Below are 202,018 nucleotides of genomic sequence, written 5' to 3'. Positions count from 1 at the left end.
ATTCTTTATAAAACAATAAGAACCAATTTGTACACAATGGATCCAGCAAACACAAATTTAAGGCAGTATCATATAACTTCAGAACCATTTAGAGTTTTACCTTGAAAAGTCTACATGTTGAGTTCCATTAGATAACATCACATCCTGATAACTGACTCAGTATTTAACATACGATTAGTGCAAAATTGCAAGTTTTTATGCATTTCAAGTTCTTTCGAAAAAAATGCTCCACAATTGCAAAGCATAAAGGGCTGTTCCAGGCAACATACAAAAGCTTTTATTAGAAATTACGCTGTGTAACAGTCCCAAAACTTCACAGATTATTCCCAAAAGAGATTAGTCCTTTTTCAGGCGGTAGTGTTTTTTCTCAGTTAACCAAGAAACCATTATCGTCATACCCACTATACAACACCCATTCCCTTTGTCGGTAAACTGGACCCTCCTAGTGGCCTCTTAATGGAACACAAAATTATGATGTAACTATATAACGATATAAAGTATATATATATATATATATATATATATATATATATATAGAGAGAGAGAGAGAGAGAGAGAGAGAGAGAGAGAGAGAGAGAGAGAGAATTAATAAAACAGTCATGAACTCAAACTGTAGATTAATTTATATGAAACAATACAATATTAGGCCATTGTAGAATAAATAATAATTATTAGAGATGGGGGAGAGTTTATAATTCAGAGAATTTCTCTGATTAATATATTTAAAGGTCAGAAAACTCAGTTTAAATTCTAAGCAAAGTCTTGGAAGTGGAAAAATCAGGAAATCATAGGGCCTCACCAGAGACACATGTTGTTGGTAGTGAATAAAAGGTGAAAAGAAGGCAAAATATGTATGCATGCTGCTTCTGTTTTCCGCTTCTTCCCGCTTTAATGTCATTTTCATAACAATACTTTACAATAGACTTTTAATACAAAAGACAATATACATTGTAGTGAATGTAAAGGCTTTCAAGGAAACACAGGTTTTACAACATGATACTGTTCTACTTTAAATGGGCCCTATGTGGAAGGGGTGTTTTGGTAAAATAAAACCTATTTTAAATTGTGGTACACAGTGTAATCTTAATCTCACTTTGAAATTAGGATGGAGAAGGGATATTTATGTAAATGAGTTGGTGAAGGGGGAAGTGGACATTTAAATGAAGCCAGTGCAAAATGAACATCTATTCTTTTTGTGTTTATAGCCTGAAGGCAGATAATTCGGCGAGATAAAAGCGAGTGTCTACTCCTATTTAAACTCTGCCAGTCATCTCTGCAACACAGCATTTAACAAAGCAGCAGTTTATGGATATTCAGGAGCCACCTGCATACAGATTCCATTACAGTAGTACAAAGTACATCCAATATTCAAAACACTAATAATATTACAGTAACCAATGCAATTATATCTGGTAAAAGAATACTCTTTTTTCAAAAGTGCTTTTATTATTGTTATTAAGTATATCGTTTATTGATTGTTCTATCTGTTACTATCTGTCCTTTGTCTATTTACTTGCCCGATGCACAGATGTACTTCAAGGCGCCTAGTCCACCGTGCAGCTTTCATCGCCGGTCTCTCCTGCTCTCTCCTGATTGGCTGCTGTCCTCAGCTCCTGATTGGCTGGTGGCCTCTGCTCCTGATTGGCTGCTGGCCTCTGCTCCTGATTGTTCTCGACTGTTCCACGGAACTCTTCTGGAAACTGCGTGGCGTTGTCGGCGTCTTCTAGCCGCGTTTCGCTCGGAACTTGACCGCGGGAAGAGAGTTGCGATTCCTTCCGGACTGCGAACGCTAACCGTGAGTAATAACTGGCGGGGACCACGACATTCCAGGCGCGTATAGGTAAATTAGTCCAGGGCTACCCGCCGCTGGACGCGACTCCGTTTTCTCCTCAGAACGTCGAATAATTTTCTTCGTGTGAAAGTGGACCGTGCAGCACCAGGACAGGCTCATAATCCGCCCGTCGCGCTCAGAGACTGCGAGGAAAATGGCAACAGGAGCGTGTCACACCCAGCGGCCCTTTCCTTTCAACCTTCACACCCTGAAATTATGGAAATGGAGTATTAATTAATGCTCACAAACTTATAGTGAATAGTAGTGAAAAATTAAACTATCTTATTACAATCTTATTTTTGAAAATGCTTAAGGCAATTAATCGAATGTATGTGTGTGTGTATGTATGTATATATATATATATATATATAGAGAGAGAGAGAGAGAGAGTGTGTTCGTATGTGCGTGTATATACACACGCATACAAATTAACATTTGAATCGAATAAAAACATGGCCTTCCTTCCTGAGTAAATGTCAAGTAAAGTATAACATTCACTGTGGTGCAACAGTATTCTCATTGTGAGTGGTTTTCATATGAAGGTGTATCAGTGTTGTATCTGCCATGTCGAGGAAGAGTTATTATGCAATAATTACTGGCGACATTTCATCACCCAGCCTAGACGAACATTGCCATGTCAAAGGGACCAGCAGTTGGAATTGATCTGGGGACCACCTACTCCTGTGTAGGGGTTTTCCAGCATGGCAAGGTGGAGATCATTGCTAACGACCAGGGTAACAGGACCACACCCAGTTACGTCGCCTTCACCGACACAGAACGACTGATTGGAGATGCTGCCAAGAATCAGGTTGCCATGAACCCAACTAACACAGTTTTTGGTAAGTAATAACAGGATTATGTCATTAGAGTGCTTTTATCTATACTATATTGACTTATTAAATTGTAATAAGGTATGTTCTCGATTGAGAAGACTTCTCAGTGGAGAGCATACTGTCATACTCCATATACATTTTATACATTTACAGCATTTATCAGACGCCCTTATCCAGAGCAACTTACAATCAGTAGTTACAGGGACAGTCCCCCATGGAGCAATTTATGGTTAAGTGTCTTGCTCAGGAACACAATGGTAGTAATTGGGATTTGAACCTGGGTCTTCTGGTTCATAGGCGAGTGTGTTACCCACTAGGCTACTACCAGTTTCCATACCATTCTGGCATGGTATGGAAACTGTAGAGTTAGGACAGCCCAGCCAATTATCGGATTCCTACTCCTTCCCCTGGAAAACATCTACAGGTCGCGCTGTCACAGCAAGGCCTGTAAAATCATGAATGGCAACACTCAACCATCCCATAATATTGTCACACTACTGCCCTCTGGAAGGTGCTACAGAGCTTTAAAGTGCTGTACCACAAGGTTGAGGAAACGCTTTTACCCATCAACGCAGTTCCCTTAAATTCCCTTACTCTCATCTCACTGCCCCTTTCACCATTACATTTTTTTCCCAGTATTTTTTCTGACTGAATTAAAAAAAAAATTCAAGTTGATACATGTCGGCCAGCATACGTTTTTATCCCAAGACCATAATTAATATTTATGAAAATCATTTTGCAACATACAACTTTTTCCCCTCATAACTGCATTACATTTAAAACAAGGAACCATTTTAAACATTGATTTGACTTTCATTTCTTTAATTCTCATTAAATTTTGTCTGCATTTGTAAGAGCAGGGACCATTAGCCATGTAGTCCATTAAACAGGCCACCGTCACTTGTTTTGAGCATAATGCCAAGCATCATTAGAATGATGCTAGGTTGATGTTTTTAAATTCATACATGAAAATCAAAGTGACTTCACATTTCAGCACAGCTTTCTTTAAATACCATGGATACATTGAAATAGGATTTACTTTGGTTTTAAATCCTAGATGCAAAGAGACTGATTGGGCGTAGATTTGATGATCCAGTGGTTCACGCAGACATGAAGCACTGGCCTTTCACTGTCATCAATGACTCGTCACGTCCCAAGGTGCAAGTGGAGTACAAAGGGGAGACAAAAGCCTTTTATCCCGAGGAGATCTCTTCTATGGTGCTCACAAAGATGAAGGAAATTGCTGAGGCTTATCTTGGAAAAGTATGTTTGTACGGCAGTTTCCAGATATTTCTCGTTTGTTCTCCAGGCAGGGCTCTGCTGTTCTTTATGCTGATTGATTTGTTACTTTGCAGAGCATCACAAATGCAGTCGTCACAGTACCAGCGTATTTCAACGATTCTCAGCGCCAAGCTACTAAAGATGCTGGAACCATTTCTGGCCTCAATGTTCTGAGAATCATCAATGAGCCAACGGCAGCTGCTATAGCCTATGGCCTGGACAAGAAGGTACGTAAATTTGCTGCCTGATGGTGTACATTTGCTGCATTTTTAATATCTTAGTATTGTCTCCGAGTCAGACTCTTGGCAGCCTTTTCCATTTAATTCACACCTTCACGTCCATTCCTTGCCACACGCTCATCCAGATCATTTAAAGGCCAATCCTAAGCAATCTAACTGCATTATGTGAAGAAGTGTTTCTTTCCTTTTATACAAAGAAAATTGTCATTAAGCACCACTTTGAAAGCAAATCACATGATATGTCCAGTTAACTCGTACTCAATAATATAAAATGACATGGTGAGAGAGTAAAAATTGTCTCAGCTCTATCGATTTTGCCATCTTGTTTTCAAGCATGAGCCGTGTTCAGACCTTTCTGTATTTGTGTTGTAGGTTGGAAGTGAGCGGAATGTTCTAATTTTTGACCTTGGTGGTGGTACTTTTGATGTCTCCATTTTGACCATTGAAGATGGCATCTTTGAAGTGAAGTCCACAGCTGGAGACACCCATCTAGGTGGCGAAGACTTTGACAATCGCATGGTCAACCACTTCATATCAGAGTTTAAGCGCAAGTACAAAAAGGACATCAGCGACAACAAGAGGGCTGTCCGCCGTCTTCGTACCGCCTGTGAACGAGCGAAACGCACTCTGTCCTCCAGTACCCAGGCCAGCATTGAGATTGACTCGCTGTATGAAGGCATCGACTTCTACACTTCCATCACCAGAGCTCGCTTTGAAGAACTGAACGCAGACCTGTTCCGTGGAACCCTGGACCCAGTGGAGAAGTCCCTCCGTGATGCCAAGATGGATAAATCTCAGATCCATGATATTGTCCTTGTTGGAGGCTCCACCCGTATCCCCAAAATCCAGAAGCTTTTGCAGGACTTTTTTAATGGGAAGGAGCTAAACAAGAGCATTAATCCAGATGAGGCTGTGGCCTATGGTGCAGGTAATGCCAAGTAAAGTTCTCTCTTGAGTTTGAGTAGGTGTATAGAGGAGCGCCAACCTTTTTGTCACTGTGTGCCGCTTTGCAGCTGTTCAAGCTGCCATCTTGTCTGGTGACAAGTCTGAGAACGTGCAGGACCTGCTGCTCCTGGACGTCACTCCTCTGTCTCTGGGTATTGAGACCGCTGGAGGGGTTATGACCACCCTTATCAAGCGCAACACTACAATCCCAACCAAACAAACGCAGACCTTCACTACATACTCCGACAACCAGCCCGGAGTGCTCATTCAGGTAGGCTCTGAGGCTTTGGATGTTGGGTTTATTTTAATGTCTGGCAGATTTTCTCCAATCCAAGTATCGTCCCTGCAGGTTTACGAGGGAGAAAGGGCCATGACAAAGGACAACAACCTGCTCGGCAAATTTGAGCTGACTGGCATTCCTCCAGCTCCTCGCGGAGTGCCACAGATTGAGGTCACTTTTGACATTGATGCCAATGGCATCATGAATGTGTCTGCTGTTGACAAGAGCACTGGCAAGGAGAACAAGATAACCATCACAAATGACAAAGGTGTTTCTTGTCTTTCACTTTGCTTGTTTCATCATTCCTGATTGCATTGACAGATAGCTGACTTGTCTTTTGTGTCTACCAGGTCGCCTCACCAAGGAGGACATTGAGCGTATGGTCCAGGAAGCTGAGCAGTACAAGGCTGAGGATGATGTTCAGCGTGATAAGGTATCAGCCAAGAACAGCCTGGAGTCCTACGCCTTCAACATGAAGTCCACTGTTGAAGATGAGAAGCTCAAAGGGAAGATCTCTGATGAGGACAAGCAGAAGATTCTGGAGAAATGTAACAGTGTCATCAGCTGGCTGGATAAGAACCAGGTATGATTGTCTGTAAAAGCACCTCCACGCTGTGTGACAATTACATATTCAGGGTTATTGTAGATTCTTACAGTCTTACAAGGTCTTGCCGTAAGGTTCTGTTGAATGTGTAGCTATGCACCACCTTTTTGTGGTCTTCAGTCATGTGTTGAGAAGTGAACCTAGAGAGGGAGATGTTTAATGATAAATGGTCAGAGGAAGAAATCAGAAAATCACAGGTTCAGACCCTACTTGTGTCCCTGAGCAAGATACTTAACCCTGAGTGTCTCCAGGGGGACTGTCCTTGAATCTACTGACTTTAAGTCACTCTGCATAAGGGCATCTGCTGAAAGTTTTGACCATGTAAGAAATATTTTGAGGATAATTGAGACTGGCAGGGTGGTCCGGAAAATGGTCAATCTTGATAGAAGGTACAAGGCACATGAACTGAACATGTGGATCAGAACCCTAGATGACCCACAGAGGTTTGAGACAATAGGTGGATTCTTATACATACTGGTGATTGGGATCAGAAAGGAAGTAGAAAATATGGTGCCATCTGGTGGCCCAGAGGTGCCAGGATGTGACTTATTGCTCCTGGTAGGAGAGTTATCTTACCAAGTCCTGTAATAAATATAATTTAATACATTAATTTTACTACGTAGATTTGATGTTTCCTTTGTGTATTTACTGATTCCTTCTCTTCACATTGTGATAACAGATTATATATTTTGTTGAATGTTAATGAGGGAACAACAGAAGATATGAGTGCGCAGATATTTTTTTCTGCATTTTTTAAAATAGTGTCTGATCTCCTGCAAAATTTTCTCTGGACAGAGATAGACTGAAACAATCGCTAGCTGATGGCACCCAGTGCATGTAAAGATTAAATAAATGGAAGCCTAAATGTCCCCCTCTGCTCCACTGTTTATAAGCCCCTGTGCAACTTACCTAAAATGTTTGGATATTTATCATTATTTTGTCAAGCACCTTCCCGATTTGGAAATTTGTACTAACTGAATAAAAGTGGAAAGCGACCTATTTTTCAACAAACTACACAGGAAGCTTTTTGTAACCTTCAGCTTTGAAATGAAATATATTTTGCCTAATGAGCAGTGGCTAAAATCAGAGAAAAATTCAAACGACACGTCAGTACAGCCACCGATTAATCACGATTGCATTAACTTTCTTTTATTTTGTAGAGTGCTGAAAAGGACGAGTTTGAGCACCAACAGAAGGAGCTGGAGAAGGTGTGTAACCCCATAATTACCAAGCTGTACCAGAGTGCTGGGGGCATGCCAGGCGGGATGCCAGAAGGGATGGCAGGTGGGTTCCCTGGGGCTGGCGGTGCCCCTGGAGGAGCTGCTTCTGGTCCAACCATTGAGGAAGTTGATTAAAATGTTGCCTTTACACTGTTACTCTGCTATAGTTTAAGAGTTGTATGTATGAGACCACTTTAACATGATCGCTCTGACCACAGTTGAGCAGTTGTTTTATGAAAATGTCTGGGAATACAGGGCATTTCTTCTTGTTAAATGCTTTTTCAGCACCATGGTTTTGTGTGCTCTTGTGTTTTGCACTGTCACAAAATAAAGAATGGCACTTAAAGTCCTTGTGTGTAATGTCCTTCAGTTGCCTGCACTACAGCTTCCTATTTCGGACATTCCTAATAATATTATAGTATGAAGTGGAAAACAATCCACATTCTTCTGGCTTCATGACATGGGGGATGTTTATCACCGGGCTTCTGCAGCTCTTAATTTACCCTTGAACATGTAGTCGCTAATGTTGAAAAAAAAAACAAGTCTTGTGTGTCTGTACTTTTTATTAGATTAAAGCGTTGAAATGATGAATCCAGGGAATGAGATTGTGACGTACTGAGGATGCTGAAGGTGGGTCGTCGGGAAGCGTCAGCGGCTGTTGGAACTCCTCGGGCCCTCATGCATCCGATAGGCACACATGAAAAATATGCCTGGCAGACAAAGCGAAGAAGAAGATTTTGAACGTGTGTCTGAAATGATGAGTCCTAAAAGCATCCTGCCATTTTTGCGAGTTTTACGTTCCCCACCTGAAAAGAACGTGAGCACCAGTGCCACCCATCCCATGATATAGGACCAGGAGAACCTCCAGCTCCCGTAGCGCTTGCCGTAGTAGTTGACCGTAACAGCGGTGTAGACGGCCATGGCCAGCAGCACAAAGAAGCCTGGGCAGAGAAGTCACTTCATATGAAACTTCACATCTCAATGTGGTCATGTTTTTTTTTTTTTTTGTGTTTTGACGAATGGAGAAATAAACAGGCAGAATTTTGCTCACAGGAGATGAAGAACATGATGCCCGATGCAAAGGTCTTGTCAAAGCTGTAGAAGGAGGAGTAGTGGATGAATGCCATGACGCCCATGATGAGACCGAAGAAGCAAGCCAGGGTGGAGAGAATCATGAAGGCTCTGGTGGCATCCCAGTACGCTGCGGAGGGAGAGACGAGTTGTCCCACATTCTGACATAGTCCCCGCTCCCCACAGCCGTCACCTCATCTCACCTATGCTGTCGGTGTGGGTCATGCATTTTCCGGGCACGCAGTAGCGCCACAGACCCTGGTGCATGTAGTTACTGGAGTGACGATACTGCATCCAGTAATCTGTTGCCGTGGAAACCACCAGGAGTATATTTGACACCCCAGCACAGAACAAGCCTCCACCCATGAAACTGTACATCCTGTAACTACACACACAAGGTTTATTTTAATCCATGAAAAAATATGTTTGTACAGGATAATGGCAGACAGCGTGGCACACGTTGAATAGAATAACACCAAAAAAGAGAGAACCAACAGAGACGTACCTCTACCTCCTAGTTGTCCGATTAGATCAATTTAAAGTCTGTTCTGCGCTCTTCTCTGCAGGGAGCACACAGAACCCGGGGGGCAGCCAGGGAAACAAAGGGCAGCCAATCAGAAGGTCGGAGGGCAGCAGTTGTAGGGAATCTGCTGAAAATACAAAACTATTTAGCACTTGGATCTTCTCTAATACTGATGACAAAGTCATTTTGATTGACACTTTTGGAACAGAAGCCCCCACTCACTCGTTAATTTTGTAAAACAGTATACGAACGACTGCAGTGGTGAAGTTTATAATAAAGGAAAAATGTCTACAAAAGTACATTCACATACAGATTTACATCAAAATTTGAGTTAAGTGGCTCAGTACATTCAAACACGGGAACTATCTTCAATATTCTCCAGAATCATGGGTAACAAAAAATAACAATTCATACATCTCACAGTAAAAATAGGAATTATTAACTGAAGTGTGGATGTTGCACACAGGAAAGGGTCTTACTTGTAACTGAAATTAATTTAACGATATACCAATTACATACCAAATATACCAAACCATCCACTGAACCAGTGACAGTGGGTGTCACTGGTGGTAGTTGGTGTCCAAAAAATGAAACACCTTCATCCTCAGCTGATGTCCTTCTCGTGGCAGTGATGATCATACTACCAGCTGTGAAATGACCATGGTCCTGTCTGGGCTTTTTTATTATCATCATCATAATGTTTGCGGCACTCCTTGCATTACTTTCCTGTCCTTAGACCAGAGGGCGGTGGGTTTAGTGGGTGTGTGGAAGGTATGTGGTAGGCCAGAGATGAGTGTGACCCTGTTAACCCCTGTTAACAATCTCACACACCCAGAAGAGTGAGATGGGCTTGTACGAGCGTGTGGGATGTGTGCTTGTGGGAGGAAGGGACATGCACGGACCAACCAACCAGAATCACTAATCAAATGACACCAGGAACGAGCAGTCTTCAGAGGGGTAGACGGTGGACTGGTCCGCCTGGAGTCTGAACTGGGGCAGGCCCTCAGAGCAGAGGAAGGATTCCAGGTCGGTCCCCAGCCAATGGAGGAGGGTCTTCAGGTGCACTATGCCCTGGTTAGGTCTTCTGTGGCTTCTCACAGACTCTCAACTTGCAATGGAGGGATTTGGGGCACCCTTACTCAGAGAGACTTACAATCAACAGTCCCCCGGCAAGACACTCAGGGTTAAGTGTCTTGCTCAGGGACACAATGGCAGTAAGTGGGGTTTGAACCTGTTATATGTGCATATGAGCAAAGTTTTACATTGACGAATACTTTGGGCCAGACAGGAAATACCCTGCTGTTTTACCCTAAAGTTTCCATGTAGCATTTAGATCCTTGTTTTGTCTGCCACCAAATAGCCATATTTGTCATAAACCAAGTTTATATGGGTTGAACAACTGTTCGTTGCGTGGATACGGAGATAATCACTGTATACAGATTTAAAACGTTTTTTTATTTCATATAAATTCCTGAATGTAAGCTTCGCTAAACTGCCCCCTCTACAGGCGTAATGACGACATGGCAGCCTGCTGATCAGCATTTAAGGTGGAACAGACAGTTGAGGTGAAATCGAAAAAGGACTTCAGCTAACTTCAGCGTCGTGGGTTGCGAACTGTTTGTGCTCTCCAAAATTTTTATTTGGTCTGTGCATTTAGGAACTTCAACTATGAGCAGTTTTTGAATGCTTTCACACAGCACGCCATCACTTTGAGTCTGGAGAGAATTAAACTCCCAGAAGCACTTGCGCCTGCTTACGTAGAGACGTGTTTGCGGAAGTTTTCGGGTAGATCATGTTGATCTCGTCCGATTTCTGTCTGTTCGTGGCATTTGATTATCTGATGGGAGAATTAGCCGCTGATGACTATTATTAGGGGCGATTACACGCGTTCATCAATGCGTGGTCACGTTCCATTGTGTATTAAAGTACATTTTGGCCCTGTTATAGCTACTAGGTGACGTGAACCACTGCGCTGACAGAAGACATGGCTGCTTTGCCACAAATTTCCATGAAGCCCGAGGTCCATGAGTATCTCCGAAATGTTTTTATGAACAAGGAGGTGGGTGCTGTGCATTTCTGAATGAACCGTTTCATACTAGAACCACCCATGTTAGAAGTGATGTCTTTGTCTCTGTCTGTCTCTATCTCTATCTGTGCTGTCTCTTTTGTCAGTCAGATGAAACATTTCCTCTTTTGTTTGTTTCGTGTCCCTGGCTGGGGGATCTTTTCTTATTCTTGCCCCAGTGGTTTGAGGGACTGGCTCAGCGGTTTTCTTTTCTATTTATTTTTGGACCAAAATACTCTGTGACGTCAAAGGAAAAGACAGTGGTATTGAATTTTCTCTCTGGTGTGGCAGAGTTATCAATTTGGAAGACACGTAAAAGTAAAAGTATCGGCCAGATCTCACTGCTGTGTTTAAGGTGTTCGTTGCGGCACATCTGTGTGAGTACACCCACTACAAATTGGTGGGGAAACTGACTGTTCGTGTTAATGGATGCTTGGGGGGTGCGAGGCGCTTCGTGAATGCTTAACGAGAATGATGCTTTTGAAACTGGCTGCTTTCCTGGATTGTGATTGTTGTATTGCCAGCTTTCCCTTTTATGGTTTTGTTTGATTGATGTTAAGTTTATTTTGTCTTTTGTAGCATGACTGGTTTGTAATAAAGTGAGTTTTTCTTTCTCTCTCTCTCTCACCGTGTCTCTCCAGCTGCTGATGGAAGTGGAGGAGTGTGAAGCTGAGAGGAGATTTCTGGCGCTGCTCTCCTGTCTGTCTCGCCCCCCTTCTTTTACCTGTGTTCGGGTTAGCACACACCTGGCCCCCCGCCACGAAGTCCAGCAACGTCTGCAGCAGTATCTCCTGCAGGTGAGATGTCGTAGAGAAGGAGACGGAAAAGGGACTTCAGTCCATTTCGTTGGATTTGCATGTTTCTTTATGTCCTCCAGCAGCAGAGCGAGTGTTCATATCCAGGTGGCGTTTCTGCTTTTCCTCTTGCCCACCCCCTACTTGCAGATGTTTTGCTGCTCCCTGTCGTTGGCCCCAGGTACATGTGGAGCGTCAGTCTTGCTCTCTGCTATGGAAGACCAGTGAATGCTGCATGCATGAGACTGAACGGTTTTCTTTTTTGCCTGTTCTGCAGGCCTGTGTGTGTTCTAGATTCCGAGGTGATTGTAGGAGCTCAGTGTGGGAACGCTGTTCTCCGGGGTGCCCATGTTTTTAGTCCAGGGATCCTGAGCACACCAAAATGTAAGTCCGTTTTATTCCACACGGCAGAATTTGTGTCTTTTGGGAGGACACATGACTTATCTCCATGGTAATAGCAAAAGAATTTTTGCAGATGTACTTTATTATAGATTATAATCCTTTTATGGCAGATATTCACTTCTTTGCACAAAGTCTCTTGTGTACTGGTTGGCATCTTATATATTAAGCATTTTGTTGTTATTGAAATATCTTTAAAAAATAAGCCTATTTCACGACCATATTGAATGAATGTTAAGGTTTGAAACTGTCTGATGTAATCATATGAAAATACTAGCTGAACAAAACCATCAAAACATTTTTTTTTTTAATAAATGATCACGTCTCTGCAATTTATGTTGCCAGTTCTGAAGACTGGAGATGCAGTGTCGGTATTTTCAGACGTGGAGGGGAAGTGCACCAAGGGAGCTAAAGAATTTAAGGGGAAGAAAGTGTTTCTGGGAAATGGAGTTTCTCGGGTAGACCGTGCACAAATCTTCTGCACTGACGGGCCAGTGAGGTAAGTCTTCATAACTCTGAAAACAGAGTGATTCACTCCAATCACTCCAAAGCTACTGCTATAGGCAGAGTCCTTTTCTAGGACTATTTATTTGTATACTGAGCTTTTATATTATACAGTCAGCATATTGTCTATGCTACTGCTGTTTTTTTGTTTTTTTTTTGCTTTTGCTGCTCTTATCTTGTACTGTCCTCTTTCTGCTGTGACAGTGTAAATTAATAATAAAGGATCATCTTATCTGAAAATGTTTTTTTACTCTAAAACTATGTAGAAAAAGTTTAGTAGGTCCTTCTAAGTTTCTAAATTTTCCAAAAGCAGGGAGAGTCACAGGTATGTTATGGCAAATGGAGATGCTATTTACAGTGACAGCGATTGTAACAAAGTGTTCAGTGAAATGCTTGGATCTGTGTTCCTCGTCTCATCGTTACAGGGCACATTATTTGTATAATGACTATGTTGCAGTATTTCCTTGTAGAATCAGTTTAACATGTTTGAGCTGATTTATTAAGCGCTCTTCTTTCTCTGTTTACGGTGTCACACGATAGCTGAAATATTGTGTCACTAGAACTTCCATTAAAATAAAATCACCTGCGGGCAAAATGTCTAAAGCTCTTTACTCTTTGTTAGAGGTCTGGGTATCCAGATGACTGAGCCTGTGTACTCCAGTCCATCCTTCGATGGAATCCTGCCAGAGTTTGTGTTCTTACAGGTACCCAACTAGGCCACCGAGTAGCAGGACCAGTTTCTGCCGTCATTACTAGTTATCATCTCGTCTTCCCAGAATCTGCCATCAGTTCTTGTGAGTCATGTTCTGGGGCCAAAACCAGGAGAGCGGATCCTGGACATGTGTGCTGCCCCAGGGGGCAAGACCACTCATATTGCAGCACTGATTGGGAACAAGGTAGAGTATTCCATCTAAACAGGCTGAAAAGTGGATTGCTGTTAGATCACAGTTTTCCTGGTAATACTTCATTATGGAACAGTGTTTTTACTTCTGCCTCTGCTTGTCTGTGGTAGGGTGAGGTGGTGGCCTTGGATAAAATCAGCTGGAAGGTGGATAAGATTCGGGCACTTGCACAGACCCTGAAGCTGGACTGCATTCGGCCATTCTGCTTCAACAGCATCCGGGCAGTCAGCAGCCAGGCTGACAACACCGCAGGCATGAAACCACTTTACCACAGTCACCGGGGAATATGGTGATTTGCTATGTGATCAGATGAGACTTGTCATTGCTGTGGTTAAATGTCCGTGACTAGGAGGTCCATGAATACCATGGACCAACCATCTAGCTCAGTCAGACACTGGTCTCATAGTTATGCCTAGTTATCCCTCCCTGCATTCACAATGAAATATGGGTAATATTCAGTGTTTATGCTCTCCACCTTTCAAGTGTGGAGATATGCAGGTATCAAAAAAAATTAATGGATATAAATTTATGGATATAAACCTTTCATTGCTATCTGCCTGAGAGGTGCTATATATGCCAAAACGTGGTTGAGTCCATTCAAAACTGCTTTTAGCCTGGGGCTCAATCCATGAGTGGGAAACTGAGCACATGTTATCGTGTGTACTGTATAGGTATTGCGATAATTAATACTCTGTTTATTGCTTGCAGATGGTCCTCCATTTCTGCAGGAGAGTTTTGACCGAGTGTTGTTAGACGCTCCCTGCAGCGGTTTGGGTCAGAGGCCCAACATGGCTGTCACATGGAGTCTGAAGGAGATCTGTTCCTACCAACCTCTGCAGAGAAAACTCCTGCACACGGTGAGGCCCCCTGTGGTTTTTCGGAGTGGGTAGATCAGTCTGGATCTATATACAGTACTGTGCACCAAGTCACCAATACCATGCAGTGAAAACGAAACCACTCTTTGTTTAAGCTACAAGCTGTTTTGTGTATGTAATAATAAAAATTGTACGTAAAAAATCGATTTACCTAAAGTTGAATGTCCTTCGTTTCATGAAACGATAACATGATGCATGTAAAAATAGAGACTCCGTTTTCCAGTTGTCACAGGGCTGATTGCAGCACCACGGCAGGGACATGCTGTTTTCTTTACTAGCATGCATATAGAAGCTGATTGCTAGACATGTTTGGGGAAAATAGGAGATGTGGTCACCGTAACTATGTGGTGCTATGCTAACTCTACACAACTTACTTATTAACTTAGTCAGCATATGCAAATCATTAATCACTAAATATTACAACCGTTACAATCACTAATATAAACAACCGTTTACTTACCCCAAGAAGGTTAGCTGTTGGATTAATATTTCAGCATTTGCACAAAAAATACTAACCATTTACTAACCCTTTTAGTAAATAACCAAGGCCAGATTGGATAGAAATTTTCCTGTTTTAGAGGAAAAAGTTCTCATGTAGATGGGTCCTAAGATAGTATGAAGGGGCTGTTACAGCTGGGAAGATGTTCAGATGTATACCATGAAATCTGTCTGTATGACCAGATTAATTTCGTATTGGATCTCCTATTGATTAGTTCTACATTTGTGAAGTGTTTGCTTGGATCACGTTGATACATGGAGTTCCAGGTGAAGATGCACATGGAGCTGACTGTGTCCTTTTTTTGGTTTTGAACTGGATGTGTGTGCAGGCTGTTCAGCTGTTAAAGAGGGGCGGTGTTCTGGTCTATAGTACCTGTACTGTAACACTCGCTGAGAATGAGGAACAGGTGGCCTGGGCTCTCAGGACCTTCCCATGCCTCTCACTACAAGCTCAGGTAAGATAAAACCAGGGTCAGGGAAGCACCCTGGGAAATGGGAACGTCAGCGGAAAATAAGTGAAAACATTTCTCTGACTAAGGAGCCTCATCTTGGAGCAGAGGGCATGCTGGGAGCTGGACTAGCATATGACCAAAGACTGCTCCTGCAGAGGTTCCATCCCGAGCCGGCGTTGTCTGGGGTGGCAGACAGAGACACCATTGGGTTCTTCATTGCCAAGTTCACAAAGACCTGATTGGACCCTGGGACACAGCAAGTAGATACATATTGGTCAACAGTGAAGACAGCTACCATGTAAACAGTGAACTGAAAATAGTGCTGGATATTCTCTCTCTCTCTCTCTTTTTTTTTTTTATTAAAGATGCGTGTGCAGAATGCAGCCTTTCTTGTTTACTTTTTTATTTTGAAGATTTTTGCCAGCAGCTAGATCACTACTACAGAGTCCTTTGAGTACCATGAAATGGAAACATGGGACATAACAAAATGTGTCCTCTGCATTTAACCAGTCACCTTGGAGAGCAGTGGGCAGCCATGACTGGTGCTCGGTGTGCATTGTTTGGTGATATGGATTTTAGAGTATGATTCTAATGTCTTTTTTTTTTTTTTTTTTTTTCCCATTTTCTCTGCACTTTGTGAACATGCATCTATAACTATGCATTTTCCTGGACCTTGTAATTGTTCCTGGATGAAGTCAATAACATGACCGAAGTCTGTGTAGTCTGTCTGTAGTCTGAATGACACAAATACTGGTTTTCACAAAATTTGCTGCTTCAGTTTTATTATGGCAATTTGCATATACTCCAGATTGTTAATAATAGTGTTCAGGTGAACTGAAAAGGTTCCTGCAGTGATCCTCGCATTATCACAAGTGAGAACAGTTTGATGAAGAACAATGCCTTTTCCAGCATGATGGAGCACCATAAGGCCAAAGTTTGTGATTGCTGTCACAGTGACATTTTACATTTACAGCAGTTATCAGACGCCCTTATTCAGAGCGACTTACAATCAGTAGTTACAGGGGACAGTCCCCCTGGAGCAACTTAGGGTTAAGTGTCTTGCTCATGGAAGCAATGGTAGTAAGAGGGATTTGAACATGGGTCTTCTGGTTCATAGGCAAGTGTGTTACCCAATAGGCTACTACCACCCCTGATAACGAAGTGGTTCAGGGAACAAAAAAAAATGATTTAAAAACTTTCAAGCAGATCAAAATAGATCCAAATCTGTTACCATTGGGGGGCATCTCTTCAACTGAAAAGCACTCATGACCTACAAAGACAGTTTGTAAGAAATCATATTTCTGCTTTCTTTTAATGTCTTCCTGATTCAAAATTATACATTATCCATTACATTGTGCTTGTTGTAGTCTTCTTTTGTGTCTTTTTTTGTGTATCTTTTTATATAATAATTGTTTTAGATTTCTTATAAAAGTAATGCTAATGCAGAAATATAATTTCAGGGGAACACACTGGTTCTCAGAGGTGGGGTGGACCTTCATGATTGAGCAAATAGGAAAAACTGGCTTCCAGTTCATGTGATTTGCATACACACAGACTAATTTCATATGGTTTGCTGTGTTTTCAGCTGTTCATAGTATCATTTAATTGTGGTGTTCTAAATAGATGTTAAAATAAGCATTTTAGCACAACACACACATTAAATTCACAAAACCAAAGGCAATATTTTGTGTGTGGAAGTTCTCTACTGAGAGAAAAACTTTGTGCCCCTTTGTGTTTCTCAGCTCAGTACCAGTACATATAGCGCTCTGGATGAAAATAAGAGACCACTGCAGTTTTTGTAGAGATCAGCATCTCTGAGTATGACCACCATCCCGTGCCTGTGTCTGTTACACTCCTCATTAAACTTTGAGGAATTGATTTGGTGATCACCTGAATCAAACCTTAAAAGCCACCACTTTCCTCCAATGTGACCAACTGGATTGTTAAAGAGTGATCAATATATTTGTTTTCTTAGAATTTACATCACATTTTTATGTATTTTAAAATTAAGCTTTAAAGAATAATTACTGAAAATTTAGCAGTGATCTCTCCTGTTTTAATGAGATTTGTTTTTTAGAAATAGATTCAACTGTTCAAAGATGGCTTTGGATAGGGGTGGCCAAAAAGAGAGGATGAGGAAAGAGTATAGGGACTTCAAAAAATGTAATGGACTGAAACTAGCAACATGTGCTGGATTTAATTCTTGGAATTTGCATGTATGAATTTTAGGTTCTTTTTCAAGGAATGTATAATGTGTTTTTGTTAATACATTTTGCAAATCTGTACTTTACATATGCAATTTAGGTATTAAAATACATTTTGTGATTCTGTTTTTAATCCAAGTTCAAATTCAAGTTGAGCTTTAAAGTCATTTCAGCTACATACATGTTAGACAGTGAATTTCATTTCACTATGTACTAACACTAACTAGACGGCATTGGCAGGTTCCCTTAACTCCATGCGCATCAGTAATCTCTGCATGCTCCTGCAACATCTCAAAGATTTGTCAACCTAGTTTTAGCTGAAATTCCTAATGGTTCCTCATATTTCAATGACATTTATTGTGTACTCTGCTATTTGGGGTTTAATTCTAGCTACTTAAGAACTGATTTAAAGAGGGGAAATTTGAGTTTACTAAAGCTACCATCACAGACTTTACACTAAAGTTGAGCTAAAACCATGGCCATCACAAACTACCCCATAACACGCTGTGAATTGTAGAACCTTTTGCCTGTGGTGGCACCATCAGCCTCTTTACTTAGTCCTAATGTGAAGTATGAATGCTCCGAGGACAGTATGAAAGCCTTTCTCAGTTCCTTTTTCTGGTCCTTTAGGGAGCTGGAGTGGTATTGTAGTCTGTTCATTCTGGAAGATTAATTGACCCCGCTGAAATTATTTGTTGGAAATGTGTGCACTGCAACATAATTTTTTTTTCTCTCTCAAATGTACAAACAGAACCAGTGAGATGGTCATTGCTCAAAATGTTTCAACATAAAATGGGTTCTGATAACATTCCAGACATGCTCCTGGGAGTAGATGTCTAGCGGAACACAACCAAGGGCCATGTTCTTTTTTTTATGTGAAGGAATGTTATGTCAGCTAATGAGATTTGTTTCAGGTTGACTCATAGGGAAGCCGACCAACTTGTATTGGGTGGAAACCCTGTCATGCGTGATGTGAATGCACGATTGACTGGAGGGGAACTAAGATGATAGCCCTCTCTCTCCCCATGTTTCAGGTCTTCGGTTTGCTAAGTGGTAATTATGCTAAGTCGGTGTTAGCGTATTTAGCTTTGCTTCTTTTTTTTTTTTTAAATCACACTTTCAGTTGTCTGAAGAGCCAAGTTTGGAACCCTCTATCTTGACACCCCAGATTAAAGGGCGAACACAACCCACTTGAGAGGGACAGCCCGTGCAGGGTTAACACCTTTAATCTGGTGGAGCTCAAAGATCCAGTCTTTGTTGAACTTTATGACAGCATCCATGTTATCTCCTCGTCTCCTCTCCCGTTTTTTCCTGACAAGGTGATGTAACACAGACTGTGCAGCAATAAAAATGAACCAGTGAGGGTCTGCAAGATGTGATGAGCACACAGCTCATCTCAGTCATTCAGCGACATCTGGAATGCAGCAAGTAAAATTCACTTGAAGATCAATCTAATGGTGTACTCTTACCGCCATTTACCAAGATGTCTTACAGATCCCTCAGAGTTGCTTAGCTTATTTTGTTTTGAATAAAACAATGTACATAATGTACGTTAATTGCATTTTATTATCAATTTCTACAATTATTCAGAATTTCAATTTCCACAGAATTCCAATTTCCACAGATGAACTGAAGAATAGCGCTACCTGCTGTCCCAATGCAACACAACCCATATTCCACATCAGATCGGAGTGAAAGGTCAGATGGAAGCTGCTTTTCCTTTTTTAGTCTTTAGATGTAAGGCAGGAACCAACTTCTGAGAGGCCACAGAAGATGATTATTTTCAGGCTGGTAAGAACAGCAGATAAAGATGCAAATGTCAAATTTATCAAATGAAGAGCATAAAGGAAGGGGCTGGCCCAGTCTGGGTGGCGATGGTTGTGAGGTCCTGAAGTTGTGACACTCATAAAAACGGAAACTTTGAGAACCTGCACTGAACTGTGTGGAGACTGAAATGTGAGACTGGGTGTTGCTGGGACTACGGGTATATGTAGGGGTCTTCTGTCCAGTCTCGTGTGTCCACATCTCCATCCCAAACATGTTGGTGCTCTAGCTGCTGGCAAGGTGGGGGTTGTGGTTTGTTGCGTTCATTGTGGTTGCTCTCTCTCTCTTTGGTGCGCTGCTGGCTGCCCTCGTGTCCGAGGTGACGGTGGTGACGGTGGTGGTGGTGGTGATGATGGTGATTGATATCAGGGTGACGACTTGGGGGTAGTATCTGTGCTGGCTTCTCATAATCAGGCTGCTGAGAGAGTGTGTATGTGTGTTTGCATGCAGGGCGGGGCTCTGTGTATGAATCCTGCATCTCCATCGCCTCCCGGCACGTGTGTGTGTGGCTATGGTGCTGGTGGCCATGAGGCTCTGTCCGGATGGAGGAGGTGTGGTGGTGTGTGTGCTGACTGGTCCTTAAGGAGCACTCTTCCTCCCTGTCTCCCTCCTCCTCATACTCCTGCTCTTCGTCATCAGGATACTGTGGTGCTTGGTGGTGCCGGTGGTGGTGGTGATGGTGGTGATGGTGATGGCCCATCCTCTCTCTGTTTATTCTATCTGCTTGCTGCTCGGCCCCCAATCCCTAAAATAACACACACACACACACACACACACACACACACACACACACACTAGTGTTATTGAAGTTTCCACACACACATTCAAATCACAAAGCAAACCTCACACTGAGGGAGATCAGACACTGCACACACACAACCACAGCAAGCAGAATAGCTCACCAGTGTAGCGGAGCACCTGATGAAATCCATGTCATGCATAAAAACTCATGTATCGCATATATTTCATGCATTTTTCTTTGGATTTGTAAGAATATCTCTTCTTACCGAAATGTTACTGACTGTACTGCAACCTGTTAGGTGGCACATCGGTTTGATATTTAAATAAATTTATCTTGTGGCAGTGGTGGCCTAGCGTATAAGGAAGCAAACAGTCTGACTCCAAAGTTCCTCACAATCATTGCCATACAATGGATCTAATCATTACATGATGACTTTGCATTTTAGACCACTACTATATTTTGATAATATTTTTACAGAGCAGGTTGTTAATAGATGGTATCTTGATTCTGAAGTTGATGAAACATTCATAAATAACTTTAATAACACATACTCACGAGACTGTAGCACCAGTTAAAGCTTAAATAAATCGTTAAAATAAATAAAATATTATTGATTAACTAAACAAACCTGATTTAAAAAATTTGTAATCACCCCCAAATGGATCAATCATTAGCAAATCATTTCATTACATTTCTTGAGAAGCAACTACATGAATGATTGACTTTCACTTGCAACATATAATTGCTTAAAGTTATGACATGAGGATGAACATGGATGAAAATAAACTTCAATATTAACAGACTATTAACCTAAGTTTAGGTGCTATTCTTCTAATTTTAGTTTGTTTGACCACTCCTCAGCTAACATTAATATGTTTGGTACCATTCTGTGACCCATGTTGTTCAATCTGTATATGCTGCCTCTAGGACAACAGATTTTATCTGATTATTCAAATAAAGGTCCAGAAAGACACTACAAATCAAAAGGCCTTACTTATAGTTAGATCAGCCCGAGATTTCAGGTTATTACTTCTGTATGTTTGGTTTCCATTGACTGTTCTTAATGAATGAAAATGAGGTAGGATTTTCAACTTGATCATTTTGATCATCAACATCCAGTGTCTGATTAAAAATTTTGAGGACTGTGTAAATGAAAATGCAAAAACATTATGTATGTTTTGATCACCATTGTTGTACTGATACCAGAGAAACAATATAATGTCACATTATATTTTGATCAAATTCCTCTGAACTGAACTTGGATCATGCAAGAATCCAGAGGTACGAATTTATAATAGCTGCCACCTTGTTCAAAGTTTATACTTACTCAGCAAAATGTTTTGACATAAAACTGTCTACTGTCTACTGTCTCAGCCTGAACTATACACCTACGAGAAAGGCCACATCATAACATGGCTAAGACCAGCGCAAAGAGGAGACAGCAAGAGAGAGCCATTCATTGTCACAAGACAAAAGAAAGTAACTAGCTGTATATAAGAGATCACCCCATGCTCAAAGTCTGATTTGTGCTGGTAGTAGCTCACACACTCCAGAACCAGAAGAATGAAGTAAACCAGAAGGAAGCTCTGTCTGTCTTTTCCTGAAGATGGTTTTCCGGTTTGAAAGCCGACAGAAGGCCTCCTCCCCAGCTATCCTCTGGTTCTTACTCACTCACCACAGCTAAGATGACTCTTCCGCAGGGTTATCCTGAAAGTGGTCCAGGGAAAGCGGCAGGGGGGGTGATAATATGACATCAGTACTCTAACCAGTGGAAAGCAACAGAGCTGCTGATCACATGCTGCCATTGTATGTGTCCTCATGGTAATCCATATGGACATTGGACAGAGATCAGAAGGATGAGGGGACACATCTGACCAACCCAAGGGTTTACTAAATCATTCTTGGAGACCCCATTCCTCCTAACAAACTGATTAAATAGAATGAGATGATTATGAATGTGGCAGGTTGAAAGCACAAACGGTTGTACTGAAAACATTCTGCTCAGATATTCCAGAATAGATTTGCAATTAATATAGATTTAACCTGTGTTAGGACTTTCGCTACCAGCACTAATGTCAGCCTGTCTCCCTCTCTCTCCATTCCCTGGCAGCTTGGTTGGCACCTGTACCTGCAGGTTAGAGTCAGGGTTGGGCGCCGCAGGGTCGTCGAGCAGGGGACTGTCCAGGTCACCACTGGCCGGGTGACTCGACTTCCAGTAGGCCTCCAGGTAATCAGCCATGTGCTCGCAGGCATCTTCCAACTGATTTTCATCCAGGATTATATCAAACATGTCCTGAAGGGGGGAGACATTGATCATTGATCCAGGACACGGAGTGTTAACGTTATCCATCCAAATATTTAGATTGATGAGAAAATTATGAAATGAAAATGATTAAAATATTTATAAAATATAGAGATTTATAAAATTGAATAAAATTGTTTTAGTTAACACCCCATACGCTTATACATAGGGATTCAACTATATATAGGGGCAGTGGTGGCTCCTGTAATCAGAAGGTTGCAGGTTCGAATCCCAATTCCGCCAAGGTGCCACTGAGCAAAGCACCGTCCCCACACACTGCTCCCCGGGCACCTGTCATGGCTGCCCACTGCTCACTCAGGGTGATGGGTTAAATGCAGAGGACAAATTTCACTGTGTTCACCGTGTGCTGTGGTGCTGTGTATCACAAGTGACAATCATTTCTCTTTATCACTTTATCATTATATAACACACACATATATATATATATAACCCACCTGTGGACACTGTGCCAGTTTGTCAGCTGCCACCATCTGTACATTTAGGTGTTTGGCCTGAGACTTCCCCCTTGACTTGATCAACCTTTGCAGAACCTGAAAACATTCAAAACAGCTTTGGTCTCACTGTAACCAGGGGCATTCGGGAGTGCAGCGGAGTCATTATGTATATGCTGTATTTATGTTACTATGGCAGATTTCCACATAAATACTTTTCTAAAGCTAATCATGATTTTAGCATAATAAACTACAGATTAAATGCAAAAACATTCAAATGAGCCTCTTGTTCAAGCAACTGCACTTAATACATTTCCATGCCTATAGCTTGGCTTGGCCATTTAATCACACTACTGTCCTTGATTTAGTATATATGCATGGTACAGAAACGGTTTTATATTTAAATTTATTATCCACTTTTACTTACAATCAGTAATTAAAGGCACAGTCACCTTAAGACACTCAGGGTTAAGTGACACAATGATAATAAGTGTGATTTGAACATGCAACTTTGTGTGTTGCCCACTAGGCTACAACCACTGCATTTATTGACTGATGTAACCCTGACTGTGATATGCTTGTTAATATTGCTTGTTTTTTGTGTCTAGTCCAATTCTGATTCAGTTGAATGTTTACATGCAGGAGTAGCTTGAATCTCATATCAGCTGTGTGTTAGTCCACAGATTTAGAATTATGATTGAAATCAGACAAAACTGACCAAAAAATATCTCTGTGCATGTGTGTATATGTACCTTTGGTGAGGATATCTTGACATAGACAATAATGGGTGCTAGAGAGGTCTTGCCCAGCTGGCTTGGGTGGTTTATGGTGTCCGTATCCAGAACCACTAGCTGCAGTGTTCGAGCCAACTCAAAGATCCGCTCAACCTCACTCTGCACCTCAGCTGAAACACACATATGCAAGCATACATGGAATCAGATTAGGCCAAATAAATAGATTTCGCTGTACATTAACACTTCTGTATGAGATCCAGACCATAAGTATCTTAATAATATCTTAATTATCACACCCATTTGTATCTAGTTAGTGGGATTTAATATATATTCCTGCCTTCTGTCTCTAGTCCCTGTTGGTTGTTTATGTTCGCATATTTTTAAGACATGAATGTGAAAGCAGGAACGGAAGATGCATGAAGGGGCCACTGCCCAGACGGCCCTATTTTGTATGTGCAGGTTACAGGGACAAACTAATCGGACAATTGATATTGCTGAAGTTTAACTTGGTATAGGACTATAATTATATAAATGTTTGAACTGTGTATAATACCCGAGTAGTATAAATGGCACATTCAAACTTCCTCATTTCCTGTGAACACACAGTCCTGTTCAGAAGCAGAACACTGTCAACCCTGTATTTCGACACAAACATCACATTACTTATGGAATGTTCAATGTTTGCCAACAGTCTCACACACACACACACACACACACACACACACACACACACACACACACACACACACACACACACACACACACACACACATCTTACCCAGGTTTGAGCGGGTGTTGGAACGCTCAATGATGGCCTGTTTACTGGGGTTGTTCAAAACAGAGCGCTTAGCCAAGGAAATATCAGCAGTCACTCGTGTGATGGAGATCCTGAGAAGAGTAAACACAGGAGAAAAAGTGTGTGTGATTAGATTTGATTTAACTTCATCATCACTGCACAAAATGCTGATCTGTGTGTGAATAAATTGCAGAGTAGGATAAGGTTAATGCAAAATATCTAAAAAAATGGTCATTAGATTTACACAAAATATAAATATATATGGGAAGGCACATATATTTGGCTGGGATGGTTGCTATAGGGTGTGAGCCCCTCCCCCGTTGACCATTCTGACATTATTTGTGAAGTTATTAAAGTTAATAAAAAAAATATCATATCTAAATTAAAATGCATCGCTAATGAGTGACGTCAGCTATGGGCATGAACTTTCACTTGCATGCAGGAGGTGCACTGGTGACAAAGGATGAGCGGGTAAAGACTATGGTAAAGTCATTTTACTGGGAACCATGCTGCTGAGGTTGGAAAATAAAGCATTAAGATTCATCTTGTTTCGTAGGGCTATTTCTTTGAAGTATATATATCTGCGGTGGCTTGAAATTATACTTCTAATCAAGTTGATTTAATTCCCATAACTTTGATCTGAAAATGTGTTTAAAATTGCTTAGGGAAAGATCCACTTGTACATTCTGTTATTTAGACCAATCCTAAATGAGCTTTATTGGGCGAATGTGTTTCTTGTACACTCCTCGCTGTCAGTAGACCAGTTTGTTCAACATATCCCCTTTTTGACATGTTAACAGAGGAAGGTGCTATATTTAAAGAAACATTCTTCCAGCATGATATATTAATCTATAGATTAATTTATAGATAATCTATAGATTTGTATCCATACATCATATTCAAAGGAAGACTAAAACAAAACAAAACTGGTATCTGGTTTGTGGTCTCTGCACAGCCCTGTAAGTGGCTATAAGGTAGAATAAAGCATGAATTTTGTACAGTGGCTCATGTGGTTTTGACAACAGTAAGAACTACTGGGGCAAGACCTGAGCCTTTTGTTCTGTCTCCCTGCTGGGGAGGGTGGTTGGGGAGTTTGAGATTTCTTAATATGTCCAACAGGTGAAGATCAGGGCTACAACATTCAGTTTTCTGTTTCTCCTCCTCTCCTATTAGGCAATATTTGTTTTTCACTCTGTCACAAGAATCATTATCCAAGTGGGAGTCCAAAGTGGTCTTTGTGGCAAACATTCTGTGTGCCCAGAAACTTCTAATTAGAGGTGTGAATTAAGATATGTGATGACTTTAAGTTGCCATGTTTTTGGACTCAGGTATTAATATCAAGTCAGTTCTCTGTCTTAATGTATAAATTATGGAATACTGACTGATTTCTCTTCAGACTGAGAGATCCAGCACAGCCATGGTGTCCTGCCTGGAGCCAGGACTCCAACATAGCCAATTAAGGCAAAGAAACCAGACTATTTCAAGCGCACACTCTCACACTCACGCTCACACACACACACACACACACACACACACATAACAGAGCAAAGTGTTTCTTACCTTCCCTCAAATCTATGCTTCAGAAAGTCAAACAGAGCTTTCTGCATCATGTCAGTGACCTGGAGTAAGACACAGTAACTCCAGAGTCAGCATGGCATTCTTTACACACGATTACGGTACATGTGTGTAAAAATGTCCTTTATAAACACCATATGAAGTATGAACCCAGCCAGCTACACAGGAAACAGGAATCATCAGGAATCTAATTCAACATGTTTTTTTTGTATTTATTGTAGGTCATTCACCTCATAGCCCTTGAGGGATGGGCCCACCAGCACCACTGGTCTCATGGAAGGCACAACGTCATATGGGGGAATGTGCTCTGTCTGCCAACAAGGAGAAATAAATCACATTCACACACTCCCTCTGACAAACAAGCAAATAAAAACACAAAACAGTGTAAAAACGTAAAACGGAGCAGAGTGACTGAAAAGCCAGCAGTGAAACTGTAAAGATCTGCAGCCAAAATGAAAATGAGCATGTTGTCAAAATTCCAGCCACTTATTTTACTTTTCAAACTTTTTGGTTCATATTAGGAAAGTTTTGTTTAAAAAAATTGGCACAAATCTGATTCAATAGGGAAACTCGACACAAAAAGTCCCTCAGTTACAAAACATCACAGTACAAATCATGTTGAGCACACAGAAAGCCAAATCATTTCATACATGCATACATGCCTGCACCCACACAGATAAATGGTTGGCTGAATGGATTTTACTGCCAGGCCACTGACCCTGATATACATGCACAGCAATAAACTACCAACAGGCCACAACGGACTGTATTAAAAGCAATATTAAAGATGTTGCGTGTGGGTCTTGTTCTCTAGTGTAAGGTGAAAGACAAAAAACAAGAACCACCCACTTGCTAGTTATGCTAGTTATACTGAAGAACAAAAAAGAAAAAGGATGCGTTTTATAAACTAAAGTCTGAAATAGTAGGACCCTATGGCAATGAGTCAAAGGTCTCGCGCACCCTACCTCTTTATTCAGGATTATTTAGATGCCCTCATTTCAATACATCACATACACAAAGCAGTGAAAGCAAAAATTTTCAAAAACGGACTGCTACCAACATGCAGGTTATTTTAATAAGTTATTCTAATTGATAAACTGGTTAATCCCACATTCCTGGAACCAAAAATGTTTGCCTAAGACTTACCGACTTCTGCTTCTGTTTGGCTGCAAGAGGAGTGCAGATAGACAGAGCAGAGCAGAGCATGGAGACAGGGGTGAGGGAGATAGAGACAGAGAGAGAGAGACATGAGCAGGTAGGCATGCTAACGACTGTACGACTGAACGAAGGGTAGAGACGACAGACAGGCTCAGCAGCAGGTGAGACAGCCATGCGGACGGAGAGGCAGACAGTCGAGCCTTCACCACAGTTACCTTCTTAAAGAAAGGCATTCGTTTCTCTTTGGCTAAGGGGGATATGATTGTGTTGGCATTGGCCTTAAGTGAGCGCAGATTGGCTGGCAACTCGCTCTCCTCCAGCTCTAAACCTGTTACATCTAGGTCAAGGGCTAAGCTCACACACAAAAGACAAAAACACACAGACATGCAGACACAGGAACTCTGTTACATGGCACAGAACGTTCTTCCACATAGGCCCATCGGCAGATCTGTACCATACACAGCACTGTACAGTCAATATGGTTCATTAAAAAAATATTCATTAAAAAAGCACAAAAGTCAAGCATATAAAACTCTATTTTACCTTCATTAGGCACAGGAACACCACACACTGACTTACCAGATGACGGTGGGGTAGACTTGCGGGAATTTGGAATAATGTCACCTAAACTTGAAGAAGAGTTTGCCCCGGATTTACTGCACACAGTCAGACAAACAGCAGGAGACAGCATATCAACAGCGTGTGTCTGAATATGTGTTTGTGACGTGTGTGTGTGTGTGTGTGTGTGTGTGGGGGGGGGGGGGGTGTGTGGCATACCTGGAGTGGAACCTGCCCTGCTTGACCCTCTGGTCATGATGAAGGCGAGTGTTCTCTAACTTCACTGGACTTGGGATGAAGCCGATCTCACAGCCATCCTTTACTAATCGGCCAATCCACCAATCATTATTAAACTTCTGTGGACACACACGCGCACACACACAGCCATGTTTATACTCCTGCACTGCCCATGCCATTAGATTGTATTTAATACATTTGCACCGGTGCCTCAACAACCTCTTTAATGTGGAGAAAGTCTTTAGCCTCAAAGGAGACGGCCATTCCCGGCACAGGGATGCCATCATCAAGACAGGAGCTGTAACTGACGTTCGTACGCACAGCAAATGCAACTGGTTTAGTCTGGATAAGAACATGAAGGCAATGAGTTAAGAGGGATTCTCATCAGAGGGAGGATACGTGGATGGCAGGTCACAAGAGTCATAAAACGCAGAGACAACGTCAAACAATGCAGTTCAAAGAGCTACAAGGCATCTAAAGAAAGACAGCAATACTGACTGGTATTTTATTGTTATCAATGCAGCAAAAATCATAATTCTTGGTCAGCATGTGAAAAAGAAGGATCAACAGTAAATATACACAGGAATTCAATTACAGTATTGTGAAAAAATTAGGACACCCCATCTATACCCCATCTAAATATGTAGTTCTTCATTTCAATGTCATTTCAAATTATATCTGCAGTTTCAAGTGATGTGAAAAAGTCATAGACATAAATGAACATGGCAATTCAGGAAAATGAGATTGATTTCGACACATGGCCACACCATTCCAACATGGCCAGGTTAGGCTGTCCCCAATGTCTTCATGGGAACATACAGGAAGCTCTTGCCACAATGCAAGTACCATGAGAAAGATATGGCACAAGTTTAGGTGACATCAGGGTAAGAGTGAATTTTGCCAGAGACCACCTATATAAAGATCAGCGGTCTCATTTATAAAACCTTTCACAGGATTAATTCTAAAAGAAGATCACAAAGTCACAGGTTCAAACCCAACTGACCACCATTGTGTCCCTGAACAAGATACTCAACCCTGAGTGTCTCCAGGGGGACTGTCCTTGTAACTACTGCTTCTAAGGTGCTCTGGATACAGGTGTCTGATGAAACAAATCTGCTAAAGAATTGTAACATGCATGTTTAATCCGTGGATATAAACCTGACACACCTTTACTCATCATGGCAGAGAGGCTTCAGTGTCAGTGGTGACACAGTACTGTACACGCAGAGTGAAATGCTGTAAATGTAAATGCTGTAAATGCTGTAAATGAGTGAAGGCAAAGTGCTAAACACTTCTGGGAACTCCTTCAAGACTGTTGGAAATTAATTTCAGGTGACGACCTCTTGAGTGTGCAAAGCAGTAATCAGAGAAAAGGGCGGCTATTTTGAAGAAACTAGAATATAAAAGAGGTTTTCAGTTATTTCACCTTTTTTGTTACGTACAGAACTCCACATGTGTTCATTCATAGTTTTGATGCCTTCAGTGAGAATCTATCAATGTAAATGGTCATGAAAATAAAGAAAACACATTGAATGAGAAGATGTGTCCGAACTTTTGGCCTGTACTGTATATGTGTCCTTTTGTCACCTATACTGGCTTATCAAGAAAGTACAAGGACATCAAGCTGCAGAATCCCAGTCCTGAAGAATGGTGGGTTTTACATTACTGCTATGACAGTAGTGTCCTTGTTCCTCGTACATTACTGCTCAGTTTAGCTTTGCCCATACTTCATGTTTTCCTTTGCTTTCTCTCTGCATGCATTATTGTCTAAAGAGCAAGAATAAAGGAGGGGAGGAGCGAGGAAGCAGAAATAGACAAGTATCTGTGGCGCCTGGAAATTCCTCCGTAGTAACAGGGTGGGGGATAATCTGGGGAATCTACAGAGCAGATGAAGGACACTATGTTTGGAGCAGCTATGGTAGGTCTGTTTATGTCTGGATACATTTAGTTCTGTGTTTGATGTGAGTGTGTGTGTGTGTGTGTGTGTGGGCATGTGTTTTTTCTCTTAGTTGCTTTGACTAATTAATGGAGCAGTTTCAGCCGCATTTTTTGTGTGGATGAGGAGAGAAAACCCTCTATAATGCTACTCATATAGCAGAACTATGATTTGATTCACGGGGAAGGTCTGGAGTACAGACCCGTCCTCCCGGACCAGCCTGCCACGCCCTTCTGCTCTGTCATCGTGTAAAGGGCGTTCCAGTGCTGAGCGCTACCTCATTATTCTGTGTATTCACACATATGGCACATCGCGTAAAAATGCGGGGCTGAGCACAAAAGTAAGACTGACTGATGCTTTCCCTAACAGGATGATGAATGCAACAAAATTCATAGTCTGTCACCAAGATGTGAAAATGGTGGATTATCAGTAAATAGAAAAAGGAAAAAAAAATAGCATAAAATCAAAGGTAAATAATCATGAATTAAAAATAAACATTAGTATAACCATAAATTGAAGATCTGTGAATGTAAGCAATGATAAGTGCAGTTCATTTTCCTGGAGTATTTTCTCACTGTCAGATGTTCACTGCTGTGAAGAACAACAATGTTCTTTACATCTTTACTGAGTAAACACAGTATTCCTCTCTCCTCATCTTCTATCATTTTTCAGTTCATACAGGTCTGATTGTCTGCATGTGCCGTGCACCAAGGTGACCTACCATTTCTGCATTACAGTAGTATTATCGCTGTTTATCACATTACTGTAGGATTATTGCTCTAAACAGTGATAAAAAGTGTGATTGCGGTACTGTAGTATCAACGCTGTTTATCATGTTACAGACATTGCATTTATTCCATTACAGTAGTATTATCAAAGTTGATCACGTTAACACGTTACTGATTATTTATTTTACTCTAGTATTATTGTGGTTTACTGCATTACTGTAATGAGGTTGCTATTGTCAATGATTATTGCGTTACTGTATTATTATCATCATCGTTTACTGCATTACTGTTCTATTATTGTTATTTATTTAATGTGTTACTGTAGTATTAGTACTATTTACAGTGTTACTATAGTATAATCCCTCTTTATTGTGTTATGGTAGTATTATAATTGTTTACCCTGTTAGTGTAATTTTGTCACTGTTTCACAATGTTACTGTAAGATTATTGATATTTACTGCTGTTGTATCATCAATATTTGCTGCAATATTTACAGTAGTATTTTACCCCGAGAGTACTCTCTAGAAAAAAAGTGAATGTCTGCAGTCTGGACAGGGTGTGTTTATGGAATGTTCTTGTTCATCTAACTAGCATCAAGCAGCACTGGCTTGCCCCTTTGACTGGTTAGGCCTTGAGGAGGCCTGACTGAAGTGTTTGGGTGCAAACTCATGGTTTGGAGGTGAATGCGGTTCCTTTGTAATCTTATGAATATTCCCTGGGGGATGTTTCTGCATATCCTTTCCTTCTCCCTGGGGTTTGTTTTTTGTGGAACTTGACCAATGTTTTTTAAAAGAAACCCTTGAACTCTGCAGCCGGTTGCTCGGGGTGGAGGTCAAAGCTGGCCATCAAAGGGGTATTGACATAGACACAACAGGTACATGCCTATTTCCACATACTGTGCACACATCTTATGGTTAAGGACTCAGCTTCTGGACCCTTAGAGATCAGTCTTAGTCATACACATTTGTATTTTTACATTTAAAAGGTGCATTACATACGGTAAGATGTGTGTATTGTGTATGCATGTATGTGTGCATGTTACCTTGGCCTTGTCAAGTTGTGCCTGTGCCTGTCTTTCAGCTTCTCTCCGCAATGCTTCCTTGTCCTCCTCCAAAGAAACATCAGAGTCAGATGGGCGGCTGGTGTAGGAGTCTGCTGAGCCCTGAGGAGTACAGTCACACCATTTGCATTGTTCACACTCTTTAATTACAAATTTTTACATATTGTTACAAATGTGTTTACATTCCACTGGATATTTAAGCAGATGATTGAACATCTCACATTTATCAACCCAAATGATGGATAAGTTGCCTTTTGATGAAATCAGACATGCTACAACAATAACCATAAAAGCCCATAAAATCCTGTCCCCCACATCATTTTCATAATCATCATGCTTGAAGTATTTGAATATCAATTTATTCAATTGAATCTTGTTTTTGTACGATTGATTCACAATACCAGCACCACAAACAAACATACTGGATGAATTTTGAATCAATATAATGATGGTTTGATGGTTTACAGTGGGACATGTATTATATTGAAATAAAAGTGGTGCGATAGCGCATGGTAGTGCCTTTAATGTAACCTCTGAGACCATCCCTGTGTGGCATTACAGTAGTTAATATTCACATGACCTACAGATCAAACAGAAACAACACAATCAATAATGATTAAGCACACACACACACACACACACACACACAATGAATTTCAATAATGAATAGTTCAGCCAGATTCTTTAATATGCAGTCCCCAGTATAAATCAGCTGTGCTACACCAGTAAACGGGTTCATTTTGTGAGTCCAGGATCTCACAGACACATTACATGTGAAGTAAAATCTCACACTTTCTTTTACAGTTTATCTATAGATCAGAACTGCTTTGTGACATGCTACATGTACCAATTACATGTGTACTTTCAGTTAAGATACATGGTATATGGGTCAATGATGTGATGCTACCTTTTGTGTCAATATGGTTTAAATATTTCAGAAAAATGTGTGTCGGAGACAATCGGTGAGGAGAAAATATTTGGTTACACTTTTTGAAATTTCAAATCTTGTATCATTATGGAGAATGTGTAAAGACTGGTGTCATCATTTTAAACATACTTTGAATACCATTCACCTTTTAAATCATCTTCAGATGTTTTAATAAATGCTTGACTAATTTGAGTAAACTAAATTTGATAAAAACATTATTCAACATTAACATATTGAAAGGCACTGTTATTAAATATCATAAAATTCTAAAAAAGAAATACTAAATAAAAAATTCTGCAATATTCATTCCCAAGATCTATTAAATCCAAGATAGAATTACTTAACTGAATTTTGCAAAGTGCTTTTCCTGTCATGGGGACTGATTAGATTTATGGACAGAGGTGCTTACACAGATTTCTGAGCTCTTGACCCGACTCCCCTTTGCTCTTTTCAGCAGTCTGATCCAGGAGGCCTTCATCAGCCTAAGTGTTCACGCTTGACCAAGACAGCATCAGCAATGCTAAGCAGGGAAGGCCACTGCAAGTAACACTAACACTACCACCAGCAGAAGACCACCAGTAAGCCTCAGATGACCACAAGCTGTAGGAATACACTGCGGTCAGCAAAGATGCACTAGTTTCAATTCCAGTTCTTCCATTCTCAGAAAGTCCATTTACTCAAGAAAGAATTTGCAACAAGGACCAACCTGCTGTCCAACTTATAAGTAAAAGGCACACATTAATCTCATGAGCCGCTGCTGAGGCTGTGCTAGACTCATACAGCTGCTTAGAACAGACTGTTCTCTCCTGCCTGCTGGTGACGGAGCAGCTACCTAATGTCTCTGCTACTGGAGCGCTGACGCAGGCAGCTGCTGCCAAGGCTACCACTGCGAAAGACACCACCGGGGTTGTGGCTGTAGCTGAGCTGTAGATGCGCTCGTCCTTGTGAGTCGTCCGTCTCTGCTTGCGTGTCCGTGCGTCTTCCCCGTTGCATAATGAGCTCTGCAGGCTGAAGCCGTGGATGGAGAAGGCTGTGGTTGGTGTGCCCACTCTGATTCTTGTCTCCCGCTGTCATGCCTGACTTGCACACCTTCCAGTGTTCCAGTGTTCAACCGGCTGGGCTGCCATGCCTTCCCTGCGTTCAGCTGGTGATGCAACACCCTGGCTGCGATCCGTCTCCGTGCTGCTGCTGCTCCTCTTGTGTCTGTCCCTTCGCTTCTGCACCTTCACACTCTCTCTGAGACCCCCTCCCCTCTCTTCCTCAGACCCCTCCCCTCTCTTACGCATGTTTGCTCACCAGCTCTTCTCTAACCTACTACCACTGTCTTTTAATTCCTGTCCTCTGTTCTCTTCTGTCTATCACTCCCACATAAACACACACACACACACACACACACAAATCACAATATACACTACCATTCAAAAGTTAGGATGCACCTATTTATTCAAGGGTCTTGCATTTATTACATTACTGAACCAAACTGAGACTCAGAGCAGATGAAATAACACACATAGGGTTATATATTAAACAAGAAGTTGAACATGTGAGTCTCTCCAATGCAAGGATCTTTGGAAATGCATTTGGAAATGCAGCATTGCACACCCTTGGCTTCTCTCCACCACCTTAAGTTAGACAACAGGGATGGTTTCCAACAGTCCTGAAGGTTTCTGCTGAACACTTTCACTTTCACACAACAATGCATATCATGTGTACTGATGAAGCCCCGGAAGAAAGCAGGGGCATTAGCTAGACGCCCTTTATAATGAACAAATAAAAATTCAAACAGCGGTAGAAACCCATCCACAGAGCAGTTTTACACAAAATTAACACAAGCTGGTTGTATGTGTGTATTATTAATCTGCCCTGCGCATCCATTAGAGCCTTGCAGCACCGAAGCTAATTAGTACTATTGAGCTGGAGCTGGTTGGATGGGGGCTGGTGCTTCTGTGATCCTATGAAGGTCACAGTAATGTTCCCTAAGGACACACACAATCTCTCTCTCTCTCTCTCTCTCTCTCTCTCTCTCTCTCTCTCTCTCACACACGCACACACACACACACACACACACACAGACAAACACACACACAAACGCACTCATTATACTGCAGCGCACCTTTTCAGTCACTCATGAAAACACAGAGACACGTCCCCTCATCTTGCCACTTCTGTTGCATCCTACACTCCTAGTCCTAGTCAAAGGCTATGAAATCATCGCATCCTTTCCACCTCATTCTATTACAGTAGATGGGGTATTGACAACCGCAGACTGAATGAGATCACAATGAAATACAGACATCCACTCCCCTGGTCTTATTCTCCATCAAGCTGCTGCAAAAGCATGAACAAGGGCAGCCTCAGAAGCTTGAAGAACCTGGTGTTTATTCGGGAGGGGTATGAGTGGAAGGCCATAGGCCTTTACTGTTCATGCCCTACGGTCTAACTAATGCCTCTTCTTTCTCCCAGGGTTCATCAGAGATGTCCTCCAGGACATCCGTGTTTGGTTAATGTGTCATTGCCGGTATTGACGATATATTGGTGTATCTGTATCTGGGGCAGTGGTGGCCTAGCGGGTAAGGAAGCAGCTGCAACCAGAAGGTTGCCGGTTCAAATACTGGGCCACCAAGATGCCACTGAGTTGCCACTGAGCAAAGCACCATCCCCACACACTGCTCCCATGGGCGCCTGTCATGGCTGCCTACCTAAATAAGCTAAAATGTAATCAGTTCTTGTCATCTAAATAAAGACTAATATGTCACTAATATGTCACTAGAATCAGTTAAAACTAGAATGAACTATTCATGAATAATTCTAAATAATATATAACTTTAAATGCTCAGACTTTTAAATGACGGAAACCTGAGTAGACTAAAATGAATAAGGGTGGGACTAAGACTAATAAAGACTAAAATGACAGCTTCACGCAAAGACTAAACTAAAACTAAAATTAACTATACAACTATAGATGCACCTACTCATTTATGGCTCTTGCATTTTTTAGATTATAGAACACTTTTATAGAGCACAGTTGAGACTCTACATGACTCTACAGTGTGAGGGGACAGTGCTTTGCTCATTACGTTTTTTTTTCCCTGTGTATCTGAGCTTCACTGAAGTATTTACATGTGTGGAAACTTTTTACTTTTACTTTCTGTTACTGTACATTTCAATGTAAAAAATGTTTTGACGGTAGATCAAAGACCTGTTAGATCAAAACTAAGATGTGCACAGCATTGGCCAAAAAATGGAAAAAACCTTCTGAGGAAACAACGGATATGTGCACCAATTGAATTACAGCGCATGGCTGTTGACCTGCAATAATCCAGTTTGCCAGAACATCCATGGCCTTATTTGAGAGACTTTTCAAATGCCTTTAGTGCCTGCCTCAGACCCATACAACAAGAATTCACCAGCTAATCTTCGGAAACAGGTAGAGGTACAATTAAATTCTGATGGAAATTTCTGATGGCTCATTTCTCAACAAAGTTAACTAGACAGGTTGGGAAAACACTGCTACCCATAATGACAGTAGCAGGCTAAAGCTATTTTATCCATTTTAACTCAATGGCTGTGTTAGTTGTATGATACCAGCAGCTTAGTAGTATGATACCAGCAGCTTAAAATGATAATATTAAAATATGAAAAAGATTAATATTCACATGCAATTTCCATTATGTTTCACTGATATGCATATTTTATGTGTGCTGCATTAACAGGTCAAAATTTATCTAGGTGATCATAGTTACAGTCTTTTCAAATGTGTAGATCACATATGTCATCTAATAATTTTAGTTTATATTATACAATTAAAGTCATTCTAGAATATGATGATCACCCAAATCAATTATATTTTGAATACAGCAGTAGATGAAAAACAAAATGCCAATTAGTCCATTAAAACTCTGCATCAGTTCTCAATATCGGCAAGCATTCAGTAACTCATGCTCAGTACTAGCATTCAGTCCTACAATTTTTACAGATTCAGTTTCCAAAGACTTAAAATCTGGTCTGAAGCCACAGACCCCTCGCAAGATATTTAATCCTGAGTGTCTCTAGGATGATTGTGGAGTCCCAATCCATTGCACCTGGATCGAGACTCCATAAAACCGGAATGCAGCCGGCAGTCCAATGCTGCGACATTCAAGTGGACTCTGTTACTTACCTCCTCTATGTTTTCAGTTCCTGGCAACCACCACATGCCTGCAGGTTTGTTTGTGTTTGTTCCTTTGTTGTTTCCCCGGTTTTGGCCCTCATGCCACTTTTCCTTTGTTGTTATTAATAAATCCCTTTGCCCAGCTGTCCCGCCTTCCCCCGTCAGTCCGTGGACGTGATTGAATGTTGCAGCCTTAACCAGAAGAGCAGAACTAAAAGGCAGAGAAGAGTGGAGAAGAGCTCCTCCAGTTGCGGTGAGTGCGGGCGCCAGCGAAGAGCACTGTGTACACAGCCCTGTGGGGTCGGGGTCAGTCTGACCCCGTGGTGATCCTAGACATCCAGAAGTGGGGTTCGTGTGGGCGAGTGGTTGGAGGATGTGGTCAGCAGCAAGGGATACGCGTGGGACGCCACCGCAAGCATACACCACTGCGTATGCTGACCAGCGTGGACCTCTGCAGGATCCTCGCCAACACCGAAGTGGACTGGGAGAACACAGAACCTGAAGATTTCAGTGAAAAAGAGGCTGATTGGTGGGCGAATGGCACGTTTTGTGCACCACCCACCTGATTGGGTGGGAGTTCTTCGTCATTCCCCACCACTTCCGGGTCTGTGAAGAGGTGAGCAATTATCACCCCTTTGCCCAGCCAGGGTGGGTGCTCTCCCGAAGTTTTTTGGGGTACGGGTTGGGGGCTCATCCTGAGGAAAGGGAGGGCGGGGAAGCTAAAGGGTGGGGCGGGTTCAGCCGGACCTGCTCATCCCAACGGATGCAGAAGGGGCAGAGCTGTGAGGGGCCTGGCGAAGCCCCTACACTGACAGAAGGGGCGTGCAGTGGCAGGGGCTGCACGTTGCCTGATTACACAGCCACCAGCAGGGTCATGCAGTGGCGGGAGCACACATCGCCAGAAGGCACCACCATGGGATACGGTAAGCAGTCGCAGGAGGGTCCGGGGGCCGCCCGCAGGGAGGTGGAGACATGTGGAGACAGGGCCTGTACGTACCTGGAAGGTTCGGCCCTGATTATTGTGTGCAGGTTGAAGGGAACGAAGCACCCATGCAGGATTACATCTGGGGGCCAGCCAGAGGGTCATGGTGCTCCGGTGGGAGGGAGGACCACTAGCAGCAGCAGTGCCGGGATCCTGTGGTCTCTTCTGTATGTTTTCAGTTCCTGGCAATCGGCACACGCCTGTGGGCTTGTTTGTCTTTGATTCCCCAGTTTTGGCCCTCATGCCGTTCTTCCTTTGTTATTAATAAATTCTTTTGCCCAGATGTCTTGTCTCTTTGCTTCCTTCCCCCGTCAGCCCTGTACTTTGTACTTTTACTTAAGTCAATAGTTTGTGAACTTTGTCCACCACTGATAAACACAAGTTTTTGCCTACTTTGCTTCAGCTTCTTCTGTTTGATTTCTGCTGGTATCCACAATACCTCTGAAATTGGCTTTGGTGATGTACATGCTGTCACTTTGGAACATCATCAGGAAACATGCCATTAGTTATGCTGATGAAAGCTAACTTTATATTGCTTTGTCCCCTGATTTACATTTACATTCCTGAGGACAAAAAGGGTGAAGTGTCTTGCTCAGGGACGCAATGGTAGTAAGTGGGGTTTGAATCTGTGACTCCTGTTTCATAGGTGAGTGTGTTACACACCAGGCTACTGCCACCCAAAAGTGCAATGCGCCACTCCTGGTTGGCACTTCAGGTCTTGGTTGATGCACGGAGCAGCCCATCATTCAAGGGCAAGATATTTTTTTTTACCTCAGAGTATGTTTATTATTAAACAAAAAAGTATAAGGAACCGGTTTTAGGAAGCTGACTTTCAACCGATTGGTTACAGGAACGAATCCTGAACCGCCAAGGTGCCATTGAGGTCCACTTGAGCAAGGTACTATCCCCACACTGTGCTCCCCGTGCACCTTTCATGCCTGCCCAATACTCTAAAAATAACAATGTCCACTAAATTTAACTTAATATCAAATATTTATAAAGTTTATTATATATATAATCATATTACATATAATTTCTTAAAACAAGAAAACGCAAAAAAATGGATCTAATATTAATAAGGCCATTAATACTCAAAATTGTACCGTTCCTCAGCCACAACTGACATCAATCTCTTAAAGTAGTTCCCACTTTTTCTTCCATTCCAAAATGTTCTAGCTGGTCCAAATTGCATGGTTTCTGAACATGGACATTCAATTTAAGCACCAGCTACAGATTGTCAATAGGATTGAGGTCTGGGCTGTGTTGAACTAACTTCAATGTATGCTTTTGTCTTGTTGGAAGACCCAGCAACGACCTAAGTCTAGACCTTTGGCAGATTTTTCCATATTCTCCCTCAAAATGTCAACATAATGATGCCAAGCCAAGCATCCGAAAAGGCTCCCTGTGCCCAAGGCTGCAAAATGTTTAGTTGTGGGAACTGTGTTCCTAGGGTTGAAGGCCTCTACCTTTTTTTGCCAAACATAAGCAACATCCATGTGCCCAAACAGATCCAGTTTAGTCTCATGAAACCAAAGGCCAGAATTCCAAAACTCATCTTAACCTTTCAAATCTTCACAAATTAACCTCAGTCATGCTCTGGTGGCCACCATGCTGAAGAGCCCTCATAATTGTCTCCTAGAAGAGGTCAGGTCAGTAACAATCATCTTGGCAAACGTCCAGGTCTCCTTGCTGACATCTCTGACTATTTTCCTGTTTCCTCTCCAAAGTTTTTTAAATCTTGCACTTATGGCTATGGCTCGGTTTGTTTGTTACAGAATTTGTCTCCTTTTGCTTGGCAATTATGCAACATATAGCAACTCTACACACTGTGAATCACCGTCCCCACACACTGCTACCCGGGTGCCTGTCATGGCTGCCCACTGCTCACGAAGGTGATGGGTTAAATGCAGAGAACACATGTTTTGAATGCTGTGCTGTGTTTCACATTCACGTGAGGCTAATATTTTGACCACCCCATTTTTTTTAACTAAATTTGATATAAAGTGTTAAAACCTTGGAAGAGGGAGAGCTCCAACTTGGTGGATGAAGAAGGGGTAGACATCTGAGAATTGTGTTGACCTTCTTAATCTGACAAAAAGAGAGAATGCCAGGATCCAGGGTTCAGAGAGGGAGCCTGGTCCTGGAGGGGGGATGAGTCCCCGATGGAGGTGGAAGAGAATAGACTGCAGAAGTTGAGACCCCCATATCTCATGACACCAGTGGGGAAGCAGTCAAAAGGCAAACAGGACTCCGGTGTGTGCAGTTTAAATGTTTATAATGCTAAGATTACATAATTCACTTGTAAGATTTTTTCCAGGCTTGGTCAGCAAACCATGTGGAATTCATGATAACTTACGTGCAATCAGATTCCAGACATAATTCAGGTATACACAAAGGACCTTTAGTTCGGATGTTTCCACAGTGTGGAAACATCCGAGCTATTCAAGATGTCTACAATAATTTTTTCATCTACTTAGTAAGCTTGATGGCCTTTTTACTTTCATTGAGGGTATGGACATTGAGGCTGAGGAGAGCTTCATGTACCTTAATGTTTATCTGAACGATAAACTGGACTGGACCTACAACTCAAATGCTCTCTACAGGAAAGGGCAGAGCAGGCTGTACCTGCTGCAGAGGCTCAGGTCTTTTGGAGTGAAGGGTCCACTGTTTCTTTTACGGTGTGGTCTGCTGGGGCAGCAGCATTTCTGCTGGGGATAGAAAGAGACAACAGGCTGCTCTGTTCTAGGATGCCCTCTGGACCCAGTGGAGATGGTGAGTGACAGGAGAATGGAATTTCATCCCTGCTGGACAACATCTCCCACCCCATGTAGGAGAACCTGACAGCACTGTGGGATGGAGATGGAGAGATTCAGAAGTTCTGAATCTACAACAGTTCTCTCCAACTCTCTCTCTCTGATTCTCTCTCTGTCCACACATACATAGACTAACAAAAACACACACATCACACATCCACACATATATGGGTTATATACTGTCAGCATAGTCTTTATGCTATTTATTTTATGCTACTCTCACTGTCCACTTTCTGCCGTAACAATATAAATTTCTCACTTGTGGGATTCATCTTATCTGATAAGTTCAGACAGTACTTCTGGATGAGTGATGAACATATTTCAATTTTAAAGAATAGTATTTTATTTTACTATTGTTTTTGTTGTTATTACTTTACAACATTGGGCATTTGTGATAATTATTCACTGTTTAGTCTTGTTGATACATATACATTTGTTTCATTTCATTACGTCAATAGTGTGATTACCAAGCCCCACCTAGTTGGCCTTTGTATGACTTTAGCTAATGAGACACTGATAGCATCAGCCAGACTGCTAAAGGAAGCATTCACAAACCAAACAGAAACACAGCCACTTGAGGAAAATCAGGCGATTCCAGACTTCCTGAAAACAAAGTATCCCATCCAGCCTATGCATGAACCTAACACACGCATCAGGGATTCAGCTTTAACAACTGCCACCAATTTAGGAAACAAATGAACACCCTGGTCACATGGTCACGTGGCAAAAACACACTCTTACTGATTTTCCACCGAAAACCAGGAAGTGTGTGAGACATCCATCGGATCAAGGCCTATAGAGTGTTTCTCTATTGTTTAAAGCAAGAGTCTAATAACAGACTAATAAAAAGTCCAGAGTGAAATGACTTACCACATCTGAGTCCTCACTGGTAGAGAGGTGCATGTCTGAATGCTGAGCAGAGGCTCACTCCCGCTCTCCCGCACTGACTTTGTTCCCAACTCTTCCAAACAGTGTCTGGTGTTTTCTTTCTGCTGCTTCTTGCTTCTTGCAGTCTTTAACTTTTTAAGACTATATGGACATGATGGGTGTGCCTCTTTTTTGCCTTCCTTGCCTGGTTCACAGTTGTTCCCACGCTGAGAAAACTCCCTAAGTGCAGAGCACATAGCAGTCCCCCGAAACCAGCCCCTTCCCCCTCTTTCTCTCTCTCTCTCTCTCTCACACACACACACACACACACGCACTGGAGCAGCCAGCGGCTCTTCTCAGTACTTTCTAGAATGAACCGCCCACTACATACAGGAAATCAGTTTTTAGGAGCGGTTCTTTAGGAGAGGGTCTGTCACACTGCCTACCCCCTCAACAAGAGTGACGATAATGATATGCGTGACCTTAGTTATTTCATGTGATATTAATTTAAGCACACACAACATTACTCTTAACCAGACAAATCCGATTTAAATACTTTTGTGATATTTACCATTCATTTCATTGATTAAAAAAGACACTTTTAAATATACAGTGTGGAATTGTATGTATCCTGCTCAATGCCTTAATATTGGACTTTTATAACATAGTACTCATATATTCCAGGCTCAACATTTGGCCACTCATCTTCTATTTAGTCCATAAATAGGGTTGCGCCATAGCCATTCCAAAAGCTCAATGTTATCCTGTAAGTCTTGAGGACACAGTCCTCCTTCATTGTTAAAAATGCGTTTTGAGCACTTTATCAGTACCACTATCCATAAACACTTTTCCCCTGATATAGGACATTTGATGACCATTAGAATAGGGTCTATTCATCACTTATATTTAGATTTACTTAACAGCAGTATTAACGCTTTTCCATTAAGTAATAAGATTCATAATGTAAAAAAACATCAAACAAGCAAAGTGGGTGTGTTTTTAGGCACAAGTTACATCTGCATCAGATCCAGCTCAGCAGTTAAACTCCACAAAGACTGTGACAAGCACAGAACCTTACCCTGGTCACCCTCGTCACCAATACTTTAGTCCTTGGAGACATGAGTGGCTTATTCAGCATGCTGAAGAAAAAAATGACCCAAGACCTCTTTCTCTGAACTTCTGAACTTCAGTCCCGCTGAAACAAGGCGAGCGCTGCTTCACTCTTCGAGCAGCAATGTGGTGTGAGGCACTTTTCTCTGAGCGATAGACTGACACAGATCATCTGACAAACTGGAACAGTACAGCCTTGCACACACAATCAAGCAGTCAATCTCACACCCATTACCACATATTCCAGACACTATTCCACGATCCTTAACACAACCGCAGTACAGTCTGTTATGGTTGCACACATTCACACAAACTCACACACTCTCTAGTAGTGGTTTAAGGGCAGGGAGCCACAGTACTGTCATCATTAATTAGCTCACTGGGCGTGAGGACGGTCTTCTTTCCAGTCATACAGATGCACACACAGACTGACACGTGACAATGCGAACAGGCACCATGTTCACAGTGCAAATTTGTGCCACAACACACTTCTGTACTGTTTCCACAGACATTCACCAGAGCCAGGATCGAAGTGGAATTTGGATCTGTCCAACTAAAAGCAATCACTGGTAAACAGAAGGCCCAATAGAGTGATGTGTTTGCCCCCTTCTCATATTTCTTTTTTTCCATGTTAGTCACATTTAATATTAAATATTAGTTAAATACAACACAAGGAAACACCAAATGTGTTTTTATTATTAAGGGAGAAAAAAATCCTAACCTTCATTGCCCAAAGTGATTGCCCCACTGTTAAAATATAACTTGTGGTTATATGTGATGAACAGTGGTTCATCACATTTAAGTTCAAATACCCCAAGAGCGCAGCAACGTTCATGACTCCACCATTAGAAAAAGACTGGGCAAAACTGGCCTGTGAAGTGCCAAGACTAAAACCACTGCTGAGTGGGGCAATATGGGGTGTGGCTACTGTCTGGTGTTGACTCCTTGATTAAATGTGGTTAGGGCACTGCATAACACCACCTCCTGATAACACCTCCTCCCCTCTGGTGTGACATAGTATGATGGTCTGGGGCTGTTTTGTTGCTTGAGGACCTGGAAGACTTGCTGTGAAAAATGGAACCATGAATTCTGCTGTGTACCCAAAATAATGAAGGAGGATATCCGACCATCTGTTTGTGACCTCAAACTTAAACGAACATAGGTTCTCCAGCACCACAATAATCCAAAACACACCAGCAAGTCCACCTCTGATTGGATGAAGAAAAAAAAAAGAATGAAGAGTGGCCTGGTCAAAGCCCTGACCTGAACATACTACTAACATACTATTTACAAGTTATCACAAACAAATCATTGCAGTTGTGCTGCTGTGGCACTGAACATAAATGTTGAGAACATAAATCTAAGAAGGTAGGATGAAAATTATTAATGGGGATGGATCAGAAATAAGTATCTGGTAACAGTGGTTGGCCTAGCTGGTAAGGAAAAAGACCTGTAATCGGAAGGTTGCAGGTTCGAATCCTGAACCGTGCTTTTTATGGCTGCCCACTGCTCACCAAGGGTGATGGTTAAAAGCAGAGGACACATTTCGTTGTGTCACCATGTGCTGAAGTGTTTCACATTGACAATCACTTCACTTTCACAATAATACAAACATACGAGTCATTTTGTTCTGTATTCAAATAGTGGCCAGCATTGGCAATTGTCAATATTACCCTACTTTTATCATTTGGTTACTACTTTGACAACTTCCTGCGTTCTATCATGCCAACCACAGCACAAAATCTTATTAAAGCTCTAAATCAGGCATGTCAAACTCATGGTACATGGGCCACATCCCGTGAGATCACCGCATACAGATCCCTGAATATGGCCTGGCGTCATGAAGCGTTGACAACACACAAACTATATATCCCATAATGCAGCGCTTCAGTTGTCTTGCCAAACACAATCTTTAACCCACAGCTGGATTTATACAAAGTGATCTCATGAGTTTGACACATGTGCTCTAAATGATGTTCAAACAATTGAGTTACTAAGAATTTTCAAATGAAAGCTGAAAACCTTCATTTTTAGCATATACTTAGATTAAATAATGCTCATATGGTTATGTATGTCCAACACGCACTCTGTCTAGACAGTACAGTGGCCACAATCTCCTCTTGGACAATCTGACCACAACGCTGTTTTCTACACTACTTTACTACACCACTAATGTTTTCAAGCATTGTCCTCAAAATTTCAATATGGTTGATGTTGGACATTTCAGACCTCAAATTTGCTTGTGTGTTTCTGTTTTTCCTCTTAGTATATCCAGCTTTCAACTGTTCAACAGCTTTAATGTTTTTGGGGCAGAGAACTCTTTCTTGGAAGGCACCATCTCAGTTCATGACCATGTAAAATGTTTCCTTCAGTTTCTTCCATTAGTTTTTAGTGCATGGCAGGCTTGCACCTTGGTGGTTCCTTGATTCTTACTGAATATCATAACCAATTTTGTCGGTGAAATTATGAGAAGCTACCAGTTGTAGTCAGTCAAGACAAAGAATTCAGTTTTTGCAATGGTGAGAGAGGGCACTGTCATTCTGGTTTCCTGAAGGTGTGTACTTGGTCAGCACCAACATTTAGTGCAGGGTAAGGAGCGTCTTCCCCAGCATCATGATTACCCGGGGCACTGAGTGCTGGCCATGCCTTTTTCTGATTCCCTACACCAGTTCCCTACACCCTCCTTTAAAAGGAATGCCTGCACCAGTGTTCCAAGGCAGCCTGTTGCTTGTCCTATGTTAGCACATCTGCTTGACTTGCCTGTTGTGTCATTATCCGGACCGGCAGGGGTTTACTCCGGATCCGGAGTCTGGACCGGAGTTTCATGTTTGTCTCGTGTAATGTTCCCTGATCATGTTCACCTGTTGTCTATTTCTATAATTGTATAAAACTATCCTGTTCGTGTCTGTTCGCTGTCGGGTCATTGTGCGTGTTTATGTTCCCTTGTCTCGTGTAGTTCGTATTAAACCCCTGTTGCGTGAAGTCGTGCGAATGCGTCCTCCTTTATCGCCATGTCCAGCCCACCCGTGACATGTTGTCATGTCTAGTCTTCTGTGTTGGTCAGGTCCTGTCTGCTTAGTCAGTGCATAACCCTGTGTGGTTGTGCACCATCTAGTGTGTCTTGCTGGAGGGATTGCGGTGTGGATGCAGAGCAGATCCGGTGTAGTCCAAGTTGTATGTTCTGTTGTCAGTCCGTGTTCCCTTGACTTTGCTCTGCTGTGCGTTATTCCTGCCATGCGGCCACACAGTGGAGCGGATATACGTGTCTATGTGTAACCGTCAGCGTTTCCCACGCTCATTGTGTCCCAGTGTCTGTTAAACATTGTCTGTGTCCCCCTACCAGGTTAGTCAGGGTTAGGGTTAATTCCGCTGTCTGAGTGTGCCTCCTGTATTGCAGCCTGATCTCTGTCTCTTTACCAGTTTCCATGTCTTCCTTTCCCACTTCTCATAGCCAAACTCCCCATTCTCAAAGTATTAACACTGAGTTGTTGTACGTTTGATCATGTCCCTGTTTATATTGTCATGTCTGCAATAAACCAACCTGTAATCACACTGATGCCAGGATCCTAACCCGTCTTGTATTGTGTCTGCCCCGTGTCCACCCTTGTGTCGAGACAGGTAAAATCTACATGTCATTTGTTTCTACATGCCAATGTTTCCCAGTGGAACTTTGCTTTATGCATCGGTAAAATGTGTGTAAAATAAGAATTTAGTGTAAAACCAAGTGATGATGCGGTTATACTATATACTACGCTGAATAACTCTGAAAACTGTGTATAAAGTGCATGTAACAGTTACCTGAATTAACTTGTATTTCACTTATAAGTGTCCAGTGAATCTCTGCATCTAAAGATTAGGAAATAGTAATCTACAATAAAGATTCTACATTTACAGTGTACGTGTGTGTGTGTATAGGGGTAGTAGTAGCCTAGACACACTTGCCTATGAAGACCACAAAGTCACAGGTTTATACCCCACTTACTACCATTGTGTCCCTGAGCAAGACACTTAACCCTGAGTATCTCCAGGGGGACTGTCCCTGTAACAACTGGTTGTAAGTCGCTCTGGATAAGGGTGTCTGATAAATGTTGTGTGTTTGTGTCTTTCTGATCTCTGGTTTTGCCTAACAATATTTACAGTTGCCAGGATTTACACAGACAGATCTAAATACACACATAATATATAAGAACAAAACTTCCCTGTTCTGACAGAGAGTTAAACCAGATACCGTCTGGAGACAGGACAGAGACATTCTGTATCATCTTTCATCTGCCTTGTGCGCACAAATGCCTGCACAAACACAGTTTACACAAGCAAACAACCCTGCTGTGCGCATTTCTTTACGTCAGTACTCACACACTCTTAAACATGTACCCAATAAAAAGGCTGAAAACAGCAGTTCTGTTACCTTTCCTTTCTTTGACATACTCAGGAGGATATGTGCTCCCACAGCGAGGGTGTTTAATTATGGAGATGCTGGGATAGTGTTTACACCCCCGAACCAATCAAAAACCTTGAGGCATTGCCATGGTGACTAAAACAAAGCTTCAGGCAGCAGCAGAAACTCATTGGACCGCTCATGTGAACAGCATGATCAGTGTTCAACTGCTGTGTGTGTGTCACTGGGATAGGCCAACACATATCACACTATTAAATCCACACAGAAGACGTGAACATGCGTCGTGTTACTTCACAGACTGAAATTAAAAGCAGTGAAGCGGCTGCAGAACACACATTTTACTGGTTTTACTTGTGCCATATGGGACATATGATTCTCAAAATAAAAATAGATCTGACAAATAGGTAGTGCCAAGACCATTAGGAGCTTTGCATGCCAATAAAAGTCTTAAAATAAATTCTGATAATTCTTGTAAAATATAAATAAATAGTTTTTTGAAACAAAAAACACGAAGGCCAATAGAGCAAACAGACGTGTACCCCTCCACAAATTACACCTACGAAAGCATTTAAGCCAATATTTATCACCTCTAGTGGGTGACCCAGCCTTTCATATATATTTTTGTACATGTAGCTCTCATTGAAAAAAAAGTGGACACACCTGTGCTAGATGGAATTATTTACAGAAGAGAGGAGATCATTCAGCCCATCAAGCTAAATGTAAATAATTTAAAATTGACAAGATCTTGCCTAGGTCATATTTTGTATTGTACTACAGTCCTGTCAAAAGTCTTGTCGCTTGTGTACAAATTGACCTCAAGTGCCTCTGAAATACATTTTTTTTTTTACAAAAAATGGCTGAGTTTTATTCCCAACAACTTTTGTAATAATGTTTCAGTGCAAAACAAAACTGTGCAAAACAAAAGTATTCTAATAGTCAAAGCTTGGTAAAGCCCATTGAGTCCATTTTTGCAAAGACATAAGTGTTGTCACCTTGTCATATGAGCTTCACCTGTGACTAATACTGGTGTGTATAAAAAGAAAAGTGTTAGAGGCTGAAGACCAATGTGTCTCAGCGTCAAGTACAGAGGATAAAAATGATTTGAAGAGACTTTTTTGACAAGCCAAGGTCAACTGCTCGAAAGGACCGTTTGTTGGCTCGAAAATCCAAGGCCAGCCCTTTTTCCACTGCAGCAGAGCTCCACGAGACCTGGTCACATGAAGAACAGTTTGTCGGATTCTGTCTCGAAAAAGCCTCCATGGTCGAATCAGTGCCCAGAAGCCCGCACTAAACAAAAGGCAATTGAAAAAACGTGTTGCATTTGCCAAGGTCCACAGCCTGCTAAAAGGATGGACGCTTGAAAAGAGGCCAAGCTCTGCAGCAGGATGGTGCGCCATCACATTCTTCCATCTCCACATCAAAGTTCCTCAAAGCAAAGAAGATCAAGATGCTCCATGATTGGCCAGCCCAGTAACCGGACATGAACATCATTGAGCATGTGTGGGGTAAGATGGAAGAGGAAGCATGGAAGATGAAACCAAAGAATATTGATGATCTCCTGGAGGCATGCAAGACTGCTTTCTTTGCTATTCCTGATTTTCTTTGCTATTCCTTCATTACAATAAATTGTATGAATCCTTGCCAAACCACATGGATGCAGTCCTTCAAGCTCATGGAAGTCATACAAGATATTCAATTTGGATCTCACAGCATCACTACTTACTTTGCTGACTTATTTTTGTATTTGCAGTAAACGTTTTGCCCAAATTTTACCTTTCTGTCTTGATTAAATGATAAATCTCCTTTTCAATTAAACAAATTAATATCAATGCATTAAACATCATTTGTTAGGGTTTTAGCTTTTCAAATGAGCTATTTCATGTTAATAGCAGGTGTTTCTACAAAATAGATAAGAGACAAGACTTTTGTCAGGGACTATATATCCTCAGGCCAACTCAGTCTTTGAATTAAACTCACTATGTTTCACTTAACTATTGTGGGCTGGCACCCCACCCTGGGTTTCCAGGTGGGCTCTGGCAGATGCAACCCTGATTAGGATAAGTGGTTATGGTTAGTGGGAGATCGAGGGAGTGAGTGTTTACCATTGGGGTGATCTTAAAGGAAGTAAATAGACCTTACTGAATTGTAATGTATTGACCTGTAACAATGTGTGACCTGTAACAGAGGTCAAAACGGATATTTTCACTGATTTTAACTGAACAAAATGTGAAATAAACACCAATATATGTAAAGCACACTTTTGTGAATGTGCTTTACATTTAAGTAACAAGAAAACCAGTTTAAAAGTCCCTGAGGTTTTGTGGTTTAGACACAAAATATATCATTATGTATTAAAAAAATAAAATAAGATTATCAAGAATACTGGTTATGGATTCTGTCATACTTCTGGTCTTCTGGTGCATTTTCCTAAAATATTCCACAAATTAAAATTTCAGAGAGTGAAAATCAGAGGCAGAATTCAACATTATCCATCTAATCTTTAGGCTCAACAGTAATGTGTGCAGACGTTTCAATCCTTTATTATGTTCTTAATAACACATCTGCAATAGATGAAATATTTTTACATTATTAGACTAAAACATCTCAATAAAACATGCTAAACTTGAAGGTTTTGACAGTCATGAAGGCATACTTTTTGGTTTTCAATCATCACTGGGCTTTTCTGAAATATAACAAAAAAATTAATGTTGGAGATTTTTTTGTTTGGTTAATTCTTCCTGTTATACGAAAATCTTACCTGCACATGGGCAGAAGTACTCAGTCTCAGACTTGTCACCTAAGGGAAAATGGTATAGAATGAATGCACCAGAGTTTGTTAAAATCTTTCAAGGTTAATTTCTCTTGTATTATAGAGCAAGATGACTGGGTAGACTGCAGCTTCCCCTGTCATCTCCACAGTGTCAAGGATTGGATTTCATTTACTATAAAATTCAAAGGTTAGTACGATCCATGTTCAGTCCATTCATGGTTATTTATATTTTCAGGACTGATTATGAATCAGGAGACAGGTAGCTTGACATGAAGCAGTGTTGGTTCTTTAACACTGTGTTTGTAATTGCATTAAAATGAATAAAAGTCTTACTGGTATGGTAATAGTCATATACTTTGACCACTGCTGGTTTCAGGTTTCGTACTGGAATATCCTCTCTTATCATCAGGTTGTAAAAAAGAGGAATACCCTTGGAAAGCTGTGAATGTTGCATATAGTCAATATATAGTAACACAGTCAACATAACAGTACTTCTGTTAATGGAATTTTACTTATTATGATATATGTGTTCTACACTGTTTGCCTGCTGTCCATCTCATAATTGGGCTAGACGTTAGATACTAGGACTAGATTTACACTGGCCATGTTTTATAGGTCTATGTACTGGTAACATTTCAGTTTTTAAAAATGTCCATTATATATAAATATTCTACAAGATTGCTAAATATATTTCATGAGTGCTGAAAAAACCTGCCAAAGTCCAGTGAGGCATATTTTGGGGGGGCTAAGCAAGAAATAACTGTTGAGTCAATTTAGGATCATGGCTGGATCAATACCTCCTACTTGAACTGTAAGAATTTATTGTTGAACCCCAACATACTTAGTTGGTCTCTGGCATGTGTTGTGACACTGGTGTCAACCTGACACTCAGCTCTTTCTTACCTCTCTGACATATATTATGATGTGATCATCTTTCTGGTCAACACGATCGACAAGAACTGAACTTTCAAGCTGTGAAGAAAAAGAAAGCTCTGTTCAGAACAGAATTTAATATGAAATTGATTAAACAGGAAATAGTCTTGTTTGTACCTTTTTAACAGAGTCAGGATCAGCTGTGAATCCAGACAACATTTTCACATCAACTATGATCATATTGGTTAACTCCTGTGGTCCATCATACCTAAAATATAAATTGTATCAGGTTTATGATAGAAAATTATTTTGACACACTGTAAAGTACAAATATGTTAAAATGTCAATCTGTTTAGATTATGAAACCCAGGTTTGCATTATGTGCAACACAGACCAAAAAACTAAAACTGAATGTTAAAAAACATTCTAATTTAGCTACCTGCCATTCTCTTCAATGCACATAATTTGATGTACCTCATTTAAACTACTATGACATTAAGATTGTCCTAATTGTGTAAATGTGCACTAAAACTCTTATTAACATATTAAACTTAATTATTATATTAATTAAAAATTATATTATGAAATTATCTTAAAAAAAATCATACTTCACTGAAATCTTTAAATCAAAAGTCTTCCCATTCAGCTTTTGGCATTCCCAATCAGTCAGACCCTTCGCTTCAACTTGGATGGATAAAGTTGCATTCTCAGTGGGTGTGGGTATATTGTAGAAGAGAGCCATCTATAAACCAAAAAGGACAATTTAGAGACAGAACCACTATTGCACAATGTAGTAACTGGAGAAACAGTGAGAGTGTGCATACATTTAAGCCAAATACATTTAGAATCACAAATTGTCTGATGTTTGATTCTAGGAAACATTTTATTGTTGGTTAGGACCACAATTTTTTAAAGAATATGAAATGTGAAATCACAAATTAATAAAAGAGACAATGATTTATTTAATCACATTCCCAGTTGGCCAGTGACACTCCTTGCTTTAAAATGGGTCAAACATTTTGGAATAATTAGGTTGAAACTGTACCCCTTTCTTGAACTGGTGTAGCTGAATCAGGTATGTAGGCCTTCTTGCCAAAACATGCATTTTTCAGCCTATCTTCCTTATTCTTATTTAGCCAGCTATGTGTTGGACAGTTTTTAAGACAGATATAGTAATTTCAGTCCACTTAATCATTCTATTTTGTTTCATGAAATCTAATAATTTGACACTTTGTTTTCAAAAAAAAAGTTATTGACCCTTTAATTACCATTTCATTCCAAATGCTTTCTAGTCTTTCATATTTTTGTAGATATGCTTGGTGGCTTTATGTGCCCTTGTTATTTTCTGAATTCTATTCCACCTGCAGAAATCACCATCATATCATGGCAAACATTTGTGAATGTTGAGGCCTTAATTAAGGCCAAAGAGGGGAATACTTTACATTTCCTTTTCAGATGCTCTTCTGCACTAGGACAAGTGGACCCTGGCTATTGTTTTTCATTTTTGATTTTCTCCACATTTTAAAGGTAGAGAACATTAGCCAACTCAAATTCATTTGGTACAATCAGTGAAGTGGCCCAACAGAGAGACAGATTGCGATGTATTGTAATGTTTCAGTAACAGAGATCATGTTTATGTTTTTAATATTATTTCATTCATGCAATAGTCCACACTTACCTGAACAGAGGCACAAGAAGAGCCCTTAACTTCAATGGAATACTTCCCAGTAACATCCTGCAAAGCTGCTTCCTGGTACAGTAGTTTATTGTGCTGGGTCACTTCAAATTGGTACTTTTTCCCTGCAGCTGATTGCACAGTAACTGTGCTGGGGTCATCTGATCCAAACACCTTAGTGGAGTAGAGGGCCAAAGCTTGCAGGGCCACAACGGTGTCCTAAAAAGGTACCACAGACATGCAATGAAGAATTTTCACTACCTATGGTAGCCAAATAAATATTTGTGGAAATAAGCAGCAAAGCATTCTGAAGACAATGTATTTTAAAGGATTTGACAAATACCTGCGTAGAAGAGAAGCCTCCATAAGGGTTCTGCTGCTTCACTAGCCAAGTGACTATCCTGGAGGCATAGCCAAGGTCTGCAGTAGTCAGCTGTGGTTTAGTGAGAACAGCTAAAAGCACATAGGAGCTGATCTCCACTGCCAGGGAGTCAGCATGCTCTGACGGAGAGGTAGGCCAGTACAACAGATTTCCTGAGACAGGTGCAAACCAGAAAGAGTTCTTACCTTCACTTATGGTGAATAGAAATCAGTGAATTATTGGCATGCAGGAGGTAAAGCCATAGTGAATAAAATAGATGGTCTACCCTCAGAGAGTGCCTTGCTGTCTAAGTTCCTCAGAAGCTCATCACGTATGTCCTCCTGGCCAGCAAGACTGAAGGTATAAGCTAGAAGAGCCGCAGTGTAGGTGTTTGAGATGTTGCCGACATAAGACCTCAGACAGGACAAGGGGAAGTCCTAGAATCAAAGTTAGGATAGGATTAGTTATATAAACAATTTTTCCAATCTATGAAATAAAATTGATTTTTTGAAGCCAAAGCAAACGTGATGAACACAGACTGATGTCAGTAGACTAATAGTAGAAGAAGAACTGAGTTTGATTGTGGTGGTACTATGTTGGCCCATTTTATGTTTTAAGACACTTTTTTTATAGTGAAAGATATAAATATGATATAAAAACCCCAATTCCAATGATGTTCACTACAAAGACAAGATATCTAATATTCAAACTGATAAAACTATTGTTTTTTGCAAATTTTCACTCATTTTGAAGTAGATGTCTACAACACCAAAACTCCAAACACTTTGCTGACCAGATTTGATCAGATTAAACTTTAGTGCAAGCTAATGGGGATGTATGATGCCTAATTGTAGAAAATGTGAATGCACTCTTTGCATCAGCAATGGGAAACCAATCCATTAGCGTGAGCAGAAGTGAATAGGTGTGTAGGATGCCCATGACAAGACTAAAATCTGGACAATTATAAAAACCGGGCCGAATCAGGCAAACACAAAGGTCCTCTTTTTGTCTCGCTCCTTCATTCTCCTTTGTTTCCTTTACTTGTAATAACCCTTCTTCATATTGTAGTCAGTGGATGTCTCAAACAAGTTCACTACTTTAGATATTTTGACATGTCTGACTGACATATTAATCTTACATCCATGCTACTTTGTATATTGTACAAAACAAATTCCAGTTACCTCTCACCAACACTGACTGCTTTGCTATTCTGTTGTGTTGTTAGAGTCACAGATTACTTACCGTATTGGACACTTTCAGTTCCAACATTGCTGCAGTGATATAAGCTGTCAGTGTGATGTCATCATTTACACCACCCTATAAAACATATTTTACATATGATATTTAAATAAAGAAAAAAAACTGACAAAGTATAAACGTTCAAGATATTTTGTGACAAACCTTCATTCTGTTATTAAAGAGACGCCCCATCTTTTGGAAACACCCATTTGGTTTTTGTTGATCTAGAAGCCAGCTCTTAGTCTTTTCCATAGCAACTGAATCAATGAATATGTAAGACTTTGCTCTACCGAAGGATCTGAATACAAAAGCAGTCAACCTGGTAGAGAGGATGTGATTATTTGTATGAATTCATTTCAAATTATTATTGGAAAATTAACAGATAACAGAACATAATTTTAATATTTTACATTCTTACAGGACTTGCAATAAATTAATTACTGAATCTTAACAGAATCAAGGTGTATAGAATAAAAAATAATTAATGCAAAAATCTTTGTTAGATTCTGTAGTTCTTTAGTCCATCTGTAGGAATATTATTGATTATAATTGAAGTTTTAGGATTAATGCAGGACTAATTCTGTTTACATACCACGTATTACCGTTGCCAGTCCCAAATGTACTGTAGGCCCCATTATGATGTCTGTAGTTTAACTGTCTCTGGTATCCTGAAAACAATATGTAAAAATGAACAGAAAGAACACATTTAATGTGACCTTGTTCTTACACACTGCATGATTATTATTTCTATTATATCTATTTCATTTCAAATTTGTCATGTGTTATTGATGAATCTTTGAGTCAGTATTAACATTTGACCAAAAAGTGTGTGAAGGGGCCTATTGTATCATATGAAGGCCCAAGCATGAAGTCTGTACAACTTTTGAAGACCTTAATGTGCATGAAAACATCACATACAGTTCAGTCCAGTTTGGACACACCTTCTCATTCTATGTGTTTTCTTTATTTTCATGGCCATTTACATGAACACATGTGGAGTTATGTGCTTAACAAAAAGTGGAAACCTGGCCTCCACAGTCACTGGCCCTGAACCCAATCAAGATGGGGTGAGCTGGACCGCAGAGTGAAGGCAAAGGGGCCAACAAGTGCTAAACACCTCTGGGAACTCCTTCAAGACTGTTGGAAAACCATTTCAGCTGACTACATCTTGAAGCTCATCGAGAGAATGGCAAGAGTGTGAAAAGAAGTAATCAGAGCAAAGGGTGGCTATTTTGAAGAAACTAGAATATAAAACATGTTTTCAGTTATTTCACCAAACTCCACGTGTTAGTGGTTGTGATGCCTTCAGTGAGAATCTACCAATGTAAATGGCCATGAAAATAAAGAAAACACATTGAATGAGAAGGTGTGTACAAACTTTTGGCCTGTACTGTATGTGTCAGGCCCTGTAAACATATGGGGGTGCTGAAGCTTGGACCTAAGGCTCAACAGCGGCCCCTTCATGCATCACCCTTTGTGGGACACACATAGCTTTGTGGAACACATCTATTGGCACCAAATGTAATAAGCATGTAAATCTCCACAAATATCCTATGTGTGATTTTATGTGAGTGAGAAAAAGTCAGTTGGGTTCCATGTCACCTCATTGAGGCCATTGACCACTCCAAGACCACTCTCATAATCACCACCACTATCCGTCAGCTACAACAGTTTCTGGGGTTCACCAATTTCTACTGTCAGTTCATACATAATTACAGTCACGTTACCCCTCACCTCACCTCTCAAAGGTAAGCCCATCTGTCTTGTATTGACCCCCTCATGCCCAACATGCCTTTGTTAATCTCAAGCTGTTCACCCTCACTCTCACTCTGTTGAACCCAGAACCTGGGTGTTGGAGACGTCCTGTCTCAGTGACACCCAGTGGACTGTAAATTATACCACTGCACCTTCTTCTCACGCTACTTGAGTTCCGGCAAACAAAACTAGGACATGGTTGTCCTCAAGACAACTTCCTTTGTCTAGACCTCCTCTTTTGGAATTCCCTTTTTTCCTGTTTGACCTTGATTGCCAACTGCCTTTTCCATCCCTGACCAAGATCTCTAATGAGAAAGATGGTGCCAACCTCCCTTGAATGTTCATGATCCCCTCATCAGCCTGGTTTGTCAGCGGGCACAAGTGGGAAGACCCATGGGGTGATCGCAAGGAGTCAGAGGAGGATGACAATAAGAGATGGAACCAGGAAAGGAGCAAGGTGCTTGAAGAAGACAAGCAGGGGCTTGGCTGCCTCCTGACAGCCCTGACAACATTATGGATAAGGGGAAACACCAGACGGCCCATTACTGGCACCCACGCTGTCCCCTGATCCTCTGCAGCACACTCCTTTTCTCTCTTCTCAGCCTTCTTGATGCAGACCAGTGGGAACGCCCCCTGCAAATCTCCTGCCTCCTCTGACACAGTGTCTGGTGTCCAGCACCCTCAGAAGCTCTCCAGCCTTGGACTGCAGCGTGTCGTGCCACCTGGCAGTGTATTGCAGAATTTGCATTGGCCAAGATCAAGAGCAAGGAAGATCAAGAGCAAGAGCAAGACTCTGTGAGGTAGCCAAGGTCCTGGATGCAAACGGGAGAGGGCATCTGCCTATTTTGGGTGCCTTGGTGGTACAACAGAGTATAATTTTGGGTAAAAAAAACAGGGCCCATCTGGCTTGTCTGGCAGTTAGGCAATGGGCTTCCCGGATATACAAGGGTTTTATGGTCGGTCAGTATCAGGAATGGATGGGCAGCCCACAACAACCAGTTCCGCCACTCCTCCAAAGCCAGTTGGACCACCAGCAGGTCACGACTACCTATGTCATAATTGCGCTCAGCCAGTCCAGCCGAACAGGGGTTCTCTTTGTCATTGGCTGGATTCCTTTGTGAGAGGACTACCTCCACCCCTTGTGTCTGAGGCATCAACCTCCATGATGAACCTCCAGTGGAGGGTTCGGGTGGATGAGGATGGGTGCAGTGGTGAACCAGTTCTTGAGGTCGTCGGAGGCCTGTTTGGCCAAGGGCATCCACAGCAAGTGGGTAGGTTTGCCCTGGAGCAAAGAGGTGAGAAGCTGTGTTTGTAAACTTTTACCATTGGCCTGTGGCTACAATCAGGTCGATTGTAGCCACGGGCCAATGGTAAAAGTTTACAGACCCCAGGTACTTTTGCAGTTGGCGGATGTTGGATGGAGTTAGCCAGGTTGAGATTGTGGTGTGGTCCATGGCTATACACTGAGGGCTGATGTTGAAGCCAAGGAATGTGGTTTGTGTCACATGGAATGAACTCTTCTCCAGTTTCGCAGTTCTCCAGAAAATGTTGCAAAATGGTTTGGACATGGTTAATGTTGGTCAGGAGATCAGGAGAGAAGATCAGGACTTCATTGAGTTAAACGAAGACAAACAGGTTGAGAAGATCACAGAGAACATTGTTTATGAACACCTGGAATGCCACCAGGCTGTTGGAAAGGCCAAAGGGCCTTTCATTCCATTCGGTCCATTTGGTTTCAAACTAGTCTTACATTCATCCCATTCCCTACCATTTGGCGAGCATTGCGGGGATCCAACTTAAGTGTAGATGTTTGCACTGGCCAGGAAGTTGAAGGCAGTGTTGAGGAGCGTGTACCGTTTTTTTTGTGATGGCTTTCTGTTATCAGTGAAGGGCTGTAAACCCCCGTCTTTCTATCCCACATGGCTTGCTGTGGCATGTAGCGGGGCATGGGTAGAGGGATGTGGCCTAATCTTACCAAGGCGATCTCATGTTGGGTTTGGTGTCTTTGGTGGGTTTGGCAGCCGGAGTCCCACCCTGTATGGGTATTGCAGTCGGCATTGCATCAGGAAACCTCTACAACCCATCATACAAAGGTATGGTCATCATACAAAGGTAAAGGAGTCAGTGCCGACGCTCTGCTTCAATGTGTTGATGGTGGAGGTGATCGTGCTCTAGCAGGTGTGTGGTGACTCGCTCGCTCATGGGGAATGAGAAGCGGGTGGTTTCTGCAGGGCTTGTACCTGGTGGTGAGACTGGAGAAGGCAGCAGCACTTGGTTCTGTTGTTGTTGTAGTTCAAGCTTCGGTTGAAGCCACACCAAGTTTCTTGCTGCTGTAAGTCCTGCTGCTGCTAGAGAGCTTGTTGATGTAACATGGACCCCAGCAACTGGCTGAGCACGTCTGGCCCAGCCAGTCGGTTTGTGGTAAACTTATCCTATCATGGGGCCCACTAGCGACTGGCAAGGTGAATTCAGAATGCTGGTGTTTGAGCTGGGGTTGTGCAGTAGTGGAGTGAGCACCAACTTCAGAGTAGTTGTACTAGAAGGATGCTGGCTGTAATCTGGGTCGATGAATTAGGGTGATTTCGGGGGCGGATGAAGTAGCCCTCTCAGAGGTGAGACAGGAAGAGTGGTCTTAGACGGAAAAGGCAGTTGGTAACATCAAAAGCAAACAGTCAGAAGGGGAATTCCAAACGGGTGGTCAGGTCAAAGACAGATGGCTTGAGGCATTGTCTGTCCTGAAGATGGCTTACAACAAACGTGATGGATAGAGTTTGGAGTTGATCTACCTCTTCACCTCCCTCTCGGGGCCCAGCAGGCGAGTGGCAGCCATGACAAGTACATATATCTCTAAGTGATGTCTGTTTATCAACACCCTTATGCATGCTTATGTAACATTATAAGAGATATGGACTTGGAAAAATTTTGTGTTTTTTCTGTAAGAGTTATTAGACGTTTTTTTACTTAAATTCCGCTTATGCACTAATGAGATGTATAATGAGATATAAGACATCTATGTGGAGTCATAATGAAGTGGACTGATCATGCCATTCGTTATCTGCCTATGCATTGTGAAAACACATTGTTAGTGCAGAATATTAGTAGTTCTATCAGTGCATGAGAACCATAGCTAAAAAAACAAAAGCTACAGAGCATTATGAACTCACCACTCTGGAGAAAATTTGTGGCCTTTTCTTTGATTGCTGCAGTGAGCTGCCCTGTGTTGTTCAGGTATTCCATGATGTAGATATTGGGGGAGAGGATTGCCATGTTCTGCTCGCCACAACCATATGGCATTCGCAGGAGCCCGTCAAGATTCTGAAGAGCCCGACCCAATATGTCACCTACAAGAATACATGATGTGGCCTATTCTTAAGATATTAAGAGTTATGACCAGAGGTAGACTGTAACAAAGTAAACTAAGTTTTTTCATATATCTGTACTATAGTATTTCCCTTTGGAGAGACATTTTATTTAACTCTAATCAAATCTCTTACTTTTACTCCAACACTGAATGCAAAATCTGTTGTTCCTTTTTACTCATGAGTTAAAAAATTGGTAGCGAAACAAAAAAAAAATGTTAGCAAGTAAACATGACACCTACAAACACTGCAACCCCACCACTGACATCACTTATGCATCTTTCTTCTGATTTTAAGCCTTTAATTCAACAGTCACTGTGACTGTTGAATAGAAATTGTTCATCTAACAGAAATTGTTTGCGTTTAATGTTTTGTGCTTGTGATCACTTTAAAGAATAACAGACAAATATTCTGTTAAATGATTGTTGTTCATAAAGTGACAGAGTCTTTTTCTCACCAAGGACAGAAAGCGAGCCTCTGGCAGATCCTTTGACTATGACTTCTGGAAGTTGCAGGTCCACTTCTTCAGTAAGACCTCCCCCTTAGTAGAAAACAGGGACATTGTAAGCAATGTAAACGGGATAGCCTGTTGATATCTCGTTGATAAAGTTACAGATGTCTTCCTGCTTTGGCAAGCATTTATGAGTCTCAGTAAAAGGAAAAATGTGTGCTTTTTCAGAAAATATACAACACTTACCCCTGGGACAAAAAAACCAGCTATAACTGTCCTCCTTTTCCATACCTTCAGCCTGAAGACAAAATGAAAAAATAACTCTACCATATTTATAAAATAAATTAGCAATTGAACGGAAGATTGGAAAAAAAGTGCTACCTTCACCAGCAGAGGGCGTGTGACTGTGTCTATATGACCTCTCTCCGGAACGCTCACAATCTTATTGTCACAAATGGTTTGTGAAGTCAGTGCTTCTGCACTCACGGTCACATTCATGAATCCTGACACCAAAAAATATATAAATTTGTGGTTTAATGTGATGCCAGTGGCAGCTAAGATCAGCCACAATTAAATTGTGAATTTTAAAGGTGAAATTTAAAGGTGAATTATTTTTTTCAGTCCATCTTTGCAATGATGACATTTGAAAACCATGTCTATTCTCTTTGGTGAACATGCAAAGTCCATCTGCAAACCAGTTGTTAAAAAAGGTAATTATCAAGGTGTTCCTATTTACACTCCGTGGAAGAGTGTAAAATAAGTTACACCTTTCTCAGCAGGTCGTGGACCATCTCTGCCACCTTCTGTCTCCAGACCTCAGTTAAATAAATCCCAGTGAATTGTCTCTTCCCTGTCACATTAAATGAACAGCTGTATTGGTCTTCACTGCAGGGACATTCCAACATCCAGAGCTTCTCTTGGAAGGTAAGTTCATGAATAAATATGGCAACATCCAATCTTGCACAAAAACCTGCAGGATGTTTTTTTTTCTTCACCTGCGATGTGAAACAAAGTGGATTCCCTTGATGCCACAGACAGCTGGATTCTGTTTCAATGACGGAATTGGGGAATTGCGTAAAATATCCTACACTGTGATAATATTACAGAGACTTGCACAATCATGCAATGTTTTAGAGTAGCCAGTTATGGTTGTTGTCTCCTTCTGTGCATTATGTTTTGGGGTGCATTGTCTGAATTAGCCACAGCTGGAAATGCCCCTTATAAACTATTGAAAAACACCTTTATACCAAAGTTTGCTATGATGCATAAAGAAAAAAAAAACTATGGCAGAGATAAGTGTGAGAAAGAGGCACAGGTCATGTGAACAGGAACAAAAATTAATGCAAAAGAAGCATCATCATCTCAGTCTTCATAGCTTAGTGTCCACACAGGAAGTTAATATTTTGAATGTTGTGTTGTAAATAATCACAAAATTTAGCACAATGCATTTCTTAGTTTCACTCCTATATGACAAATTTGCCTTAAACTCACCAAGAACAGAGGGGATCAGAGTCCATCTGAATGTCTTCCTGCCATTTGCACATAGACAAGAAGGTGTCACATCATTAGAGGTGGACTTCAGGGTGTAGTCTGGGGAAGGGGCTGGAGTCACAGATATCTAGAAAATAGGATGTCAAGCAAAGCAGTCCACCTTCTTTTATTTATATGGAAAAACAGCAACATTTCAGCACCTTATTGCCTTCCAGATTGATTTTCTATTTGCGATCGAGGTACAGTCTGAGGTTATATACATAGAGTTGAGAGTTTTGCGACACACTCCTGGAAACATACTTCTGTATTATTTTAAAAAATGTTTAAATGTACTTCTTAAATTTATCTTAAAGTAAACACTACTACAATTACTAACAAAAGACCTAGAACGATGCCTTAGTAGGAAACATAATTTGTGTTCACACCTGAAAGTGAAGAGTTTTCTGTTTCCAATTCATGTATGTGTGATATACAGTATGTGCCCATGTTATTAAATGTTCAGCTGAAGAATATTTATTATTTATGAAAAAATTGTATTGGATGCAGTGGATGTGAGGTTTTACCATGATGCACTCTGACTGGTAGTTGAAAACTGTTGCTTTAAGCTCAAAATCCTCCCCACGGACTATGGAATATGGCAGGGTGAGCTCCAGGAAGAAGGGCTGGAAAACTTGAAGCTCAACCGGTTTAGCCAATCCAAATCCCAGAGAGGACACACAGAACATCTCAGTCTCCCAAGTGGTGATGGTGTCTGGGACTGTCAGAGAGACTTCGGCTTTTCCACTTTCTCTGTAAAGGGAAAATGCCTTGAGAGAGCATTCCAATCCAGCTTTAAACTGTAAGCAACCATTCAACATATATGAACATAGATATATTTTTTCTTATAAGCTAATAAGAAAAAAGATCAAGGGTTAACAGGGATGACACCAAAGCAAGAGACACAGGAGTATTTTGTTTGCCTCTGCCAATACAGGGGGCTCTGTGAGGCCAAGGTGTACCTGGCCCAACAGATGTAGGCAGCCAGGTCCTGATCAGTCCCAGCTGCTTCAATTTTGGCTTGGCCATTAAGCAGTGTTAATTTGTCATCTTACATGCGCCTTATGCAAAAGATGCCTGATGCATAAAACTGGTACATGCATTTGTAACTGCCTGCTGTAACACGCTATTTGTTGGATCACTTGCAGCATCTCTCAACAAAGTTAAAAATGGCACTGCTAGAATCCCAACAGGAACAGGAACATTTGACCACATTACTCCTACTCCTGCACTTCACTGTTTACTTGCTGACTTCAAAATGTATTGGTCCCTGACCACTTGTGGGACCTACTATCAGACTACTGCCCTGTGTAAGAATTTCACTCAGAAGGCTCTGGAATGTGTTTGGTTCTTTCTGCTACAGAGCTGTACTGCATTGGAAAATCTTTCCTGCTAATAATGGGAACCCAGGCACAGTGCTAATATTTAAATTCAGGCTAAAGGCACATCTATTTAACCAATCATTCTTCAGACAGACCCATGTGAGACCCTGACTCCATGGAAGGTTTTTATTGTGTTCAGGAAGGGTCTAAAGTTTGGGGGTAACAACAGGGTAGCAACAGGGGGTCCCCACCACAGGAACACTAGGTGAATCCCCTGACATAAAATGGACAAGCAACCCAGCAGCAGCAGTCAGTCATTGAGTCCTCTCAGAGCTACAGTTTCTACTTGACCCGACTTGCCTGCCATACACACTGTATGCTGCTTTGAACGTGAACACCAGTGGGGGTTCCACTTGTTTGTGTTACACTTTGGGAGATCAAATGGCAAAGCTTCCCCACTCAATTGCACAACTTCTTGATAGATACACCCACGGTGTATCTATGGTCACTGTTACTCACCCTATCTCCACAAGATCCCAGATCCAGGTCTCTGGGAAAAAAGTACGAATGGTCTGTACAACAGCAGTTTCCAGTGGTTGAGCTTGTGGTGCTGCTAGACTGTATGCTATTCCAGGCTGCCCCATAGGACCAGCCATACCAGCATAAGTTCTGTGTACTTTGAAGGTAAAATAAAATATCATTTGGGGTACGCATTAGAATATGGCAATACGTAAAAGGTTAATTTGAAATTACAGAAAATTCTCTCTCACCATTAAAGGGCACATAGGACAGGTGATATGTTTTCCCTTTATACATTAAGCAGGAGGGTGTTTTCACTTCAATATTTGTTGCAATTTTCAGTCCCAGATTCTGCAAAATTGGTGATTAATAATGTAAAGAACATTTCAAATATACAGAACAATCAAATATATTGACTAATACTGCTGTAACATGACTATTTAGAAATATCACCAAAGATTTTGTGTTAAATGTTAAATGCATTCTTAAATACAGCACATGAGGCTAATATACGTTTAGTGAGTGATCAACTATTGTGAATGCTAAATATTCACATTTCATTGATTATATTGGATGGAATGCAGCCTGACCAGAGGAACCAATAACACCAGATCTGTCACTGCTAGATAATTTACTATAAATCCAGATGGGGCTGTGAAAAAAATGAAAAAGTTCAATTGGGATAGGATCTGGTGATTGACATGACCACTCCAAAACCTTTTTTTTTCTTCCAGATGAAGTGCTTTGTTGAGGTGACAGTCTGTTTATAAGCTCCTAAAAAATAATTTGCAAGTATTTCTCTATAAATGTATTGAAATACATTTGGAGGGGGCTGTATTATAGAGAGAAATCAGCAAACCAAGCAACCTGTTGTGTATCAGAATGTGTGGGTTAAAAGTTCTGCTGATTGTATTCCCAGTGTCTATGAACAAAAACAACAAGAATTCCATTTTATGCTATTCCAAGGTAAAAAAAAAAAAAAAGTAATTCTCTCAATTGCATGGTGTCCAGGTGTATCTGAAGGTCTTACCGATACATATTGTAATGGACTGCACTGTTTACTTTGTGGAAGAATAGAAAAATTGAGAAGGCAAGAAGAGAAAATGGTCAGCGTAATGATGGGATTGCAGGGGCAAAGGAGCAGATAAAATGTTGGAAGCTAAAATTTATATTGAAATATTTGTTCTATACAGATGTTAACCTGAGCTGTCAAAATAAGTTCTTCCATGGGGTCTATATTGTCTCATTAACAGCACTCAACAGCACTGTCAAGCAAGCCTGTTTGCATGCCCTCCTCCCAAAATTGTATATTAAGACAAACATAGTAAATACATAATACAATGGACAATGGACAAAACACAATACCAAGTGCCCACTTTTAGTAGATCATCTTGGACATTTGTTTATGAGTGTTTGCACATTTTAACATGCTAACCTTGACTATGTTGTGTATTTACCTTAAATGTCTCATACACGTCATTTTCTGGTGGAGGAGGTGGTAATATGTAGCGCCTTGATCGTACACGTAGACACTCTGTCGTATCCTCAACATTATGTGGAAAGTAGGTTTGCCTCTGCGGTAGCATACTGAAAATCTGTATAAAAAATTAACTGGGTGAGAATAACACAAAATGAATGCAAGTTCAAATTGAAAATGCTTGGATGAAAAAAACAGGGTGACCATGTCTGCACTGAGGCGTTTCCCAGGTTCAATAAGGAGAACACTCTGGTCCACAGCACTGAGGCCACACAGTGAGCCTGGCTGTGCAGAGAGCTGCAGGGTGTTCCTCTCTCCAGGCACAGCTCTAGATGGGGAAAACAGCAGGGACACCTAGAACACAAAGCAGGGCCTGAGCTTCTCTTTTCGACACCATCTTACGTCATGGTTCTTCTTGTTGCCTTCCTTTTATAATCCACTCTCTTTGTCAGAACTTTTTAACTCGACCATGGCTTTTTAAAGTGAAAAATGAAACTGTGATCACACATGCACTTTAAACCACCATGACACTGACAATAAGTACCAGAAGGGATACAGTAGAGGATACAGAGAATAGGCAATTATACCTGATTTCTGAAGCATTTTTCTGTAGGCAAGTGTTTGCTTTGAGCCAAAACTCTCTGGCTTGGTAACACACTGTATGCTAGAATCTGTACTGAAGGGGCCATCTCAGGAGTAATGGTCAAACTGAAGGACACCTCTCCTTTAACAATACTCAGGGAACCATCCACTGGACCTTTTCTGTGTCCGTGCAGAACAATTTCTCCCTTGGATAAAACCTGTGTGAAAAAGGTTAACATCATTACACCATCACTGTTTGTAAATTATGTAATGATGATAATGTTAATCTTTAATGTGCTTACCAAATAGATTATATCCACAGACTCTGTGTCCATGGTCTCACCAACAATTACATACTGGATAGTTACAGGAACATCAATACCACACTGGACTTCTGTGCTTATGCTTTTTATGCTGAGAGAACTAGCTGTGGCTTTATCAGGGGTGGCAACTCCATACATTGTAATGATGTGTTCTCCATTTTCAATATAGGGGGTTTTATATGTATAATACTGGAGCTCAGAGGTGCTTGCCTGGAAAACAAAATGGTTCATGAATAAAGAGATCTATTTGTGTATTACAAAAAGGATTAACAGACAAAATATCAGATATCCTTACAAATGTTTAATGTTGGAATCAGGAACTGAACAGTTCTGAACAGACTGTTATCAATTCCAGATCCAAACTAAACTTGTCATGTTGGTAGGATACAGAAAACAACTTACAGACAGCTCTATATTTTCTTCAGGCAAATTAGAAGTGCTCAGTGAGAAACGGGCTATACCATCAGAATCAGTGGTCAGATTTAATAAAAGGTTTCTTGACCATCTTTTTCCAATGAACAGATGGATTGTTTGATGGGCAAGCGGTTTGCCTCTGTAATGAGTGGCATTGATCTAAGGAAAGAAAAAACAGTTTTATGGTAAGAGTAATATATATATATATACACACAAAAGTTTTCAGTGCTACAGCTAAAAAAGCTACTAACTGAATATATTACCAAGGTGTAGTGTAATTCAGTATTACAGTGCCCTCCACCTCTTCAGATCCATTTATCTTTAAATAATTTCCATTTTACAACTTCACCACAATTTTTGAACAGTAAAATTATTTGTATGACTTACCTTCCCTTCTACAATGGTTCCATGATGATATATTGCAGGTGTTTCAACAAACTGCACCTTTCCAATACAGTAGGTTATCTGAATATGTTCCTCTTTTGACCTAGTGATTCCTACATGAATACAATACAATTCAAATACTTTAATCTGACATAAAATATTGTATTTATCTTATCTGATTACTTTAACTATGTTAAACTTCATTTATTCATATAAGTTCCATACAGATAACTAGCAAAAAAATCTTTCTTCTCCCTGCAAATATAGAAGATATATTTGATATTATCACTCATACTAGGAAAATACAGCTAGGTCCATAAAGATATGGAGTTTTTGTCACCTCAGTGGATTTTTCATCATTGTTGGAGACCTCAACCTGAATAATGTTAACTTTGCTACAAGAGGTGGAAACTGTCGGGATAAGGTTTACATTAACATTCGTGAAGCCTGCAATGCTCTATTCTGTCCCCACCTTGGCTACTCGAACCACATCATGGTCCCTGTACACAAGTCCCTGTTCAATTGCACTAGACCAGTCCACAAGAACATCAGAGTATGGCCGACTGCTGCGGTCTCAGCTCTCCAAGACTAGAACATCTTTTGGGAGGCTGTTACTTATGGTTACACCATCAGTCTGGAAGAATGCACAGACTGGTTACAGCTTTCTCCAATAAAATCACCACAAGAGCCAATCCATACTCCTGGCTGACGAGAGAAGTGCACATGCTGCTCAAGATCAGAAATGCAGCTCAAACTAACTGATTACAACTGATTCGATTAAAACTGATTTATTATGATACTCTGATCCATAAACCATGATGAAGAAAGTATAAAAAAAAAATGACTCCCACTGGTCCACCACGCCAACAGGTGGCATGCAGGACCCCACAGACTAGCATTTCTTGGACTGCTATCCTGGTTTTGACCCTGTTTGCCCCCAGACCTTGCTCTCACCCCTGTATCTGCTTTTCATTTATGGCTCCTGACTGGATACTCCTCAACCTCAACCTGCCCATGGACTCCAAAACAAACCTCTTCTCTGCACGAGACTGCACCTGAACTGATTACCCTGGTACGAACTCTGCTTGTCCGCTCAGTGTTTAATTTATTTAATTTAATTAATTACGCTTTGTAGCTAAAGGAGCCTCTGTCCCAGATACTGTCAGTTTAAGGCACTTACCAGTTCCCTCTTCAGTTACTTCAGCAGAAAACTGAAGTTGGTCACCCAGTTTCGCCGCAAGGTCGGTGTGCAGAAGTGCAGTTATGTTAAAGACATGCAAAGCACAGCCAGACTCTTTGATCTGTGGGAAAAGGAATATTGTTGGCTTCTAAGCAGCAACACAGCCACTGGGGACACACATGGAAATTGGGCTACTGTTGACCAAAGAAGAGCTGGAAGGCATGTCCAGAGGTAGGAAGAGAGGAAGGGTAGGAGAGTTTGAGTGTTGGCAGCATGACAGGTAAAGGGGAGACCTGCTGATATGAAACCAAATAGAAGGGACTATGTACTGGATGAGGTTTCAAATTGTTCTACCATGGCCGACTCTGTACCGGGAGCAGCCAGAAGTAGAAGATGAAGTAGTTTATTTCTAAGCAGCACATTCATATCGCCTATTCATGATTAAACAACAAATAAGTTTGCACCAGCACAAATGGAAAAATGTGTGTCTTACCTCTACTGACTTATTGATGCAAGGTGCCTGAGGGGAATCTGGTGTAGTCCTATATGGAAGCACACTTCGACATATTGACATTGAAGCGCTACCTGGTACAGGCTGCCCATAAGTGTATCTGCCAGAAAAAGGAAGACATGTGGTATATTGTGCTGCATGTGTGTGTGTGAGTGTGTGTGTTTGTATATATATATATATAAGTACTCACTTCCCACACACTTCTACTTCAAGCTCATCTTCAGCAACACTGACTTCATTGTTTTTTTTTAAAGTAATTTCAAACTTGGGTAAAACTGAAAAGAGAATGTACTTTAGTGCTTTACAAACAAACAGTGATTTGTAAATCATCTGGCAGATTGCAGGAAAAAACACGCAAATGCATCATCATCATCATCATCATCATCATCATATGGGTTGATGAACAAGCAATGAATAATAAATTGTCTTGTATTTATTATGAGTGAATACATTACGTGGTTGTCTATGCAAGGGGCCGTCGGGGGATTTAGTAATCAGTCATTTATTTTAATATTTATTTAAATAGATGTAAATGCTGTGATGTAAAAATGGAATCAAATGTGAATGTGGATCAATGTCAACCAAAATAATATTCAATATTATTATTCAAAATAATAATATTGATATTTTATTCATATTGATGTTAATATATCAGTTGACATTTGTAGCATATTAGTAAAGGCATGCTATATTTTAGGCTAAATCAGAACAGGACCCTAGAACATTTGGTACCAGACCACACAGAAAAAAATTTATAGAATAAAAAACCTATTAGAGCCTGCATGGGATTTTACTAAGAAAAGAGTCCACTTGATCTTCCCTGTGTGTGCCTTTTCCCTAAACTTGTCTTTCTCATAGCTTTGATGCCATAAATTAAACCCAAATCTGTGGAGCTCTGGGGTCCCACTGTTTCACAAGGCGTGGCGTCATCTAAGTTGGGAACATATAAATGACATAGCACCATACAGTAGATGTTAATTGAATAGAATTGTTTTGGATATTGTATGCAGTACAACGCCTTAAACTGCTCAGTACTGCAACAGAATCAGAGTGCAGTCTGTGGCACACAGAACCCCAGGGAATCTGTGAAAGCATTCTATTTCAGATGAAGGAAGAAAAAAAAATTACAATTTCACTATTTACTGATGAACTATAGATATTGATAAATGTCTCTGCAGTGAAGGAGATGTTGTACTTTGTGTTTCAATATAAGTTTGTGCTTAATGAACGTACCTGTCACAGTTCCTAACACATCACCCTGACCGGAGTTTCCTGTTTTGTCTGATTACCTTGAGTGCTTTCATCTGTGATTATTAGTATAAATGTATCCTTTTACCTTTGCTATGTGTGTAAATGTCTAGTGTTTGTGTGTGTGCCACTCTGCCTGACAAAAATGTCTGTCCATATGAGTCTGGTCACACTGGAGAGGAATAACTTGGCACTTACCATACTGCTTCACTTCAAACATGTAACTCTGTTCACGCATATCTGAGGAAACCCTCAGTCTATAGTGTCCTTGAGGAGCCTCTGGGTTCAGGTTGTGGGACAACTGCAGAATCCTGCTTTTTGATGTGGGTTTAGTCCACTGTCCGATCCTGTTCCCACGGTTATCCTGTTGAATAGAGTTCAACATCCATCATTCTAGTACAAATCCGAATCTTGGCCCCTCCATAAAGAATGCAGCCATCCTGTTGTTGTTTTACCTCCACTGTACTATTAGTGCTCAGAGCTCAGAGTTATATTCACAAAATTTCACAAATTTCATTAACCATCTTAAATTCAGCCAATTATGCTTAGGTTCTCTGACATGAAAATAGACTAGAAGACTATCTCTAATATTACTGTCAGGATTGGCGTCCGCTGGAATCTCTGCTTGGTGCACTACAGTCATAGGCAGGTATCTCAGGTAGCTCAGGGGCTAAGGTAGTGCCGCTCATCCGGGATGGCACATCAATGCGAGCTGTGGCAAAAACGTTTGCTGTGTCTGTCAGTGTATTGTCCAGAGCCTGGAGAAGTCAAGGTGTGGGAGGAGATCCCTCAGGAGACCATTCGCCTCCTCATCAGGAGCATGCCCAGGCATTGTAGGGAGGTCATACAGGAACATGGATGCCACACACACAACTGAGCCTCATTTTGTCAAGTTTTGAGGACATTACCTCTAGGTTGTATCAGCCTGTAGTGTGTTTATCCACTTTAATTTTGAGTATGACTCCAAATCCAGACCACCATTGGTTGATAAATTAGATTTCCATTGAAAATGTTTGTGTGATTTTTTTTGTCTGCACATTTAACTATGTAAAGAACAAAGTATTTAATTCAAATATTTAATTCATTCACATTTAGGACATATATATATACACAGTGTTTATAACCCATAAAAATACCATGTTCATATCATTGCTGTTTAGCATAATTTAAAACTACCTATGATGTTATTTATTCTATGTCTATTCCATATTCTATGTCTTAAACCAGTTGAAATGTAAGAATCTAACTAAAAAACGTCAGCTTAATTCAGCAACCACTACCTTTAAAACTGATGGTGATGTAGTGGTGTAAATTGTGCTCATATTTTCAAGGTAATCGGTCCACAGGTTCTAATCCCATGAGTGCTTTGTAATTTAATATTTATTATGTTCTCTTATGAAAAACATGTCATGTAATCATTCCCCTGTGTAGCAAATGGGTATTATAATCAGTATATCTGCAAATGAAAATGTTAAACTGAGAAAAAACATTTACAGTATTGCCAGGTGAACTTTTTTTGCATTCGGTAAGAACTATGTTACAAATTAACTATTTATTCCATGGATTAATTTCCCCCAACCCCTAAACCTAGTGTACATAAAAACAACAAAAGCAATATTTATTTTTAGTCTTACCTCAACTACAATCAGGTTGTACTGTCAAGAAATCAGAAAAATATTTTGAATTATAGCTTTTTCAACCAGACAACTACACACGGACATTTATACATGAATAAAAAATGTATAAACAGAATTACATATTACAGGAATGCAATAGTTTTCTTAGGAAATCTTGTTCTTAATCAGCATCATAACATATTATAACAATGTTAAATCAATTACAGATATGCCCAGACTTTAAAATATGATTTACTGCAAGTATACACTACACTTTTTACTGTAAGTAAACCACATACCGTTTGATTAACTGGGATTAAATTTGAATCCAGTGTAACAACTCTGAAATGCACTGTGAAGCATAGCAGGAAAATTATGCTGAAATGTAATGCTACATATAAATGCAGGGAACATTGGTTAAAACATGGTTATACAGTGTGCTGTTGTACCTGTTTGTCCTGGAATGTAAATAGGCTTATCTGTCTGGATGATTGTTACTGTCTGAGGGGACTGTTTTCTGAACATTACTTTTCTTTCCTCTGTCAGTTGAAATGTGGCTCCTTTAACCTCCACTCTGATCAGCTGCACCATCAGGTCTTCTACTACAGGAGCCTGTTCACAAAAGCACCCTTCTTACAATGAAATAAATAAACAGACCTTCAGATAGACGAGGGACAACAACTGATCAATGTGATTGATTATTGACAATAGTCTAAAATATGGCAGAGGCCCAACCTGAAAGTCAAAACAATGGTGGAACACGTTGTCTGAGGTCTCCCGGTGTAATAGGATGCTCTGACCAAGGTGGACCAGGGAGATGGACATGGTCAGGGTCTCATTTGGTTGCAGAAGACTGGCACAGATTTTGGTCTGAGAGCCAGAGTCAATCACAGCAGGAAACGTTACTATGAAGGATCTGCAGACAGAACAATTTTTTTCTGTTACAGCACAAATGTAACTTAGCAGGAATGAAAAGTACTCTGCATTCCAACTACTCTCAAAAGTATACTTAAAGAAAAACATGCAATGGATTAAACATAATTAGTTACTACCACTTCACTTTTCCTGGATTGTGTTGGAGTCTAAAGTTGTTCCTAAAAACATGAGTTCGAAAAATTGAGTGTCATTTTTGATGCCAATTTGTTATTTGACTGTAACATTTAGAGCATTTCCAGGACAGTTTACTTCTGCCTGAGAAATGTTACTAGTGTTAGGAAATTCCTCTCCATTTCTATAACATCTAGACTGGTTTATTGTAACTCTCTGCTTTCTGGCTATTTGTCTGTTTCACTGAATTGGCTCAAACTAGCTAAGAAATATGAAATATAAATCCTTTATTGTATTCACTGCACTAGCTTCCAGTTACTTTGCATTTAGGCTTTTTAACTATCACCAACTGTCTTTCAAGTTACTTTTCATTTTGTTATTTCACACCATCCACTCCCATGCATATAGTAAATCTCATCTGGAGAGTATTTGGGCACGGAATGAACTGCTTTACATTTACATTTACGGCATTTATCAGACGAACTTATCCAGGGTGACTATTAATCCAGTAGTTACAGGGACAGTCCCGCTGGAGACACTCAGGGTTAAATGTCTTGCTCAGGGCCACAATAGTGGTAAGTGGGGTTTGAACCTGGGTCTTCTGGTTCAAAGGTGAGTTTGTCACCTACCCACATTAGGCTACTGCAACTCCTAATTTACTTTCTTATATTGGCTTGATCATCTGCTGACACCTGCCCCAACTCCAGTCTCTCCAATGTACCTCAATAGACTTCCTCAATGGACTTCCACAATGAACTAGAAAACCTACTCCCAGAACAGATCACGAGCCACATTATGCATGTGAGGCACTTTCTACATGTAAAGATTGAATGATTGATTGATTGACTAATAGGCTGCTCTACAGCTGAGACCTGTATCGACATTGAGTCCTGTATATATATCTGCTGGCACTAGTGGGCCCCCATGCCATCTGGGATGCAGGCTTTTGAATTGAGTGCTGATGGTTGCCCTCCTCTTCAGGGCAGAAAACAAAGCATCCATCCACTTTTCAATTTTGTCTGACTGCAGAACAGTTTTCCACTTTGCCTCTATACATTTTAAGACAATACAATGATCATGTTCATATATTGCTGCTTCTTTGCCTGATAGTGCATTAACCTGCATTTACTGACAGTCCAAAGATCACATCCAATATTGATCTTTGCCCTTGTCTTTCGCATACAGAGATTTCACCAGATTCCCTGAATCTCCTGACGATATTATGTACCACAAAAAAGTGTTAAGTAACATTATTCTCGAATTGTTCCACAATTTGGAAGTGCATTTATGGTAAAGCCAGCATGGCATTAAAGAAATTGCCATTTTAAATGGTAGTTCTGATCAGTATGGTAGAGTAGCAAGAAAAGTGCCTTTGTAAGGCATCTGTGAGACTTGCTTCCATCCACATGTACCCTTATCAAGCCACTCAGTCTGCTATGTTTGTTGCCATGTTTGTCCAGATTACAGTTGCCACTGTCCACACCTGGGTTCATGTTTACACATTTACTATCTGTGTTCTTGCACACAGTGGTATGTGTGCAAATGCTCACAAAGTGTACAACCACCTCCTCTCAAGTTACAGTCATGCACATATTAATATACAGTAAAGATCTGCAGTCTATCACTGGGTTTCTGGGGAAAACATTTCACTGTAACTTTTGCAGACAGTTAGCACCATTAATAATGAGCTCATTGAATGAGAAAGTGGTTAGTGGCTAAATCTGAGTGCAGATGTATTTGTTTAAAGGTAGAGGTATTTGGATTTAATAATTTAATAAAAAATTTGAAAGTTGCACCCCCACACATGGGTGACCACACCAGGAATAGACAAAGAACTGTGTTAATTGTGGAGATAGATGTTCTGATAACCATACTCACTTTTAGGAACCTTAAAATAAAATACATGATTTTATGAAAAAGGGTTTTTTTAAGAATTGACTCATTCACAGCATTGCTTCTTATTAGCATACAGTCAAGTTTTCCCTACAGTGTAGGTCAATGTGAAAAAAAAAAAAATCACAGCACAGGATTTTCAATTCAGGGTTGTACTTACGTTTTCAGTGTCTCTTTACAGGAGCCAAACATCAACAGGCAACCTAATAAAAAGCCTCCAAAAACCAAAATTCTATGTGAGGCCATATTAACAAAAGACCATTGCAAACTCTGTAACGCAAATGTCCCTAACAACAAATGAGCAGCATATGTATGCATATGGGATGGTGAAATGTAAATAATTAACTTTGTGACAATATTGGTATTTGGCATCTGTCAAGTCACCAGTCAAATATGCTCTATGACCTTTCCTACCAGTGGGACAACCAGTGGGCCAACTTGTGCAGAAATTAAGAATTGATACCGTATTCAAAGTTTTCTGAACTGTTTAAACTGTTAAGTCTCAGGTTTAAGCTTGCACTACCCCCTTGGACAAAAATGATCTATACTCTAACTAAAGTGTGAAAAGGGTTGAAATAAGAATTTGGATGTTGGAATCTTATATACCTGGATCATGTCACCCCTCAGCTTCCATGGTTTGAAACAAAATCAGCGTAGCAGATTATGCTGTTATAATTGAGCAGCAACATCCATTTTTGAATAGTTTGGTAGCTCCATGCCCCACTGATAGCTTGCATTACATACTATTTATGCGGCGGTCATTGAGGATTGGGGGTACACATCGACACTAAACTGCACTCATCCAAGAATACCAACACTGTCTCCAAGAAAAGGCATAGCTATCTTTTCCTGCTGAGGCGACTTAGGTCTTTCAATGTAATGCTTACCCTTTTCTATCACTGTGTAGTGTAGAGTGTTTTGTTCTTTGTAGCTCTGTGCTGGTGCAGTTGATGCCGACAGGCTGAAAAAACTGATTAAAAAAGCTGGTTCTGTCCTGACAGAGCCTGGTGGAGGCATCTGAGAGGAGAATGCTAAAAAGCTTCTCAGTATCAAAGATTCATCGCCCCTAAATGTAGAACTGAACGCCACAGGAAGTCTTTTATAACTCCTCCTCATTCTGTAGGTGATCTTTCAGGATCAGTATTAATGTCACTTGGTTAATGGGACTGTGCAATTACACTCGTCTGTATAGTGTTGAACGTTGGTGCATGTTATCCCTCATAACATGCTTCTACCTCTCTCTATTTATGGCACAACAGTATTCATGTTTTTAGGGCAAAATCATTTTCGGGGTAAATCATTTTCTTATCTTAAATTACACACTATAATATTTCATGGGACCTTTAGCCTTGATTATGGCAAACAGTCCCAGTGTCATTTTTTCAATGAGCATTTATGGAAGCGCTGCACAAATTCTTCTCCAGCGCTTCCCATGATCTTTCAATGGAGTTAAGGTATAAAGTCTGGTGGCCAATACATGTCTGGAAATTATGTCTCATGTACCATGAACCACTCACAATTTGAGGGATGAAGGAATTCACTGATGGAATAACCCGCTCATTCAGTAGATTTAGGTAGTCAGCTGACATCATTCCTTGCAGACATAACATTACTAACCCTTGACCTGACCCACTGCAGCAACCCTAGATAAAAGCACTAACCCTACAGGTTTGTACTGCAGGAACTAGACAGGATGGCTGTATCACAACAACAAGATTAATTTTTTTTAGCCCAAAATCACAAGCAGTATGTCTTGATGGACCCTTTCTGCAAACTGAAAGGAACTCACTTCCAAGGTAGAGTGAGTGTGCAATAGGTATCAGCAGCATTGGTGTTGATTTATCTTGAAAAACAGTCCAGTAGGTGTAAGAGTTAGTCTGGAATTAAATAGTCCAACACGGTGAATTGAAGAAAGGATCTGTCCATGTTTGAAAGTACTGGACAGTGCAGAGTAGATTTCAGCCAGACCAGTGTCATGATCCACACTGCATGTCCAACATAATGCCACTGGTCCATTTGAATATCCTTCTAGCAGTCACAGTGTTGGTGGCCCTCTGGTACATTTCATTTTATAATGTCTCATCAGCAGCTCAATGCCAGGAATCAGAATCTAAGTAACTAGAGAGAGAGAGAGATCAAGAGAGGGTGGTTAAGGTAGAATGTGTCACGCTTGGACATTAGTGTGGAGGTATAATTCAATAGTGGGACAGCACAAAGGGGCAGGTGAGCCTCCATCATTTGACCCACTGCAATACCCATGGATGTTGGTGCTCACACAATAAACACAACAGATGGGGTAACAGGCAGTGGCACATCCTCCACGAGGTGGTCTGAGGTACGGACATCGGGCAGTCCTTGGCAGGCATGTGGTGCCCACACGGATCCAGGTTGTGTTTCCTGGCTGACGTAGTCATCTTGTTTTTAATTCCCTGTGTGTGTATGAATCCTCCCTGCACCGTGCCACCATGACAGGATTGATTCAGGTGCCTCTGGAATTGCTTTCATGGAAGACAGTGCCTTTGCCGGCCTTGGCTTCTGCAAAGTGAGTGGGTGACCTATGAGCCCTCTCTATCCACCATCTTGTCTCCCCATCCTTGGGGATCCTATTTTGGATCCCAGTAGGTGCTGTTGTCTGGTAGGTTGACATGTAATTTAATCATCAGGAAGGTTAATCAGTTCTACATATTTTTAACTCAAGAGCATGTAGTATCTAAAAAATACCACAAGGTGGTGTTCTTTTTGCACAGTTTATTTTGCTAATTCATTGACTCTTCCCTAGTACATGTTCTGGAGTAATTTTGAACAAAGAATTCCCATTAAACTCAAAGTTCCTATTCAAATTGATTTCTAATAGTTGAATGAATTCTTTATCTGGCCAGGATCTGTCTGGATTTTGAAAAATTCTATTCTACATTTTAATGGCTTGAATGCCGTTAAAATGTCACTATTTATAGAATTTCACTATCAATTTTGTCAGAGTGAGATGTAATGTCAGGATCAGTAGGTGACAACATAGATATATACACACAATATATATACAGTACAGGCCAAAAGTTTGGACACACCTTCTCATTCAATGTGTTTTCTCATGGCCATTTACATTGGTAGATTCTCACTGAAGATATCAAAACTATGAATGAACACATGTAGAGTTATGTTCTTAACAAAAAGTAGAGACCTGGCCTCCACAGACACCAGACCTGAGCCCAATTGAGATGGTTTGGGGTGAACTGGACCTCAGAGTGAATGCAAAGGGACCAACAAGTGCTGAACTAAGTAGGTTTGGCTGTAATAACGAGCAAGCAAAGAATCAATGCATAACATTTTATAAGTAAGATTTAATTTTTTCATCTTGTATGTTAGAAAATTTTGTGCTAGACAAATAACATTTTTCATGTTACAGACCAGAACATCTTTTTTCTAGGAAAAGCACAGCTTCCTTACTGACGCCTGTATATATCACAGTTCATTGTCTACAGTTCTCGACAGTTCTATACAAAATGCCTCTTTGTATGGATGTGCCCTGTCTATACTTTTTTTTTTTTTTTTTTAAATAAGCAGGTAAATGGATGTTCCCCTGGAGATGATCACGGTTAAGTATCTTGCTCAGGAACACAATCAATTTAACCTGTGACTTTGTGGTTTTCCTTTTCTAGTTCAGAGGGAAGTGTCTTACCCACTAGGGTACTACCAGCCTGGTAGTAGCTTACCACTCCCTTAATGAACTAAGTTTACTTCAAAATGCAGTGGCTAGAGCTGTGACTGAATACCTCCAAAGTTGGGAATAACAAAAACAAAAAATGCAGCCTTTCCCCATGTTGCCTGTGGCTTCCGCCATGCTCTTTGTGACTGTTAATTGGCTGTAGGTTTAAGTATATGTGCCTCACCCTGCCATAGCTTACTGCGGCTATTATAAACCTGAGTGCGGCTATTATAAACCTAACCGGAACAAAAAATAAGTACATTATGTCGCTTCTGTTTTCCCAGCACTGATAAACTGTACAATTCTGTACTTTGATGGACCATGGAGATGGACTTCATATTAACCATGCAGTGACACCAGGAGATGGTCCCTCACTGGATTTATGTATATATGAATTTGTTTTTGTTCTTGGCTAAGATGACGAAATAGCTCAAAATAATGAAGTTAAATCCAGTCCAGAACTGCAATAACACTAATAATGGAAAACTGACTACAGACTATCACATACCATACACAAGTAAGGAATTATGTCTTACATTTTTTTGCAGAAATCAAATGCTTCTGAGAATGTTTAGAATTTATGTACAACAACATGAACTATCCTGAAGAAAAAAAATACAGTACAGAAATTAAGAGATGGTTTAAGATAACTCATGTCATGACTTTTTTTCAGCAGTAATGCAGACATTTTTATCATTTACAACAGAGACATTTACTTGCAGAGATACAAAAAAAGACAAAAAGCAGGAAAGCATACTTGCACAATGAGGATGTGAAAAGCAGGTCTGTAATACACCTTCCCAAAGGTATTTAACAAAAAATGTGAATGCAGGGAAACAGGATGAAATTGAAAGAATCAGGAAAACATCTGTGGTTTTACAGCCTGTTTTTAAAACAGGACAGAGAAATAAGTTTCCATGAGACAATGAGAGAGAGAGAGAGACCATCCGTCCATGAGAGATTAGAAGAGTTGTTCATATTTATCAGGCCTGCTTCAGGCTTTTGTCTTTATATCTAATTTCTGAAACAACCTCTATATATATATATATATGTTTGTCTATGAATGAAGGAATTTGGATATTGCCATTGTCATACTTCAGCTTTTTTGTCTTATGCACATTCATTTTGCTCTATGTGGGCCACAAGTCCCTTGGTGTCAATGGTTGTGGTGGCTCGCGAGGGGTCAGAGTTGAAGTAGAGAGTATTGTCGAAGGTGCATTCCCCAACCACTGGCTTGGGTGTTCGTTTGTAGAAGAGAAATGCTACCAGGCCCGCCATACCAATCACTACCATCACAACTGCCACAGCAATGCCAGCATAACCATGGGGAGCCTCCTTTACCTGTGGAACTATAATAAAGTAATCAGCAACACCAATAGTAGTCCTCTGTTCATAGAAAACACATGGATGAAAATCATTCAAATAACTTACCAACAACTGGTGCCTTCTCTGTTGGTATTACAGCTAGAAAAAACATACAAATATATAAACAGATGTAAGTACTTTCAAATATACGTGAAGTCAAGCATTCATTGAATATTCACCAAAAAAAAAAAAGTCAGGAGGAGGCAAGGAATATGTGCTATTCTGAAGTCCTGAGGTACGTCACCCTCTCATTTTACTTTCCAGGAATATTTCAAGAGCTGTGACAGGTTTCAGGTTCCTACAGTTATATGTTTAGTATGATTGGCCTTCAGTACTTTCTTTTTTACTTTCCATGCACTTTTTTTCTGGATACTTCTGAGAAAACATTTGAATTAATTCATCAGGAGAAAACTTCAGAGCTTCTTGTTATGCAAATATGATATTAGTTCAGGTGTATGGCTCACCTTTAGCAACTTTGCAGATGTAAGCTTTGTATCTGGAACAGCTGGATGTTCCCCACTCGCCTGTGTCTGAGGCAATTTCAACACATTCCCCATAGCTGTGTGCCCTCCTGGACCCCCAGTTGGTATAGTCCACCACAGTGTTATCAACCCACATCCATTCACCTATGACCGACAGTATATTTATCACAGTCTATTTATTTGTATCTTATGTACAGAGTTTGCATCAAGATGTCCCTGACCATAGCACTGACCATCATAACTGCGGTGCATGCCAATCCAGAAGGATTTTGTTCCATCCTGTAGAATCTCTAGGTTCTGGTGGATGAACTGGCTTTCAAGGGGGTCCTCAATGGTAACTAAGGAAGCACCTGTCAGTAAGAACAATTTGTTCTTACATTGGGTAACTTGGTTTAAACAGGATATTTTCTATTCATAAATTCATTATGATAGGCAGGTTGTACTTAGTTAACATACCGATACGCATGCATTCAACACTAGCATGGGCCCAGTTCTCCATGGAGGATGTCATGAAGGCGTAACAGTGGCCTCTGTAGGGTATCCAGGTCTTGCGTCTCTTGGGTTCAGGGCAATTTCCAGGAAGCTGTGGACTCTCAGTGGGAGGAACAACTATGAGAGAGGTTATGGGGAATTTATGGTAAGGCAATATGCAGGATTATTTTTTAAAGGGCTGCTCTTCATGTCCCTGTGGATAAATTGAGATGAATTGCATTTGTACCTGGGGAACGTTTGCAGAGGGAATAATAAGTACTGTTGCATGCAGCTGTCTTCCAGGTGCCATCAGTGTCAATGTAAACACAAGCCAAGTTTGCTCTAGGCTCCCCTTGGGCCCACTGAGAGTACTTCAGTAACCAGTTGTCCACCCAGCGGTAGTGGCCATGTGTCTTTAAAGGCAGAATATAAAAAAAGAATTACAACTCTATTTGACCAACACAAAGAGAAAATGACTGAAATACCTAAAAATCTATGTTGCTATAGCATTCTGTCACTATTCTATTATTCACTTCACTTTCGCTGTCAAGTTAAACAAAGTTAAACAGACACTGCGGCACAGCTTTTATCTGGATGCTGTAATATAAAAATTCTGTGTGATTATCATTCCGACACTGCGGCACAGCTTTTCACATATGGTATGGCGGGCGTGTGTCCTCTGCATTTAACCAATCACCCTAACTGAGCAGTGGGCAGCCAGGGGAGCAGTGTGTGGGGACAGTACCTTGCTCAAGGGAACCTCAGTGACATTTTGGTGGTTTGGGATTTGAGTCCACTTCCTTACCTGCTAGGCCATCTCTTCCCCCAGTAGGGGGAGAGGCTCTGGATGCTGTACAGTCCCCATAGTATGTGATCAGGAACAAAAAAAATCACCTGGATTACTTTACTGAGGTCCAGATTTAGAAGCAGGCAGTAGTTTAAACAACTGAGTTGTTTAAAAATGACTGATATGATTATGACTGTAAAGAATAATTCTCTTTATTTGTGACATTGTGAATCACGGGTTGTAGCAGCATCTCATTTTCTTAAGACATTTTAAATGTCATAACCATTATGGGACTGAAAAACACTGATTTGTGCACAATGCAACTTCAACTTCCTTCCTTCTTCCTTAACATGTCCCACCATTTAGCATGTTGCAAACTAACACACCTAGCACCTGGGCAAAAATAGAACCCACAGTTACCTAATTTTACAAGGTCTGACACTCAGCTTCAGTTGATCCTTGTATTAGGTTAATTAAAGTAAACAACACTAGCTTTAATAATATTAAAATATTATTCTTTGTTATAATTTGATTAATGAGGAAATTATACAGCATTGGATATATGTGTGTTTCCCCCCCCTGCTGCAAATCCTGTAACTAAAGATTTCAAGAAACAGTCCTGCAAATCAGCATGCACATTTTAGCTCCTTCCTGTGCACAGAATAGCTTAATCTCTGGGACACTGGTGGATTTCCTCCAATGAACTGCTTATTTCACTTCTTTCCAAAACATTTTAATTGGATTCAGATCATGACTTTGCATTTAGACTTGTGGTAGAATGACTTTGGATTGACTTTGAATTTCTCTTCCTTTTTTTTTTTTTTTTTGGACTTTTTTGGTGTATTCCATACTGTTATATGTGTGTATTCGTGAAGTATGTGTGTGATAGCCCACCAGATTGCTGTTGAGGCCAACCCATACTGGCTCATTGTATTGGTGCATTCTCAGTAGGGAGAGAGCCTGGCTGGCTGCATCCAGGATGCTGGCCAAATCTGCATCATCTGCTTTGCACTGCTTCCGAGCCTCATCCCAACTCATCTTCTCTGTCTGCAGCTTGTACGAGTCATTTCCCATCTTAAAGAAAGCCTTTGGGGATGCAGTGGTCACTGGAGGAACAATCTGAGAATCTGCCTCACAGAGGTCAGTAAGAGGTCAGCTTTTGCCAGGTATTTCTGCATTGATAACTGTGTATTGCTTTGTCCCCTCACCAAGGCTTCTTTTGCATATGAACCCATGTGGTGAGTGGCAGTTGTCCACTTTCCATGTGCCGGTCATTCTGGATGGACCTGACAGCATGACAGCACAGTCATACTCCTGTGTGTGAGAAAAGACTCGTTCATGACAGATTAATATGCAATTTGATCAATACGAAAAACCCTTTAGACAATAAGAACCTCTTCTCCGAATATGTGGACTCCACCCGGTATGGACACGGGCTGGCCTTTGGCCCAGTTGGCATAATAAAATCCTTTTCCATCTGTCCAGAGAAACCTCATCTCCCAGTTGACATCATTTAGTCCAATCCACATGTTACCAGCTGCATTTAACATCTGAGTGGTCAAAAATGCTGAAAAGCATAAAGAGAAAATGTCACAGCCCCCAATGTCCTGCATTCCCATGGTTTTGTGATGATCACAGCCTTACCTTGTTCACGTGGGTTGAGTACAGAAACAAGGTTTCCACCCTGGTTGATGCAGTATTCTCGAGCATCGTGCCACTTTTTTTCTAAGCTCTTACCAGCAAATTTATAGCACTGAATAGAAAACATGGAACAACATTCCCATGTTTGCAATATATTTGTGATATGTAAATTCATAATTACACTGTTTACAATTTTTAAAGATGGGGACACTGGATCAGGCTTTTGCCTTTATTGTGTGCTAGCCCTTAATCTAGTTACAGCATCTTTAGTATGTTGCTCTGGTCATTTCTATGGTATTGTTGATGAAATGTTCCACTTCTCAATCCATTTTATATAGTGTTGAATAAAAACATGTACAAAACATAAAAAGGTTAACCGTTAAAGCCTTCAAAAAGTACAGTTTGTGTTTTGTTGTTGTAATAAATACACAGAATCACCTTGCCCTGAAATGGAATCCATTCTGGAGCACAGCCTCCCTTTGGTGGGCTGGTAGGGGCAACAGTGCTGTTCACAAAATCCGAACTTCTTTTGCATATAAAGGGCAAGGGAACGCCACAGTTGATGTCATTCCAGAATCCTGTAACAAACAAGATTAATTTCTCTCATCATTCAGATGAAAAAAAATGGAATCTACTGATTTGCTCTAGGATTATTGAGATCAACTGTTTATGATAGTATGTAGTAAATAGTCAGATGATCTGTTTGTCACAGTCCCTGCTTCCTCTGAGCAGGGCGGTTATTGGCTGGGCTATCTAGCTGTAGTTCCTGACGAATATTTTGTAAAGTTAGGGAAGCCCAGGAACCTTTGCTGTTGCTTGACAGACATGGGGCTGGGCCATTCTGTGACTGCTGTGATCTTGGCGGGATCCATGGCACCCCCTCTGGACTCCGGTCAAACATGCACTTCTCCCTCAGAAACAAATGATACTCCAGTAGTCTCTTGAGCGCCTGGTGAACTTGAGAGGTGTAGAGGCGGTCCACCCTGCTGAGGAGGAGACTTTGTGGTCTTTGCTAGCTGCTATTCTGCCTGCACTCCTCTGGATGTGAGAATATTGTGAGTCAGGACGATGGGATCATAAGGTGTGAAAGTGAGGGAGAAGGAATTCCTTTCTTTGTGGAATGACCATGTTCTGAGATGAAGGGGTGCATGCAGAATTGCACCTGTCCAGACCCCAAGGGAGTGACCATCATGCCCCAGGGTTGGCTCTTGTGGGTTCACAGCAATTCACTGGTATATTAAGGTGAACCAGCACATCACCTCAGCCATGGAACTCTCCCGTTTCAAGGTCAACGACCAATCATGTTTCTGGTGGATGTCGCTAAGGGATCAGTGCCTGCAGTCAACCTTCAACACTGACAGCTTCGCCAGACATGGGCTGGTCTATAGGGCACTGCACAATGCATCACCATGCAGACTGACATCAAATACCAGCACTGTTTTTTTTACCCAGGGGACCTGGTCTGAGTTTGCCAATGCCCTCAAACACCAAGAAGCTGTGTTCACATTACATGGCTCCATTCAACATGGTCTGGTAGGTCAATCTGGTGACGTACTAGCTCTCACTTTCCTAGTCCATGAGACTTTTCCTCAGAAAAGCACGGTCTTCTCCTTCAGCCCTGGCCCCTTAGCCTCCCCCTTGCCTGGTGGATGGTTCACACCTGAACACCATTTGACCCTCATCCAGTCTGGACTGTTGTGTGCACACCCTGTCTTCTTCACACCCCATTACATTTGACATTTTCTTTCATTTACATGTTTTTATCATTTAATTATTAACACTGTATGATGGCTACACTTAACATCTTTGCAGAGATCATGGGGCAGTGGTGGCCTAGCAGGTTAGGAAGTGGACTCAAAGTGCATGGGTTCAAATCCCAAACTGCTCCCTGGGTTCCTTTCATGGCTGTCCACTACTCACCAAGGGTGAAATGCAGAGGACACATTTAATTGTGTGCACCATGTGCTTTGCTTGTTGTGCATCACAATAACAATCACTCACTTTCAATATCAATGGCCTTATTATCATATTAAGTTTACTACTTTGAGACTAACATTGCTCATTTACGTCTTTACTCACCCATTGATTTGTAAATGGAGACACAGTTCTCATCATTGTTGGCAAAATTTGGCTCATTGTGATCCCATGCTGTGTATCCCACTGGGGACCCATCCACCCAACTGCAACATGTCCCACATACAGAATCAGCTTTCAGTATGTTGATCTCTGTCCAGCATTCTGTGATTCTTTGTTTCTTACCTGAAGGACTTGTCCAGCCCTACAGTCATGCCAATGTAGTACTGATTCTCTTGCCCTCTGGAGATCTAGTTGGTACAGATGCAAGTCATTACATAACATAAAAGCTGTGAGTTTAGGATAATACTAAAAAGATTATGTCTCTTCGGATTCTTTGGGTAACAGAACATAAGTGGCTTGAGACGCAGGGTCAGTCAGTGTCATTAGGCAGCATAGGCAAATGGGTACCATCAATCCATTCCTGTGAGGCCACAGCACAGCCCCCTTCCTGTCTCCAGGGCTCTCAAGTGTCACACTCCTGCCACACATTGTATATCTCACACAGAAAAATAATTTGTAGGCTAATATACCGCAGTGCCCAATATTCCCCAGACCGCGGCACGGTAGCACCTCGCTATGAAACAAGCGCATCTCCTCTGGGTCATAGAGCCTGTTACTAAACAGGCCAATCATAGAAAAAAGAAAAAAAAAGAAAGGGCCTGGACAATAGCCAATAAAAAACTATTTCTAGATAAAATGCAGCACAATCATCAATGAAAAGGCACCCTGGAATTTCTCTCCTTATTCTTCAAAATGTAATGAAATCTTCCATAACTTCAAACACAGATTAAGTCATCTTCTGTTTTAATGTTACAAAAATTCACAACATGTTTGAGACAAACATTGACATCTTGCTTGCTGTTAAAAAATGTTGCCCAGATAATTAGAAACAGTTTTTCAAAGCTTAAACTTTTACTGCCAATTCCTGACAACACCTGTTCGGAACAAGTAGTCTCAGTCATATTTCGTTATCACAGAATAACTGGCATATTCTCACATTATAATCATCTCTCTCTCCAAATTGGCAGTTCATATTTAATTTAAGTTAAACATTTTAAGTAAAACATTTTAACATTTTAAATTCGCAATTGGTTCATTTAAATAAAAGAATATCTAAGACAAATAGATGTTAGTGTAATATATCTACACTAACAGTGGAATTTATTGTGGAGGGGGCACCACCTAAAATCTTGCTTAGGGCTCCAAATTTGTTAGGTTCAGCCCTGTTGAGACGTACCTGCCTCCAGAGAAACTTCCTTTCGGTCTGCCCTGTGATGACCACAAGATCTCCAAAGTTATTCTTGCAGTACGCTCTTGCATCAGCCATGGCCAGCTTGTCACTACTGATGTAGTACTGACTGTTGTTCCACTCCAGCCAACCATCCTTAGTCAAATTGAAATCTACTGTAATGGAGGTCGGACAATAATCATATTTGATTTCAACATAAATGATATACAAGAAGATGCAGAAACAGACAATAAATACACATGGAATTGACATAACACATGCACAGTGGGGCTGAGCAATACCTGCAGAGAGGGCAGTGGGTGCTGGTTTTGGAGTTTGTCCTGCAAATGTAAGTTCAACACATACAGTTTTAGAGGGGTTTACAAGGATGACAGATGCACTGCACAAACAAAACAGCAGGGTTTCACAACTGTACTTCAGTATCTAGCAGACCTTTGCGTATTTGGCAGATCCAGTCGTTGTATGCCTCACAGTCACGGTCATTCCACATGTGGCCGTAGTAAAAGCCTGTCTCTGCGCAGTGCTCATTGTCATTATAGTTGTTTGGCTCACCATAACTCCAGTTCTCAAAGTCAGACTATTGCAAAGAGAACAAATTCTCATCAGACATGGCACTAGTCCAAAACATGAAACTGAGGAATAGGCATCTCCTCTGCCTTCTATTGCACGATAGCTGAATCAAAACCCTTTAGGTCAACAACCAAACACACAAGGAGGAGTCATAATAACATTTAAACTGTCAAAAGCACCCCCATTTTAATATTTAATTGCAATTAATGATTTTGCGCTCATGTGTTTTGGGCAAGAGGGATATTTCCAGGCACAACACGATAATGTGACTTTATGTAATGGCATGTGTTGCTTTTCTCCTGTCCAGAATGTATCTTATCTGTACTTTAAGAAGATGAAAAGGACTAGTGTGTTTTCACTGGCTGAGAGAAAAAACTCAATTGTTATGTTGCTTTCCCTTGTCATTCACAGTTACATTTGAGAGGCCTTTGGTCCATTTGCACATAAAATAAACCCAGGTTTAACCCTGGTTAGACTTCTGGTGTAAAAGTGGTGAGAACCTGATACATAATCGTAAGTATTTCTGGTTTGATAATATTGTTTTGGCCAGAATATGACAAGCATTTTTTAATCTTGCTCATAAAATCTGGAAGCATGGTTTAGCCCAAATAATTAGTATTTTAATGAGTCTTGGAAAATACTTTGTTATTCAAGCTCAAATAATTTACATATAGAGAGAATAAAACCATGCAATACAGAAGAGACATGTCAGGATATCAGACAGGACAAACTCACAGGAGATTCATCACTCCACACAAAACCAGAATTAGAGTCCAACATGCTGAACCCAATCCAGGCAGGGTCATTACCACCAAACCTAACAGACACAACAGAGAGAATAAGACAGAGAGGGAGAATTTAAAATGAGTGAAGATGTATCTGCTGAAATCTGCAAAACAATCACTAACCCAATCAGGTTGAGATCATTGTCCGAGTGGAAACTCATCAGGTCACCTCCAATGGCCTTGCAGAAGTCCCGAGCCTCAAACCATGTCTTCTTATTTTCTGTAGCCTTCTTAAAAACCTGCAGGGCACCACAAACACACATGGGTAGTTTACAGGGAATATTGGCAATACAGGTGAAACATTTCCTGCTTGTGGGACTAATAAAGGATAATCTTTTTTTAACAAGACTCTTTGTCTTGTAAACTATGCTCTTTGATGGTGTGGTGTGAGCATGTTTTTGACAGGTTTTGCTTTAAATAAAATACATTCTGCTCCATGAATGCTAATTATGGTTTAAAACAGCATCACACAGCTCATTTACATTCTTCAGCAACTGCATGGAACTTTAGGTTTTGAGTGGTTAATCTGGGCCCAGTCACCACCATTATAGCTGAGTAAGCTTGAGAGTCTGATGTCCTGAGAAAATACCAGAATAGCCAGGCCAGGATTTATTTGGGAAGTGTACCTTAAAGCAGAAATGGGATTTGTCCTTGGCTGTCCAGCCTGTGTGGCAGGTCAGGGGTTGCGTGGTGGGGGGCTCTGCAGTAGTGCTGACCCCCTCTGCCAATTTTTTACAGATGTACTTCTGTTTATTGTTGCAATCCACAATATCCCATAATCCTGCTGATGTACCAGTTAGCATGGCAACGCAACCTTGGTGTCTGTCTGTAACACATTAACAGAACAACAAAGGAAATGAAAGCCACATTCACAGTCATTCAATCTGAAATTGCTTATGAACACGAACGATTGTTTGAATGATGAAGTATGGCTTAACTCTGCCTCATTAACACATATACCTGGCATCCCAACATTGAAGTGTGTGAATGTGACTTTGTTGCCGCTGCTCCATTTGAAGTGATCAGGGTTGTGCATGTTGGACATGGCCAACCAGAAATATTTCTCTGGCCTCAGGCCCACCAGGCTGATGAGAAAGGCGTTCTCGTAGCTACCAACAGAACCACAAAATCACCCTCACAGTTAAAATATATTTACATTTAGACACATTTGCATACATTTGTGGCATTTGCCAGATGCCCTTATGCAGAGCGACTTTCAACTTGCATAAACGTCACCGTCGTAGAATGTTGTTAAAAACTTAAATTGTTTCTGTATTGTATTCTGTAATAGTAAGTTACAACAAAAGCAGAATCATTATTAGGTGTTACTACCCATTGTATCAAACCAGTATCGTTTCTTATAGGTACACTTGTACAAAGGAATTGATTTTGTATGATTATATTTAGGTATATGATATACCAAAAAGGTGCTAATTATCATTAAATTCCAGTTGAAACACAATAATTTTCTAAGGCAGAATCAGCTGTGTAGGAGTCTTAGAACTTGGAGAGGAACACCCAAACTGCTGTCAGGTTGTGGAAGAACATTTCATGAGATGAAAAAACACATCACTGGAAGATGTCCGGCACTGATTTTTGAGAGAAAATGGATTTAACCATTTTTGAACAACGCTGTAATATAACAATATGCGCCGTGAATACTGTCCAGATGCATCTTATGTGGTCAGTTCTCCAAGTTTTTTGGAACAACCTACCAGCAGAGATCCTTAAAAATGTTTGCAGGTGTACCTAGAATAATTTATGCTATTGTCACACAAAAAATATGTACATGCAGCTCTTTTATGGTACTTATTGTTCAATAAAAAATTATTAATGAATAAAGGGGTGGGACAATAGGGACAAATTAGTACCGGTTTGCAACCTCCACCATTCTGGACGAGCTCTCTGTACATGCCACCTTTGCTTCATCAAACTTTTTTGCTTCTGACCCAATGAGGTAGCAGTGAGAGGAATACCTCAGCCAGCCCTGAGAACAGAGAGGGTAAGAGTGAACATGAATGCTTACAGGGGTGAAGCACAAAACTCTGAACCTTATACAGAGCAGGCATCATTAGCCTTTCCTGCTCATTATGACACCCTGGAGGCAGCTTCTGGCTGCCCTGTACAAAAATTCAAATACAGTTCAAAGTATGTGAACCCTTTTGAATTTCAGTGGTTTTGTGCATTAATTTGTCATAAACTGTGATCTAATCCTCACTGTCTCACGGTTCCACTAACAATGTGTGTTGTTTATGGTTTTTGGTTTTTGATTATTATTTTATGCACATTATATTTCCCTTGACTTAGGTTAAGATCTAATCACATTTTGCCAAATTAATGCATAAAACCATGAAATTCCAAAAAGGATTCACATACATTTTATGCTGATATGCTGTTCGGTCAAAATCATGGACCAACATACTCTGTGTGTGTGTGTTTTCCTACTCGCTTCTCCAGGAAGTGAACTTCAGCATTGTCAGAGCTCTGGCAACGTGTGATATACCAATAATAAAAGCTGAGTAGTCAGAACTGTTTTGATGACTCCTTGTTTTTAAGTTAGTTTGTATAAATGTCCTGAAAGTGGTAAAACAGTAACAGGAAATGCTTTGTCAGCTAACCTACAGGCCCAACAAAAAGATCTCGAGAAAAAAGATTGAACTGGGAACCTTCTATAACTCCTCTAATCTCTGTTACTGCACTGACATCTGTATTCTTGCTTAAAGAAAGTGAAGTTATTGTCATTGTGATACACTGCAGCACAGCACACGGTGACACAATGAAATGTGTCCTCTGCTTTTAACCATCACCCTTAGTGAGCAGTGGGCAGCCATGACAGGCGCCCGGGGAGCAGTGTGTAGGGATGGTTCTTTGCTCAGTGGCACCTCAGTGGCACCTTGCCGAATCGGGATTCAAACCTTCTGATTACGGGTCAGCTTCCTTAACAGCACTCTCTCATTGCACTCTTATGCACTCTTACTCTCATTGCACTCTGCACAGTCTTGTCCCACTCTTCCATCTCTGCAGGACACTGGGGCAGTGGTGGCCAGGCGGTTAAAGAAGCAGCCCCCAAATAACCACCTGTTTAAATTCGCAAAATCAGGCAAAAGATTCCAAAGTATCATGGCCAGGACTGAGAGACTTAGGAGGAGTTTTATCTTCAGGCCATAAGGATGCTAAACATGGACATGCCACCACACCTCACACCCTGACGATCTGAATGTTCACTGTTGTCTTCTGCAATCTGGTACTGTTACATTGGTTATTGTACAATTTATGCACTTTAATAGAATGCATTGCCACTACCCAATGATGTCTGGGTCTTATGATCTCATTGAACATGAATATCTTTGCTTGCATTATAGCTTGCTTACCTTTTTACTACTATTTTACTAGCCTTTGTGCCACAGGGTGCAAGTAGGCTAAAATGCTCAAACTGAAAATGCACAGTTTAATAAATGAAAAGAACAAAATGCAATGGTTGATACATACAGACATCAAGAAACAGCATAATAACACCAACTTATGAAGGGTTCTAATCAACCATGCAAAATGAGCAACAGCTGGGGAGGGGAATCGGACCCTTATGGCTAGTCCAAAAGCTGCCTTGGCATCACAGTCTTATTTCTTTTTTTTTTTTAACATTACAAATGTAATGTTAAACCAGAGGATCTTTTACAAAAAAATAAATAAATCTGACTAAGAAAATATACGTGTGTAACACTGGTATGTTTAGTGGTTCACTTGCTGACTGAGGAGTCATATATGTATGAATATGCTAGTGCACTCAGAAAACTCTCACCATCTGACATCCTGTACTCTGAACCGACTGTCCATCTGTAGCTTTAGTGGATGCTTTCTTCTTACAGATGTATCCAAACTGGCTCTCACACATGTAATCCATCCACTTTCCACCCTGTTGGGTAAGACAGGGACAGACACAAAGACAGTAACTCAGTGCTTTCAGTTACATTTTATGGTTAGAGTATGTTTAATGTTATTGCATGTAATCAATTTCTTTGCACAAACCAGAATGTTTTTCCCATATAACATCTGAAGTTTTGAACTAAGGTATGTAGGTTCCAGGTTTCCAAAAACACTGTAAAAAGTCGGTGTGATTCTGGGTGCCTGGTCAGTGGGCTGGCACGGCTCTCAGACCGACCCTGAGAGGCCCTCGCCCATGGGGCTTGTATGGAGCTGTTGTGACTCCTGTGCCAGGTATGGTGGAGTGTGTGTGGAGTGTGTGTGAAGTGTGTGCGCTGTCTGAGTGTGTGTTCCGCGGTATGAGTGTAACATTTCCTTTCCCGTTTCCACTTTGCCCCAAGTAGAGCCCTATGTGTCTGTCCAGGTTAAATAAAATGGTTTTAGGTTTAAGCACTGCGCCTGGTGTTGTGACACAATACTGGACCATTCCATTGGACCCAGCAGGAGCTCCCCTGCAGGTAAGACTGGACGCTAGGGTCATGCGCATATGCCTACTGTGCAGATTGTCTGCAATGCAGGCACGTAGCGGCAGAGGGGTGCAGCTTACATAGGCCCACCGAGAGGTTGCTAAAGGGTGACTACTAATCCCTCCCTGCCTCCTTGAGGGTATGTCGCGTGCAGGGGAATCCCAGGCCCGGCACCCATGTTCCTGGGCGGGGCCCACTCGGGAGATGTGCCTTGGGGGAAAGTACTCCCCAGCAGGGAGAACCTGCACCAGTGGTCCAGGTCTGCTATTGTTGCAATCTGATTGCTAGGATGAAGTGTAAGTTATTTAAAGTTGCTTAATCTGCACAATGGCACAGTTACAATGGTCTTGGTGAGGGATTACCAATGACAGTGTCCAATGAGACAAGGTTAATATGACTAGTTTAAAAGACAAATGCTGCACCTTTCCCTCCATCAGTACACAGTCCTCTTGCAGGTTGGTGGCATGGGAGGGCTCTCCTGGTTGCCATTTGGTAAATGTGACATATGACCGATCCGACCATTCAAACAAGTTCTGAGTGTTTTGATCATTCAGTCCAATCCAGAGTTTATCAGATTCCACTGAAGGCGTAAGAGGGACACACACATTTAATAACACACCACAACATGTAGGGTTGACTAAATTGTACAGGAATTAAGGATAATCCAAAACTCACAGTATCCAGTTTGGGATATCAGGAAACTGTGCTCCTCGATGTTGCTGATGCTGACCAGGTCAGCCCCGTCCTTGCGGCATGTAGTGAGGGCATGCTGCCACATCTTCCTGTTCCGCTGAAGGGAATAGCAGTGCCCGTTATAAGGCACCCAGCCGGCTGGGCAAAAACTTGGCTCATTCTTAGCTGCCCGGAGAGGAGGGTATTTAATGAGGACTTTCATCTTGGATGTTTGTATGATGTATGTGTCTTTTATATGGGTCCTTACGTTGTATTACAGGTGTATGACTGGTAGAGTTGCCCCTGCGGCATATGTACCCCATTTTCTTACTGCAGTTGATGCTTTCCCATTTAGAGGCCTTCCCGGGATTCAGCACAGCACAGTTCAGGCCAGGCTCTGAAGAGGGGTGACCTGAACAAGAGCAATAAGATGAAAACTTGCATGCATATGCTAAGTCACACAGAATTTGATGGTAGGTGTTACCAGGGAGCTGAAAGAATCTGGCTTTGCTGATCTTTTGCTTCAGATGGACCAATGACATACAATATTGCGTATGCATGCGCTATCCTGGAAGTGGGTTTCTCCCATTTTCCTCCATGAGTTTATAGTACAGATTTTTTTTTATAGATTTTTCTTCTGTGCAAAAAGGGTAAAAGTGTGGGAAGTGTCAACAGTAAGGCCTGAAAAAGCCCAGCAATTTGTGGCTTCAATTTAATAATTTCTTTATACTGTACAATGATACTTCTTTACAGATGTATCGTTGACTACAGATGGTGCCAAGAAAAAAGTCCAAGGAGCTCAGTGAAACTCTAGTCAGGAAGGTAGCCATTTCTAAACAACTACTGATTCCTAGTCATCTGTTCAAACAATTGTACTTAAGTAAAGGCTATTGGGAGGTGTTACCACAAACAATAACTGTCAGACAATAACCGTCAGACAATACCTGTCATCCACAACTGCGTGAAAATGATTAAGTTGCTCAGGAACTTCCAAAACACTGGGGTTACTATACAGCCAAAGCGAGTTTTACATGACAATGGACTGAGAGCATGCCATTTGGAAGAGTGAACTTTCAAATTCATGAACACTCTACTATTAAACGTGGTGTTACCTTCATGATTGGGGGGCTGTTTTTCTTCCAGTGGTACTGATACATTGCTGATACTGGATTGAAAAATGGTATGGAGAAAGAGGACTGTTGGGGAAGGACAGGCAGGAGGAATAGAGGAAGACCTAGTAGGAGGTTTATGAGAAAGGACATCCAAGAGGTCCCAACACATACCAAATAACATACCAAATCAAAGTCAAGGGTTATTCTGTAAAGCTCTTATTAGCAGATGTCTCAGGGAGCCTTGAGGACAGCAGTAGGATGGTCAAACACCAATTGAATATTTTAATATAATATAATAAAGCACTCTATCTCATACCTAATGTAAACAAGATCACAGGCATCTTGAAGGTACCGCAGCTTGAGTTTTGTTTTGGTGAAAGGCCAATAAAAGATCTGTTATTGACCACCTCAAGTTTGCAGCAGCATGTCAGTCAGTGTCTGCACTCACCTGGTGCCCAGTTTAAATATCTGAACGGGCTTCCATTGCTCCACTGCCAGCCACTCTCAAAGTCCAGGCTGTTGAGACCAATCCAGAGTGTCGTTCCAATGAGGTTAGTTAGCCCTTCAGACAAGAACAAAAATCCTGATGCATCCACACACCCTACCACCACTGATTAAAACCCATAATACCAAGCTGCTCCAGGAGGAATGTACCTGTAACTACTGAGTGTAATAACCCTGAACTCAACAAAAAGAGCAAACAATAATTATTTCATAAATATATGTATGTTTTGCATAAATATTTATCACCATGGAAATATCATTGGAGAAAAAAATCATGTAATTTATTACCTGTGTAAATGTCAAAGCTATTCACTCTTCTAGAAAGCTTTTTTGTGGCATTCAAATAAATGACAAAATGCATAGTGTACTACTGCTTAGTTTGAACTATACATCTCTCAAATATACATTTTATATTATTATAAATTTGTACCTGAGAGGTATGACTGTTCATGGAGCTCCACAATGCTGAGCAGGTCCCCTCCCTGTTGCTGGCAGCTCTTGCGGGCCTGGTGCCAGGTGAGGATGGCCTGAGTGTTCCTCTGGTACAGAACACCCGTCACTGGATCGCTGTCCCAGCCTGTTGTGGCTGAAGAGAAAGAAAAGCAGAATGAGCTGTAGCTGCGTGATGGAGGAATGTGGTGTTTGGCAGTGAACTACTAACCTCGATTGCATACTCTGGTGTTGTCATTTCATGGAATGTATTAGTGTTGTAATTTAACGGTATTTGTGTGGGGTGTTGCTCTTTTTTTATTATTGATCACATACATCTTATGCGGCTGTGCTTGCTTATGAGGAGATGAAGCAATTAAAGGGACTATAGATAGAACATAGAAAAAAATGTCAGCTATAGTACATCTTAGACTCACTGGTAGTAAATTGGGGAAACTATAATAAAGAGAAGGCAGGGGGAAGTGTGATTCCCTGTCTCTTCCTGTGACAGTTTTTCTGCTGTTTTAACTCAGTCCTTGGTGTGGGGGACAGGAAGTTGTGCTGGCATTTGTGTGTCAGCAGGTCAAAGTCCAGGCTTAGTTAAAACTGTCCACAGCTCCACACAGAACACAGGAAAATACTCCATAAATTCCAATGGGCGCTGCGTCTTTGTTTTACTGTTGACATGTCAGTTTTGTTCCTTCGCTGAGGAAGTCACTGCAAATCTCTACTGTGACCTGAACTACTTATTTAAGGCCTTTTTACTGGCCTTACATTACTGTGACAATATAAACAAATAACAATAATTGTAAAGTGAAAGTGGTAATATGTTTAGGTGGATATATGGAGATGTGCTAAAAGGTCTCGGAGTTGGTTTCTGTCAACTCTGCAAACCAATGAATGATCTCTTACAAGCAAAAGTCTACAGATGGAGAATAATATTGCATTGCTGTTCAAAGACCAATAGGAGAATATATACTATATACACCATGTCATTGTTTCTGCTATAAATCTTTAGGAAAATCCATTTTTGATTGACATTTGTGACAGGTTTTTTGTTACATTAACAAAATTGCTTGCAGCATAAATGGTTTGTATTTGCACAGCACTGTACACGAGTGAATATGAAGACAATGTGTGAATGGAGAGATGACTTACATTTAGATGGGCAGAAGCCCCACTTCTTGTCCTTTTGATAGTCTGTCTCTGTGGCGCACCAGAGCTGACCATCTGAACGGCCATCAATTGTGCACTCAGCATACCATTTTTCATTAAATTTAAATGGAAACTGGCATGGAGCCCCATAGGCATTTCCCATAAGGCTGACAATCTCTATTAGAGAAAAGAAAAGTGATCTTGTGTCCAAAAAAACAGGAACTTTAAAAAATAAAGTGTACAATTGTGCAACTTCTTCCTACCCTCATAACCATGGGAACACAAGTTATTCTTGGTGCCAAAGATCTGCCAGCGACTCCAGGAACCAGAACCAGAGTACACCATGATATTTTTCTCATTGCGGTTGCCATAATTGAAGTGAAGCATTTTGCCCTTGAGTCCAAACAGCGTCTGGTTCTTGCACTCCCAGTGCTGCAAGGGACTCTCTTCATTGCAAGGGAACAGCAGAACCTTCATCCAGTCCTTCAGATCCTGCGCTCCCAGACAGAGTTTGAGTGACAGGCTGAGCAGCCGTGAGCCAGAGGTCCAGCGAAAGCGTTGTGCCTCTGACTGAGGATCACATTCAGCAACCAGGACTGAGGTGGCACTCACTGCCTTCACACACCTATTATGGTCCTCGTTGTAGATCATAAATGAGCTGCTGTCTACAGAATCATTCAAGAAATGTCCTCATTTAGATAAGTGGAATATGACTGTTACAACATCTGTTACAACATCCAGCATTGAAATAAACAACATTTTGTCAGAATAATTCAGCAAATATTTCTGTAAGTAAAGTTGTAATGGTTTTAACAAGATTTCACACACAAAGAAAGCAGTTTCTTCATATTCTAAGGGTTAAGGAGTTGAGTGGCATGAAGTAAATAAAGTTGATCTCACATTTATACCCTCATTCACACAAACCCACCTATCTGACAGGTGTGCCTGAAGTAGAGACAGCAGAGCAGCAGACATCGAGCTGTGGAGATCCTCATCCTCTCAGTGTGTCTCCAGAGATGAACGAAAACTGCTGGAGATGCCAGTAGATGCCCAGTTGCTGTTCTTGTATGAGTAACACACCCCCAGACACACCTCAGTTAGACACAGAAAGTGTATCCTGTCACATGGTAGCACTGTGCTTTTGAAGAAGCTGACCACACAGCAACATACTGTATGGCAATTCATACACATAACCTGTCAAAAGACTTTGTATTGTTGAACTGGTAAAAATAATCTAAATGATACAAGAATTCCAGTATGTCCTACAAAACAATGTTATTAATGATCTTTCTCATAATACTAGTTTAAAATTAAAAAAGGTATGAGTTATGTGTTTTTATACATTTCTATTCCCAAATAATCCAATATCACTTCCAGGACAGAAAACTAGGACACGTGGCAAAGATGACGTTTTTACAGATCATGAATAAATGGCACAAACAGATAATATGGGACTAGAGTGAACAATGAATAGAGGAGAGAAAGGGGTAAGGAATAAAATGCTGAAGTAAGGAGGTCGCTGGAGGAATGTGTGAAGAACACAATGGCAGAGCACAAGAGTGAAGGAAATCCTGTTTCCTGCTCAGGAAAGAGACAGAAGGCCAGGGCATGTGAGAGTGATGTGGACGTCCCTCTCTTGCCATGGACCTGACAAACCAGACAAACCAAAAAAATATGGAAACATAGATGGTATTCTATTTGAACCAGATAAGTTCCATAAGTGGAATAAGTTCAAAAACACCAGGACTCTTCCTAGAGCTGGCCGGCCACCTAAACTGAGCAATCTGGGAAAATAGGTCTTAGTCAGGGAGGTCTCTTACTCTGTCAGAACTCCAGAGGTCCTTGTGTAAACAGAGGAGAACATTCTAGAAGGATGAGCATCTCTGCAGCAATCCACCAATCAGGCCTGTATAATAGAGTGCCACTCCTTAGTAAAAGACACATAGCATGAATGCCAGGCGTAACGTTTGGAGGAAACCAGGCACAGCTCATCACCAGGCCAATACATGTTTTTCAGCTGCAGGAACTGGTCTAGTCAGACTAGTCAGAATAGAGGGAAAGATGACTGCAGGAATGTACAGAGGATGCTGCCCGCTCATATTCTCAGAGACGCTAGACTTCTTTGTAGGACTTATTGATCCTGCCTTTTAAACACAACCTTTGCCTGCCCTCGACTTTGAGTTTGCCTGTCCCCTTTTGCCTGTATGCTGCCCCACCTTACTGCTGCCATAGCCAAATATTAGATTTCGCCTGTGCCACCCAAGATGCCCCCCCATCCGACACACGCTCCCGGACCATCCTCAAGCCAGCCGTCTTGCTGTTCTCCTCCACCCCGGTCCATCCCAGCCTCATCCCTTCGCCTCTTTCCCGGTGCTCCACACTGAGTTCCCCTCCCGCCGTGCTGTGGCGCGTCCTCTGCCCCACTCCCGTTCTCACTCACCTTCTGCCTCCCTCCCACAGGCCAAGCGCCTCCGGTCATCCTCCCCAGCTCTTCCAGTGTCCACTGCCTGTGTGACGACTTGTCCCCCCGCTCCAAGCATGTCTGCATGTCTGCATCCCCGAACTTGCGCAATGACAGCTTCCCATCCAAAATGATGGAGATTGAGAAGAGGAATGAGCGAAACTGGGATTTGAACCTGGGACTTCTGGTTCACAGGCGAGTGTGTTAACCTCTAGGCTACTACCACCCAGATCACATTGTCATTATGGGGTATTGTGTGTAGAATGTGCTTCATATCGTCTATGACCACTGACAGTGAAAGGATGGTAAAAAGGCAGAAAGAAATAATAAAGAAAAAATCAGAGACACACATACACACACCTCAAGGGAGCCAGAGTGGGGGAGGATGAACACTGATCAAAGTATCCTGTTTTGCATCATATTATTATGCATATCACTTAAGATCAGGATCCTCCTCACTGATACATGAAAATTTTGGAAAACAATTATTTGGGCAATGGGATGTGTACATTTTAGCATTGTAGGCAATAATGTTATATTTTGAACATGGGTCATAAATAAATGCATCAAAATAAAATATTTAACAGCAAATATAATGAAAAAAGACAACTGACAATTCACACTAAGTAAAAATTTGTGTCTATGTGCATCCAAAAAAACCCAAAAGGATAACATCATAAAATGTACAGAGGAAAAAGCACGATTAGTACCTGGGAAGCTGTAATTGCCCACAAACTGACTTTCTACCATGACTTTCAACTGATAACAAAGTGTGTCTATATACAAAATGCAGTTTGTTGAGAAAGAAATATCTGTGGACATTTTGTAAATGAAATGTTTTGGCAGCTCTTTAGAGTGGATCAGTGAGTAAGTTTTGTTTAGCCAGTCTATGAAATTGAAGGTGATTTTCAAGCGGACAGCAAAGTCTGAAGAGGGCCCCTCGTTTTTTTAGCTGCTAAGGCACAGGGCTTGCATGACAAAGGTAACAGAGGCTCGAAATGTGTTCCCTCAGAACAGGAACATAAACAGAAAATGATGTATTTTCATCTGTTGCTTCTGTTTTAAAACCAAAACCAATATGTTGTTTGTTAAACACTTAATCAGACTTTTACCTATATGCCATCTCAGTGTTTTACAGTCTGTGGTCCTGCACACGTGCATGCATCCCCAACTGATTACTACAGAACTGAGTTCTTGGGTTCTTGAACAGAGTAATGGAAAAACAGTAGAAGTACTATTACTTCAACGAAATGTAACTGAAGTGAACAGAAGAAAAGTTAAAAATGTACCCAAGCAAAGTAAAAGAAATGTTTCTCAATTTTAATGTTACTTAGGGTAACAGTTGCTTATTTTAACAGCAGGGGTGAGGATACTCCTGTATACTGCAAAGATTTTGAACTGTATTTTGAGAAGAATTAATATAACTCCTTTATAAAATAAAATGTACTAACAAAATTAATTACACATGCTTCAGCACACAAGATATTTGAGTGCATCATATTTGCTTTCTTTGAAACAATTGAAACCCTTATAATACCTGCTAATTCCAGGTCTTTCTGAAGCTCACCACAAGTGGTCCTTGGCTCTTGGGGAACCCTTCTGATAGTTTTTTAAGTCTTAAAGCTTGTGGGGAGCACCTGGCCGTGGTTGGTAAAATTATGCCACCAGTGCTGGTCCGATTTCCTGTTGCCTGGGGTGCAAGACCACAGCCCGTAACCATGGGAGAGAGTCAAAGAAGCTGGGGGTAGGCAAGAAAACTGCCAACCAATCCCATGGTTGGGCAGTGAGATGTATATCCTTTCCTTTTTGCTCCTCTGCCATGCATTGGTTTATGAACACTCCTTACCATTTTAGTTCAGACTCTCCTGAAACTCACATTTGTTATGTTTTTTGCCTCTGTGTTCTGTTCTTGTTTGTATTTAATACAATTTAATGCATTTGTGCCTCTTGCCCTATCTAAAGGATAACAATCAGTAGGTAAGTGATATTTTTATTAATTTCTTTATTTCTTGTTACATCCCCAATAATGAGGACCGCAAACATTCTCTCCTGCAGATTATTGTATTAAAACAGCATAAATCGTATAAAGGGTGGATAATCTAGTACATTTCCTTCAGAGGCAAGATGTGTACAGTACAGATTAAAGCAATTCTCTGACACAAACATTCACATTTGATTGTGTTGTAGTTCACATTATCTGCATCCTACTGTTACATCACAATCTTTTTCAACTGTCTTAACAGTTTTCAAATCTAAATGTTTGAATGTTTTCCAACCCCTGGCCTAAATATACAGTGTATCCAGAAAGTATTCACAGCACATCACTTTTTCCACATTTTGTTATGTTACAGCCTTATTCCAAAATGGATGACATGCATTTTTTCCCTCATAATTCTACACACAACACCCCATAATGGCAATGGGGAGAAGTTTACTTGAGGTTTTTGCAAAATGTTTTTAAAAATAAAAATAATAATCTCATGTACATAAGTATTCACTGCCTTTGCTCAATACATTGTCAGTGCATTTTTGCCCATTCCCCTTTCTCAGGTTGGATGGGAAGTGTCGGTGCACAGCCATTTTAAGATCTCTCCAGAGATGTTTAATTGGATTCAAGTCTGGGCTCTGGCCACTCAAGGACATTCACTGAAATGTCCTGAAGCCACTCTTTGATATCTGGGCTGTGTGCTTGGGTTCGTTGTCCTGCTGAAAGGTGAACTGTTACCCCGATCTGAGTTCAGGAGTGCTCTGAACATTGCTGCAGTCATCTTTCACTCTATCCTGACTAGTCTCCCAGTTCCTGCAGCTGAAAAATATCTCCACAGCATGATGCTGCTACCACCATGCTGTGGTGTCTCGGAGGTCTACAGACAATTCCTTTGACTTCATGCTTGGTTTGAGCTCTGACATGTACTGTCAACTGTGAAAACTTATATAGACTGTGTGTGTCTTTCCAAATCATGTCCAATCAACTGTTTTTTCCAGAAATGGAAAAAGCAATTAAGCTGCGGAAACATCTCAAGGATGATCAGGGGAAACAGGAGGCACCTGAGCTCAATTTTGAGCTTCATGTTAAAGGCTGTGCATAATTTTATACATGTGCTTTCTCTTTATTTTTATTTGTAATAAATTTGACAAAACCTCAAGTAAAGTTTTTCACGTTGACATTATGGGGTATTGTCTTTAGAATTCTGAGGGGAAAATGTTATTTTAATCCATTTTGGAATAAGGTATAATAAAAAGTGATGCACCTGAATACTTTCAGGATGCACTGTATATGAAAAAGATTTTAGAACATTAGACCTTTACATTACAGTAGAGCACCCAATTCTTTATAATCTTTTTAATCACAATGGAAACCAGCCATTTATTTAAGCGTCAGTTTTTATGTTCATCACTTCTCTAGAGAAACTACATAAAAGCTGCAAGCAAACGGACACAGAATCCTGGAACTTTTGTCAGGGGGTTAAAATTCACACCAGAGATTCAATGAGTGAATAAAAATGTTCTACTCTGAGCTGCCAAAAGTAGTTGATGAATTGCACAGTATTTGTAAACATACAGCAATTAAAAATGAACAAAAATAAACATTATTACAAATATTCATTCTTCCACATCCCATTCACTGCTGTAAGAAGGCATTTCAGCGGCAGTGAGAACCATGACGATATGTGTTTAAGTCATTCTAGTAATGCCAGGTGTTGAATTTTACATGATATATTTTCCTTGTCCAATGCAACATAAATGTTCTTTTTTCACAAGCTTTTCAGCAGAGTGAACACCATTGATCAGTCCCCTCTCTCTTGAATGGCAATGCTTTGTAAGGTTTATAAAATTGCAATAGCAGTTAGTTTCTTCATTTTGCATTTTACTCTCCTTCTCATCAGAACAGTCGCTCTGTGTTGAAGATGCGGAGCTTGGTCATGAAGTTGAAGTAAATGTAAGCCAGGCACACCAGCAAGTTTTTCATCACATAAAGCAATGGTGTGACAAATCCAAAGATGGCAATGAGTGATACCCTGACCAACAAAAAGGGTAGGTCCTGTAGTGCAACGCCCAAGGGTGAAAGAAGTGAACTGTGGGGTGCTACGACCAGCCGCAATGCTGATAGAAAGCTAAAGATATAAATGGGGAAGACCCAGCCTGAGTAGTAGACAGAGGTGTGGCCAGCAGAACGAACCATCTCAACTGTGTCCATCCAAAAAAGGAAACTGTCCACAAATACCTCTGCCCTGGCATCACTTGCCAATAGGAAGCGGAGAGGGCCAGAATAGGGAGGTGTGGCAATGTAGGTCGGTAAGTGAAATGTTGCTGTGGCTGCAGGTGAAGTGCTGGAGCGCGGGTTAATTCCTGTGACAGTAAATGGCCCTTGTCTTTGTTCCTGGTTTCCTGATAACCCTGGGACAACACCATTCGATTCAGTCACTTGGCGAGGTCCCCTTGCCCCATTCTGCTCTCTTTCTTGTCCCCCTGCTGGGGCGGGTGTAGTGGAAGTTGGGCTTGTTGCTGCAGTGTGGACAGGTGTCACTGGTTCCACATGTGTGAGGACCGTAGTGGGGATGTCTGAGTCATGGTCAAGCCCATTGGCTAAGCAAACAAACACAAACATTCTTAATTAATACACCAAATATTGATGTCATACAGCATTATACTACTAGTGAGCTTCATTTACCAGCTAGATTAGTTTTCATATCAGTATTGCTCTACCCACCAAACTGTCTCACTTGTCGTGCCCTGGCAGTATATTTGAAACACGTGGTGCAGCTGAACTCTCTCAGCAGGCACCCATCTCAGTGTGGGTCCTGATCACTCCCAGGTTCTGGTCATTAGGCGTGAGTGATCAGGTCCTGTTAGATCATCCTTCCTAATTCTGACCCTTTCTGTACGTTTGCTACGTGCATGTCTTCGGTTGTCGTGTGTTTGTTTTGGCCATTTCGCTGTTTTGATTTTGTTTATTAAAATCACTATTATCTGCAACAATGTTGAGCAAGTGTGTCTCTCCCTTCTTCCTATAACTGTGGCATTACAAACTCAAAAAAAAAAAAAATCACTAAACATCACAGGCTTTTCAGGAATAACAAAAACATAGGGCTCTATTTTGGTCTATTTTTTTCACAGGCACCAACATGTTTCACTATGTTTCACTATTTTGAGTCACAGAATGCACCACATGATCAACAAGTTCCTAATGTCATTTTGTGCAAAATGCTAAAAGCCGAGACATGGGGAAAGATTGAGATTCATATAAATGAGCTTGCCATGGGGGAATGGATATTTAAATGAAGTTGGCGCAAGGCACTAATAGGTAAATTTGGTCCCGCTTAAACCTTTTCAAAACAACTTCTACTCTCCAGATCCTGTGTTTTGCACCTCAGTGGCACCTTGGCAGATCGGGGTTTGAACCAGCAACCTTCTGATTACGTGGCCGCTTCCTTAACCGCTAGGCCACCACTGCCCCATCTGTAACCACCTTTAGTTGGCCATTATCAGGGTGGTGGTATCCTAGTGGGTACCACACTCACCTACAAAACAGGAAGAACTATTTTCGTGTCTCTGAGCAAGACACTTAACCATGAGTGTCTCCAGGGGGACTGTCCCAGTAACTACTGATTGTAAGTCGCTCTGGATAAGAGCATCTGATAAATGCCGTAAAATGTAAACGACCATCTCTGCCTGCTTCTGGGTCTGGACCTCACTAAAATAAATCCCTTCCTGATCACATTAAATGAACAGCTACACTGGTGTTAATTGATTACAGAGGATGAGGAGAAAGGAATAAAGGTATTGTCTCAGGTCAAAGAACATTGTTGTTCTTCCCAGCAATAAAAAAAGACTTTAAAAAAGACTTTTAACTATTTCCTGATGTTTGTGCAACCCTTTATGTTATTATTTAAATGTTTAAATATTAATTTTATAATTATTTATATGATTGCTTATTGTGTATTTATTATTTTAACTTTCCTTTGTCTATATTTTTACTGGTGTGAATTATGTTGCCTTCATCATCCTGTTAGGTACATGCATGGTGCCTTTTTGTGTAATGCACCATGTGCTGGTAGGTCCTTTACATGTTCCCACCTTAGATGATGTGCTTGATGCTTGATGAATACTTTTTTTTATAAATAATACATGTGGTGGAGTTCCGGAGTAACAGGAAATGTGCAATAAAAGGATTTTTCTAACGGAAATAAGGTTAATGAAACTATGAATAAAACTAAAATCCCAACAGTTCCACTGTACATGTCTGATATTTAGCACATAATGTAGAACAAGACAGGAGTAGCACATATCAAAAGTCTGAGTAGTAAAAAAATAGGTGACTAATTTGCAATGGTATGCAGCGGAATGAATTTTATAGGTTTAGGTTTTACGCTCAGTTTACACTCTGGTGTTCATCCATGAAGACTGCATTATTCTTAAGGGTAGACAAAAACAAAGACTAGACAGCTGTCTTCACCATTGTGAAACTGAGAAAATGGTCACAACCTATCAAGTGTATTATAGCATAGATAGTACCACATTTTGGAATGTCCTTGGAAAGTGTGCAAGTGCAGCTGATGACAGATGAATGATGAAAGCAGTAAAGAAAAAAACCTAAATCAAGTTCATAACAATATGAACAAACTCCAAAAAAATATTACTATTGTTCAGATAAGTCTTGGATAACAACAAAAAAAGAGGCCATATTGAAAGATGCAAACCATTAATTTGCAATAAAAATGAAAAAACCAGATTAGGATTTTGCAAAAAAAAATACAAAAGTTCAAACAAATTTTTATAAGAGAAGGATTAACCTGTACCAAAGTGTCACGGCCAACGTACCACCTCCAGCCCACCTGAGGGAGCAAGATCAGCACGGGAGACAGCGACCCGGAAGCGGAAGTGAGACCGGGCAGCGCCCAGTATACAAGTCAGGTGGCCAGGGAGGGACACTGCCCGCTCTTTGTTGAATTCAATTCCCAGAGACGCTAGCCTTCTTTATAAACGCCTGATTGATTCTGCCTTTTGACTACGACTTTGCCTGTCCTCAACCTTGAGTTTGCCTGCACCTTTTGCTATGACGATCTGTATACCCCCTGTGTTACCCCACCTTACTGCCACCCATAGCCAAGCAAAAGTGTCCACCTGTGCCACCCACGGTGCCCTCCTGTCCAACCCATGCTCTCGGACAGTCCACAAGCCAGCCGTCTTCCTGTTCTCCTCCGCCCCCGGTCCACCCCAGCCTCATCTCCTCGCCTCCTTCCCCGCTGCTCCACATGGAGCCAGAGCTCCCATCCCCCGCCACACTGTGCCGCGTCCACTGTTCCACTCCCGTTCCAACTCACCTTCTGCCTCCCTCCCACAGGCCAAGCGCCTCCGGTCATCCTCCCCAGTTCTTCCAGTGTCCACTCCCCGTATGATGACTTGTCCCCCTGCTTGAAGGATGTCTGCAAGTGCGCCCCTGAACTCACACATTGACACAAAGCTATGGAAAGGCCAATGTGTGGAGAAAGAAGAGATCTGCTCCTAAACAAACCAGCTCCAAGAAGCAAGGTCAGATGAGCTCCAAGAAGCAAGGTCAAACTAGGACTTGATATTGTTGTTCTATTACTGAAATATTTCCACCCATGCCTTCTGGAGGGTGTACATGATGTTATGAACTGTTGACCAAGGACATTCCAAATTGTGGTACAAGCTTGTCTTAATGTTGGGCTTGCATGGCTGTTTCTGTAACTTGTGATGGTGGAAGCAGAATAAACTCTACAGGAACAATTTATTGACAAATCCACCCAAACTAATCATGGCAAGAAAATCCAATTGAACTTCACCTCCTGAAGAGAAAACTGATAAAGCCTGGAAAAAAATAACTGAAGGATGATGGAGAAAAGGCCTGGAAAAGCATTACCAATGAAAAAAAGGAATCTGGTGGAGTCTATAAGAGGTCGGCTTGATGTAGTTATTGTGAGCAAGGGCTATGTAAAAAATACCTAGCTTTTTTTTTTTATTTCAATTTAGTTCTGTTTGAATACCTGTTACTCTGTTGAAAATGCAAAATATGTGAAAAAGTATTAAATACATCTGAAGGGGCCTTCTACTGTATGTCTTTACTTGTATGACTGTGTAGTTCTGTGAAAACTGTGTGGAAGACCGGAAATGAAATTATGAACAGGGATGTGTGTCCTGGTGACTTGTCAACATATTTCCTGTGTGTGACAGCTTCTAGGTAAGAAGCAAATTTTAAGGAAGAGTCATAACTCACTGTGACACCTGGGGTCTGCTGAATCAGCACCCCATTACCAGAATCCCTCAAAAGGAATTTCTGTCCACTTCCTCCCCTTCCTCAAAAAACGTTCATAATAATCATGTATTGTTAGTTCTGTTGGTGTATATATCCCTACCTTGCCCTGTGAGTCTGCAGTGACGAATTCTCTCCACAATGTCAATGCAGATGAGAGAGAAGAGAACTAGAGAAACCGGCAATTCAGTGAATGTATCATACCTCATGCTGTTATTGATCTGAACCTGAAACAGAAACACAATAATGAAATTTAAGGACATTCTTTATAGACATTCAGTCACTGGAGCTTAGGGCTGAGTGTTCTCTAGAAAAAAAGCTACAAAAACAATAATATTGATTAGTATTCCAATATTAATATTTAATATTGTTTTGAAATATCAATAAACGTTAATACAATTTGTGTAAAATATAATATTACACATAATATATCATAGCTGCCTAAAAATGAATTCCATTAACTGGGGAAAAAAAATCCAAAATATGTCTGAAAAATCAGTGCATGTACATGTTTGTGTTTTACCTTCACACAATGCAACGGCGGCTGATTTCAGAAATTAGAAGTGGTGTTTAACTGTTTAAAAAACTTTATAAAACAATGCTGCACGGTGTCGTGTAACTCAATCATGAGCCAACATGTACAACATGTGCTACAATATATGCACACTACTCACTACAGGCTCAGCACTTTAAGAGACTACAACTTTGGTTAAACATATACATCATTCCCACTAGTTTTATTTTAAAATGTATTTCATGCCCAGGAATCTATCCCAGCATCTTCTACCTCCGTGGCTCTCCACAGTGGTCCATGGCTCTTTATGGAGCTGGCAGTGTTCAGTCCAGAAGGCCAACTTCATCTTTTGACTGGCAATGCTTCACTCTTTTGACTTTTTTCAGGACACACTATTTTCTTGACTCCTCCACATCATTGTTCTCTACCGCACCCCAATCAAAGAGTTATATGTCCTCCTGGGCTTCTTTCCCTATGATGTGTCTCCACTTGTTCTCCTCTATGGCTTCAAGTTTCCTAAAGACAAGATTCATACCAGTGGTCTCAGAAGGGTTCACCAGATCATGCTCCTTGTCATCTTCTCCTCTACATCTCTCTGACCACCAATCTAAGCTCTGTTTCTGTATCTTCACTCTCCTCCACTCTCCTTGCTTCCTTAACCCCCCTACCAACTCCACGCCCTGTGCATCAACAGTGGATTTATCTATTAAAGACCTACCAGATGTCCTGTAAAGAGATTGGAGAAAACTGGTGTGGAGGCTGCTCCACACCAGACCATCCACATTACCAGCAGCGGCTGGGTTTTTCTTTGTCCCAAAAAACGATGGAGTGTTCAGGCCATGTATAGGCCATGGTGGGGCTCAACAAAATAACTGTAAAAAAAACAACACCATTACCACGCACAAACACCATCCTTGATGCCATCTACGGGTGATTCAACAAGATACATGAAGTTGAATCTCCAGTCTGCATACAATTTGATTCGCATCAGGGAGAGTTATCAGTGCAAAACCTGCCTTCATCACCCCAAGTTCGTCATCCCATTTGGTCTCAGTAACACAGCCGCTGATGGGGTGGATAGATCTGGATGATGTCCTCATCTACTCCTCTCTCAAAACTCATGTGCAGCATGTGAGAGCAGTTCTTAAGAAATTTCTTGCCCACCGGCTATACTGTAAGTTGGAAAAATATGCCTTCCACCAACATTGCACCACATTCCTGGGCAATGGGCCTTTTTTGAACAATTTCACTTTCCCTACGGCCCAGCAGTCATAAAACCCAGGCCAATGCCATCTGACACCAACACAACCCTGATGTCCATCATTCCTTCATGCCGCATCATGGGACCTAAAGTGAAGTGATTGTCACTTGTGATACACAGCAGCACAGCACACAGGGCACACAGTGAAATCTGAATTTAACCCATTACCCTGTGTAAGCAGTGGGCAGCCATGACAGGCGACCGGGGAGCAGTAGGTGGGGACGGTGCTTTGCTCAGTGGCACCTTGGCAGATCGGGATTCAAACCGGCAACCTTCTGATTACGGGGCCGCTTCTTTAACCACTGCGCCACCGCTGTCTCTAAAGGCAGGGACCTTTCCAATGGTCCCTGGAGTCACAGATTTGGGGGGGTACAAGCGGCATACCCCAGCCCATCCAACATTACCCTAGGGTGCCTGTATGTTCCCAGGCTCTGTCGACTGGCAGTCATACAATGGAAAGTGAAAGTGAAGTGATTGTCATTGTGATACACTGCAACACAGCACACAGTGCACACAACCAATCACCCTTGATGAGCAGTGGGGAGCCATGACAGGTGCCCGGAGTAATCCATTGATTACTCAGATGCCAACAACTACAGAACGCTGTCTCTTCTACAATTCTTTCTTATAACCAGCTCAGTTCATTTTTGTCAAAAAAATCACAAAACACTGAGAGCAAATTTCCATTAGGTGAAACAAGGTGACTATTATATAAAGAGTGTGAGAACAGAAGTTTAGTTACAAACCTGGTCAAGCCAGAATTACCACAATAGTAACTGGTGATTGTATAAAATCAGAAGAAAGATGCATAGGTGACACCAGGGGTGGGGGGTGCAGGGGTTGCAGTGTTTGTAGGTGTGGAGTGATTCTACACTGTTCTAAGAAAACAGCAAAACTGTTGTGTGTGCTGTATGTGCATGTACAGAACAGGCTAAAAGTTTGGACACACCTTCTCGCCTGCCTCTGCTTCTGATTGGCTCAGATCCCACATGTCTTACTCAATATTCAATGCACACACACTGGTTGTAGGTTGACTTTGTGTCAGTTTTATTAATGAGTTCATATACTTTGAGAGAAATTAAACCTCAGAACTGGGAAAAACAGGGATAACTGCCCAGGGATAACCGGTTCACCCCCTTCCCCATAGGAGACCAACTCCCAAGACACAGTCGTGCTTCCTGAAGAACGTTAGATTACTGGCTGTCATTTCCTTTTATTTGGTGTGGTGGACCAACACAATACACTGACCAGGTCCCTCTGGCAAATGGAGGAAACAGTTGAAGTGTTTACGCCACCTTACTGCAGCAGTTTACCCTCTGTGCTCCCCCTGCACAGTACCACGATGAATAGTAATCCTCCTGCTGACTCGGATTAATGGAGGGGTTTCTCCATCAGTAAGAGGTCTGTGGAAGTTGGTCATACAGAGAGAGAAAAAACACGACTTGAGGTTAGCGAGGGCAAACCTCTCTCGCTCTATACGTCAAGCAAAGCGAGTGCACGCAAAAAAGATTCAGAATCACTTCAACGACACAAAAGACACTCACAGTTTGTGGCAGGGCATCCAGGCTGTCACTCAGTACAAGCCAGCACCAAGCAGCTGTACGGGGGATGCCACACTCCCCGAGGAGCTGAACAAGTTCTACGCACGGTTCGAGACACTGAACAACACGCACACGACGAAAGCCATGCCTCCCATCACCGACCAGACCATCACTCTGCCTGCAGCCGATGTGAGGAGAACCCTCGCCAAGGTTGACCCACGAAAAGCTGCAGGTCCAGACAACATTCCTGGTCGTGTGCTGAGAGACTGCGCTGATCAGCTAGCTGAGGTGTTCACAGACATCTTCAACACTTGATCGTCCCAGCGTGCTTCAAGTCCACCACCATCATCCCAGTGCCGAAGAAATCTTCATTTTCCTGCCTGAATGACTACCGGCCCATCGCTCTGACCCCCATCACCATGAAGTGCTTTGAGAGACTTGTCATGGCACAGGTAAAAAGCAACCTCCCTCACTCACTGGACCCCCTGCAGTTTGCTTATCGCACAAACAGGTCAACTGAGGACCCGAATCGGCGAGAACGTTTCCAGCACCATCAAGCTGAGTACCGGAGCCCCTCAGGGCTGCGTTCTCAGTCCACTTCTGTTCACACTCCTGACTCACGACTGCACCGCCCTGCACAGCTCGAACCACATCATCAAATTCGCCGACGACACGACCGTGGTGGGGCTCATCAGTAACAACGATGAGTCGGCTTACAGAGATGAGGTACAGCAGCTGGCTGCCTGGTGCAGTGAGAACAACCTGTCACTGAATGTGGACAAAACAAAGGAAATGATCGTCGACTTCAGGAGAACTCGCCCCACACACACCCCACCCAGCATCCACGGCTCCACGGTTGAGACTGTAAAAGACACCAAGTTCCTGGGAGTCCACATCTCAGACAATCTCACTTGGACCACCAACATCACCTCCATTACCAAAAAGGCCCAGCAGCATCTCCACTTTCTGAGACGGCTGAAGCGAGCCAACCTGCCCCCTCCCACCCTCACCGCGTTTTACAGGGGCACCATAGAGAGTGTCCTGACCAGCTGCATCTCCACCTGGTTCGATAACAGCACTGTTGCCGATATCAGGCAGCTTCAAAGGATCATCAAAGCAGCTGGTAACATCATCGGCCGCCGCTGCAGGACATCTTCTATAAGCGCTGCATCAGAAGAACCTCCTGCATCGTGCTTGACCCCTCACATCCATCACATGAACTTTTTACACTCCTCCCATCCGGCAGACGCTACCGCAGCATCAGGTCTCGATCCTCCAGGATGCGTGATAGCTTCTTCCCACAAGCCATCAGGCTCCTGAACACACTACCTGCACTCATACTTCCCCCCACACACACTCGCACTGTGGACTAACTCTGTTGCACCTCTGCACTTTATACCTCATTGCTGCAATTAAGCACACGCTGCTATACGGACTACCTCTTCTTGTTGCACTGAAACCAATAACTGTACTATCACTACTGTTGTTTATTTGCACAGTCTAAACATGTAAATATCACTGGACACTTTTTAACACTTCATTTTTAGCTAAAATGTATATTCTGTATCTTATTTATTTATATATTGTATTTCATGTGACGCATCTGTTTTCTGTTTTTTGTTGTCTATTTTTATGTTGCACGATGTAAACTGGAGCCACGTCTTCTCGTCTCTCTGTATATCTGCACAATATATAGAAGAGATGACAATAAAGTTTACTTGAACTTGAACTTTCTCTCAGGGGGCATTGACTTTTTCATCTGACACGCGTCGACAAACTAGCTATTCTGTTAATGTGAAAATAATTTCTCAGAAAATACAAATACATGAAATATATATTCAAAATTGAATCAGGTGCTAACCACATTTTGAGTGTTTCTAATGTAATGCTATTTTTAGACAAGATCTAGCATGATTTAGCTGCTAAGAACATAAACTTCATATTACATTCAGAGCAAGAAAGCTGCAGAATTGAGTTTAGTTCTACAAAAAATCAAATTAACATGTGTTCAAATGAGAGAGTCTGCAACATGGCTAAAAATTAAACCAAAATCATGCGTTCTTGATTGAAAGCAGAATGCTTACTCCGACATTATGAAATGAATTCACACCCCTTAATACTTTTTTTTATTAAAACGGTTTTACCCTGCTCCCCAGTTGGTGTTGTAGCTCAGGGTCAGCAGATTGGGGGAGACCACATACACAGATTTGCGGAGATAACAGGTAAGGAAGGCATGGAATTCTGTTACTACTACTACAAATTACAATAATAACAATAACACACTTAACTAATAATATGTTCTTCATAACAATGTGATCAGTTTAATGATAATAGTGATCAAATGAATGATTTAAAAGCCCAGGAAGCTGTTGTAGGAGGGAATAGATTGGTGAGCTGCAGTCTGTCTGCTCTGTCTGTCTGGATTATTGTAACATTTTTAGTCAAGCTTTCTGTTAAGAATTCGAATGGTTTGAAGCTTTATTGAGGTCAGAAAATCCATGTTTAGATGTAGATTAAATTCAGATGTAAAGGCTCAGGATGCACTAAATGCTCATTCTTTAACAAAAAATATACCAGATACACAGAGTTGAATACAGCCAGAACTGTTTGATAGATCACGCCTTACAAAATAGAACAAAGTAGAAATTAATGTCAATTTACCTCTGAGCTGGCAATGAGGAATCCAAAACAGGGCAATGTAGACAGAATCACATAGGCCAGTGCTATGGGCCTCCTACATGAAAAGAAAGAAAGAAGCTATTTTAAAAGAATTGTGCCTTAACCTCCCTTAACCAGAGTTGTGCCAGCTCATTTCCTTACTGTGATTTAATAGAGCTGATGAAACACAATCTGCATGGGCCTGGCGCACAAAACATTACTCATGAACTAACATTGACCCAGGATACAGCTTTGATGGAAAAGTATGATTAGGTCTAAGGTGACACAGAGATGGTAACCCTGGGTCAGACCTGGTAATGTCTCCAATCTCTGATTAATTCTAACATGCAACATGAGATCTCAGAACTCAGTATCAAGTAAATGCACACAAATGATCATTGTGCTCTGACCAAAAACACATTTACAAGTGTCCATTATTTCAGTTTTTACAGTTTTAATATGAATGAATGACTACAGTCTCATCAAATAGTATTGGAAAAACAAGACCAATTAATATTTGCTGTGTATTAAAGACTTTTGTTGTAAGAATATAAAGTCTGCTTTTCTATCCCATCCCTTACAAAACAAACGTATAGTGCTATATACTAGAATTTATATTGCAATACATTGGTAAATATATTTCAATATATGAAAAACTTCTGCATATATTTGCAATGCCCTTTTCAATATATAATCTCATTTAATGTAGGACATTTTTCAGTATATATAATAATATATTAAATAGTATAACAATGTATTTATTAATGGCAATAATTGCAATATTTTCATATATTGTCATATGTCCTATTTCATATATTGCTTACATTATATTGCAAAATTATATATCAATGTTAAAAAATTATATATCAAAATTAATATATCGACATATATTACTATGTACAATTCGCAATATATGAATACACATTAAATATAATGTCACATAATATATTAAGAAATATAGTTTTGCTGCATATGGGACGATAAACAACATAGAACATAAAAACTAATTCAGAATTTATGGAGGGGGCTGCATGGATGCTTTCATTCAAAATGCTGGCAGACATTTGCATGAAATAAGATGACTTATTGTCATGACTACGGACTTACGGGGGAAGGAAGCGCAGAGGTCTGACATGCTGGGAATGGGTTTTATTATTAAACAAACAATAAACACAAATAAAGAATGGCGCGGTGGCCGAAAACTATTTAACTACAATAAAGAACGTAAACTTGCCCGCAGGCGTGTGGCAATTGCCAGAACTCAAAACAAATACATTCACCCACTGAAGTCAAGTTCATGCCTGAGTTCACAAAAATGTCGTCCCTTCCGAAGGGGCGGAAATGTCTGGCTTTTAAGTGCTGTCAGGATTGGCCACCGGTGATGAGCCCAGCTGCAGTCAATCCTGACACTTATGTCCATTTTAAGTGAAAGTAATTGCTTTTGTCATTGTGAAACACTGCAGCACAGCACATGGTGCATGAAATGTGTCCTCTGCATTTAACCCATCAACCTTAGTGAGCACTGGGCAGCCATGACAGGTGCCCTGTGAGCAGTGTGTAAAGATGGTACCTTGCTCAGCGGCACCTTGGCAGTTCAGGATTTGAACCACCAACCCTTCGATTTCACAACCTTAACAACCAGGCTACCACTGCCCCTAGAATGGGCTGTTTTCAAGTATACACTGTATGTACACAGCATCTCTAAAATGTGCTGCAGTTGTCAGTATCACACATGGTCTAGTAAACTAGTAACACTGTGCTACGGTAACTAGAATTACACCATAAATCAATCTTTTTCACATTTTCACCCTCTGCTCTCCCTCAGAGGGCCCGGATGTTTTTCTCCTGTATAGATATTGGCATTGAGATATTGGCTAATAATGTCCATCATGTCTAGTGCATCTGGAAAGTATTGAGAGCGCATCACTTTTTACACATTTTGTTATAATACAGCATTATTCCATTAAATACATTTTTGCTTCAGATATATCACACAAAAAAACATACCCCACTTACTACCATTGTGTCCCTTAAGACACTTAACCCTGAGTGTTCTTTGCAGAACCTCTAAAACTCCATCAGATTGGATGGGGAACATCCACTGCATTGCTTAGGGTCGTTGTTCTACTGGAGGATGAAGCTTCACCCAATCTGAGGTCCAGAACACTGTCTCTGGACATTGCTGCATTATATTTTCCTCAACCCTGACCCTCAAAACTTCCTCACAGAATGATGCTACTACCAGACATGATGCTTGGCATTCAGGTGAAAGAGTTACACAGAGTTCATCTGACAAAATAATTTGGAAGGTTCTCCTCTTTCCACAGAGCATTGCTGGAACTCTGTTGGGGTGACTATGGAATCCTTGGTCACCGCCCCAATTGTTCATATTGGCTGGGCAGCCTCTAGGTTCCAAACATCTTCTTTACCCTTTTTAAAAGTCTATAGACAAATCCTTAGACTTCATGATTTTGTTTGTGCTCTGACATGCACTGTCAACTATGGGACCATATATAGAAAGGAGTTTCCCTTTCAAAATCATGTTAAAATTAGCACATAAATTTAGCAGGTCAACTCCAGTCAAGGTTGATCAGGAAGCACCTGAACTCACTTTTGAGTTTCATTTACTATTGCTTTATATTTTATATTTCATATATTTTATATTTATATATTTTATAAGTTAAAAGTAAATAGTAGAATACAGCTGTAACATCACAAAATGTGATCATAAAGCACTCTATAACATATCACAAGATATGTGTTTCTGCATACTATCGAGTTTCTGCATACTACTGTGAGAGAGGGGACCTGGTTATTTGGATTTGTAGTTATGTTGTTGTGTTGTTCATATATCATTTTGAAATCTTTGTTTTAAAATACTATGTGTAAAGAAAATTGTTAAAAATATCCCATCATTTCAAGTGGATGGATGGCAGCCCCTTGGCTATACCTTTACTAGTAAATACCCTCTTACTCAGCATCTGCATGCAGTGTCTTGCATGAAAATGCAATAACACATGTACACATGTACAGCTAATGCAGATATTTAATATTAATATATTTTGATATTAGTATTAGTTAGTTGCATACACACACACGCACTTAAAACCCATTTTCAGTCTTGCTTAATTGCCTTCGTTAAGATTAGCAGCACTCAGCTTCACTTACCACTTCTTTCGTCCCACGAGGGCCTTCTTCTTCATGAACACCATGTATTTGAGGGGCAACCAAACAAGCAGGGCGACTGAAGTTAAGTAGGCAATGGATGACGCCACAATCAGCCAGTAGGCTGTGAGGGCATCGCCTGGTGGCCTCGCCGCACTCTTCACCTGTGCCACGATGGCGGCGAAGCGTTGCATTACCACAAAGAGAGGTGCTGATAGAGCTGCAAACTGCAGAACCTCACACAGGGCAAACTTCACCTTCCTCCCAGAAACCATACTGCGGATGGGAAAAAAGGACAGAAAAGAAAAAAAAAGAAAAGAAATTAAAGAGAGAGAGGCGCTGTGGATGTGTGGCGTGTGGGCTCATTGTTCTCTGGCTGCGCTAGCATGTTCCACGGGCCGCAGAGGGCCTGCTGCTCGCCGCGAGGTGAATGCTTACACTGCACTCAGCATTGTGTAAACACATTACCAGGCCAAGCACCCACAAACGGTCAAACTCACACACATACATCATTCCCTCAGACTTTGATGAGACCAAAAATGTGAGACCACAAAAAAAAATAAAAAATAAAAAAACACACTTATTCTCTCTTGGCACAGTTTCTGCATGTGACTAATTTTGTGTAATATAATGTAAGATAAAGATAAAGTAGAATTTGTGCATCAGGACTATTGTTATCAATGTATACATGTCATGTACACTCTCCGTGATGCCAATATTCATTATAAAGCCATCACCTTTTTATTGTAAACACTACATATATACCTGGCAGACATTGGCTCAGACTGCCACCTAGTGTACAGTACATGAGAAGTTGCCGCAGCATTTCAACTCTTAGCATCCAGTTGAAATCCAACAAATTGAAAGTATAAATAGGTAAATAGGATTTAAACCAAGTCGGGTGCACTAAGCTGCACTAAAGGTGTAAAAAAAAGGTCTAAACGAAGTAAAACAGAAATGCAGTACTGGTCTGATGATATTTCGTTACTATGGTTTTGTCAATGGCCAGACTGAAATATGTCATTTGCATGGAGAAATGTACACTGGACCCAAGGATTCAAGTCTGGTTTCTTTAGACGTTGTTTTCAAACAAGATAACAAGGGCAGACATTTGCAGAAATGTTTTTTGCAGTGGGAGCGTTATTGACCAAGTTAACACTTTTTTTAAATCAAGACACACGTAAATCCCTATTTGCTCACCTCAAACAGGTAACAGCTCCTTAATCACCATAGCGGGTAGCAGCCTAGTGGGTAACCAGAAGTGTCCCAAGTTCAAACCCCACTTACTAACATTGTGTCCCTGAGCAAAACACTTAACCCTGAGTGTCTCCAGTCCCTGTAATTACTGATTGTAAGTTGCTCTGGATACTGGTTAAATGGCATAAAATGTCAATGTAAAATAAATAAATGGCTAAATAAATAATAAAATAATCAGATAATGTCTAACGTAATGGCTCACGAAATTCAGTAAACAGAGAAATTTGTCAGTTTTAATTCATTTATTTGTTTTACAAATAAATTATACGTTTTGTATAAAAATCTTATCTTATTGTCAAAAATAATCCCTAAATGTTCTACTTCCGAGTGCTTCTAATACTTCTAATACTGACTGGGCGGAGTTGTCTGACTGTACTATTTACTTCAGTTTTATTTAAATCACTTCCACTTTTCCACAATGGTTTCAGTTCTGCGTTATAGCAACCTGAGTGGCAGGTGGGTCCCGATCAGGTGACAGGTGTGCAGAATGTGCAGCTCAGCGCCAGTAAAGGCTGCTCGGTGACGTGGCCCGGGGTGGAGAGGGGGCCCGTGACCCCGCTGACCTCTGCCCCAGCTGTCAGCTGCGCTCGCTCGCGCGCACGCCACTCCGCCCCCGTACCATGGCGTCTGGCGAGGAGGACGGCTCTTTGGAGGAGAAGGAGAACAACAACAAGAAGCGAGCGAAGAGCGCCATCGCCACAGCATGGCTCACGTTCTACAACATCGCCATGACAGCCGGGTACGTGTCGCCGCCGGCGCCTTGCGAACTTCCGCGCGCGCCCGTCGCCGCGTACAGTGGCCCGCCTTTCGGCCCTCTCGGCCCCGCGCCTTTCGTCGTGCCCGCTGCGCGTAGAGAGCGGCCCGTCGGCCCGGGAGGCGAACTAAAGCGGGGTTCGGCGCGAATAGCGGAGCGGGTTCAGCCTGGCCAAATACGGTCACGAGCCGAGTATAGCCGCGCGCGCACACGCGGGCGGCCGCGCGCTGCGACGCGCGTTATCATCGCGCCGCTCATATCGCGCCGATATATGCATTTTGTGTCAGGCACGGCACGCCCGAAACCTTCAACCTGTCATTTTGCACACTGGATGAAAACGTGGCCGTGGATTTCCGGCCAGTGTCGGAGGTTGGAGCGCCAACTGCGTCCAAGAGATGAGATGCGACCCTGTAAATCTACTCATCGTTTATAATGACTTTATCACTGCATCAGGGTGACACAGATAATATCATGGTCCATGACAGACTGTTGACTTCTGATCCTCACATGCTAATTGTGATCCAACGAAAAAAAAAATTAAAGTATTTAAAAGTAAGTACTCGTAATATGATATTGATTCATATATCTTTTTTATGTGAACTGTGCTGTGAAATACAGGCTAAATCACAGAAATGTCAAATTTATTGGTGGTACCTCCGTTTTAGACTGAAGCAATAGTACAATATGATACAGTCTGTAGTTTGTTCATAAAGTCAAATAACTTGATTTACTGAAAGATTAAGTGGCTGAAAGGATTATAACTCTTCACCTCTCACTTGATACCAAAAGTTACTTTATCCCCATAACTAGTGGTCATAAAGTTATGGCAAAGCCATATATGCACTTTGAAAACTTTCAGTGTGATGCATGTGACACAGACAACTAGTCTCACTTGTTTAAACCAACTTCCATAATAAAATTCTGTGAACCATTCAGACAAAACTATTGCACCAAAAATTGAAAATGTTTAACAGGTGTCAAAATTGTGCAACACTTCAATAAAATAATGTTTATACAATACCAATATATGCAACTAAAATGTCCAAGATGGTGTGATGCACAGGACAACACTGGTCACTGGTCTAAAAGCTATATGAGTGCTCTTAAGTTTAACACGATAGACTGGCCTAAGAGTTAAAATGTGGTGCATTGTATGAAAATTTTGCCTGATGCACTATTCAATATATCATACATAAACTGAACTTTGAATGTCTGGGTTATGATAATTTGCTTTGAATTTCATTCAAATTAGTACAAATTTTACATTGCGAGAGGTAACCATGTTTCAAATGTCTACAAAACATTCATTTCTTAAAATACCTTGAAATTAAATGCTGTTCGCCATTATTCCCCACAGATATATTTTGCCTTGTATTTTTTTAGTTTTTTTAAGTTCTCTTAATTTAGATGTAATTCCAGGGCATTAAATGCAATAAACCAATGAAAAACTGAAATGAAAAATCTGCTATAAGCTATCTGTATTTCTTGGTTCAATAAAATGAGATTTGAAGCATGACTTCAGTATTCTGGTCAATACTTGTAGTTGTCAGGTGTGATCTGACAATGATTTTAGTGATCTCCTAATACATGGATATGAGGTAAACAATACCTTATTTTACTACATAGACTTCATCAGCATAAAAAGCAGAGGTGTAAATAGTAAAATAATTTTTAAAAATAACTTGCTCCTGGTTTGGTAGAGGCTAAAAGTGTCTTCATGCACAGCAGCTCATGAGAGAGCCATCAAACATAATTTTTTTAGACATCAGGCCAGTACAGGGAGATGCACAGTTTTATTTTATTCATTGACAGCAGTATTTACTTACATATTGTGGGTAGTGCAGCCTTGTCCTACTCGCCGGTCGTGATTTGTCACTTACATTATCCAGCTACCCTGATAATTGTGTTTGCTGGTTCGCACTAGTCAGCAATTTGATTCTGCTTATTATTTCGGGGGGAAATCCCCATTGATCTGATATAGTGGTGATGGATATAAATGAATTTGATTTCCTCTGTTCCAGGTGGCTGGTACTAGCAGTGGCAATGATCAGGTTCTACTTGCAGAAAGGTACACATAAGGGTCTATATAAGAGCATATCACGGACACTCAAGTTTTTTCAGACATTTGCTTTACTTGAGGTAAGTTCTCCATGTGTATGGCAGTGCTAACCTAATGTGTGTTTCTGTACTGGAGTTGATTTTACTTTTGTCTTGGTTGTGTTGTAGGTCGGGCACTGTGCAATTGGTAAGTTTATACAAATAAAATATGCACCGTATCCATTGGAAAAAAAAAAAAAAACTTACATGCCCTTGTCTGTTGGTTAAAGGAATTGTTCGGACCTCAGTGATAGTGACCGGGGTCCAGGTTTGCTCCAGGATATTCATGGTCTGGTTTGTCACCAACAGCATCAAGCAGGTAGGCATTATACATTATAGTATATATATATAACAGAACTGTGTGAAGAGTCGTGAAGTCAGTCAGGCTGCATGAAGTCTTATAACTGGTCCATAGGCCACACTGTGGTCCATACTGTCCACGATAATGCAGGCAACATGCAAAACTGGCCACATGTACACATGGTCCATTGATTTATTGTGAAGAGAAACACTTTAAACAGCACAGAAGCACGTAGAAGGATGAGCATATGAAGTTTAGAAGGTTCCATCTCCAGCCGTATGTGCAGGTTTCTATGCTGATTTGTCTGTTGCTCTACCCTCTGCTGCTCTACTGAAAGGTTCAGAATGAAGAGAGCGTGATTCTGTTCCTGGTCGTGTGGACACTGACAGAGATTACTCGATACTCCTTCTACACCTTCAACCTCTTAAATCATCTCCCTTACTTCATCAAGTGGGCCAGGTACCTATTGAGACAGCATGTTGTTGTTTTTTCTTGTTCTTTCTAGTGGACTGAATGTGTGTGTGAATTAGTCTGCTGCCTGTATCTGCATGGTGTCCTTCCTGTGGTCTTATATATTGATGAGCTCTGCTCTGATGAAGACTGATTATTGTAGTATTCTTATTGTTACGCTGTACCTTGCATCAATAAGGGGATTTTCTTCTTTAATTTATATACCATGATTGTATCATACTCTTGTGATACACTGTCGCACAAGTGTATCAAGTTTCACAGAATCAACAATATATATATTTAAATATAAATATTTTCACAGAATCAACTATTTCTCTCATTGTTGCCATGGACATTATATTTGATTGTATTGTGAGATTCTCTGCAGGTTCTCAGAAACGCGCTTATTCAGTTAGACTGTCCACACCACCAACACCACCAACACCCCCAGTATCTGTTTCAGTTTCCGTCAGTTCTACACAGAATATCCACCCAACAGTCACTGTTAAGTTTCATTGAGCCATGTAAATTGTGAAGAGCATGTTGTTCAGTGGTGTAGAAGCAACCATCTCTAATATCCATAATGAGCAACCTGGCCAGTAGGGGTGATCTTGAGCAATTGTGTCAAAGCAGTATTACTGCTGCATGGAATGATTAAGATGAAGGTGTGAAGGAGCTCCTCCTGGTCTGTTCCTGGCCATGTTGCAATGGAGCAGTAATTCTCCACCTCTGCATGAAATTAATGTGTTTTTTCCAAGGTCTGTCATTAAATAGATTTTTGAAATTGAGGCTTTCAACGTCAACAATACTTATTTTCTTTCTCTGTCTCTGCTTTGCACCCTGCAGGTATAACATGTTTATAGTCATGTATCCTCTTGGGGTGATTGGTGAACTTATGACCATTTATGCTGCTCTTCCTCACGTTCGGAAATCTGAAATGTACTCCATGAGACTTCCCAACAAATACAATGTCTCGTTTGACTACTACATCTTCCTCATCATCATCATGCTCTCCTACATCCCATGTAAGTGCTGTTTGAATGTAGCGTAACACACTCGCCTATGAACCAGAAGAACCGGGTTCGAATCCCACTTACTACCATTGTGTTCCTGAGCAAGACACTTAACCCTAAATTGCTCCAGGGAGACTGTCCCTGTAACTACTGATTGTAAGTCGCTCTGGATAAGGGCGTCTGATAAATGCTGTAAATGTAAATGTAAATGCATAACTAAATTGAGTAGGGCTGAATGATACATCAAAATCAAACCCAAACCATGATTTGAACAAATGCAGTTTTGCAACCCCATACTCTGCACCATCGGTTAATGTCAGGGTTGCTGCGGGAAGAAGCATGCGCAGACATGCTGGCTTGGCTGGAGACAGTCAGTGAACGAGAGACTGGAGCACTGGTGACCCCCTGGGACGTTGGGGAGGCAGGCAGAAGAGAGGCAGCTGCAGCAGCGGCACGGTGGGAGAACGGGACTGGGTGAATCCAGCTGAATGGGCAGAGCATTGGCAGGTGACACTCTGTCCGTCCAAGGGGGCGTGCAGCAGAGCAAAGTTCAGTCAGTGAAAACAGTCTGCTGCGCCTGCCACGCGGTTTAAGATCAGCTTTTCTACCATTCCCGTTTTGTGTGTGTTTTGAAGGGGAAGCCTGCTTTAATGATATAATTCTATTGACGCAAAAATGCATCGTGCCACTCAGTTGAAAAGTTCAGCAAATTTCAACTTTGACCGAGTGCCGCGCTGCGGCGCACTTACGCAGTGGTCGGTGCTGTGCTCGGCCCTGCACATGCATGTGCAGAACTGTGCGCGGAACATGCCCACTTCAACGCAAGGGTTGATGTTTGCTCTCAACGCGTGGTATGCTAGTTACAGTGCAGTTCATATTTCAGTGTACGGTTTAAAACCTGTATGCTAAAGGTTTTAATATACATAATATAGTGAATAATCGCAAATTAAATCACAATCGATATTTGTCAAATACATCACAATTTTTTTTTTTTCTTTAAATTGTTCACCCCCCTAGAATTGAGTGTTGAATTGAGGATGTGCTCTTTTTTTTAAATTTCACAGGTAAATTAATCAAAGGCTCATTTCTAAGAGAACATGCCCCTATTTAATCAATCATTGTACAGCTCCAAATTCTGTCAGAAGTCAAAATCTTTATTTGATTGGAATGAATGGGTTTGTATTTATGTTGCTACTCATGACTATTTAAAGTTGGGCCACATTTTAACCACTATATGGCAGTGTTGGGCTTGGATCCAGCATCCACTCCATACATAAAAAAAAAACAGTTCTTGTCTGACTTATTTAGCTTGTCTGCCATAGCCATGTGTCTACTTCTATTTGATTATCTGCTGAAACCCCTGGTCATTACTTCTGATATCAACATCGAAAGAGACAGTTTTAGTAACCGCTGAAAGCATACATGGTAGAAGTCATCTGTGAGGGAACAGGAACATAGAAAGGTGTTTTGTCCTCTGAATCTGAATCTCAACTCAGGCGTGGAAACCAACAAGCAGCAGAAGGCAGTGAAGCATTTTTTATTTCACCATTGCTGTTGTTAATCTGTTGTTAAAATGGGTTGTATGGTGTAATGGTCAGATGAAGTCACCTTAATCTGGCTTTTTGGCTGAGTGCATGCATTGGCACCAATTCATAAATTAATGTCTTAAACTTTGATTCTTCTCCTCCCCCCTCCCCAGTATTTCCTCAGCTCTTCCTTCACATGTTGCGTCAGAGGAGAAGGGTCCTCCATGGGGAGGTCATTGTTGAGAAGGATGAATAAAAACACCAGCTAGCCTTCTATCGGGACCTCAGAGAAGAAGCCACACACCGATCAACTCATGTGACTCATGTCACCTCCACAGCAGGGACTGCTGGTGAAATACCAAGCTCAGGACCTCAAACGAAAGAGTGAAGAGTGTCCCTAGAGGCAGTGCTGTTTGTTACTGGATTTCACTTTATAAAGCACAGTAAGAGTAAAAAGAGAAAATTAAAGGGTGAACTTTAATCTGGACTAGTGTGCTCTAACATGTTCATTAAGGGACTTTTGATGGTTTTATTGCTGCCAGTATGAACTCTGCTCTGTTCAATGGAGTCTGGCCTTCACTTGAATTCAGAAAAACAAAATGGCACTAAATATCACAAGATGGTGCCAAGTTCGATGCTCCATGGTTGAGCATATGAAAGCAACATGGAAACATGCGTTAGGAATGTTTGTCCAGCAGTGAGACATGTCTCATATGTAAATACAGGGCTGGGCTTTTAGAGCAGACAGATACTGGCTTCATGTTTACATCCCAAACTCAATTGTCATGTCTTTTTTTTTTTTCCCTTTTCCCCTGGCTGATCCTCTGGTATTGCTTGTGTCAGTGGAATGTCAAGGCAGGGTCTGAATTCTAACTGCTGGCATCAAGCACAGGAGTCTTCAGCACCTCTCTGTGTGTATTTATTGAACTGTCTTCATAGCTTTGTATGTGTGTTACGTGTTCCTTCTTTAAGGTGCTATTGTGAGATCATTTCAATCTTCTGTGCAGCTGAGGAATAATACCTGATCAGTATACGGTCATTGGAGTGGGTCTGGGAAGCCTTAACACCATGATCTGAATCAAGGGTTAAAAAGTAACAATAAAAATAATTGATGATACGAATAAATGCTAGTGTTTTTCTTTTTATGACATCACTTTATATGTTGTCTGGTGGATTCTGAAGCTCTGTTGAAGGATCATATACTGGAGTTTAGTGTATGAAACTACCATTAAAGTAAATTTATGTGCTTTTTATTTATAGCAGTATGAACATAAAGAATCATATGGCAAGCAGTCATAAAAATAGATTCCTAGAGCAGGACACTTTTTTTGGTGAGGAATTACTGGAACTGAATTCTTCTCCTAATTGACATGGATTGGCATCTCATTCACCCATGGGTGAATGGCCATGGCCTCCCAGTAGTCTTCTCTGAGGAACACACATCGTTGTGAGCATCATTGCAATAGTTAGTAAGGTAATTGTTGGTTGAAATAAGGAGGGTTTGAACTCACAGCAGCAGATGGGTTTTTCACAGATGGAACTCATAGGAAGGTCACAGTGGAAATCATTCCACAGGCCCTGGTGGACAAGTCCTGCACAGTCTTCTCCTTCACCATGTCTCGGTCTCCAGTTATCAGGCTGTCCTTGCTTCCAGTTACTATACACAGAATTAATATTTTGTCATGTTTCTGAAATTTGAGCACACCATGTCGATGGGCAGAGGGTTGAATGAGTTTGTGTGTGGGAGTGTGTGTGTGGGAGTTAACTCACGTTATAACAGGGAATGACCCATCTACCCATTGCCAAACTTCTTCCTGGTTTCGGTCTGTGAGGCCCAACCAGAAGTATCCTTTCCCAAGGGTCTGCATGTGCAGCCACCGCTGAGGGAATAAGACAGATAGAGACATTACTAAGGTCCTGTCCACACAAGAATGCTTTCTCTAAAATGGATTTTCGGTTTCTAAAACCTGCGTACACACAGGAGCATTATCTGAAATGTTGTCATCCATATGGAGATGCAGAGAATGGCCCATATATAATAGCCAAGAACCTGGAAAAAGCAGGACCGTTGGTTTATGAGCTGGAAAACTGAACGGTCAGAGATGGGCCCTGGGCCCACCTTTTCACTCCCAGCCAGTGGAGGAAAACCCAGGCAATACTACAGCTGTCCACGGGGTCCTGTGTTTGTCTCCAATGCCTGGTGTGGTTTTTCAATTGCCGTTCCTCCTCCTGGACTTTTGCCTGGTGGTCCAGGTTTTAACCCCTCCACACCCGTAAGTCGCGCTGTAAATCCCTGTTCTCACCCAAAGTGCTCAAGTGTTTCGTGTCTATAGATAGGTTATAGATAAGTCAGCGTTTTCACAAAAGAAGCCACTTTGCCCTTGACATGGAGACGTGGAAAAGAGAAATTCACTCTGGAACCCGTTTTAGAAAAGAACCATTCTGGGTCCCCTGAAACGGCTTCTCTGTGTGGACGCAAGGCCAGATCGGATAGAAATTTTCCCATTTTAGAGAAATATGTTCTCATGTGGACAGGGCCTAAGTTTTACTCTTGACTGTTTATCATGCATACAAACTTTCTTCTCCTCCCACCTGCTCCTCCACATCATTGATCATCACCATGGAGGCAGAATTCGAGTCACAGTTTTTCTTTGCTTCATCGAAGCTGAGCTGCACCACAGAAAACAGGTAGCAACTATCTTTGAACTGCAGCCAGTCAACTGGACAACCTGGTAACAAGATGAACTGTTCTTACAGTCACACACAGAAATCAATGCAAATCACGGTTGAAAACAGCAGTAACATGAACCTACAGGATATAAGCATGTCAGTGAATGTATGAAAGTAATAAGCAGAAAAACATGGAAATAATTTCATAGTGGATTGAAAAGTGATGAATTTATATTTAGATTTTAACTTTACCTGTTTCCTGTGAGCTGTAAGAGGGCAGTGGGTCTCCATGCAATGCTTCAGATAAAGGAGGTAAAATTAAATGTCTACCAGGGATTCCAGGCAACCCATGGGGACCAGCTGAACCTGGTGGTCCTGACAGACCCCTGGGACCCTCATCGCCTGAAGGCCCAATTTGCCCTTGGATGCCTGCTGGTCCTGGGGGACCTGGGTGTCCAAGCTGCCCATTGCTCCCTGGCTGACCAGGTGATCCAGGCTCTCCCTTAGTTCCTGGGACTCCTACCCGGCCCCCTGAGCCCCGTGGACCCTTAGAACCTGAACTTCCGAGAAACCCTTGAGCTCCTTGGAGCCCATGGAAGCCAGGAAGTCCAGGTTCACCAGTTTCTCCTCTGAACCCAGATTGACCTGGTTCTCCATCATTTCCACGCTGGCCCTTCTGGCCAGGAGGTCCAACAACACCCTGAGGACCTTGATCACCATGAGAACCTCTGCAACCAGGAGGGCCTGCAACACAGATTAGAGGGAGAGAGTACAAATTTCAGTCATTGTGTTTTTTAAAAATAATAATTAATAATAAATAATAATGTTTAGTTCTGCCTATGATGATGTGCTGATGAGTCATGGACAAGATTACTTATCTTTGTCCTAATAATAATAATAATAATAATATATGATCAAAGTAACAGAACAATGCAGATTGAATTAAATATTATAAATATATAAATAAAGGTAGCAGTCTTTTGGTTGAAAGCATTTTATTACTGGGTAAATAAACTCAGTAGTCCCCACACACTGCTCCCTGGGTGCCTGTCATAGCTGCCCACTGCTCTCTGCCCACTCACATAGTGGCTGCTCACTCACTGCCACTGATGGTTAAAAGCAGAGTACACATTTCATAGTATACAGCATTTGCAGTGCTGTAGTGTATCACAATGACAATCACTTCACTTTCACTTTTCTTTCATGTTGGAATTATGTTTAATCATATTCAAATATCTTTGATGTTTGTTGAAATGGTCACTTAACCTTAAACCTTATTAAAAGCACAGGGGTCTGAATGAATAGTTCTTCAGCTACTAGATGGCTTATTTTGAATTTGTAAATGTATTGTAACAGCTTTGTAAATGTACTGAAAGGAAAAGTGTGCACAAATCATTCTAAATGATGATGACTTGATGACTTAAAGTTGAATACTTTTGCAAGTGCGTGACTGTGCAGGTAGCCACAAAATTGGCGAGAGTGTGTGTTTACCCATCAGTGTGCTAAAGTTGCTGATGAACTGTGTGTGGTGGTGGTCCACAAGCTTCATCTCCTCAATGAGCATCGACAGATTGGACACCTCCTGGTCCAGCCTCCCTGAAAGGTCATCCTGCGCTGACCTCAGGCCAGTGCTGTCAGACTTCATGCTGGCCAGTGTGATGTTGAGGCCAAGCAGCACATCAGAGTGCCGACTTATCGTGTCGCTGCAGTCGCGTAGCGTTTTCAGCTCTGTGTTGACGTCTCCCAGCAGGTGGGTGGCAGAACTGATGTTGCCCGTCACGTGGTCTAAGTTGTCCACTGTCTGATCAGAACGTGTCTCTAAGGTCTCAAACTGCAGGCCAGTGTGGTTGTCATAGTCCAGCTGTTGCTTTCCAAACTGTCGCAGACTCAATTCCTGGACACTTGCTATCATGCTAATGTTTTGCACAGTCTCCATCAGTGAGTTCAGTTCGCTGCTGAGCTCCTCCAGCCTGTCTCTGTTGGAAACAGTGTGATCTGAGGCATTGGTACACAGCCCCTGCAGGTTTTGCATCTTTCCCTGCAGCCATTCAGTGTCCGTCTGAGCGTGCCTTGTGGACTGCATCAGGGTCTTGACATCAGTGTGCAGATGCTGCATGGCCTGTGATGCAACCTCCAAAGACTGTTGGAGCATCATCACCGTGACCACCTGCTGTTCCTGCGTATGGTTCAGGTCATACATGGTCACCTGCCATGACCTCTCAACCTTCACCTGCTTCTGAAGTTCTTGCTGCAATCTGGCATTTAATTCCTGAAGGCTGTGTATGTTGATGCTTTGGAAGGTGAGGGCAGTGTTTACCCTTCGTAGCATCTCTGTATCCAGCTCCAGCTGTGACCTCAGTGACCTCTGCGCTGTTCTAACAGTCTGGCCAGAGTCTTGCAATTTGTGCAGTGTTGCTTGGTTGCCGTTGACCCTGTCTGTGATCTCAGAGAGGCGCTGGTGAAGAGTTGACATGCCAGCCCGGAAAACCTGCAGGCTAGAGGTGGCATTTTCTGACTTCTCACCTGATGCACCATCTGGAAAGCAGAAAATGAAGCAGGACAGAGGAGTTTGTCTTTGTCACACTGTTAACAGAACTCAGTTGTGCCTGTGTCACTAAACACTCACCAAGATATTTTAAACTGGTCTCCATCGCGACAATCTTTCCTTGAAAATGTTCTATATTTTCACTGACATGGTCCACCCTTTGAACCACTGTTCAAAAACATGAATAAATAAAAAAATAACTCAGTACATTCATCCAGTTTCTACGTATAATGGAACTGCATTCTAAAACAGATAAGAGTAACAGTATAAAACAAATTATTAAAGAAAATTTTGGAAGCCACCTTAATTTGAATGATGTCACAATTGCTCGTTCACCAATTAAAATGCTTAATTTAAAACATTGTGTATATTTCGGTGGTGGCCATGGTCCAGTAATGTCTAGCAGTAAAATCACAGGAATAAAAACAGTGTTTTGTTTTATTTTCATTTTCCTTAAGGCTACCCATCTGAATATAAGCTTTTGCTGGAAAGTACCTTTATATCCCAGTATAGCAACTGCTATAGCCAGCAGAGTGCAGAGAACATACAGCAGAAATATGGCAGCTTTCAGACTCAACTGTGTCTTATACTTAGTGCACCTGTCACCTTCCCGTACACCTGTAACACAAAAAGGTATGCCAGAAGGAATGCAAATATTCATGGATTGGATATACACAATACGTTAAGCTGCAAGAAGAAATAATTTATACAAGCAGCCCTGATATCATAAGGATAGTAACTTTTACCATGTGGTTTTAGAAAATCACCTTATTTTCTATTTAGCAACAGACAAATGTAGAAGAGGGAAAGGCATGACTTTATAGACATGAACAGTAATGGACTGTAATAAGTTTAGCTTTTAGTCGAGATGCTGCACATTGTGACAATATGCAATATTTTTTAATTAGTACATGTTTAATGGGTGTTTAAATCATTTTTAAGTGACTGTGCTTTGTAATGCCCCCGATTGGGTAAGAAAGGCAAGGATTTGCAATAATGAACTGTATTTTACTTACACAAAAACAAAAATATACTTAAATTACTTGTTGTGTAAGTAATGTTACTCCTTAAGACCAACTATCAGTGAATACAACACCAGAAAGTTATTTATTTATGACGTGTAATACTCAAGTTCCCCTGGCCCCCAAGGTGGCACTGTCTCATTGTCTAGTTTACCCTGTTTACCCACATGTGAGGTGTGCTTAGCCCAAGCAATTTTTGGAGGGGTGCTAAAATGGCTATGCATCCCAGTCAGAAGGTCTGAAGGAACCACAGACGACAGCAGAGTAGGCCCAATAGCCAAGAGCCTGGAAAATGTAGGATCATTGGTTTATGAGCTGGAAAACTGGACTGTCAGAGATGCTTCAGCTGTCCACGGGGTCCAGTGTTTGTCTCCGCCTGCCCCACCAATGCCTGGTGTGGTTTTTCAAATGCCGTTCCTCCTCCTGGACTTTTTCCTGGTGGTCCAGGTGTTGCACCTTTAAGGAGGGGGTGGGGGGTGTCTGAAATGTTGTTTATGTTTCGGTCCCTGTGCCATTTACTCATTAAAAAGTAACTATGTCCTGCACTTCTGCCTCATGCTTGTACTCCAGTGTAATATAAGGGGACAATATAATGTGAGGGGAAATGGCCACATACTGCAGCAGGTAATACTGTACAACTGTACTACGGTCACATGGCCAGTATGAAAACAAGTAGGATGTTGTCGTACTGTTCTTTAATGTACCAATTCGGCCAAGGACTTTTGTCAAATCTACAGACAGAATGATGCTGTTGGTGTCACAGGATTGAGATGGGACAGGGGAAAGAGCAGGTGTAGGAGGAGACAGATAACCCAATTGCATATTCAGTGCAAAGGAAAGGCTGAATAACCTCTGTTAATCTAGTGTGAACCAGCTACACTGTAACAGACACGGTTGTAAAACAGTACACGCTCGTAAAACTGTAAAAAAATTCGACAACACAGTTCAGGATGAAGGAAAGCTGGAGAATAACGATGCTGAAGCCCCAAAACAACTGAGCAACTTTGCAACATTGCAAAACAGCTTCAATACAAAAGACAATTTATATATAATTGAGCTTTTTGGTATGTCCTGTTATGCAATGTGTCTTAAATGTGTATCATGTTTGCTAATTGTGTTATCACTTAATCTGACACTCTGAACTTTGATTCTCTATATTTTAATTATGATACTATTAACAAAGTTACACCCTAAAGGGATTAGCCTACATTTGGTCATTCCTTGCAATCCGCTTGATATGTTGTGACATCATGGGTTCTGAAAATACTGTTTCCATGACAAGCTCTCTCCTTTTCAATGTGGTACTTTCCGTATTGTTTGAATAATAACGTTGTGTTAAAAACATCCATTTATCCATTTTAATACCTATTCCCGGGATCTGGTGTCACCATCAACATACAATGACTTTCACTTCACTGCATTTGAAAGACAAACATTGTACTTTTTACTTCACTACATTTCAATCAAGGGCATCACACTTTTAATTCTGAAAATCAGTAATAAGTAAGGTCACATCATGTCTGACGTAATCTGCAACTGTAAAATTAAGTTCTGCAATGCGAGACGATGAGTTTTCTGTGTTATTTTCACACCCTTGGCAATAACTTGGTCTTGATCTTTAAAAGGGTTTAAAGATTTAGTTTGTTTTAAGTGTGCTGTGTTTGCCTAAAACCAACCATATACATGGCTGCTCACTGCTCACTAAGGGTGACTGCAAGCAAAGGAAACATTTTGTTTTGTGGACCGTGTGCTGTGCTGCAGTGTCTTACAATGACAATTACTTCACTTAAAACACCTCAGGATACATGTTAGAGAACAGTTCTGTAGACTCAAGACCAAATGGGGCTTTTGTAGGGGTGTGGATTGAACAGAACAAGACACACCTAACACTCATTACAACTGTGGACATCCCTGTTCGTGCCAAAGGGACCTAGTAAGGGAACCTGAGAAGGAACCCACCAAGCGGTAAAGCAAGAGAGGTAACGTCAAGTGCACACTATGGGATTGGGACTTCACCTGCAGCTACAAACGACACCACACACAGATACAGACCCTAATAATCAGGTTAGGTTGTTCTGGGGGTTTCTTTTACAAACTGTACACTAAATGATATTGATTAGGTACTGAATTTATAAAAAAATATATATTTAAACATAATACATACATAAGTATTCACATCCTTTTGACACTCAAACCTCATTCCACCTGTGGTAAAATTCTGGAGAAAAGATTAAAACAAGCACAAAAAGCACTGTGGTCTCCATTTTTTGGAAATGTTTGATCTGGCTGCACAACCAAACTGAGTAGTTAAGAAAAAAAGGACCTTGGCCAGAAAGGTGACCAAAATTGCTGTGGTCACTAAGGGGAAGATCCAGTGTTCCCTTGTGGAAATGGGATAACCACCCAGATGGTCAATAATAAAGAACCCAGATGGAAGCCAGTCCTCCCTAAAAGGCATATGGCAGTCAACTTGGCAGATTATATGAACAACAATCCTGTGATCTTATGAAAACAAAATAGAACATTTCCTTTTTTTAATATATTTTTGTTGCCATCAAGAGCCCAGAATTGAATCCAACTGAACATATCTAGACAGATTTAAAAATGGTAAGGGGCTGCAGGAAAGAATCAGGGAAAATCTCAAATAACAGGTGTGCTAAACAAAGAATTGTAACCAAGAATATTTCAAGCTGTGATTGCAGCCAAAAGTGCTAAAAAATATTAAGCCATCGGTGTGAATGTGTAAATACTTTCTGATGGCACTGTATTCGGGTGCAAGAAACGTTTGTTCACCTGTCAGTCTGGAGTAAATATACAGTACAGGCCAAATGTTTAGACACACCTTCTCATTCAATGTGTTTTTTTTTCAAGACTGTTGGAAAACCATTTCAGGTGACTAGGTGTGCAAAGCAGTAATCAGAGCAAATGGTGGCTATTTTGAAGAAAATAGAATATAAAACATGTTTTCAGTTATTTCACCCTTTTTTGTTAAGTACACATGTTCATTCATATTTTTCATACTTTTTTTGAATGAACACTCCACGTGTTCATTCATAGTTTTGATGCCTTCAGTGAGAATCTACCAAAAAGCATTATGCTGCCACCACCATGCTTCACTTTAGGGATGGTATTGGTCAGCTGTGCCTGGATTCCCCCAAACATGATGCCTGGCATTCATGCTATGTGCCTTTTACAAAGGAGTGGCTTTCATCTGGCTACTCTACTATACAGACCTGATTGGTGGATTGCTGCATAGACGGTTGTCCTTCTAGAATGTTCTCCTCTGTCCACAGAGGACCTCTGGAGTTCTGACAGAGTTACCATCTGGTTCTTGGTCACCTCCCTGACTAAGACCTGTCTTCCCTGATTGCTCAGTTTAGACAGCCGGACAGCTCTAGTAAGAGTCCTGGTGATTTCTTCCACTTACAGATGATGGAGGCCACTGATCTCATTGGAATCTCATTTTTTCTGTAACCTTCACCAGATTTGTGCCTTGATAGAATCCTGTCTCGGCGGTCTACAGACTATTCCTTTGACTTCATGCTTGGTTTGGGCACTGACATGAATGGTCAACTGTGGAACCTTATATAGACAGGTGTGTGCCTTTCCAAATCATGTTTAATCATTCCACAGGTAGACTACAATTAAGCTGCAGAAACATCTCAGGAGAAAACAGAATGCACCTGAGCTCAATTTTGAGCTTCATGGCAAAGGCTGTGACTACTTACGTACATATACTTGATAAGAGACAGGACCACTCTAAATGAGATTATAATCTGAAATTTCACTTTACAGTTTTGACCTGCTAAACAGATGCCTCGTTAAAAGGGTTTATATATCACACTCACCAAAGTGTTTGTACCCAAAGGACTGAAGCTCCTCCTCTTCTGTGAAACTATCTATGAAAAAACAAGAGAGAGAACTAAAGAAAAGGGCATCAGCACAGGATCGGGGGTTTTCATTCCATGTGCTGTAACTTTGAGATCTTATCTTGAAACACACTGCATTGCTTTATTACATGCAAAACATTCAGACCCCTGATGTAAAATGTAAATGTAAAATGTAAATGCAATGTAAAAAAACATGCACACGTAAAGAGAGAGATGGTAAGAGAGTAAAAATACTGGAACCGGCATTGGAACAGGAGAAATAGGAGGAGGAGCCTCCCCGGATAGTGCCTCCCTGCAAGGTGCAAAAGAGGCAGGCGCAGAAAGTGTTTTGTGATTTGTATTATATTTGGGGCATGGTCAGTAAGCAATAAATGTACATGACCTTAAACAGCAACATTGCTATTTTTGGATAAGTACACATTATTCATGTTTAAATTAATGTTTAAGCAAATATATATTTGAATATAAGCTTTTGTTTACAGCATAGTTTACACTGTGTAACTAATTTTATATGCTAATATGCTAAAATACAGTTTCTGTACACTACTTTTCCCTGTGCATTGCAACCATTAATTAGTGCACTATACGGTGATTGAAAATTGTAGTGGAGACTTTGGACAGCATCACAAAATGACCGATGGACATTTTGGACAGGGTGAGGCTCTAATTCAGTTTGTGCTGATATTCACTTTAGTTTAGTGTGCACTATAAAGTGCACTTAAAAAGTGTATTTGAATACTTATTCAGTCTTACTCCGAATTTTAATTATTTAATATGTTCTGATAATATATATAACACTGAAAGATGAACCTTTACCTTTCATTGTGTCATGCAGCAGTAGTGCAGGTCTTCCTGCACATTCCAGATTCCCAGACTTCTTTTTACCAAGTTTCCACAGCAGTTCACTTCATTCAGCATTAAAACTGGAGGAGCTGAGCGCAGATGAAAAAACCTCTGAAGACTTTCAAAGTTAATGTAAGGGTCTGCAGTTCTGCCTGTTGTAGAGATTCGACGTTTCTGTATCCCGTTATAAAAGCCTCAGCTTTCAGTCCCCAATACCACAAAAATGTCAAACTAGAGAACAAGTGAGAAAGGGAGGAGGATAGGGGTGGGCTCTGATAGTCACATGTTCAGCATCTGTAAATCTCATCGCATCGACCTGGAGAAGAGGAAAAAGTAGCTCCAGTAGCAAAACATCTGGAAGTTATTACAAGGTTTCCGGGGCATTACTTTTACATTTATGGCATTTGGCGGCCGCTCCTGTCCAGAGTTACGTACATCAGTGCTTTCTATTCCATATCTGATCTTAATACCTGTGCAGTGAGACTTAAATCAACAACTGCTGTTTAACAGAAATTAACAGCTAATCAGTTACATACCATCAGAAACCCTATTAAAGTGCAAGGTAGTGCATTTAAAACCAAAGTACAGGGAGAAGTAATTCTTAGGTAATGGAGAAGTTAGACCAGTAGCTACTCCTTAAAATTGTTTGTCCCTAATTGTTGTTCGACCATCCTGGCCTCTTTCTTTGACTGACAGGGAGAGTGGTGCTTCTGAACCACAACCCTTAGGCTGTGCTGTAATCTTCATGGCCTAAGCTGCTGGCATTATTTCATTGATTGAATGCTACTGATTCGTGTGGAGTGTCACATAAGCAGAAACATAAAACATAATGCAACAACCAGAACAAAACAATGCAATGTAGAGAACATTTAACATTTAAGTGTAATTGAGAATTTGATGACAAAATTCATGATATTGTCAATATTTGTGTACAGTTATGATATTGAAAAGCATTACAAAAGCAAGAGAAATCTGCTGTGAATGTGGTACACAGTCAGTACATTTTCATGACATTAGAGAAAATCATATTCATCTTATTGAAACCTGACTTTTAAAACACACCCGCAAAAATTTATATTGTGGTCTAGAAAGGTCTGCTGCAAAACAGGCCAATACTAACAAACATGCATGTATACTGGAAAAAGAACAGTTGTCATATCTAAACGACCTGGTCAGTCACACGGGCCATGGACCAGTCTATGGGCACCGTTAACTTGACAGTGGCACTAATCAGATCACTCTCTGGAAGTGTTTCAGACTGAACTGGTAGAAGTTGATACCTGAGTACGAACTCAGACATGATTGAGTTAGACACACCAGTGCAGTAATACTCTAATAGGATGCCCACTGATCTGCTCAGTAAAAATAGAACCGCCTCTGCTGAGGACAACGAGCAGAACCTTCCAGCCTTCAGCATGCACTCCCTCAAAAACACGCCAAGAGCTGTCTGTTCCTGTACTCTGGTAAGATGCATGTGGATAGCTGTAGCGAGATGTGATTTTGTTGTAGACCAGTATGTACGTATTGTTGTACACCATTATGACCATACCTGTGGCTCTAACAACATGAATTTAATTTAAAAAAACAATAAAAAAAAAAATATTTGTATGTTGTAACTGACAGCTACAGAAGTGGACTGATTAGCTCAGACTTTGCTACAGAAAAAGGACTCTGCAGGTACCTCGATTATTTAAAAAATAATAATGTTTAACCTTAAAAAAGGTGGATGTCTAATTATCAGACATTCAGCCTATTGAACATGAACTACATCAATCAAAAGAAAGTGGTTTTTGAGTAGCTTAGAAAGAAAACCATGTTAAAATCTTCAAGCAGCTTCATGTTCTGCAATGACGCAGTGAGGTCAAAGGTCATGGGTCTTTCAAAAGGGTAATGGCTCAAAACACACAAAATGGCTGATTAAAAACAGAAAGGCTTGAAAATGTGTGGAAAAAGCTCCCTTCAGACCTGAGACAACTAGAATAGTTTTCTACCTGTTGGCCCACAGATGAAAAAGACATAAGGAGTAAATCCAGACCAAACCTCATAAGTAGTCCGCATAGTCCTTGTCCAAATGGTGGCCCGTTATGGCTGCAGGACCCCAAAGACAACAGATTCATCAAACCAACATTATTGGTTTAAACATTTTGAACACATTTGTGACTGGATTCAGTGACAGGGCTTTTGACTGACATGGTCAGTCACATATATTTTATACTGTTTAAAGGACAATGTAAATCTGTCTTCTTATAACTCAAAAGGTTAAAACATTATAAACTATTGATTTTTCCCCCTTATTTCTGATTCTCCGGTTGCTGATGGTCAGACTTGGATGACAAGCGTGTCTAAGGATGAAGAATCTACTGCTTCTTCTTGTCATTCTTTATTCTATTACTCCATCCCTTTGTGCACCACAGTCATTTAGTGATGTCCAGCTGAACCGTGAGTAAATTCTCAGTGTTACGATTTCACAAATGGATGGGCAATATTGGAAAAATCAGACAATATAACTTTTTCGGTCATGTGAGATGTGTTAATCTGTGTTATGCACATAATATGCATGACAAAAACATAACTTTATTGTTAGTGAATATGGCCAAACAGGACAAAGGTTGCTCTCTACCAGTGTCTCACAACATAAAACCAACCCAGATCACCAACAGAGATCAAAGACAACAGTTGACATCTTATACATGAAGGTGACTGGGAGCAGGTGATGGCCATAATTACTCAGGCAAGCTGTAGCGGCCCAGTGTACTTACAGGTAGGGCTGCACAATTATGGCCAAATGATAATAAACATCATTTTTTATAAATATAAACAATTTGTTGATTTAGGCAAAACACATTTTTATTTCACTTCTATTTTAAACCAACAGTAAGTGAACAAGGCTGTCCATTCAAAATGAAACCTCATATAAAAAAAAACTCAAGACAAAGGGCTCCGGACAAAGGGCTTACAAAAAATAAATAGCAATTGAAGAATGCCTGTCAGCATTTTCTGTCTTAAAAGATGACCATTATGAAAAGATTAAATTGGAACCACATCCAAATAAAATGGCTGTTATGGTTGGTAGTGGCTGAATGCGATGTTCTATTTTTGTTGTCACCTAATGATCCTGAAATTACATCTCACTCTGTCCCAATTTGAGGTGCCGCTCAATGCTTTTGTTTGCCTGACTTGGCTGACTTTTGATTGAGAAAGTGCTCTATTTGAAATGCAGCAGAGGCCGCTTTTCAAATTTAAATATCGCAGAGGATCATCTTTATTTCAGCAGGTACCAAACCAAACCACTCTGACACAAGACACCCCATATGAGAGGACAAGCAATTGATGGAAATAAATAGTTACATTTTACCTTGGAAAAGATATGGTTCCTATCAAAACTGTTAAATAATTCAGTAAGAGTTTGTGCTGATTTTGTCATTTACCATTTTTAAGACTTAAGTATTGCTTGAAACTGGCTTGCTCATGGTGGTATTTTGTCCTGGAGTAACATTCTTAGCCTTAAATAAATATGTGGGCAAAATTGCACAAATGTGTTCAGAAATGTTCTTTGACCTAAATACAATTTTGTTATTTAGGACTATTTTTACAAAGGAAAATAGATTGATTGTACTGTTCAGTAAACTGAAAAGTATCTAAAAAAAACAGTTACAAATCAATGTAAAAATTGTGATAAAATTGTAATTTAAATAAAAAAAAAAAAAGTGATATCATATTTTTCCATATTGCCTACCCCTACTTCAAATGGAATAAGTTCAAGTATGTTGGGACTTTGTTCACAATCAAAGAGATTGTGAGAAGCAGGAAGACCAAATCAGATCAGTGAAGCAGGCAGTGGTTGGCCTAGCAGGTAAGAAAACCCTGGTTGCTGATTCAAATACCAAACTGCCACGGTGCCACTGAGCAAAGTAGCTTCCTTTTTGACATGATGAAGATGTAACATGATGTAAATGCCGGTCATGTGACAAACATTTTTTTGACCAAGAATAACAAGACTAAATATGGTGTCCAAAATAAAAGCTAGATTAAATGTATTTTCTTTTTCGTTTGTGAGACTAGACCAGATGTTATTTCCTCTCATTTAATCATGTTATTATAAGCGCTGCTCCGTTGGGTCCCAAAAGCAGTCATTTACCAGCCAGTCAAAAAAGTATGGCAATCCGAAAATTGGCAGCATTGAATTTGGGCTAAATGCAACACAATCATCAATGAAAAGGCATTCTAAAATTCTTCACGTTTTTCTACTGATCCCATCCATGGGCACTCCAAGCATCACTTCACACACAGTCATCTTCTGTTTTATGTTACAACAAATTCACAACTTGTTAGAGAATGTTGCCCAGTTAATTAACTGATTATATAGCCTAAACATTTTTGTTCACTGACAACACATGTTCAGAACAAGTTGTCTGTCATATTTCATTATTACGGGATGACTGACATATTCTCACATCATTTCTCTCTCCAAATAGGCTAAACTATTTTTTAATGATGTATGTATCAACTCAAGTCTTCACATTTAATAACAAAACAATATTCAAGGGGATGGTCATTTTTTTATGTTCAAGTTAATACATTTACATTTAAGGCATTTGCCAGACGCCATTATCCAGAGCGACTTACAACGTGCTTTCAAGTTACCATCAATGAAGTGATCAGTTCCGGTTCATTAAGACCCCAACCATGAATACAACCATTTTATTCACTCTGTTGAAGATTCTGTTCGCAAGTTCAACTAAGAAAGTTACAAGTTAATCTAAATATTCTTTAAAGAGGAAGGTCTCTTGAGCTGTCGTTTAAGCTGTTCTGACCTCAAGGGGAAGTTCATTCCACCACCGAGGGGACAAGACTGAGAAGATTCTAGATGAGTGTTTTCCTTTTACCTTTAGCGATGGGGGGACCAGACGAGCAGTTCTGGAGGCTCGGAGTATACGAGGTGCAGTGCGAGGGAACGTAGCAGAGGGGTGGTGTGGGAGAATTTGGGAAGGTTGAAGATCAGTCGTGCTGCTGCATTTTGTATGAGTTGTAGAGGTTGGATGGTACATAGTGGTAGAGCAGCTGGTAAAACAACTAAACTCATAAGTCGTAAGGTCCACATAAAATGCCACAGCCCCAATCGGCTGCTCAGAAGGTCCAAATAACAAGGCTCCAGCCATGTACCCCTAATTACTCACACTTGTCCATGGCTGGAGCCTTGCTGTCAAGCAGATTGGTGCCAGGTGCTTCTCCAGCTGCACCCAATTTTGACAACGACTACTATATTGAGTGGGTTAAATAGAGAAAAACGACATTAAAATACAATTTTAATTTCACTGACTAAAACTAGACTAGAATTGTCATGGATAATTCTGCCTAACATTAATTCTCCCAGTTTAGTCAACTGAACCTTGACTAAAATGAGTCTGGACTCATTGACTAAAACTAATAATAACTAAAATGACAGCTTGAGGCAATGACTAGACTTAAATTAAAACAGGTTAAATTTTACTCCAGTAAAAGAAAAAGTCCTCCATTTAAATTTTTAAATGAGTAAACATACAAAAGTTATTGCCTTCTGTCACGACTATGAACTTACGGGGGAAGGAAGTGCAGAGGTGTGACATGCTGGGAAGGGGGTTTTATTATAAATAAACAATAAATACAAATAAACGCGGCTCGGTGGCCGAAAACATTTTAAACAAAGGAGAGAACATAAACCTGCCCGCAGGCGTGTGGCGGTTGCCAGAGTCCACGAAAATGCTGTCCCTGCCGAAGGGTCGGAAACCTCCGGCTTTTATTTGCTGTCCGGATTGAGCTCAGGTGATGTCCAAAACAACCATATTCAGCAGTCATCATAACAAAAACTGAAATCACAGCATCAACAAATAGATTGTTAGTTAGTTAACTGTATTTTACTTATACTACGGCTGGCAAAATACATAACTATCTTTGGAATCACCAAATGTTTCTTGTAATATTGCATTTTACAACTGAAAATTATTTGAATGAGTAATGATGAATACATTTTGTTGGTGCTTATGTGTGTGTGATACAGGGCTGTCTGCAGCAGGTGAGCTGTATGTTAATGAAGAGATGAAGAGAGCTCTGTTAGGAGTGAAGCAGATGAAGGAACTGGTCGAGAGAAATAAGGACAAACACCAACAGCTCATGACATCTCTCCAGGAGAGTTATGAGAAGAAGAAAGTGAGTCGCACACAGGAAAAATGAAGATATTCTCACACATACTCCTTAAACTAAACATTGTATGTTGTTTGCTAGAAAGTGTCAGCAATGCTCTGCAAACTTTTATGTGGGCGTGTACACCCTGCCTGGGAGGAATATGTCCACAGCATAACACTAAATAGTATTGGTGAATATTAACACATTACAAATACTTACAAAAAGCAAATACGGTTTGATAACATTGTTAAGTCTTTCCGTCCTGCTGGTGAGAACTATGTTGTGTAAAACCAGCCATTGTATGAACTGTGGAAACAGCACCAAAACTACCACCAGTGGCCAAAAACATGTGGAATGTTACTGTTAAGAATTGCCATAGAGAAAAAATGTGGAGATGGGTGATCAGCTGCCATACATGCAAGAGGCAAGATGCAGTAGATGCCAGATGCAGTAAATGGTGTACATAGTCTGACTCCCTTTAGGGAGCGGAACAACTGGCCAGGGAGGCGGAGCAAAAGCTACAGAAAGCAGAGCAAGACTGCAAAGATTTGCTAAAACCAATGTGGATGGAATGCCAGCCATGTCTGGAGGAAACCTGCAAGTCCTTCTACAGCTCTCCCTGTCACAGAGGCTTCTTCTCCCTCACCCTACAGGTACAGTGCATCTGCTTTGTGATTAACTTTATGGAGTATGAATCAATAGCACTTTCTGGATTTAGGTGGAGGAGTTCTTCCGGAGAATGTCCACCCAAATGGGCATCACTGAACAGCTCTTCAACCAGGGACAACAATCATTTGAAAACATCAGTCAAAACCAAACACATAACCAAAAACATCTGGAAGAGCAGCAGATCACCAACCAGCATCCAGATGGAACCGAAGTAGACCTTGTTTTACTGGAATCCTCATATCACCATGTTCAAGAGGAAGTGAACTCACTGTACAGCCACTGCGTTCAGCTTGCGGCTGGAATGCATCGTTTGTTTGGCCCCAGCTTTCAGGTGGCTTTTAGCAGAGACGTTCAACCAAGGGCAAAGTCTCCTGGTCAGGAGGACCAAGAAAGAGGCTACCTCTCATCTTTTGGGGTGACCCATGCCCTGGACTCCTTCTTGGAACTTAGTAGAGCAATGCTACATGAGGCCGGCTCAGCCATCACAGATGTGTTTGAGGCGTTGAAGGGACATGAGGAGGAGATAAATGAAAAGCAGCGACAGACAGGTATCTTAGTAATGTCATGGTCCTGTCCCCTCATATCTAATTATTGGTTTCATAATTAAAACGTCTTCTTTCTGCAGGGATGGAGTGGCTGCCTATGTGGCCCCCGCCTCAGAGCAAGTCTCCATGCCGGCACTTACGGAAGCGTGCATCTGTTTGCTGGCAGCAGCAAAGAAAATGTGAAAGTTGTCAGGAGGTCCTGATAAAAGGTCAGTCTTAAAAACGTTTGTGTTAATACACATCAGCCATTTGCCAAACCATAACTTCTGCTTTCTGAAACTAACATCAGTAAAAACTTTACTCTTAAAGGCACTACACAGATGTTGTCTTTTTGTACTACTTTATAAGGTGAAATTGTACTTACTCATTACTACTTTTCATCATTTGTGAATAAGACTTGGGTTTATCCAATAAAGGGTGACTAAATAGTTATTTAATCTCATATTATATTATAGGGCAGTTCAATGTTGCATTTTCACTTTTAAATTTTATAAATAAAATGGCTGTGTATGTGCATATATATACACACACTGCTAAAAATAGGAAACACAAAAATAAGAAATCCTGGATCTGTATAAATTTAGTATCCTTATTAAATACTTTGTTCTTTACATAGTTGAATGTGCTGACAACAAAATCACACAAAATTATCAATGGAAATCAAATTTATCATTCTATGAGGTCTGGGCCACTAGCATCAATGCCTTTGTCTTTAAATAACTGCTGAGGTCTAGCATTGTCTTGCATTAGGAGGAACCCAACCGCACCAGCATATGGTCTCACAAGGGGTCTGAGAATCTCATCTCGGTATCTAATGGCTGTCAGGCTACCTCTGGTGAGCACATGGAGGGTGGTGCGGCTCCGCAAAGAAATGGGCCCACTGCCAGACTGGTCAAACTCCAGACTATATGAAGATACCAGTGGAGAATTTGCCAATCTTGGTTTTATATGACAAATGCCAAACATTTCGGCTGAAAAGCACAACCTGTGGACGTCGGGTCCTCATACCCTCCTCATGGACTCTTTGAGCAGACACATGCACATTTGTGGCCTGCTGGACATAATATTACAGGGCTCTGGCAGTACTCACCCTGTTACACAAAGGCAGAGGTAGTGGTCCTGCTGCTGAGTTGTTGCCCTCCTACGACCTCCTCCACATCTCCTGATGTACTGGCCTGTCTCCTGACAGCACCCCATATTCTTGACACTATGCTGAAAGACACTTTTTTGCAACAGTTCACATTCATGTGCCATCCTGGATGAGCTGCACTACCTGAGCCACTTGTGTAGGTTGTAGACTCCCATGCTACCACTAGAGTAAAAGTACTGCCAGCATTCCAACGTGACCAAAGGTGAGGTGTGCGCAGAGGTGTGACATGCTGGGAAGGGGGTTTTATTATAAATAAACAATAAATACAAATAAACGCGGCTCGGTGGCCGAAAACAGTTTAAACAAATGAGAGAACATAAACCTGCTCGCAGGCGTGTGGCGGTTGCCAGAACTTAAAACAGAAAACTGAAGTTCGTGCTCTGAGTCCACAAAAATGCTGTCCCTGCCGAAGGGTCGGAAACCTCCGGCTTTTATTTGCTGTCCGGATTGAACTCAGGTGATGAGCCCAGCTGCAGTCAATCCTGACACCTTCAAATGTATCAAAAGTATAAGTACAGTGATTTATTGGGGCTCTAATGTCTCTTGTTACAGAATTTTTAGTGGAAAGCCATTCATTATTCTGCAATTGATAACTATTAAAATTATCATATATTTACATTTACGACATTTATCAGATGCCCATATCCAGAACAAAGTAGTAGTGACAGGGACAGTCATCCTTGAGACACTCAGGGTTAAGTGTCTTGCTCAGTGTCTGTGAAGTCTATTGAAGCTGAATCTGTGAAAATTGTAGGACTGAATTCTAGTATCGAGTGTGAGTTACTGAGCACTTGCCGATATTGAGAACTGATGCAAAGTTTTTAATGGACCAGTGAACTTTTTTCTTATTTACTACTTTATTCACAATATAATTGTTTTGGGTCATCATTATATCATAGAACGGCTTGAATAAGCAATTTTTTTCACTGAAACTCCAGAATCTGTGCCTTTTCGCATTTCAGCGGGATGAAAAAAAGATGCCATGATACGGACAGATTTTTTAAAACTAACCGATAATCTCTCTGCATGTTTGGTTTGGTGTAGCTGGGTACAAGCACAACCCCACTCTAATTGCATCATACTGTGCATGATAATAGATTTGATTTTCCAGCATGAAAAGTTAATCACTGTCAGGATTGGCTTCAGCTGGAGACATCACCTGTGGCCAATATGGACGCCATTTTAAAAGGCGCTGTTGTTCCACCCTTCGGCGGCTCTGACATTTTAGTGAACTTGACCTTTGTTTGTGGACCCTGCAAGTGTTTGTGTTTTGAGTTCTGGCACACCACACGCCTGCAAGTTTCTCACCTTTTTCCTCTGTTTTCGGTCAGTATGTCCCGTCTCTCGTCTCTCGTCAGTATGTCCCGTCTCTCCGCTTCCTTCCCCCATCATTTCGCTGACGTGACAGGATGTTGGAGCCCAAACCAAAAGAGACAAAAGGCAGAGGAGCAGAACCACACAGAAGAAAGCAGCCAGTTGTGGTGATTGCACACGGGCACCAGCGGGGAGCACTGGATGGTCGCCCTCTGGGGTCGGGGAGCTCTGCGGCGAGACGTGCCAGGATCGGGATATGACCCCCGCGTACTGTCTGAGTGGTTTCTTACCGGTGATCGAGTCGTGGCAAGGAGCACCGCGGTGTTACGTCGACCCCTGGAATGTCAGCAAGATCCGGAAGTGGCAACATTGGACGATGGCGTCAGTGGCAGCGAAGAAAGTGACGTGGGCAGCGAGTGCAGAGGATATGACCCCCACAATCTTCGCCATGTCTGGTCAAGAACTCTGGAGGCAAGGCTTCAAATGGACAGGGAAGACGATGATGAGAGCGACGAAGATGCGAGGTGGGTGGTCTTAATGGACCCATGTGACTTCCGGGGTGCAATGAGGACCGCAAGAGAGAGCCAGGCTGGTTCCCCAGCTGAATGGCAATGCAGCACCAGTGCCCCTGCCTGCTGTAGAGGACGTCCACCACCCTCCACGCCACACGCCCAGCACCATCTCCAAAAATTCTCCCAGACCCATGGGGTACATACCAATGGTTCCAGGACCCTTCAGCGGAGCAGCAGGTACATGCCAGTCCTTTATAACATCCTGTGGTGTGTACTTCCCTCCCTTTCAGACACGGAGAAGATCATCACCATTCTCACACGTCTGACTGGGTCAGCATGGAGCTGGACCACCGCCCTTTGGCAGTGGGGAGAGACGGAATGGGTATTCGGGACTTCCTGAATAGACTGATAGATTTTGATTGGCCAGAGCCTGAGCCAGGGATTGAACCCTGCCCCACCACCACATCCAGTACCAGTCAGGATCCAGTGCAAGAAGACCCAGCACTGGTGGGCAGCAAGAGGGTCACTCCTCCTGTGATCCTAGCTGTGCCCCCTGAGGAAAGTCCCGGAGGGTGGGTGGGTAAGCAACGGAGCTGGGTCCTCTGGTTGCCAGAGGGGCGGTGCACCCCAGAGCCCCCTGAAAGGCAAGAGGACCTAGCTGGGACAGGCAGGAAGAGGGCCTGCTTGTCCCAACGGATGCAGAAGGGGCTAGCCAGATTGTCTGGTGAAGCCTCCACACTGGCACCAGGGACGTGCAGCGGGAGGGGCTGCACGTGCCCAGAAGGCATTAGCCTGGGTGCATTGAACGGGTGCCGGAAGTTCCGGGACCGCCTCCCTGCGCGGTGCAGGGAGAGAAGTTGGTTGCTCTGCCAGCAGGGACGTGCAGCAAGAGGGGCTGCATGTAACCCGAATGCACCAGCCTGAGATACATTGAACGGGTCTGCCAGTGGGAGGACACAGCAGGGCAGGAGCCCTGTGGTTCCCGCCATCTGCCCCGCCGCCTGCACTGATGGTAGTGCAGGGCTCCGACGACGTAGCCCTTGGAGGGGGGGCTCGATCAGGATTGGCTTCAGCTAGAGAGAGCACCTGTGGCCAATCCAGATGCCATTTTAAAAGGCGCTGAGGTTTTGCCCTTTGGCGGCTCTGACATTTTCGTGAACTTGACCTTTGTTAGTGGACCCTGCAACTATTTTTTCAAATTTGCATTTTCATGAATGAAACAAGATTTGAAAGAATATCTGATCCCCTATCAATCAGCCAGATTTCTGGCTCCCAGTTGTGTTTCATACAGGTAACGAGCTGACATTGGTAGCTTCTCAACTTGTTTCCTGTATAAAAGATACCTGTCCATAGAAGCAATCATTCTATTCAGATTCCAAAAAGCTTTCCAAGGATGTCAGAGACAAGATTGTGGAGCTATACAATTCTGGAATGGGCTACAAGACCATTGCCAAGCAGCTGGTTGATATTGTATTCTTCTGTACATAAGATATTTGACTATATTGCATATTGTTTTCATAATGTTGTCCTTGAGAGACATCATTGACCGGAATGTTTTTGCTGACATACGTGACTAATAAACACAATTCTGATTCTAGTTATTCGCAAATAGAAAAACTATAAAATAACTGCCAATTCTTTCGGTCTGGAGCTCCATGCAATATCTCATCTTGTGGAGTTTCAGTGACAAAGAGATCGGTGTTGGACCACCCACAAACTACTCTGGAAGAACTTGCTAATGATTTCAAGGCAGCTGGGACCATAGTCACCAAGAAAACAGTTGGTAACGCACCATGACGTGAAGGACAGAAAGCCTGCAGTGTCTGCCAGGTCTCCCTGCTCAAGAAAGCACTTGTACACAGGGCTCTGAGCGTGAGACATGCATTTCAACACATTCACATGCCACACATAGCATTTCTCACGTTTAGAAATTATAAACATTTACCAGCCAAAAATTCCTTCATCACGTTTCACAAACGAATCAAAGGGAATGGCCTTGCATGCTGCCGCACATGCGCACTCCCCCACTCTACAGTCTGGCTGCAGCCGCTCTGAGATGTGGAGCTCGAGAGTAGGCAGAAATGCGCAACCTCCAACATAAGCTAAATTCATCCATGGTTAGGATTAGATTAGGGTTATGGTCTCACAGTGGCTGCAGCCAGACACTCTTGACAGCCGCGCATGCGCACTCTGCGCCGCCACCACCGCGCATGACCAGGGTGGGTGACTCCAGATCTAAATGATTCAGAGCTGGAGTGAAACGGTTGGGGTCAGATGAGACGAAAAACAAGCTCTTTGACATCAGCTCAAATCGCTGTGTTTGGAGGAGGAATGCTGCCGATGATCCCAAAAACACCATCCCCACCTTCAAATTATGCTGCAGCTGGATGAGTGAGGTTGCTTCCCTCGGCGTGGGCAGAGGGGAGAGATGCTGGGGCTCGTGGTCGCCAAGAGACACGTTGTGATGGCAATAGTAGTGCACCACAAAGAGTCAGACAAAAACTGTACTGTGAGCGTGGACCAGTGTGTGGGGACGTACGGGTTCAGATCACTACCAGAGAGATCCAGAGGAGCAGGCAGTACAGTCATGGCCAAAACATTTGAGAATGACACACTGTTTTGCACAACATAAATTAACAGTGGTTCATCACACCCAGAGTTCAATCTCTTGCCACACCCAGGTCTGAATACTGCTACACATGTTCTCAATCACATGTTCAGAAATCACTTAAACAAGACCTGCTTGACAGAGTGATGTTGACCAAGAGATCATCAAAAGAGAGACATCATGTCGAGATCCAAAAAGAATTAAGACCTAGAAGTCTTGAAAGGTTATGAAGCCATTTCTAAAGCTTTGGGACTCCAGTGAAGCACAGTAAGAGCCATTATCCACAAAGCTTTGGCGAAAACATGAAACAGCGCTGAACCTTTCTCAGGACTGGCCAGTATGATATGAGACGTAAATGCTGGTCATGTGGCGAAAATTACAGCTTGACGCAAAGAATAGACTCAAAATAAAATTAAGACAGACCACAAAAAAAGACTGTAAAAGACTTGTTGTAAGTTATCGCATATACTTGATTGCAATTGTTCCTAACAAGTGTGGCCCAAAAGGGTGCAACTACCTTTTCAGACATCTAAAAAATTTTCATGTTAAAGTAAGTAAAGTATTATTTTCACTTCTTTTCTAGGTTGGGCTGTGTTGAAAATGTACAAGATGATTGTTGTATAGGACGGTTCAGAATTTCACATGTGTATGTATTTGTTCGTATGTGCTGCAGAGTGCCCTGCAGTGCCTGAGCAGTACTCTGCACTCGGGGAGATTTCCCTCCTCCTCAACGCATCTAGGCAGCAGTACACAGAGAAACTGCAGGTTGTGCAGAGGAGCATAAAGCATGCTCTCCAATGGGCTAACAACATAATTGTTAAATACTCCTGGGTTACACACATCACCAATGGCACAGGGGCTGTGCCACATATCTTCAGACTTGCTAAGGTAGAGTGGCCTTCATTTAAATCATCATAAACTGCATTAAGATGTTTAAGAGAATTAGATCATGAGCTCTCTGAACACATCCAGCAAAGCATCTGAAATATGTAAAAAAAAAAAAAAAACGGTCAAGAGCATTTAGTATTCTAATAGAATTGTTGTTTGATGTGTGGTGGTAATACCATGCTTAAAACTGCGTAACTAAAATAGATTACCTGTATAAAATATGTCAATAATGACAAATATTGTCCTGCTGTTAAGGTCTCTCAGGGTGGCTCTTCAGTTGAGTCTGGCTCCAGGAAAGAAACAGCAGTGGAGGTGTTTGTTCTGGACTCTCCTCAGATCTCTCTTCTCATCCCCGCTGACCTGGAGTTGTCTGATCCTGCATTCATGAGCTATGTTGCCCAGGAGGCCCTGGAGGCCTACAAACACACACTGCCAGAGGCCTCCACACTAAGGTACAGGCAATAAATCTAAAGATACACACACAACATATATGTGCATCAAAACAAAAGCTAATGGGACTAACATGGGTCTCCTGTTTACTCAGTACCGACTTGTTCTGAGGAAATGTGAAGACCTGCTTAGAAGATCACATTAAGCCATTCTGGTTTCTACTGGCTACTGGACATTCCACTAATGGCTCATAGGATATAAACTATCTCATGTTTCTTTCTGTGAAACTGTTTTATCTCTGCAAAAATATTCATGCACATGTACCTATAAAATAAAATGTTTCGTAGTTTTAACTCAATGTTCTGTTTTGATTTTCTGATTGGATGTCCACAGCACTCTCATGTAAGTGGCACATCATATGTGCCCACCCACACCAGCGCACTTCACACTCTGCATATGACACTAACTTTTCCAAGAAACTCGTTGTTGCATTTGATTTACACATAACTCATGTACAGGGAGTGCAGAATTATTAGGCAAATGAGTATTTTGTCCACATCATCCTCTTCATGCATGTTGTCTTACTCCAAGCTGTATAGGTTCGAAAGCCTACTACCAATTAAGCATATTAGGTGATGTGCATCTCTGTAATGAGAAGGGGTGTGGTCTAATGACATCAACACCCTATATCAGGTGTGCATAATCAGGTGTGCACAATCCTTTCCTTTGGCAAAATGGGTCAAAATAAGGACTTGACAGGCTCAGAAAAGTCAAAAATAGTGAGATATCTTGCAGAGGGATGCAGCACTCTTAAAATTGCAAAGCTTCTGAAGCGTGATCATCAAACAATCAAGCGTTTCATTCAAAATAGTCAACAGGGTCGCAAGAAGCGTGTGGAAAAACCAAGGCGCAAAATAACTGCCCATGAACTGAGAAAAGTCAAGCGTGCAGCTGCCAAGATGCCACTTGCCACCAGTTTGGCCATATTTCAAAGCTGCAACATCACTGGAGTGCCCAAAAGCACAAGGTGTGCAATACTCAGAGACATGGCCAAGGTAAGAAAGGCTGAAAGACGACCACCACTGAACAAGACACACAAGCTGAAACGTCAAGACTGGGCCAAGAAATATCTCAAGACTGATTTTTCTAAGGTTTTATGGACTGATGAAAGGAGAGTGAGTCTTGATGGGCCAGATGGATGGGCCCGTGGCTGGATTGGTAAAGGGCAGAGAGCTCCAGTCCGACTCAGACGCCAGCAAGGTGGAGGTGGAGTACTGGTTTGGGCTGGTATCATCAAAGATGAGCTTGTGGGGCCTTTTCGGGTTGAGGATGGAGTCAAGCTCAACTCCCAGTCCTACTGCCAGTTTCTGGAAGACATCTTCTTCAAGCAGTGGTACAGGAAGAAGTCTGCATCCTTCAAGAAAAACATGATTTTCATGCAGGACAATGCTCCATCACACGCGTCCAAGTACTCCACAGCGTGGCTGGCAAGAAAGGGTATAAAAGAAGAAAAACTAATGACATGGCCTCCTTGTTCACATGATCTGAACCCCATTGAGAACCTGTGGTCCATCATCAAATGTGAGATTTACAAGGAGGGAAACAGTACACCTCTCTGAACAGTGTCTGGGAGGCTGTGGTTGCTGCTGCACGCAATGTTGATGGTGAACAGATCAAAACACCGACAGAATCCATGGATGGCAGGCTTTTGAGTGTCCTTGCAAAGAAAGGTGGCTATATTGGCCGCTGATTTGTTTTTGAATGTCAGAAAGGTATATTTGTGAATGTGGAGATGTTATATTGGTTTCACTGGTAAAAATAAATAATTGAAATGGGTATATATTTGTTTTTTGTTAAGTTGCCTAATAATTATGCACAGTAATAGTCACATGCACACACAGATATCCCCCTAAAATAGCTAAAAATAAAAACAAACTAAAAACTTCTTCCAAAAACATTCAGCTTTGATATTTTTGGGGTTCATTGAGAACATGGTTGTTGTTCAATAATAAAATTATTCCTCAAAAATACAACTTGCTTAATAATTCTGCACTCCCTTTTTTTTGGATAATAAAGTCTGCTGTTTCCCACCTTGAATTGGGCTACAGCCAGTAACATAAAGTCAAAGCCACTTATTTACTTCCTTGTGTGTGTGCTAACATATTTCTTTTTAACTCATTTAAATGTGTATATCAACAATATTAAATTAAAACTAGCTTTAAATAGCGTAAATTAATTCTGTACTCCTAAAACATTGAAATGCAATTAAATTCAAATGCAAAAAATCAGGTGGTGCTAGTAGGCTAGTGTCACATTCCCCTCTAGCTCAGGTGAAAAATGGAGGACGCAGGTTGAAGAAATAACAATGTGTATTTTATTTGAACTCAAAAAACAAAATGAAAGAACTGAAATGTCCTTGCGTGAAGTGCCACGCCTCTCTTCTAGAAGCCGGGTTGTGGGATCTTCCGCGAGGCCCTCGGCGAGAGCCAAAGATCGCTCTTGTCTTGCCCAGGCTTCGAACCGGCGTGGCTGAGCTGTATTGAGCCTAGAGGGGAGAGTTGAGTTCCAGTCCTTCTGTGGGGTTCACTGTCAATTGCCGTTAAGGACAGCATGCAGTGCAGCAACGAACTCTGGTTGTGTGAGGGAGACCAAACGCAGGACTAAAGGGACCGGCTGGTTATAAAGAGGAGTGGACAGACCCATTACCGCTAAACTAACCAATCACCGATCAGAAGTCATTACCCCGCTAAGCACCCGTGATTACCACCACTTACCTGTGATGAAGAACAGGTGGGAATAATCAGGGTATTTATGCTTGCCCATTATATTTACATTTACATTTACATTTACATTTACGGCATTTGGCAGATGCCCTTATCCAGAGCGACTTACAACGTGCTTTCAAGTTACCATCGATGAAGAGATCAATTCCGGTTCACTAGGACCCCAACTATGAATACATCTATTTTATTCACTCTGTTGTAGATTCTGTACACAAAGTTCGACAACAAGAAAATTACAATTTAATCTAAATATTCTTTAAAGAGGAAGGTCTTGAGCTGTCGTTTGAAGCTGTCGTTATATAACTGTCGTTATATAACATCCTTTACCTTCTCCTCATCTTTATGTATATATATATATGTATCCTGCACCCGAGTGGTGTATTTGCTTTTGTGTTGAATAATTCAGTGTATGTGATATGTGTGTATTTCAGGGAAGCACCTCAGTTTAAAGGGTAAGTTTATGTCCAAACATCAGCATGGTGTCACCCTGCAGATACCCCTGCACCATCCCTTACCCACTCTCTTCTTTGTCTGTCTCTATGTGTGTGTAGATATAGGAGGTTTAATATTTTAGGAACAAACACTAAAGCCCTGAACATGACTGAAAGCATGAATGGAGGCTTTGTGGCTGACTTCAGACATTTGGTGAGTGCAAATCAAAAAGAAAAGATATTCGTTCCTTTTGCCTCTTTGTTTGTGAAGCATAAATGGTGCCATGATGTTTGCAGTTTAAAAACAGACAGTAAAGCTCAACAATAAAATTATTTCAAATCAAATCAAAGCAGCTAATAACTTTAAGATTCCAGTACCAGACAACAGTGATGTTCAGTCTACTTTACAAATCTTAAGAAAAAACGATGTACAATTCAATTTTGACTATCCAAAATGTAAATTCCAGATATCTTTAATTGAATTGTGACTAATCAAAAGTCTAATTGTAGATATCTATAATAGAATTTTGACTAGTCATAATTCCAGTTAAAGATATATCTAATTAAACACATCTAAATTATATCTTACATATATATTTGGATGGCTCAATGCAAGATATTAGTAGTCAAAACTCAATTGTAAATGTTTACAATTAGACTTTTGACCAGTCAAAAGCACATTGCAGATATCTGAAATGTGAATTCCGTCTATTTAATAAATGCTAAAATGGTACAGTGAGGTAGTTTTAGATGTCTAAAGTGACTAGCCAGAAATACCACGCAATGAAATCTGTGACATCATTACAGATATCCGAGAATCAAGTGCTCGAACCCAGAGCTGAAAGTGGCCATGGCGTCATTGATAAAATACTGAGAATGTGCCATGAACTTGAAAGAGCACATGAGAATGTGCTCTACTCAGAATTCAATTGCGGTTATCTTATCTAATTTTGTCTGGTCACATTGTAATTTTTACTAGTCAAAATGTAATTTTAGATATCTAAAATACAATTACGGATAGTCGACTTCAGCCGTGTATAGTAAAACAGCATCTGTACATTTCTTCACAGGATATCTATAATGTCTTTGGAGTTATTAGAAGAGATATTTGACTAGTCACAAGTCAAATTCTAGATATCAAAGATATGACAAGTAATATATAACTTTGTGACATCCAAATGTAAAAATAAAATATCATTTAGATGTGTTTGATTAGAAATATCTTTAACTGGAATTAAATGATATTAAAGATATCTACAATTTGACTTTTGCAATGAAAGATATTTGGAATTCACATTTCAGATAGTCACAATTAAATTGTAGATATCTTAAAATAGTCTTTCCATTCAAGTCAATGGGATATCTAAAATGACACTTTTGACTAGGCAGAAGTATATATGATATATCATGATCATCATATACATACATATATAATCACACAAAGCATTCATATTTGACAAGCAAGGCTAAAATATTATAAGGCTATGGATGCCATGAGAGTCGAACTTCCCATCACTAGTTCCGGGGAATGAAGCTGTCACTCAAATACCTGCTGGCCAATGAGTCAAAATAAAAAAGAGCAAGATTTAAGCAAAATCACATGTTGTCAAAATTGCAATCTCTTATTTTACATTTTCATTTAATATTAGGAAAGTTTCGTTTCAAAATGTTGCCACAAATCTGATTCTTAGAGATCCGTCCCGAATCTGTGGATGCCACGGTCTGTTTTTTTTTGGAAACGTGACCGAATCAGAATTAATAATTCACACGATTGGGATAGTGCTCCCTGAATGACAGTAATGAGAAAATCCACCGGTCAAATACACCTTATTCGTTCATATGAGAGGAAGGGGGATACTATGAGGGGCCGTTTAGGAAAAATTTCTGACTTTTGTTACACAAATGCATGTGAAACACGTACACACACATGTATGAAACTGACAACCATGCATTTATACTACTGAAAACTCACACACACACATATGAAACACTCACACAGATATAGGTGAAAAGGACATACACACACATAAGGCTGCAACTAACGATTATTTAATAATCGATTAATCTGTCGATTTATTATTTTTTGATTAATCGTAGAATCGGATAAATAAAAAAAAATGAAAAGCATTCATTTCCAACCCTTTATTTAAAAACAAAGTCTTTAGAAAGTGCACAAACATGTTGCTCCTTGAGCTGTTATAATAATAATAAAAATAAAATAAAAATTGACTAACACAAAAAACATACACATGTATGCTTTACATCTGCCAAATATAGACTTTTTTTTTTTTAAATAAAGTGCCACCTGAGCTGCCAGAACAATAAATAATTTATAAAAAAATAAAGAACAATTCAAATCAGAAAATTTAACAGGATTTGTTTGAATGTCAGAACTTGTTCTCTACACCACACTGCAGATGCACACACCCGCAGACGCGCACACACTCACACACTCACAAACTCTCACACTGACACACACACATACTGCAAAAAATGCTTTTCTAACTTAGTAGTTTTGTCCTGATTTCAGTCCAAATCTCTAAAAAATCTTAAATCAAGATACATTTACTAGACACATGAAATAGCATAAGAAATGATGTCTTCTTTTCTGATAAAACATCTTAAAATTAAGTGATTGTTTAAAACAAGCAAAATTATCTGCCAATGGGGTAAGAAAACTAATCTTAATGATATATTATCTCAAACAGAAGTTTTAAGCACACTAAATTTTCCCATGCCATTTTTCTTGTCTAGTAATCTTGATTTAAGATTTTTTAGATATTTGGACTGGAAACGAGACATAATTACTAGGTAAGAAAAGCTTTTTTGCAGTGTAGCTATACATGACAACAGATTGAAAAATGAATGGTCCAAAAAAGTCTAGTGAATAAAAACATGTCTTTAGTCTTTTAATGCAAAGTAACTATAGCACCCCTGCTTTACTACTGTTATTAATGTGCTAATGCTAACTTGTCATGCTTGTCAAGCTGGATGACGGGTAAACATTTACATTTACAGCATTTATCAAACGCCCTTATCCAGAGCGACTTACAATCAGTAGTTACAGGGACAGTCCCCCTGGAGCAACTTAGGGTTAAGTGTCTTGCTCAGGGACACAATAGGCGGAGACGCAGAGAACAGTTCGAACGCTGTTTCAGCCCCCCTCCACACCTGTAGGTGGCGCTGTAAGTCCCCGTCTAGTTCTCCTCCGCGGCGAGTTAAACACCAGCACCAGGGACATTACGTTCCTCACTTCAAAACGGAACAAAAGTAGGATTCTGTAGTGACCTGCTGCTGAACTCCCTTCTTCCTCCTCAAACACTCCAACATGTTTGCGTTTCAGGTGCAGGATCATTGCCGTGGTGCTCCCGTGCCGTGCCATGTTGCTTTTGCATATTTTCGCGCAGATTTCTCTGCCTCCGCCATGTTTCTGTCCTCTACCTCCGCTTGTTTTTTTTTTTTTTTTTTGCTCCGCGCTGTCTATGAGGCGCCAAACTCTGCTAGCATCTGTGCGCGAGAGAGACCGAGTGTGTTCACTCCGCTCCGCGCTTAAATAAAGTTTTTTTTTTTTAATAATCAAACGTCTCCGTGTCGCGCGACATAACGAGTCGATTAGGAAATTCGTTGCCAACTCCTTTAGTAATCGATTTTTATCAATTCAATCGATTCGTTGTTGCAGCCCTACACACACACATGAATTGCTCACACAAATGAAATGCTCACACAGATACTGGTGAAATGGATGCACACACACATATGAAACACTCACACAGATACTGGTGAAATGGATGCATACACACATGAAACACTCACACAGATACTGGTGAAAAAGCCCATATAATGTGTTAAGCCACAGCGCGCCTACTATGAATATTCAAATCTTTTTCATTTGTTTTTTACTCATTCCTGGGAGTTTTGTGCCAATTAATACATAATATAGTTCTTCACTGATACACTGCGATGAAAGAGAAGGGAGAGCGGTGTTGCTACCCGGTTGGACTGTGCATGCTCAAAATCTAATTACCGATATGAATCTGGTCGCCACACAGGAAACCATAGAACCGTCTTCCGAAATGTTTTCACTTACACAAATATGTGAAAAGCTTCACAGATGCTATATGGGGCAGTGGTGACCTAGCGGTTAAGGAAGTGGCCCCGTAATCAGAAGGTTGCCGCCCCCACACACTGCTCCCTGGGGGCAGGGGACACATTTCACTTTATATGGCCGTTTAACACACAGTTTAAGTTTAATTTTTGTTTGTTACATAAGAGTTCATTTCACCTGTAACTGTGTGAGCTTTCCATATGTTTGTGTGTCCTTTTCACCTGTATCTGTTTGAGCGTTTCATATATGTGTGTCCTTTTCACCTGTGTAAAACTGTGTAGAATGGAATAAAAGACTATGTCTCTACACACAAAAGCACTGTATTAAAAACCACTCCAACCTGATGTTACCTGGCAGAAAGGGGAATGGCACAATAGAGGTTAAAATATGAAAAGTTTCTAATTTATTAACACCAGTGAATTATTATTGCAGTTACACATGAATAGTATGTGAAAAAAATGTACCAATGAAACCAAAGTGAAAAGAGAGAGGAAAGGCAGAAAAAGAGAGAGAAAAGCCTGTATCTGTTTGAGCGTTTTATATGTGTGTGTGTGTGTCCTTTTCACCTGTATCTGTGTGAGCATTTCATATGTGTGTGCGAGTTTTCAGTAGTATAAATGCATGCTTGTCAGTTTCATATGTGAATGTGTATGTGTTTGTGTAACAAAAGTCTGAAATATTTCCTAAACAGCCCCTCATACACTGCCATTATTTCACATTCAAAATATATACACCCACATCCACAATGTCTGATAAAAAAACAATAAAAGTACAGCCCAATAATTCATGCATTTAGATTTTTTGTCTGTCTGTCTGTGTGCAAAATAACTCAAAAATTTTTGGGCAGCATGGGTATTAGGACTGTGATAAGCTGATTAACTTTTGGTGGTGATCCGGAACACCATCTGGAATAATATAAATTAAAGGCTAATTATAAGACCTGACATATTACTATTACTATTATAAAAATAATTATTAGACCCACAATATCGTGTTGGTCTAAAATTACCATAAATCATGCATTTGGGCTTACAAAATGAGTTACAAAACTAAGAGCACTGATAAGGCCTAACTTGTCAGGAATATAACATGCTAGGAAATTGTTAAGTGCTGGACAAATTATTATTATTTTTTTTTTGTGTGTGTGTTAGTGTTAGACTCATTTGAAATACGTTTTAAACAAGTGGGTTTTCATCTGCTTCTTAAAGGTGGTAGTAGTCTTGGCTAGTCGAATGGAGCAAGTTGTCGATTGGGTTCGGAGACCCTGTGAAGAGGGAATCTTCAGTCTCATTTAATTTGCAGATCTGAGAGGGCGTGCAGGAGTGTAGCTAGCTAGTAGTGTGTTGATATAAGAGGGTGCACTTCCATTTACAGCCCTATAGGTAAGCATCAAGGATTTAAACTCAATGCGAGCAGCTACTGGGAGCCAGTGGAGAGAGGTGAGAAGAGGGGTTACATGGGTGTGTTTTGGCTGATTGAAGATGAGGCGGGCTGCCAAATTTTGGACCGTCTGGAGTGATTTTATGGTGACTGCAGAAGCTCTAGCCAGTAGGAAGTTACAATATTTGAATTTAGAGATGACCATTCCCTGGATGAGGAGCTGCGTAGCCTGTTGTGAGAGAAAAGGCCTAATCTTGCGAATGTTGTAGAGAGTGAACCTGCAGGATCTGGAGATCGCAGCAAAATGATGGTTCAGACTCAGTTTGTCATCAATCCAAACTCCAAGGCTTTTTGCAGACGTTGTAGGTGTTAACAGTAGTGAGCCAATTTGAATTGAGAGGTTTTGCTGAGGGGAGTTTTTGCCCAGAAAGGGCGAAAATATAACAAAATATAACAAAAAGGAAGGTCATACAATACAATTACATAACCATAACCCTAGAGTGTCCCTGGTCCAAATAAGAGAGCACGCACGAATGAGAGCACGCAATCCTCAGTTTACATTTATCAGGTTTGTCAGTTAGAAGTCAGATGTGTCATAAAGTGGTCCCACTTTCCTGGGGGCTCTGAGTTTGTGTCCCTTAGTCTGGTCACTCATGTCTCACTCTTGCCTCACTCATTAAAGTTCTCCATTCTTGTAGTGTTGGGCTCATAGTTGATTTCCAGTGTCTCAATATAATTCTTGCAGCTGAAGTTGTTCCGAGCATCAGGACTGAATATGTATCCTTTGACAGTGTTGGTGTTTCTGTCCTATCCCCCAGAAGGCATAAATGTGGGGACATTGGCCGGATCTCCCCCACCCATGTCTCCATGAACCCTACTATACTTTGCCAGAAGGGGCTGACCATAGTACATTCCCATATCAAATGCAAAAGCATGCCCACCTTCTTTTTACATTTCCAACATTTATTGCTATTTATCAATCCAATCTTGAAAAGCCTACATGGGGTCCAATAGTATCAATGTAGAAATTTATATTGAATAAATTTACTCTAGACTTACTTAATGTATTTGCCATTATCACTCAAGATCTTTACCCTTGTGTCTTCATCTATTTCACAATTGAGATCTCTTTGCCAGACTATTCTCATGTTGTCTCATGAGTTATTGTAGAATGTAGATGCCTTATGATTAATATTTACATGTACAGCATTTATCAGAGTGACTTACAATCAGTAGTTACAGGGACAGTCCCCCTGGGGAGGTTTAAGTGTCTTGCTCAGGGACACAATGGTAGTAAGTGGGATTCGAACATGGGTCTTCTTCTGGTTCATAGGCGAGTGTGTTACCCACTATGCTACTACCAGCCACAATATTAGTTGTGTTTTGAAAATAATCAACTATTGGATTACCTTGTTGATCTTATTGAAATATTCTAGTTATACAGTATCTAATCTGTATATATTTCCAGAAATCTCCCTTTTCCTGAAAATTATTTTTTTTGGGTTAACTTTGTGAATTATTTAAAAATGCCTTCTTTATAAAGATCATTTATGGTGTGAATTCCATTATTTACCCAATTTTTCTAGATCTCTCACTAACTTGTGTAGTACTTGTAAATTTGCAATATCTGTAATATTAATAACAATAGCAGTCGCACAAACATTCCACTGCATATCATTCCGTGTAATTTGAATTTAAATTGAAGTGGGTGGCTAGGTCAGGTTTTACTGCGTTGAAAGTTATTCATTCAAACACTTCAGCTGACTCACAGCTGTCGATTTGACAATACTGACACAAGTGACTCGGATCAGTTTAGTTACGTCACCCAGGCCAGTTTCAACATGAATCCATCATAGCGTAACGGGGTTCTGGCCGCACTCATTCATTTTAAAGCACTTTTTGGCAGTTTCATGAAGCCTGTAAAGTGAGCTATTGAACTTTTGTTAACAGCAAAACAACTTTGTGTTGTAGCACGTGTCTAAAGCACGTGACTGGCCGCGGTCTTCTGATTGGCTGTGAAAATTGGCGGGAGTAGCTGAATTCCTCCATCGGGGCGCTGGGTATCATTTCTGCGAGAAAATGCCCGCTACCACGGACGTGTGTGCAGGGAGCGCCGCCGAGTCGGACGCGGCGGCGAAGAACGGCTGCTTCGGGTTCTTCAGCGATGAACGCGGCTATTTGTCACAGGTCCGGTTCGTTTTGCAGAGCGGCGTCCGTAAGAGTGACCGGACCGGAACCGGGGTCCTCTCCCTGTTCGGCCTACAGGCGCGCTACAGCCTCCGAGGTGATTCTGCCGCGACCTGTCTTTTTACGCAGCGATGACCTTGTCATTTACGCAGCGCCTTTATTTCTACTCAGACCAGTTCCCGCTGCTGACCACCAAACGAGTGTTCTGGAAGGGCATTTTAGAGGAGCTTCTCTGGTTCATCAAGGTTGGTACCGTAAGAACTGCCAGCGGTTTTGGGTTCGTTCAGTAAATTAGTACTATATATTCCATGGTAACTCCTATTACATTTCTATTTGACCTTTTCGATATAAAATAGCGTTGAGTTGAAATACCCATTACATAATTTAGGTATATTACGCGTTATAATCCTTAGTTGCGTTTTGTTCCTTGTTTTTACTGCATAGATGAGTTTTCCGTGAGCTGGGCCTTCACAGACCGAACTGAATCTCCTCGTTTTTTGATTGGCGCTTTTTCTCGGCACCAAGCAGCCTTGAATAATAACGCTCAACCAATAGAAACACAGCGTCGAAGCAGGTTAACCACGCCCACGTGTTAAGCCCGCGAAACTGTTTAAATAAGATGTTTACACCGTTCCGGGCATTTCCAGTTATGCATTATAATCCACAGCAGCAGTAAGTCTTTTCAATGGGAAGGCTTGAAACATGTTTGTTTTACTCCAGGGCTCCACGAATGCGAAGGAGCTTTCAGAACGGGGTGTCAAGATCTGGGATGCAAATGGTTCCCGGACGTTTCTGGATCAGAGTGGCTTTACAGAGCGAGAGGAGGGTGACTTGGGTCCAGTGTATGGCTTCCAGTGGAGACACTTTGGGGCCACTTACACTGACATGCACGCAGGTCAGTCACACTTCGCAGTGTTGTCCCTCATCGTGAGTAGGGGGAGGATTATTTTTTTTTTAATATTTTTTTTACAGATTATACATGCCAGGGTGTTGACCAGCTGCAGCTGGTCATTGATGCCATTAAGAAGAACCCAGAGGACCGCAGGATCATCATGTGTGCTTGGAACCCCAAAGGTAACCCTACCCACAATGTCTGCGGACAGGTTGCGGATACGGATTTAAAAATGACTGGAATTACATACAGAATGTGCAAAACAAGAGCTATGTACATGATCACAGGTATGTGGAGGGCAGGCAAAAACACCACTGCAGGTATCTGCTGCCTGGGCCAAATGGAAATCTGTCAAATTAATACCAAATTCCATCCACACAAGGCCAGCAGTGATCATCTGCGTTAGGAGTAAAACTGCTCAATTTCTTCCTGGTACATTTTAGCAACAACATGCTCTTGTAACAGGACACAGTGTGTATAAGTGTATAGAACTGATTATAAAGTCTGCTGGAGTGGATGAGGTCTGTGATTCCTTCTGCCTTTTCCCAGACCTCCCATTAATGGCGCTGCCCCCATGCCACGCCCTGTGCCAGTTTTATGTTTCTGAGGGCGAACTGTCATGCCAGCTTTACCAACGCTCTGGTGACATGGGTTTGGGTGTCCCCTTCAACATTGCCAGCTATGCCCTGCTCACCTACATGATAGCCCACATCACTGGGCTCAAGGTGCTTCAGTTCTGTTTTCTTCTTCTTCTTTTTTTTTTTTTTTTTTGCAGTGGTATTAATTTTGTGTTCTTTCCTGTAGCCTGGTGATTTTGTACATACTCTAGGAGATGCCCACATTTACACCAATCATATTGAGCCTCTGAGAGAACAGGTAGGTAGCTTTTTTTATTGAACAGAAGACAGATATAAATGTTTTGTATTTCTGTATCCATAAATGTTTTTTTGTAAAATCATATCCACAAAAATATGGAACATTTTATTCAAGTGGACTGCTTCCTGTCATTTTGTGGATCTGTCGGAAAAACAATCCACAAATGTGTGTTATTTGTGGGTAACTATTTGTAGCACACAGGAGACAAAGTTCAATAACAGTTTCCACAGGCTGGAAACTTCATGTGGATTTTTATTTTTTTTTTGCCAGCTGAAAAGAGAACCCAGGCCCTTCCCTAAACTGAAGATCTGTCGGGCTGTGGACCGCATTGATGATTTTCGTGCTGAAGATTTTGAGATCTGTGATTATGACCCTTATCCTGCCATAAAAATGCAGATGGCGGTTTAATACAAAAAGAATGTTGATAATGCAGATTTAATGCTGTGCTTTAGTTTTATGTGACTTTGTAAATATTTACACTTTTTATTTGTTTTAATGATTTTTCAATAAAATAATTAGTCAAGGTTTGGGGATTGCTTAATTTATTTACTTGTTAGTAACATTGTTTTTAATAAGAAATGTGTTTTAATAAGAAAGTGTGAATTAAAAAGAAAATTGAATAAATGAATAACCCCTGATTCTGTTTTAAATGAACCTATTAAACCACAAACCTTACAATGATTTAAAGTGTTAGTCCAAAAGTACTTCGACATGTTTCTGTTTACTGTGGTATCTTCTTCCACACCTCCCCTTGAGGAAACTGGTGTTTCTCTACTGAATCCTCAAGCATCTCTGTTGAGTATCCAGGGTCCTGATTGAAACAGGAAAAATAGTGATTTTCTCTCTTTCTGTGAACTGTCACCCAGATGATTTAAGATAAGACAAGATTGTAAATTCCCCTGCTGTGGATTCAGTCAAAACACACCAATCATTTAAAGTACTGTACTACATAGTACAACTCCAATTCTGGAAAAGTTGGGACAAAAAAAAAATAATCATAAGCTAATATTTTATACACAACATAACCAGTCAAAATCCCATTTAAGGCTGTTTTCATAGTCCTGAAGGTTTATGCTGAACACTTCAGTCATTATATTATTCACTCATGTTAATGAGCATCTCATGAAGTGGCTTTTGATGATAATAGTGAACAGAGCAGACCTGATGGGTCTTTGAAACATACTTAACTTCCTCCCACTACAAGAAAATATGTTTCTTGCATTGGATTCTTCAAAATGGCCTTCTTAGTCTCCATGACCACAACAGAGCAGTTGAGTCCAAACATTTGACCAATAGTGTTCAAGCATGAAATTTATCAGAGGGACATAACTGCTGAAGCTAGTGGGCTCTTCAAATGGACCAACATCAAATAAAATAACAAAATTTTATTTGAATCTGTATGCAAATTAGTTAAATAGTTTAATCCTATACATGCTTTTTGGGTTTCTTTGGTCCAGGTGACTCACCTGAGGGGGCATGTAGTGGGCATTTCTTATCACAGTAGGACTCTTAAAGTGCTCATGGAGGTGATTGACATATTCACACATCCTGCAACAGAAACGCAGCTCATAACACAGGCCATGGGCTGTACTGTCCACACCATGGACTGGATTCGCCACTGACCTGTTGTCAAGGCTAGCAGACACACAGATGTAATCAAACAAAATCAGGTGCTGAACAAGCTCACACAGTCCAACACCTCCGGCATGGGGACACACGGGGACTATACAACAGAACAAAGGTTATCCACATGTACACACGTTTATTCGTGTAGTCAAAATAAGGCTAGTGTCTCACCCTTGAACTTGCAAGCCATGAGTAGAATGGCAAGGTTTTCATTAATGCTCCCGACTCGGCAGCTGTCAATCTGAACAAACTGAAGTGCAGATGCCTGGAGAAACTGCTTAAACATTACCCGGTTCTGGCACTGCAGCAGAAACAGATGTGCATCAAGATAAGATGTGAACAGAACCTGGTGGAAAAGGTCTGCTGAGAGGAAACTCACTTGTTCTCCTGTGGCCACGCCAATATGCAGTGGTGCCAGAGCCTGAAACACACAGACAGACGAGTGCTGTGATGATGATGTCAAAGTAAACTTTGTTGTCATCAAAGCTACAATACATCCAGAAAGTATTCACAGCACATCACCTTTTCCACATTTTGTTATGTTACAGCCTTATTCCATAATGGATATTCCATAAATGATTTTTACACATAATGAACATAAGAACAAAAAAGAGAGAGAAATCACATGTATATAAGTATTCACAGCCTTTGCTCAATTACAATTGGCAGGAATTACACGCTCAAGTCTTTTTTAATGGCCAGTTTGGCCCATTCCTCTTTGCAGCACCTCTCAAGCTCCATCAGGTTGGATGGGAAGCGTTGGTGCACAACCATGTTAAGATCTCTCCAATGAAAGATTGGGGGGGAATCTTGACTGATTAAAAAATACAACCATACACAGGCCCACTACATGTGTATGTTTTGCAGCACCTCACAAATCTATTAAAAATATAATAATATGTATAATATAATATATATTTGTTGTGCATTACATGGCAATTGATTACATGGGCAAAATTTTTTCAGAAACTGAAAAAGAAAAAATTATTTGGCAAACAGGACACTTATCCAACACCAGGGGTCTATATTGTCATACGCCAAATTATTTATAGATTCATTTCTTATTCGTTTTTTATAGATTGGGTTAGAGCATCCATGCAAACACCACAGAGATACATTGACCTTGGAGATGGCAGCGTGGCCAAGGATATCATCAGGTGAGGTAGGCTCCTCGATCCACAGTGGTCTGAACTCAGACAGTCTGGTCACCCATTCCACAGCCTCACCGACGTCCCACCTCTGGTTGGCATCTATCATCTGAAGTTATTCCATAAGAAGTTATTTTACATTGCAGTACTCGATGTCTTTTTACTTCATTAAGGTGATGCAAAGTAAAAAATTTCATTGGACTCAATCCAAAAGTGGAAGAACGGCTGAATTATTCAGCATTTTCACAATTTATTGGCTGCAGCAACTAAAAAAACAGTATGTAAGTTCACAGACATACTGTTTTGTTTAATGAGTAAGAGAAAATGCAGTTGTATTAATGTCTGTCGAATACAGAACTCACTGCGAACTTTTTCTCAGGTCAAAAAAAGCATGTTGTCTGGGGGGGTGGGGCGTGCCCCACTATTTGAGAAGCTCTGATTTAAATCAATTTGCAATATCACTCAGATAAAATCTCAATTTTCTTTCTTTTTTTTTTTTTTTTTTAATCAGCCTTACTGGGGCACCTGAAAGACATCACCTGCTTGTTCCTAGAACTTTGCTAGTTTGGTCATGGTAATGTTCTCAGGCAGACAATCTTTTTATTCAGATTTACCAGCATGTTGTTGGGTCCAATCATCTGGCGAATCAAGCGGCATCTGCGGATGTCATCCTGTAGGTCTGCACCCACCTTCACTTTAAACTTGGTCCAGCCTTCAGCCAGTGCTTCAGAGCACAGCTGCACACACACACACACACACACACTGCTGCTTCATGTTTCATAATGTTCATTACATCCCAGGTGTGTGTGTGTGTGTGTGTGTGTGTGTGTGTGTGTGTGTGTGTGAGCGAGAGAGAGAAAGAGAGAGATAGTGTCCAACTCTAACCTCCTGGAGCTGCTGGTCGGAGTAGCCCAGCCAGGCACAGGAAGTTGTGTAGGCTGGATATCCCTCCCTCAGCATCTGCTCCTCTGCAGACCAAGCACCACACTCATGGTCAAAGAGTGTGTCAGTGTGTATTTAACATTTATCTTTCAAATATTTGAGTATATTTGAATTTCTGTATATATTTTAGATGTGCATTTTGAATGACAGAACAGAAAAGTGAGGACCTCGCTTCTTTTTTCCTTCCTGAGCCTCCAGCAAGATTTCTGTGAGACAAAGGAAAATAATGACGAGTTCTGGAAAAACAAGCAAACACACACACACACATGCACACACAATGATACTTACCCAAGGCCTCCTTTTCTGTGAGGGCATCAGTGATGTACCTGAAGTCGATGCATGAGATCAGTTGCTTTGGATCCTTCAACACATAATCAGCAAGGAATCCAGTCATGTCCGAGCCGACTGACAGCAGTTCATACAGCACTGTGCAAAAGTCTTAGGCACCAATACAAGCCAAAGAAAACAAAACCACTCTGTATGTAAGTTACATTGCTCCAATACCATAATTCCCTTCTGTTCATGAAACGATGACATGATGTGTGTAGAGAAACAGACTCTGCTCTCCTATTGGTTCCTGAGCAGACATACAATATCGTTCTCAATCTGTAAATGTTTGCTGGTAGGAGACAATTTGTTGGTTTACAGAGTTGGGTGCTGACATACGTGGAACATGGCCTTTTTTTGTTTGCTGTTCATTTGTTTTACATGTGGACTGTTGTTAGTCCTACTGTTAATACAGCCGACGGGGTATGCTGTGATGAACAAACAGGTGGAGGTAGTTCCTTCTGGATTAGGTCTCGTCTGAATAAGGAAAGGTTTCCACTGTCACTTTCTTTATTCCTCTGTTGTGAATATTTGGTGTAATACTGTGGTCTACACCCCAGAACTGAACTCTGCTAACATTGGGAGCCAGCCACCAGTTCTTCTGGCACATCTCTACAACATAAGCATTATTCACACTTTCAGCTTTTCATCATTATTATTTGTGTTTTACACTTTTAGATAGTCCCTCCCTCAACTATTTCAGAGTTACTGTTAGGAAGACTTCAATACAACCTAAAACTTTTGCACAGTACATATATCAATATATCAAATGAATATTCATGGTAAGTGGGCTTACCATGTCTACTAGAAGCTTCCAGACTGGCTGCAGTGGAGCAGAAGACAAACAGTCATATCACACACCACCGTCCATCATCAGTAAATCCCCGCTGACCTGGCCTGACCTCACCTTGCCCTCTGCCCTTGCCCACATGTCCCAGACTGCATTCAGCACTGCTGCAGTGGCCAGCTGGATGACACCTTTCTCTGGTCCCACCTAACACGCATAACACACACACACATTACACACACACTGTGACGGTCACAGTTCCATCTTGAGAACTCACCCATCTCATCTGGCCATCGCTGGTCAGCAGGCGGTAGAATCCGCGAAAATCACTCACGATCTCCTGCAAGGTCTTCCCCACCACCAGGGCAGAGAGGGCTTGGACTGCACACACAACTGCACACAAGGACACACAGCGAAATCACTCAGGAACTGTAACCCGATTCCTTCACGGAAGTCACGTGCATAACCAGCTACTCCAGCTGCAACAAACTTGGCACAAAATTTTTTTAAAAAAGGTAAAGGTACCAATCTCTGTCCCCTTCCCCACGGTAAAGGTAAGCCCGAATCCACGTAGGTCGGAGTCCGTGTCGATGACGACATACGCCACGGAGTAGTCCGGGTCTGTGTGCTGCAGGTGGGACAGGAGATCAGAAACTCGGACCCGGCGCACAAAACCCTGCCCGCGGCCCCCGAGCCCTTTACCATCGCATCCGAGCCGTGCTGCTCCCGCGACGTGGGGAAGCGCACGTCCTGGACGCTCACTTGCACGATTCTCGCCGCCTGCATGGTGGCCGTAGCGCTGTGGGACCGCGGTGCGCGCTCCCGAGCGAGCGCGGGAGCGCGCGTCAGTCACGTGAAGCCCACGTTCTTTTGTTTGTTTGTTTTTTTTTTTTTGTATCAATGTACCGTCACACAAAACAACATGACACCCACGACACGAAACCCTCTAGTGGCAGCGGCGTGGTCTTCTGCTGCAGCTTGACATGTCTTCACAATGCCGGGTGCAGCTATTACATGAGAATATAGCTGAAAACAACTGGAAGCAAATCGTTTTACCCAAATGTACAAACTTATTTCTACAAACACAGCCACTGGTACGCTGCAGGCGACAAACTCATTTATACAGACCTAAAGGTTGAGCAAATGAAATGTATTTACAAGTTCATAATCTAAACAGAAAGAATAAATGTGACATATATTTATAAAGACAGTCACAGCAGTCGTTGCTGAATACAATAATTCAATGTTAAATGTTAGAGCGCTAAAACATTGAAAAATTGTCACGTCACACAGCACCACCCAGTGCACCCAGTGAAATGTGTCCTCTGCTTTTAAACGTCACCCTTGGTGGGCAGTGGGCACCCATGACAGGCGCCCGGGGAGCAGTGTGTGGGGACGGTGCTTTGCTCAGCGGCACCTTGGCGGATCGGGATTCGAACCTACAAGTTTTCGATTACGGGTCCGCTTCCACCCGCTAGGCCACCATCATGTCACCTGCCTCAGGCGTGTACACTGTCTTCCACCAGAGGGCGCAGCAGTTCCTTTGTTAAACGGTGTCTGCGTTAAACGTAATTACAGAGGACCAGGACAGAAATGTGAAGGGGGCACATGGTGGAGACAGAGCTGGGAAATGGGTGTGGTGGGGTGGGGGTGCTCTGGTTTTTGTCATGTTACTGTCAGGCAAATAAGACATGTCCAAATTGTGTGTCCCACCTGAAGGCTGAGCTTCTGCTGATTTTGCTCTTAGCGTCACTGAGGCACACAACCCCACGATAAGGTGACAAATCTTCGGGGAAAAATTTGAATAAATGATTCCTCATCAGATTATAACAACTAAAAACAAGACATTTACCATAATTGTATGACTAACATCAAATATATTGAAACCCAACAATAACACTACTCACTATTGCCAATATTAACAATAATAAAAAGGTAGGTAGGTAAGCCAAGATATATTAAGAAAACGTCAATAAGGTTGACTAAAATCACCTGCTGTTAACCTGACTTTGTGACAATAACCTGACAATTGGTGTTAGAAATAGCTCACATGAAAAGCTAAAACCCTACCAAATGGTGTTTAATGCATTAAAATGAATTAGTTTCTTTGAAAAAATATTTATCATTTGATCAAGACAGGACAGCACAAAATCACTTTGCACAAAATCACTCTGCGCTTTTTACCTTACTGCTTTTTTATTATTATTATGGCTCTTATTCTCTTTTCTTTAAACATTGTCTGTTACTCATTTGCACACCTTCACCCTACCAGTTACACATATTTTATGTTAAAGACATAAAAGTGTAATGTTTGTAATATGTTTGCAATATTTGCATATTGGTTCATTGTTTACTTGCAACATTTGCAATACTGTGGTCTGTAGCAGTTGCAAAAAGCATTTCACTGCACATCATACCGTGTATGACTGTGTATGTGACAAATAAAATTTGAATTTGAATTTGAGGAAGGTTTGTCGCCTGTACAGAAATTGAACAAATTTACTGCAAATACTAAAATATGTCAGCAAAGTAAGTAGTGGTGCTGTGAGATCCAAATTGAATATCTTGTATGACTTCCATGAGCTTGAAGGACTGCATCCATGCGGTTTGGCTACGATTCATATAATTTATTGATGAAGTAATCAGGAATAGCAAAGAAAGCAGTCTTGCATGCCTCCCAGAGTTCATAAATATTCTTTGGTTTCGTCTTCCATGCTTCCTCTTCCATCCTACCCCACACATGCTCAATGATGTTCATGTCCGGTTACTGGGCTGGCCAATCATGGAGCATCTTGATCTTCTTTGCTTTGATGAACTTTGATGTGGAGATGGAAGTATGTGATGGAGCATGTTGTTTTCCACCCTGCACATCTCTCGCACACCCCCATACTGGATGTAACCCCATACCATGATTTTTCTGCCACCAAACGTCACTGTTTTCTGAGTGAATCTCAGATCCATTACTCCTGTGGAGTAATTCAACAGAAGATTCATCTGAAAATCCACCTTCTGCTACTTTTCCAGCATCCATCCTTTTAGCAGGCTGTGGGCCTTGGCAAATGCCACATGTTTTTTCAATTGTCTTTTGTTTAGTGCAGGCTTCTGGGCACTGATTCGACCATGGCCATTTTGAGACAGAATCAAACTTGGGTGAACCTTAGGCATGTTTGCAGAGGTCTAGTTGCAGTTGATGTGAAGGTCTAGTGTACCGGGCTTCTTTTTATACACACTTGAGACCTAATTGATCCATTATTAGTCACAGGCGAAGCTCATATGACAAGGCAACAACACTTGACTCAATGGGTTTTACCAAGCTTTGAATATTAGAATACTTTTTGACAGTTTTGTTTTGCACTGAAACATTATTTCAAAAGCTGTTGGGACTGCCATTAAGAGTCAGTGTTGGGTTTCAAAAATGGCAATTGTTAAGAGACTCTAAACCCAAAACATGTCTGTTATAATGATTTGTTGCAGGGGACATGCGGACGTATGAGGGCACCTGGAAGCAGGCCAAAGTCGGTGTCCAGTATTAAAACTCCTATGCCATGTTGGATGAGGCCTGCTTAAGAAAGGAAATATACTTGGTGTACGTTCTTACAGCTGTGGTCCGAATGCTGCATTCTTTGCGTATGATTTGTGCACATAATAAAAAAATTAATGGAACGTATAGGGATATGGATGCAATACTTCCTCAATTTTATAGGGCCAGTGTTGCGAGATCTTCACTCAACCGATGACAATTTTAATATACAGATATTCATTTCTTTATTTGGTGTGCAGCCTCAACACTTTATTCTGCCCTAACAATGTGTCCTCACAATGCATAGGCAGATAGCGAAAGGCTTGAATGAACCCTCCGAAGCTAATGCGACTGGCTGCAGGGGCTTTCTAATGCAGTGTGAGTATCTTGTCATGCTCTGTTGCAGCATTCCAGGCTATAGTTACATATATGCTGTGGGACCTGCTCAACCACTTTGTGTTTGTCTACCAAATGTGTGTTCTGCTTTTAACCCATCACCCTTAGTGAGCAGTGGGCAGCAATGACAGGTGCAGCGTGTGGGGACGGTGCTTTGCTCAATGACACCTCAGTGGTACTTTGGCGATTTGAGCCAGCAACCTTGTGATTACAGGTCCACTTCCTTAACCGCTAGGCCATTACAAGAAAAGACCATTTATCATGAAAACGTAAGCCCACAGGGGGTGGTCATAGACCACCACTGTGACAGCATGGCCCCCGCCCACCACCATGCACGAATGCCCTGTCCTGTCAACATGATCCCTGATCCCATTATCCCGGCTCCCCATATCCTCACCCCGGTGCCGTAATCCCTCCTCCAGGAGTTCATCACCAACCACACCCAGGACCCCCTGCCATGTGACACCCCATATGATCGTACAGACATCAACACCTGCCCTCTGGCCCTGCATCCTCCATCCAATAGGGCCACCAAGACTCTCAGATGATGTCACAGTTGTAGGCGTCCTCCTACCATTGCCCCGCCCTGGTTGATGTTTTCTTGGACTGCCCCTGTCAACGGGCAAGACCACCATCCTGGTTCTGGTAGACCAGTTCACCAAGGTGGCCTGGTTCGTAGCTCTCCCCAGCCTCCCCACTTAAAGCTACACACACCAAAATGGCGCATCCTGGGGAAATCTCATTGTGTGACTGGCTAAAAGTGGCTGTAAATCTGCACAAAGACTGAATTTTGGAAAGAGACTTCAGATACAGCATAAGGGGACCACTTAGTGGACATTTAATGACATATCATGTCAGTTGTACATTTTAATTTCCCATTTCGTATCCATCTTTTTATTTCATACACTTTAATGCACAGCTATGAGTGAATAGGTTCATAGGCTTCTGGTTCAATTTAATTTTCACTTCTATGCCATAGATGATCATACAATATGATATAGCCCCAGAGATGATATTTCTGAAATGAAAGTAAATTCAAACCTACACAGTTAAATCAGTTGTACAGTTATCTCTAAAACTGGACATACAAACAGCCTTCTGCTAGATGTCAGTATAGGTTATCGTATGAAAGTGATTTTAATTATTTGAGTGCACCACTCTGAGCTTTATTATTCTTAGTAGCTGTAGCTGACCTTTATCTGAGAAGTCACAACTGGTGATAATTATTCTGCTGATAAACTCACACCATGGGGAGACAGTTTACAGCTGTTCGCAGGGTTCTGTGGAAAAGACTGTGTGTGTGTGTTCACATGCAGCACTGGGCGGAGACTGAATACACAGCATGAGGAACAGACAGGTGTTAATGATCTAATGTATTTAAAACATTATGGGCATAATTTTCCTCTTTGCATTTAATTGAGAAAAAACGTTAAAGGATGATTCTTCACCTCATTAGGGGAGGTTAGATTTTGAACAACCATGCATAAAAAACATAGAGTAAGAATCAGGGGATAATTTAGTGTCACTGACTATATTTGCTTGTGTAATATTGACATGGTTTGCTGCTACAGTTGTACTGACTAATAAAGGTGTCACTATATGAAATGTACATATGATTTAATTGTGTTTAATGAACATGTCATTTTTATGAGGCTCATTTTCCTGTCTGGAGTAATATGCCTGGCTCATATTTCAAATAGTGTTCGCAAAATGTGCTCATAAAATATTTGAGAGTGTGTGTGTTGGAGGAGGGGTAGGTAGGTGGGTGGACTGACCACTTTTCCATTCATACATATATTTTTCTTTGTGTGTGAGGATGGAGGTGTCAAGCAGTTTTCATGTCAAGCAGAATCAAGCAACATATGTGTATTTTTGTTCATTTGTATTGTGTCTGAGGCCTAAATTTCCTGCCCGGTCTGAGTTCTCTATAAGTGCTGGGTGTGGCTTTTCTAGTAAATGCCTTTTAAATGTGTGTGGTGAGTGAAAGGTAGCAGTGGCAGAATCCCCTCTGGAACAGTGGCTCCATTGGTGGCTTCCCCAGACTATTATTCCAATTTTAAAGGTCATAGGTTGATGGAAGGATGGCTGACTGGAGCCACTTATTGGCCCACTCACTGTAAACATTTCAGTTTATGAGTCAGGAGACAATTATATTCTTATCAGTCTTCCTGCGAACACATCAAAGGTGATTTCACCACAGACAATTTTCTCCTTTAGTGATGTTGATGACCAAAACGTCTTCCTGCCGCATTTCACAAACATATTCATTCTATATATTCCTTATATTACATATTCATTCAGCAGCTATTTCAGAACTAGAACTATCAGAGAAGTGCAGCTAATTTGTTTGCTGCAATTAAGTAGCATTTCCCGCTATATCTTTACTTTGAGCAGTGTCGTATTTTGCATTGTACCATGAATATCCTTCATGAATGTCCATGAATGTCCTTCAAATGCTGACAGCCGCGCATGGCTTCCACCGGAGCCTCTTTTTAATCCCAGCCATGGAGACTTGCGGCCAGAGTTGGAGCCAGGAGCCTCCTCGGGTCACGGAGGGAGGGGCGGAGCCAGCGGCTGTGCGCCGGTGACGTCAGCAGGTCCCGCGTATGAAAACGCGGGCGCCGCGGAGCGCCGCTCGCTCCTGCAATGTGCTCCGACCTCCGCGCAACCTGAGGCTGAACTACGGACGACGAGGACTGAGCGCAGGAAGAGGAAGCTCCACCCGACCCTGGACTGTAGGCTGCAGGTAAAACGCTTAATCACCACTGGATCCAACTTGAGAGACTTTTGCTCCACTTACAGTCTCTTTCTGGAGATGTTCAGATGGGCTCGCAGACCACTTAGATGATCCAGCGAGGATCAGCAGTGCACCTGCCCGCACCTCTGCACTCTGCATGGGGTTTCACTGCTGAAAGAAGGATCATACAATAACCCCCAGTTCTTAAATCAGACACATCCTGAGAGAAATCGATATGCATGATGATGACATGTAATTTTATTTATTTGACATTGTAACTGCTGAGTAAGGAGTGTTGTGCTCGGCAGGCTTCTTACGCAGCATGAAGACCACTTCAGCCTTCCTGGTCTACGGGCTGCTGGTCCACTGCAGCTTCTGCTCGCCACTGGGGATCAGGTGCTACATTACTGCACTACTACATCTCTACACAGTCACACAACTACACCGCTACATCATTACACTACTATACTAGTACATCTTTACCCTACTCGATCACTACACCGCTACATCATTACACTACTGCACTACTACATTACGCTACTATACTATTACACCATTAAAAAACTAGTGTCGGGAAATACATTTTTTTCCATCTCAGACAGATGCAAACAATTAAAATAACAAGATAATAACATTAACTCTACAATAACAGCTTCATTAAATAAATATAGAGGTAATAATGATATACTAAAATGTAATATTTATTATATTCATTGTATTCTTACTAGTTTATTTACCTGATTACATGCCTTCTTGGATTTATGAAATGCGTGACTAGGTTGTTTATTTAACCGTGTGGTCGCATTATCTTTTCTGAGAGAACTAAATCTGACACACGGAACTCCTGGTTGCAAGTCACTCTGGTTAAGAGAGTCTGCTAAATGCCATAAATTTAAATGAAAATATGGACAATGAAAATATGTAATTTCTGAAACTGGGATGTATAAGTTACGGTTTCACATACGTAATGATAGATATAAAAGATTCAATCTGTTTGCTTGCAACTCATGCATCAGTGTGCATGATAATGCGCAGTATGCTGTCAGATTTTGGATGAGCGATTTTGGATGACTGGTGTCTCATCCTTCTTTCAGCGTGGAGAGTGAAGTTTATGGAGAAGACAGGAACTCTTTACAGAATGTGGCGTTCAACAGGAACCAGGGTGCTGTTAGAAGCTCTCAGCCTATCATGGATGATGTGTACGCACTGTACTACCCACCAGAGGAAAGGTAGCATCATTGTTACTAAAGTCATTATTTTACACTGTAATAATTATACCATTTATGTACTTTTATTATTATCAATTGCGGTTCTGTATTTTTCTTACAATAAAACCCACACAAAATTGGCAATCATTAATACATTTGTGGGTGTGGTGTGACATGATATGTCAGCGTGGGCAGAGCGGAGCGGCATGCGGACGGGATGTTCAACACAGCCTACAGGAAGGCGCTGGGCCAGCTGTCCGCACGGAAGTACCTGCACTCTTTGATGGCGAAGCGTGTCGGGTAAGAGCCGAGCTGTGCTTGTCTTGTGGATCTGTGCTCCCTGAGAAACAGATGCCGTGCTGTTAGTAACAGCCAGCCCCAGAGCGGCCATTAGGGGAGGTGCAAGAGGTGCGATGCCATCGGTTTTGGGCACTGCAGAACACCAGAAAGGTCTGATTGCTTTGCCACAGACCATGGGAGAAGGGTAAATCCTTAAAAAAAGGAGTCATGCCTGACTCCTTCATTCCTCCGCTGTAACCTGTACACTGTCGGGATGTTTTGCAGGAAAAACCGGACAGGGTTTAGGTGTGTCAGGGGTCGGGGGGGCTTTTGTGCAGCTGGAGCGGCTACGGAGGTCACAGAACGCTGCTGCTTGTCTCTCACAGTGGCGGCAGCAGCATGGCGATGGACGACACGGAGCCGCTGTCCAAGCGACACTCGGATGGAGTCTTCACCGACAGTTACAGCCGTTACCGGAAACAAATGGCTGTGAAGAAATACCTGGCCGCAGTCCTGGGCAAAAGGTACAGACAGAAAGTTAAGGGCAGAGGATGGCGACGGACCCTTTTGTAGTTGCCTCCGCTCTGTGCAACACGAGGATTTCTGACTGAGTATTAAGTAATGATACGTTGGCCCTTGTCCTTTACACATGTATTTATGTATTATGTAAGTAAAGCTATTAAAATTAATATTTTGATAATATTTTTCTCTTTTATACATCAGGACTCATATTCCCTTTTTGGACCGATCCTTTCATTTGACTTATTTCTATATTATTTTATAGGACACAGTATAGCATAGATTACCAAAGTAACATTGTGTAAATGAGCACATATATGTTCCAAGACAATGTCTCAATGCATATGGTATCTTTCAATAAATAGCGTAAAGGTGAATGAATGCTTTGAATGTTACCTTCCTTCTATTTGGGACTGAAATTAAGAGTCGAGTGTTTGTATTCACAACAGCCCTGAAGACTTAGATTTGCACGAAATTCTGCAAGCAGTAGACTTTGGTGCAGTCCAAGCCGGAGATGAGATTGAGGCTTTTTTGTGGGACTGGTTGAGGCAGTCTGCTGATTTGCCGGTGAGTTCCAGGCTGCTGCCGCTGCTGACATTGTGGGGCTGGGTCTTCGTGTGTTCTTGTCACTGTACTATAATCACACAAATCAATCTCTCTCTGTCCTCCTCACGGACCTGCTTCCAACACACAGACAGGCAAACTGACAGGCAGACAGAGAGACTTTCCTGATTCCCTGAGCAGTTGTAGCCCTTCTGCAGCCACTTCATGTCTCTAAGTGAACTGGAACGCAGTGGAGTTACACTCAGAATGACCTGGTGATGACCCTGTGTGTGTGTGTGTGTGTGTGTGTGTGTGTGTGTGTGTGTGTGTGTGTGAATTCACTCTGTCACCGTCCGCTTTGTTTTCACTGTAACACCACTTCATTAAAGATTTGAGACCTTTGCGTCAGTCTCATCGAGTTCAGTTGACTGGCTTTACATGCCTGCCTCTGTGTGCATGTGTGTGGTGTCATTGTGTCTTGTTTTTATGTCACGTTCTTCTCCTGTGCCCTCTGTAGAGGAGTCTTTGTTAGCACCAGTCTCTGGTCCGGCGAGATGGACATAGCTCTAGTGATCTAATGGAGAGCAGACAGCTAGCAGTGGGTGAGACAGGGGCAGGGTGGGGACAGACTTGGAGGTGCCTCAAACTAGGGTGAGAGTGCAAATTGACATCTGAAGGAATGTTCTGCCATCACATGTTCACAAAACAAGCCTACGCTTTCACACATTGAAGGTGGGTGCTGTGACCCCACTGGAGATGCTGACAGTGGTCTGTGAGTCTGTGTGTGTGTGTGTGTGTGTGAGAGAGAGAGAGAGAGTGTGTGTGAAATAAAACCGTGTCTACCTCTGCGTTCTCCCTTAGGCCTTGTGACGCAGGAGGCAGCTTGCGGCTGCGGAGTGTAAAATGGCCACCTGGCTCTGTAATGGCCCTACCATGCTGCACACCACCTTCATACATTTTCACTTATACAGGCCCAGTCTCTGTGCTGGCTTTTTTTCTCCTCCGGATCAGACTAAAGTGCGGAGATCAGCATCCCCTGTTTTACTCTTTTGGCATGTCTTTTCTGTAAAGCTCACTGCTTGTGTGTAAATGATGATGATCCAGAGCCTTAATCATGATGAACTTTGACTCATGAATATCATTTTCTTGTGAAAAAAATATTTTAGACTATAAAAGCACATGGGGGCCAGAAAGGTTCACCACAATAAATGTTAAATAAAAATAAATCAGGAGTGTTGTATGACTTGAATTAATAAATTTTTGTAAACAACAGAATTTTGTCTAATCTTTTCACATTAAATGCTAAAGTTCACACACACTACTCATTCAATACAATATTATTTTAAAAAGCAGCATTAAAAGCATAACTAATTACTAATTTGACAATAAACTGTACATTTCCTGTTACATTTCAGTGATAATATCCTGTAGTTATGACTGATACTGATGGAAAAAAGAATGAATAAACATCCTCTGAAGTTCAGTGCAGGTCTTTCTGAGGTACAATAATGTCCATAAACCCCAATGTAAGTCTCAGTAGCTGTTTACACGTAGGGCAGTTTCAGTCCATTGATAAAAATGAAACCATGCCATAAATCAGGCCAGAGACTGTAGAGACATTTCTGAATTAGGTCCACATATGCTTTCTTCTCTGTGTAATAGAGCAGTAACCTGCATCTTGGCTGCTCCAGTCCAGTCTTTACACTATGCAGTCATTTCCATCTCAGGCATCCAGTACTGGTTTTAAGCCTGGTCTCTTTAAGTCTGGGCTATATAATGTTCTATTATTGAATACATTTTGGTCAAAACCACATATAAGATAAAAAAAACTTTTGTCATAAACATAGTCAGTGCAACACGATTAAGACAATAAAAATGTAATAATATTCTCAAAGGAATCACATAAAAACATGTAGTATAATGAAGTTGAGGTGAGTTTATGTTAAACACAAAGACACTTTTTAAAATATCTTTTGACATCTTAGTTAGGTTTTATTTATCTATGTATATTTGGAAAAGCTGCATGCCCATAACCTAGAAATAAAGAAATTAGAAATATGACATGGTGCTGAAGATCATTGGCCTCTCTGATAACCAATCAGAATGTTTGTACTGTAGGTAATTAGCATTGCAATTTCTTGTTTATGAAAGACCAAAAGTTTCACAAAAAGCTAAATGGAAATGGAAAAAGAAATGGACATTAAAATGCTTGTTCTCTTTGAACATTGGAGGTGTTTGTTTGTGTGTGTGTGTTTGTGTGTGTGTGACTGGTAAGCCTCCTGCTGGGCTGAACCTCTTTTAGGTATGCTGGACACCGATGAGCCTCCATGCAGTCAAACAGAACCTTTTAATCCACATCGATCCATGTCGAGCCGTATTAGAGCTAATGACTTCATCTCGGACCCCTATATCACACAACACAGCTGGAGAGACAATGACCTTTCAAAGAGCACACTGTGGTCTCTCACACACACACACGCAAACACACTCACACACACATTACAAACACCTCCGTCCACAGTGACAGAGAAACTCACACACACCCCTCTGATATGTTTTGATAGTGTGTGAGGAAGTGATCACTGGATGGCAGCTAAATGCCAGGTGAACCATGTCACTGCCAGTCAGACCAGCTACGTAACACAAATTACTAGTGCTGTCAAAATAAATGTGCTAATCGCCGCAATTAATTACTGCATACACACACACTTCATGTCAATGCTGTTAAAATACCATTGTGGCCAGAGCCACCTTGAATCTCTTGTCTCTCTAACAACTTTATATGATAACATGGTAACATCTCCTTTCTGCCATCTTGTGCTTGGACTTCACCCTGAGAATTATCCTTTCTAACTTGCTGGTCTTATTGAAATAATATCGGATACAGTTTTCCACAAAACTGCTCAAAACTGTCATGTGCCTCAGTGGCACCTTGGTGGATCAGGATTCGAACCGGCAACCTTCTGATTACGGGGTCGCTTTCTTAACAGCTAGGTCACCACTGCCCCTATTACATCACTATAAGTATAATTATAATATATAATCATGATAATATGATAATTATATTATAATTCTCAAATAGGTAATAGAATAACTATAGTGACATGTAAAGTGGAGCAAATTAACTTTCATATTTTCGGTCCTAATAAATCTCAAATGGTTCATAGGGTGCTAAAATGTCCCCAAGTGGGTAGTTTGTAAAGTCCACAGAGATATTTGCCTGTAATATATTCCTGTTTCCTTTTATAGCACTTGCTTGTGCAGGCTATTGTCAGGATGTTGCTTGAGGTTTGCAACTGCCACAGCTCATTTCAGATGGATAAATCACCTTAAATATAAATCTTAGAAGTGTTACCTTTATAATGATGAAATGATAATTCAAATTATATTAATATACCCGATAGTTGCTGATTTGTGCTCAGTTTATTTTGGGTATATTATTTTCAAGAGAGTATATGTGAAAGGGGCCCGTGTTAAAATATGTGTTTCCATCATTCCCATCCCTTTTTCAAAACCATCTAACCGTTTACATTTCTCTCTTTGACACTGTACCTACCAATCACCTTTGTTCCCTTCACCAATATACGCCAATATATACTGAAGTTTGCTACTTTACACTCATCCCTCTCTTTTCACCTCCAGAAAACCCTTAAAGTAACTGGGATCTTTTGGCTGTTGAATGCTGCTGTTATTGCAGATGCAAGATAGAAGTTACAACGTGATGAAGGGACCATCTATGAGTAGTGGACAGTGCCAGGTCACCGATGCAAGAACCCCAGGCAACCATGAAACACTGTTCATATATCCTGAAGACAACTTGCCACATCCAAGTACACACTGACTATGCTGCAGAACAGAAGACAGAAGACTTGTTCAGAAGACTTGTTCTCCAACAGGAGCAAATTCTCAGAACATACCACAAGGTAAGAAAAACATGATAGCAAAACAGATATGAGGTCCACTGCAGGGGTTGTGCCCTTTTTGATGCCCCATGTGCTCTCAAACCTCTTCAGCCCTCCTCCCTCAGGTCCTGAAAGAAACAGAACTGCACACAAAAAAAGGTGGATTTCTCCATCTCATTTATATATGGCCTGAATGGCACATGACCGTACCCTCAAAAAATGATTAATTGGGTAAACTTAATTCAATTATGACACTTATTTCCACATATTTGAATTATGCTATTTGAAACTAAGGCAGGCAAATACACATTTTCAAATGTGTGGAAATAGGTGTCATAATTGAATTAAGTTAACCCAACAAATACTTTTTTTTAGTCTATGTTCTATAATATATAAAAAAGATATTATCACAAGTTTAATATTTGTATGCATCCTGCGTACTCACAACACACAGGATAAACATAATTGAACCATGGTGTGTTTCAATAAACAGACACAACATCCACCAAACATGCAGGGATTAAATTCATGTTCATTAAGTGCAGGGAACCCATCACTTCACTTTTACATGGTTTTTCATATTTCTGAGGCACGGCTGATTCTCATCCTGCAGGCGCTGGATCTTCTCAATCAACACACCTATACACAGCATCTGTTATTCGAAAGGGACACACACACACAAAGCTCGAATGGATCTTTTTTCTTGCGGTAGAGAGACCAGTGCAGACTGACAGCACAACACATTATTTCTCTGACAGCACTCTTTGAACTGTCAGATCTTATTCTCCCCATCTGAATAGCAAACACTTTAATTCCTCACCTTGCTGAAAGCCAATGAGACTGATGACGCCAGTTCTCCCAAATGAAAAAAGAACACATCTCCATGCAAAAGAAAGATGAGTATGGGACCTTTGATGAATTATAATAAACCATGTTTGTTTCAAAACATTGCATAGTAGACAGGAGACAACTATAGCCGTGAGAAGACACTTTTATGTTTCTTACAGTGAGCAGTGTGCACACACATAGATCCTGAGGATTGTAATGAGCTAATTGTCTCAGTTTCACATCCTCGCTGTGGTTGGATGCTGTCTAACACTGGTTGATGTCTTGCCTCCACTTGCAAGGCATTAAATACTGTCACAACACCAAGAGCATGAATCCTTAGAAAGCAACCAACACTTCAGTATGTGGGTCTATTGCAAATCTAGTAAGGTACAAAGTCAATGTGAAGAAAAAACATATTTAGCCATTATGACCTACCAGTCAGAGTGCTGCTGTAAGAAATACTTCATGTGTGAATGTATGGCTGCGCTAGTGCATATAAAATAATCTGCCATGGGTTCCAGGTGGATGGGTGAGGGCAAAAGTGAAACTGATGAACCCATGTATATTGAATCATGGCGATGCATGGTGAGATATCACCATTGGTGTTGACATCAGATGGTACAGCTCCACCTGAGGCCAGCTATAGTGATGGCATCACAGTTATGCTATTTGTCACAGGGACATTGGTACAAGGTATTTGTACCAATATTGAACCAAGTCAATGTTGTACATGCACCTAGAAAATTATTATATTATTGTTATCTTATAGACTCAAGAATACACTACATCCATTACTGACACAGAAGACGCTCTGATTTGTTTTTCGACCACAGGTTCTGTTTTTTTCCACTTCCAGCTATCTGCTCACCCATCCAAAGTATCCTGAAAGTATTTAATGCCGAATTGTGTTTTTTGTGCAAGTGACACCATCTGTGCGACTGGATGGGAGTTACAGGAAGCAAAAAACGCGATATAATAACACGATAAAACGAGAAAATAATGTCTTGTCTCGTTTTTGTCAATGAAAATGAAGAGACATTTTAGTATAGCTTTTATCTTGTAAAAAAATATTAAGTCTTGTTTTTATTTGTCAACAATATTATGTCAAGTACAGCGGCTTGTAGTGCAGTGTTGTTGGTTGTAATGTGTTTTGGATTTTGCTGACTGGTGCTCGTTGGGTGGATCCTGGACTAAATGAACACTAATAATAACTGGCTATGTCCCTACCAGGGACTGGTGTGTTGAATGAGCCTGGTTCTCAATGACTCTGATGGACTAATTGGTGGAGACTGGGTATAGGTTGTGGGTAGATTTGTATGCCTGATAAATAGGGCCCACCTTGCATCGTGAGGGTGGGCGGAGAGAACGGGGACGAGGAACCGGAACCCGTGACGTCACCAGCGGCGCGAATGGCGGCGACGCGACCAGATCGCGGACGGTGCCCGGCGGCGCTACAACCAGTAACCGACAACGCGAGCTAAGTACCCCGCAAAGGGACGTCGGAGTTGTCATTTCCGGTTATCGTATGTGGACCTGAATCATTCCATTGAGCAGCCCGACGGTGTTTGTGTTGCAGCGGGATCGACGTCTAGCTACGGCGGCCGACGAGGGAAGGAAGCGTGGACAGAGTGGAACTGCGCCTGTTCTTGTTGCGTTTTCATTCATGCGGCCTGGCCGGGAACTGGGCGGAGCTTGTCGCCTGGCCGGGAACTGGGCGGAGCTTGTCGCCTGGCCGGGAACTGGGCGGAGCTTGTCGCCGAGTATTCTGGAGGGCGACGTGGGCGTGTTCGCGGGATCCATGACTGCGTGATCTGGCGCAGCTGCGGAGTGGAGCGCGTGGAGACTGACGTGTGAACACTTCCGGTTTGACAATTCGTGCGACCATTCGTTTCGTGGGTTTGGGTAGACTCATTTTCATACTGGTCGGGGGGAGCCGACCAGTATTTTTAAGATCTTTTCTTATTAGATAGGTATATGTTTTAGGTAATTAGTAATGCTGTGTGTATGGGGGTTAAGATAACCAGCCTGGTTTGTCACCATACGGATTTTATTACCCACCCAACCCTCTTAAAATGTGCATTTGTGGTGCTTCACTTGCGGTTTGAAAACATGTGTTTGGTGTGATCTCCGATTTCTGATGAATTGTGGGTTTGTACGTGTACTCTGAATTGTCACGATTTGCTGTGTAGACCGGGGAGGGTGGCTTTAACCCGGCAGTACTAGTGAGGTGTAACCGTTCCTGGCAGTGTTATTCTCCTACGCCCCCAACATGCATTTTGTCTGATGTTATTTAAATATTAAATAAAGTGTATTGTTTGAATTATACTTTGCGTGTTGCCTGTGTCTGGGGTGGACAAAGTGGAAGCAATAAGTAAGCTTTCGGTCACGACATAATTTTGGCGTAGTCGGCAGGATTGTCCACTCTTGAGACACAGCATGGAAAGTGGGGCTCCGAACGGTGGCGCTGCTACTGCTGCAGTTCCCAACATGCTTATGATGCCTTGGTTTTTGGGGGGGCCTTGGGTGCCTAAATTTGGGGATAAGGGGGACCAAATGGGTTTATCTGATTGGCAGATGCAAATGGAAACTCTTATTCGTGCCCAAAATCGTACTCAGGCCCAGCAGGTTGACTTTGTCTTGAGCGCCCTCCAGGGGGAGGCACGGCGGGAGGTTTTACTGCTTGCCCCGGGAGACCGGGACAGTCCTAATAAAATCTACAAGGTCATGGATGAGGTGTATGGGGAACGAGTCTCTGTAGTACAACGGCGGGCCCGTTTTTTCACGTGCAAGCAGCAGGCAGGAGAGGAGGTTGGTGCATTTATTCTGCGACTCCGTGAGTGCCTGGCTACATGGAGGGACAAGACACCAAGGACTGAGGGTGAAGATGACTATGATGAAATGTTGAGGTCTCATTTGGTGACTGGGCTGCGGCCAGGCCCCTTACAGGCGGAGCTACAGAAGCTGCTACGGAGGAATCCTACGTTGAAGTTCGTAGACGTAGGTAAAGAGGCCAAGGCGATGGAACAAGAGTCGAATCTTTGTGCGGAGCAAGCCAATGTACGACGGACCTATGTGCCCTCCCCAGCCCCCATAACCGCTCAGCCCACTGAGCACTGGCAGCAGGTTCGGGAGACTCTGAAGGCAGAAGTCTTGGAATTGGGAGAGCAGATGACAACGTTCAAGGAGTATCTTGGCTGAGATCAGACAACAGTTTAGAGAACGCCCTCCGCCCCGACCGCAGGAAGACCCATCCAGGGCGCGAGACTATGGCAGGACTGAAGCCCATGACCGGCAGTCGCGAAGGCGAGAGAGGACCCTTAGGTGGGATGACCAAGGGCGACCGATATGCCTGCGCTGCAGCCGGCCTGGCCACATGCAGCGAGAGTGCCCCCAACGACCAGTCCCACCCCAGGATTTTTGACTACCTCGGCCACTGTTGGGCGGGTGGCCGAGGGTGGAACTCAAACAGAAACTCCACTTAAGCCCGCATTCGTTGGACAGTGTCCTGAGGTCGAGGTGAAGATCCATGGGAAGAAAATCCCCTGCATTCTAGATACCGGCTCACAGGTGACTATTCAGTGAAACATTGTTTCGACAGTGTCTGCAAGGAACCAGTCCAGGGGGCTGAAGAGATTTCGTGGCTGACTCTTAGAGCTGCCAATGGGCTGAAGTTACCTTATATTGGGTATGTTATTTTAGACTTCCAGATAGGGGGAGTGGTAGTGCCTGCGAAGGGGGTTATGGTAGTGGACGATGACTACCTCTAGTCAGATTATGGCATCCTCGGGATGAATGTGATGACGCATTGTTGGGAGGCTCTCTTCCAGAATGGCCACCCTGCTCTGGCAGCTTTCAAGTCTACGTGTTCACGACGGGCTGGACAAGCATGGGAGAGGGCTTTCCATGTGTGCCGTGTGCCGGCGGGTACAGGCCATCAGCCCCATTACCGAATTCCAGGGAACTGCTCGTTTGCATCCCCAGGGATCAGTCCTCCTGGCCCCTGAGACCGAGATGATCGTGTGGGCTTGCGTGCCACGAGCGACTGGACACGCAAATTGTTGTGTGATGGTGGAAGGTCTGGGAGGAGAGACAAGAGAGTGGCGGATCGGCCGGGCATTAGTGCAGATGAGGTCAGGCAGAATACCCCTCCGTGTTTGTAATCCACACCCCTACCCAGTAGAACTGCCAACTCGTAAACCCTTGGCACAGGTCACACGCATCAATCCGACCGGCATCCAAGGGCCCAGACAGTTGGTACTGCGGCAGTCCGGGGGTTGTGAAGTGGAGGTCAATGTACGCCCGGTGAGTGTGGAAGGGGACTGCGATTACCACATTGGTGCGCTTCAAGGGGACTGACTGACTACAGACCAACAGGCGCGACTGACTAATCTGCTTCAGCGGTGGACTTGCGTTTTTGCTGCCCATGAGGAGGATTATGGTAGGACCAGCGCAGTGATGCACCAGATTCCAACAGGGGATGGCCCTCCAGTACGGGAACGGTACAGGCCAGTTCCCCCTAGTCTGTATCCTGAGCTCCGTGATCTGCTGCAAGGGATGTTGGCCAGTGGGATCGTCACTGAGAGTTCTAGTCCATGGGCAGCACTGGTGGTCTTAGTGAAAAAGAAAGATGGGACCTGGCGGTTTTGTGTGGACTACCGAAAACTTAATGCAGTCACCCATAAGGATGCATACCCCCTTCCTCGTATTGAAGAATCCTTGACTGGACTGAAGAAGGCCACGTGGTACTCCACCCTGGACCTTGCCAGCGGCTATTGGCAAGTTGAAGTAGATCCGCGGGACAAAGAAAAGACTGCTTTTGTAACCCCAATGGGTCTTTACCAGTGGGAGCGGATGCCCTTTGGGCTGTGTAACGCACCTGCAACCTTCCAGCGCCTAATGCAGAGGTGTCTGGGGGAGAGAGTCAATGACTTCCTTTTGATCTACCTTGATGTGATCCTGTATTCCTCTGATTTTGATAGTCATTTAATGCATCTGGAACAAGTTTTTGAACGGCTTCACCATCATGGGCTTAAGTTCCAGCCCCAAAAATGCCGGTTCTCCCAACAGAAGGTGAAGTACTTGGGCCATGTCGTGAGTCGAGAGGGGGTCGCTGTGGACCCAGAGAAAACTGCCGCAGTGTGGGAGTGGCCAGTCCCTACGACGGTGAGAGAAGTACGTTCCTTCCTGGGTTTTGTAGGTTATTACCGCCGCTTTGTCTCAGGCTTTTCGGAGATTGCACAGCCCCTGAATAGCTTGCTCCAAGGAACAGGGGGCAAGAAGACAGCAGCCGTATCTTGGACTTCGGCCTGTCAAGAGGCTTTCGAAAAACTAAAAAGGGCCCTCCTCCAGACTCCGGTTCTGGCTTATGCGGATTTTAAAATGCCCTTTCGGTTATATACGGATGCCAGCCTCCATGGTCTTGGGGCCGTGCTTGCTCAGGTACAGGAAGGGAAGGAGAGAGTGGTTTGCGTACGCGAGCCGTAGTCTACATCCAGCAGAGAGAAATGACAAGAATTACAGTTCTTTCAAACTGGAGTTATTAGCATTAAAATGGGCAGTCACCGAGAAATTTAAAGACTATCTCTGGGGGCATCCTTTAAGGTCTATACGGATAACCGCCCCTTAACTCATCTTCAGACCGCCAACCTGGGGGCGACGGAAGAAATCATCGCACCACTCCCTATCATCCTCAGGGTAATGGAGCTTGTGAGCGGTTTAATCAGACCCTCCTGAGGCTATTAAATTATTTGGATCAGGAGGGCCAGACACATTGGCCCAATCAATTGCCCCACTTGTTGCAAGCCTACAATAATACCCCACATAGTTCAACAGGCCTAGCACCTTTTTACGTCCTGTATGGGAGACATGCTCGTCTACCAGTTGATATGGCCTTAGGCATCTCCTTACCGCAGACACAGGGCTCGTTGAACGACTGGGTGCAACAACATCAAAGACAGTTAGTAACTGCCTACCACCAGGTACTGAGACAGACACACCCGCGGCAAGAGTGGGACCGGCGGCGCTATGATAGGAGGGCCAAAGCCCTCCCCTTGTTGCCGGGAGAACGGGTACTGTGTAGGAACTTTAGGAGGCGGGCCCGGGGAAAATTAGGCCCCCACTGGGTCCCAAAGCCCTTTGTGGTCGTCTCCCAACTTAACCCGGGCCAGCCTGTTTATGTGATACGCCCCGAAGGTACAGAGGGACCCACTTGTACAATCCACCGGAATAACTTGCGTTCCTGCCCTGTTTGTTGGAAGGGGGGTCAAGAGGGAGCAGATCCTGGGGGTGGGGAGCTATCACAGGGTGGTTTGGGCTTTTGGCCTGTTAATTTTCCGTGTGGTCCTCCACCGTCAGGCCCCCCCCCAAACGAAGGACCGACATTAAGACCGCTCATTGATTTAGGGGGACCGAGGCAGGTAGGTTCTGACTCTCAAGGGAGTGTTGGGGTTGAGAGTTTGGGACCTAGGCTCTCCAACAGAGTTAATTTTGGGATTCCTCCTGACAGATTTTGGAATTAGTGGTCGGGACGACCACTGTAAAAAGGGGGAGGAGAAATGTCAAGTACAGCGGCTTGTAGTGCAGTGTTGTGGGTTGTAATGTGTTTTGGATTTTGCTGACTGGTGCTCGTTGGGTGGATCCTGGACTAAATGAACACTAATAATAACTGGCTATGTCCCTACCAGGGACTGGTGTGTTGAATGAGTCTGGTTCTCAATGACTCTGATGGACTAATTGGTGGAGACTGGGTATTGGTTGTGGGTAGATTTGAATGCCTGATAAATAGGGCCCACCTTGCATCGTGAGGGTGGGCGGAGAGAACGGGGACGAGGAACCAGAACCCGTGACGTCACCAACGGCGGCGATGCGACCAGACGCCGGACGGTGCCCGGCGGCGCTACAACCAGTAACCGACAACGCGAGCTAAGTACCCCGCAAAGGGACGTTGGAGTTGTCATTTCCGGTTATCGTATGTGGACCTGAATCATTCCATTGAGCAGCCCGACGGTGTTTGTGTTGCAGCGGGATCGACGTCTAGCTACGGCGGCCGACGAGGGAAGGAAGCGTGGACAGAGTGGAACTGCGCCTGTTCTTGTTGCGTTTTCATTCATACGGCCTGGCCGGGAACTGGGCGGAGCTTGTCGCCGAGTATTCTGGAGGGCGACGTGGGCGTGTTCGCGGGATCCATGACTGCGTGATCTGGCGCAGCTGCGGAGTGGAGCGCGTGGAGACCGACGTGTGAACACTTCCGGTTTGACAATTCGTGCGACCATTCGTTTCGTGGGTTTGGGTAGACTCATTTTCATACTGGTCGGGGGGAGCCGACCAGTATTTTTAAGATCTTTTCTTATTAGATAGGTATATGTTTTAGGTAATTAGTAATGCTGTGTGTATGGGGGTTAAGATAACCAGCCTGGTTTGTCACCATACGGATTTTATTACCCACCCAACCCTCTTAAAATGTGCATTTGTGGTGCTTCACTTGCGGTTTGAAAACATGTGTTTGGTGTGATCTCCGATTTCTGATGAATTGTGGGTTTGTATGTGTGCTCTGAATTGTTGTCACGATTTGCTGTGTAGACCGGGGAGGGTGGCTTTAACCCGGCAGTACTAGTGAGGTGTAACCGTTCCTGGCAGTGTTATTCTCCTACGCCCCCAACATGCATTTTGTCTGATGTTATTTAAATATTAAATAAAGTGTATTGTTTGAATTATACTTTGCGTGTTGCCTGTGTCTGGGGTGGACAAAGTGGAAGCAATAAGTAACCTTACGGTCACGACAATTACATTATATATTTTGATAGGTATCGTCACACGACCAGCATGTATGTCAGTTCTCCTCTAGTACACATAATTCCGTTGACTATACCATATATATTGTACCAATCCAGTATTACATTTACATTTAAGGCATTTAGCAGATGCCCTTATCCAGAGCAACTTACAATGAAGTGATCAATTCTGGTTCACTAGGACCCCCAACTATGAATACAATCTTTTTATTTACTATGGTGCGAGGTATAATAAGGGCTGTGAGGTAGGATAGTGCTACTCCATGTTTGGCTTTGTAGGCCAGCATCAGTATTTTGATGCATATTGTATGAGTTGTAGAGGTAGACCAGCTTGAAGGGAGTTACAGTAATCCAGTCGTGAGATTACTAAGGACTGAACCAGTAGCTGGGTGGCCTGTGTTCACAGATAAAGACGGATTTGTCTGATATTGTTGAGAAGGAATCTACATGAGTGGGAAAGATTGCTAATGTATTAATTTATTAACCTGGATTTAGTGCTCACTGGTGAGTCATGCATATTGACATCTCATTGTGCTTAATGCTTGTGGCTAACTTTATTTCATTAGAGACTGCCATGCCCATCCACTGCAACATGGCTTCCTGAGTCAGATTCATACCAGAATGCTCCCTTACTCATTTGACTTGTTATGTCACCTGTCATGGGGTGATGGGTTTAAAGCAGAGGACACATTTCGTTGAGTCACCGTGTGTTGTGCTTCTGTGTTTCACAATGACAATCACTTCACTTTCATATGAAATTATGCTGGCACTAATGATCATAATTTTTTTTTTTTTTCAAATGAGTGGTGCAGCCTCAACACAAGGGTTCTAATCAGCCCCAGCTGATGCTCGTTTGGCATGGGTGATCAGAACCCTTTATATGTTTCTCCCTCATTCCCTTGTCCTGCATAGTTGATGTTGGGCTTCTTTTCATTGTGTGTGTTTATGTTTTCATTCATTAAAATCCACTTTTCACCATGTCAGCATCTCCTTTACACCCCGTGGCATGACAGAAACAGTCACTTTCTGAAACAGAAACGGCTGTGCATTTCTGCAAATGACGTTGGTCAGGATATGGGCTGGATTAACAATGTCCTTAATGCTGAGAATTCATTCTGTAGAAGGACCACAAGCCCAAACATACAGCCAATGCCATTAAAAACTATTCAGCATAGGGAAGAACAAGGAGTCCTGGAAGTGATGATATGCTCCCCCCAGATATTTGATTTCAACATCAGAGAGTCTGTCTGAAATTACATGAAGGGACAGGAGGATTTGAGTTCCTAAAAAGTTCCTTCCTGCAAGTGTAACTAGAAGAACTGATTCTATTTTGAAGGTAAATAGTCATACCAGATATTGAGTTGATTTTAGATTTCAATTCTGTTCATTCACTGAATTTTGTTAATTGATGACTATTAACACTTAAATTTTTTAAAGAATTCTTAGTTTTCAAATTTTCCCCACCTACCTAAAACATTTGCACAGTCCTGTATGCATGAAGTATGTATGTGTGTACTGTGTGTGTATATTTGACCTTTCTGTAATGCAATGTGTGTATTGATGAACTGTTACTCATCCTGCTTTTATTGCTTCTGTGCAGGTCTTGTGGCAGAATGCATAATTCTTTCTTGTGGACCTTTCTGTTATTTCAGGATAAAGATACAGCTTTGTTCATGAACTGTGGCATTTAACCCTCCTATTATGTTGCAGGTCAGTCTGGCCCATTTCCATGAAGTAGTTATGCTCTAAATAGTTTTTTGACTAAAACACCTTTCTTCAGAACCTGTATATATAATATGATGTGTTGTCTGTATAGATTCCGAACATGTGGGTCGTACTACTGCAGTCATTGATCCTGGTGGAAAAATGTAGAAATACATGTGCAAAAAGCAAAAAAGGTTTCTGATAAAACAATAGTCAAAAGTAGCAAACTTCATCTTCCATTCAGTGATTGCAAGCTGGCCAGGACCTGATGCAGCAGGCCCTTATTCATACTTCATGGTTCTTTTCATGATGATGCACCAGATGTAGTGCTGCATGTTCATATCAAATAGTTCAATGTTAGTCTCATCAGTCCACAAAATATTTTGCCAAAACCGCTGTGAAGCGTCATTGTGCCCAGACGAGCAGCAATGTTCTTTTTAGTAAACAGCCTCTTCCTTTGTGGTGTACCGCCAGAGACACTCAACATACCGTAAGCTCATAAACACAGTTCAAATCTTTGGCTGTCACTCTGTGTTGATTTTTTTTACATTATTGATGAATTTTTGTTGTACTCTCTGGGTAATTTTGACTGGGTTCCCATTTCAGGGTACAGTAGTCACATTCCCATAGATTATTAGCAGTCGACTGGTGAATTTATAAAGTCTTTGAAATGAGTTTGTAACCATTTCCAGTTTTATGTAATGCAACAATTCTTGATTGTAGAAAGATCTTCTGAAAGCTCTCATGGTTCATATAGGTGGATTCTAGAGTCACCTGACACAGGACTCTTAGGTTTTTGAGGTCGCTAACTCAAAGGTTCAGATACTTTTAAACTAGCAATATGAGTTGTTTGTGGCTGTTCTCAATAAATACATGATAAAGCATATTATTAAATTATTCATATATTTGTCCTTGCTCTTTATGTTAATTTAAATGTTGTAAGCTTTCTTGTATATTTTTTATTCTTAAGGCTCAGCTTGCTCCTTAACACAATGAATGGCTTTCTATACTCTTTTTAACAGAATAGGAGGGTTATTGTCTTTGTGATAGAACATGTCACACTCCACTCTTTTTTTTTTTTTTTTTTTTTTTTTTTTTTTAAAGAGTTAGACATGACTTAAATTCCAGTCCTGTCTATGCAAAACAAATCATCAAAAGATATTGCGATGTGAGTGGATCTTCATGCTTCCATACTTGAGAACACTTGAGAATCCTGGTGCTGCTCAGATGGTGAGATGCTCTAAACTGGGGTATGAAAGTCTGCAACCTCCAACAGAGAAGAAAACAGTTCATTAACACTCTAAATATAAAGCCAGCCAGTGTGTGTTTGTGTGCATGCACGCCGGAACTTGTTAATGTATGCATGAATACTCCGCCTGACACTATTAGTAAACTTGGCTCAGGAGGAGGTCCTGTTCATCTGTGCTGAGCAGCAGTGCCACTTCTGAAGCTAAATTCAGTCACTTTGCTTTCAAGACCCTCCCCTCAGCCTTCAACCACTTGTCTTTAACATAGGATCTTGAAAGAGGCTGTTTTCCTCCTCTTGAATCTTACGATGCTGCCTCATCACCTCACTTCTCTCCAGCCACTGTAATAGAAGGAGAGTCTGTAACAGGGAATATCCGCTTTATCAACGCAGCTACACATGATTTTCCTGTAGCCATGGTCCCACTTATTTTAGATAAGATCCTTGGCCTGGGTTGATATGGATTGCAGCATGACTGGCAAGTGCAGATCACTAGGTTTAATCAAGAAAATCATTTTTCCATTCATCCTTCCTTTATTTATATAAAGCATGCCATTGGCACCTGCCGCCCACACCATGATGTTCACAAGTGAATACTGGCTAAACTTAAATGAACAGGTTACAGCATGTTTCAATGCTAAAATATTTTGTGTGACCGATTACTTCATTTTCTTTTGGCAGTGTTCACTGTGTGTTACCTGCTAATTCCAGGCATTTCTGAATGTAAAGTGGTCTGAATCCAACTCTGACAGTCTTGACAATTCAATTCCTCCATCTAATTTTGTTAGTGTGTCATTTCACATTTAGTTTCTTGCAATGCACACTTTTCTCATCAGATCTACACAGATACAGAGCACAAATTGGTCAAATTTACATCAACACTTGTTTCTTTATTATATTCTTTACTATATGACATGCCCTAATTGCCCATGTATGATAGCTTGCCCTAGTATTGTGATGTTAAACTGCATGGTCAGGTCACAATTCTTTGTTCTTTTAACATTTATTCTTATTAATTTAACATTAATTTTTAATTAAACATACAGCCCATATTGCTCCAGTCGCTTCCTGGAGACAGGGGTAAGTCTGCTGTTGGCAGCCGGCTCCTCATCACACAGATCTGGTGACATACACACCTTTCTGTCTGGTTACATGTCTCTCTTTAATGTCACATTCTATGATTGAAATTGGGAAATAGATGGCCATGTAAATATTTTTAGCTAATTTGTTTTTCACCATGTAGTCTGATGACTTTTGGACAGAGGTGGAAAGTAACAAATTATGTTTACTCTAATTGGGTAGCTTTTCTGAGTAATTTGTAATTTTTAAAGTTGAAATAGGTACTCAATAGATTACTCAAGTACACTTTAGCCATGTTTTTTACTTCGCTACACTGGAAAAAACCCACGTTAATGAGTAAAAATGAAATGAAAAGTGTCAGTGTCACGCCCGCTTGCTGACGGGGGAGGGAAGCGCAGAGGCAGGACATGCTGGGAAAGAAGTTTTATTAATAAACAATAAATAAATACAAATAAACAATGGCACGGTGGCCAAGAACAGGAAATAAAGGGGAATAAACTAAAACAAACCCGCAGGCGTGTGGTGATTGCCAGAACTGAAAATACACAAATACGCAACAGTGCACTAACGTCCACGAAAATGCAGTCCCTCCCAGAATTGGCCACAGGTGATGAGCTGCAGTGTGGCGACCCGATTCAAATCGGAATCCACATATTTTTGCACATGTGCAGTCCAAATTGGGACAAAAATGTCGCACTCGCCGAGCCACAGCACCTCTTATCCGCAGTCTGGATTGGCCACAGGTGATGTCTCCTGACAGAGCCCCCCCTTCAAGGGCTACGTCCACGGAGCCCCAGCAGTACTATCAGTGGAGGAGGCGGGGTGGACGGCGGCAACCACAGGGCTCCCTGCAGTGTCCTCCAACTGGCGGACCCGGACCCTTTTGCTGCCACATGGTGCATTCGGGGTGCATACAGCCCCTCTCGCTGCATGTCCCTGGTGCCAGTGTGGGGGCTTTGCCAGACCCTCCGGCCACCCCCTTCTTGGTCCGTTGGGAGAAGCAGGCCCTCTTCCTGCCTGTCCCAGCTGGGTCCTCATGCCTTCCAGGGGGCTCTGAGGCACTCCGCCCCTCTGGAGGTGGACCCAGGCCCATGCCTGACCCGCACTCCTTACCGGCTACCGGAGGACCCAGCTCCGTTGCTTCCCCACCCACTCCCCTCCTTTGGGGGAGAACCCCCCTGAGTAAGGCCCTGGGTGTTGTGGTGGGGCAGGGTTCGATCAGGCTCTGGCTCCACCCTCAGTCTATGCATGAAAACACATTTTGCCTGTCTCTCCCTGCTGCCACAGGGCTTCGCCCCAGCCCCATGTTGACCCAGTCAAATGCATGAGGATGGTGGTTATCTTGTCCGCATCTCAGAGGGAGGGAAGAGCAGCACAGTACATGCCACAGGATGTTAGAAAAGACTGGCATGTATGTGCTGCTTCGGAGAAGGGTCCTGGGACCATGGGTAAATCCCACAGGGAGCTGGAGATGGTGGGGGGGGGTGTGGCATGGAGGGTGGTGGACGTCCTCTACAGTAGGCGGGGGGAGCTGGTGCTGTCAGCTGGGGAACATCCGGGCAAAGGGAAGGCGTGTGTCCGACCAGAGCTGGAGAGGCAGATTCCAAGCAAGACAGTCCCGACAGCGCAGTTGCTGGCTGGCGACTTCCCACTTTGCTGTCTTCTTCCTCGCTGTCCGGCTCTCTCTCGTGGTTCTCCCACCACCGGAAGTGACGTGGGTCCCCACGGACCTCACAGCGATCGTGGACGGGCACGATGGGTGGAGCCATCCAGGCACTGACCACCCGAAAACAGGGGAAATAAGGGGGAGAACGGAAACTAGCCAGAACTGCCGATTGGCAAACACTTTCCAAAGGTTTTAGGGTCCACAACAGATTTCATGAAAATGTCAGAGTCGCCAAAGGGCGGAACTACAGAGCCTCTTATCCGCAGTCTGGATTGGCTACAGGTGATGTCTCCAGCTGACACCAATCCTGACACATTGAAAAAAAATCCGGCTATTCTTCACGTTATTCTGCTACTACAACACACACACACACACACACAACACCTCATAATGACAACATAGATTTTTTTTTAACTTGGGGTTTGGCAAATTTATTAAAAAAAAAAAAAAAGAAGAAGAAAGCATGTGCACATTATTCACAGGCTTTGCTCAATATTTTGTCAATACACCTGAGGCTGTAATTGCTGCCAAATGTCTTTTCGAATATGATGTCACAAGCTTGGCACACCTATCCTCAACCAAAGTTTGAGTGCAAGAGTGCTCTGGAGCAGGTTTTCATTCAGGATGTTTCTGTACATTTCTGCAGTCATCGGCAGCTGAAAAACACCCCCACAGCATGATGCTGCAACCACCATGCTTCACTGTAGGGATTGTATTGGCCTGGTGATGAACGGTACCTGGTTTCCACCAAATGTGAACCTGGCATTCATAACAAAAACTAAGGAATTAGTTTCGTTTCTCATGGTCTGAGAGTCCTTCAGGTGCCTTTTGTCAAACTCCAGGCAGGCTGCCATGTGCCTTTTACAAAGGAGTGACTTCTATCTGGCCCCTCTACCGTACATGCCTGATTGGTGAATTGCTGCTGAGATTGTTGTCCTTCTAGAATGACCTCAGGAGCTCTGACAGAGTTACCATCGGGTTCTTGGTCACCTCCCTGACTAAGGCACTTCTTCCACCAGCCACTTAATTTAGGTGCCCGGCCAGCTCTAGAAAAAGTGTGATATCCTTGTGTTTTGGAACTGTGCTGATTGGGACCTTCAAAGCAGCATAGGTTTTTCTAAAACCTTCCACAGATTTATGCCTAGAGACAATATTGTCTTGGAGGTCCACAGACAATCCTTCCTTCCTAGTGTGTGCCTTTCCAAATCACATCCAATCAACTGTTTTTTCCACAAGTGGACTCCAATTAGTAGACAGTGGTGGCCTACTGGGTAAGGAAATTGACCCATAATTGGAAGGCTGTCGGTTTGGACACACCCTACACACTGCTCCACGGGCGCCTGTCATGGTTGCCCACTGCTCACTAAGGGTGATGGTTTAAAAGCAGAGGACACATTTTGCTGTGTGCTCCGTGTGCTGTGCTTCACAATGACAATTACTTCACTTTCACTTTCAGTTAAGCTGCAGAAACATCATAAGGATGATCAGGGGAAACAGTATGCACCTGAGCTTAATTTTGAGTTTCAAGGAAAAGGCTTTGAAAACTTATGTACATGTACTTTCTCAGTTATTTGCCAAAACCTCATGTAAACTTTTTCACATTGTGCTTATGTGTGTTGTGTGTAGAATTCTAAGGGAAACTTTTTATTTAATCCATTTTGGAATAAGACTGCAACATAACAAAATGTGGAAAAAGGGATGTGCTGTGAATACTTTCCAGATGCATTACATATGTTTTTTGCATTTGTATTCCATACATTACGTTCCTCAAACTGAACAAGAGTTTTACAGTCTAATATTGTAGTATTTTGTGGGGCAGGACACTTTATTTCATTTCTTACATCAGCAGTCAGTGGGCTTATTTGTCATTAAAAATATTTATGTTTGCTATAGGAAGAACAAAAAGCACAATTTATTAATGAGTTGTTGAACATTTTCCCAATTTTGGATACTTTGATTTTGGTTTAATTTTCTCTTTTTTGTTTGTACCGTTTGAGTTGGACCACACAATTCAGAATGTGGCACTTTTTGTTAAAAAATAATTTATGGGGTGGTCCACTTTATTGTCATCTCACTATATACAAGTACACAGAGACAAGACTGCGAAGCTTTGGAGATCCACAATGTGCAAAAAGACCAACTAGACGAGCCAGACAGACAAGTAGCAGCAATGAGTGTATGTGGTATATAATATGCTATGACAATAATGGCAGTAGTAGTGACCATAGCATAGCAGCATAGTGTAAGGTAATAAAGATTAAATATTAAAGTGCAGAGTGCAGTACTGATGTATTGTGCAGTTTGGGAGGGAAAAAAAAACATTTGCAGATGGTTTAAGGCTTCAGATGTGGTTGAGGTGATGTGGATAATAAAGTAATAAAGTGAAGTCACTTGTGATACACAGCAGCACAGCACACAGTTTTGTCCTCTGCATTTAACCCATCACCCTGAGTGAGCAGTGGGCAGCCATGACAGCCGCCCGGTGAGCAGTGTGTGGGGATTTTCTCAGTAGCACCTCAGTGGCACCTTGGCAGATTGGGATTCAAACCGACAACCTTCTGATTATGGGGCCACTTGCTTAACCGCTAGGCCACCACTGCCCTGATCCTGGGGTCAACATATTGAGGGGCCGGACAGCCTGGGGGTAAAAACCATTCCTCAACCCGGCACATCTGGCTTTAATACAAGGCTACACTTCTCCCCCACCTCAGAGAACGTGGCCCCAGGGGGCCATCTCTGCCCTCCAGGACTATTTGACTGCACAGACTGGGAGATGTTTAGAGATGCAGCCACCTATGACCACTCTGTGGTCTTGGAGGAGTACACAACCTCAGTCACCAGTTACATCGGCAAGTGTTTTGAGGATGTCACCGTCTCCAAGATCATCACCCGTCCAAACCACAAACCCTGGTTCTCTGCTAAACAAGCTTTCACCTGGTGAATATCAGGGACTCTGCCTTCCAGTCCTAAGACAAAGAGTCTTATTCTACAGATAGAGCCAAGCTGTCACAGGCCATTAAGGAGGCAAAGCGAGCTTATTCCTTCAGAGGACACAGGGTGCATGTGGCAGGGGATCCAGTCCATCACAAGCTACAAACCAACACATCAGGTCTGCAGCAGGGACCCCTCCCTGCCAGATGAGCTGAACGACTTTCTTGCATGATTTGAGGCAGAGATCAGGGAGCCACCGAGGAAAACGACTCCATCTCCCAATGACCTGGTCTTTTCATGGGAGACAACAGGATGACCCTCAACCCGTGGAAAGCAGCAGTACCAGACAACATTCCTGGTCAGTGTGTTGACCAGCTTGCAGACAACAGCATAAGAATTGTTAAGAAATGTTGTCCAGTTATGTCCTATTTGACCTGTTCATTGTACAGAAAAGTTTTACGTTTCTCCTACAGAGATAACCTGTACAGTAATTAAGCTTTAGTTTTAGTTAGTATCGTTTAGTTTATTTAAATTATTATTTCAATACACGGTATACTGTATATGCTGTTGTACTGACAATAAACCAATCTTGAATCTTGATGCTGCTGTATTGTCTTCAGGAGGGCAGAAGTGTGAGGGCAGGGGTGGGAGGGGTCCTGCACGATGATGCAGGCCTTACGGTTGCTGCGTTTGTGAAATGTGTAGGGTAGGGGGGGCAGAGGTATCCCAGCTATCTTCACTATCCTCTGTAGGCTCTTGTGGACAGAAGCTGGTCAGGATGCTCTCAATGGTTCCTCTGTAGAATGTTGTGAGAATTGTTGATCAATGACTGCCCACGTAACTTTCTAAGTGATGTGCACACCCAGGAACTTGGTGCTCTTTACAATCTCCACCACTGAACCGTTTATGATGAGTCCTGACATATGAGTCTTTCTTGTCAAGATGTGTTAAGGAGAGGTGGAGGGCAGAGGATATGACATCCTCAGTTGACCTGTTGGGACGGTATGCAAGTGAAGTGGTTCAAGGGAGGTGGGGAGGTTCTTCTTTATGTGTGGCATGACTAGCCTTTCTAGCACTTCATGATGACTGGTGTGAGTGCAACGGGTTGGTAGTCATTGTGACACGTCACTGCGGACTTGTTCTGCACTGGTATATTGGTGGTGGTCTTGGACCAACGACTGGCTCAGAGATATATTGAAAATGTCCGATCAACACAATCTATGAGCACCCGGCCAGGTATGAAGTCAGGTCCTGCAGCCTTGAGAAGAGTCCACCTCACATCAGCTGTGGTGAGACAGAGCACTTGGTCATTGGGGGAGGTGTCGCTTTCCTTGATTGCTCTTTGTTGTGTGCATCAAAACGTGTGAAGAAGGCGTTCAGTTTGTCTGGGAGGGAGACCATTGCTGTTTTGCTGTTGGTGACTTGTGGATTGTAATTGCTTGTATGCCCTGCCACATGCAACGAGTGGCTCTGGTGCTGTTAAAATGTTCATCAATCTTATGTGCATGGTCCTTCTTACCTCTCCAAATGGCAAGAGACAGGTTAGCTCTGGCTGTCCTGAGGGCAGCTCTGTCTCCAGATCAGAAGACTGCATTCCTGATATTGAGCAGCGTACACACTTCTCTCGTCATCCAGGGCTTTTGGTTGGCTCTCATGGTGACATTCTTGGAGACATCCTCAATGCACCTGGAGATGACTAGCCAATGATTAAGTCTGTGTGCTCCTCCAGATTGATTGAACATTATAATGCATAAAAGTCGAATAAAAACTAGTTCTGTATTGGATTTTACGACTAGTCCTTTTTACACCAAGTAATTGAAAGTAACTTTTGGTCAATTAAATCTTAAATTAAGAAATTCTTTACTTTTACTGAAGTAGACTTTTAGATGGGTATTTTTAGTTGAATAGAATTTAAGCAAAGTAAAGATACTTTTACTTAACAATATTTTTCAGTGCCTTTTCCACCTCTGCTTTTGGATCATGTGTGATGGGAAACTGGATTCTTAAGTCTTCAAGAACAACAATATTTGTTATTAGATCTAGTTAAGAAGTATATGCATCTGCATTTAGTGACAAGGTCTAGCTTGACAGTATACTCAAGCTTGCATTTCCTTAAAATTTGATATTCCCTTCAACACTCATTTACTTAAATGTATGCAAATATAATGCATTTCACACTTATGTCCCTTTATTTCCATTAAAACAACTGTCATACCAGATGTGCACTGACATATAGGTGAAGTTAAAAATTTAGTACATTTAGCTTCTGCATGACAGATATGAATGCTTATGTCATATTTATATTGTGTGTTATTCTAACTGAAGCACTGTTAAAGATGAGGCTGCACTGCAAACTCTTAGAGAAATGGACAGATCTGTGATAGTTAACCTTTGACTGAGTCATTATAACCAAGGAACAATCCCTTCCCCAGGAAATGTCACTCCTGAAATATTTAAAAGTTCAGAGGCACTCCTAATTACCATCCTCCTGGTAGCGTGTCAAAGCTGGAGGGAAATGGATCACATCAGCTTAAGGAGCTGGCACCGGAGAGCAACACATCTCTCACCACAGTAAAAAAAACGCTGCACGTCAGGAGAGAAACTGAAGATTTCAAGTCTAACATGGTCACATCTTCGAATGCATGTGAGTTTTAATGAGTTGCTTTGCTGTTCTGCCATGGCTCTGCTCTGAGAGAATGATATTTTCTGTTCATCACCCTGTGCTCTATTATATTTTTTGCAGGATCATAGTAGTTTATGTGCCACTTTGATCCGTTTTCATAGGATTTTAAAGATTTGTTTTTGACCTGGTGTCCTTAAATTAAATTAAATTATTCACAGATGAGGAAGATGGACCAAAATTAAGGTTGTTGTTGCTGCTGCACCCCAGGACCTGTGCTAATTTGCTATTGATGTAAATATACAACATCTTTCTATGTAACAGCCACTTCAAAGGACAGGTAAGATTCTGGTAAAGTCTGTCTCACGTCTGCTAACATAGACAAGAGTAACTATTAGACAGTTAGGCTTTAATTAGCATTTGGTGTTTCAGATTTAATTAGGGTTTTTGACTGTCTGTCACAACTGCCTGATTTCCTTTTTTTTCTTTTCTTCTAGGCTCGGGCAATCAGGACCTTTCAACAGGGCACCAGCGAGACAAACAAATTGTCCTGTATTGACCCCTGCTTCTCCTTTGTTTAATTCCATTTACTCACGGGCAGAATGACACAGGAACAGGCCTCTGATGACGTTGAGCTGTGTGCTACTTAGCCCTTGTAAATAAATGTTTCATTCATCTGTTTTCTTGGCACACTTTGAGAGTATTCTAGGCTCTTCCGCTGGGATGATTGCAGGAGCTAAGCAAGTGGCATTCTCTAGATATTTCGTAAGTGCTAAATGATCGCAGCTCCATTTACGCTGTAAGGCATGCACTTCGCAATTTTAGAATCTGATATTCCTGTTGACTTAATTTGTTTTACAACAGATGTCTATATGTCTATTAATAACATATATAAAGTAACAAACTCACACATGTTTGCATACACACCAATGCAGGTGTGACAGTGACATCACTTTTGGCACATAAAGGCTGATGTTGGCAAGATCAGCCATGTCCTTGGGGCCTTTGGACACGGAAATGTTCCATTTTTAATCACATTTTAAATCTATTTTGTAAATATATAAACAGGTAAAAAATAGGTCAGAATTATGGAAGATAATTTTTAGATATTGAAATGACAGGTGGTGTATTTTCAATGACTGACAGTAAACCACCCATGTTTCTCTATGATCTCTAACTGCCAGTCCTTCTGAAACTGAGCCTGATTATACTCTGCATAACAAGCTGCCAGGTAATGCACAGAAAAGTCATATGAAAGTGAAATGATTGTCATTGTGAAACACTGCAGCACAGCACACGGTGACACAACAAAATGTGTCCTCTGCTTTTAACCTATCACCTAAGTGAGTAGTGGGCAGCCATGACAGGTGCCTGGGGAGCAGTCTGTGGGGACGGTTCTTTGCTCAGTGGCACCTTGGTACTTCGGGATTCAAGCCCATACCTTTCTCATTATGGAGCCGCTTCCTTAACTCTAGGCCATCGCTGCCTCACCCCAGTGGGTGACCCACTGCCCAATATAAATGGCACTAGCATGGTGAATGAGATGTCTTTAGATGAGTCAGACGTGGAAAAAGGTGTTAATTAACCTAGGATCAAGTGTAATTTGTGTGGAGGAGATTTGAGATAAAATAAAATCCTACTGAACTGGTCTACCGGCAGAAGTATGTATTCGTGTATTCAGTTGTACATCAATTAGTTAATGTAGGTAAAAATCTTTTCTAAGATAATTATCTTTTCATGGCTTCATTCCTACTTGGTATGTGCAATAAACTGTAACAGAAATTCAATGTTTTTGCTTTCCTCAAGATCTATTCAAATTGTCACGGTTCCCTGGGACTGCGTAAGGTGCTTTGCTCAGTGGTTCAGGATTTGAACCTGCAACCTTCCGATAACAGGTCAGTTTCCTTGCCTCACCCTATCTCAAAGGTTGCGCCCAGCCACCCTATGTAGGAAACTCATTTTGGACACTAGTATCTGCGATCCCGTTCTTTCGGTAATTACCCAAAGCTCATGACCATATGTGAGGATTGGAATGTAGATCGACGGGTAAATCGAGAGCCTTGATTTCTGGCTCAGCTCCCTCCTCACCACGGCTGTCGATCTTCTGCTCTCTTTCCTCACTTGTGAACAAGACCCCGAGATACTTAAACTCCTCCACTTGAGGCAGGACCTCTCTCCCGACCCGGAGTTGGCAAGCCCCCCTTTTCCGGTCGAGAAACATGGTCTCAGATTTGGAGGTGCTGATCCCCATCCCAGCTGCTTCGCACTCAGCTGAGAACCTACCCAGCAAGAGCTGAAGGTCAGAGCCTGATGAAGCTAGGAAGACCACATCATCTGCAATAATATCAGAGACAAGATTCTCCTGTGACCAAACTCGGCACCCTCCTCACCACGGCTACGCCTAGAAATTCTGTCCATATAGGTTATGAACAGAACCGGTGACAAAGCCCAGCCCTGGCGAAGTCCAACCCGGAACACAGGGAACAGGTCTGACTTACTGCCGGCTATGCGGACAAAACTCATGCTCCTCTGGTACAGGGACTGAATGGCCCTTAATAAAAGGCCATCCGCACCATAGGGTGCCCCTGGGGACATGGTCATAAGTCTTCTCCAAATCCACAAAACATATGTGGAATGGTTAGGCAAACTCTCATGCCCACTCCATCACCCTAACAAGGGTAAAGAGCTGGTCCACAGTTCCACGGCCAGGATGAAAACCACATTTCTCCTCCTCAAACTGAGATTCAACTATTGACCGGACCCTCCTCTCCAGGTAGACTTTTCCGGGGAGGCTGAGGAATGTGATCCCCCTATAGTAGGAACACACCCTCTGGTTCCCCTTCTTAAAAACAGGGACCCACCACCCTAGTCTGCCACTCCACCGGAAATGCCCCTGATGTTCATGCAATGTTGCAGAGATGTGTCAACCACAACAGCCCTACAACATCCATAGCCATGTGATACCCAGGATGGATCTCATCCACCCCTGGGGGCTCCGCCACTGTGTAACTGTTTGACTACCTCAGCAACTTCTGCCCCTGAGATTGGACAGTCCATACCCAGGTATCCCAGCTCTGGTTCCTCCTTGGAATGCGGGTTGGTGTGATTGAGGAGCTCCTCAAATTATTCCTTCCACCGCCTGACTGTAGCCCCAGTCGACGTCAGCAGCTCCCCATCCCCACGGTAAACACTGTGAGCAAGTTGCTGCCTTCCACTACTGAGGCGTCGAATGGTTTGCCAGAACCTCTTTGGAGCCAATCGGTAGTCTTTCTCCAAGGCTCTCACCGAACTCCTCCCACGCCCGAGATTTTTCCTTGGTGACTGCCACTGTTGCACCCCACTTGGCCATTCAGTACCTGTCTGCTGCTTCTGGAGACCCACAGACTAGCCATGCCCTGTAGGCCTTCCTCAGCCTGACGGCTCCCCTAACCTGTCCACCAGCGGGTACGGGGGTTACCGCCATGACTGGCACCGGCCACCTTGCAACCACAGCTAGCAATAGCCGCCTCAACAATTGCAGAGCAGAACAAGGACTCAATGTACCCCACTGCTCTTGGGACAAGAGCTCTGCTGGAAGTGGGAATTGAAGACCATTTTGACAGGTTCTTCTGCCAGGCCTCACTATACGTTTGGGTCTGCCAGGTCTATGTGGCATCTTCCCCTGCCATCTGATCCAACTCAACACCAGGTCTTCACCCAAGTGTCCAAAACATATGGTTGCAGGTCAGATGATATGACTACAAAATCAATCATCTACCTGCAACCTTTGTGGGCATTTTTGACAAAGATCAGGTAGCTGCACCCCCGCCCCACAACCCCTATGACCGAGGCATAGACCTGCTGCCAGGAACCATGCCCCCCTGTGGACATTTGTTCTCATTGTCTTGCTCAGAACAAAAAGCTATAAAGGAGTACAATCAGACCTTTCTAGCAAGCTGTATCATAGACCCCTTCACATCGCTGGCTGCTGTCCTCTTGGTGATCTTGTCACTGGAGCCCATATATTCACTAAAATGGATCTCAGGAACGCCACCACTTGGTCCGGGTATGAGAGGGGGATAAGTGGAAGACAGGGTTCATCACACTGACCAGGCATTAGCAATGGTCAGTCCAACAGTTCCGCAGCTTTCCAACCCAGGTGTTACAAGATTTTTTTGAACGTCTTTGTGTTTGTGCATCTAAACAACATCTTGGTGGCCTCAACACTAATCCTAGCTCTAGAGCAGTAATGCTGCTCT

General features: G+C 41.8%; 13 protein-coding genes and 2 long non-coding RNA genes across 28 annotated transcripts; 8 read left to right on the top strand and 7 right to left on the bottom strand.

Moving 5' to 3' along the window:
- Nucleotides 1-1,640: 1,640 nt before the first annotated feature.
- On the top strand, nt 1,641-7,582 carry LOC114782977 (heat shock cognate 70 kDa protein). Of its 2 annotated transcripts, none has more exons than XM_028968631.1 (9): nt 1,641-1,795; nt 2,454-2,670; nt 3,722-3,927; nt 4,020-4,172; nt 4,557-5,112; nt 5,198-5,400; nt 5,479-5,677; nt 5,760-5,992; nt 7,174-7,582. In XM_028968631.1, exons 2-9 carry the CDS (start codon nt 2,466-2,468, stop codon nt 7,366-7,368), a joined length of 1,950 nt encoding a protein of 649 aa, XP_028824464.1. In that variant the 5' UTR covers nt 1,641-1,795; nt 2,454-2,465; the 3' UTR covers nt 7,369-7,582. The 2 variants fall into 2 exon arrangements, with proteins under 2 accessions (XP_028824464.1, XP_028824458.1); XM_028968625.1 differs by having other exon boundaries at nt 1,657-1,795; nt 2,449-2,670.
- A 205-nt stretch (nt 7,583-7,787) lies between these two features.
- LOC114784555 (lens fiber membrane intrinsic protein-like) lies at nt 7,788-8,886 on the bottom strand. Its single transcript, XM_028970038.1, has 5 exons — nt 8,810-8,886; nt 8,508-8,689; nt 8,285-8,434; nt 8,040-8,174; nt 7,788-7,943 (listed from the first exon to the last, which is right to left on the bottom strand). Exons 2-5 carry the CDS (start codon nt 8,680-8,682, stop codon nt 7,882-7,884), a joined length of 522 nt encoding a protein of 173 aa, XP_028825871.1. The 5' UTR covers nt 8,683-8,689; nt 8,810-8,886; the 3' UTR covers nt 7,788-7,881.
- A 1,714-nt stretch (nt 8,887-10,600) lies between these two features.
- On the top strand, nt 10,601-16,394 carry nsun6 (NOP2/Sun RNA methyltransferase 6). Of its 2 annotated transcripts, none has more exons than XM_028970803.1 (11): nt 10,601-10,886; nt 11,534-11,689; nt 11,773-11,867; nt 11,964-12,070; nt 12,431-12,584; nt 13,212-13,293; nt 13,366-13,485; nt 13,602-13,743; nt 14,200-14,348; nt 15,194-15,319; nt 15,403-16,394. In XM_028970803.1, exons 1-11 carry the CDS (start codon nt 10,812-10,814, stop codon nt 15,553-15,555), a joined length of 1,359 nt encoding a protein of 452 aa, XP_028826636.1. In that variant the 5' UTR covers nt 10,601-10,811; the 3' UTR covers nt 15,556-16,394. The 2 variants fall into 2 exon arrangements, with proteins under 2 accessions (XP_028826636.1, XP_028826635.1); XM_028970802.1 differs by having other exon boundaries at nt 11,770-11,867.
- A 2,674-nt stretch (nt 16,395-19,068) lies between these two features.
- cacnb2a (calcium channel, voltage-dependent, beta 2a) lies at nt 19,069-42,596 on the bottom strand. Of its 6 annotated transcripts, none has more exons than XM_028970797.1 (13): nt 42,441-42,596; nt 31,605-31,724; nt 28,118-28,240; nt 27,881-28,017; nt 27,683-27,759; nt 27,319-27,452; nt 26,176-26,256; nt 25,931-25,989; nt 24,353-24,462; nt 23,593-23,744; nt 22,844-22,939; nt 22,215-22,379; nt 19,069-20,089 (listed from the first exon to the last, which is right to left on the bottom strand). In XM_028970797.1, exons 1-13 carry the CDS (start codon nt 42,498-42,500, stop codon nt 19,499-19,501), a joined length of 1,905 nt encoding a protein of 634 aa, XP_028826630.1. In that variant the 5' UTR covers nt 42,501-42,596; the 3' UTR covers nt 19,069-19,498. The 6 variants fall into 6 exon arrangements, with proteins under 6 accessions (XP_028826630.1, XP_028826631.1, XP_028826633.1 ...); XM_028970798.1 differs by lacking the exon at nt 42,441-42,596 and adding an exon at nt 41,366-41,689; XM_028970800.1 differs by lacking the exons at nt 27,319-27,452; nt 42,441-42,596 and adding exons at nt 27,092-27,111; nt 41,366-41,688.
- On the top strand, nt 30,528-31,417 carry LOC114784925 (uncharacterized). Its single transcript, XR_003748951.1, has 3 exons — nt 30,528-30,546; nt 31,154-31,241; nt 31,375-31,417. It is a non-coding gene; the product is annotated as an uncharacterized LOC114784925 (long non-coding RNA).
- A 6,938-nt stretch (nt 42,597-49,534) lies between the features above and the next one.
- LOC114768656 (alpha-2-macroglobulin-like) lies at nt 49,535-75,811 on the bottom strand. Its single transcript, XM_028961078.1, has 35 exons — nt 75,741-75,811; nt 71,193-71,373; nt 70,907-71,069; nt 70,757-70,809; nt 70,476-70,496; nt 69,040-69,205; nt 67,784-67,868; nt 67,576-67,693; nt 67,083-67,203; nt 65,906-66,015; nt 65,507-65,677; nt 65,084-65,314; nt 64,787-64,999; nt 64,404-64,553; nt 64,180-64,317; nt 62,994-63,073; nt 62,723-62,872; nt 61,409-61,634; nt 60,846-60,972; nt 59,736-59,857; nt 59,601-59,652; nt 59,361-59,444; nt 58,709-58,885; nt 54,382-54,457; nt 53,952-54,108; nt 53,793-53,867; nt 52,837-52,987; nt 52,533-52,723; nt 52,193-52,408; nt 51,123-51,256; nt 50,701-50,782; nt 50,545-50,613; nt 49,975-50,080; nt 49,630-49,668; nt 49,535-49,554 (listed from the first exon to the last, which is right to left on the bottom strand). The coding sequence occupies exons 1-35, from the start codon at nt 75,809-75,811 to the stop codon at nt 49,535-49,537; spliced, it is 4,326 nt and encodes a 1,441-aa protein (XP_028816911.1).
- Nucleotides 75,812-76,715: 904 nt separating this feature from the next.
- On the bottom strand, nt 76,716-95,901 carry mrc1a (mannose receptor, C type 1a). Of its 2 annotated transcripts, none has more exons than XM_028969560.1 (30): nt 95,775-95,901; nt 95,110-95,511; nt 94,850-95,023; nt 93,693-93,848; nt 93,207-93,320; nt 91,915-92,058; nt 91,650-91,832; nt 91,397-91,554; nt 90,326-90,439; nt 88,398-88,513; nt 87,487-87,635; nt 87,153-87,352; nt 86,650-86,765; nt 86,477-86,558; nt 85,604-85,748; nt 85,453-85,491; nt 85,160-85,326; nt 84,106-84,170; nt 83,926-84,026; nt 82,285-82,424; nt 81,850-81,958; nt 81,600-81,772; nt 81,414-81,519; nt 81,100-81,332; nt 79,666-79,831; nt 79,404-79,556; nt 79,181-79,297; nt 78,930-79,091; nt 78,532-78,564; nt 76,716-78,449 (listed from the first exon to the last, which is right to left on the bottom strand). In XM_028969560.1, exons 1-30 carry the CDS (start codon nt 95,839-95,841, stop codon nt 78,211-78,213), a joined length of 4,323 nt encoding a protein of 1,440 aa, XP_028825393.1. In that variant the 5' UTR covers nt 95,842-95,901; the 3' UTR covers nt 76,716-78,210. The 2 variants fall into 2 exon arrangements, with proteins under 2 accessions (XP_028825393.1, XP_028825394.1); XM_028969561.1 differs by having other exon boundaries at nt 85,160-85,323.
- Nucleotides 95,902-99,214: 3,313 nt separating this feature from the next.
- LOC114784072 (transmembrane protein 236) lies at nt 99,215-116,441 on the bottom strand. Its single transcript, XM_028969374.1, has 5 exons — nt 116,424-116,441; nt 114,725-114,997; nt 111,560-111,632; nt 105,686-105,809; nt 99,215-101,894 (listed from the first exon to the last, which is right to left on the bottom strand). The coding sequence occupies exons 2-5, from the start codon at nt 114,994-114,996 to the stop codon at nt 101,191-101,193; spliced, it is 1,173 nt and encodes a 390-aa protein (XP_028825207.1). The 5' UTR covers nt 114,997; nt 116,424-116,441; the 3' UTR covers nt 99,215-101,190.
- Nucleotides 116,442-116,513: 72 nt separating this feature from the next.
- hacd1 (3-hydroxyacyl-CoA dehydratase 1) lies at nt 116,514-123,240 on the top strand. Its single transcript, XM_028969385.1, has 7 exons — nt 116,514-116,717; nt 118,754-118,871; nt 118,959-118,977; nt 119,060-119,148; nt 119,468-119,589; nt 120,427-120,605; nt 122,293-123,240. The coding sequence occupies exons 1-7, from the start codon at nt 116,599-116,601 to the stop codon at nt 122,373-122,375; spliced, it is 729 nt and encodes a 242-aa protein (XP_028825218.1). The 5' UTR covers nt 116,514-116,598; the 3' UTR covers nt 122,376-123,240.
- On the bottom strand, nt 123,160-133,281 carry LOC114784061 (collectin-12-like). 2 transcript variants are annotated; one of them, XM_028969360.1, is made up of 10 exons: nt 133,063-133,281; nt 132,205-132,255; nt 127,830-127,952; nt 127,416-127,502; nt 126,281-127,324; nt 125,042-125,533; nt 124,712-124,848; nt 123,890-123,999; nt 123,631-123,776; nt 123,160-123,547 (listed from the first exon to the last, which is right to left on the bottom strand). In XM_028969360.1, coding segments are annotated over exons 1-10 (2,199 nt in total). In that variant the 5' UTR covers nt 133,070-133,281; the 3' UTR covers nt 123,160-123,545. The 2 variants fall into 2 exon arrangements, with proteins under 2 accessions (XP_028825193.1, XP_028825185.1); XM_028969352.1 differs by having other exon boundaries at nt 123,160-123,776.
- Nucleotides 133,282-134,457: 1,176 nt separating this feature from the next.
- LOC114784826 (clusterin-like protein 1) lies at nt 134,458-147,685 on the top strand. Its single transcript, XM_028970552.1, has 9 exons — nt 134,458-134,552; nt 135,413-135,528; nt 139,127-139,275; nt 139,734-139,904; nt 139,970-140,468; nt 140,546-140,674; nt 146,723-146,937; nt 147,193-147,389; nt 147,482-147,685. Exons 2-9 carry the CDS (start codon nt 135,438-135,440, stop codon nt 147,495-147,497), a joined length of 1,467 nt encoding a protein of 488 aa, XP_028826385.1. The 5' UTR covers nt 134,458-134,552; nt 135,413-135,437; the 3' UTR covers nt 147,498-147,685.
- A 2,669-nt stretch (nt 147,686-150,354) lies between these two features.
- tyms (thymidylate synthetase) lies at nt 150,355-160,504 on the top strand. 2 transcript variants are annotated; one of them, XM_028969535.1, is made up of 8 exons: nt 150,355-150,755; nt 158,232-158,310; nt 158,385-158,458; nt 158,934-159,108; nt 159,186-159,287; nt 159,655-159,830; nt 159,910-159,981; nt 160,252-160,504. In XM_028969535.1, exons 1-8 carry the CDS (start codon nt 150,708-150,710, stop codon nt 160,387-160,389), a joined length of 864 nt encoding a protein of 287 aa, XP_028825368.1. In that variant the 5' UTR covers nt 150,355-150,707; the 3' UTR covers nt 160,390-160,504. The 2 variants fall into 2 exon arrangements, with proteins under 2 accessions (XP_028825368.1, XP_028825367.1); XM_028969534.1 differs by lacking the exon at nt 150,355-150,755 and having other exon boundaries at nt 156,373-158,310.
- enosf1 (enolase superfamily member 1) lies at nt 159,981-165,670 on the bottom strand. Of its 2 annotated transcripts, XM_028969532.1 has the most exons (15): nt 165,514-165,670; nt 165,337-165,439; nt 165,089-165,204; nt 164,932-165,018; nt 164,821-164,847; nt 163,986-164,058; nt 163,865-163,903; nt 163,641-163,723; nt 163,370-163,492; nt 162,730-162,864; nt 161,987-162,028; nt 161,779-161,908; nt 161,605-161,704; nt 161,448-161,529; nt 159,981-160,792 (listed from the first exon to the last, which is right to left on the bottom strand). In XM_028969532.1, the coding sequence occupies exons 1-15, from the start codon at nt 165,595-165,597 to the stop codon at nt 160,703-160,705; spliced, it is 1,314 nt and encodes a 437-aa protein (XP_028825365.1). In that variant the 5' UTR covers nt 165,598-165,670; the 3' UTR covers nt 159,981-160,702. The 2 variants fall into 2 exon arrangements, with proteins under 2 accessions (XP_028825365.1, XP_028825366.1); XM_028969533.1 differs by lacking the exons at nt 164,821-164,847; nt 164,932-165,018; nt 165,089-165,204; nt 165,337-165,439; nt 165,514-165,670 and adding an exon at nt 164,429-164,560.
- A 5,703-nt stretch (nt 165,671-171,373) lies between these two features.
- On the top strand, nt 171,374-175,239 carry adcyap1a (adenylate cyclase activating polypeptide 1a). 3 transcript variants are annotated; one of them, XM_028967769.1, is made up of 7 exons: nt 171,374-171,473; nt 171,773-171,860; nt 172,559-172,693; nt 172,859-172,972; nt 173,338-173,475; nt 173,920-174,037; nt 174,875-175,239. In XM_028967769.1, exons 2-7 carry the CDS (start codon nt 171,787-171,789, stop codon nt 174,881-174,883), a joined length of 588 nt encoding a protein of 195 aa, XP_028823602.1. In that variant the 5' UTR covers nt 171,374-171,473; nt 171,773-171,786; the 3' UTR covers nt 174,884-175,239. The 3 variants fall into 3 exon arrangements, with proteins under 3 accessions (XP_028823602.1, XP_028823601.1, XP_028823600.1); XM_028967768.1 differs by having other exon boundaries at nt 174,165-175,239; XM_028967767.1 differs by having other exon boundaries at nt 173,920-175,239.
- A 22,431-nt stretch (nt 175,240-197,670) lies between these two features.
- LOC114784921 (uncharacterized) lies at nt 197,671-198,589 on the top strand. The gene is made up of 3 exons (XR_003748950.1): nt 197,671-197,804; nt 198,002-198,120; nt 198,278-198,589. It is a non-coding gene; the product is annotated as an uncharacterized LOC114784921 (long non-coding RNA).
- The last annotated feature ends 3,429 nt before the right edge of the window (nt 198,590-202,018 follow it).

This window comes from Denticeps clupeoides, chromosome 2, assembly GCF_900700375.1.
Source record: "Denticeps clupeoides chromosome 2, fDenClu1.1, whole genome shotgun sequence".
Classification (NCBI taxonomy): Eukaryota; Metazoa; Chordata; class Actinopteri; order Clupeiformes; family Denticipitidae; genus Denticeps; species Denticeps clupeoides.
This window is presented reverse-complemented; position numbering and strand designations above follow the sequence as displayed.

Excerpts from the sequence above, each read along its gene's own strand:
- LOC114782977 (XM_028968631.1), top strand. The coding sequence starts at position 2,466 with ATGTCAAAGGGACCAGCAGTTGGAATTGATCTGGGGACCACCTACTCC. Across the intron at positions 3,928-4,019 it reads CTGAGGCTTATCTTGGAAAA|AGCATCACAAATGCAGTCGT; the intron begins GTATGTTTGTAC and ends GTTACTTTGCAG. Across the intron at positions 5,993-7,173 it reads GCTGGCTGGATAAGAACCAG|AGTGCTGAAAAGGACGAGTT; the intron begins GTATGATTGTCT and ends TTTATTTTGTAG.
- LOC114784555 (XM_028970038.1), bottom strand. The coding sequence starts at position 8,682 with ATGTACAGTTTCATGGGTGGAGGCTTGTTCTGTGCTGGGGTGTCAAAT. Across the intron at positions 8,175-8,284 it reads CATCATGTTCTTCATCTCCT|GCTTCTTTGTGCTGCTGGCC; the intron begins GTGAGCAAAATT and ends TTCTCTGCCCAG. Across the intron at positions 7,944-8,039 it reads GGTGCTCACGTTCTTTTCAG|GCATATTTTTCATGTGTGCC; the intron begins GTGGGGAACGTA and ends TTTGTCTGCCAG.
- nsun6 (XM_028970802.1), top strand. The coding sequence starts at position 10,812 with ATGGCTGCTTTGCCACAAATTTCCATGAAGCCCGAGGTCCATGAGTAT. Across the intron at positions 11,690-11,769 it reads TGCAGCAGTATCTCCTGCAG|CAGCAGAGCGAGTGTTCATA; the intron begins GTGAGATGTCGT and ends TATGTCCTCCAG. Across the intron at positions 13,486-13,601 it reads CAGCACTGATTGGGAACAAG|GGTGAGGTGGTGGCCTTGGA; the intron begins GTAGAGTATTCC and ends TGTCTGTGGTAG.
- cacnb2a (XM_028970796.1), bottom strand. The coding sequence starts at position 33,028 with ATGAAGGCCTCCTGGATCAGACTGCTGAAAAGAGCAAAGGGGAGTCGG. Across the intron at positions 28,241-31,604 it reads CACAACTTGACAAGGCCAAG|ACTAAACCAGTTGCATTTGC; the intron begins GTAACATGCACA and ends GTTCTTATCCAG. Across the intron at positions 22,940-23,592 it reads TCAAGATATCCTCACCAAAG|GTTCTGCAAAGGTTGATCAA; the intron begins GTACATATACAC and ends GAATGTTTTCAG.
- LOC114768656 (XM_028961078.1), bottom strand. The coding sequence starts at position 75,811 with ATGACTACGTCAGCCAGGAAACACAACCTGGATCCGTGTGGGCACCAC. Across the intron at positions 65,678-65,905 it reads GAACCATTGTAGAAGGGAAG|ATCAATGCCACTCATTACAG; the intron begins GTAAGTCATACA and ends TTCTTTCCTTAG. Across the intron at positions 65,315-65,506 it reads AAGAAAATATAGAGCTGTCT|GCAAGCACCTCTGAGCTCCA; the intron begins GTAAGTTGTTTT and ends TTTGTTTTCCAG.
- mrc1a (XM_028969560.1), bottom strand. The coding sequence starts at position 95,841 with ATGAGGATCTCCACAGCTCGATGTCTGCTGCTCTGCTGTCTCTACTTC. Across the intron at positions 91,833-91,914 it reads TCATACACCTGTAATACAAC|CTAAGAATGAGCCAAGTTTT; the intron begins GTAAGGACCCAT and ends CTCTCCGGGCAG. Across the intron at positions 88,514-90,325 it reads AGAGTACAGGATGTCAGATG|GGCTGGCTGAGGTATTCCTC; the intron begins GTGAGAGTTTTC and ends CTCTGTTCTCAG.
- LOC114784072 (XM_028969374.1), bottom strand. The coding sequence starts at position 114,996 with ATGGTTTCTGGGAGGAAGGTGAAGTTTGCCCTGTGTGAGGTTCTGCAG. Across the intron at positions 105,810-111,559 it reads TCCTCATTGCCAGCTCAGAG|GTTCAGATCAATAACAGCAT; the intron begins GTAAATTGACAT and ends TTTCTGTTTCAG. Across the intron at positions 101,895-105,685 it reads CTGCAGACTCACAGGGCAAG|CCAATGGGCTTGACCATGAC; the intron begins GTAGGGATATAT and ends TTGTTTGCTTAG.
- hacd1 (XM_028969385.1), top strand. The coding sequence starts at position 116,599 with ATGGCGTCTGGCGAGGAGGACGGCTCTTTGGAGGAGAAGGAGAACAAC. Across the intron at positions 116,718-118,753 it reads AACATCGCCATGACAGCCGG|GTGGCTGGTACTAGCAGTGG; the intron begins GTACGTGTCGCC and ends CCTCTGTTCCAG. Across the intron at positions 120,606-122,292 it reads CATGCTCTCCTACATCCCAT|TATTTCCTCAGCTCTTCCTT; the intron begins GTAAGTGCTGTT and ends CCCCCTCCCCAG.
- LOC114784061 (XM_028969352.1), bottom strand. Across the intron at positions 127,953-132,204 it reads CTTTGGGTACAAACACTTTG|GTGTACGGGAAGGTGACAGG; the intron begins GTGAGTGTGATA and ends TTTGTGTTACAG. Across the intron at positions 124,849-125,041 it reads TTACAGCTCACAGGAAACAG|GTTGTCCAGTTGACTGGCTG; the intron begins GTAAAGTTAAAA and ends TCTTGTTACCAG.
- LOC114784826 (XM_028970552.1), top strand. The coding sequence starts at position 135,438 with ATGAAGAATCTACTGCTTCTTCTTGTCATTCTTTATTCTATTACTCCA. Across the intron at positions 139,276-139,733 it reads AGAGTTATGAGAAGAAGAAA|GGAGCGGAACAACTGGCCAG; the intron begins GTGAGTCGCACA and ends GACTCCCTTTAG. Across the intron at positions 146,938-147,192 it reads ATATCTTCAGACTTGCTAAG|GTCTCTCAGGGTGGCTCTTC; the intron begins GTAGAGTGGCCT and ends CCTGCTGTTAAG.
- tyms (XM_028969534.1), top strand. The coding sequence starts at position 158,106 with ATGCCCGCTACCACGGACGTGTGTGCAGGGAGCGCCGCCGAGTCGGAC. Across the intron at positions 158,311-158,384 it reads GGCGCGCTACAGCCTCCGAG|ACCAGTTCCCGCTGCTGACC; the intron begins GTGATTCTGCCG and ends ATTTCTACTCAG. Across the intron at positions 159,831-159,909 it reads CCCACATCACTGGGCTCAAG|CCTGGTGATTTTGTACATAC; the intron begins GTGCTTCAGTTC and ends TCTTTCCTGTAG.
- enosf1 (XM_028969532.1), bottom strand. The coding sequence starts at position 165,597 with ATGCAGGCGGCGAGAATCGTGCAAGTGAGCGTCCAGGACGTGCGCTTC. Across the intron at positions 164,848-164,931 it reads GGGCAAGGGCAGAGGGCAAG|CCAGTCTGGAAGCTTCTAGT; the intron begins GTGAGGTCAGGC and ends GCTCCACTGCAG. Across the intron at positions 163,493-163,640 it reads CCGACCAGCAGCTCCAGGAG|CTGTGCTCTGAAGCACTGGC; the intron begins GTTAGAGTTGGA and ends GTGTGTGTGCAG.
- adcyap1a (XM_028967767.1), top strand. The coding sequence starts at position 171,787 with ATGAAGACCACTTCAGCCTTCCTGGTCTACGGGCTGCTGGTCCACTGC. Across the intron at positions 172,694-172,858 it reads TACTACCCACCAGAGGAAAG|CGTGGGCAGAGCGGAGCGGC; the intron begins GTAGCATCATTG and ends ATGATATGTCAG. Across the intron at positions 172,973-173,337 it reads TTGATGGCGAAGCGTGTCGG|TGGCGGCAGCAGCATGGCGA; the intron begins GTAAGAGCCGAG and ends TGTCTCTCACAG.